This window comes from Camelus bactrianus, chromosome 1 (genome assembly GCF_048773025.1).
Source record: "Camelus bactrianus isolate YW-2024 breed Bactrian camel chromosome 1, ASM4877302v1, whole genome shotgun sequence".
Classification (NCBI taxonomy): domain Eukaryota; kingdom Metazoa; phylum Chordata; class Mammalia; order Artiodactyla; family Camelidae; genus Camelus; species Camelus bactrianus.
This window is the reverse complement of record NC_133539.1, coordinates 58990897-59264915: the sequence shown is the minus strand read 5'-3', so window position 1 is coordinate 59264915 and position 274019 is coordinate 58990897. Positions and strand designations below refer to the sequence as shown.

At 45.1% G+C, this 274019-nt stretch overlaps 1 protein-coding gene and 1 non-coding gene across 6 annotated transcripts; both read left to right on the top strand.

Annotated features, from left to right (window-relative positions):
- Nucleotides 1-91085: 91085 nt before the first annotated feature.
- Nucleotides 91086-264703, top strand: MYLK (myosin light chain kinase). 5 transcript variants are annotated; one of them, XM_045507222.2, is made up of 32 exons: nt 91086-91225; nt 96364-96531; nt 134822-135029; nt 147554-147602; nt 148536-148701; nt 149678-149843; nt 151606-151624; nt 152833-153350; nt 153894-154100; nt 160447-160581; nt 163578-163730; nt 176994-177131; nt 178722-178919; nt 179628-179877; nt 184149-184220; nt 184661-186144; nt 193165-193281; nt 201945-202031; nt 217912-217962; nt 218744-218871; nt 220771-220924; nt 226728-227030; nt 234371-234403; nt 234501-234594; nt 235890-236093; nt 242135-242352; nt 244380-244503; nt 251711-251863; nt 254345-254468; nt 260190-260319; nt 261783-261911; nt 264144-264703. In XM_045507222.2, the coding sequence occupies exons 2-32, from the start codon at nt 96367-96369 to the stop codon at nt 264392-264394; spliced, it is 6228 nt and encodes a 2075-aa protein (XP_045363178.2). In that variant the 5' UTR covers nt 91086-91225; nt 96364-96366; the 3' UTR covers nt 264395-264703. The 5 variants fall into 5 exon arrangements, with proteins under 5 accessions (XP_045363178.2, XP_045363177.2, XP_045363179.1 ...); XM_045507221.2 differs by having other exon boundaries at nt 91094-91225; nt 261780-261911; XM_045507223.2 differs by lacking the exons at nt 91086-91225; nt 96364-96531; nt 134822-135029; ... (11 more) ...; nt 184149-184220; nt 184661-186144 and adding an exon at nt 190413-190515 and having other exon boundaries at nt 261780-261911.
- TRNAA-GGC (transfer RNA alanine (anticodon GGC)) lies at nt 104094-104168 on the top strand. Its single transcript has one exon. It is a non-coding gene; the product is annotated as a tRNA-Ala (tRNA).
- Nucleotides 264704-274019: the final 9316 nt, after the last annotated feature.

Sequence of the window (274019 nt, the reverse complement as noted above, 5' to 3'; positions counted from 1 at the left end):
TAATGGTAAATAAGAAGTATTAGAGGAGGGAGAGGCTAGAGACCCCTTAGGAAACTGTTGCAGTAGTCCAGACATAAATTGATAAGCCATTAGCAATAAAAGTGAAAAAAGAGAGACAAACTGAAAAAATTTTTAATAGGTTTGGTGACTTAATAGAAAATGAAAGAGAATGAGAAATCAAAGATGACACTAAGGTTTTTAATTTGATCAGTTCAAGTCACCCTGAGCAATGTCTAAAATGAAAAATCGGGGGAGGGTATAGCTCAAGTGGCAGAGCGCATGCTTAGCATACATAAGGTCCTGGGTTCAATCCCCAGCACCTCTTCTAAAACTAAATGAGTAAACCTAATTACCTGCCCCCCCCCCAAATCAAGTTCTTGGTTAAGCTCAAACTTAACAAATTCTAATTTTAAGTCTTAATAACTGATAATGGAGAGTGGGTTAAAAAGGAGAGAAAGAGTGCCCATTCACAGTAGTTCAGTTGAGATCTTCACACTAGGAGTCTTTGTAACTGCCTCATCATAGTCTCGGAAGAGTCGTTCTGGTCCCCAGTCTCAGCCTTCTCACAAGCCTTTTCTGATGTCCTAGAATGTGAAAAGCACGTGAAGTGTCCCCTAACCTCTGGCAGGATGAATCCAGTATCTCCTGATATATACTGGGTGTAGAAAGGGAAGAAACTATCCTCCAGCATTTTGACACTATTCTACTGTCCTTTCTTGGATCTCTAGAGGTAATATACAAATTGTTCATAATGGATTTAGTATTTGTGAATACGATTGAAGATGAAAGTTAGAATCTGAATCTGTTTTACCAAGTGTAGAGATCCCAGGAGCAGGGCTAAAGAAGCCAAAGAAATACTTGGTGCACATTCTTCTCTTATCCTTGCCACCCTTGGAGTGTAGTGAATCATCCAGAAATCTTCACTTTGCACTAACAGTGGCATTTATGTCAAGTGCTTTAAGTTATAAAAGCCTGCTTCAACTACCTGGAAGTAGGGCAGAATTGCAAAGCCTAGTAAGATGGAAAGGGCATGCAGCCACATCACAACTTAAGTATGTATCTAGTGCTCATATTGTGGGCCAGTCTCTTCAGCTAAACATTCATTCATTCATTCAATGAATAAGGGAATTGAAAGCTCTAATATGTGTCAAGTGCTGTTCTGGGCTCTAAGAATACAACAGTGAGCAAGACAGGTATTCTCTACCCCTAAGGAACTTACAGTGTGACACAAGCAAAGGATAAATGCCATGAAGAAGAAAATGGGGTAAGAGGACAAAATGACAGAATTGGCTAAAATTTTAATTATTAGGGTGAGAGGACCCTTCTCAAAAATTGTTTTTAGGAGCCCAGGATTTAAGCATACCACTAGTTAAAGTTGGATTTGATTTGCGAGCTAACATTCCCTTAATCATTGATCATAATCAGTGTTAATTTTTTATTTCACTCTGTTCAGAATCACTTAAACAAATGGGTTCTGTGACTATATCACACATTGTATTTTGATGTTTTAGTACACATGTGTAGAGAACTGGGCACTATCTTATTTAAGGCTGTTGTCCTGAGTAGGGCCTCCCAGAGAATTACCAGAGATCGTAAGGTCTTGGGGACTTCTGTAGGACTTAAAGTTGGTTTTTGAAAGGACTTTAAGAGTCTTCTGTCTTATTCTTATACCCAGAGAGGGCATCTGTTTTACAGTCATACGTACCACCAGTAAGATCCCAGGTACACCGTTTGCCTGGACCATGCTATAGTTCAGGCTCCTGACAAATTCTTACTCACCCTTCAAACCTGTGGTACTACTTCTGTACCCTGTATATACCCCTGCTGATGTGTGTATCAGTTTATATATCAGCCTCTCCTACTCTACATGCTTAAGGGCAGCTGGCCAGGATTTATTCATCTTTGACACCCCCGTGACGCTTGGTGCCTATCAGATAGTAAGCAGTTAATAACTGTTGTTGGCCTTAACTAAATCCTTGACAAATGGTCATCTAGGCTTCACTTCTAGGTAATTTCATGCAACACCTGGTTTATAGCTTTATTACACACATCTAAGCTCCTAGCATTAGCCTCCCTGTAACTTGTATTCTTTATACCTGTTATTTTCTGAAGCAAAATTCACTTGTTTAGCAAACAGTTTTACACTATGGCTTGTGCTGTGGAGAAGCAACAGATACTTAAATCTTTAGGAGTGGAGATAGGGCAGAAACTTTTTTTTTTAATTCCTTATAAGGTTAATCTAGTCCACCAGCCTACCTCACTGATTTGTAGGAGGGATAAATGTAGGCAAAGCACTTTGACAGCTGGAGGGCAGTGTACAATCTGTGACTTACGACAACATTTAAAGAGCACTCACCCTGTGGAGAAAGGGAACCCTCTTACACTGTTGGGAATGTAAATTGGTGCAGCAATGGTGGAAAACAGTATAGAGGTTCCTTAAAATAAAAATAGAGCTACTATATGATCCAGTAATCCCACTGCTGGGCATATATCTGGAAAAGATGAAAACTAATCCAAAAAGACTGCACCCCAGTGTTTATAGCAGCACTATTTATAATAGCCAAGACATGGGAACAACCCAATTGCTCATCAACAGACAATTGGTTTAAGAAGATGTGCTACACACACACACACACACACACACACACACACACACACACACACACACACACACACACACACACACACACATTATGCAGCCATAACAAAGAATGAAATAATGCCATTTGCAGCAACATTGATGGACCTAGAGAATATCACACTAAGTGAAGTCAGTCAGTCAGAGACACATATAAATCCCTTACATGTGGAATCTAAAAAATAAAGCAAGTGAATCTATACACAAAACAGAAACAGACTCAGACATAGAAAACAAACTTACGATTACCAAAGGGGAAAAGGAGGAGATGGGAAGGGACAAATTAGGAGTTTGGGGATTAACAGATACAAACTACAACGTAAAATAGATAAGCAACAAGGATTTACTGTATAGCAGAGGGAACTATATTCAATAACCTATAATGGAAAATAATCTGAAAAAAATACATATATATAACTGAATCACTTAGCTGTACTCCTGAAACTAACATAATATTGTAAATCCACTAAACTTCAATTAAAAAAATAATAATTAATAGCCCTCGCCATCCTGCTTGCCCACTTGTGAAGTCCTCCAGTTTGTCAAGGTCTTAAAATTTAAATCCAGCAATGAGCAATGAACTCCAGATGTGATATGATCAGGCAGAATACAGTTAGCTTATCATTTCCTATGATCTAGTTAAAATTGTTTTAAAATGGGCAAAGATTGAGTTGGTTATCTTTAGCCATCACAGTATACTACACATCATATTAAGGCTATAGTTAGTTTCCAGATAATATTCTTATTGTCATTCTTGGTACTTCGTGTGCCATCATGTTAGGACAGCTCAGGGGTCCCAGGCCCTGTCCAGCTAGAAATGAGCAGTAACTCAAAGACTGAGGTTATTGCCAAACAATTGGCCACAGCTGTCCCTAAAGGAAGAGCTCATATTTATCACTCAAAGTGCTTGTTCTCCTTGAAGCCAGGTTTGTTCTTAGAGGCCATAAGGAATGGTGAAAAGAGCTAGACTGGGAGTCAGGATCCCTGGGTTCAGGTTCTACTGCTGTCTGTATGAACCCTTTTTTTCCAGTTATAAAATGTGAGGATTTGACTAAACGTTCTCTTTGGTCACCCCATGATTTAACAATCTATTTGGTAATGTATTCCTAGCATTTTGACCAAACGTGTCTTTCAGTTAGTTAACCATCAGGTTTTGCTCAGAGTATTTTGAACTGTATATGAAGTAGGTCATTCTTCCAATCAGTGGGAAGGCCCTGCCAACTCCAAAGAAGATTTATATAAAGAAGGGAGGTTATTATTTGTCACATATGATTCAAAAAGCTCTGATATTCCTGGTATCTCTTAATAATTCCATATATCTCAGGACTAATATTTGAACATCATCATTTCTATTAGCATTCCCTACTTAGAAGTTTAAAATACTCCTGGTATAAAACACTGTGGATAGTTTTGGTTTTATGTTTTACAGACGTCAACTTTTACAGATAAAAGGGGGCTTACGATCATCTAGTCCAATCTCAGTTTTAGAAATAGGGAAATCGAAGCCAAAAATATTAAAGACATTTGCTCAAGTTCCCACAGCTAACACCTTGACCCGGATATTGTGATTCTCCGTCTGTTTTCTTCACTATGGTGTCTCCTGGATATCAGCTGAATCTCATGATCACTTAAACTGCTGGGGCCTCAGATCTGTCACCAAAATCTAGCTGTATACCTTTTTCTCTACTAGCACAGTCTAATAATAAGAAATTCCTTCTGTAATTTATTGTGAGGATTAAATAAGTGAAAAATGCTTTGTGAACTATCAACACTATATAGTTGATAATGGTCACTAATTGTATATAGTTGGTCTACATGTATATATGTGTATGTGTGTGTGTGTTGTACTAGAAATTTAAGGTTTTATTTTTGCTTTATGAAAGGCACACAATGTTCTTAAATTCTGTTTGGCATGTGGCATAATGCTAATAAAACAATTTTCCCACCTATCACTTGGCCAATTCCATTAAAAGTCATTCAAACTTGTTTTTAAAGTAGATGGAAAAAGTTACATGAGTTGGTTCTCCCACCAACACTGGCACTCACAGTGAGTTCTGACATTTCCAGGACCCCAACACTATCTTCTCTTCAGCCAGAGAGTAAGAGGGCTCCTTTTCCATGGAGATAAGGAGACATGCAGAGGTATGACAGACTATCCAGAGGGAAAATTTTGTCCCCTTTGGAGCTGGAGACTTACATATTTGTTCAAATCTAAAACAAGGAATGTTGTCCACAGCTCAATAGAGAGCACACATCCAAGGTACATATTTTTATCCCACCATCCTTTGCAGATTATTCTGCACTTGGCTGTGAGCTCTAGGCCCAGAATAGGGTAGGAGACCAGAATCAAGTATTTTTAAAAGTCAGCAGCTCCAAAACAAGCAGAACAGACCCTTTTGGAGGTTAGTAGTTTGTGGTTTGGTGAGAAGAAAGGAGTAAAGGGAAAATTTTTAAATCCAGAGCCTCAATGGTAGGAAAGAAAATTAATCTTTTTTTCTCTCTCTTTTTTTTTTAAGTCAATACTATGAGACTTGCTGTCTTAAACTAGGGAGATAGATTAGTGGAAGATGGGACACAAGCTAGAACAAGTTAATAAATATTTGAGTAAGTATGTCTTCACCATTTAGAGCAGTGACCTATATACCACCACTTCACCCTTCCCCCACACAAAGCTAATGATCATTTTTTTCATGACAGACTGAACTCACTTGTCATCACCTTTTCCCTCCCCCCATCTCAACTGGTCTAAAAATCCATCTGGTCAGATTTCTGTAATAATAGATGACACATAAAGCAACTTCTCTTGTCCCCTAACTTAACCCAGAAAGAGTATGAGAATTTAAACTGTAGTTTTGTATCTTTGGCCAAAGTTTGAGAAAAGGTCATGATAGATCATTGATGAATATAAGACACTAACTTGAACAGGCACTGATAGTTAAGTCTATGGGAAAGTTCGTTTTATTAACGGTGCATTAGAAGAGAATGAGCCCTGGATTGGAAGTCAGGTGAACAAGTGACTATCTTCATAGTCTATGTGACCTTCAACCGTTTATAATTTATTAGTTCTCTACTGTGTGCCACATTGAGCATTTAAAGACCAAAGTGTGCCTCTGAGGGACCTAGAGCCCCAGGACCTGCCAGATGAGGTAATATGATCTTAATGACTCTCTGCAGCTCAAAATGCTACAGCTTCCAAGAAGAAGGTTCCCAACACCAAAGGAAGTAGGCACACAGTGCTCATGGACACTCACTGTGGGGTCATACAGAATTTTAGCTTTGAATTGCTGTGCTTTGTCTTTTCCTTTAACACTCCTATCTCAGGTGCCCTCCATATTTATTTCTCTTCTAGATAATATCACTTTCAAAGAGATTGTGTGGTGCTTCTCTGAGGAATATTTTTATTTCACCCTCACATTTAAACTATAGTTTCCATTGGATTTCAGTGTGAAGATGGTAGTTTAAAGTTGTCCTTTCCCCTTTCTTTTGTAGAAATCAAAACCAACAAGAGGAGTACAAGCTCCATTTGTGGGGAAAACTAGGAGACAGCTCTAAAACCAAGCCACAAATGAGCTAGAAGAACTGCCAAAAGCAGTAGTTATCAAGCTGGGTCTATATGAAAGGAAACAGACAGGGAATGCTACAGCTCCAGATAGCAGAATGAGCTAGCAGAGTACACTGCTCAATGATGAGCAGCTCACCCAGAGGGAAAAGTTGTAAAGCCTTAATTTACGACAATGGGAAGAGGATCCATAGTTTTTACATTGGGGGAAAGTATAGATGCCTATTGCTATGTGGAGAAAGAACACTGAACAAGTCACTGCGCAAAACTCTGAAGATTAAGGAAAATTCTAGCCCTTCTTACATACAAGCATTCTGCAAATAGCTGATGCAGGTAAACCTTCCTTATCTGCTTCAAAAAACAAAAACGAAAACACAAAAACAAGTCATCAAGAAGGACCAGCAGAGGATCTATACAGAACATTTTGAGAAAAGAAGAAGAAAGAAATAGAAAAATAAAACTGTAAATTAAAAGTACTTATCAGAAAAAAATGTTACCATAGAGTAGATAAAAGTTCTGACTAAATATTTGGTCATGAATTTTAAAAACTGATTTAAACAACTATTAATTCACATCAAGAGCACCAAACAGAGAAGCAAAAAGTTAGGGACAAGGTGATGAGACAGTGGGAGGAACGGAAGCATGGGGTTGGCAGAATTTAGGAAAGAAATGGAAGGAAAAAATGAAGCCACCTCAGAAATGAAGGCAAAATTGAAAGTAAGCCGAGGGAAAATCAGATTTAAAACATTGATTTTGATGTAAAATCCTAAGTTTGACTTCTTTACCTTTAGCCCTTTGCACAGATGTTCCACTGTTGCCTTCTGGCTCCCAGTGTGGCTATGAAGAAGCCTGTTGGAGCAGATCCTTGTGTGGCTTTGAAGGTGATACAGTTTTCTCTCTGGAAGCCTTTAGAATTTTCTCTGGCTTTGATTTTAAATGTCACTCTAATGAATATTAGTGTTTTTTGATTTAATGTCTCCTGTTAGTGCTCTGTGAGCTCTTTAAATCAGTGATCTTATATCTTTTTCTAATTCTGGAAAATTCTCAGTCATTGTTTCTTCAAATATTTCCTTGTAATTTGTTTTTCTCTCTACTTTGATTCCTATTATGCGTCTCCTTCAAACCTATGTGTCTCTTAACTTTTTTCTTATTTTGACCATCTGTATCTATTCTTAACTCTTCTGGGGAAGGTTTCCTGACCTGATCTTTCATCTCACAATTTGCTCTTCAGCTATACCCATTCTGCTGATAATTTATTAGGTTCTTAACTTCAGTTGTTACAATATTCACATAGTTTGTTCTTCTTTATAATTGCTTGTTTCTGCTTCATTTTCCACTACTCCCTCTTATATTGTTAAAATATTTATTACATGTGTTTTAAATTCTTATCCATCTAGTCCATTGTTTCTGTTTCCTTTAGCATGGACTGTTAAGCTTGTGCACCTTGTTTGTATCATTCTTTCCCCCTGTAAGCGCATAACCTTGGGAATATTAGCTACATAGACAGGTAATGTATACTTGGGTTAGGAGATTGAAATCCAGATTCTAACTCAGATCCCTCATGATGAGTTTATAGAATGTATCTCATGTCCTGGGGTGGTGGTCATAGCAGTAGGAAATATTCCTTGGACCAATGACTTCTGTTATTTCAGTCTGGACATGATCACTCCCTACCCACATGAATTGACTTTTCCTGTATCTCCTCTCTCAGCTCTGCTTTTTTTCAAAAGCTTCCTCCCTACGATTGGGATATGAATTAGGGCTGCTCAGGGATCAAGACAGTGATCTGTGCCTGTTGTCAGCTGCTCTCCTAGCCAGACTCCAGCTCTGCCACAACGATATGCATACATCCAGTGACACTGTGCTGGCATTACTCTTCTGCCCCACAGAGATGATGAGGTGAGCAGTGACTTACCCAGAACAGTGTGGAGGAGGGAAGAAAATATGAGATTGTATTTTTGCAACTCATCCTCTGACTGGCCATCTTCAATTCTAGGCTGCCATTTTCCATTTGCATTTGGAATGCAACCACTTCCTATCTTCCTGAAAGGTTCTTGTTTTATTATTATATTCTGTTATCCATTAACCTGTCTGTCGCTTCTGTAGCATTTCTAGGGTGGGTTCTAAAGGGAGGCCAGCATGTTTGTTTCCTATCTTGTCCTCCCCCACTAATGTGTAATGTCATCTCTGTCACTCCCAAGTTTCTCAGTATCTGTGGCTGTATTTCTACTCTCTCTAGTCTGTTTCATTTATGTATTAACTGCTTCTGTGCAATACCACACTGTTTTAATTACTGCAGATTCATAACATCTTGATATCTGATAGGGTGATTTTTTCTTCTTATTCATGACTATTCTGGGCCTTTTACACTTTTGTGTGAATTCAGGGATCAGTTTATCAAGTTCTGTGAAAAATCCACTTTAGTTTTACAGGCATTGCTTTGAATTTACAGGTTAATTTGGAGAATTGCCATCTTTGTTATATAGAGACTTCTAATCCATTAATATTGTATAATGCTCCACTTATTTACCCCATAGAAATCCTGTTAAACTTTTGTGGGGTTTATTCCTAGGCATCTTATAGCTTTTGTTGCTATTGTAAGTCACCTTTTTTTTTCGCTTTTTATACAATGAAAAACCTTTATTTTTTTCTAATCGTACTTAAAAATACTCATTGTGAACACCTGATTCTTATATAAAATACAAAAAAGAAAGTAAATCCTACCCATCATCCTGAGGTTAAAATGTTGGTTTTTTCCTTTCAAGCATTCTTTACACATGCAACATACACACCCAAATAAATGTGCATATATAGAATCATATCATGCTTGCTTTTTTTTATAACACCTTTTTGCTCTCTACCTCCTCTCCCCATATTAGCCCCTTTCCTTTTCCCTAGCCACACACCTGTAACCTATATTCATAACCAATATTTTCCCCATGCTCATAAAATCCTACATGGATCCCTGTATTTATAGAGATTTCAGGGAGTTGATCATTGTTTTGCAAAGGTGGGTCGTATTGTACACATCTTCCTGTATTTTTATTTTCTCACACTTAGAAGTGCCTATGAAAATTCCTCTAGATGAGTAGTAAGTCATTTATATGGACCTAATTCATTCTTTTCAACGGCTGCTTAATATTGCATGATATGGAGATGTAATGCTACAATTCAATAATTTGGGTCAGTTGTATATAATAGAAACTAGTCATTTTAAGTAGAAAGTGATTGAATGTGGGAAATTCGGGACTTACCAAATCAGTAGAGGGACCCAAGTAGCAGGCTATAGGCTGGACCTCCAGGGATAACTCCACGACAGTCCCACAGAACCTGCCCCCCAAGGGAACTGTAATGTCCATCACAGTTAGGAAGCTGCTGTCTCAGCTGCTGGTTCCAGAATCATGCCACCTACCAGCTTGGTGGTCAGGGAACTATCACCAGAACTTTTGATTCCAGCCCCATACCGCATCTGTCAGAACTGTACTAACACATCTGACTGGTGAAGTTAATTCACAACCTAGAACACTAGTTTCAAGGGAGTCTGGGAAATATGCCTAGTTTTTCAGCCTCTGCAAACTAGAAAGACACACAAGAAAAGGGTTAACTAGAGGGAGAATGGAACAATCTACCAAATCTGCTGTAGATTGTAGATTGCTGCAGATAGCTGTAGATTGGGTGCCCTTATGAACAGTTTCACGGGAAACATACCTGTCATGTGGACTTGTGGGTTTCCACTTCTATTCCTAAGGAAGGAATAGGGTCCCAGGAATAGAATTTCTTGGACAAGCGATGTATATATTTTAAAAGATAGATCTTGCCAAATTGCCTTCTGAAAAGGTTATAAAACTTTACATTTCTGCCAGCAATGTGTGAGAATTGCCTTCATACACACTACACAATCAGCAATAGGAACTATGGCTTGGTGTGTGTGTGTGTTTGCTTTTTATTGTGGAGAATTTCAAACATGCACAAAAGTAGGCACATAATATAATGAATTCTCAGGTTGCCATTTGGCAGCCCATTTGGAACCATCCACCTATGGCTGATTCTGTCCCACCCACTTCCCCCTGTTTCATGTTATTTTAAAGCAAATTCCAGATACCATATTACTTCACTTACAAATATAAGTACAAATGTATGTCTAAAAGATAAAATAGCACAATATTACTATAATATCTAAAAAATTAATAATAATTATTAAGTATTCAGCCAATGTTTACATTTTGTTTGAGAAAGTTTCAAATAAGGCCCATAAATTGCAACTAATTAGGATGTTCTATGTGTATTTAAATTTATAGTCTCTCCCTCACGGACACAGAAAACAAACTACGGTTACCAAAAGGGAAAGGTGGGGAGGATAAAAAAAATTACAGTCTCTCCCACCATCTTTTTGTTCCTTACAATTTGTTAGAACAACCAGGTTGTCAGTGCCGTGATGTTTCCTGCAGTCTGAATTTTGCAGGTTGCATCCCTATATTGTAGTGAAATGTTTTCCTCATCCTAGTTATTTCCTGTGAGTTGGTAGTGGAATCTAGAGGCTTGGTCAGATTTGGGTTGGACCTTTATGACAAGAATAATTCATAGATGGCATCTGTCTGTTTCCTCCACTGGGACTCACATAATGTTTGGTTGTCTTTCTGTTTGTGATGTTAGCAACCAGTGTCCAGATCCATTAGGGTTGCAAAATGATGACCATCCAACTCTATTCTTTTTCATTTGTGGCATAGACTACATCTATAAAGAGAAACTTCCTCACCTCTGCTGTTTGGTTATCCACTGGTAAAGTTCATTTACATAAGATAAGAAAATGCTTGATTCTTTCCAGTTATTTACCAGTTTTCAAAATAATGAATTGGATCCCTAGCATCCTTCAACAGTGATTTGTTTTTTAGTATCGCTATGAATTAATGGATTAAATTTATTTGAGGTGTTCAGTCCATTGTATTTATAATTCTTATGGATACTTAAGTTGTCCCACATTAGATTAGTGGAAGCTTTGCTATGGCTGATTTTGTTTTTGCCAGTGTGATAGGTGTCAAGCAATTTTATGTTACTTTCTTTTTTTTTTTAACGTATTTTTTATTGAGTTATAGTCGTTTTACAATATTGTGTCAAATTCCAGTGTAGAGCACAATTTTTCAGTTATACATGAACATACATATATTCATTGTCACATTTTTTTTTGCTGTGAGCTACCACAAGATCTTGTATACATTTCCCTGTGCTGTACAGTATAATCTTGTTTATCTATTCTGCTTATGCCTGTCAGTATCTACAAATTTTGAACTCCCAGTCTGTCCCTTCCCACCCCCAGCCCCCTTGGCAACCACAAGTTTGTATTCTTGTCTATGAGTCTGTTTCTATTTTGTATTTATTTATTTATTTATTAGATTCCACATACGAGCGATCTCATATGGTATTTTTCTTTCTCTTTCTGGCTTACCTCCTTAGAATGACATTCTCCAGGAACAGCCAAGTTGCTGCAAATGGCGTTATGTTGTCGTTTTTTATGGCTGAATACTTTCATTTTTATTTCCCTGATTTCTGGAGAATTTGATCATATCCATATGTTTATTGAGCCTTTTGGCTTTATTCGCTAGTGAATTGTTTATTTGCACACTTTGCACAATTTTCTATTCTGTTATTGGTTTTGTCTTATCAGTTTTTAGGATTGCTTTTATAGAAAGTAATCCTTTGTGAGAACATAGTAGTACAAACATTTTTCCAGACATATTGATTGCTGTTAATTTTGTATTGCCATACCAAAAAATGTTATTTGTGTATGGTCAAATATGCCTGTCTTTTATTTGATAGTTTCTTGGTTCTTGGTAAGGAAAGTCTCCCCAAACTACAGATAATACATATAATCTCCTAGACATTTTATTCAAGTTTTAAAATTATTTTTCTTTTACATTGAAATCTTTAATCCATTTGCAATTTACTTTTGAATTTAGTATAAGATAGCAATCCACTTCTATTTTCTTTCAGATGGGTAGCTAGTTATGCCTGCATTTTTTTTAATAGTTCATCTTTTCCCCACTGAACTACCAGTTTGGCACACAAACATTTCTAGTAGCCCCTGTAATATAATTATCAATTATTTACTGTCTTCCACAAATACATTTTTATACACCCTTACCAATGCCATATTGATTTACATACATAGACTTTATAGTATGACTGATACCTTAGTAAGCCCCCATATATACTCTCTCTTTTCTTACTTTATTATAGTTACATTAGCTATTTTTTGGCATTCTTTTTCTATTGAGTTTTAGAATCATTTTATCTAATTCCAAGAAAAACCTTGCTGGAATTCTAATTGGAACTTCATTAAATTTATATATTAAAATTTCCAGAATTAACAGTTTTTTGTTGTCTTTCCTTCTAGGAGCATGATATGACTTTCAGTTTATTAAAGTCCTGTTCTGTGTCTTTTAATAATTTTTTTCCCCTCAGTTTGCTTCAATATAGGTCCTGAGTCTATCTTGTTACATTTACTTGTAAGTATTTAGAATTTTTGTCACTGACACAATTTGAATGGATTTTTATTGGCAGCATGAAGATTATGTAGGCATAAGAAAGAACTTTTCAGACAGACTGTCCAGTCACTAGAACTCGTAACTGAATTGCAAGCTCCATCTTCCATTATTAGGAAGGAAAGGTGGATATGTGTCTCTCTAAGACCTTTTCCATAAGATCTTGCTGAGAGGTAAGGGGAGGGATCAGATGAGCCCTGGAAGGCCTACAAAGAAGAGGAACCTAGAATGTTGCTGTTTTACCCAACCTCCTAATGTCAGCCTTCTGTTCATGTGAGGGCTCTTGACTTAATTAGCCAGTTTTTCCAGTGGGTACGTGGACATGTAGGAGACCATTATAAAACATTTTGGGATAATTCAGGGTAAAAATTTCCCAAAGAAGGATTTCTTTTGTTTGTTTTTTTCCTCTTAGAAATTCTGTTTTGCTTTATGATATAGTTTGGTTGTTTTGTTTTTGCAATAAATACCTTTTTGTTTATTTACACACATAAGTGATTACAGTAAATGTACTCATTCATTCACTTTGTGTACTCACGAATAATGGAAAGAATTTTAGCCCACTGGAGGCCAGAGTATTGAATTTGGTATGACATGATTGAATAACTAATTGATATTCCACTGAATAATGTTACCATTTGTGGAACAATTACTATGTACCAGGCACTCTGCTAATCTGTTTTGCAGGGCATCTTCTCATTCAATCTTCAAAACAACACTGTGAAGTGGACAGGATTTATTTCATTTGTATCTCATTTTTAACAATTGGGAAATTAAGGCCCAGAAGAATTTAAGTTACTTGTCCAAGATCATACAACTAATTAATGACAAAGTTTCCATGCAAGCCAAGAGGCTGACTCAGAAGATCTTACCACTATACTATACTCCTTTCACACAGAGAACTTGAGGTGGAAATGTATGACTTGCCCTCTAACCTCCATTTTCACTTGTGCAAAACAAAGAATTCTTAATAGATGATACTGATATCATCTGGCTGTAGATTCTCATTATGCAGAAAGTTGAGTTTACAGAATTTATAAATCAAGGATCTTATATATTAACCCCCCCCCCAAGTTTGCTTTATAATGTATAGGTTTCTCAGCCATGATTTTCATGTGCTCATTTTGTCCTTAACTGTGGTCTTTGTTCTGCTGGGTTTTTGTAGCACTTCCCTCTATGGTTTCTAAGATAAACCTCTACAATGTGTTTGTGGGGGAAGGGGAGCAAATAGAGAACTTGTAGGTTATTAGTGGTAGAATATGGGAAGAATGATAGAATGTGATCACTGAGTTGATTTTTTAGTTCATATTTCACTTGAGTTCATATTTGTTCATCTAAACTGTTGTTGCTATTCTTTCAGGCTGTATAAAACAGTGGATTTAAGTGTCCTGCAAAATCTTACACAAAAGCTTGATACATGAAATATAGAAAAGCAGAGCTGCTCTGGGCAAGAAACGGATGGGGGCTTGGGGACCTTGCCCCAGTCCCTACTCTATTCCCCCCATCACCTCCTTGGAATCTGGGGATTCTGCAGCTTGAAATCATTGATTTAGATCTTAAACTTGTTTCTAACATTGTAATAACCATAGGAACTTTAAAATAACATTTTGAACTAGATTTTATAATTATTATTATAATAAGTGACCTAATAAAATAGCCCTTTCCTAAAAGATGCCAAGGAAATTCTCAATAGAGGATACTTCTGGGACTGCAGGGTGCAGCTGTAGGGAAGATGACAGTCATTTTTTATTTTATGCCTTCTGTATTTCTTTCTTTCTTTATTTCTTTTTTCTTTCTTTCTTTTCTTTTCTTTCTTTCTTTCTCTTTCTCTCTTTCTTTTTCTCTTTCTTTCTTTCTTTCCTTTTTAGCAATTACAATGTGTGACTTTAATGGTTAAAAAATTAATTTAAATTTTTTTTCAATTTGGAATTATATTTTCATTAATGGCTTTGTAATCAAATATTTTTCCTTAACGATAAGCTTTTTCAATTATATAATAATAATGCATGACAAAATAGGATTTAAAGTAGAAAATTAGTTTACAGTAAATACTTACAAGAACAAATCTACAAACACATTCTGGACTTTCTGTGTGTCTGTACTTTCATATAGTAATACTTCTGGTCAAGGCATTGGTCTTTAAAGAAATCATTAGCCAAACAAAAGCATTGTTGGTTAATTTCCAAATTGTTCTTTCTACTGTAAATTTTACCTAAGTTATAAGTAGGTCTCAACTCTGATCCCACATCAGAATTACTGGGGAATCAAAAAAATAATAATAATTTCCCAAGCTGCACCCCAAACCAACTGAATCATTATCTGGGAGGGGCACCCAGACATAAGTATTTTTAAAAAGCTCCACAAGTGAATCCAACTTGCAACCAGGCTTCAGAACCACCAAGTCTTTAATCTTCCACCAATACTAATCTAGGTGAATTTAATGAATTTATAAACTAAGGTGAGCTATCTGTTATTCAACACTTGTGAGAGATTAATAAATTGTGATATTTTATCTTTCCTTTCTTCCCTTTCCTCCTTTGGCTTTCCTAACAAGGGCCCAGCATTGAAGGGGGCCAGGCTAGAGAAGGGATCCAGAGACAAGAAGGAAGTGCAGAGGATGTGCACAGACAGATGGAGGCCAAGACTTGCAGATTAAACTTCCTAGGAAGGCAGTAAAAATATACAGGCACCCCCTCCCCACCAAGCAAAGGAATATTTTCTTTAACTACTAGTGTCTTGCTTTGGGGAAATGGAGTTAACTTGTATTCTTTCAGGATGTCTGAAGGAACAAACAGACAAATTGCTCTCCGAAGCTGATTTATTTCATCTTTACAAACCAGCCATCATGCATTAGGTTTGTGTGTTTGGACTATGGTGTTTTTCAAGTTATGTGATGTATTTCCTAGAAACTCAATGACGAAAAATCCCCCAACAATCTAACTAAAAAATGGGCAAAAGAATGCAAAGACAATTCTCCAAAGAAGATATATAAATGGCTAATAAGCACATGAAAAGATGTTCAACATCATTAGTCATCAAGCAAAAGCAAATCTCAACCACAATGGGATATACTTCACACCTGCTAAGATGTGAAGATGGCTATTAATAAAAAAAAAAAACCAACCAAAGAACAGAAAATTTAAAATGTTGATGAGAGACTTCTGGTTTCTGGTCTGGCATGTAAGAAGTTCGGACATCTCCATCTTAATGACATATAAAAAGCTGAATAAACTGAAAAATTAACAACTCTTCTTAGATCTGTAAGAGAAGCGACCTCACAGGGCAGACCATTACTTCCAATATTGGAGAGACAGACATTTGGATACAGAAAAATCACAATTTACTGCCAGAAACTCAAGAGCAGAAACCTCTGCAGAAACCAGTGTCTGGGTAGGAAAAACCCGAACTGTAATTGACAAATTGATGGAAATTCAGTGTAGACGAATCTAAGAGTTAAAAACTTCAGGCGGACCCAAACATGGAGGGAGGAAGAGGCCTAAGCTTTTGTAAGTTTCACCTCCAATACCTCACAGTGGTTCTCACAGTGAATATCAGAGAAAAGAACAAGCGTAACAAATAGAAAACAGTAAGAAATATGGTAGCTATTAATTCAACTATATTAATAATCACTTTGAATGTCAATGGTCTAAATACACCAAATTAAAAGACAGATGTTGTCAGAGTGGACCAAAAAACAAGACCCAATTCTATGCTGTCTATAAGAAACCCACTTTAAACATAAAGACACGTACACATTCACAGTAAATGACTGCAGGGGAAGGGTATAGCTCAGTGGTAAAAAAAAAAAAAAAAGAAATATATATATATATATATATATATATACACACACACACACACACATGATAGGAAAAACAGAGTTGAAGGAAAAGGAAGAGCCAGATAAAAATGAGTGAGAGGAACAAAACCAGGAAATTTCAGAAATCCAGCCACCAAAAAAAATTTTTTTAACACTACACAGAAACAATAAAATGGAGAGTTCTGTGAAGTTAGAAAGGCTATCTGGACCAAACCTCCTCCTAAAAGTTCAGGAATACAAAATTCATGTTAAAATGAGCAACAGAAAACTATCAAGGTTAATTCTCATGCAAAGCTACTAAAAAGGGGTGGGTTGGTAGAATAAGGATCAGTATAACATCCCTACAATGAATACCTACCAGAAAGATAATAAATAAATCAAAGATACAATATCCTAAAAGAGCTAAAAAATCATTGAGAAAGTGATGTAAGAAAAACATACATCAGAATTAGAGAAACTCAGAAATTGGATCAGAACACAAAGAAGAATTAAAATATTTTTTAAAAGCATTTGAGAAATGAAGATTAAACTAAAAGGGCTACAGAGAAAAAAAAAACAAACACACAACAAATAAAACCTTAAAAGAGAAGGTAAAAAGGAGAGAAAGTTTTAAAATAAAAAATAAATGAAGAAGAGAATTAAAAGGATTTCAGGGAAAGTGGCAAATACTGAAGATGGGCAAAAGAGGTCCAAAATCCAGATAATGGAAGCAATTTAAAGCAAGGAAACAGAACAAATATTAAAAACTATAATTGAAGAAAAACTTTCCTGAATTAAATATATATTATATATAGAGAGAGAAATTCAATATATCACTGAAGCTATGTTTTAAAAGAACACACTGTCCACCTGAGAAATAGCAAACCAGAATGATCAACAGACATATTCTAGTAAAATGACTGGACTTTAAGGAAAATGATGAAGTTTTTGAGTATCTATGCAAAAAGAGCCTATCACTTAAAAGGGAAAGAAAAGTAGACTGTATGAGACTTTTTAATAGCAATTCATTACCCCATAAGTAAGTGGCAAAATATATTTAAGGTTTTCAAGGAAAGGAAACACAAGCCACGTAATTTATATTCCATAAAACTGACCTTCAAATATAAACACATAGACATATTGTAAACAACATATAAGAACTCAGGGAATACCATTTCCATAAACTCTTCGTAAGGAATCTATAGAGGACAAACTTTCAGACAACCAAAATAACTAGATTAGAGAGACATAAGGAATTAATCATGAGCATTACATATATACTTACCTATAGAACTAAGATTAAGTGAGGGCTAATGAAAACTGTAGTATGCAATGGCTATAGAAGCTGACAACTATTAGAGCACAACTATACTAAAAGGGATAATATATGCAACAATTAACTGTTTTCAAGAGCTATAATCAGTGGTGGTAATATTAATATTGTTATTTTGAGATTATTATATTTTTAATGTGAAATAAAGCAAATTAGCAAATTAAGATATTCTAATTTCATCATCCCTTATATCCTTGAGAATTAGAATTCTCCATATGGAATTTCTTAGGAGATCCTGATGTGTTTTAGAAGGGATTAATTTAAAACCCTCTAGTCCTGAAATTGAATTAGAAATATTAACGTGAACTCATGAAGAAGTCTATCCTAACTTTAAACTGAAAAGACCTAGAAACAGTTACCAACCTAGTAGCAATTAACACCCCCTAATGCCCATATTGTCATATTGAAATATCAATAAAGGAAACTAAAACTTCTTTTGGAAAAACGGCTGATTCCAGGTCTGGAGCAGCGAATGTATAAAATAAGCTCAAAACAGCTTGTCATATTAGGTAGCAAGAAAGGTACCTACTGGCCAAAGATGGAACAATTTGAGCTTTAATAAAGATTACAACCGCAGTAGATTGAAATCCATCAAATATATTTAAATTCATAAATTTATGACACTATGACACCTAATAAATCACTTTCTGAGGATGACAGAGAACTAGTTCATTATCTTGAAAACTTGGTAATTAAAAGAAGAAATAAGTATTTATCCAGACTTTCTGTTACGAACTTATCTCATCCTAACTAAATACTAGATGAGAGAAAGCATCTCCTTATAAACGTATTCTCCTTATAACTCATTATAAAAATGATAGAATTAAAATATTATTTTGCAGCCCTCAGTGAATTCATGGATCTAGGAATTAGGCCTCACCAGCTGTAAGGCTCAAAAAATAGCAAAACCAGACATCATGCGCCTCTTGATGAAGGAACACCACCACCTGTTATAGTCTTGCCAAAGGGACTGAACCTCAGTCTGGCGAAGCCTCTGGATCAGCTGTTAACTTCTAGGAAGTGGAGAGGACAGAGGAGTACGCCGAACTGCGATTCCCAGAATGTAGGAAAGCCCACAGGTCAAAAGGCCTAAGTTCTTCAACAGATAATGTAATAAAAGACTTAAAAGGCACACCAAGTTTTTAAAAAATGGGCATGACGCACACTTGGGAGATAAAGCAGTAAAGAAACTAGCAAAAGCGATTATATAAATGACAGGCTGGTGGTTACTTTTGGAAGGAAGGTGATGGGGGTTGGGATTGGGGTGGGGCACACTGGGAGACTTTTGGGATGACTGACAGAGTTCTATTGGTTGACCTGGGTGGTGACTGCAAGGATGTTTGCCTCATAAAAATTCACCAGCCTATATATTTGTTTTGTATGGTTTTCTGTACCTGGCTTTTGTTTTATGGTAAACATAACAAATACTCCTTTACCTGACATAAACAGTTCAAAAAAAAAAAAAAGTAGAGTCCAAGCGAAGAGATCAGAAAACTCCATAAAATATTTCATATCAGGTGCAAACTAAATACTAAGCAAGTTGAAAAACTAATTTTAAAAGGTATTCTCTAAATGGATGATCCTTAACACCCAACAAAGGAAAATGTCAAAGAAACTCGAGGTAAAGTTTCAGAACTGGAAGCTGCCTGAAAATAAATAAATAAATAAAACCAAAAAACATCCCATGGAGATTAGAAAACTAAGGCCCAGAAACAGTGAGTGATTCCAGCAAGCTCCACAAAGCTAGTACCAGAACCAGGTCTAACATTCAGGTCTCCTAATCTGGGATTTTTTTTTTCCACCACAGAACAGACTTTGATTCCTTTACATTTTAATTGTTTGTTTGAAGTGGCTGAGTTAAATATTTAATATTTTTCCAGAACATTCCCAAGATAACGTTTCAAAATGCATTTAATGTTGGATCGTCCATGGGGAAAGAAAATATCGAAGTGCTTTCTCAGAACTGGGTCTGGTTAGCCTAACAGCTGAGTTGGTTGGGGAATCCTGACCTGAACCTTCGAGAGACTGTCACTAATCTGAGAATGTTCTCTCTTTGACTTCTATAGCCTCTTCCCCTCTTCTCCCAGCCTCTTGCCTCGCCTTGGTCTGATTGCCTCTCGGTAAAGTAGCTATATAGATCATGCCTGCACGTTAAAGAGTTAAAAGTAACATGCTAGGCGCCATCCTAAGCGCTTTACCTGACTTATCTCACTGAAATCTTACAATCCTATAAGGCAGATTATCCCCATTTTAGAGATAAGAAAACGGAACAACAGAGATAAGTAATTTGCCCAAAATGTTGCAGCTAGAAAGTAAGGGGTAGTAGAGTTCTCAACTCCAGAACCCGCTGCTTTAAGGACTATGTTATCCAGCCAGAACAAAATTGCACGTTGTGGACAATTTTGAAAATGAGGCAAGTTTTTCGCGATACTTTGTCCAAAACCCAAAATTATATTCATTTGGGGAATCTCTTCGATTCGTTGCTGTTTTTTGACAGACACATCAAAGAAAAAAATTAATTTTAAAGTGTACAGACTTTTTCTAATGTGTGGTCCTCTCATGCGTATCGAGACTTGCAGGGGAAGATATGAGAAAACACCCCGAAGGCCTTCAGTCCGGTGTGCCAGGAGGAGCCGGGGTGGTGCCGGGGAAGAGTTGGACCGGCGTCCAGCGGTCGGTTCCGCTCCGGATTCTCCACTCGGGACTCCCGGGAGGAGCGTGGGGTGGGCGTGGCGGGAAGAATCGCAGGTCCATTCCCAGAGCGCTATGCAAATAACATGCAAATCAGCGCGTGTGAGCCTGAGTCGGCAGTTTGGGTTCAGACCCCGAGCGCTGTTATCTCAGTCGCTTGCACGCGCGCTCATTCGTTTTCCCACTTGCTCGCTCTCTCGCCGGGCCAAGCACCCCGCCCCGCCCAGCCCAGGACGCGCCTTGCCGGCTCCCCGCGCCGCCCTGTCGGCAGCCGGCGGCTGAGGGAGCGCTGAGCCCGCGCTGCGCGCCCGCGGCCGGGACGCCCCGCCGAGCGCCTTGCCTCGGCTCTCGGGCCGCCTTCGCCGCGCGGGTGAGTGAGCCCGCCTCTCGCTTTTGTCCCGGGGCGGCCCCTGGGAGTCACTCTCTGAGGGCGGGGGTCGTGGGGTCGGGACCCTACCTTAGGAGCCTGCACCTGGCTCCACTGTTGGGGAGGGTTTCTTAGGTACCGCGAGAAGTTGGGGGAGGCTCATAAGGGGGCGACCTCAGCGACTCCAGGCAGCCCGGGTTTTCTTTTAGAAGGTGAGGTGCTTGGGGACAGTGATGCGGCTGTCTCTATAGGCGTCATTCGAAGGGGGTGCTTTTGATTTGAGGGGTGCAAATCGCCGTTAGCCTTCAAGGAAGAGGGGTAGCTCTTCTCCCAGCTCCCCAGTCTCTTGCTGGAGGACTCGAGGATGGCGGGGGCGGGGGTGGCACGTGAGGGCCCTCCCAGCCCAGCTGCGAGTCTGGGAAGGTAGGGCAGTGGGGGCAGCCCCGGGGCCCCAGGCAAAACTGGGGCGTCGGACGTTGCAGTCTTGCTCTCACTCCCTGCTCCTATTCAGGCACTCCTCGGTCTCCTTTGCTTCAACGGAGTTTTATGGTTGATAGACCCTTGTTCGCAGATCATTGCGGTTGGAAAGTTTAGGCTAAACTAATTTCCAGGTGTTAGCTCTCGGTGGCCAAGGCAGAATTCCTCCCTGGAACTTGTGGCTCCTAACACTCTTCAAGACCCAAAGGACTGAATTTTTAGGCGTGGTATTGCAGATGCCAAGACAGGCTGATGCGGAGAGGTTTTCTAGAATTTTGTTGTTGTTGAGGGCGAGGTGGTGGGACATGTTCTGTATAGTAACCTGAAGGAGAAAGACCCAGCTCTTTTGAGGCCTAGAGGGGGTTAAAAATAGCTATTGCAATTGAGGGAGGTGGGCCGGGTAGGTGCACACCTGGGCAGTGGGAATAGTGCCAGGCTTCAGGCCACTGGTTTTCACCATCCCTCTTCTCCCCACGTGCAAAGAGCAGAGTATGTGCAATGTCCGGCCCCTCAGCCCTGAGGAGCCTGCTTAGTGCTGCATCCCCCTTCCAGCTGAAAGTAAGTTGTTCCCTGTCTCAGTGCAATCTTTTTTTAATGTGCACAACTTGTCAATAAGTTATTTGCAGATGGGGGTGGGAACTTGAAAGGACCATTTTGGGAACCCCTCACACTTCAAAGCATCAGGGATCTACAATGCAAGTCTCCAGGGGAAGTGTAGGTGCTTCTGGTAAACTTACTGGATACCTAAAAGGCATTTCAGGTTCTAGTAAAGTAGTTTTATTTTTTCCACTGCATTTTCCTGTTCCCCTCTATCTCTTTACTTTTCTCTTAAATTCTTGACCCCTTCCCTTCCCTCTTCAGTAATCCTTTGTCTTAATCTCTCTCCCTGCCCTGCACACTGCAGGGACAGTGGGAAGTGATGCTGTTAACGCCATAGTGCCCTAGGCCAGTGTGGCATGTTCCCTCTTGGTGCCCATAGTGAGGTAGGCCCTTTGTCTCCCACCCTAGGTGAGCCAAGAGCCTTCAGCCAAAGCAGGTAGGAGCCTGGGCACTTGGCTCTGGGTGGGGAGTGGCTGGACGCTGGCTACTGGATTGGGTAGTGGGTACTCTGGGGATCTGCACAAGAGCCTTTTCACCAGGATGCGCATGTCTGTCCCTTCACTCACTGATGATACAAAAAGATGCTGGTCCTCATGCACCACTAGGATGAGCTTGGTGAACCACCCCACAGTGGCAAAGGATCTGTGTGTTTGATTTCTTTTGTACAGCAATGGCTAGCTGAGGAGGGGGTTAGCTGGGGCCTTGGAGCAGTTTTTCTTTATATGAAATTTGCTAACCCTCTCATTAGGAGACTGTTTCTCAAGAGCTAGATCTTGGGGGACATGTACAAGGCAGACTAGGCCCTGGTGAAGTTCCATGGTCTAACTGGTAAATTTAGGGAGACCCACATGCTACCTGGAGCTTAGATAGACAGGTGCAGTCACTGCAGGGCGGGGGCCTCTGGCTGGCAGTTGCAGGGAAGTCTACGGGGAAGGCTTGTCGGAAAAGGAGGCCGGCCCCAGATGGTAGTGTGGGGAGAGAGGCCCTTGCAGTGCCAAAGGTGAGGGAAGGGTTTTGATCCTAGCTGGGGAGTTCTTCTTCAGCCTCAGAGGAGTAGATTGCAAATGATCTGGGGTCACTGTGTGCTCAGTGTCTACAAGAATGACCCCTTGCTTTTCCCCCAAAATATGAGTCTAGAGTCTTTGAAACTGAATTAGTTGGTTTATTGGCTCTTTGCCTTTTCAGAGTTTCAAGAGATGGCAGTTTGAGAATGCAGCCCAGCCCGGGGGTCGGGGTGCAGAGACCCCCGTGAACATGTGGAGGCTTATTTAGTATCTTTCTGAGAACAACACTGCTTGGTATTCTGGAAACATACACCACAGCCACTTGGAAGCCTACTGCCCCTCCCCTAGTTCATACCGACACGCTTCGATTGGGAAGTTGTTCATTCTTAAAAGCTTCCTGTCCTATCCTCTCTGTACACTTAGTGAAATTTAGAGAACGCTTAGAAAGTAAACTTTGCCAACAGAAGATGTTGTCCTCTTCCAGCTTGACTGTTGTGGTGTCATTTTCCTCTGACTGAGAGAGAGAGAGTATACCCAGAGGACACGAGGCAGGACTGCTTGCATGGAAAACGTACAAGTGGACACAGGGGTGGCATGTGGGCTCGGAATCTAGAGTGGGGGCAGCACGGATGCCACTAGGACAGGTTCTGCGCCATGTGACTTCTGCCCCCTTCCGTTTGTGCCCTGAGACTTCTGCTCCACCAGCACAGAGGGTGAGTTTGCTGGGCTGAGGTCTGCTATGTGAGTCACTCACTGCTCTTAACTGTGCTGTTCTGTAGATGAATTCTCTGTCTCTTTATTGAGTTTCAGCATCATATTTTTCTGTTTGTTTTAAGCCAACAGGTGGAGCAAATGCAAGTTCTTACAATCTCAAGGTGGGTGGACCTTGGTGTTTGTCACCACAAGCCGGCAGATGCATCCCTCCTGCCCTGTTGTGTGCACCTGGTCTGTAGGGGCTGCAGCCCTGGGGAAGGGGGCTGGGGCAGGAGGAGAGCCAGTAAGAATTGCTCCCAGCTTGCAGCTCATGGGGATAAGGCTGGATTTCCGGATGCTTTCATTGTTCTTGTGCTCACTGTCCCTTGTGTCTGAGGGCGAATGCTCACAATGGACACCGCACAGGGAGCTGTGGGAATTTTTGTATAGACTGGGCTTCTCGAATATCCCAATGTTGTCCCCTCATCCCACTGTTGATACTTCTGTCCCCTTTCTCCTCTCCCCTCTTTTCTTAGGTCCTAAGGGTAGAGCCCTCTGGAGACAAAAGAAGCATGATGAGGAGAGGTTTTCTTTTTCTTTCAGATCTGCTGCTTGATTTCCTCCCCTCCCACTCTGGGCCTCCAGATCTGATGGATGCTAATTTGTTAATGCAGGACCTTGTGTGTTGTTTCCCATAATCTTTTGGGAATCAAGTTGAACTTCCATAGTTGAGGATGCTATTTGTCTTTTTTATTTCCAGAGATGGATGTTTTTGGTACAGAGTAGCTCTCCTTCAGATTTCTGGCAGGAGAGGCAGCATGAGAGTAGAATGTGGTCTTTGGAGTTAAACTTGGGTTCTGAGCCATCCTGTTCACTTACTAGCTGCATGTTTTTAGGCGTGGTAGTCAACCTCTGTGGGTTGTCTGCAGTTTCCACATCTGACAATAAGGGTGGTTATAGAAATGAAATGAGTATGTGAATATAAAGAGGCACAAAGAAGGAATATCTATTACTCTACATACTGAGTATTGTTCCCCATGTCTATGGAATGACCTGTACATCAGCCAACAAACATTACAGAGCCCCCTCCACCTAGCCTTGTGGAGAATTATAAAAGGAAGTTAGTATGCCCAAGGGGCTTTGGGCCTATATGGGGAAATATAACGTGTAATTGGAAGATAGGAATAAGTTCTTGGTACAGACTCATTTAGGGGAATTGAGTAGCAAGAAATTCAGGGGCTGGAGTGATGAGGAAAGGCCTCAAAGATGAGGAAGAGGGAGGGTGGGTACCAGCCAGGAGAGAGGAAGGCAGGAACCCTTGGTTCGAGTGTCCCGAAGCTCTCAGCTGCTCCTTTGTTGGAACCTGGTGAAGAATCTTTGACCCGGTGGTGAGCTCTCAACCATGCAGGCCAGCTTTGACCCAAGATTTATTTTGGGGGTGGTTTTCATTCCAGGCTTGTTTTCCCTCTGCCACTCAGAATATTCCTGGAACAATTTTGTTTTAACTTTATACTAGAAGAGAAGTAATGAGAAGCAAATCTATAGCCAGAGTGAAAGCCCATCCCGTGAAGACTTTTGGATTCCCAAGGCTTTGTATTCTTTCCTCATGCCGCATTTATGTCAGTCCACTTGGCACCTATGTTTTACTGAGGTGAAAACCCTGGTCTAAGAGTCCAAGTAATTGGGTGGCAGAACCAGAAACAGCCAGTTCTCATCACTCCACCCCAGTGGCAGATGTGATGGGGTGAGAAGGGCTGACTTCGGCCAGAGAAATGAGTGCAAGTTGGATCTATCATCTGTTCCACCTGGTTCTCCAGAGTCTATGAAGGCTGTCCTCTTTTTCTGGAGGTGTCCTGGGGAGCAGGGGTGACTATTCCTTCATCTGGTCTGACTATGATTACTGCCATCTGTCTCCTGTTAGGGGCCCTGAGTACCATGTGTCTGCCCGCACAGATTCCACTCACCCTTAAAGTCTATCCCATCTAATAGCCAGACTTGACACTTGGGGCTCACACTGGATTCTGGGTCTGCCTTGACTCTGCAGTGCACCATCGTTCAGAGAAATTTCACCCTATGAGCAGTTCCAGACTCTGGCCATCTCCACTGACCCAGCAAGAGTGCCTTTCTCCTTTCCTAGGGCTGGACTAGATGGAATTTCTTCTGAGGCTGTGTGAAAAACCAGGAAGAGGCCATGGTTTGGAGTCAGCTCCAGCACTGTCCTGGTCTTTGTAAGTCCATCAGTAAATGCAGAGGGGAGCCCCTTCTCTGCTTGCCTGACGAGGCTGTGGGCAGATGAGCAAGTGCTTGGTACCCTTTAACTTGCGATGCTATCGGCGGTGTGGTGCCCCACTAGGCCACGAGCTCCTGATGGCAAAGTCATGCTTCATCTTTGTGCCCTTACTCTTAGCCCAGTAAGTAGTCTTAGCACCTGACACACTACAGGTGCCCAGACATCTGTACTGAAGGCATGGGCAGTGGGATGAGTAGGAGTCCTCAAGAAAGACCCTAAGACATCTCCATATGCTGCTCTGTGAGAAGGTAACCTCCACTCACCACGTCACTTCTGCAAAATATCTTCTTTATGGTTAGTCATAACTGTTCTGATTTTCTCCTGAACGTCCTGCATTTTTCTGCTAAGTACTAAGACTGCTTATAGAATGTGTCTAAAATGGACCTATCCCTACCCTTCCCATTATCCAGGTTAAGTTCTCATTCCTTATTTTTGTATTTGTGTGAATAGAGCATTTCTGCGGTCGCTTGGTTGCTAACCTGGTAGAAATGGGTGTGTTCAGGAGGAGGAACCAGGCTGTTGCAGGGTGCCTGGAGGAACACAGCCCTTACCCTGTCACTTGCCTCTGATCACTACTGAAGCTGGTGTCTTTGCAGGAGGGCCTCATTCTGGACATGAGACAGTTAATGCAGTTGCTCCTGATTTTACCCCCTGGTGTTTCCACTGAAGTGTTTTAGGGAGTTGTCAGGCTTTTTGTTGTGATTGGGCAGCCACCTAGGGCACCAGCTGGTCGCAGATGACCACAGCCACTCAGCCCCTCCTCCTGAGATTATCCTCCTCCTCTGGTTACCCCAGGCAGAGAATCCCTTGGTTTTACTTTCATATTGTCATTGCTCATGACCAGACCTTCGCTCGCTCATACTTGGACTATTAACTATGGCCTCTCTGTGGCACAAATACATTTTACACTTGATTGCTTTGTTAATCTTAAAGTCCAATCTGGCTGTGTCACTCCACCTTCAGAAACCTTCAGTGGCTCCCTGCTGCTCACAGGACCACCTTAACTTGAAGTGCAAGGGCCCCATCATCTGACCTGCACGCCAAGCTCGTTAGCTTATTGTCCCTAAACCCAGTTTACACTTCCCTGTCTCTCTGCCTTTAACGGTGAGTTTATCCTCTCCTGGAATATTCTTCACTTGCCTCTTTTACTGACAGGTCCCTCTATCCTTAAGTATTTGTTCAGGGAGTGAATTGAGTTTCTAATGCCTGTCAGGAGCTGCCCCAGCATGGAGACTGCCTTTGACATGCTCAGCTTCAAGTTTTCTTCCTCATTTGAACTACTGTAGCAATTGGTCCCTGTAAAATTCTTTTGATGGTGACAAGTCATATATTGAAAAGTTTATATCTTTAGTTTTTTTCATGATAAAGTTTTTATATCCACAACTACATTGAAAAAACTTCAAGGGAAAGCCATGCCTAAGGCCTTTATTTCCTAATAGCCATCTTTCAGATCCAACTAATGACAAAATTCCAATGGCAGCCTTGTTTGCAAAATAATCCATGCCTCCCAGTCCCCAGCCTGACCTGGGTGGGGTCAGGGAATCTGTTTTTACTAAGCTCCTCAGGTGTTTCTGATGTCAGCCAGATTTGGGAATCAGTCTTTATTGCTTTTTTGCTATGTAATTATTTCTTTGATTTGTGTATTAGGTAGGATTCTTCAAAATGAACAGAAACCAACTCAGGCTAGCCAAAGAGACAAAAAAAAAAAAAAAAGGTAGTAGTTGTGTGGTGAAAGGAGATAACAGTCCCATATTTTCTTGATTTCAAGTTATGATAGGCTGTAAGATTTATATCACTTTCTAGATTCTCAGGAAAAAAGCATTTCCTTTAATATACATAATTTTAGAAAAATTTCTAAATTTCAGTATGCCTTTATTTATAAAAGTTGTATAACCACTTTCTTCATCATTATCACAATCAAAATATTAAGTTCCTTCTGAATTGTGTTTGTCTATCAGTCTTACATTACACATGATTTCAAGATTAAAGTCCTGTTTTTTATAACCTGTGCTCATGATTTTTGAATGTTGAGTCATCCTTGAATTCTTAAGGTAAATTCTTGGGTAGATACTTGGTCATAATGTATAATTTTTAAAAAAAAAACACGTTGGCTTTTATCTTCTAATCCTTTATTGGATTTTTTTTTTTTTTTTGCATTTATGGTCATGAGTGAGATAGAACTATTGTCTTTACTTTCCTAGGCTGATTTTGTATGTACCGACAATTTTGGCATCTTCAGCCCTTTTAGGATTGACAGAATAATTCTGAGGAATATTAAAGTATAACAGGATTTTATCTGCATTTCCTTTAGGTTAAACTTTTACTTCTGGTTTTTCTATAAGTAAATAATGTTGCTAAGATAGTATCAGAATAAATATCTTCTTCTGAAAGTTAACCGGAAGCTTTGAAAAATTATTGTTCAGTACCCAACTGATCATGTGTTGCACGTGAATCAGTAACACCAGCTTTTCCTGTCTTAAAAAAGTCTATGCTTTATTCTGATACATTTGGCAGTTTCTTTTGCCCTTTGATTCCATTGCTTGACAAGTGGTAGGCATCATTTTAGGTACATAATAACTTTTTTTCAATGCTGCATCACGATGGAATCTTTGAAGGCGTTTTTCTTTCTCATTTAAAAAACTGAGGTATAATTTACATGCAGTAAAATTCACCTATCTTAGTGTACAACTCTAAGTTTTAACAAACATAAAAGCATTACTACATTCAAGATACAGAACATTTCCATCACTTCCCAAAATTGCCTTGTATACTTTATAGTCAACTCTTCTACCACCTGAAGATCCTAGGTGGGAATCACTGATCTGATGTCTGTACCTACGATTTTGCCTCTTTCAGACTGTCGTGTAAGTGGAGTCAGATGGTATGTAGCCTTTTAACTTTACCTTCTTTCACTTAGCACAATGTGTTGGAGAGTTATCTATGTTGTTACATATACATTAGGTCAAAGGAATGCAGTACGTCATTCCTTTTTACTGCTGCGTGTTATTTCATTGTATGTGTTTCCCTATTCACCAATTGAAGGACATTTTGAGTTGTAGTTTGGGGTGATAAGGAATAATTCACTATGAATATTCATGTACAGGTTTTTATGTGAACATAGATTTTCATTTCACTTGGGTAGATACCCACAGGTGGGATTGCTGGGTGGTACGGTGCATGTATCATAATAAAATGACAACCTGTTTTCCACAGTGGCTACACCATTTTGCATTCTTACTAGCAATGTATAAGGGTTATAGTTTCCACATCTTTGTCAGCACTTAGTATTGTCAGATTTAAAACATTTTTTAAGATATTCTGATAGGTATAATTTATCATTGTGGTTTTAACTTGCATTTCCCTGATGACTAAGAATGTTGAGCATCTTTGTTATTTAGCTTATTTGCTATCCGTGTATCTTCTTTGGTGAAGTATCTGTTTAGATCTTTTGCCTGGGTTTTATTGAATTGTTTCATTTTGATTGAGTTTTGAGATATAATTATTTATATTCTGGACATGAGTCATTTATCAGGTACATGTTTAGCAAATATTTTCTCACTGTCTATAGCTTATCTTTTCATTCTCTTACCCATCTATTTTTGCAGAGCAGAAGTTTTTAATTTTGATGAAATCCGATTTATCAATTAAAAGTATTCTTTTGGTGTTGTATCTAAGAAATATTTACCTAATATGAAGTCATTAAGATTTTCTCCAATACTTTCTTTAAGATGTCTTATAGTTTTAGGTTTTATATTTAGGTCTAATCCATTTTGAGTTTTTTTTTGTACATGGTGCAAGGTATTGATACAGGTTCTTTTTCACATATAGATGTCTAGTTAATGTAGCACCATAGTGAAAAGACTATCCTTCGCCTATTGAATTTCCTTTGTATCTTTGTTGAAAATCATTTGAGAATGTATTTGTGGGTCTGCTTCTGACTATTCTGTTCCATTGGTTTGTGTGTATATCCTTTCAGCAATACCTCACTATCTTGATTATTGTACCTTGCTTTCTTGCTTTCTTGTGGCTGTATTTTAAGTTTTGAAATCAGGTAGTATTAATTCTTCAACTTAGTTCTTCCTTTTCAAAATTGTTTTATTTTCAATCTGATTTATTTGACTTGTATTTATTTTTCTTGCCTTATTGTGCTGGTTAGGATCAGTATAATGTTAAAAAGGCGTGGTGAAAATAGACATCATTGTCTTATTTCCAATCTTATGGGGCAGGCATTCAGTCTCATACCATTATGTTTGATGCTAGCTATGTGGTTTTTGTAGATGCTCCTTGTTATGTTGATAAAGTTCCCTTACTCCTAGCTTGCTGAGGTTTTCTTTTTAATCATGAATGGATTATGATTTTTTTCAAGTGCTCTTTTTGGATCTATTAAAATTTGAAATTTATATATATAGATTTTTTGTCCAGGAGTTGGCAGACTTTTTCTTAAAGTGCAAGTCTTAGTCTGTTTGGAATGCTATAACAAAATACTACAGAACAGGTTGCTTATAAACAACAGAAATTTATTGCTCACAGTTCTGAAGGCTGGAAAGTTCAAGATCAAAGCTCCAGCATGTTCAAGTTTTAGTGAATGCCCTCTTCCTGATTCATAGCCAGTGCTTTCTTCCTGCGTCCTCTACATGGTAGAAGTAGGTTAGGGATCTCTTTGGAGTCTCTTTTATAAGAGCACTAACCCTATTTATGAGAGTGCCACTGTTATGACTTAAGCATCTCCCAAAGGTCCCAACTTCTAATACCATCATCTTTGTGGCATAGGGGGTTAAGATTTCAACATATAACTTTTGGGAGGACAAAAAAATTCAGATCATAGCGGCCAGAAAGTAAATCTTTTAGCCTTTGTCAGCCATAAGGTCTCTAACTCAACTCTTATAAGGTCTCTGATCAATGACTCAGCTCTGCCATTGTAGCATGAAACCAACCATAGACAATACCTAAATGAATGGATGTGGCTGTGTTCTAGTAACTATTATTTACAGAAATAGGCTGCGTAGTTTGCTGACCCCTTGCTTTAGTCTGTTGATATGCTGAATTATACTAATTGATTTCTGTATGTTTAACCAGCCTTACATTCCAGAAATAAACTCCACTTGATCAAAATGTATTGTTAATCTTTTTATATATTGCTGGATTGAATTTGCTAGCATTTGTTGAGGTTTTGTGTGTATGTGTGTTTGTGTGTGTTTAGACTGATGAAAGCTATTGGTCTCACTCTCTTTTCTTATAATGTCTTTGATTTTGGTGTCAGGGTATAGGTTGCCTTATAAAAGGAACTGAGAAGTGTTTTCCTCCACTTCTAGTTTCTAGAAGAGTTGTATAGAATTGTTATTATTTGTTCCTTAAATTTTTGGTAGGATTGTCCAGTGAAGCCTGGAGTTTGATTTGATGGAGTGGTTTTTAACTGCAAATTTAATTAGTTAATAAACATAGGGCTATGTAGATTATCTATTTCTTCTTGAGTGATTTTTGATATTTGGTGTTTTTTGGGTAATTTTTTTCATCTAAAATGTAGACTTTATAGACAAATATTGTCCATAATATTTGCTTATTATCCTTTTAATGTCTTCAGGGATTATGGTGATTTCTCTTCTTTTGTTACTAATATTTTAGTTTGTATCTTTTTTGCTCTCTGCCAGTCTTGCTAGAGGTTTGTCAACTTTATTGATATTTTCAAAGAACCAGCTTTTGGCTTCGTTGATTTTTCTCTATTATTTTTCTGTTTTCAATTTCATTGCTTTCTTCTTTTCTCTTTATTGTTTCTTTTCTTCTGCTTGCTTTGGGTTAGTTGTTCTTCCTTTATTAGTTTGCTAAAGTGGAAGCTCTGATCATTGATTTGATAGCTCCAGGGTTCTCCTTTTCCGGGATAGTTGGGTTGGGAAGGTGAAACGGAGGTGCAGAAAGAGGTTTTCCACCTCTAAGCACTTACCATGAAAGCTTTAGTAAAAGCCTGTGCCATATTTGTCCAGAGAGTCCTGAAGCTCCTACCTGGTGTGGGACCAGTGGGAGGGAGCATCAGAGGTCATACTTTGGACTGCTTTCCTGCTGCCCTGGGAATCTGGGACCCTAATATTCATCTGCTTCCCAACCTGACCTGTAGAACAGAGAGCAGAGAGAGTTGGAGTTGCTGCAGTTTTATGGGTGAAAGGGCTCTCCTCAATAGTTTAAAGGTGGACAAGCTTTTTCTGAAAAGAGCCAATAGTAAACAATTTCAACTTAGCAGGCTATACTGTCTCTGTCAAAAGTATTCAGTTCTGCCATTATAGCATGAAAGCAGCCATAGAGAATATGTACATGAATGGTTGTGGCTGTGTTTCAATAAAACTTTATTTATCAAGATAGACAATAGGCTGTATTTGGCCCATGGGCCATAGTTTGCCCATCCCTGCATTAGTCTGTTAGTGTGGTGAATTACACTGATTGATTTTCATATGTTGAACCAGCCTTGCATTCCCAAGATAAACTCCACTTAGTTTAGAGCATCGCATCTGCACCTGGCCCTGTCTTTGTTTCTTAGCTTGTCACTGAGCTGGGAGCTTCTCAGGAGCAGAGCCACAGAAGTACCACCTCTTATCTCCCATCAAACATATAGTGGGTGGTTAGTAATTATTTGTGGCTGGATGGAAAGAACTGTGCATATCCATGGTGTCTCTGCTGAGGCCCCCTTGGGGCCCAGAGACATGGGCATTGTGTGGAGGAGTGAGGCCCATGTGCTACCACTGCAGGCATAGGCTGATTTTCATTTCAGAGGCTATTTTGGAAACATGACTTAAGTTTGGTCTGTGGGGCTCTGCTTTCTAATTACTCTCTCCTTTTCCTGAGAGTTGTGGTTGGCGCAGTGGCTGCCAGGCCCAGGAACTCAGGCATCCAGATGCCAGTGCGGTGCTGGTGTTCTGAAAGGGCTTGACTGACCTGTTTCCAGGGCCCTGGTCTCCTTTTATAGAGGTGTGTGCTGGTGTGTGGGAGAGCTGCCACAGGAGGGGCCGGGCTGTCTGGCTCCTGAATGTGAGCACGCCTGACCTTTGTGACTCTGGTCAGCTTCGTGCTGACCACATGGTGCCGTGGCAACACGGGGCATTGGACAGATTCTGTACAGGCACATTGCAGAGTTCATCTCTGCTACTTTTCCTCATTGGCTGAGAGAGCCACTTCTGTGGTTGGTGGGAAGGGTCTGGGCTTTGCAGCTCACAGACTGGGGTTTGAATCCAGGTTCAACACCTTATTAGATGGGTGAACCTGGGAAATTATTTAACTACTCTGAACTTCCCTTCACTCATTTCTAAAAAGTAGATGCTCACAACCTTGAAGCATTGTCATGAGGGTTACATTAACCGCCCCCTCTCCTGGGCTAGGGGAGATGTGGGGGGACTCTGAAGGATATTAAGCAGAGAGTGGTGGACAAGTCTATAGAGAAATGCAGAACAAATTACAAACATGGTGGGAAAATCCTTTGAATGTCTAAGGTATGGAGAGGGATGTTGGTTCCCTTCTCCCTCCTCAGGTATTTTTTGACTGAGGGGTGGGGAGGAGTGACTCAGGGGCCAAGTCTCTGGTTTCGCTCTGGAGCAGGGAGGGGCTGACTGCCACTTCTGGGTGGTGTCTTGGATTGTTTGGCGCTTTTGTCTTTTGTTATTCAGCCTGGTTCACTGGGAGGGGAACAGAGTCCTGTGGCTGCGCTAGACCCTGGTTAGTGACACCAATTGCATAATTGCCTGCTATTTGATGGTGCCTGGCCCCTACTACCTGGCAACAGTAAGAACTCTCCTTCATGCATGCGTAGGCTCTCACTGCTGGCAGAACATGCTTGCAACCATCCTTACTACCAGTGAAGGTGAGGAAGGGGTGAGGAGAGTCCCTTCTAAAAGCCATCAGGACACCTCCACCCCTGCTTTCCACTGGCCAATATTTTAGACCCTTGGGTACAGCTATTAGGGGATGAGACCCCTGTCTTTCCTGCAGAAAGCCAGTGAATTAAGGAAACTTGCTCCAGGCTCATCCTGCCCACCCTCTGGAGGAATCAGACTAAGGCTTTTAGTGGAGAGCTCATAAAACTTGTTGAGGATTAGAAATTAAATAAAGTTCCAGTTTTGTCATCCTGAGATGATTTTATATTATTGCACCTTAAAACAACATTAAAACACAGATCTGCTTGTAACATCTCTGGTTAAAAAACAATGTTAATCTTGTACCATATGAAAGATAAAATTCTGTCAACTTCACATACAAAATAGGCTGCAGTTAGAGTCCTGCCATATAAGAGACTCAGTTATCGTCGAGTGACTGTAAGTATTTTTCATTTGGATAAATTTTTTATAGTTTACTTAATATTTCACATATTTAGTATTTAATTTTTGTCAGTCTTTATGATGTTATTCTTATTCCTGTTTTATAGTTGAGAACCTAAGTCTCAGTGAAGTTAAAAAGAACTTGCCCAGTTTCACATGGCCACTGTAAAGTCACTAAGCAGAGGGCATAAAATAGAGCAGTCACTTGCCACTTCCTAGCTGTATGACCTTGAACAGGTTCATCTCCAAAACAGGAATAATACAGCTAGCTCATAAGGTTTTCGTGAAGGTGAAATAAGATAATCCAAACGAAACACTTGGTGTGCTCTCTGCCATGTAGTGAGGGCTCAGGAAATGTTAGGTATTATTATGATACTATCTTTTAACTCTTCTGCAATTGGTGTTTCCAGTTTCTATTCCACTGTTATGAGTAACACTGCTATAATTATCTTTGTCCAAATGGTTTGCTTTTTCTGTTGTGTCATTTCCTTGGATTTTATTCCAAGAACAGCTTTACCAGGTTGAAAGGTATGACCCTCTTTTTTTCGCTTTTGTTCCATATTGCCAGCCAGCCTATTAGTGGGATGATTCCTGTTTACCAAATTGGTATTAGACCCAGGAGAGTGAACTACCTCCTTTAGATGGTACTTCCCTGTGACCCCTCAGCCTGTCAGACGAACCATCAGTCATTCTAAATGAGGGTAAAAAGACCACATCCTAGGCTTGTTGGAGCCAAACCTTACAAAACAGGTTGTGCCCACAGCAAGATATAAACCGAGTTGGTCAGCAAATTGTATTGAAAACCCTAGGAATGGCTGGCCTCCCTGCTGCTTCCTGCGGACTCCTTGGGAGATCTTGGCATGTTTACTGTTGTGGATATGAACGAGTGGTGTTGCGGGAGGCAGGAGCTGCTTCTGAGCGCCTGACCCAAGATTACAGGGAGAAAACCTGTGTCTGGGGACCATGGGTAACTCCAGACTTTTTAATATATGTATTAGTTTCTTAGGGATGCTGTAACAAAAGTACCACAATCTAGGTGGCTTAGAATAAGAGAAACCTATTCTTTCTTTGCCAAAGTAAAACTAGATTACTGCTTATCCTCAAAGTAAAGAACTTCTGTATTTGTGTAGGGTAATAGTAGAATAAGGCTAGAATGCAAGGGCCTTGTTGTAGGCTGAGAGTTTAGAGGTTATTATTTAATGGAGAATCATCAAAGGTTGCTGAGCAGCAGGGTTCACATACTAAGAGCTGTGAATGAGAAAAATTTACATGGTAGTGACATTCAGGGTGGATTGTTGTGGGGGAACACAGGGGATAGGGAGGACAGTGGGTCTGCAATCCACGTATGAGTCCAGGGCTTGGACCTGGCTGGAGACTGCAGGGGAGCCAGCAAGGGGAGGGATGTGAGTGATGTGAAGTTAGCAGGTGTTGGAGATGTGAGTGGTGACCGAAAAGAGAGAAAAAATAGTACAACAATCTTATATTATAGGTACTATGTTCTGTAATTATGAAAACTATCAAATATGCAGCAAGGTTGAAACAAATGCACAGTGAATAGCCATATGCCCTCCACCTAGATTCTAAAATGAACATTCTGCCGTATTTGCCTTGTCACATATCTAGCCAGCCTGCTATCATCCATCCGCCATCTTGTTTTTGTGATGCATTTCAAAGTAGGTTGCAAGCATTAGTATATTTCCCCCTAAATACTTAAGTGTGCATACCATTCATTAGAGTTCAATAGTTGTTTACATTCTTTTTCTTTTGAGATAAAATTTACATACCTGAAATGCATACTTCTTAAGTGTGCCATTGTATGGCTTTTGACAAAAGCACACAACTGTGCAACCTAAGCCCCTTTCAGAATTTGAACATTACCGGCATCCCAGAAAATTCCTTCATATTCCTCCTCAGTCAGTCTCTGTCCCTACTCTCTAGGACAGCACCATTGTTCTAATTTTTAAATCATAGATTTATTGTGCCTTTGCTAGAATGTCATATAAATGGAATCGTACAGTATGTATTCTTTGGTTTGAAGTTTATGTCACTTGGTATAATGTTTGGAGGTCCATTTATTTTGTTGTGTGTATCAGTGGTTCTTTCCTCTTTATTTCTGAAGAATATACCACTGTATGGATATACTGCAGTTTGTGTCTCCATTCATCTGTTGATGGACAGTGGGCTGTTTCTAGTTTTTGGCTATTCTGAATAAAGCTGCTGTGAACATCTTGTACAGGTCTTTTTTTGGGTGGACATGTTTTTCATTTCTCTTGGGTAGATGCCCAGGAATGGAAAATCACTGGGTCATAGGATAGGTCAATGTTTAGCTTTGTAAGAAACTGACAAAGTGGTTGTACCATTTTTATACTTCCACAAATAGCATGTCAGAGTCTGATTGCTCTACATTCTCACTAACATTTGATGTTGTCAGACTTAAATTTTAGCCATTCTGGTAGATATGTAGCAGTGTCCCAAAATGGTTGTAATTTACATTTCCCTAATGATTAATGGTATTAAGAATGTTTTCATGTGCTTATTGACCATTTCTATATCTTTCTTTCTGAAGTATTATTCAAATTATTCAAATATTTTGTCCATTTAAAAAATTGTGGGTTTTTTTATTATTTAATTTTAGGAATTTTTATTTTATTCTTAATACAACTTCTTTGTCAGATATATGATTTGCAAATCTTTTTCCTAATTGTCACTTGCCTGTTCATTTTCTTGACAGTGTCTTCTGAAGAATAGATGTTTTAAATTTTGACAAAATCTAATTTACAATTTTCTTGCTGAGGCTAATTTTTTTTCTGTGTCCTAAGAAACTTTTGCTGTCCCCCATAGAAGATCACCTCATATTTTTTTCTAGAAGCTTGATAGCTTTAACTATTATGTTCAGATATGTCACCCATCTCAAGTTAGTTTTTTGTGTATGATATGAAGGAGGGGTGTCAAAATTCTTTTTCTCTTCTAATGGATATCCAGTTGTTCTTGCCCCATTTGTTGCAAAAACACTTTCTTTGTTGTTTGGTACTGTATTTATCCTCATGAAGAAACCAAGACAGAAGTAGCTAAGTAACTCATTCATAGGTCCTGCAGTAGTGGTCAGATTTAGGATTTGAACCCAGAGCCTATATATTTAACCACTGTGCTCTGTTTCCTTCAATGCTGATGACTCTGTGATTTTGACCTAAGTGCCAGGAAGCTTGGTGTAAAGCATTGGCAAAAAAGTCAAGAAGGGAAGAAAGTTTCATTTGAGGTTGAGTTGGGGAGCCCGTGGGATACCTGAGTGGGTACCTTGGGAAGCGGATAGAGAAAAGGAGGGAAGGACAAGTAGGGAGCAGGGAGGGAAGCAAGAGAAAAGGGAGGCAAGAGGTACTGAAGGCGGACATTGTTAACCCCAACCTGAACCTCACCTTTTCTGTTTAGCATCGGGGGATTGGTACCTGTCACATCAACCCAGGTCTAGAAGAGCCCGTGAAATAGACAAGTTCCAAATAGTCTAGCTCTTTTGAATCTAGGTGGTGAGGGTGGCATGAACAAGTGTCATAAAGCTAGAGAAGACAAATAGATGAAGAAGGGCAGAGAGAGTCAGCAGGCATCATGATCACAGGGCTGACTCTCAGACAAACCTGGTTTCAGGCCTTAATCCCAGCCCTGCTGCAGCTCACTAACCATGGGAGCTCAAGCAAGTTCCTTTGGTTCTGTGTCTCATTTTCCTCATCTGTAAAATGAGAATAACATCAACCTCCCCGAATTAAATTAGACAATGGGTTTAAGGCACTTAGTACTGAATCTAACACATACTCAACATTCAGTAAATGGCATGTTAGTAATTTTTATGAAGATTCAGTATTTTAAGAATGTGATTAGTACCTGGAGTGTAGAAGACCCTCAGGGAAGCTTGCTGAATGAATGAATGACCTCCAGAGACCTAGAATTCTCCAACTTTAATTGCGCAACTTGGCAGTTTGAGAACACATGGCCAGGAAGTCAGAGTAAGAAGCTAGGACTGTAAACTGGAGCTGGTCTCGAAATATTGAGGGTGGCACAGGAGGCAATCCAGATGGCTGGTGCTGAGCCAACAGGGCCTTAAAGACTTCCTGGGGAAAGATGCAGACTGCTGGCCCTGATACTGCACAGGGTCTCCACAGGAGCTTTGCAGCGGGGAGGGAGGGGGCTCCTGCTGAGAGCACCAGAGCACTCCCAGACCATGAGTACGAGAGCACTCTGCCTGCCGGAGGGATAGCACTTGCTATGTGTTGTTGTCCAGTGGATCACAGAAACCCATCTCTGTCACTGGTTTTGATGACTGTCCTGCAAGATTGGCTGCACTTCTAGAAAAGCCCATTTACATGGCATTTGTGTTGGAGTGTGTGCTTAGTATGCAAGAGGTTCTGGGTTCGATTATCAGTACTGTTAAAAATAAATAAATACATATAAACCTACTTCCTCCCCCCCAAAAATTAAAAAGTAAATTTTAATGTCGTTTGTGTGATTAATTTTGAGTCCAGTTCACACCACAGGTGAACAGCAAGCAGAGTCAATCAGGTTATTTGTTGAGGGCTTACTGGGCACCAGACTCTGTGCTTGGTAAGGACACCATCCTGCCCTCCAGGAGCCAACGATCTAGTTCGGGAGATGACACACGCACAGAGAGGTACGAGGGAAGTGCTAGATGTAAATGGCCAGAGGACAGCTTGGGGAGAGCACATGAATAAATGCCTCCTACACTGGTTGTCAAGCCAATGATAGACATTCAAGCCCTTCCACCTTCCCCCCAACCCACCACTTCTCCCTTCCCAGGGTAATAACTGACATTTGAGTGTTTCCTTGGAGGACGGCACTTTACACGGATTAACTCCTTTGCCCCTTCTGATGACCCTGTGTGGTGAGCTCTGTTAGTGTCCCTGTATTTCAGATGAGAAAATAGAAGGACAGAGATGCTGGGAGACTTAGGCTCGGTCACTAGCTGGAAGTGATGGTGCTGTGTTGTGAACCCAGTAGTGTTGCCCCAGAGCCTACTTGTCATGCCCACGAGGCCCAGCTCACTGTATTGTATGACTCTCCTCTTTCAGACACAGAGCAAGAAGGATTATTGACATCTCTTTCATGATCTTAACAAGTAACACAGCGTCCAACCAGTTTTTAACCAAAGGCAGCCTCCCGTACATGTTGCCCTGGCACTAGTTCAGCTAAAATATTCTTTATTTCAGAAGTGGAGGCAGCAAGACTGAACCACTGTGTTTATTGACCAATTTCAACTGTCTCAGGGCACAGCTTTGAGGATTGGAGCATGCTGTGAGTGAATATTTTAACAATCCATGGCAAGATGACAGCATCTTGGGCTCAGACACAAGAATTAGTCTCAGACAGGACTTTTTTCAGTGCCATAACTTTAACCAGCTGGAATTTTTTTCCATCCTTTTCAACCTCCTGAAGTCAAGAATTTTGCCTTTTATTGGGAAATCTGCATTTCATTGTATAGATAGAACACTATGTCCTTGGCTTAGTGGGTCTCCCCACTGAAGAGAAGCTGGAACTTTATTTTATTGCAGGCGCTGGGTGTCCTAAGGGCTCAAATACCAGCAAGTCTGTTTCAAGCATGAGAGGTCAGAGACACAGCAGTGTTCTGATCAAAGAATGTGAGAGGCAAACTGTCCATCCCAGGACAGCCCCAGCCTTGTACATGAGGGCGTGGGGAAGAGAAGAGACGGGGGCTGCCGCTGACCAGTGTGGCTTCCCCAAGCTGGGGGAGTGTGTGGGGGGCATGCTGCTGCCACACCCTCTGAGATGGGCCTGCGGAGCTGGGAGAAGCATATTTGAATCAACATACTGGAAGTCATCCTCTAAATCACAGTAGTCCTCTTCGGAGGGTATGTATTGTCATCTCTTATTTTGGTGATGCCACATTGCTCTAAATGTTTTTGGAATTTTAGTTTAAGAATAGTGTTTCAGGTTTAGAACAGTTCCTTTTTCCTTCTGAGAGAGAGGGGGGTGTGTGTGTGTGTGTGTGTTTTAGCTGCATCTGAAAATTTTGAAAACTCCATTCCTTAATAATCTATTTCTGTATATGGATTTATTATTTCTTCTACCTGCAAGAAATTACTGGTAACAGTTTGATTTCCCACACCTTTCCAAATCATGATGGTACCCGTTATTTAAACTTTTGTCAATCTAGTGGGTAATAAATGCTATCTCATTGTTAATTTAATTTTTACTTACCTCTGGTAAGATTAGGCATGTCGCCATGTTTTTTTGGCTGTTTGTAGATTATCTCTTCTTGTCCTTGGCTCATTTTTCTATTAAATTATTTGTCTTTTTCTTCTTGAGTTATAGAAGCTCTTTATATGATAGTGATATTTGGACAGCCTTTTTAATATCATGTGTTATGACACAGCTTCATTGATTAGAATTTTGGAAATGGCTGGCAGTTGGCATGATTGAGTCAGGCTGAATCATATGTGAATTTAGTTACGTAATTTAAGTAATACATACAATTGGCACAAATGGTTTTGGCGCAAGGCAGCTGACTCTTGCCTACAGCTTACCTGGAAGGAGCAGGAGGGGCAGGTGGGCTAAAGAACTCGAGAGTAACCTAGTAGCCCAGAGCATTCAGCCTGCAGTGGCATCCGTCAGTACCTTGCACAGAGGGAGTGGAGGGTGTTGCCTAAAACGGTCATTCTGGTAGGTGGAGTTTACTTAAAAGGGCTTCTGCTTCAGCTAACATTTATTGGCTGGCTGCTGTGAGTCAGATGTGCTGTGGGCCAGGAATTCTTCTGTCCCCTCCAACTGAGCAGGCATCCCTTAGAAGACAATGTGTGGAAAGGTTACAGAGCATCCCCCTTTCACCAGTCAAAATATGATGTTGACCTAGCACAACCCAACCCCACCATCCCCATAACTAATATATACACATACCGATTTTATATCCATCTTTTCTGATTTTTATTATGAGGCTCTTTCTACAGAAGTTTGGAGTACAGCCTCTGCATCTAACTGCTTGTTTTCAAATCCTAGCTGTGTGATTTTGTGTAAATTATAAAACCTCTCTTTCCCTCGGTTTTCCCATCTACAGAATGGAGATGATAGCACTACACCTCATAGGATGTCGTAGGGCTCAAATGAAGTTATGCACACAGAGCACTTAGCACATTTGGTTTCAGGATGGAGTGGGGAAAAGCATTTTGGTGAACCAAGGCCCGTGGCTCTCCCATGCTGTCCAGGGAATTACTAAAGAGGCTGAAGGAGTGGGTGAAGGCTTAGAGGCTGTCCGTATTTCTGGGGAAGCAGCTCCAGTTTTTCTTTCCCTAGTACTTTGAGGCCTCTCCTCCTCTGGAGACCTCTCAGTTCTTCCAAGTCCCACTGCATTTTTATACCTATTATATACCATCTTCAGGGCCATGGCCAGTACCACGGGATCTGAGCACCACTGCAAGCGATAAAAATAAGCTTAACAAACAGACAAATCTTCAGAGCATCCACGGCAGCAGTAGGAAAACTACCAAGACTCAGGGCACTGACTAAGCAGGGCCCAGAATCCAATACCATTAGGGACTCAGTTCTTATTGCCTCTATCTGTAACAAGAGTTGCCGGACTCCGGGCCCCAGGAGCACCAATGGCAGAATTGAGGTGGAAGGGGAAAATGAATATATACTGGCCAGGTGACAGCCCCAGAGTAGGCTGTTTTAGGCTGGCCTTGACTCACTGTTGAAAACTTAAGGCTATAGCTCTTAACACACAATTTTTTTTTATAGGGGGAAGAAAAAAAAAAGAACAGGTGTCCTCAGATTGCAATAACGAAAACATTATGGTTTTTGGAGTCATACCCAAATTCAAGCTCCAGCCTGTATGACTTTGAGAAATCACTGAACTTCTGTAAGCCTGTTTTCTCTTTTGAAAAATGAGGATAGCATTGCCTACTTCGAATGACTAGGTTTTATGAAGATTAAATGGGTATGTAAAATACATTGTCATGCATATAATAGGTCCCCATTAAATAGGAGCTGTTATTATCAGTAAATGCTCAATAAATATTTGAATGGATAGTGTAGCTAAATGAAAAACTGGCTGTGTTAGGGTAGACTTGGCAAGAAGCAAAACCAAATGTAAGCACACATACACAGTAAAACCCTGGAAGTTAGTGCCAAAATTGATGTGCCTCATCTCATCCCACCTGGTACCCTTATGAGGCCAATTCTGGGAAGATCCCAGTGGATAAACAGATGAGAAAGTCGTAGCGGTATGTTATAAGGGAATGCCAAATTTGAATTATTCTATTTGAAAGTGAAACCTCCCTATATGCCCACAGGCAGGGAAGAAGTCCCTTTCCAGGTCAAAGGGGAGGGAAAGCTACTTGTGTTTTCTCCATTTATTGATTCCAGACTGAGTTATGTCCCTTTATTTGGACAACATCACAGACACTGAAGACTCAGGTGCCCATGTTCCAGTGTAGCAAGTTCTATTCTGAAAAGAATGGCCTTGTGGTTTTGAGATACGCCACATCATAGCATTTACTCTGTCCTCTTTCCATCCGATTCTCTCTCCCTGAAGTTTTTACCCTTGATTGAATGGGAAAGATTATATTAGTCTCTCAAGTTCTTGCCACAGTCCTCTGTTCCAGTTGGTTTGATCAGTGCATAACTTAGATATAAAAGGAGAAGTTCCCAAATCTCCAGGGTGAGTGGTGGCAGAGAGCAGTGGGTATCTTTGCCTTCCTCACCATACTTGCACAACTTTTGGACAGAGAGGCTTTAGCGAGGTAAAAATATTGTCTGGCTCCAGAGAGAAGTGATTGGCATTCACATATCGTCCCCTCGTCGTTTTTTTAAGTTTCATTTTAGGGGCGCATGCCACTTTGGGAAGGAGGACCAGATTGCTAATTTACATTTTGTTTACATTTTGAAAACTGCTTCTGCTCCAGACTCACATCTGTGATGGACAAAAGGAAAGAGAAAGCAAAAAAAATGGACATAACTAGCCTCAGATGTGAAGTAACCATCTCTGTGGATCATAAAAGAAGAGAATTGCAAAAAAGTGATCAGGGGCTGAAACTTCTTGTGCTGTGGGTTGGATGGAGGCAGTGGCTGTGAAGAGTTTGGCTCCTATGAAGTAAGAGACCAAAAGTGCTCTGTAGGCGTTGAGAAACCAGAGTGAGGTTTGAAACCAAGGCTGAAGAAGAGCCACTGAGTCATGAAAGAAGCCTGGGTATGTAAGAGGGGAGGAGGAGTGTCAGCCTGCGGATTGAGACTGGGACAGAAGTTGTGGGCCGAGGAAAGCAAGGACAAGCACATAGCCTCGCTCCCAGGAACTGAGCTCTGCTGCCTGCTGGTTCTGTGACCACGGCTGCCGTTTCCTGTGGGGCTGTAACACCCAACCTGCTTCTGCATTGGAGGCCTGGAAGGTCAAGGAGAAACAGGGTGAGAGAGAGAGGAACAAAATAACAAAAGTAAGAACAGACTCAAAAGGAACTTGCAACTCCAAAATTGAAAATAAATCAAGAAATACATGTAGCAGAATCAACTGTAAGGATAGGAAATTATCCCAAGTGAAATTAATTTATAGAATAGTTTGAAAAAGACTTTATAATAAGTAGGTAGAGGATGTGCCCCCACCCTGAAAAAAAGGCATAACTTTCATTATAAAAAAAGGAATTGTGAAAAAGAAGCATACATAAAATAAGATCAGACACGTATATATAAAAAATGTGAAATGAAAGATGTAGTTACTGAAATAAAGATACAATAGATAGCATACACTGATTCCTAGATATCATTGAAGTGTGAGTTAAGAGATTAGAAAATAGTGCAAAGGAACTTTCCCTGGCTGTAGTGCAGAAATATAAAAGTTGTAAGGAAAAAAAATAGTTTAGAGGTATGAAAGGTGAATTGACAGGCTTCAACATTCTTTAATAAAAGTTACAGAGTGAACAGAGGGAATGAAAGAGAAGTGGTATTTAAATAAATGGCTAATAATTTTCCAGAGTTGAGTAACAATGTGAATTCCTAATTCAAAAGTATCTCCTAATACTATGAATTTAAATAAAAATTGATCCACAGTTACACATACTGTAATGAAAATGCATAATCAAGGCAGGGGAAAAGACCAATGTATGAATCTGCTTGGGCTGCCATAACAGTACCATAGACTGGGTGGTTTGAACAAGAGACGTTTGTTTCTCAGTTTTGGAGGCTGGGAAGTCCAAGTTCAAAACTGATTTGGTTCTGGTGAAAGCTCTCTTCCCAGCTGGGAGATGGCTGCCTCCTCACTGTGTGCTCATCTGGTAGGGAAAGAGAGTGTGCGAGCTCGCTCCTGTCTCTTCTTCCAAGGACACTGATCCTATCTGATCGGGGCTCTACTCATGACTTCATTCAATTCTAATCACCTCTGTAAAGGCCCAGTCTCCAAACACAGTCACATTGGGATTTGAGGCTTCAACCTGTGAATTTTGGGAGGACATAAACATTCAATCCATAACAACCAACTAAAAATCAGAGTGAAAAATATGTCACGTATAAATAAATGGCAGACTGATAGATGTTTCAGCATAAGCAAAAGAAAATAGACGAACAACTTCTAAGTGTTGGACACAGAATACTACCTAGACAAACTGTCCTACAAGAATGAGAGAAAAATAAAGACCAAGAGTATAAACTCAGACTCTCACTGAAAGAATTACTTAAAAATATACTTTAGAAAGAAAAAAATTGAACAACGAGAAAAGATGCACAATATAAGAAACAACAGTGAACATGGAAATTGACAAAATATATTTATATTCATTTAACTGTTAACAATGCAAAAAATTCCTAAGTGTGTGTGTGGTTTAAAAATAGAATTAAAATGAAAACTAGACATCACTAGCAATATGGGGCAGGCTGTTGGGGGGCAGGGGATATGTTAAAGCCATGTTCAGTGTCAGGAAGATGATAATTATAGATTTTGTAAGAAAAAATTATAATTGTATCAGTTGAGTTTTGCTGCATAACAAACCACTGCAAAACGTAATGGCTTCAAAGAAACACCATCTGATGTAGCTCTAGAATCTTTGGGGTAGCTGAGCAGTTTTTAAAATCTGGGCCAGTTCAGCTGATCTTGACTGTCACATACTTCTGTGATGGGCTGGTGGCTGGCCAGAGGATCTGGAATAACTTTACTCGTCTCTAGAAGTTGACTGCCTGCCTGCTGGGATGCCTTAGTCCTCTTCCAAATAGCCTCTCATCTTCCAGATTGTCTGCTGAGGCTGTTCACATTGTAGCGCAGGTTTCCAAATGCAGCCAGAGAGCGAGCCTCCATGTGTAAACAGCACTTTTTAAGCTTCTGCTTGTATAACATTCACTAATGTCCTGTTAGGCACAATAAGTCACGTGCCCACGTCCAGCTTCAAGGGATGGAGAAATAGACTCTCCCTTTTCCTCCCTGGTAGGAGGAAAAGAATTTATGGCTGCTTTTAGAATCTACCACAGTCTGCTCCTTGGTCACAGATTATTCACATTTCTCCCACATGCAGAGTTTGCTAATCCTCATTTTAGACTTTCTGTCTCATCCTACTTATGATCTTACCATATCAGGATGGATATGGCTCCTTGAGTAAGGCTCCTCTTGATTCAGAGATTTGTGAATTAAAAATGACGTCACCTGCTCCCTACACACTCGATGTACAATGGTGAGACAGGCAGGTTAACAGAATAGATGTTTCCATGCAAAAGCAGGAGGATCAGGAGACATGTAGCAATCACTGGTCTAAAATTCCCGCTGGGCAAATGTTGCCTGGTTGCCCTACTCCAGGGCAAAGAATAGCCCTTAATTAGGGCTCAGTTCTGCTTCTTGGGAGTGTCCTCCCAGTCCAAGGCTCTTAACTCCATTCTCTAGTCCTTTGGTTCTCCACCTTGAGAAACTGTCCCTTTATTTCCATAAGAAATAGCCATGTTAACAGTTTAATAGCTGTCTCATCTGGGATCCTGCCCATAAGTAATTGAGAGCCTAGGGACCTCTTTTTAATTTCACTGATCTTAGTCCCTCTAGTTCAAGCAGGTGGTGCTTTTGCTGGCATGTTTTTTGTTTTGTTTTTGTTTGTTTGTTGTTAACATTTTGGGTTTTTTTGTGTAACATTATAGTCTACTTCATTCACCAAAAGCTATACCCACAATTATTTTTTCTCTAAATTTATTCACTGTGATTGGGATTAGGCTTCTGTCATGCCTTTTTGTCTAGCTGAGAAAGTACACTAGGCACTTTCTTAAATCCTTCAGAGGCTTTAACAAATAGTCATACCCTTGATTTTCTCTTTATCCCAAGGTCTCCTTTTACTTTGAGAATCTTTCACTTGAAGACTGTTCAAATATGGGGAGACAGAGATGAGAGAGAGTTTTATTTCCCAACACAGCAGGTCCCAGGCCCTCTGTATTCCATCTAAATTCTGGCTGCAAACCAAACATTTCCTTCTTTAGTGCATCTCTGTCTTGCCATACTTTATCACATGCAGTTAAGAGCACCCAATGGCACTTTCCAGTTTCTCTCTGGAGATCTTCTTAGCTATAACTGAAAGTTCATTAGGTTCATTTTTCCTCTCAAGTTACTGCAAGCTTAGGTTTTACCAGTTGTTCTGTCTCTACATAGTATGAGTCATTGTTTTCCAAATTGGTTATAGCCAGGTTTTTTTGTTTTTTGATTTTGTTTTTCCCATTTGAGCCTTTGCAAGCTGTTTCCTTACTGATTTTCTCGTCACTCTCCTATTCCAAAACCAATGCCACATGTTTTAGGGTTTTGTTATGGCAGTACCCAACTCTTGAAACCAACTTCTGTATTAGTTAGCTTGTGCTGCATAACAAACCACTCCAAAATTTAGGAACCTAAACCATGGCCATTTTCATTAATACCACTACTTTTGGGGTTGGTTAGGTGGTGTTTCTAATCTGGGCCAGCACAATTGATTTTTAAGTTTAGTCAAGAAAGCATTTCTTACAGGAAAGTTTATGACCTTAAATGCGTTTATTAAACATTTAAAATATGAAAAATAAGTTGAATATTGTATTATTTTATATGACATTTGGCTGGATATAAAAGAGAATCTAAATGGTCATGGGTTAAATGACCTAGAGGTTTAACATTTGTCACGTAACAAGAAGTTTGTGTTGTCAAACTCAAGTTCATATGCCAACATACCCTGAGGCCAAACAAACTGAAACGTCGGAGCTTGGAGCAGAGAAAAGTTTATTGATTGAGAGGGCACCGACCAAGAAGATGGGAAATGTAGGTTTGTCTCAGATCTATCTTCCTGGCTGACTGGGGTGTAGGTTTTTAAAGGCAACATTTGGGCTAAGGGTTGCAGGGAGCATGACTTTCTTCTCATTGGTTGGTGGTGAGGTAACAGAGTGGTGTTTCAGGTATCTTAATCATTAGCCTTCTGGTTCCAGCCAGCCTGGGCTCTACGTGCTTGTGGTCAACGTGTAGTTACCATTCTCCACCTGGGTGGGGATCTTAGTTCCTGTAGAACAACTCAAAGATATGTGTCAGATTATTATGTATATCCCTTGAGGAGGAACCAGGACTCTACTTTTTTTAACTGAACTATAGTTTCTTGACTGCTTCTCCTTTGTTTCTGCATTCCCTCAAGTCCCTAATCAGCAACTGTTTGAATTCTGCTCTTTAGAACTCAGGGAAGTCCTAGGAGACCAAGGCTGTTTTCTACAAACAAAAAATGGGGGACACAGCAAGGCTTTTGTACCCTGGAGGGCCTGCTCAGTTTCAACTCCCCCTTTTCTTTGATACTTCTCAATCCTGAGGGAAACAGGTGTGAGACAAAAAGGGAAATAAATTTTTGGACAGGGAGCTTAATCATGAACACGGCAGAGGAACTTGATTTTAGGGGGACTCAGTTTCACTTGGAGGTAGACAGTCCAAAGCAGATGTGGAGGTTCCACGATGGTATCATGGCCCCAGGCCCTCCTGACTTTTGATTCATCTAAACTTCATTTTCATAGTCATGCTTGCTGCCACATGATTGTAAGATGGCTGCTTTACTTCCAGTTTTGTATCCACACTCCAGACAAGATGGGGGAAAAAGGGATAGTTATAAAAGAGACATGTACCAGCTGAGTCAGCCGTCTTTAATCAAAGAGCTTTCTGGGAAGCCCTACCCAGTAACTTCTACTTATACGTCATTGGTAAGAACTGTGTCTTACGGCATTTCCTATCTATAAGGGAGTCTGAAAAATATAATTTGTTTATTTATTTATTTTTTTGCTTGGCATATTGCTTTCCCAAACTAAACAGGGGCTATGTTAATAAGGAACAAAGGGAGAATAAATATTGTGTAGGCAACTATTATATTTCTATACATGTCCATCTCAAGAAGCTAGATGAGGAACAAAATAAGCCCTTAGACAAGTAGAAGTAAGGAAACAAAGATAGGGGGATAAACAAAATGAAATAAAAAGCAATTTGGAGAATCAAAAAAAGTTATAAAATAGATAAATCCTTAGTTAAGTTTTTTTTTTTTCAAAAAAAGAGCCACAAATAATATTTTGAAAGAAGGGGAACTATAACTACATATTTGTAATAGATAATACATTTCATAAGATCATATTCTGAAGAATTTTATGCTAAAATTTGGATTGGGAGAAGACATAGTTTTCTAGGTAAATATAATTTGCCAAAACTATGTCAAAAATATAGAAAATTCCAGTAAAGTAGCACAATCACTGAAGAACCTAAACTGATGACCAAGACTTCCTCTCCCCAGGATATCAGGCTTAGGTGGTTTATATATGTACTGTATCCAACTTCCAAGAAATAGATAAAATAATGGTAATAAACTGTTCAAGAGAATATAAAATTAAGAAAAGTTACTTACTTTTACAATGATAATATAACCCAAATACCTAAACTAAAAAAGAAGAATACAAGAAAGGAAAATTACAGACCAATCCAATTTATAAACATAGATGCTAATGAAATATTTACAAATCTATTTCAAATATTTACATTCTAAGTAGAATTTATGTAAGACATTAAGAATGATCCAACATCAGAAAATATGTTAAGGTAATAAAACACATTAACAGGTTAATAACACCAGTAATCTATAAGATACAGAAAAAGAAGTTGTCAGAATTTAGTGCTTATACATGATTGAATAGACTTTTCAGGAAACTTAGAAGGCAATTTTTTTAACTTGATAAAGAGCATCTATCAAAATATCACAGCAAAAACTATCGTTAACAATAAGACTCTAGGCTCCTTTTCAGTAAAGTATGAAAAAGATGAAGATGTCTTTTCTCACCATTTATATTCAGCATTATACAGGTGATGCTAGACAATGCAATAAGAAAAATGATATGAATGTTGGAAAGAAAGATGATATGTCCTTATTTGCATACAGTATGATTTTCTTGAGGTTTTTAACTGGAAAATATATAGTAAGAGCTTGCCAATTTCCCTAGACACAAAATCTCATAAAAATCTTACTGATAAGTAATAACCAATTAGAAAAATTCATAGATAAAGGATCTCATTTTCAATAGTAATAAAAGCCTCAAGATAGGCATACTCCTGGCCAAAAAATGTACAAGAATATTTTTAGAGAAATTGCAATATTGAAAAGAAAAAAAGAGCCTTAATAAATGGAGAAAAAGGCTGTGTTCATGAACTGGAAGATTTTTATAAAGATGCCAATTCTTTCCAAATTAATTTATAAAATAAATGCATTTCCAAGTATGAATAGGATGTGGAGCAATAGACTCATTCACTTCTGAAAGGAGTTTAGATCAATACAACAGCTTTAAAAATCAATTTGGTTACATCTTTAAACCCAGAAATTCTAGTCCTAGATGGAGAATCTTACGTACATCAGCAAACATACATTAAAATGTTTACTGCAGCAAAAAAATAGGAAACTATCTAAATATCCATCAATAGGAGAATGATGTTGGTGTATCACTATTTCATAGAATGAAATACTATACATAAAGTGTACAGAAGTGAAAAAATTATCTCTGTACTTCTTAATGGATGGCAAAAACAGTGTTGAATGAAAGAAGCAAGTTACGGAAGGATATGAAAAGAATAATATTTATATAAATTTTAAAACCTGGAAAACAATATTACATAGTGCTTATACTTACATTGTCTTTTTAGGAACCCATGTGAACATGCCTGGGAATGATAAGCAATGACTTTGTGATGGTGGTTATCTCCAGGGAGAAAGGAAAGGGTTTGAAAATGGGAAGAGAGGGCTCACAAAGAGCTTCAAATGTATCTGATGTTCTTTTTATTAAAGATCTGTTTTTCTCTATGTTGGAAATCTTTCACCATTTAAAAGATGTTTTATCCTAAATGCAATGAGCTTTCTTGTATTGGATCCAGGAACAGAAAAATGACATTAGTGGAAAAACTGGTGAAATCCAAATAAAGTCTGGAATTTAGTAAATAGTAATGTACCAATATGGGTTTTGTAGTTCTGACAAATGTACCATGGTAGTGTAAGATATTAACATTAAGGGAAATTGGTTAAAGGAACTCTCTGCATCATCTTAGCAGCTTTTCTAAAAGTCTAAAATTATTCCCAAATGGAATGTTTATTTTAAGAAGTGGGGGTGGATTTTAGAATACATTAGTACACTCCTAGAGGACATGACCAGTCTCTTTGTAAGGTCAGATTTATTCCCATTTCATGTTTGGTACTCCCCTAGGATTTGGAACTCTTAGAGCGGGAAGGGGCCCTGAGGGAACACCCTATCCAACTCCTTTCCTCTGGGAGGTAAGGCAGGGGAATTATTGCAGAAGAAATTCTTGGAGGCCAGAGAAGCTGAGGAACTCAGTGAGCAGGGAGGATGGGAACCCAGAAGTTTTGCCTCCTAAATGATCTTTATTTTCACCTCATTGCCTCTCATAATAAAGACAAATGGGGTTGAACAACCTCCTTTATTTGTTTGTTTTGAAAACTGGAGGAAAAGAATTACATATCACCGAGAAATGGTTTAGATGACCAAAGACACTGAAGCCGGAGAGGTCAAGGTGAGGTTGGTACATCATTTTGTCTCTTTGTTATGAACCTTTTAGGATTAGAGAGAGCCTACCCCCTGAGGGCAGAGTGGTCTGGGATGGGAGGGAACTAAGAGCTGTAGAATGTGTCTGTGTCCTCTATCCTTATCAAAACCCTCTGAATAGATGTAATTGCCCCCATCTTACAGATGAGGTAACAGCTTTAGAGGTAGGCCTATTGTGATATTGTGATATAATTAATTTGTCATGTTTCCTGAACTAGCTCTTAAAATCTTTGTAATTTCTTAAATGATAAGAGCTCTATGGGAATCTTTTGTTCCTAACTCCTAAAATAGCTCTAGAGCATAAAGATGAAACGACTGGTTTTTGTTATTCATGACAAGCCTCTTTCAACTACTGAGTTTATATTAACGAGGTGATTTTTGGAACACCCCTGGAAAACTGTAGGACAAGGGCTGGTTGTCAGCAGAACCAACAAGGTGGTTAGAGAGTTGGAACTTTGAATTCCACCTCCTAACCTCTGGGGAGAGGAGAAAGGCTGGAGATTCACTTAATTACCAATGGCCAATGAGGTAATCAGTCATGCCTCTGATAGGAAGCCCCCATGAAACCCCAAAAGAATGGTGTTTGGGGAGCTTCTGGACTGGTGACCAAGAATGCATCCATATGCCAGGAGGATAGTGCACCCGAGACTCCATCAGACAGAAGCTCCTATGCTTGGGATTCTTCTGGACCTTACACTATGTATCTCTTCATCTGGCTTTCATTTATTTTCTTTAGTATCCATTGTAATAAATCATTAATCTAGTAAGTAAACTGTTTTCTTTTGGGGGCAGATAATTAGATTTATTTATTTTTAGAGAAGGTATGGGGATTGAACCCAGGACCTCATGCATGGTAAGCATGCACTCTACCACTTGAGCTATACCCTCCCCCCAGAAAACTGTGTTCTTGAGTTCTGTGAGCTGTCCTAGCAAATGATCAAACTCAAGGAGAGGGCTGTGGGAACCTCTGATTTATAGCTGGTTAGTCAGAAGTGCTGGTAACAACCTAGACTTGCAGTTGGCATCTGAAGTGGAGGCAGTCTGTGGGATCTGATGCTATCTCCAGGTAGATAGCACCAGAATTGAGTTAAATTGTAGGACACTTAGCCAGTGTTGCAGAGAGTTGCTTGGTGAGGGGCAAACCTATACACATTTGGTAACCAGAAGTGAAGTAGAGTGTCATCATAGAGTAGAGAAAAACAAAGGAGAATTTTCCCTTTACACCTGTGTTATAGGTAGCCAGGGCTGACTCTAAGAACTCATAATTAAGGAAGACCCCTCTGAGCCAAGGCAGAGCCAAGGCAGAACTACAGCCTGGAGCAGGCTGAGAAGAGCTTCAGGGGAGTGAGCATCAGGACTGTTAGAGCTACAAGCCACTGCAGATTCTTCCCTCTGGAAAAGAAGTCATGCGGGTAAGCTCCTTGCCCTCCTACCCCTCCTCCCTCTCTCGTATCTGAGCTGCAGAGCCCATGTCTGCTAGCCTTTGAGGGGAGGCCTCCCTAAAACCAAAGGCCTCCCTTTGTCTTTGTTTAGTTGTTGTAGAAGAGGCTCATGTGACTGAAGAGGACTCCCTGAGGCTTGATTGAGGTGATGTAGGTGAAAGAAAACTGTAAATCTCTATATAAATGTGGTTGTTGGCTGAACAGTGTAAACCTGGGAGGTTTGTGAGGGCAAGGGGGGAAAAGTGCCTCTTGAGAGAGGTCTTCTAGGAGAATATGAGATTAGTTGAGGTTCAGTGAATCCCTTTGTTGCTAACTCAAGGAGCATATTTGAAGGGATAAGCTTCCTCACTTAGAGCAGAGCATCCCAGACTTGTCGCCATAGTGACAGTGCTCAAACAGAGGCTTAAAAACCAGAAAACACCAGGTCAGAGAGTTTCTTTTGGAGCTGTGATTCTCCAGCAGAGGACTCAGCTATTGTGTACTATGGAGGAGAGGGGCAGGGAGTTTGAATAGCTTCCCTTCCTTCCTGTCTCTTGCTGTGGGACTTTTGTTTTGGTTTTTTTCTCTGGATTGATGTGGCCTTTGGAAAGGGTTGCCTCCCTGTGGAAGGAACTAGTCTTCATTAAAACATGTGTCAGAAGCCGGAGGCACCAACAACGAACTATCCTGAAAAGAAACTAAGAAAACATTCCCATTTACAATAGCATCAAAATGAATAAAATATGAATAAATTTAACCAAGGAGGTGAAAGACCTATACACTGAAAACTATAACACATTGATGAAAGAAATTGAAGGCATAGTAAATAGAAAGATAACCTGTGTTCATGGATTGGAAGAATTAATATTGTTAAAACATCCACACTATGCAAAGCAATCTACAAATTCAATGCAATCCCTACCAAAATGCTAATGAAATTTTTCACAGAAATAGAACAAACAATCCTAAAATTTGTGTGGAATCACAAAAGACCCTGAGTAGCCAAAGCACTCTTGAGAAAGAAGAAAAATGCTGGAAATATCACATTTCCTGGTTTCAAACTATATTTCAAAGCTTCAGTAATCAAAACAGTATGGTGCTGGCATAAAAACAAACACATATGTCAGTGCAATAGAATAGAGAGCCCAGAAATAAACTCACGCATATACAGTCAAATAATCTTTGACAAGGAACAAATTTATCTCAATTTATTTTGTGCCTCCATTAGCAGGATGTATTCTAAGGTAATTGCTTCTTTGCTTTATGCCTTTATGCCATTTTGACTTACAAAAGGTCTCATTGGAATGCACTACTTTCAAATAGTGGGGAAACCTTTACTTTATGATGTCATTTATATGTGGAACCAAAAAAAGCTAAGCTCATAGAACAAGAGAGTAGAATGGTGGTTGCCAGCAGGTGGTAGGGAGGGGGCTAGGTGGGAAAATGGGGAGATTTTGGTCAAAAGATATAAACTTTCAGTTATAAGATAGTTAAGTTCTGGAGACCTAATGTACAGACTGGTGATTATAGTTAATAATACTCTACTATACACTTGAAATTTGCTAAGACATTAGATCTTAAGTGTTTCACACACACAAAAACACACACAGAGACACAGTAACTATGTGAGGTGGTGGATGTGCCAATTAATTTGATTGTGGTAATCTTTTCACAGTGTGTACATATATCAAACCATCACATTGTACAGCCCCCCAAAAGAATCTGGAGGCATCTTTCTTTTTTTCAGGCCCTTTTCTTCCTTAGGTATCCTTTGTGCTGAGAACAGTGATTGGTATTTAAATGTTTAACAAAAATGTGTTGAGTAAGTGAATGAATGGATACAACCTTCACATACATTGCCTAAAGATATAAGTACAACAGTGAGTAGAGGATTTTCAGAGGGATGAGATGTTGGCAGAGAAGACCAACAGACAAGTTGATCTTTTTATTGATACTGACTATATGATTGTTTGGGATTTGTTGAAACATGCATCATGGCCTCTTGCAGGTTAATTTTTGAAAATATTTCCTGTGTACTTGAAAAGAATAATGCATATTTTATAATGATCAGATACAGGGTTTTGTATGTGTCTGTTAGATCAAGCTTTGTTGCCCATCATAACAAACTTGGGAACTTTCACACAAATAATTATGGGATTGAGTTAAATTGAGCAGAATTGGCCTGCTTCTGAGCTGTTGTATTTGGGTTGCAGTTACTGGACCCATGTTCCTAAAACCAATGCCTGGGATATCCTCTACGCCTTTATCTCATTCTTTATCATTTTGTAGTGATTATTTTTTCCTGATTAATTACATTGAAGTCTATTTTATCCTATACTAATTTGCTATTGTAACTCTTATAGTTTTTGCCTGACATATTTTCCACTCATTTCTTTCAACCTCTTTGTGTGTTTTAGGTTCATCCTGAAAGAAACATAGAGCTGCTATATAAATAAGTAAATATACATATATTTTTTTCAGCACTCTTTTCCTCTCAGTGATTGATAAAATAAATATATCAGAAAATAATTAAGGATGTAGAAGAACTGAATAACACTATCAACAAACTTGACCAACCTGGCACTGCACCTAACAAGGCAGAAAATATGTTCTTTTCAAGTGTACATGACAGAGTCACCATGATAGTCACCACGATATTCGGGGATACCAAACAAACCTGTATGTGTGTGTGTGTATGTGTTAACTGGTGAATTTGGTTCATTTATATTTATTGTGATTTTGGACACAGTTGACACTGGAGTGACATGAGTGTATCAGAGTGGAAGAATTGTTGATGGCCATCAGAGGAGACACACAATGTACTAGAAGATACCTAATAAATGTCAGTTCTCCTATACAGTCCCTTCCTCCAGGCCCTGTTGAGTGGATGTTTGGAGGATTTATGTTGATTTTTGTCTGATCAGCTCTTTGAATGCAAACTCTGTGTTGTTCTGATGATACTCTCGGCCCCCTAACCTCCAGCATTTTCACCATGCAAGTGACCATAAAAGAACTGAGCTGATTGCAGGGAGTTAAAAAGGGAGTGAGTGGAAAGGAAATTGTGGCAGGAAGTGTTAATGACTCATTGAAAACATTTAAGTGGAAAGGAAGCTAGAAATAGGGTGGTAGCTGGAAAGAGCAATAGGTCTAATTGTGGGTCTTTTTAAAGAAAAGATGTCTGGAAGCAGATAAAAAGGAACTGACAGAAAGTGAATGGTTAAGGGGCAAGAACTAATCTTATCACTTTAGTATGGGTAGCAGAGATACAGAAAGAAATGTTTTTACATGGTGCATTATAGAAATACACATCTCTACTAAATTACCAATGTAAACTACATAAAGATAAGCAATATGATTTTTAGAATGTGTATGAGTCTTATACTCCCTTATCTGACTCTTAATAAACATTAGTTAAGCCAAATGGATTTTTTCCCCCTACTCTTTCTTAGCACCATAAAGAACTTTCAATGTCATTGAGTCCATATGCCCATCTAAGGTAGGAGACTCCTCACAGTATCCCTAACAGATAACTATCTAGGATATTTTGAACACTTGTGGTTTTAAGAATCTTACCACTTCAAATGGGAAGCAGCTGCCTTTGCCCAGAGGTCTGATAATAATGAAGCTCTTCTTTTATTCATTAGAAATCTGCTTAAATAACCAGCTGTATCTGAAACAATTATATATTTAAAGTCTCTGCTGTGTATCTGTCACCTTACTCCATCTTCTAACATCACCTGAGACCTGTCTCATGAGAGGACTTCTGGATCCTTCAAAAGAGTTGTTCCTATTTTGTAAGCAGGGCAGTGTTTTGCATTCTGACTAAAGCAGCTACTCAGAACCATAAATGGAAATTGAATTTTGTCAGGTGCATTTTTTGATATTTATCTAGTGAAATGATCATATAATTTTTCTTCTTTAGTCAGTTGATACAAATTATAATGATTGATTTTCAAATGTTGAACCAGCCCTACATTTCTAGGATAAACCCCACATAATGATGTGTTTATATATTTATATAATTATACACACACAAACATGTATATATAAGTAAATCTGATTTGCTAATATTTTGTTGAGGATTTTGTGTTCATGTTCATGAGGAGTATTGGTCTGTAGTTTTCTTGTAATATCTTTAATTTTCATGTCAAGTAATGCTGGCCTCATAAAATTTCTTTAATTCTGGTTATCTATTTCTTCTTGAGTGAGTTTTGGTTGTTTGTATCTTTAACAGAATTTGTCTATTTCATCTAAATTGTCAAATTTATGGGCATAGAATCATTAACAATATTTACTTACATTTTTAAGGTGTGTGGGATCTGTAGTAATATTCCCTCTATTATTCCTGATAATTATGGTTTGTATTTTTTTCTTTTTGTCCTGATCAGCCTGGCTACAGGCTCATTATTTTAATGATCTTTTCAAAGAACAAACTTGTGATTTCATCAGTATTTTTTTCTCTTTTCAATTTCATTGATTTCTGCCTTCATCTTTATTATTTCCTTCATTCTGATTGATTTGGATTTAATTTGCTCTTCTTTTTTCTAGTTTTCTAACGTGGAAGCTTAGACCACTGATTTGAGGCTTTTCTTTTATTCTAATATTAGCATTTGTTGCTTTAAATTTCCTCCTAACCTTAGCTACTTCCTCCCTAACTTGATATATTGTGTTTTCATATAATTCAATTTCAAGTATTTTTAATATCCTGTGACTTCCTCTTTGATCTGTGGGTTATTTAGAAGTGTGCTGTTTAGTCCCCAAATATTTGAGGAGTTTTTCAGATATGTTCCTGTTATTAACGTCCAGTTGAATTTCATTATGATCATATAATATCTCTACATGATTTCACTTTTAAAAAATTGATTCAGGTCTGTTTGTTGGCCTGAATATGGTTTATCTAGGTGAATGTTTCGTATGCACTTGAAAAGAATGTGTAAACTGCCTTCTTGGGTATAATGTCACTTCAGAAGTTGGTTGATAGTGGTGTTTAGTTCTTTTATATCCTACTTGTTTTCTGTATACATTTTTAAAAAATCAATTACTGAGAGAGGAGTGTTAAAGTCTCCAAGTATAATTGTAGATTTACTTAATTCTCCTTTTAGTTCTAGGAGTTTTTGAATACTGTATTTTGGGTCTGTATTGTCATATGCATACACATTTAGGAGTGTTATGTTAGTGAATTTACCTTTCCATCATTATGGAATTACTCTCTTTAACCATGCTAATATTCCTTGTTCTGAAATCTACTTGTTATGATATTAAGAGAGCAATTTCAGTTTTCTTTTGATTGGTGCTTGCATTTTTATCCTTTTTTTCCTTTTATTTTTACCTATCTCTGTCTTTATATTTAAAGTGGACTTTCTACAGACAGTATATAATTGGGTCTTGCTTTTTCATCCAATCTGATATGATAATCTTTAATTGGCATGTTTGACCATTTACATTTAATGTAATTATTGGTATGGTTGGACTAAAATCTGCCATCTAGATGTCTCATTTGTTTTATCTCTTCTTTGTTCCTATATCCTCTTTTTCTACTTGCTGTTGTATTAACTAAGAATTTTTATTATTTCTTTTTATCTCCACCATTGGCTTCATGTTTATACTTCTTTAAAAATTTTTTTTAGTGTTTGCTGTAGTTCAACATACATCCTTAATCACAGTTACCTTCAAATAATATTATACCACTTAGTGTATAGTATAAAAATCTTAGAACATTATATTGCAAGTTCTTCCTTCCCGACTTTCATATTACTGTCACACATTTTTCTTCTATGTATCCTATAAACTCATGGTACATTACTATTATTTTAACTTTAAACAATTATCTTTCAGAGTAATTTTTTAAAAATGTCTTATGTTAACCTTCATTTTAACCATTTCTAGAGATCTTAGTTTATCTAGACTCAGCTTCTTTCCAGTATATTCCTTCTGCCTAAAGAACTTTTTCTGACAGTTCTTGAAGGATACTCTGTGAGTAATGAATTCTCTGAGGTTTTCCTTTATTTTTAAAAGTTTTTATTTATCTTTTACTTTCTGAGTGGTATTTTCATGGGTTGATAGTTTTTTTCTTTCTGTACTTTTCAGATGTCATTTTGATGTTTTCTGGCTTGCATTGTTTCAGATGAGAGGTGTGCTTGAATGCTTACCTTTCTTCCTCTGTATGTAATATGTTTCTCCCTCTCCATCTGACTGCCTTTAAGGTTTTCTCTTTATGTTTGATTTTTTTTTTTTTAGCAGTTTGAATATGATGTGTGCAGGTGGGTTTGATTGTTTTTGTTTGGTATTTATACTGCTTGGAATTCTCTGAGCCTCTTGGATCTGTGGGTTTGATGTATCTCATTATTCTTGGAAAATTCTTGGGCATTATTTCTTCAGATATTTCTTCTGCATCATTCTCAATTTCTTCTTCTACTAGGATTCCAGTTACACATATGGTAGACCATATGATACTATCTTATAACTCTTTGATGCTTTGTTCTTCCCCACCTCCCTTTATTTGTGTGTGTATTCAAGTTTGTATCATTTCTGTTGACCTATCTTCAAGATCACTAATTTTGTTTCTTCAGTTGTGTTGAGTCAGCTTATAAGCCTGCTGAAGCATCTTATCTTTCATCCATAGAAACAGAAATTAGATTGGTGGTTTCATAGAGCTAGGAGAACTTGAGGGGTTATGGGCAATGACTGCAAATGGATACAGCATTTCTTTAGGGGTGATAAAAATGTTCTAAAATGCATTGAAGTGATGGGTGCAGAATTCTGTGACTGTACTAAAAACACTGACTTGAATACTTTAAATGAATGAATTATATGGTATGTGAATTATTTCTCAATAAAGCTGTTACTAAAAAGAAACCTTCATGCTTTAGGTTCAAATGCTACATTGATACAAATCTGGCAGGAATCAGGAAGGGATAAGACATTTTACTGATGGTTCTGAAGGACAGAACAAAACATAATTCTGAAGGATGTTACTATAACTGAAGCTGGTAGAAAGGTAGAGATTATATCTGTTTTTTTTTTTTCTGTTTTGTATATCCAATTCTAAGTATTGAAAACTGGCCCTCCTAAGTATTCTTAACTAGTTCATGTCTTTATCCTTCATATATTTTGTTAATTCCTATAGATAAAATGTGATTTGTGGTTATTAGTCTTACAGATTAAAAGTTCCAAGTCCTCTCCTTGCTTTTCTAGTGTTCAAGCTCCACTCTATTGTGTATCATAGGGTATCTGACCCACTAACTGCTGGTGTTACCTGGTATTGTTACTGTTGGACTTTAATGACCTCAGAGTTTCTGTATTATCTCCTTCTGTTACAAAACAACATACAAGTAGGGCCTGTGGTGAATTCTCCAAATCAAGAATTTTAGGACTGTATCTCTCTAGGGGGTTCACTAAGAAATCCACAAGTATCATGTAATGGTCTACCAGATGCTCCTTCTCTGCAGAGAAGACACACATGCCCCTGGGGTATTGTATGTTTCCAGACACTTAGAAGTCTGGTAAGTGGTCCTTGATATTTCTAATATGGAATAATCCCCAAAATATATTAAGTGAGAAAAGCAAGGTTCAAGACAGTCTGGGTAATAAGCTATCATTTGTTTTAAGAAAAAAAAGTGGGGATAAAAACATATATGTATTTTTATAATATATCCCTAGAAGACACTGATGACATGGCAGACTCTGTGGAAGGGAAGTTGGAGCTGGGCACCTAGGAGCAGGCAAGGGTGAAAGACCTTTTCCTGCATACCTTTTGAATTTGCATTTTGAATCATATAAATGTATTGGCTATTCAGAGAGAAATACAAGTTTGATTAAACACAAAGTTCTTCTACCCAGAAGTAAACACACACACACCTATTGTCAATTTATGCATGACAAAGGAGATAAGAAAATACAATGGGAGAAAAGTCAGCCTCTTCAATAAGTGATGCTGGGAAAACTGGACAGCTACATGTAAAAGAATGCAATTAGAACATTTCCTCACACCATATGCAAAAATAAACTCGAGAGAGGTGTGAAGATGGCGGAGTAGAGAGACAGCTTGCCCTCTCCCACAAATACACCAAGAATTACATCTATAAACCCACTGAATCACACAGAACACCTACTGCACTCTGGCAGAGTGTCTGGTGCTTTGAAATACAGGAGGATTCTCACAAAATCCAGTAAGAGGGAAAAAAAGAAAAAAAAAAAAAAGGAAAAAGAAAAACTTATTGCAGGACCCGTCCTGCAGAGAGGGAGTGGCATAGGAAGAAAGGCACCCTCACGCTGAGACGCCCCTTCTCCAGGTAGGAAGTCAGCAGGGACAGAAGCAGAGCTTCCGAGGCTCCGAGGAGAAAGTGGCAGCCACTTGGCAGACAGAACTAAAGGAAACTGGCACAGGGGTCCTTGCGGTTCCCAGCCCTAGATGCGAGCCGGCAGGGACAAGCCAGGACTGGCTGCTAGAGATCAATGAGGAGCCTGGGCAGAGAGCTGGGGCCCACTGCACAAAGGCAGCCTCAGGGGACTGGTGGGCAGCATGAGCTCTGTCTGGGGGTGTATGCAGAACAGAATAGTCTGAGACCACCCCCCATAAAAAAGCACTACTGCTCGTTCGTGGAGGGGAGGGGCACAATGCAACCACGCCATAGCCTCTCTCTGGCTCCATTGTTGGTGTGTTCTTGCGAGAAGAGAGGTGGGGCTTGGTGATAGCCAAGTTCTCTACTGGCGGTGGGGCTGAAAGCTGAATCCACACCTAATGGCCCTGCAGCGTCACAGGCGGAACAAAGATTTGTTTACAGCTCCAGGCAGAGAGGGTGGATTTGCTCCTCGGTTACCTTTGTGGATCCGCACCTCTGGGACTAACAGACAGTGAGCAGAGTTCTGACGGGGGCAAGTATGGGTATTTACAACAGGCTGGCGTACCAGCCTGTACCTTACTGTATGTGGAGGCAGGGCTGGGGTCTGTGCTGACCTTGTGGCACACAATAGATTCAGGTGTGTGACTCCACGCTCATTACATCATGTCTTAGTGCCTGACATTGGTGAATCTGCACTGGTGGTTCCTGGGGCTCAGAACCTGGGGGGCACTGGAGCAGGTGGCTGACATTCCCACAGCTAAGGTGGGGAGAAAGGCAGTGTCAGCAAAGATTACTTTCTAAGCCCACGTAGCAAGTGACAGACAACACCACAGAGGACACCTCCCAGTGGACATCTTAAGCAGAGGTACACTCAGTGACTCTTCTTCCAAGATGAAGCTCTCCAACCCTGCCTACCACATACCACAGCTCAGAAGTGGGTCTAGAAGCCTCTATTTCAGCAACAGGAGAGCAGACCTGGTCCCTGTCAAGGCTGTGACAACCACAGAACAAAAAAAGGAGGCCCTGCTCAACAACAACAACCAGAGCAAGCTCTGATCCCCACAACACCAACCACACCCCCAATCAAAGGGATAACAGCCAACACACATGGAAGAAAGACATGGCAACCATCCATACTAAGAACAGCCCTTGCAACAAAACTATTAGATGAACACAGTCTACACAGGAACCCTCCTATGTTAAATAAAAACAAACAAAAAATAGAACAGCCCTTCAAGACCACAGTAGATAACTGATACTCCTAAATCCACAGAGCCAGAGAAATGTAAGTAAAATGAAGAAGCAGAGGAACCATCCCAATTAAAACAAGAGAAGTCCTCTGAAAGAGCGAACAGTGAGGTAGACCTTGACAGTCTACTAGATCATGACTTCAAAAAGGGGGTGATAAAAGCACTGAAGGAAATAAGAGAGTCTATGAATAGAGACAGAGAATACTATGAAAAAGAAATAGCAACTACAAAGAGAAGCCAATTAGAAACATAAAACTCAATGGCTGAGATAAGAGCTGAGCTTAAGACAGTCAGAAGCAGACCAGATAATGCAGAGGGATAAATAAGTAACTTAGAAGACAGGATAACAGAAGTCACCCAGTTAAAACAGCAGACAGAAAAGCAAGTAAAAACCAATGAAATCAATATAAGGGACCTATGGGATAATATAAAGTGTGCCAACCTAAACATAATAGGGGTCCCAGAAGGAGAAGAAAGAGAAAAGGGGATTGAAAGGTATTTGAAGAAATCACAACTGAAAACTTTCCAAACCTAAAGAAGGAAACAGATATCCAAGTACAGGAAGCACAGAGGGTCCCAAACAAGAAGAACCCAAACAGACCTACACCAAGACATTTTATAATTAAGATGGCCAAAGTTAAAGAAATGATTCTAAAGGCAGCAAGAGAAAAACACAGAGTTAGTTACAAGGGAACCCCCATAATACTTTCAGCTGATTTCTCCACACAAACACTGCTGGCTAGAAGGGAGTGGCAAGATATTCAAAGTCCTGAATGAGAAAAAGCTGCAACCTAGGATACTCTATCTGGCAAGACTATCCTTTAGAGTAGGAGAGATAAAGAATTTCACAGACAAGCAAAAACTAAAAGAGTTCAGCAATACTAAACCTTTGCTAAAAGGAATATTGAAAGGTCTACTCTAAATAGAAAAGAAGCAGGAAGCTATAGAAACAAGAAAACCATAATTGGAAATGAGAGAACTACAATGAGTTGCAAGAGAATAAACATGAAGATATAAAAAAAAAAAGACATCAAAATCATAAAAGGTGGTAGAGGGAAGCAAGAAAATAATAGATTTTTTTTCTCTCTCTCTTTTTTTCATTCTTCTTAGGATGTGTTTGAGCCTACATGACTACCAGTCTAAAACAAACAGATATAATTAACAAGAAGTTTATACTGTATAGCACAGGGAACTATATTCAATATCTTGTAGTAACTAACTTACGGTGAAAAAGAATATGAAAACGAATATATGTATGTTCATGTATGACTGAAGCATTATGCTGTACACCAGAAACTGATACAACATTGTAAAACTGACTATTCTTTAAATTAAAAAAAAAAAATATATATATATGTTAAAAACTCAACTGAGCAGGTTAAAAAACAAACTCAAAATGGATAAAATACCTAAATGTAAGACATGAAACCATAAAACTCCTAGAAGGGAACATAAACAGAACATTCTTTGACATAAATTGTAGCAATATTTTGGGGGATCTGTCTCCTAATGCAAAAGAAATAAAAGCAAAAACAAACAATTGGGACCTAACTAAATTCAAAAGCCTTTGCATAGCAAAGGAAACCATCAACAAAATGAAAAGACAACCTACTAGGAAATATTTGCAAATGATGCAACTGACAAGGGGTTAATATCCAAAATATAGAAACAGCTCAAACAACTCAATATAAGAAAAACAACAACAACAACAACAACAAATAATCCAATCAAGAAATAGGCAGAAGACTTGAATAGATATTTTTCCAGAGAAGACATACTGATGGCTAATAGGCATACCAAAAGATGCTTAACATTGCTAATTATTAGAGAAATGCAAATCAAAACAACAGTGAGATATCACCTCATGCCTGTCAGGATGGTTATCATCAAAAAGTCTACAAACAACAAATGTTGGTGAGGATATGGAGGAAAGGGAACCCTTGTACACTGTTGGTGGGAATGTAAATTGGTATAGCCACTATGGAAAACAGTATGGAGGTTCCTCAAAAAATTAAAAATAGAACTATCATATGATCCAGTAATTCCACTCCTGGGTATATATCTGAAAAAAATGAAAACACCAATTTGTAAAGAAAAATCCACCGTAATGTTCATAGCAGCACTATTTACATTAGCCAAGATATGGAAGTAACCCAGTGTCCATCAACAGATGAATGCATAAAGATGTGGAATATTACTGAGCCATAAAAAGAATGAAATTCTGCCATTTGCAACAACGTGGATGGACCATGAAACTATTATGTTTAGTGAAATAAGTCAGACAGAAAAGAACAAATATGATATGTTATCACTTACATGTGGAATCTGAAAATTAAAACAAATGAATGTATATAGCAAAACAGAAATAGACTCACCAATATAGAAAAACAAACTAGTGGATATCAGTGTAGAGGGAAGGGAGGAGAGGCAAATTAGCACTGGAGGGTCCTGCTTCAGAGGACTGGCATCCTCATACTGCAGGGAGAATTATGTACTCAGTTTTTTGTTTTTTGGTTTTTTTTACTGTGAGTGTCATGGAACTCAGGGATAGATGTGTTGCTTGATAAGTTTGCAGAATTAGTTTAGAAAACCATTTTGTATTACCAGCTTTTATAGTTCTAATTTTTAAGTAATCAGCTTAATTTTATATTTTCTTGTGAGTAACTTTGGGTCCTTTTAGAAACAATCCTTGGTACAGCTGAGCTGTGAAAAGATTAGAGCTGGAAGTAGCCTAATCCGCTGGACAAAAGAATGGACATAGTGGGGCCTGCTGGGCTCCTGGGGGCACAGGGTAGGATGTGGGCCTGAGGCACAGGAGGAGCAGCAGGTGAGGAGGCGCCCCCTGCTGGCAGTCAGTGGAAGAGTAGCCGGTGACGATGAGGTGCCGTGTGCGCTCAAGCTGGAGGTGGAATCGGGGCAAGGAGCTAAGAGCCACAGGCCCCTGAGCCCTTAAACAAGGGTGGGGATTCCTTGAGGAGAGGGGCAGCGGATGGACTGAGCCTACTGGGTTGAGAGAAGTTCTGCTGGGACTGATGGGTTGAGCCCACGAGAGATGCAGAGACCGTTACTTATAGGAACACCATCCTGCTCCAGCTCCCACCTGGTCCTGTGGCCACATGGATTACCAGGAGCAACTGGGTTCAGATGGGGCCAGCACTCTTGGGATCAGCTTCTGCCGAAGCTCCCTGTCCAGGTGGAAAAGAACATGTAGCCACGGGACTGACTGATTGAGGATTCCAGCCCATCCCACCTCTCCTCTGAGGGCCCAGTCACTCCCATTTCCTCTTCAAAGTGTGGGGGACCACCACCCTAGATGGAGCGTCCACCTCTAGCTCTCCTGTGTGACTGAAGGCATGCATAAGGACCTTTCCGTCTGCAAGTCTCTCTGTTGAAATTCTGTTGCGAGAGCTTGACTTCCTTTGGGTTTACAAAGAATCCTTTCCTGGAAGGACAGCACATTATCAGAAGTAACTCACTTGTACATTGAGATAATGGAGTTACTACTTAACATAAGTATTTGTTTCCCTTTTAAGAAGTATATGAGGTTTGCTGCTGGAGGGAAACAGGTTTCTGATGGCAGGGTGAGGGGTGAACTTCAGGAGCCTGGCCGAGGCCGAGGGGTGGGCCCTGTGGGCTGGCTGCCTGGGTGTGGGTTCTTGGGGCGGGAGGTGGGATGTGGGCTGGGTCCTGGGACAGTTGTGGGTGGGGACTCACTCATTCCTGAGGACAGGCTTATCCCAGGCATGGATATTTTCTTCCTGTCCTGTCAGCAACTCCTTCCTCTGGTCATGTCACCAAAGCCAGGCCCTTGACTGCCCAGGAGCCAGCTCCCTCCAGAGGCCCCAACAGCTTCCTGAGTACCCTGCCCAGTGGCCTTCCTCCCTCACCCTGCCAGGGCCTCTCAGCAGCTCCACCCTCCTGGATTCTCTAGCATCTGTCTTCTGTGGAGGAAGGAGGCACCTTGTTCTGGTTCTCCTCCTAACTATTGTTCCTGAACTCTAAATCTGTAACCCCCACACTCGGTCATAAAGGCAACTATTGTCCCTGGGACATTTCCACCAGCCTCTCTGAGGGATGTGCTCCTCCCGCCACTTCTGCTCTGTGAGTTGGTCCCTGACTCGGCTTTCCTGTCCTCCTTCCCTCCAGGCACCTGCCAGGTGGCTGCCAAATCGGCCACCCCTGCTGCAGTTCAGAACAGCTCCAGGAACGTCCCAGCTGAGGGCACCCCACAGGGAGGCGGACCTCCAGGTCACCTTTCCTTGTCCTCCCAGCCCAGTTGCCACAACAAACAGCAGAGGAGACACTGGTGAGTGGGCAGAGTTTAAACTATGCTGCTGACCCTCCCCCCTCAGTCCACCCGAGGAGCTGCCGGGAGGGAACTGTGCATCTTCCTGGGTGGCTGGGAGGGACCAGTGCCCCCAAGGTGAGGTGACACCTGGCCAGGTGCCTGGGCAGGTGGGGGTGAAGTCAGCATGCTTTAGCATGATCTGTTGACCTTGGCTTGGCTGTTCAGGATTCTAGAACTGGTGAAGTCAGTGGGAGCCACTGATAGAGCCAGCGAGAAAACAAGCTTGATTGACCTCCTGCTGGGTGCTCTGGCCTCTGCTAGAAACTGTTCACACTGCTAACCATGGTGCTCCGTCTTCCAAACTGCCCCGGACTTTCTCCCCTGCTGCTCCAGGAGGCTGCTCTGGTTTTGATTTCCCTTTGACTCTGTGGTTCCTTGGCAAGCAGCCATCATCGGGGTCGGAGCGCAGGTAGAACTCTGTGTTAATGTGAGCCCAGCTGTTCCAGGTCCTGACCAAGAACACCCATCCACGTGCACAGACGTGGTCATCTCCACTCTGTTCGGTGCGAAGTCCCACCTGAGAATAACAGAGTGAGTCTGTTTAAATGGTGCCTTCTTTGGGCAGCTATACAATGGTGAATAATATTTCAAATAATATTATTTGAAATAGATTTGAAATAGTATGTCAAACATGTGGGTGATCTTTTGGGATTTCTTATGTGTGATTTGGGGGGATCCATTGCTTTCTGCAGCTTTAGCCAGTGAGGGAGATGGATTTTCCTTTGGCACCATGCTGACCCTCATGTTTATAGCTCTGCAGGGAACCTCAGCCAGTGTCAGCCTGAGGGCAGTCTGTTCACTGTCAGTGCAAAGGAGGCTGATGGGGCCACACCCACTTCCGGTGAAGCAAAGAAAGTGAGAAGGAAGAAGAGGGGAAAGAGGAATTAGTGAAGGGAACTGTGGCCTGTGATTTTATAGCACTGACTCTGTCCCTCCGTGGTTCTAAAGCTGCTTTGAACTATGACCCCATCACTGCAGTCAGTGAGTGATCTCTTAGACTACTTGGAAAGACAAAACTAAGTATGTAAGTGCTCCTCTTTTGATAAGAAAATAAATCCTGTAACTTTAAAAGGAATTTTAAAAAATGACTGTGAAATTGGACTCTAATGTGGCTGATAAAGGAAAAAAATAGTGGTGTCCTACCCCTGCCTGGAAGAAAATCCAGAACCTGTGGCTGAGATGGGAGGCATTATTTTTGGACTCAGGGGAGGCTGGATCAAAGCAAACACTCTGTATGTCTGAGCATGGCTCCTGTAAAAGGCAAAGCCCTGAAGCCATGATGTGGTGAAGCAGCAGAAGCAGACAATCAAATGATGGAAAAATGAATGTGAGTCTCTTTATTTTAAGGGCAGGTGTACCTCGGCTAAAATCAAGCTGAAGGCAGAGCCTTGGTGCTAAGGAGTGGGCTATTCAGGAAGCCCTTTCTGTGTAGTTACCATCTTGAGGCTCATGACAGGGAGGTTTGCAATGAGGAAAAGAGGACAAACTTCTGTTGTAAAACCTATAGCGGACAGGACTGCAGAAATCATCTAGTACTCTTTTCCCTGCTGGGTGAGGAAATGGGGCCTCACGAGCACAGCCATGAACCTGGTATGTACAGAGACCATCCAGAACTCAGTGCCCTTCTCCGGGGCCCCCAAAAATCTGAGCCAGCTGGCCCCTGATGGATGATGCAGGGACCTTCAGCAAGCATAAACGTTCCTTGCTAGACTTCTTAAAAGGGCAAGAAATCTTTTAATTCTTATGAGCATTTTTTTTAAAGATGCCTGTGGAAAATCTTATATCTGAATTTCATGACCTTATTGAAGATGTCCGTTCTGGTTTTGCTAAAATAACTTTGAACAATGAACTGTGATGCTTTATCACATCAGGTTGTGTTTACAGATGCTTCATTGTGATTCTTTTCTAATGAAAGCACATGTGTTTTAGAGAGCTTTATGTTGCTTGATATATAACTTGTAACTAAGTATGGGGCTTGATCATATTTCTTTAAAAGTTGGGCATTAGGGCCTTGATCAATATTGTAACCACCTCGTATACTATGTTTTTATGAGAGATTCAGTCCCCTTCCTGAGAAAAGAATGTAACCTATGTCAGTGTGGCTAACATTGATCTGATTAATGTATCAGACATGAAATCTGTTCATTCAACATACACTCCTGGAGTCATGAAAGAGGCAAAGTCCTGGCTTGGTGTAATTTTCATTCTAGTGAGAGAGGAAGACAGAAATGACTGATACTGATTTTAACTTGGAGAAAAATGGGCAGAGTTCATGAGATGGAGAGATTGGGGTGGAGGGTTATTTCATACAGGATCATCAAGTAGTCAAGGAAGTCCTCTTTATGGAGGTAAAATGTAAGCAGAGAACAGAATGAAGTTATGGTGTGAGTCTTGAGAAATCTGGAGGAAGAGCTCTATTCAAGGCAGAGGAACTGGCTATTGCAAAGACCCTGAGGCATGAATGAACTTGGTGTGGATGCAGGAACAGCAAGTAGGCCAACAAGCGGAGAGTGGAGGGTGAGACACAGCACAACAGCAGGGGAGTTGGGACAATAGGCAGGGCTGGGTGAGGCAGGGCCTTACAGGTCGTGATGAGGAGTTGGGTTTTATTCTGTGTGTAATGGAGGGTGCTGAGTGGGGGAGTATCATGATCTGACTGCTGTGTGGAGAACTGACTATAGGGAGACATGCATGGAGCTAGGGAGGCAGTTAAGAGACTGCCGTGGTGGTCTGAGAGTGAGATGCTGGTGGCTTAGAGGTGGGAGGAGTGATCTGATTTTTCTCATAGAACCAATGAGAGTTGCTGATGGATTGGAATGGAATGTGAGAGTGAGTGAGTGAGTGGTGACTCCTAGGCCTGAGCGTTTGGATGGATGATGGAGTCTTTTGCCTGGGCGGGAAGTGCTGCAGGAGGAGCACACTTGGTGGGAGACAATGGAGAAATCTTGTTATATCTTGTTAGATAAACCAGTGGAGATGTGGCATGGGCAGTTGTAAAACTGCAGGTTAGTGAAGAGGTCGGGATAGGGAATGTGTTTGGGAATCTCTGGCCTCTAGAGGGTATATAAAACCATGGGACTAGAGTTGATCCCCTCGGGAGTGAGCACACCCATCATGTAGAGACCAGGAAGATGAAGTAGGAGGAAAAAGAGGAGAGTGCAGGATCCAAGAAACCAAGAGAAGAAAGTCTTCCCAGAAGGAGGGGTGATTAACGGTGCCAACACAGCTGGGAGCATTCAAATACGTTTTCAGCTGGGAATAGTGTCCTCTTGATGATTTCCTGGTTTCTTTCAAGCTCCTGGGCTTTGTCTTCCCTCGTTGGACTGGGAACTCACTGAAGCCAGGGATTAGTTCAGTGTTGTTCTGCTTGTACTTGGAGCCTCTCAAAGTGTCACTTAATTGCGTACTAGCAAATCTTTGCTATGTGGACGTTGAGGCCTGAGGGGACACTTCCGTGTAGCAACTACTTTTGGGGTTGTCCGGCACTGGGGCTCTGGGGACGGTGTTGATGAGGAAGGGGCAGGACTAGTCCCACTCTAGGCAAAGAGGCTAGTAATAGCCCAGCTCCGAGTAAGAAGAATTGGGTGGCATAGGAGAGGACAGATGGGAGGAGCAGGAAGGAAACACAGAAGTATCAGATTCTTGACTTAGGAAACTATCAGCCCCTTAAATGCAGTCATATAGCTCAAAGCTGAGGAAGAGGGCACTGAAGGGTCAGGATGAGCTCTTTGAATGGCCATAGATTGATGTATCAGTTGAATAAACTCGTTATGCTTGCCGCACGACAGGCCAATGAAGCAGGAGACAAGGTGTTAGGGCAAGGAATAGTGACTTTATTCGGAAAGCCAGCAGACTGAGAGAATGGCAGACTAATGTCTTGGAGAACCATCCTGCTTCAGTCAGAATACAAGCTCCTTTTATACAAAAAAAACAGGGGAGTGGGTGTGGTTGGTTGTCACAAACTTCCTGCTGTAGGAATTGTATGTTCTTGCAGCCGTCCATGTGGGTCAGGCCATGGTGTCCCTGTAAACCTCCAACTAAACAAAGGTTATTCTCTATTTTGCAACTTGCTATCTCTACATAAGCACACGAGTGCTAACATCCTTAAAGGTCAGAGCCCGGAGAATAGGCTCTCCTGTATATTCCAGGCCAAAGGCAACACTGTTTCACAAAAGGTGCAGAGCTAGCAAGACTAAGCCTAGGAAACAGGGCACAGTAGTTAAAACTAAAGGAACAGATCCAATGTAGAGTCAGATTTGTTCTCCTCTATTACAGATTCTCTCCCTTCCATCTCTGTTGTGGCTGAAGAAGGATAGATGGAGGAGCCTCTCATGGCTTTTCTTGGTGGAACCAGACTCAGAACTGCCAGTTCAAGTCCTGACAAAGAGCAGAGTTCCAATGGCCCCTGTGTGTGGGGAAGCATTCTATGGGCAGTGCGTCAACACAGTCAGGGCCACTTTCGTTGACTAGGTTCCACTGATCTGCACCTGTGGAGGATACCAGGTATGAAGGTCTAGCCATCTCTGACTGGGGGCAGTGTCCATGATGGAACAGACTCAAAAGTCCCTAAGGGCTGGACACACTAGGAGTTAATCTGTGTAGGGAGAGAAATGAAGTTTCCGGCAATTGGGAGTCTGAGACAAGATTTGCATTCTGTCCTGTCTCCTACACAGACATAGTGAAACCAGAGGATCCGTGGGATCATAGGAAAGGGTAGGGGCACTGTGAGAACTTGAAAGAGATGGGAGGCCATCCTAATGAGGCAGGACCAGAAGTTGAGAGCCCTCTACAACACAAGGGAGACTCTGGGTGTGGGATGAGTATTTAAGCTGAAAATAAGCCTGCCAGCCAAGGATCCATCCTCTGGAGTTATCCTGGGAATCTAATTACTAAACTTCTCTGGGTGATCCCTGATCATGGGGCCCAATTAAAGCTCAAGCATACTGCTGAAACTATGTTAAGATAAAAGCTGTTTTTGTTCATTTGATATCCATTAAAGCCATCACAGATTAATCATTCTCAAAAGAAAGAAAACTATGCCACAAAATTCTGCAAGTAACTTATGACCAGATATTGAGGTCTTGGGATACCCAGTCATGTTTTAAAATATTGTAAGGAATCTTTAGACAGTAAAATCTAAAAATAAACCCCCCAAATTAAAAAGATGAATAAGAGAAAAGCATTGTAATTCAAGAGATTTATTGGCTTATTTATTTGTAATTATTCTTAAAAAGAATCATGTTATAATTAAATAACAGATGCTGAGGCCTAGATGTAGCCAGTTTCGTGGTGGAGAGCAAGGTAATTATAAAGTGCAAGAAAGTACCCAAGGGAGGAAGTGATGAAAATCACTGATAGCTTATCTGAATGGTCAGTGGGTTTGTGTGAGCTAGATTTTATCATGTGCATGAATCCTTGATCTGAACATAAGTGACAGTGGCAGAGGCAGGGGTAAAGCTCATGTCCCACTGATTCATTGTGCCTGAGGAAGATTTGTAACCACTGACAGCTTCCATATCAGTGGGCCTCCTACTAAGCTGCCTGGGGTGAGTTGAAATTGCATTTCATAACGTTGCCTCAACTGTGCTCCTGTCTTTCTAGTGCCAGAGATGAGTCTGGAGCACGTACATGGCAGTATTTGCATTTCCCTGCCCTGTTCACACAGCTGTCTTCTTGGATCTCGGCTTGCTCTGGGTTACAGTGTTAGTGGTTTTAACCAGATTTCCCAGCAGGACATGGGTGTTCTTACCTCTTCTTCCCAACTATGCCATCTGGTGTCTGCTGCTGTTCAGCTGTTTCACGTCCCATAGGTCACGCATCTCGACCTTCTGGGGTAGGGGTTTAACATGAGAGGCCCTCCCACTGCTCTCAGTAAAGGGTGAGTGGAGAGCAAAGGGCATCCCAGGATGAGAGTAGAACTCGCAGGGCTCTTGGCCACAAAGCAAATGAAGGTAGAAGCTTGTCAAGGATTGTGTACAATTCAAGGTATCTGATGCTATAGACAAGAGTCTAGCTTTAAAGAAGGGGCTACCTGGTCTGGTGGGAGAAGTGAGTAGAGTGGGAGGAGAGACTGTGGTCTGTGCATCTCTGACAAGGGCACTTGAAAGGAGGACCTTCAAGTTCAAAAGATGTCTCCCCTCAAAAAAAGCTTTGGAAGGACCTCAGATGAATGAAACTTTCAATTAAAATCAAGAAGATGGAAATCAAAATGAATAAATAAGGTAATTAAATAAGGAAAAATTCTTCACTCAGAATTTCTAAAAAATGAGCTAATCTGGACAGAATGTGATAGAATCAATGACAATTTAAGATCTTTACTGTGGTGGTGGGGTGTTATTTTGCCACCATCTCTTCCCCAGAAGGTGGGGATACTTTGTCATTAATAACTAGGGAGGGTCTGAGATTTCACCAACTGGCAAGCTAACAAGTTAGCTGCCAGTTTCATGAATGCTGGCAGACAGTGAGCTCTGTGGGTTAGGGACAGGACTTTATGATTCACAGCACTGGCAGTGACCAGAGTACCAGCATTTTCTCGCACTGGTTCTTTGAGCGCCAATCTCCATAGGTGACACAGAGGGCCAGGTGGCAGCTGCACACACAGTGGAGAGAAATCCTGAGCTGAGGGAATGCAAACCTTTTATAATGCACAGTACACATGCCTGCACTTAGCTCCAAAGGGAGATACTATCTCTCTCTTCCAAGGTTACTGAAGATACAAATATTCTTGAAAAGATAGTCTGGAGCAAAAGCAGTCAGTGCCTCTGCTTGCAGCATGTGCAGAAATGTGAGAGTCCCACGGAGAATGGCTCCTAACTGCTCCATCTGTATAAAGAGAAAGGAAGCTAGTGTGTGTTACCAGGCACTGACTAGGAGACTTCTCGCTTCTTACCTCGTCAAAGCTCTGACATGATACTGTTATTTTATCAGTAAGGAAGCTGGTTAGCAATGGAGTATCAGCTGCAGGATTTGTGTCTGTATTGCATACTTCTCAGATGCTAAGCATTGTGCTAAGAAATAGCTGAAATGTAAATAGCTGCTCATTGGGTGCTGGGCACAGCTCTAAGAGTTCTCTACAAACTGACTTATCCATTTTTCATAACTAAGATTATCAGGAGCTGCAGAGGAAACTGCAGTAGAGGCATGGTGAATGATGGTGCCGAGATTCAAACCTGTGGTTTAACGACTGTGCTCCTGTGTTCTTTCTTCAGTCCTCAGGGGCACACCAAGGGGGTCCTGGTGAAACTAGTGTGTGCCCAAAGGATATGGAAGGGTTTGGAAACCATGGCAGGTAGGAATAGTTGAAAGGGCCAAGTGTGTTCCCTCTGCAGAAGGATAAACGGTGATTGTCTTCAGATGCTTGTAAGCATGTCTTGTAGAAAGGTAGCATTTATGTGACTCCAGGGCCCAGAATTGGATCCAGTTAGGGGGAGGCATATCATGGCTCAGCAGACCCTGCTGAACTCAGTGATTGGAACTCCCTCCCCTGCCACCCCTTCCTGTCCCCTCTCTGAGAATTTTCCCTTGTCAGACATACCCAGAGAGGTTTCCTGCATGAGTGGGATTGGGGAGAGACCTAAACTGGGAACCCAGGCTGCCCTAAGGGGGCTGGAAGAGTTAGTCTCAGCTGTATCCCTAGTCCTGCAGCTCCCCACATTCTCGTGGAGGGACTCACCAGGAGCCTGGCTAAGTCCTGCCTCTACCCCTGATGGGTTTGGTTCCATCCCTGTAATCCCCAGCCTCATCACCTGACCAGGTCCTGGCAGTTGTCCACATACATCAGTCCCAAAGTTGCCCAGTTTCAGACAGAACAGGATTCCTTTACTGGGTGGGAGGTTGAGTCAGAAGATCTCCATGGTCTCTTAATTGTATCTGTGGTTCTGTGATTTACTCTTTCCTTGTCAAATAGCCCACTCTGTAAAAAGCAAGTCGGACCAGGTGATTGATGTCCAGCGTTGCTCTGTAAGGACCTGGCTGTGAACCTGTGGTCACACCCCTAGTCTTGGGCAGCTCCAGTCCTGAGTGGAGCAGACCTGGTCCACATGTAGGTACAGGGAGGAATTTGGAGGAATTTGGGACGTTGGTGAGTAATAGGGGTGGTGGCAACTGGTTTAATGGCATCTGTTCCCCTCAGCCAGAAACATCTTCTGTCAGAGGCTGGAGACACCCTCAACGTGATCTCAATTAGCCTGTGCATACTTTTTACAGAATTACATTCTCATCAAAGGGTTTTGGAGAGCGATGTTTATCCCAGTGTAAAGGGCATGATCAGGATCTGATCTCTGATCCTGAAATAATGTCTCTGCTATCCCAAATGTCAGGAGTAACTAAAAATACACTTAAAACTCTGAGTAATTCTTGGTTTATTGGACCCATCTCTTTTTTTCTATCAACCTCCCTCCAGAAGGCAAGAGAGTGAAAAAGTGAGCCAAAAAGCTTTAATTATCTAGTTTGCTAACATTACTGCTTCTGCGCCACTGATACTAAGTCTGTACAGCATTGCATTTCAATCGCAGAGCTAAGAGCAACCTCTGCAAACCTGGGCCTTTGTCCTGCTGCTTGTTGAGGCCAGTGTTCTGTTTTCTACCCCATTCCACAGGCTTCTTAAATTCTCAAACCCGCTGTGGCTCCGGAAATTATCTGTCTATGGGATGTCCATGCTTTCGGAAAGTCCCTGCACTTGTGTGCTTATCCTCAGTTCCACTCCTCCAAATCATCGTGGCCATTTGTGGTTGAGTCCTGGCATGTACCCATCATCCGAGAAACCTGGATTTGGCAGGAGCATTTTGCCATGTTTCTATAACTGACATAAATGAAATCTGTCAGTTTCTATCATTGACATCAGTGGAGAAGGAAGAGAAAGTCTGGTTAGTTTTTTAATTTTTCTTCTTTCATACACAAATTTACTTTTCCCTTTTATACCTAAGGGCCTTTTTCTGGCCCATCAAATGTACCTTCAATTTCAGTTTAGTTCTGCGGGCTGTGACCTTTTACCTGGCTTACTGTTGACACAGTCACCTATTAGCTGGCTTATTTAGCACCCAAATAATGCTATTGTTATTGCTACTACCAGGTCACATTTATTGGTGTGCTGAGGGCTTCTACCTTCATAGCCTCTTGAGGCAAGTACTGTTACTCTCCTGCCCACTTTACAAGTGAGGACACAGGCTGAGAGATGAAGGAATTTGCTGAAGGTCCCACAGCAGAGCTGGGAATTGGAAGCCAGGCAGCCCCAGAGCTATTTGATTTCATGCCGTCTTCGTACTGCCCACAGGCGCTCTGCTGTGCACACAAGTGTTCCCATTGATCCTCCTGGGCGTGTCCATCCTCAGCAAGTGTTTAATGAGAAGGGACGGTGCAGGACACTGCCATGAAGACACAAAGATGTACAAACCCAAGCACGCTGCAGCTGTGGAGACAGAGTCCCCGGTCAGAGCTCATGCTGGGCTGAGCGGGGACACTGTTCAGGGTGGTCTCAGCCTAGTGATAGTGTTGCTGTAAGCTAGAAATGCCTGGGGGCACTCCCCTGGGCCATGCCACTCGTGGTGGCCCCCACAGGCATTTCCCCTGACGGGAGCTAGTGTTGTGGCTTGACTGACCCTTGTGGTTCTTATTGAGATTGCAAGACACACCTCAGTAACAACCATCAGGGAACTTAGAAAAGACAAGGTTTATTACTCACAGGTCCTGGAGGGTGCAAGGCATCCTGGGGCCACACAACAAGGGGCGGGGAGTGGAAAGAGAGAGAGAGGGAGGAGAGCGAGTTGACCTGGGGTTTTGCTTTTATTGGAATCGAGGGTGAGGTGCCTAGGGCTTCGAGTGTTCACTCTTAAATTGGTGAATTTAAAGCATAAGAGCAAGAATAAAAGTGCAAGAAGGGAAAAGCAGTCAGTCAAATGGTCAGTTATCTAGGTCAACCAGAGCTCCCTCTCTCAAAAAAAAGGGAACTTCACGGGTGTGGTGGCCTGGCTCTTTCTCTAATCCTATAGCTGGCAGTGTGTTTATTCCAAATGGATGCCTTTGAAGTGGAGGCCTCAGTAATCAAAAGCTAAGTGTCAGGTACTTACATTACAATTTAAAAAAAAAGCAAATTGTCAGGTACTTAGCTGCAGGTGCCTTTGTATGATATATTCCCTGATGTGTCTCTAGGATCTAGAATAGCACCTGGCAGGTAGTGAGCCTTCAAAACAATGTGATAAATGAAAGAGCTACTCATTAGACAAAGCCACGGACATTTTTACAAATAAAGAATACGTTAAACTCCAAAAAAGTGTGAGGGACAAAAACTGACATTAAGGACAGGCTTTTCAACTATATACAGTGAGTTGTGTGAAAAGCTCCATGTCTTGTCCTCATTTTTGTATTTTATCATGGAAACTGTCCTGGATGGGGCTTGTGAACCAGTGCCATAAATCCTGCCAAGAGGGCCTGAGAGAAGAGGGACCTTAAGGTTGGGGAAGGACTCAGCTGGGTAGAAAACACTTGGAGGCCTCCAGGGCTGCCCCCGCTGGCAGGATTATTGAGGAGAGAGCAGAGGCCCCATGTTTTGCTTGATAACAACAGTTGTTTTGAACTTCATGACCGCTTGGAGTTGGATCCTTCCCTCTCTTGGTCAATACTTGCCTCAATTCCCAAGTCTTGCCTAACCCGGTCAGATATCTATCTAAGTGCAAATCCCTTCAAACTGTGTGGGAACCCCTGGACCTGGCCCATACCTGAGCCCTGGTGCCAGATCAAGGAGCTCAAGATCAAACTGGGGCTGAGGAAAGAGAGCAAAATATTTGGGGAGCCATGAGGCCACCCCCAGGTTGTACATTGACAGAAATTAAGAGGACTTAGATTCGAGAGCCATAAAAATTTCAAGCACTTTGACTCAGTAATCGAAATTCTTGAACTATATCTTGAGGAAGCATAATTTAGAGTGAAGGAAAAGTTATGTTTGTGAAATTGTGACTTGTGATGTTGTTTGTTTTAGTGAAATTGGAAGCAACCTAAATGGTAAATAACAGGGGCATGATTGAGTAAATTATGGTTTATCCACTTGACAGAATATTACAAAATCATTAAAAATGAGACTTAGAACGAGTGTTCCATAACCAGGAGAAAGTCTGTGGTTTGGCTTGAACAAAAGTATGAAGATGAAGGCAATGATAATGTGCATGTATAATTTTGTTTTAGAAAGTACATATATAGAAAAATACTGGTAAATATATAGAAAATGATAGTATTTATGTTAGGAAAAAAGTCATTTGCAATCACACTCTCTGCAAATATTGTTTATTTATGAACAATGACAAAAGAGGATGGAACAAGGGGACTAGGGTGAGTTTAAAGTTCATGTAAAAAGTCAGCAAGCAATGGAGAGGGTGTGGAGAAAAGGGAACCCTCCTACACTGTTGGTGGTAATGTAAACTGGTGCAGCCACTCTGGAGGACAGTATGGAGGTTCCTTAAAAAACTGAAAATAGACTTACCAGCAATCCCACTCCTGGGCATATATCCTGAAAAGACAAAAATGATAATTAAAAAAGATATAAGAACCAAAGCGTTTATAGCAGAACTATTTACAATAGCCAAGACATGGGAACAACTCAAGGGGCCATCAATAGACTGTTGATTTGAGAAGCTGTGGTATATATACACAATGGAATACTATTCAGCCATAAAAAGAATGAAACATTGCCATTTGCAGCAACATGGATGGACCTAGAGATTATCATACTGAGTGAAGTAAGTCAGACAGAGAAAGACAAATGTGTCACTTATATGTTAAATCTAAAAAATAATGCAAATGAATCTATATACAAGACCGAAACAGACTCACAGACATAGAAAACACACTTACGATTACCAAAGGGGAAAGGGAGAGGTGAGGGATAAATTAGCAGTATGAGATTAACAGTTACAAACTACAATACATAAAATAGATAAGCAACAAGGATTTACTGTATAGCATAAGGAACTATGTTCAATATCTTGGAATAATCTATAATGGAAAATAATCTGAAAAAAAATATATAGCCAAATCACCAGCGTCTCCTCACAGTTTCAGCTCAGAGGGGCTTCCATTCAACAGAGAAGCCAGAGAGGTATAGCTCACTCTGCACATGAACAGGTGGAGAAACGCTTCAGGGATGGCCGAAGTGAAGAGCTCTCTAGAGCTTTTGTAGATGTTTTGTCCTGTTGTTTGCGTATGGGGATAAGCTAGCTCTCTTTGGCTTTTCCTGGACTTAAGCAAGAAGTTATCTTCTGGCACTTAAATACTATTTCATTCCTCTAGTTGAGATGCTGTGGGGAGCGTGGGGGAAAGTACTGCCTCACCTAAGAGAGAGAAAGACTTGCCAGGAACCTGCAAAGATCAGGGGAGAGAGGACACCTGAGCAAGTATATGCTTGTGCCAAATTGCAGCTTCCCAGAACTTCACTTGGGCCTAGATCCAAGAGAGACAAAGCCGCTGAGGGGATGGAACCCAGCCTCTACTAATCGGTGTGCGGGGGAGCAGAGTTCTTCAGTATAATGTCCTGAATTTTTCTCCATCAGACACCAGACCCTGGGAAGTCCCAGGAGACTGCTTTCTCTAAGAAAAATCCTGAAATCGGGTAACCATAAAAAACCAGAGCGAGAATAAAACTGATTCTTACATTAAGCGTGAATGATAAATTATTCATTAGCACAATTAGAAGTACGTTACTCATTTAGTATATTTGGTGTAGATAAGCACATTCAGTACATTTTTGGCCTGATCCACCGCACCCGGAAAGACCTAGCTGGTTGGCCACTATGCCCACCGGATGGATGCTTCCGTACATTGTCCAGAAGAAAATGTTCTAACAACTAGGATGGCCGTTTCAAAGCTTTGCAGTGATGGTAAACAACATACTTCTCTTCAGAGTCCTGTACCAGTCTTGTTACTGTGGGGGAGAGAGAACACTTAACACCCAATGAATGCTGGGCCCATGTTCCCCTCTAGGCTGAATACTGAGAAATGAACTGCTGACTTGTGTTGGCTGAGTGTCCCAAGCAGGGTGCAGAACTGTTGGGTTCAGGAGTGGAAGATCATGAAGGGGTGAAAGGCCTGTGGACAGGCCAGTGCCCCACTAGCTGTTTCATTTCCAATCCCACTTTCCTGGCCCTTGTGGTTATATTCTCTCTCTTTTTAAAAAAATATATTTTTATTGAAGTATAGTCCGTTTACAATGTTGTGTCAATTTCTGGTGTACAGCACAATGCTTCAGTCATACTTGAATATACATATATTCGTTTTCATATTCTTTTTAACTGTAAGTTTCTACAAGATACTGAATACAGTTCCCTGTGCTATACAGTATAAACTTGTTTATCTATTTTATACATAGTTACATTCTCTTTTGTTGATCTGGCTTCTCCAATAGGATTCCAAGTCCCCTGTCTTCAAGTTCTGCTCCCCTGACCAGGTGAACTCAGCTGACACTTGGGCGGCCCTTGATCTTCCTGCTGGCCCCGTCTTTCCAAGAAACAATTGGAGGGGCAGGTGCTCTCCCACCCCCACCCCTCATGGGGCCAGTTGAGCTGACACCTCTGAGCACGGTCCTCTGTCTGGAGGGTCAGTCACGCTTGCCTGAGTTCCTGCTGATGCACCGTCAGTTTTCTCTACGCCCTTTCCTCTGGATTCCCAGGGGCACCACTTTCTTTCTCAGCAGCCCCTCTCTGGAGCAGGCTTGGGGATGGGAGAACAGAAGAAACACATGTTAGCCTCATCAGTATCTTCAGTGATACCTGAGGATGAAGTGAGGTAGACCTGACTGAGGGAAAAAGTCATTAATGGAGAAAATGCCTCACTCTCTATTCTCACCTGTTGTTGCTGGTGGTAAGAGCTGGATGTTCTCAGCAACATCCCTAATGCCTTGCTGAGACAGGGAACCAGAGGGCGTCCTTTGGGAGGGAGGCAGGGAGGCCGTGGTGCAGAAGGGCCTCAAGCTGCAGACCAGTGTGAGGGCCATGTGAGGACAGCCGAGGGTCTGCCTGGACGCCAGGCCAGCGCTGCCACAGGCACCACAGCTGGCACACAAGTGGGTTTTCTTGCCAACTCAAGGAGCACAAAGGGGAAGGTGAGAGGTGGTGGCCTGCCAGCCCCCAGCAAGAGTCCTGGAGCCTGGAGCCCGTGCAAGCAGCTCCCCAGTCAGTACCTCCCTGGGGAGCTGGGAGAGGCTTAGAACATCAGGCAGGGGTTGTCTGAACTTACAGTAGCTCAGCTTTAAAGAGCCATAGCTGGAGGAGGGACCCAGAACCTGCAGACCCGTGTGCTCAGGGTAGATGCAACAGTATGGGTGGGAGCGGAGAAACTGGGCTGGGTAGGGGAGGAAGGAGGCAGGCGGCCCTGAGCTGCCTTCATCTGCTCTCAAGTTGGCCTCTGCCCCAGCAGCCTGAGGGTTCCTAATGTCCAGCGGCCTCCTCAGGGCCAAAGTGAGAAGTGCTGGCCCTTCATGTCTGCTCCCTGAGTCTCAACTTCTCTAACTTCTCTCTCTTCGCCCTCTAATGTTCTGATACCTTCCTCCCAGTGCATGAATCCCCATGGGATCGGGACTTGGAGCTGGGTGTGGTTCCCGCTGGGTCCCAGCACCTCAATTGGCACCACAGGGGCTTGAGTCTTTGCTGAGTGCCTGGAGGCAACACTCATGTCCTCATTTTGTGCCTGACCTTCACTCCAGTCCTGTCGTCTGTCCTTGCATAGCTCCACAGTTGCTCCAGCTGGGTGGGGGACACATAGTTCTGCTACTGGGCTGTCAGAAATGAAGCAGGGGGATCTGAGCACGGAGGCACGGGGCCAGCCCAAGCCTGAAACTTCGGCCCAGAGAGGCCCAGGCTAAGCAAACACCAGCTCCAGACCCGAGGACACCCTGCCCACCTGTGGCAGTGGGGGCCTCACCCAGAGTGGCCACTTCGTGAGGAAGGAGAAGCAGGGGAGGGATGGGGTGGGGGGGAGTCAGGGTGTGAGGGAGGAGGCCACGGGAGCAGATGGAAACCGTGGGCAGAGTGAGGTCCAGACGAGGGGTGTGTCCTTCCTCTTCCCGCAGCGCTTGTCGTCCTCTGGGAGGATACAGTGTCTGCCACGCTGTTTAACCTCTCACCTTATTTGTGCTCATCGTGGCAATGGAGGTGCCCAGTGAGCATACAGTGGTGGGTGTGTGACAGACTGAGTGTTCTGACCCTTCAGTCAGTGTTCTTCCTACTCTACTGGGAGCACAGTCTTGATAAACCTGGCTTGCTCAGCCCAGGTGACCAATAGGGATACCACTGATGATGGAAATGTTCTAAGTAGTCACAAGGGAGTTGCATCTTTTCAGCATGCATTTGTCCAGCTGTGGAGTAAGCTTTTTAGACAAACATCAGGGGCCTAAGAAGCTGGGATCTGAAGGAAGAGTCATACAGATGTGAACCACAGGAATGAACGAACTTCTGGAATTTCCTTGCTGAGAGGGGTGTGCTTGCTTGTGGCTGTGGCTTTTGGCTACTGTGTATACATTCTGCTTCCTGGCATACAAGGCTTAGCTAGTGACTAGCAGACTAGTTGATCAGTTCAGAACCAGAAGCAGCTGGTGACTGTCAAACGAGTTCCCTCAACAGGCCCTGCCAGCCCCCTGGTGAGAGGTTAAGGGTAGCTTGTCTGAGCGGCTGTCTGCAGACTAAAGTGAGAGAGGCCCCCGCAGGGCCTTGGGCTCACAAGGGCTGACAGGATGTGCACATCAGATTGTAATTGGTACATCCAGGAGGGATGTTGGAGATCTCCTCCCAGAGAAGTTAGGACACTTCTCCAGGGCCCACTGTTAGCAGACCCTGTCCCTGAAGTTCAGTGGCTCTGGCCTTAAATTAAGCCCTTCTCTCTGGGCCTCCGTTTGCTTATTAACAGACTGAGGGTGGGCTAAGGCCCCCTGGTACACTAGGGCTGTGTGGGATCTAGTGGCAGAACCAGGACAAGATGCCAGCCAGCACCCTGGACTCTGACCCGCTCCCAGCTCCGCCCTGTGGCATCTCTAACAGTGTGATGTTGTCACCAAGGATGACATCTTGGAGTCAGAGGCCTGGGTTCAAAACCAGCTGATGAGAAGTAGCTGTCATTGTTACTTCTGCGATTTGGAATATGTTGCTCAACCTCTGAGTCTTCTCTTCATCTTTAAAATGAAAATCCTACCTATCTTATTGAGTTGCTTGGAAAATAAAAGTTAACTTAGGTAAAACCCTCAGTACAGTATCTGGCTCCTAGTAAGCATTCAATAAATGGACTATTTTTATTAGTAACAGTAGGCATTGTGGTTCACGGTCACTTCATTTAGCTGGACCTGAGGTTACCTTTCTGTGAAACAGGTGGGTTGGGTGGGACCAGTGCTTCTCCGACTCACCATCCCCAAGGGAAGTGGAGAAAGAACTTGTATTCTGGGGGTAGGGGCTTACTCTGAAGCAGCTTACAGAAAGCATCACATTTCTTTGAAGTCTTATGGTTATTTGTAAAATCTACTTATAGTTGTCATTCTACATAGTAACATGAGCACATTGGTTCTAATATAAAAATGCTTCCCCCAAATCTCTGAGTATAGCTGATGTTCAAGGATGAGTGGCACCCCTCTGGGGATGGAACGGTGATGGCGTCATTTCTAAGGTCCCTTCTAGCCCCAGCATCCCAGGTTCCCAAGGTGAGTGACTCTCCTCTGCAAAGGACCTGAGGTTGGTACCCAAGAATCCTGAAGGAGCCGCAGAGAGGCAGGCTCCCCTGTGCCCCTATCCCTGATGGGACTGCATAGTTCTCAGTAGGTACAGCCAGCAGGGAGGGAAGATGATGCAGCCCCTCGGAGTGAAAGACTAAGAAGTCTGAAGGAGGAGCAGGGCTGTGTCTGAGCCTGACTTTAGGCCCTTGGGCTGATAAACCTGGCTGGGCTGGGTTGGCAGCTCTCCACCACCCCAGATAAGTTCCACTTGAACACTAAGCCATTGTTTCCCATCCAGAGCTGCATGATGTCCTGGGGACAGGCCCTCATATCATGGGAGGGTAGGTGAGGACAAGGGGGAACTGCATGTGGAGACACAGGGTTTGTCACACTGCCAGGGCATCCTCCTTGCTGTTCTGATGCAGCACCCACAGCCGAGGTCTGGGATTGTGCCCAGCCAGTAGGCAGAGAACCAAGGGGGCCCTGGAAAAGAGTAGCAAGACTTGGGGGAGAACATAGAGGTGTCTGGCCTGTGAATGGGAAGAGAGAGCATCTCTGTAAGTGGGGAGAGGCATATCTACTGATGGTGGCGTCGGTCCTGCATATATTTGCTAGAAATTAGCAAGTAAGCATGGTATCTCCCTCAGGCACGAGGGTTTGAAATGAAGTCATCCATTTATTTGGGACAAATATAAGGAGCTTTCTCTGGAAGAGGATTGACTACATTAGTCAAATTTATACCTATCAGTTATCATTCCAATAAAATCTAAGGGAATATCAACACAGTTGTTATACTGGAAATTTCCTGTTGGGCATGGTGTTTACCGGATAAGATTGAACACATCTTGCTAAATCTTTCCTGAGCATGTTACCAAATTGAGCCAGAATTTGGGGTAAGGACTAGATTCTAGTTCTGCTTTATTAGCTATGTGACTTTAGGCAAGTCACTTGGTCTTTGAACCTAGATTTCCCATCAATAAAATGGGGTTGTAACATATCTCAATATGTTGTGAAATTAAAATGAGATCTTGATTGGGAAAGCACTTCATAAGTTGTCAGTAGCTCAGTGTTTATTTTATTTATGAATTTTTTGTTGTTTGAGGCAGGAGGCAATTAGGTTTATATATTTATTTATTTATTTTAATGGAGGTACCTGGGATTGAACCCAGGACCTTGTGCATGCTAAGCACACGTTCTACCACTGAGCTATACCCTCCCTCTCCTCAATGTTTATTTTAAGTCAAAAGCGTTTTAGTAGCATTATTGAAGAGCACTACTACCCTCCACAACCTAGTCTCAATTAATTTAATGACTACATCTCTTAAACCCTCTCTTGACCCATCCCTTTCCCAGATGCATTTCCTTGCTCTGAGGCATGTACCACCATCTCCTCAGCCCAGCTCAGCACTCTACTGCAGGGCTCACTTGTTTAGATGGTCATGGTTCATTCTCTATGCCTTGCAAACTTCAGGTCTCTTCCCTCCTGTCTTTGAAGATACATAGGTCCATTCTGGGTCCGTTTCCTAATCTATAAAGTAAGGGAGTTGGCTAGGTGATTTAGGTCCCCAGCAATCCTCACATTCTGCAGCCCAGCCATATTCTGCTATGCTAACAGTAAATGAGAATTTGGGAGGATTGAGAGCAATGCATATGACAAGTAACTGATAAAAGGAGTCAACGTGAGAGCATGAAGTAGTAATCTACTCTCTGTGATAGATAAGGCAATGTTTGCGGCAATATTTCAATGAACTAGAACATCTAAGTGAAATGTGATACCTCTGATTGGTCCCCATGGCTGACTGTTAACCTGAGAGTCACCATTTGCTGAGTGCTTGCTATTGTTAGAAACTGCATTACAGTTACAGTGTACTAGGTATTCTGAGTATCTGCTTTGTGTTAGGTACTTGACCTTCCCTCTAATCTCCACAGAGCCCTACAAAACAGATTTACAGATGGGAAAATTGAGGTTTAGAGAGATTAAGTCACCCATGTTCATCCAGCTACTAAGTGGCAGAAGCGGGTTCAAGTGCAAGCATGTCTGACTACAAAGCCTGTGATGGAATCACCCACCCAAGTCCACTGGCTGGCGTCACCACCTAGGCTACTCTTAGATTGTCAGTTTCTTATTTTCAGTCCCAAGACTGGTGGTTATCCCAGCAGCATTCTTAATACAGTTCTAGGCTTGACTCTAGAGTAGGAATTGGTCCTCTCTGGTTGAAGTGGCCAATCTGAAGATACCATGGGAAAAACCCACCTGGATTTAGCACCCTCCTTCCTCCGGCATGATGGAGACACCAGGTCTTGACTCCTTCCTCATTCTCCTTCTCTGTGCACCTGCCTTCTTGTCACGCTAACCAAGGGTGGGAGGGAAACTAGAAATACATACACTGTTGGCTGCAGGTTGTGTCTGTGGAGGTAATTAGAAAACAATTGCAAATTCGAATTTCAAATCCAGGAGCCTGTAGGAGTTGGTGGAGCAGGTTGGCTTGCCTCATTTTCCTGTTCTGTGTCACAGGATTTGCAAAAGAAGGATTCCTCAGGCCTGTCAGTAAGGGAAGCACAGGGGGAAACAGGATGTGTTAGAGCTGGCTGGGTGCTGGCAACTGTGGGCCCCAGGAGGTCCAGCAGGAGCTGTAGATGCTTGAGGCTGGAGACAGTCTTCAAACTCAGCCCTGGTTCTTATCAGCATCCACATCTCTGCATCCCCTCCTGTCGGAGGCTGTGCTTCCTGCTCCCTCTCTCCTTGGAAGACACTGTTCCAGCCCAATGCCTGAAGCTCCTACCAGGAAAGGCCAGCCTCCCACAGAAGGGTCCTCCTTGTTCTTTCTCTTTGAATCAGCCAGGCATTAGTCCAGCCACAGGGCTGGTGTTTTCCCAGGAGAAAAAGGCCATGGGGTGCTGGCATCTCCCCTAAACTGTGTGGAGAGGAACTGGGGCCATGTTCAGTGGCCACAGTTCATCTGCACCCATGTTCTCAGAATCCAAGGCCTCTCCCAGCTCAGGATCCTTTGGACCAGTCCCTTCAGATCATCACCACAGGGCCAGCTCCCTGCGGAAAGCTTAAGGGCAGCATGTGCTTCGTGACTCAGAAAGAAGGGATGGGACACATCTGTCTGGAGCTGGAGAAGCTGCTCAAGGCCCCTCCAGGTGTGACCAGCAGAATCATGAGCTCCCTTCCTTCCTGGGCCTTCTTTTCCAAAGCTTTTCTAGGCTTCTCTATAGACCAGGAGGGAGGTTGCCGGGCAGTGTCATGGCACAGGTGGTGACCCTTCCCTTTACTCCCTCTCCCTCTGCTTTCGACCCTCTGACACTCCAACCCCAATAGCAGGCTCATACTGCCAGGGGCTGCCCCAGCGCCCCCACCTGCCTCTCCATCTATCTGCTCCCACTGCCCTAGACTCCTGTTTCAAAATAACTCAGATTACTAATGTTAGTTGAGTTGGAGGAGGAAGAGGAAGTGTAAAGTAGTAGAAAGAAAAGGAATATATCCATTTACTTTATGAACAAATGATACTCCCCAGCACCCTGCCCCATTAATTTTGCTGTTAATATTTGCCACTCTGCTAAGAGAAGTCCCTTTGAGTACTTACTTCACTGCCTGACACATAGTAAGTGCTCACTAAACAGTGGCTATTATTGGTTCTTTTTTTCTCTTCTTTTTTTCCTGGGGTTTCCCCTCACTCTTTCAGTCCCAGCACATCTCTGGACAGACCTCACAGAATCAGAAGCTCTATCTGGGGGCTGGCCAGAGGCTGAGGAGCTGGAATAACCACACATGTGCCCGTTCCTAGCGCTGGTCCAGTCTTCAGAGTCTTCATGGCCTGTGCTGGTGTCTCCTAAGTGTACCTTGAGGACTAGGTGCTCCTGCCTGATTCAGCTGCTGGCCTGTGAAGCCCTGCGTGGTAAGCCTGGAGCAGGAGACTTCTTTCCTCTTCTCTGGTGTCCTGCTCTGGGCTTGGCTCCCCCTGCTGGAATCATTCCTAACTGCCCAGGTATCCTATAGAGAGCTGAAGGCAGTCCTAGAGACACGGGTGAGCTAGGGCAGGAAGGTCCAGAGAGGCCCTTCAGGTCAGAGAGAGAGAAACAGAGACGGGAAGTGACTTTCTTAAGGTCACACAGCTGGCTAGGGTGCAGATACAGCAAGCACCAGAGTGGCTGGCTCTTCTGTGCTATTTTACCCTTGGGTGCTGCCTCCTTATTTCTCCTGAGCTGGTCCCTTCCTTGGCCAAGGCTGCATCTGTCCTCTGAGCTTCTGAGAGTAATCTTAAGACAACATTAACAATAGCAGTCACCATGGATTGAGCACTTATTCTGTGCCGGAAACTAGGGTGGGGCTGTTTTTGATACATGTTACTGATCCTCATAGTGACCCTGAAGGTAGGGGAGTATTCGTGCCAGCTCCATTTTACAGATGGATAAACTAAGACTTTCAGAGGTTATCCCTTGCCTCAGGCCACACAGTTTAGCAGTGAAGAATGCATGTTTGACTGCACAGCAGTCTGCTCCCCGCTAAGGGGCATCCTGTGGATGGAAGTCTCAAGCGCTGTTCCTGTTCCCCGAGTGGATTTCCTGGGCTCCCTTGGACTAAGGTGGGCTGCTCCTGCCTGATCCTCACACTGGAGGATGGGAGGCAAGGTATTTGAGAAGGGGATGGCTGAATAAATACTCTTGTGACCCCAAACTTACTTCTGCAGGGATGATACCGATAATGAACTGGGTGAACTTTAGGACGTTGCTAGACTGGGATAGGAATGTGCATATTGCTAATTTAATTATAATCGGGGTTTCTGGCTCTGGCTTTAATTTCTTTTTTGCCATGTGACTTTTATTGCAGCAAGCATCTCTCAGCTGGTCTCATTAAATCTCAAATTAAGCAAGAATCCCCACAGGAAGAGAGCAGCTCCAGGAGACCAGGCCTCACTCCTTCACACTGTGTGTTTGGTTGCAGGTGTTTCTTATTTTGATCTGTGTATATGTGTGTGTGTCCCCTTTAAAGAAAATTTTAACATAACTTTCTGCCAAAGAGGTGGGCACTCAGGGTAGAATTGCTGAGCAGACATGCTCCTCCCGCCCGTGGTCTGCTGCTCTGCTGATGTGGCCTGGCTGACGTGGGCAGCTGTCAGCCTGCAGAAGCGCAGACCTCCTTTAATGTGTTTTCTGAGAGGAAAGGCCCAGGATGCCATGGGGAGGGAGAGGCTGCCTGTGGGCTCAGGGAAGAACTCAGCTGTGGGGGACAGAGTGGGCTGGCTTTGCCTGATTTCCCTTAAGAACCCAGAAACCTGGACCCGAGTCTCTCAGGGATGTCAGTAGAGTGCCAGAGAGTGCACCAGGGCCAGGTGTAATTGTGTCTGCTACACACACAGGAAGCCTGAGAAGCAAAGAGCAGAAAGGAGGCACGAGTTCCATGCTAGGCTTTGTTTCTTAAAAGTTTTTTTTATTTTGGGGGGAGTTAGTTAGGTTTATTTTTTTTTTTAATGGAGGTAGTAGGGATTGAACCCAGGATCTCATGCATGCTAAGCACACACTCTACCACTGAGCTATACCCTCCCTCCCTGCCATGCCAGGTTTTGAGCCAGGCCTGGTACCCATGTGTCTGGAACCAAATGTCTATAGGCCCCAGAGGGGTAATTTTTAAAATCGTTTTAACCTTTTCTTCCACTCCTTTCCAACAAAATGAAGTGGTGCCATTGTTTGGAAGTGATTTTTTTATGTTTTCTTGCCCAGATTTCAATTTATTCATAGTAGTCCACAAGCATTTGTTGAGAATGTACTGCATCCTCATCTGTATTCTAGGCATTAGGGATCCAGTAGTGAGAGAAATATGCAGGTGGAGACCTACGACCTGGTGGAAGAGCTTGTGTTCCAGTAGGGGAGACAGATGTTAATCAAATAACCACACAACTGCATGGCATCCAGCTGTGATATGTGTGATAAATGCAACATCCATGATTTTGTCCAAATCGCCGTCCTTGTGCAAAATGACTTCCCAGCCCCATTACCTCGCAGAGACCTCCATCTAGGAGAGTTAGATCAGGATTCACTTCTGTTCCTCAGGGATGAACAGCATTGTATTTTCGAATTCATTTCTTCCTTTATTATCCATAAAATATTTTAGTATCTACCATATATAATGTCTTCCAGTATCTGGGTGCATATTCAGTCTTGACCAAGGATTTAATTGACTTAAGGGTCTTCATCAGTGTCTATCTTAGTCTTCAGACCTCTCTGGTCTATATTTGTTCAACCATTCTCCTCAGAAGAAAATATGGAATCAAATTAGGTATTGATTCACCTCTTCCCCACCCACCTCCCAAAGCTGCACACCACTACTCCTATAAAACCACTTTTCCGTTTGCACTCGTGTGTTTAAGGAGGACAGAAGTGAGAGCAGATGGTGACAGGGGAGTAGAGGTGTAGGCTAGAGCAATGGTTCTCAAAGTGGGCCCTGGGGACCCTGAGACTCTCCCATGGGCCCAGGATGTTCAAATAATTTTTGGAATAAGATGTCATCTGCCTTTTCCACTCTCCTTTTTTCTCAAGTGGAGTTTTCCAGAAGCTACAAATACCGTGATGTCACAAGCAACTGGATGCAGAAACAGATATGAAAACGTTCATGTCTTCTATTAAGCCAGACATTAATTTGCAAAAATGAACAATTCTTCTTACTAAACTTTTTGTTTTATAAAATGTTTTTCTTTTAAAAATGTTATTTATGTTAAATATAATAGGCTTATTATTGATTTTTCAAGTGAATTACTGTTTCTTAGTTTTAATTTCTAATAGAGTAAATATTGATAGCAACAATTCACACACAGAAGCTTTTGGGGATCCTCAGTAATTTTAGGAACATATAGGGGCTCTGAGACCAAAAAGTTTGAGAACTGCTGAGCTAGAGGGTAAAGGGTCAGCTGGTGTTAGAAGAATACCAGTTACTCAAGAATCAGACATGAGCCAGTGGAAAAGCTTAAATCCACGTCATTCCTGATTTGGATGCCTGCAGTCTGTCCCAAGGTGTCAGTTGCCTAAAATGAGAGATGCCTTTGGAACTATGGAAATATCTTCTCTCCCCTGGAGAAGAGGAACTGGACTGGGCATCACCTTGATACAAAGTGAGGTTTGCGCCAAGGACCTCACTTGAAGCTCTCCAGGGGTCATGAGCAGCACTGCTAGGTCCTGTTTTCAACGTGCACACAATCTGTAGAGCCTGGTTCAAATCCCAGCCCAGATTCCCTAAGACAGTTGCAACATAGGTGTCCCCCAGCCATCTGCTCTCTGGGCCTGCTCCCACTGCAGGGATTCTAGACAGGCCTTCTTCAGCTCAAGGAGGAAGAAGCTGAGTCTCAGGCAGCAAGTGTCTCAACAAGTGTCTCATCCCAGGGTGGTAATCCCAGGCACATGTACCAGGGGTGGATGGTGTCCCAGGCCAGATGTGGAGTTGGGGGACTCAGCTCGCTGCTTGACAGCATCACCCCTTTGCTCTACACTCAGATTGGAACCCACAGCCCTGAACAAGTAAAAACCTGTGAGCTTCCATCCCTGATTTCCCCGGGACTCCATTGAGAGCCTCTGCAGCTGGCAGCCAGGGGTTTCAAAGGTCACCCCAGCTGGGCGGATTAGAACAACAGATCTCTCTGACCTGGTGAAGTTGGCTGCCCGGCGCAAGGCAAGTTGCAACATCTGCAAGCAGTCAGACAAACGCCCCTTAACTTTTCCAGTCTGGCCCTGGGCTCTGCAGCCTCCCTGGCTCTCCTTCACTGTCTTCCTTTTCGGGCAGACTTTGGACAGGCATCTCAGCAGGACAGTGCTAAAGAGTGGCCGCCCATGCAGCCCGACTCCCGGGAGAGCTGCCTGGGGAAGAAGCCACGGTAAGGCGTGTCCGTTCCCTGGTGGGTGGCCCTGCCCCACTGCTTGCTCCCCTGGGTCACAGCAAGTCAGCAGGTACGGCCCACAGCCGAGGAGAAGCTCGTTCCCGGATTAGGAGTGATTAGGGAATTTGTCAGATTTGAGTGCACTGAAGAGAGGATTAAGGTGGGGAGAGGGAACTGTCATTGCCTTTGCACCTCGGGTGGTTGCTGTGCCTGCTGTGTGCCAGTGGCTCCCAGTGGGCTCATGGCTGACTGCCAGGCTTCCAGTGCAGAGCCTGCTGGGAGCCCTTCCCTGTAGGGAAGGGATGGTATTTCCAGGATGCCTTGCTGCCTGACCAGGTGCTTAAGGACAACGAGCATTTAAAATGTATGCACTTTGGGTAGGGAAGGGGACAGCTGTTTTGTTTATAACTTGAGTCCTAATTTAAGCTCTTCTCTGAGTCTTTTTGCCTCAGAGTTGCCCCTCTTTTGGCCAAAGTTGAAAGTGTTCCTTTCTGGGTTCAAGGGATAATTTAAAGTGCTTTTGATCGAATTAAAGTCAAATTAATTTAGTGCTGCTTTGAATGATTCTTAAGTTCTGCTACTTGTGAAAAGCTTATTTGGAGGGGAGCTTTGGCTGAGCATTGTGTGTCTTTGGCGGTTGAGGGGAGGGTGCTTCTTGCAGCTCCCGGACCACCGCTCTTCTTGATCCCCTCCTCCTTTTGTTCTCTTCTTACTCCTCTCCCCTTTGATCTACATTTAACTGGTATTGAATGTACTCCCCTAGCTAGTATTTGATTGCAGCCACGGAGCACTGCTTTGCGGAGGAAGAAATAATTGCAGAAGCCAGCCAGACCCACTGGTATTTTCAATCGGAATGTGGTCACCAGGCTGGATGAGGGATTAGAGGGGAATAAAGATGGTTTGATTTATTATTATTGTTATTATTATTTTGATAGCACATTCCAAATATGTCAGTAACCATTAATTGGTAGTGCGGACGGAATCTGTTTGTGTATCTGAGGGCAGTGGGCGGGGCAACAGGCCAGCAGAGCTGTTTGGTGTGCCCAGCCAGCCTGGGGCTGGGCTCTGGTTCTGCCTGCGTGATAGTTAATAGCTGCCCTATCCACTCACCTCTATGCCTCGCAGGGCATGGGGTGTCTCCTTGCTGTATTGACTTGTCTGTTCTGTTTCTAACCTGAAGCCCGCCCGATATTCCCACCTGCCCAGGGATGGATGACATCAGTCTTATGTGTTTGAAGCCAAGCATGTTCATTTTGATGATAGCATCCAGAGCCTTCGGGAGACCTCAGAAGGTCTTGGGTCAAGAGAATTTGTAGAGAGGATTCTGAGCCTGTGTCACCACTCCTAGGTTCCGGGTCCCCTGAAAGCAGAGGTGGAAAGGTCTTGTGTCTTCCAAAGCCAGAACTGAAAGCTGAAGCTGGTGTTACATTCCCCAGCCCCTTCCTTTGTTCAACTCTCAGGCTTCTGCCTATTGCATCTCCCATCACTGGGGATAGCAGGAAACCCCTCATCTGGGTCTGGGGCCCCTCCTGGGAGCCCACAGTGTACAGCTGCGATAAGTTGGTTTCCACTTCTTAGCTTTGTGACCTTGCACAAGTGTAGTTGACTTTCTGAGCTCGGTGTCTTCATTTTTTAACGGAGTGTAATCAGAACTGCCTTGCAGGACCAGGGGGTTGAGTGAGATTAGGGCCCAGCACTCTGTCAGGTGCATGCACCCTGCCCATTCAACGCTAGGGCAGACAGGACAGTGTTGTGGAGGCTGCCAGGGGGCCCGGGCCCTCCTACTTCTCACTGTCTACCATCTGCTTCCCACTGCTATTAATCCCACTCAGATACCCTTGCCCTGAGGATAAGCAGGCTGGCCTGGGCTTTCTATCCTTGGTAAAAAAAGATCTGTCCTGCAGGGTGGGGAACCTGCTTTCCCTTTAAGAACAGGATAATGCCATTATTGAGGGCCTTTTATGCTGTGTACTAAGTATTTTATAGACACTCTCATTTGAATCCTCCCCTCAACCTTGTGAGGTTGATATTATCATTCCCAATTTACAGAAAAGGAAATTGAGACCAGGAGTGTTGAAGTACATTGCCCGGACCATGGCTGGAATGTAGCAGTGCCCTGGGTTTGTGGCTGGATCCGACCCCTGTGATACTGCCCTCACTCCCCCACCCCTGGAGCTGGCAGCACAGAGTGCATCCTTCCCCAAACTTCAGTGGCAGTGGAAGAGGCTGGAAGGAGCAGTGTCCCCTCTGGGCTGTGGTCCTAGGTGGCTCTGCAGGATATAAGAGCCTGATTTCTTCCCTACTCCCCTGTTATCACACTCAACACACACACGTAATTGTTCAGTACTGTAACCCTAGCACCTAGCTTGGCACATGGTAGATGCTCAATAAAAATATCTCAATTGAGTGAATGACTATATCCTGAGTCTTACCATTAAATGATATGATTACTTTGAAATGATTCTGCAAACACATATGCAAGCACAATGTTGTAAATACAGCAAAATTCTCATTCTTTCTACTTTTCTGTTTGAAATTTTTCATAATAAAACTTATTTTTAGTTTAAAATTTCCATATTATTAAGTTCCTATTATTATTTTCCTTGTAAACGTACACTCATATAACTGCCTGATATTCTACTGTATTTAACCAGTTCCTACCGTTGGATATTTAACTGTTTTTTTTTCTATTTCTATTTAGCTGGATTATTTTTCTATTTATTTTCCTATAAATAATGTGATTAACATTCTTATATATAAATTAGGGGCTGCATCTCTGATTCTTTCCCAATAATACATCTCTAAATGCAGGATACTAGGGAAAGAGCTGGACTTTTTTTTTCAGGATCTTTTTGCCAAATTGCTCTCCAGAAACATTGCACCAGTTTATACTCCTCAGAAGGGTGTGAGTGTGCCCACAGTCTCACTGGTACTCTATGTTATCTTTCTTTTTGAATGTAAGTTTGGTAATTTTTAAAAAATAATAACTTATTCTTAGTTTGCACTCGTGGATTCTATCTAATGGAGGCTGGGCGTATCCATTTGTGTTGTGGTCATTTGTCTATGTTCTGTGAACCATCCAAGTGCCCATTTATCTGTCCGGCTGTTTTCCTACATATAAAGCATCCTGGTCCTTCATTCTTGTGGCAAACGTTTTATCCCAGATCATCAGCTGCCTTTTAATGTTGTCAACAGTATGCTTTGACATATAGAAAACCTCAGTTCTGTATGTATGTGGTAGCAGCTCTCAACTTTCTCCCTTATTACCTCAGCCTCAGACCCCCTTCCCACCAGCCAACACTGACTGCTAACAGGAGACAAGAGGGCTTAGTGGTTAAGAATGGGAGCTTCGGTGCCTGACCCCTGGGATCAAATGCTAGTTCTGCCCCCTACTAAATACCATGACCTTGGGCCAATTTCTTAATCTCACTGAACCTCGGTTTCTAATCCATAAATGAGATGATGAGATTATCTGTCACTTAGTGTTGTTGTAAGGAGCAAATGGGCTATTATTTATAAAGTGCTTAGAATAGTTCCTGGTTTGTAGTCAGTGCTACCTAAATTTTGCTTTTATTGTGACTTTGCAGTGAAACTGTGAGTCTTATCATTTGGAAAGGATTTTGTTTGCAAAGCTAATACATCATCAGTGAAAGAGAAGCTGGGTTTGTCAAGCAGGGGCTGAGCCCTGTGACAAACAAAACTCGGTCTTTGTTACTTTAACTTGTACTTCAAAATAGATCTCCCTTTTATTTTTGTTAGATGTTATTAAGTTTAAACAAACTAATTACATGCCCAGACACCACTGTTCATTTCTGTCAGCTGACCACACTCAGCATGGGGCTTAAGCTTGTGACTAAAGATCCCTAGAAAGTGAACAGAACAATAAAAACTAGAAATACTGTTCCTCTTCAGTTTAGTGGATGTTTGTCACAGACCTGTGATAGGCCAGGCACTATGGATTCCATGGTGAGTAAGACGTGGTCCCCAACCTGGACCCACATCCCAGCCTGGTGAGTCTCCCACCTGGACTTGGAATCTGGAGCAGGGATACTGGGGATGTACTCCAAGGGGTGGCAACTGGTGTCCAGTGACCTTGGCTGGGGTCTGACAACCCGGCCTCTTTCGTCTACTGCCTGTTTCCCCAGCCTGGTTCTCCAGCCTTTCCTGTGGAGTTTGAGAGCTTCCCTCTTCCTCATCTTTCCAACAGATCCCTCCTCCATTTAGAAGCACCAGAGTCAATTTCTCTAGTTTGCAACCAGGAACTCAGTACCTGTAATTCCATTGCTGGAATCAATCTTAAGGAAGTTCCTTTGTTCCGATCACCTGCCAGCCCCCGTCAACATCTTGTCTAATCCCAACCAGGCCTTGGTCTAGGAGTCAGGAGCCTGAGGTTTTCTTGCCAGTGATGCCATCATTTTGCTTTGTCTCTTTGGGCAAGTGACTTACCTTCTCTGGGTCACAATTATAAATAGAGGAGTTAGCCTGGATAATCTTAAAATGCTGCCTTCTCTGACATTCTGTGACCTTTGAGGCTTTCTCGCAGCCTAGTCCCCGGATGTGGGATGTCCTCCCAGGCTTTGCTCCCTTCCCTCTTTCAGCCCCACCCTCTCCTCTGCCCTCCCCCAGGATCCTTGCCCTATTAACCCCAAACTAATTCCTTCCTTGGAGTATGGTTTCCATTTTTCTTTAGCCTGTGAGCTCACAGTTCAGGCAAAAGCAGCTTGTACTTTCTGCCATAAGCGCCTAATGTAGATATTAATTCTGAAGGTTGAATGACAACTAAGTGCTGACTTTAGACACCCACTGTAAAAACTCTGAGAAACATCTGGTTTCTCTGTTCTTGCCTCAGCTGCCCCTTTCCTGGAAGTTCTCCATGGGGTTTTGGGGAGGCCAGGACATGGCCCTGGGTGCTGGTATCTGGGGTGGGCTGGGCCTCACCCCTGTAGCTCTGCATGTGGGGGACAGAGAGCCTCCCATTCCCAGGGAGGAGCTCCTGGTGGACCCTGACCTGATGGGGCTCCCAGTAAAACCCACGACACTGTGGCCGCAACCAGCACACTGGGCACACCAACCACCTGCAGGGAGGACAGACTGCACTCTGTCTCGTCTGACCTGGTCTTCCTTCCTGTTTGCAGAACATGGGGGATGTGAAGCTGGCTGCCTCGACACACGTTTCCAAAACCTCCCTCACCATGGATCACTCGGGAGTCGGCTCCATGCCCCTGACCGAGGCCCCGGCTTTCATTTTTCCCCCTCGGAACCTCTGCATCAAGGAAGGAGCCACTGCCAAGTTTGAAGGGAGGGTAAGAAGGGGTGCTGGGGGAGGCAGAGGGGAGGCTAGTCGGGGGGTCGCTGCTTCTACTCCAGACTTTTCCTCTGCAGGCTGACTTGGCAGAAAGCCTGCTTTTCTTTTGGACCCACATATAAAGTAAATAGATACCAATTTACTGTATTTCTTTTGTTTATGGTTGACTTCGGGCTATGGTGAAGAACTCGGGTGTGCTGGGTGGGGAACATAATGAGATGTTTTGCTATTAACACAGGTCTTGTTCTGGGTACGTGCACCTGATTATAGGAGGAGAATACATGGGGTGGTGGCCAGAAGCGCACAGCTGGGATTTAAATATGTGCACACACATCTGGACTATTGAGAGCTAACTCTTATTTTTCTCTTACTTCCTACCTGGAGGGAGTGTTTGGTTAACTAAGCTTCTCGTGTATGCACTTGATACACCCAGAGCAGTGGGGTGGCAGATAGGACCCCTTATTTCAGTTCTGTCACCTTTTGCTAATGGGTGTTGGTCTCTTGCTCTTACTGGACCTCCATTTCTTCTTCTGCAAATGGCAATGATAATTTCTTGCCCACCTTGTGCTAGAGAGGAGAAGAAGAAGATGGGAAGGTTAGCTGTAAGAACACTGAGGTTATGCCCAATTGGAGAAACTTTTAATAAGCTGCTGGCTCAGGCCACCAGGAAGTGGAATCATCATCTTGACGTGGAGATGCACGTGGAAGACAGGGGGTTTGCAAGTAATATTCGTCCTGGATTAAACACGGGCAGTCTTCCCCAGGAAATGCTTTAGAAGCTAAAAGGTTTGATCTGAACAAAAGAAAGCTGAGGTGATGAGGAACTCATAGGTGGCACTATGAATCTACAAGTTAAGAGCAGGCCCCTGAAATCTTGTGGCAAGAAGGGGTCAAGTACATCACTCTTCCTGGATGACACTGGGCCTGCCTTTGTTTGAGTGGCAGGGCTGGCTGTGTGGTCATCTGGAGAGTATTCAGGGGCTGCAGTGCATTGTGTCCTCTGCACAGGCCCATCTAGCCTGCTGTTTGGTGGTGGGTATGACGTTCCTTGTTGTGTCTTTTACCTGAAGAAGATTGTTGGGGCATGTTGGTGTTGCTGCTGCAGGGTCTGTTTCTGCTCTCTGGGCACTCCCAGGCTGGGGGCTCTTTCCTGTTGCCCTGACTGTGGTTCCCCCATCCCCACATCCCCACAGCTGGCAGGAAAGAGGCAACAGGAAGAATCCCTGGGGATTTAGAAATGGGAGTGAAGTACTGACACATGCTACAACATAAATGAGCGCTGAAAACATGTGAAGTGAAAGAAGTCAGACAAAAAAGGTCACATACTGAATTATTCCACAATCTGAAATGTCCAGAATCCACAAACCTGCAGCGACAGTAGATGAGAGGTTGCCAGGAGCCTAGGGAGGAGGAGTAGGGAGTGACTGCTTGTGGGTTTCTTTTGGGGATGATGACAATGTTCTGAACTTAGATAGTAGTGGTGGTTGCACCACTTTGTGAATGTGTTATAAGACACTGGATTTACACTTAGAAATGGAAAGTGAACTTTTAAAGAATGGCTTAGCAAAACCCGTCCTCTCTCCATACCCACCCTCCCACCCTACTGCTTCTCAGGGATGGACCCCTTCCTCAAATCCAGACAGATGTGGAGAGAAAGAGATGACTTAGCTTTTGTAGATGAAGATGTCTCTGCTCCCTTTGCTGACTGTGGAAGCCATGCAGGAGCTGAGCTTTCTGGTTATTTGACTTGGAACCTTCGTAGAATGAGCTCTGGCGCAGGAGTCCACACACTGAAGTTCTCTGTTAGTCGTCCTGTGGTAGGCAGGTCAGACCTTCTCTGGACCTCGATTTCCTTATCTGAGAAGAAACAACTAGTTGTTTCTGTATTTTCTGGCCTGCAGGGATGTGAAAAGAAAATGAGCTGAAGAAGAAAATGGTAAAAACACTTCATAAAGTCAAAAAGTTTAATAACAAAATTTTTTAAAATGAGGTGATGGTTACATACATAAACAAGTCTTAAACAAGTCAGCGGCATTTCATGCATTCACCATGTTGACTGCAATGTTTGTGGAGTGTAGCATTCTTCATGTGAACGTTTTATTTTGCCTACATTGAGGAAATAGTTCACTTCGTATATTACATGTGGACCATAGGTCAAAATGAATGTATTCCTTAAAAGTCAGCTTGCAGATCTCCGTTACCATGTCCCAACTTCCTGGAGTTAACCCAGCACAACACCTTGATGGCATGCTGGTGTATGGTGGGCACAGAAGGAAGATGATTCTAGGGAGACATTAGATGGAGTGTCTGGCTACATCTGAGAATTTGCAGAGAGAAACTCAGAGGAGGGGCTGACCTAGAGAGTGCTCTGTAAACTAGCATGCTGAGAGTGCATATTATCACTGTGGCAAAGAACAGAAAGGAAGGCTTTGCATCAGGGAAGGGCCATGTCAGATGACTCCAGGATGAGGAGGTGGTTGATTGGATACTGACCTGGCGCCTTCAGAGAGGGGAAAGGTTAAGGTGGTGGTGGCCTAAGTGACAAGAGCTTGGAGTAGGAGTTTTTAATTATAAAAGACCAAGTGCCAAATGGGGCCACCCCCTGATCACAACCAGGGGTTCTCTGCCTCTAGTGTGTTTAAACCTTCTCTCCTGTGGCCATTTGTCCCTGCCTGCAGCTGACCCCTCTCCCCAGGCCCTGGGATGCATCCTGTTCTAGAGGCTTTTTCTGCACCAGCCAGTCCTGGTGTCAGTTTCACAGCAACCCCCGGGACCTCAGCTCTCCAGTAACTGAGCTCTTGCGGAATCTCTTACAACTGAATGACTTTTAAAATAAGCCTTCAAACTACTTCTTAGGCCCAGGCTGGTGCCCACTGCAGCCGCTGGAACCCTTCTCTTCCTTGCAGCAGTCCTCATGACCTCTGTCAGCTTTCCTCTCCCCACTCTCCCTTCTAAAGCATTGCCTCCACCAGCTTGAGCTCTAAAGCCTGGGTGTGGAAGTTACTAGGTTGTGCCAGCTTCTTCTGCAGGGGGCAGAGGGACCCTCCCATCACTGTAGGAACACAGTGGACCCCACAGATGTGAGAATATTTTAAAAGTTTGTTTCCTACTGCCTTCTGAAGCTGATAATTAGAAGTTAGTTCAAGCTTGCACTTTCTGGTTTTATTCCTGAAAAGAGGTAAAAACTGCTTCCTGCCCTGCCCCTCTTCCTCTTTATGCCTATTTTTAGGTCAAGGACTTAATGAACCCCTCCCCACCTCCCTCCAATAAAGCCCCTCTTTCTATCAAAAAGACTTAGTGACCTTAAGGCAGGACCAAAGGTGCCCCTGTGGTTCTTTTCTTTTTCTAAGAAACTCCAAACTGTGAGATGTTCATCCCACACCATCTATGCCTCATGTCTATTCGGGTCTTTCCACTTTGTGGCAGATACTTTGAACCAACATGTAACCCATGACCAATCCCCTTTGCCCTTCTCTCTTCCACTCTAGAGGCCACTGCAGAGGCTTCCTTTGCAGCTAAGACTGGCTCAGTAACACATTTGGCTGAAGTCGGCTAGGGAATTTCTGGGAAAGCTCTAGCTTTTCTGATTAAAACAAAACAAAATTAAAAAAATTGCTGGCGCTCTCATATTCCACCTCTCTCCTGCTTCCTGCCTTGAAAGCATTTTTGATACTTGGTGCTCAGGCAGTCATATTAAAACCATGAGGCAACAAGCCAGAGTACAAAGGATTGGTTGGGGTGGACGTGGGTTGGGGGTGCAGTAGTGGAGGCAGCATAAAGACCAGCAGCTAAGAGACAAAACTCCTACGGCTTAGCCTAATTCCAGATAGGACCTTTGGCTGTGATCATCACAAAGGAAATTTTGCAAAAACTGTTCCTAACTGATTAATACCTAATGAGATGCATGTGGAGATACTGTCTCTTTACATGATGGAATACACAGGGGAGAAGACGTAGCACAGAGAAGAAAAAAATCCCTTTCAGACCTTTCTACCAACAGTAAGGGGAGTGCTTGAGTTGAATGTGGTCTTGTGGTTAAAACATTCTGGAAGAATTTGTTCCTCCCTGGCTGTGTGCATCTAGCTTGACCCAACAGGGTCTAGGGCCTATGAGAGGAAGTCAATCACGTGAGGTTAAGTAGTAATTTAATATCACTATAGAAACTACTGTTTAATCAGGGTCTGCTGATTAGGCCGAAACTATCTACCTCTGCCCTTTCTTGGTTTGCTCTGCCAGCTTGAGGAGATTGTATTTTCCAGATCTCATATAACTTTGGATCTCTATCTCATCAGTACCACCTTTAGACCCAGGCAACCCGAGCCCACATTCCAGAAACCCCTGTTCCTTTGGCTGCACCCTCACCTCAGAGTAAGGGATCTGTCTGCCCAAGGGATGTGCCCCCTGGAGCCACGCTGTTCTCCATGTTCTAGGCACCCAGGACCTTGGCATTCTCTACCAAAGGCTACCTCTAAGGCCTTTGTGGACCTCTTCCTGTGAGAAGATACTTCTAGGCCTGAGTGGTATGGTCAAGGGGTATCTGTTTGCCTGGGGGGACAAGAAGGTAGATGAAACTCAGATGTGGGGGTCTGTTGTCTGCCCCTGTGCTTAGGAGGACCCCGATGATGCAGAATGCAACTCAGATGAGAACAGCAGCACAGTGGACTGTGCCACCGCCCGGGGAGCACTGCTGCACCCAGCGCGCTGGGGCCTCCATGCACAGAGAGCCCGGGGCCGTCTGAAGCGCCGCCAGCTGCCCTGGTGCCCGTGCGAGCGGCTGAAGGGCCGCTGGGCTGCTTCCCCCAGCACAGAGTCAAGTACGAGAGGAGCCAGGGGGTAGGAAAAATACTGAAATTACTGGAAATTCTTCCCTTCTGCCCTGGAATTCATTCTTATCAGAAAAAGCAAACATGGTGATGGGCCCTGGCTGTGCTGTGAATCCAATGAGCTGATACTTTAGTGCCTCTTGAAGTACAGCCCAGATGAGGTTTCTGCCCAGACCCAGGGGCTTGATGTTTACTGAAGGGGGCTTCCCAGGTAAGGGCTAGCCTGGCCTCACTGAGGCATGTTTACGTTTAAGTTGTGGAGGCTGGAGGAAGGGAAGAGAGAAGGTCTGACACAGGAAAGCAGGACTAACTCCTCAGTTTCCTTCCACTTTCACTACCAGTGATATCCTTTCCCCACGCACTTCTTCCCAGCTCACTTCTAACTCAGAAGTGCTCAACCACTTAGAGAAATTTCGAGGAAGTATCTGGTCTGCACTCTGTCCTCAGAAGTCTTAACAGTGTGGTTCTTGAGAAAAACATGCATATAAAACAGTAGGATATGACAGGATAATCAGATGCTTGAAATAGTTCAATTAACAGTTTGTACTATAGGAATTTAGTGGAGATTAAGATGAGGTGTGCAGTGAATTGGGAAACTGGTTTCTTGCTTCCTGACTCCTGTCTTTCCTACACTGCAGGTCTGACTGTGCCACCCGCTGCTTAATATCCTCCAGCCTTAGGTCAGCTCCTAGCTCCCCAGCCCTGACCCCTGCTCCTCCCTTCCTTCCTCTAACACATCCTGCCCCAGCCTTGCTTGCCCAGCCCACACATCTGCAGCACAGGTACTTTGTCCTGGGATCACCTTTGTGGAAAAAGGGTAAACAAAGAAAGTATTTTATCTTCCCTGTCGATTATGGGGTTAGGAATGGGGGCAGAGCGTGAAGGAAGGGAGCTAGCGTTTATCTGTGCCCTCTTGGCACCAGGCTTGTGATCTTAGTTATTTTGTCCTCGTGGTAAAGTAGCTTTATCCCTATTTTTTATAGAGGAAGAACCTAGTGGCTCAGAGTAATTATAAAACTTGCCAAGGTTATGTCAGTAAGTGAAGGAGGCAGTACTTTGCGGTCCAAATCTTGTATTCCTTGAACTTCGGGATGTCATTCCTTTTACAGGTCTCACCTGGTTCCTTAAACTCGCTGAGTGTTTCTTATGCATTTCTGTGCCCCAGGAGGAGCACAGTGCCTGCCACATGAGGGGTGCTCAATAAATGTTTGGTTCCCGGAGAACCAAGGTGGTAGGGTCTGACTCCAGACCTCTTGCCAGTCAAACCAGTAGGGATTTGGTCCCGGGCTTCTTATAGGGTCTTTCCTCCCCTTTCTCCATCCTATTCCTTGCACTGTTTCCCACCCACATCCTGGCCTCCCTGCTCCCTTCTTTTTCTCAGGGCATACCTTTATCAAGGATGCCCTTCCTTCTCCCACTCTCTTTTATCCAGCATCAAAGTCCAATTTTAATGCTACCTCCTTCAGGCTACTTTCCTTACGTATGTTTTCTCCTTAAAGCACTTTATTAGAGGACAGAGGAGCCATGGTAATAGGATGTGGAAGATTCCCAATAATCACATAAAATCATTTATGAGTCATAACCACAGGAAAGAGTTGACCACTTTGGCCTTTTACAAATGTATTATTCATTAATCATCTCTGTGCCTTTAACTTTATTATAAAGAAAAAAATGATTTATATGTTAAACTATTTTTAAAACAAAAACTCCAGCAAAGTGAAAAAGTTCCTTGCCTTGACCCTCACTTCCACCATCCAGAGGCTGCTACGGTGAACAATTTAGGTACCCTTCCAGAAATATTCTGTGCAAATATAAACCTATCTCTGCATATATTTTTATATATACAAATGGACCCATGGACTGATTTGTAACCTGTTCTTTTTTAAAAAATATCAATCCATAGATAAAGCTCAAAAGTGTCAGTTATAGCTACAGAATAGAAAATAAACTCTGTAAGCCAAAAGTAAAGGAATGGTGAATGGTAAGGGAGAGGAGGGGAAGGAGGATGAGAAAACTTTAAGGGTACTGATGTCCTCATCTTACACACTGGGAAGGGAGGCGGTACCATCTAAAACAGACGGATCAAATAACAGAGGCTTGAGTATATATGACTTAAAACCATAATGACAGAGGTCAAAAATGGTCAGCCCATTGGCCATATCTGGCACACAGACCTTTTATGTTTGGTCAGCAGTATTCTCAAAAACTTTGAGCTAAGATTTAAAAATGGAAAACTTACACATACAATTCATTTCTGAATGACTTTTCTCAAAAAATAAGATCCAGCAATACTTCCACGTGGCAAAACCTGGTCGGTGGGTGCTACCCCCTGCATCTAAGCGTGTCTTTGCCAGGCTGCTGTAATTCTCCCCCATTCCCAGTCATCTCCCAGTGCGTGGGCAAGCATCTGTTGCCAGTTATGACTGTGCTTTTCCCCGGCCACATTCATGTTAATAGTGGGAAAGTGATCAGTGGGTAGGAAGAGCCTCGTGATGTTTCTTGTCCCCACCTGCTTTCTATACTTGTGTATCCTCCCCAGATTCTGTAGGCATTTGAGTTTGTGATCTTGTCATTAATGTCCAATACAAGATCTAAAAATCAAAGAAGGACTGGTGAGAGGGACGCAGTGTCTAACTCAGTGAAATTTCTCATCATTCATAGTGGGAATTCACTAAGTGATTTCTAAATTCTTAAAGAAATAGACAGAGTGTATTACCTTGAACGACAGAGTTGTTGAGGAGAGTATATAGCTCAGTGGTAGAGTGCATGCCTGGCATGCATGAGGTCCTGGGTTCAATCCCCAGTACCTCCATTAAACAAACAAACAAATTACCTCACTCCCCCCGCCAAAAAAAAAACAAACAAAAAAGAATTACTGAGTTTAATGATAAGAATAAGAAGATGATTTCAATGATCGTATCTGGAAAGTGATACTATGGCAGGGAGGGGAAAGAGTGAGAGGGAAAGAAACATTTCATCATTTTATACCCTCAACTTTCACCTTGCACTTTATGTACATTCTTGTTGCTTGAGTTTTTTTAACAGTAGGTGAGAATGACTCCTGTAATTTATAAAAAGCACAATAAAATTGCCTGTAAAAAGACTTGGCATATCTATCTGAGTTCAATGTCTAGATTCTATTTGATAAAAGGTCAAAGATAAACACACAGTTTACACTGAAAGGAATGTAGACAGTCTAGGTGTGGAAAAATATATGGCACTGCATCAATATACATTACACAACTCTGCCAGCAACTAGACAAATGGAAATTAAAATACCTTTAAAGTATTTATGTACCTGAAAAACTGGCGACATAAAAGATGCCAAGAGCCCACTGTTGGGGCTATGAGGAAACAGGTGCAACAGGGAACATTGCTGGGAGTGCTGGTTCAGCGTTTCCAGGGCTCAGACTGGCAGAATGTTACAGGCGCAATAAAACCCTGATGTGCTTTGCCAAGAATTTTGCTTTTGACACTCTGACTTAAAGTAGAAAGAAAAAAGTAGTTGGTACAGAAATGTTCAGAACACTATTTAAAGTGACAGAAAAGGAGCTAGTTTGTGCTCCAAAGGAGATAATTAAACAAACACATCATTTGGGGAGCTACACCCACAAATGGAAATGTGTGCGAATAACACCAAGTGGATAGAGAAGTAGAGCGAGGACATTGCACAGTCTGATCGCTGCCGCATAAAAGCATCTACGTGTTCACTGCCTAAAATAAGGCGAGGATTTGGAACCATGCAAATAGAGTTATTTTTTGTTCTTTAAGTATGTGTGTTTTTTAAGTTTGTGGCAATAGTTTACCAATCAGGGAAGAGAAGACAGGTGCTGTCTAGATATATCTGTCTCTTCTAGTAATCAGCCTTTAGGCGCCTATTGTTTTAACATGTTTCCAATTACTTGACTGTCTGCCTTGAAATGGAAACAGAACTGTGTGGCAAAATGAGCAATGAGAGATGGAGACACCAGATGAGGCTTTTCTTACTCTCTCTGTTTGCTCATGGAGACCTAAGGAACACGGTATGAAGCACCAGGTTTGACATTCGTCAGTGGGGGTCTCCATGGGCACCCAAGTTCTCAGGAAGGTCTGGTTTATTTTTTCACATAGCTTTAGTTTCTACAGAACCTGAGATGTTCACAGTCCTCATAATATGCAACTTTCCTCCAACTTTATTTTTTAATTAATTAATTTATTTTTATCAAGTTATAGTCGGTTTCCAATGCTGTATCAATCTCTGGTGTACAGCACAACTTTTCAGTCATACATGAATATACACATATTCATTTTCATATTCTTTTTCACCATGAGCTACCACAAGATCTTGTACATATTTCCCTGTGCTATACAGTATAATCTTGTTTATCTATTCTATATATACCTGTCAGTATCTACCAATCTTGAACTCCAGGTCTGTCCCTTCCCACCCACCTCCCCTGTGGCAAACATGAGTTTGTATTCTATGTCTGTGAGTCTGTTTCTGTTTTATATTTAAGTTTATTTGTCTTCTTTTTTCCCTCCAACTTTAAATGAAGTTAATCATTAAGATGCAACTTTCTTAAAAGTTGGCCAACACAGGAAAAGTTGATATTCCTCTGTGCTCTGGATTCTGGCACTACAGAGAAAAATAAAATGTGATCTCCCTTGTCAGCAATCTTGCAACTAATGGATTATCAATTTTTGTAGTGGAAAATTAATTTTTCTTCCTCTCTGAAGCCTTTTCCAGCTCTTCCAGTCCATTGTATTCTTTTCCATTGCCATATTCTAGGAAGGTTATATTCTGCTCTCTAGAATTTAGTTGGTTGATTAACATAACATGTTGTGGAAAGAATACTGTCCTGGGTTTCTTGTTCCTATGAAGTTGCCTCAAAACTTTTGACAAATCACTGTATCTCCCTGAGTCTCAGATTCCTTCTTATAAAATCATAATTTAGATGACCCTTAAGGCCCTTTGTGAGCTGAAATTCTATGATTTATTTATTGTAGTGTGTATTCCCAACTTCACATGTCTAATTTTTAAAAAAACACTCCTCAGTCCCAGCTCCTGCTAGGTGCCCAGTAAAGAGAGATTATTTGTTCAGTCTGTGAATTTTCCAAATTTTAATCTCTTGCATCATTAAAATAATGTTCTGCTTTTATATAAGGTAGAGTTTGAGTGTTTGTATTTGATTCATTTAACTGTTTATCGAACACTTCACCGTGAACCAGGTCCTGTGTGCATTAATTGTTCAGAACCAGAAGTGTTTAAGGAGGGCTGTATCAGCTTCTGAGGACTGTATGGGATCCACAAATCAGGTTGGGAGTTGGACCAAATAATCTTGACATTTGTTCTCATCTTTAACATTTTATTGTTTTATTCAGTTCCAACATCTTGGTGTTGGAGTTTTCTTTATATTTTGTTCTGATCTTGTCTTATTTTTTAATTGAATGTAATTGACATAACATTATACTAGTTTCAGGAGTACAAAACCATCATTCAATATTTGTATAAGTTGCAAAATAAACACCCAATGTCTAGTTAATACCCATCACCATAGTACAAAAATTTTTTCTAGTGATGAGAATTTTTAAGATTTGCTCTCTTAGCAACTTTCAAATATGCAATATAGTATTATTAACTAACTGTGGTCACCATGCTACCATTACATCCCTAGGACTTATTTATGTTATAACCTAAAGTTTGTACCTTTTTGACTCCCCTCACCCATTTCACCCCCAACCCTCAGTGACCACCAGTCTGTATCTATGAGCTCATTTTTAGATTCCACATGTAAGTGAAATCATATAGTATTTGTCTTTCTCTGTCAGACTTATTTCACTTAGCTCAAGACTCTCCAAGTCCATCCATGTTGTCACAAATGACAGGATTTCCTTTCTTCTATATAGCTAAGTAATATTACATTGTGTATATATATATACACACCACATTTTCTTGAGCCATTCATCTATCAATGGACAGATTTTTAATAATATACTATACATTTGGACAGCATGTTATAGTGTACAAAGCCCTTCTATGTTTATTAGAAGGTAGAAAGTGCTAATTACTCTGTCTCCCATTTCTAAGCTCTTGGGAAGGGAGAGGCAGAATTAAATGGAATGAAACGTATGAATGGAGGCCCAGTGACTCCCAGGGCACAGCGCTCTCAGGGAGAACTAGGCTGAAGGATGAGGTCGGGTCTCTAATTAGCTTCTATGAGTTGACTCTGCCTATCCACTCGTGGACAGCGGAGCTGAAACGTGGTCAGCACCCCCTGAGGGATGAGACCCTGCCATGGGGCTGGGCTAACCTGCCAGGGGTCCCAGGTACTCCTCACTCAGCCCCTTCCAGGCTTCGTCTACTGTGGGGTTCTTCTTTGAGCACTTATCCTCAGCCCAGAAGCCTTCCGTGGTTTGGGGTCAGGCTCCCGGCTTGGCATTCAGTGTTGTCCACAGCGCGGGGTAGGCTCCTGGATCAGTGCTCTTCCCAACTGCACTATGACCTGGGCCCACCATCTCTGAGCAGTTCTTAGGCTTTGCCTCTCTGACTTCTGTCATATTTCTAACTGGAATCTGGATCCCAAATATACAAGAGTGCTACCCAGGCTCTTCCAAAAGTCACTTCTACCAGGGAGCCCACCCTGCTTCTCTCTGCCAGTTATGGTCTCCTTCCTTCTGAATCACCTGGGGCTTTCTTATACTTTTTACCTTTGGCTTCATGTTCTGGTTATTTACGTGCTTGCCACTAAAATGAAAGCCCATTAGGGGTGATTTCTTACTCATTTCTGGGTTCTTCACAGCATCTAGAAGGGTACCCTGCCATGGCAGGTATTCAGTAAGGCCTGTGGTTAGATCATAGCTAACAAGGATGCATTTAAATACACTAGAGCACTGTAGTCAGCCTAGTGATGCTAAAATGCCGTCCTTCACAAGCATCTTTGCTTGGCAGTTTGCTGGTTATCACAGAGAGTTGGCTTCTCTTAGGACCAGTGGTGTGACACTAGCAGGAGTGTTGGGCTGCTGGTCATAGATCTGGGTCTTTGTCTCTAATTTGCTCTGATTTCTGGGCTTTAGTTTCCTCATCCATAAATAGAGGTTGGACTGGATGACTCTGATGCCTCTTCCTGCTCTAGCATTCCACAATTCCATAAACATAAAACTTAAACAAGGTTTTAGAGTAGAGACCTAGTGGTATTAGTGTGCCCACCAACTCGCCCCCAGCGTACGTGAAGTTGTGACACTCAGGAAGGCTGACCTGAGTCAATGGTTTGCAGGTTAACTGAGTTCAGCAAACAGTAACTCTAGGCAGGGTGTTTGGTGCCCCCTGGGATAAAAGGATGACAGAGGACCAAGAGGCCATCCCTCCATTCAAGAGAGTCCCACTCTCAATCGCTGAGGCTGTGAACCGGCCCCTCCACACTCATTCCACACACCCCGGCATCGAGTGCTGGGATGCCTTCTGGGAAGGTGGGATGTCAGACCTGATGGCTCCTTCAGCTTCGCTCCCTGTCCCTCGCCTCTGCTTGAGGACACTCTGAAATGAGAGTGGGTGGGACACAGGAATGTGAACAGATATCCTGTGTCCTGCCAGCACTGGCTGAGTGGTGTGAGGCTGAGAAATGGGCCCTCTCATGCTCTCTCACTGGGTGACACACAGGGTCTCTGACCTGCACCTCTAGGAAATGCAGGTCCATCCCCTTCAGAAAACTCCAGCAGGATCAGGGCAGGCTGACCCGGAGGGAGTAGGGTGGGGGCCCACAGAGTGCTGGAGTGTAGGCGGCTGGCACAGGGCCCGTGAAGTGTGAAGGACTTGGCTCACCCAGCCCCTCCAACCCTGGGAAGCCTGACAGGGGAGTGAAAAATAAGCCTGGAGGAGCTGGAGCCAGGAAGGCAAGGAAAAGCAAATCAAATCTGGATCCTGATGGAAAAGGCATGAGGCTGAGGGACCCAGGCACCTGAACATACTTTCCGAGGCCGGTCATGCTGGCCTTGCCTCATCCATGAGCAGGGAGGGGAGGTTGAGGCCGTCGAGACTGGTTCTGTGGCTGCAGCCTCCACAGCCAGGCTGCTTGGGGGCAGACACCATCCCATTCAGTGCCATGCTCTGTGGGGCCAGGAGATAGGGAGACTTGCTACAGTTAAGTCCGGAGAGGAGAGGGGAGACACTGGTTTCTGGAAGTGGCGAACATAATGACCTAGAGCCGGTGGGTCCCCCCCACGCGTAATGAACATTGTGCTTGATTAACAACTTACCTAGGGCAAAGCTCTTATAATAAAGTCAAATCAATCAGCATCCCACCCCAACCCCTTCATTTTTAACAGCCATGGCATGAGGCTTTTTGGAGTTTGGGGTGAAATCTGGACACCTAGGTGCCAGAATCACTGGTGGAGATGCTGTGTAGAGAGTGTTTCTCAAAGTGGGGTCCATCAGAGCCCACTAGGGTGCTTGGAGGGTCCCATCCCAACCCCACTGAGGTGAGACCACAGAATCTGCATCTGAACACACTATCCCTACGCAGGTTCTTCTTCAAGCCGCTGAAGTGAGATTATTGGCCTGGAGAGGTGGAAGCAAAGGTCAGGGCTGCAGGTTTCAGCTGCACACGGGGGAAGACGTGGGTGTGGCTGAGGCGGTGGATGAGGAGGAGGGGACTGGACTTCCATGTCCTGTGTAATTTACTTCTGGGAATGATGTGTCTGACAATCTCAGATTGGGAAAGGTATTTATTGCTCAAGCACATTGGTGACTCATAGAGATCAGTTGGATATATGCTGTTTTCATGAACTGTATGTGAATGTATATAGTGCTTTATAGATAAAAAGAGTAAGACTTTTTGCCCCTCCTCCCCAAACCAATTTTCACCCCCTTAGGGGTGATATTGCCCCCATATAGCTTGAATTTTATAGTGCTTTGAATCCTCTCCTGAGGTGGAGGTGAGGGATCAGAAAAGAGCAGAAGGAAAGTTAGGGTGGGAAAAACAGATCTGGGGTACAATGAGCACACAGAAATAAATGCCATATAGTCTTGTAGAGTTGATAAAGATGGACTTCAAGTGTGACTGTAAGCTTCCTAAAAATCACGGTCAGGAACAAGACCCAGTCTGTCCAACCAAGGTAAACTCATTTGCTCAGGAGATGCAATCACAGGACATAACCAATAGGACCTCTGCTCTGGTATGAACCTGTGGATACGTCCCCATTTCCCATGCCTAAGTAAGGGGAAGTATCTGCGTTTTCAAGGCAGTAAGAGATGCTATTTGGGCTAAAGAGTGGAGGATCCTGGCTCTGTCATTGTCCTCTGCTCTGTGATCCCTGCCCCCCTGGACCCAAAACTCAGATCCCCTGGGCGTCTGCCCTTCCTCGTTCCTAAACCAGTGCAGGCCCCTCCGGTTGCTCTTCAACTCATCTCCCTGTGGCCATGAGATCTCTCTGTTCTACATTTGGTCATGCTGCCTGAATCTCTCAGTGTCCCCTAGTCAGGGGAGAGGCATGATCTCTCCGAAGCCTCAGGGGTCAAAGGTGTGGGTGGGGAGACCAGATTCTAGCTGTGGCAGAATGTGGGTAAGTGCCTCTGGGAGGCCTAGTTCAACTTGCCTTCTTCAGGGAGCAATGGTCAGCCCTGTGCTTGTAAACTTGGACTTGCCAGGGCTCAAATGATCATAAAACATCAAGATAGGGAACCAAGAACCTCCGTGCCATAGGGCAGTGGTAAGATTAGAAAGAGCACAGGCTTTGCAGCCAGGAGATCTGTTCTCTAAGCTCTGCAGTGAGCTGGGAATGATGATTCCTACTTCACAGCAGTATTGAAGGGGAAAGGTGATGCAGTAGAAGTGTGCCAACACAGAGTCGTTCCCCAATGAAATGGTAGGCATTATCCTAGTAATACGATCAGGATCACGGGTCAGTCCATAGCACCGCTCTAAAAATCATTTATACTGTCCTAGAACAATCTAAAAATCCTTTATACTGTTTTCTATCCTGCCTTTTTTCACCCAACATATTTTTCAAATAACTCTGTCAATATAACTTTAATGGTTAATATTCCATTAAATTTGATATGCTACAATTTACTGAATCATTCCTCCATTGGTGGTTATCTAGGTGGTTTCCAGTACTTCCGTTTATAAATTAAATTCTGGTGAACATCTTTATACATGAAGCTTTCAGTTTCAGAATTAATATCATTTCCTTGGGGTTGATTAGTTTGCAGTAGAGGGATTATGAGGACAAAGGCTTTGGGCATTTTTTAAAAACATTTTTTATTGATTTATAATCATTTTACAATGTTGTGTCAAATTCTAGTGTTCAGCACAATTTTTCAGTCATACATGGACATATACACACTCATTATCACATTTTTTCCTCTGTGATTCCCTGTGCTATACAGTATAATCTTGTTTATCTGTTCTACAATTTTGAAATCTCAGTCTATCCCTTCCCACCCTCCACCCCCCTGGCAACCACAAGTCTGTATTCTATGTCTATGAGTCTATTTCCGTCCTGTATTTACACTTTGTTTTTTTGTTTGTTTGTTTGTTTTTGTTTTTTAAATTCCACGGCTTTGGGCATTTTTAAGCATTAATACTTTCCAAAAGCCTAGTCTTTGGCTCGCACTGCCTTCATTAAGGGATGAGACTCAGCTCTCTGATTTGTGAGCTGCAAACTTTTTCAGTTTGTCTCCACCAGCTTCTTCCTGCCTCAGCTCATAGCCTGAGCCTTTTCTGTATCTTCCAAACAGCTCTCTGAGCCAGAATCCTTCTCTAGGCCCCAGTTTGCATCTGCCCTCTGCCTTATTCTTCAGGGCCGTCTGCCTTGTCCCCGTGTCTGACACTGACTGACATAGGGGTGGGCTCAATTTCCTAGTCTCAGGCTTGTAGATTCCTCCAGTCATACAGGGTCAAGTCTGGAACTGCTCTTTGTTCTACTTTTTCTCTCTTCTTCTCCACACATCAGGTCCTAGCCCACGTATTTATCAATTTTAATCTTCCCATTTGAATCATATTCTTACTCAGAGTGTATTTGTCACTTTGTCTTCATTGGGTCCCAAGGAGGAATCTTTAGAGGTGGATACTGTCTCCCCCAGTAGAGAGGAAGCTTCCTCAGACAGGGGCTGTCTGTACTGACTCTAACAGAGGGAGGCAACAGATACAGGGCTGCATCCTGTGAGCAGGAAACACTGAAGACTCGGTTCCTATTCCCTAAGCATTGATCAGGGTGGTCAAATCTGGGTGTGCACACTTGTCTTATAAGATTTCCTGTTGCATCTGGCTTCTCCGTCTCCTCTCTGAGAGTAGGTGCTCGCTGAGTTGAGACCACTTAATCATCTATGTATCTCTTACAAATGTCTAGTACAGGACCAGGGAACAGTCCTTTGTAAGCCTTTGTCAAGTGAGTGCATGAACAGCCCCTAGTCAGTGAATAAGACCCAATGCTCTTTGGTCAGAGTATAAAATACTATAAAATGTGTGACAAAAGCTATTGGCAAGAAGCTCTCAGAAGACTTCATGGAGAAAGTGAGATCCATCCTAGGTCATTGCAGAAGTCATTAATTTATTCAATTACAAAATAAGGCTGTGGTGCTTCACTGTGCTCTCAAGAATACTTTGGGGATGGAGGGGAGGACTGGTGAAGTATCTTGCCAAAAGATGAGATGGTCTTGGAATAGCTTTTTGATATCTGGAACTTTCTCGCCTATGAGCCTGTTTGACCTCCCTGAAAGGCTGGAGTGGAAAAAGCATGAATTCAAGGAACTTGTACAAATTACTTATCTTCTTTGAACTTCATTTTTATTACCTGTAAAATTAGCATAGTAATGCTGACCTTCCAGGACCACTGGGAGGATTAAATGAAATGATGTGTATAATGTGGTGTATATAGAGTGAGGCCAGATGTCCACCCCCTCCATCCTTGTGCAGCAGGAGGAGGTGTGGTAATGGCCTCGGGAGGCCTGTGCTGTGGTCTCCACTGACCCTGCAAAAGCACTGTAACCCCAGCCTGACCTGCTGGTAGGTTGCTTAGGAGAGGAGTTGAGAAGTGATAGGAAAAAGGTTTCGTGTGCAGTTCATGAGTTAAGAGACTATTACTTAATTGCGGGTTTGATGGAAAACATTATGTGAGGTTGGTTCAGATCTTTCCGGAGGTCTGCCAGCAACCTCAGAAGTGGAGCCTTATTGAAAACAGCTGGAGAAGAGCCTGGCGCCCAGCCTCCCCTTGCTTTTCCATGCCCAGAGCTGTCTCGCTCCGTGGACAGAGCTCAGTTCCCGGGACTCTGCCAAAGCCCTGGCAGCCTCAGCTGGGGACGGGTGGTGGCTCTGCCCAGGTCCAGACTCCAGCTCAAAGGTTGAAAGCAGTTAAATCTGAGAGGATTTGGCCAGGACTGCCAGTGGCTATTTCTCTCAGGGCTTGGAGTTAACCACTGACTTGCATCCTTGCAGGATGAGTTAACCAATGCGAGGTTCTCTGGGTATGGGTGTGGGCTGCCTGCTGGGCAAGTGATGGATGGACTTGGTTGTCCTTTGAAGTCCTTTCCACGGTCCTGCTGGCCAGCAGCTAGGGAGTGAGGACATTGTTCAAAGCTCCCATTCGGAAGCCTCAGCCCCTCTGCTGCAAAGGGCCTTCCGTGGAGAATGCTCCCAGCCCTGCTCCAGCCGCAGCCCATTTGGTCTTATTCCACTTGGTCACCAGCCATGCCGATTTCAGCCGGATTTTCTTACAGACAAGTATGGCATGCCATTCCCTCAGCCTTCCTCTCTGAGGGGACTGTTAGTCACAGCCATTCTCTTTTTTAATTTACTTTCCCCCCAAAAATGTGCTCATAGAAAATTTGCATAATTTGAACTTCAGTCAGTTTTCAATTTTTTGGTGTTATTCAAGAAAGTAAAATATATTCACTGTAAAAAAAATTTGGAAATACAGAAAAGTATAGAAAAAATAATCTTACCACCAGAAATAGCAGCTGTTTACATTTTTGTATATTTCCTTTTAATGTTTCTCTTTTATAACAGGAAGAATGTATATGGTTATTCAACATTGTATTATACATATTAAATAACTAGTTTTATGAGTTGCCTTTTTATATAAACTAATATTTAATTAATGTTTTCTCGTATGCCTCAAGATTATAATTTTTAATAGTTGTATAATATTTCATCCTTTTGTACCATAATTGTTTAATTTTAATTAATTTTTTATGCTTTAGAACAGTTCTTAAAATAGATTATGCTCTCAGCCCATAATTGTTCAATTAAACTTTTCTTCCAAAATAACTTAGAGCTAGAAAATTATTTTTCATATTAAAAAACAGAACTCATCCATTTTCTCCAATGTTCTTGGAGGGTAAAGCTGGTCCAATGGACCAGATGTAACAAAGGGTATGCTTCTTATTTTGGCTTCTCTGTTTTAATGAGCAGAGAATATCCTTCATTGTTTTCATCCTGGTTTCAGTATAATAGTATCAGTATCCCTTTCTTCCTCTGAATTGATCTGGCATCCAAAATTTACCTTTTACATTAAAAAAAATGCGTATTTCAAAGCTTCACAGTTTCCTTCCTTTAGACACTGCTGAGGGAACTTTCCTTCTGGGACGTGGTGTTGTTTCCACCTCTGAGGCCCCCACCAGCTTCCATTCCCAGTGGCTCCCACCTGGCTGGAGAGTTATTTTAAATAGACTACGTTTGGGACATTTGGCTTGATAATATTTGATCTTTTACATAAACTTACATCCATCATCACAGACATCTTTGATAATTCTCTGAGCAAGAATCCTTCTCTGGGCCCCAGTTCGCATCTGCCCTCTGCCTTACCCTCCTGGTATCTGAAACAAATACTAGACTTACTGGATCTTTTTAAGTCTCTTGATAGCTATTTCCAAATTGTTAAGACAGCCTCATAAGATCAGCTTTGATCTGCTAATTTCATAGCTAAGAAAAATGAAATTCAAATTGTTACATCATCAGTGTTTATAGAATTTAATTTTCCCATATTCTCATAAGCATTGGTTATCACTTTACCTATGAAATTAACAAACTTTAATAATGAACGATATCACATTTTATTTCACATTTGCTTGATTAATTTTAAATTAAACTTTTTAAAAATTGAAGTATAGTCAGTTTACTAAATTAAACTTTTTTAATATGTTTGGCTGCCTCATGAACTTACTGCCCATACCCTTTATTTTTTTTCTTTATGTACTTTTTTATTTAGTCATATAAACTTTTTATATATTAAGAACTTCCACCTTTGTTTTCTATGTATAATTCAAATATTTTTCATTTGTTTCATTTTGGTCATAATTTTACTTTTGTACAAAAGTTTAAATTTAAGTGGGTAAGTGTCTTTATGGTTTCTGCCAATGGTATCACTTGGAATCTCTAAGATTATATATGCATTTCTTCTAGATATTTTTTTAACTTTTAACATTTTAATCAAAGTGGATGTTTCTGTGTGTAGTGTGAGGTAGGGCTCTTAAATATGGTTTTTTCAAATGATCCATATTTACTCAATAATTCATTATTTTTCCCATTCATTTAAAGGCACTTTTTTACCATGTACTAAAGGCACATGTATAGAGATTGCTTTTGGATATTTGGCACTGTTTTATTAATAATGTGTTTATTTTTGTATCAGAACCAAAATGACTTTAATTATGGTTTTTTAACATTTCCATATTTAACAGTATGATCCCACTGATTACTATTAAGCTAGGGATAAAGTATTTTTCTTTATTTATTCAAGACTTCTCATATGTTGTTTAGAAAGTTTTTAAACTTTCGTTACATAGGACCTTTGCATATCTTAAGTTTATTCCTAGATGGTGTGTGTGTGTGTGTGTGTGTGTGTGTGTGTGTGTGTGTGTGTGTGTGTGTGTGTGTTTGTGTTTGTGTGAGTGTGTGTTTGTGTACACGTGCACCTGCACATGTAGATCTTTTCTAACTGGTAATAGGTACTAGATATGAAAACAGTCTTGCTTTTTGAGTAGTTTATAACTGGCTAAAGCCAATATCAGAGGTATCTTCATAGCCTTTAATGGTTTTATTATTGAACAAAAAATACTAAAAATTAATGAACCAAACATTCAGCTCACAAAAATCAAATAATAAAACAAACCAAAGGAAAGCAGAAGCAAGATTTTTATATAAAAGAAATTAATTCATTACAAAGTAGAAAAATGATATTAGTGAATACATTTAAGGATTAGTCTTAAAAATAAGAACTAGGCAAACCCAACTAGACCAATCAAAGAAAAACAGAAAATATACATAAAATTTAGAAATGAGACTCTAACCACTGATCTGGAGTTGACAAAAATGAGATTTTCACATTCAACTCTGATAATATATTTAGAAATCTTGAAAGAAATTTTTTTTCTAAGAAAACAGGAACTACCAAAATTGACTAAAAAAGAAATTGAAGACCTGAAAAGTCTAGTGGAAGAAACTGGAAGGTTGAGGAAACATCTGAAAACATGCTGGATCCAGATAGTTTTGTGGGTGAGTTCATTAAACCCTTCAAGGAACAGATCATTCCAAGCTCTGTATTTGTAGCACAAAGGTTATTCACAATATGAATGGAATATTTCTTTCAAGTTCGTTCTCACCTTTATGCATTCAACTCTGTAAATTCTTAGAAGACTAAGATTTGGGGTGAAAGGCATCTCAGAGGGTAGGAAGTTTCCCTTGACAACATCCCAGCCAGGTGGTCCTCCAGCCTCCTTATGAGCACTTCCGGGGTTGGGGATCTGTCATGTTACACTTAGTCCCTTTCATTGTTCAGGCATGCTATCCTTTTTTGTATCAGCCTAAGTCTGCTTAGATTTTGGACCTATTCTTCCCTGTTCTGGAGCTATGCAGCAGATAGAATCTTTTATGCAAGAGCTCTTCATATATTTGAAGACAGGTATGTCCTCCTTGTGGCATGTTTTATTTCAGGCTAAATATACCTCCTTCCATCAACTAGCCTTTATGTTCCTTTAGTAAACAACTGTTGAGCACCTGCAAGGTGCCAGGAGGGCAGTGGGCATGGTCATCACCTCACAGATCATGAGCCCCTTCATCAGTGTCCTGTTAACATGTGGCATCTGTACCTGGGAGCATCCTGTCAGTGGTGGTGGGACAGAATGGGGCTGCCCCCTCCTTGTTTGCACACTATGCTCTATTAATGCATCTTAAGACTGAATAATGTTTAGGAGACTCTCGCCCAGCTCCTTTGACACATGAGCTGCCCCTGCCACTCCGATTATTTCTAGTTGATGATTTAGAACCTTCACGATACTTGTTCTCTGCTAAATTTCTATTCATTTGGACCTTTGTTCTTTTAGGATGTCGATTCTGTTAGCCCACATGTTATGACCCCAGTATTGATGCCAACTTTAGTTCTCATGAGCAGCTTTGCTGTCTTCATTCAAGTAATTAGTAAAAAAAAGTTGGTGCAAAGGAGAAATATGAAGTCCTGGGACCTCCCAGAAAGATCAGGTCATTAATTTCAAAATACTGGTTGATCACCTACTACATGGCAAGCAGTGTGCTGGGAGTTGATGATTCACTGGTGAGCCAAACCTGTGTAGGTCTTTCCACAAGCAGTTACGGTCTAGTGCTGTGAGGCAGGCGGGAGTAACTGCAGATGGAAGAATTATAAACTGTGATGAGACCCACTGAAGAAAGAACATGAGGTGCCATGAGCACATAGCAGCGTGACCTCGTTTGGGACAAGAAAGAAAGGGCCTTCTGACATGACAGTTGAGCTGGGACATAAAGAGTAGAGAGGAGAGGCATCAGTCAACCATCCGCTCAGTAGTGGACTTAGTCATGCTGGACATGGAGACAGCTTCTAAGTAGGTGTAATGTCTAGTTCCCCCTCTTGAGTAACGCAGTCCTGTAGGGAGTTGTGCCAAATGTGCCTGGAAAAGGCAGCAGCATAACCCATGTTACTGATATAGGTGCTGTCATCTCACATTGTTGTGAGCCATGTGATTTAAAAGTCTCATTTTTTTTTTTCCAGTAAAGTCATCCAAATATCCTTTTGGAGTTCCAAAATTTTGATGTTCAGACTTTATAACACCGACTGCTTCTTGCACCTGGAGGCTGCCCATGAATCTCTTGTCAGATAATGTGTGCTGATTTTGCATGGAAAATCTGGTCACTGTGCTTGCCATAGGGCAGAAAGAAATATGGAAGGTGATGTAATGGTGATTAGTTTGCCCCAGATTTTCTGGAACAGGCCTGATTTTAAACAGCCTGCCCTGTGATCAGATAAATGTCTGCTGGTTTTTAAAATGTTATCACTTTAGATAACAGTGTAAGTGCAGAAAGTTGGGAGGTGAGAGAGCTCAGAAGGGGTTGGATAATTGGGGAGGCTCTCAAAGGGGAGTGAGTGGTCCTGGAGGAGGGAGCAGAGAGGGGAAGGCAGTAGTATCTTGGAACTGCTCCTCGCTGGGTTCCACTAGCTATAAGACTCTAGGGTATCTGTCTTGTTCACTTAACAGCGTGTGGTAAGTGTTTTTAAAAAGGACAAAATTAAGAGGATAAATCTGATGTGTGTGGTATCTCTTATATACAAATAGAAATAGAACTACAGTTATTTCCTTTGCAGCAGAGAGATAACTGAGAATCCATTGTATTGGCATTTAGTCCTGGCTGGAAGATATTTTTTCAGCTTTTTAATTAAGTACCATCTATTTAGAGATGGAGCACTATCTCCAGTACCCATCTGCAGGTGTACTTAGAGAGGTAGGTTCTCTGTGGCCAAGGTGTGGGGTGGGGGCAGGAGCAGCAGTGGCCTGAGCCCCGAGTGCTGTCAGGGGTCTTCGCCTTAGAGGAGGCCTGGGTGAGTTGCATGGGTCCAGTGACCCAGCTGGGCAGAGCTGAGGATTCTGACTCTGCCACAGCCTGCATTCGTGGCTCGCACGTCTACTCTGGGGGAGGTTCTGCCAGGGGCAGCAAAATCAGCTCCAAAGAAGCCGAGGGCCAAGGCAGTGCTGGTTTTTTCCACTTCTCCCTGTCCAGCCAAAGGAAGGGAAAAACACCAACCTTGGAAATGGAAGCCTGTCCCTGGCCCTTTACCCAGCTGAGAGGCTCTTGACAGAAAACAACTTTGGAATAAACACTGCTCTCACGCTTGCATCCTGCCACTGAGAGTAATGGGCTCTCAGCCTCAGGCAGCCCTGATCCTTCTGGGCTCCAGACTGGCCTGCCTCCCCTAGGCTCCTGGGGCAAGAGCTCCCTGTCCTGCTCAGGCCGGGGTGGGCTCCAGTGTCGGTGAAGCGGCTGCCATGGGAAGTCAGTGAGAGGCAGGAAGTGTTACCAGAATTCCCAGAGGCTAGGGGCTCCCTAAGAAAGTGAGTGGTCATGACAGAAAGAGTCAAGCTTTTCTGGTCTAGAGTGGACTCTCTGGGGGCATAAGAAGTTTACGCACCTTTTGGATACCCAACCTGAAGTTGACCCTTTTTCACAACACAAAGTAAGAACCAAGCCATCATTTCCGGCACCATCTCCCAACAGCCTGCCTCCCCAAAAGCACCGCACAGGCGCCATTCTTCCGTGACAATTGCTTCTCCCTGCCACTTCATGACACTCTCCAGGGGACTGACAAACCCATCTTTCCTCTTCCCCATTCCTCAGGCCTGGAGGTGAGTATAGCTGACTTGCTTAATTCAGTCAAGACCTTATTTATTAGAAACTAAAAAAATACATACTTATATGGTGGGTAGTAACTGGCCTGGTAAGGGACAGGCAATGGAAAGAGACTTGTCATTACCTATTTTTTTATACCTCTCTATCCTTTTAAGGTTTCAAATCATGTGATTGTATTACCTATCAAAAAATTAATCTAAGTAATCTTTTCAAAAATTCAATTTTCTAGAAGCTATCCCTGTATTTTGTGGTCAGTCGCATGGGCTTGAACCTAGCCCTGTCAGGGTCATCATGGCCCACTCTCTGGTTATGAAAAGATATTTTTCATGTGAAAAAAAAGACCTTACTTATTAGGGTGACCCTGGTGCTGCCAGCACATTCACTCATGTCTAGCAGCTGCATGGGCTGCACCTGAAATTCTCTGATCTGGGTGGTCTGGGTGGTCTGCTTTTCTTGTAGTAATCTGGGATATGGGCTGATTTTGAATATTCCTCCACCAGCCAGGGGTTGGTCGGGTGGAAGCAGGCTCTAAGGACCCTGAGCACACAGCTTTGGGGGATGGGGAGATACCCTAGCCTTCTAGCTAGTGATTATAGCTGCCGTGTGTGGGGCTGGCCTCCTCTGGGGATGAATGTGCTTGGTGCCAGCTCAGCTGGGCCCCAGCCCCCCAGATCCCCGAGGATCACATAGTTGAAAGGGACATTGGCAGGAGGGGGGAAAGGAAATTTTGAGTTTTGTTTTCACTAAATAACTGGGCAACTTTTCCCTCCAGTTTTCCAGATGCTTCTTCAGAAAAGAAATTTCAATGGCTTGGACTAGGAAGTCTAAATATGCTTTAAATGTGTGTTTTGAACTAAGACTCAAACCCCCTTGGCATTCCCTGACCCCAACATTGCCACCAACAGACACCCAGACAAGCACGGCACGCACAGACTTGCTCACTGTGGGACCTTCTATGAGGGTCCTGGTGTTTGTTTCTTCTCTCTTTCCTGTGTCCCCTGGGGCACTGCCCTAAAATTCCTGAACAATAGCTTGTGCAAGAACTGCACTGCGTGCAACTCAGTTGGCAGGAGCAATAAATCAGGCAGAAGTGGCTGCAAAGCACTCCCCCGATTACACTGGGACTGTTTGTGGAGAGAGGTTGGAGGAGAAGGAGCCTCAAGACTCCTCCTAGGCTGTGCTTTCACTGCCCTGGCCTGGGATCCGACTCTGTTCACCTCTCTTTGAGCCCATCCCAGGATGGGGACCCCGAGGGGGCTGCCACAAAGTCGACAGAGCTGCTGGGAACCATCTCCTGTCTAGTCAAACTTGAGTGGCTGGTTCTTACGAACCCAGATCTTTCAGCCACCCCACCCCAGCTCCCTTGGGGCTGATGCTGTATTGGGAGGTGGCCCCTGGAGTCCTGCTCAGCTCACAGCAGCTGCACCATTGTAGGGCTCCCCCATCCTCCCCGTGCTCCTTTAGTCCTCTGTCCATGCCTCTTCTGCGGCACTGATCATGCGTGCTCTGGTCAATTGCGTGGCCCTGTTGTCTTGCAGACCAGGAGCCACTCCAGGGTGGGCAACCAGTTGTCTCCATCTTATTTCCTGGTGGTGGGAGAAGGCTCATTTGGCAGGAGTACAGTGGGCAAGGACAGAGAGGGGAGACAAATAGGCAGGGGCCAGGCCACCTAGGGTCTTGGGAGCCACAGTCAGTGGGTATTATTCTTAGTGCAATGAGAAGCCATTGGAGAATTATAAAATCAAGAAGTGACTTTGGTCTGATTTACATGTTTTCAAACTTTTATTTCTTGATTTTAATACCTAGCATAAAGCTGTTGTACTAAAGGCAATGTCATGTTTGGAAAAGCGATAAACATATAGATAATTGAAATAAAACAATGTTCAAAATAGATCCATTATATATAACTCATTGATTTTTTTATTGTATAAAATATACATAGCATAAAATTGACTATTTTAACCATGTTTAAGTGTATATACAGTTCAGTGGTATTAAGTACATTCATATTGTTGTGCAACTATCACCACCACTCATTTCCCAAACTTTTCTCATCTTACAAAACCGAAACTCTATGCCCATTAAACAACAACTCCCCATTTCCCGCCTCCTCCCAGCCCCTGGCAACCACCATTCCATTTTCTATCTCCATGAATTTGATTACTCTATATAAGTGGAATCATACAGTATTTGTCCTTTTTTGACTGGCTTATTTCATTCAGCTTAATATCCTCAAGAGTCATCCATGTTGTAGCATGTGTCACAATTTCCTTCCTTTTTAAAGCTGAATGATCATTACATTGTATACATCTACCATATTTATGTATCCATGCATCCATTGATGGACACTTGGGATGTTTCCACCTTTTGGCTACTGTGAATAATTCTGATATGAACATGGATGTACAAATATCTGTTCATGTCCCTGCTTTCAGTTCTTTTGGGTTTATACTCAGAAGTGGAATTGCTGGATCACATGGTAATTCTATTTTTAATTTTTTGAGGAAACACCATACTGTTTTGCATAGCAGCTGTACCATTCTACATTCTCACCAGCAGTATACAGGGATTTCAGTTTCTCCATATCTTTACTTATTTTCTGGTTTTCTAAAATGTTAACTATCCTTAACATGAGTTTTTATTAAAAGAAAATGAAAATTTATAAATCTGTGAGGACAAACAGAATGGGAGAGAGACAATAGCAGACAAGTCATGTCAACAAATTGACGGATGATGGAAAACAAATAGGTGATTGGCTGACTTGGATTTTAACTTCCTGCGTTGTGCTAGGCCTGTGGCTAAGGGAGTGGGAAATAAGAAAAAGTAAACCTTCTTGTGCCAAAAAAAAAAAAAAAAAAAAAACAACAACAAAAAAAAACCCAAAAGGCTGAACAGTTGGAGGCATCATATACTTTCAAAGCCTGGGTTGTGGAGTGAAGCTGAAAACTGGAGGATTGGTTAAAAATGCAATAAGGAGCAGTTAGGTCCCAAATCCCCTCCTGTTCTCCATGTGCCAGGCCACTGCTCCTCCCCTACACCTGAAAGATCCAAGGTTCTCTGTGCAGAGACTGAACCTGACCAGCTCTCAACTGCTGGGCATATGCACAGCTGCAGTCAGGGGTGTTGTCGTAGTCAGCAGGGAGAGGGGCATATTGCATAGAGACCTCTCATGGCCTTCCCTCAGCCAGAGTCCCAGATACTGGTAGAAAGACCTAATTACTGTGTCCCCAACACCACCACCTAAGCAGGAAGTTAGAAGATTCCTCTCTGTGGAAACTGATCATCTCAAGAGACAAGATCCACAGATATTGATAGTTGAGAGTTTTTACTCATTCACTCTACTGGGAGGTCCAACAACTTGACAAGGCTCCACTTGTGTGCTGAGAGTTTTAATTTCTTCACTCATGTATATGAAGTCAGGGAAGGGTCATCAGCTGTCCAAGGGAAGCCTCTGTTAGGAAAAAGACCAAAAGACAAGTAGAAATAGAAGATTACAGAAAACTTTGAAGAAATTTCATCTTATCTCACAGATAAGATGTTGCTTCCATTAAACAAGAAGACGAGAATATTCAAAGCAGTTTTGAAAAACCAAAAAAGGAGATTTTTAAAAAAATTCATGGTAGCCAAAATAATAACTTCAGTAGACTGGCTGGAAGATAAGTTGAGGAAATCTCCCAGAGAGAACAAAAAGATGGAGGGGGAAACAGGTGCAAACAGAAAAGAAATGTAAAGAGTCAGTCCAGCAAGGTTCATATCCAGCTCAAGAGTTCCATAAAGAGAGCACAGTAAAAAACAGTGGAGAGAGGATTGTCGAAACACAAAAATCCCTCAAAATTGAAAGACTTGCATTGCCAATAATGAAAAGACTTATTACCAAGGGTCCAATGCAGTGAGTGAACAAAGGCCCACACCAAGAGAAGTCATCATGGAGTTCTGGACTGTCAGGGATAAAGAGAAGATTCTACATGTATGGGAGGAAAACACACACACCCGCACTCACCAGGTCGTAGAGGAAGGATCAGCATGGCGCTGTACCTCTCACAGCAACACTGGATGCCAGAATCACTGCCTTCAAATGCCAGGAAGCAACCCCTTCAAAATTCTGAAGAAAGCAAAGATTTTCCACTATAATCCCTTTCCTAGGTAAACTGTAAGTTGAGTATAAAGTAGAACCTTGACACTTTTGGAAATGCCAGGTTTAAAAATTTAACCTTCCGTGCATTCATTCTTAAGAAACCACTGGAGAAGGATGTGTTCAACCAAAATGGAGGCATCTGCCAAGAAATTTCCCAGAGGATGGGAAGGAAGGTCCCTGGACCACTGTGCGTCAAGTCTAGAAAGCATCATTTAGATTGGAGGACAATGACAGAATGTTCCAAGAGGGTATCTCCAAAGAAGAAAAAAATAAAAGCCACTGATGAATTCATTATCTAATGCATTTGACCATTGCTGAGAAGAATTTGATAGTTCTCTTGAGAGGGTTGGATTCTTAAAAAACGAATCCAACCAAACGTATGGCAGGTATTAACTCCAGGAAAAATGTAATCGTGATATACTATGTAGCTTGGCAGTGAGCAAAGTTAAAATGAAGCAGACCCTAACACACTGACATAATAAAAATTGTGATGTAGCTATTGGGGGGTAGGAGAAGGGTTCATGTTGGGGGAGATTTGAGAGCTGAAAGCTCGTATTCCATATGGAGAAGTTAAGAAGTCATGTCTAATGTTAAAAAGAATAAAATGGTAGTTGTGTAAGCCTGTTGGTTAGAAATACAGAAAAAGAAATACCAAAAGAAATGGCTAAAAGAATTGAAGATGAATGCCTCAAGGAAGTGGAAATTAGGGGTAGGAAGGGTAGAGCAGAGGCCTGCTTTTTTTTTTTTTAAATGACTTACAGTACCAGTTGATATTTTAACCATGTATGTACAGGTATTGTCTTAGAGAGAATGAAAACATTCAAAGAGAACATGTTTGATTGTGTTTTTCAGCCTGGTGGGCAGTCAGACACACTTTGCACAAGGAGCAACTTTTGATTTCTTACCTGGCGTGGTTCTCTATGCAGATTCGGGTCCCTTTGGGCAGTGGGGCCTGGGAGGGACATTCTGCCATCACATAGCAAACTCACAGCTGCCCTCTGCCCCTTGTGCCAAGTATTTTTCAATGCATCCCAGAGACACTTTCCTGGCCATATTGATGCAGGCAGCCCGCAAGGTCCTGCTTTCAAAGCTGCACCTGCTCACCCCCTCCCACACAGTCTGCCACCTGGGAGAGTCTAAGCAGAATGCATGCTTTGTGTGGTGACGTGCATTGGAGCAGGTGATCAGCGGCAGCCAGGAAAGACCAGTTAAGCCAAGGGAGCCAAGTGGAGATGTTCTCAGGTTGTTGGGACCCTGTGGTCACTTTTGCCCCACTCTGCTTTTAAACATAATTGCCTCATATTCTCAGAGAGTCCTCCTAGGACAGGACATTTCCAGTACAATCTATAGCCAGTTTTTGAGCCTTGTGGCATCTAGACTCTGCTGTTTGAAGGGTTAGGAGACATTGCCAAGTGCGTTGTTTAGGGAGGATCCCTCTGTTCCATCTCTTCTGCCAGTGAAGTATGTCTCTCTCTCCAGGTCCAACCATGACTGGCTAGAAACTCAAGATTTATTACGCCAGATTTCTTTCCTTCCCGAAAGTTGTCCATGCCCTTGAAATTCCAGGGCTGCATTAGTCAGTGAGGTGGAAATCAAGGGGATGGTCTCTTGTCTCAAAGGTGCATGTGGTATTATAGGAGTGGAATGATGGTGCAGATGAAACTACAGACTGGATATTTGTTTTAAAATGTGCTTTGTGATGTTACATAAAATCAAGGATCACTTTTCAAAAGGGGCTTACTCTTTAAATAAAAATAATAAGCCAGTTCAGCTCAGCAGAAGGTATTCTCAGTTTAAGTGTTAGGTTTTTATCTAATTATGAGTGTGATAATCGAAGTTGTCTATAAGAATTTGAGTTGTGTAAGACGAGGCTCAGCAAGCCCAGAGGTTCACAAGGAGTGATATTTCTTAGGGCAGAAACAGTTTCACACTGTTAACAAAGCTGGGAGCTGAGTGGGTTCTAAGGTACCTTATAATAAGGAATTATGACTTTGAAGAAAAGAAGAGACAGAGGATCTAACCTTTAGAATTTATGAATGTGCTATTGTACACTTACTATCTCATTCGATCATAAACTTGTCCATGGAAGTGGATACTGACGTCATCCTATCTAACGGTTATGTGAACTGAGGGCCACATAAGCTAAGTGACTTGTCCAAGGTCAGGCAACGAGTGATTGGTGCAGCCTGCATCCACACACAGGTCTGTCTGATTCCAGATGCCATACACCTTCCTGAATCAGTCAGGACTCATGTTTGCAAGTGACAGAAACCAACTCCTTCTGGGTTAAGCAAAAGAAATGTATTGTCTTATATAACCGAGTTGATCTTGAGTCCACCATGGTTCTACCTGGCCATGCCTCCATCTCTTCTTCACTGTGTATGTGATGTCTTATTCTGAAAATGGCTTTCTTCTCTTAGGTGGAGGCAAGAAAACGGGGTTTGGATGAGAGAGGATGGCTGTGAACAGATAACTTTAGGCTTACATCTTCTCAGTATGGGATCCCTGCGAAGAGAGTTCATTCTCCCTTTATTCTAACTGAAATTGCAAGGAAGAGCTCTGATTGGCTGGCTTGGATCATATGCCCATTCTGGGAGGCCGAGCATTTTGGTCAGGAGGCAGCTGACTGATGCATCTCCACCATGCATCAGTGAGTGGAGAGGGAGCTTACATGGGAAACGGTGGGCAGGAGATCCTGAGTGAATCAAACAAAACTAAGCCACAGCACTGATTTGTTAAACTTCTATGATACCACATGTGTCTTATTAATATTTTAATATATCTGAGAGTGTATCTCAGCTTGACAGTAGAAACTGGAGCGTGAGCTCCCAGGCCAGCCTACCCAGCTGGAGATGCCATGTCCTTGGAAGTGGTCACGAGAGGGGGTAAAGCCAGCACTCAGGACTTTGTGTAGAGAAGTTCCCAGTAAGACTGGAATTCCACTGCCATCCCACAGGGAATGGAGTTCAAACAGAAAGGCTTGTTTTTATAGGAAAACTCTGAATTTGGAAAAACTGGAAAAAAGAGAATCCAAGGGTTGCATGCATGGATAAGCTTTGGTTAGTTAAAAGGAAATTGATTTTTTTGTTTAAAAGATTCTAAAGGGCCTGAGGCGTAACCCAAGGCTGCCAAGCTATAACCTGCCTCGTGCTCTCATGGGGAGAACCCAGAACTTCTCAGGCTTGTAGATACAGAGGTGCCAGGGTATCTGTGTCTTGAGCCAGAGGAGAAGAAACTTGCCCTAGAAAATGAGAGTGGCTGTTCCCAAAGAGAGACTTTCAGCATCTGTCCCTGAGGACCCAGGAGGCCTTCACTGGGCCAGACTGAGGAATGGTTCTCTACATTCTGCTTTTGTTTTTCATGGAATCACTTCTGTCCTCGCTGTTTCCCAACTTAGACTTTAGGGCCGGGAGCATCCAGCACTTCAAGCCTCTCACTAATTGCTGTTTTTAGCTGGTATGATCTCTTCCCAGTGGATTCTGTGGGTTCCGTTAAGGCCTTTGACTGTTGGTAACGGGATTATTCAAAGCCTTAATTAAGTCCCTGCCTGTCCAATGGGCCGGGTGCCAGTTGCTGACACAGACCCAGGCCCTTCAGCTCGGTCATGCCATGCCCCTGGCTCACCCTTCACTCTTCACCCTCATAATAGACCCATGATGTAAGTTTCATAGGCATTGTTTGTAGTCTAAATTGCTTGGGGTGTTAATGTTTTAATTCTCCTTTCTGTGCATCTGTGTCCACTTGTTATCTGGGTGAGTTTATCTTGGAGATGGGGCAGAGGATTCCTCAGCACTATTGGTTTACTTCCTGTTGTTTTTCAGTTTTTAAATCACTAACCATGGTCTAGTGATTTATCATAGGAGAATGTATTCACTATAGAAGAAGCTGCCTTGAAACAGGGGAAAGAGTTCAGGGTGGTGTGCTACAAGAAATCAGAGTAAGTGTGTAGACAGTCGTGTTGCAGAATCAGCTTTGTCCAGCTTTGGAGAGACATCTGTCTGACAGGTTTCCTTAATGTCGCATCCTTCAGGCTCAGCATTGATTTAGTCACTCAACAGGATTCAGACAAAGACATATTGACAGCCCTCTGTTCTGTTGTTCCTGGCCATAAGGATTTCTCAGCTCACTGCTCTCAGCTTCTTTGTGTATCTCTCTAACTCTGCAGTATCCTGCTGGGCAGTCTTCTTTCCCCCTGGCCTTAGGATAATCCCGGTTTCTCTCCTTTTGGTTTCTGTCCTCTGACGTGGGCAGAGCCTCTGTTTCATCTCCTGCCCAGCTCTGCGCTGCAGCTGTGTGGGCTTGCAGTGTGCAAACAGGGACAGGCCCACCCAGGAACAAAAGACATGCAGGAGGTCATCAAAACAGCACCCTCACCCCCTTTCTACTACTCACCGAAGCTAAGAAAGCAGATGTGCTGCTCTAAGTCTTGTAGTGGGTGTGGCGACTGGAGAAGCTGGCACTGCTCTGGGCTTCCGCTCTGGGCTTCCGCTCTGGGAGCCTGGCCCGGGCAACCTGGAATTGACTGAAAGCCCTACACACACGTCAGAGAAAAACCAAGAGACGGCATGCTCTTAAGAAGGTTTTACTTTCCATCATTAAGTAGATCTCAAGACAGCACCAGGTCCTACAGACTCTCCAGCACAACAGGCAGGTTTAACGTGGCAGCGAACAGCTGCCCGCCTGCAGCCCAGCTTTCCCCTCACTGTCCAACACACGCAGATGAGTCCCGTTCCTTTTAGAGGCTTTTCGAGGCCATCAAGTTTCTTGAGGACATTCTACGTGCTGGAGCCCAGTTTGACTATTTTAAATTACTACAGGGGTTATGGTTATTGTATCTTTATTTTTATGGCACATTGTCGGTTATGCCCTTGATTTATTTGCTCCTGGGCTTTTGTTCAAGAACACAACCTCCCAATTAAATGTGGTTCCTGTGGCAAAAATATGATTCTCCATAGCATGACCCTCTTCGGGGCCATTTCCAAAACCTCATTCTGGTGAGAAGTCAGGACTGCCTGCTCATGTTCATAATGATTTCTCCTTGTGGTCACTTGGTTTCCCCTTATGGAGGGTTAGAGGGTATTAAGGCTGTGGGCTGGGCCCAGAGGAGACTGAGGAGAGGAAAGAATCTCCCGCCAGGAGCTAAGTGGGTCACTGTTTAGAACCAGACTACTTCAGGGATGGAAGGCACCTGAGATATTAAGAGCTGTTTTCTCTCCAATGAAGGGAGGAAATCACAACCTGAAGAGGCTGGGAAGCAGAGCCAGACCCAGGACTCAGGCCCAGCTCTTACACTGTCTGTCCTCTCAGTTCCACATGACCCTCCTGGGGGTGTCTTGGGCAGCCACCTGGTACCCATCCTTATCTGTCTTAGACCTTGGGGTATTTCTGCTATAACAGAAATACCACAGACTGGGTGGTTTAAACAACAGAAATTCATTTCTCCCAGTTTTGGTGTCTGGGAAGTCCAAAATCAAGGCACCAGCAGATTCAGTGTCTGGTCCTGCTTCCTGGTTCATAGCTGGCCAGCCTTCTCTCTGTCCTCACATGGGAGAAGGAGAGAGAGAGCTCTCTGGGCCCACTTTTATACAAGCACTAATCCCATTCATGGGGGCTCCACTCTCATGACCTAATCACCTCCAAAAGCCCCACTTCCTAATATAATCACATTGAAGGGTAGGATTTCAACACGCATTTAGGAAAGACACATTCAGTCTATTGCACCAGCCTCCTGTTATTCTAAGGAAACGGCCCAGGACTTGTATGGCATGGCCATAACTTTTGTGAGCCCTTTGGCTTTTTCCCAAAGTGGGAGCAGATACTACTTTAACCTAGAGGAGATTTAGGGTCTATTAGAGATAGACACTTATCAATGCTTTGGGTTCTACAGTATTTGCCTCACCAAAGACATGAATTCACAATGAGGCACAGAGACAACTACTCAACTTGGAGACCAACATTGTGATCCCAAATCTGCCACTTAATTTGCCATGTGAGATCACTGGCAAATCACCCACTTCCCTAGGTCTCTTTCCTCAGCTCTCTGGGCTCAGTAATATGATTGATTGGCTTTGCATGCTGTCACGGACACTGTTGGTGCCCCACCCAGATGCCCTTCACCAGGCTGCTACACCCATGCCCAGCTGCTGTGAGTGTTGGCTAAGGGGTCACAGGTAGGGCTCCTGAATCCCTATCTCAGGGTCTGCTTCTGGGGAATCCGACCCAGGACACCTCCCTTATTGTGTCACAAGAATCAAGTAAGATTCTGTATGTGGAAGCCCTCTGAGAACTAAAGTATCACTTTTATTGTGGTTTTAGACTAGGCTGTAAAAATCCCAGCTGTGGCTTCTTGGCTGAATGCCCATGATGAAGGCAGATAAGGCGTCCAGGGAGGGCAGGGCCATTGTCACGCACACAGAGATGTTCATTCAGGCTTCTCTTCTTTCCCCACCCAGAAGCCCAGGATAGTGGGCAGACAATAAAAAATACTTGAAGTTGAATAATTTTTAGGTACAGTTAGGTAGTGGCTGAACCAGTTTTTCCATATTGGGAGGATAAGAATTGGAGCTGCAAATCATTCAGACCTTGGAATGGAGAAAGGTCACAGAAATTCCTGCATTTGCTTCAGACTCAGGGTGTGCAAAAGTCCATTGCAAACTGCAGCTTCCTAAGTGGTGCCAGTTTCAGCATATTTAAAAATCCCTGGATATTTATTTTGGTCTGTAAGGGCACTTAGGAGGTAAATTTGGTGATGTGGGGTGGAGGGAAATGTAAATGTATGTAGAAAATAAAAGGAAAAGGAAAATGGAAAGGGAAAGAAGGGCCTATGTCCCTGAGGTCGGGAACACTTGCAGCGTCCCCAGTTAATCATTGATGCCTCAGGCCCTGATGGCCACAGAGTTGGCACTGCTGCAGGGGGCCAGAGTACTTGCAGTGGAATGCCAAGAATGCCTTTGGGGAAGTTAATGATTCATCTCCTCCCAGTCCTAGGGCTCTGCACTCCCTTTCTCTGAAGCTGATGACAGAAGGCTATCTGATCATCTTCTGGAGGTTAGGCTGGCCCTGCCTAAAGAGGTGAAGGAGAAAATAATGACAACTTGCAAATTCACTACCTGAGCTGACTTCCAAGGGGCTTCCTTCTGTAGGAAAGAGTTTCTTTTCTCACTTGTTTTGGGAAAATATGCTTTCACAGGGAAAAAGAATGCTCTAATAGAATGGTTGTCTGATACTCCTTTGCATGAAACTTTGGGCCAGGATAATGCCACAAGATGACATGTTTTACATGGATATGTGGCATTCGCCACCTTCAAACATGCATAATGTTTGTTTGTATGCCACTTTAATTTCCATTTCTAGATTTAAGTATCTTGAGGGCCTCCGCAAATTAATGGCTGTTATACATTCATTACACAGACATGCTAATATAAAAGGAGCACATTTTCATTTGAATTTTTTTTTCTTTTACCAAAGCCAGGCATTTGCAGAAATATCAGAAAATGATAGTTAGTAAAAGGAAAAGAGGAGAGACCCAGAGACAACCAGTGTTAACGTTTTGTTTCATATTATAATAGACATACATTATAATATGACCGTGGTCCCCTTCAACACCACCACCCTCAGACAGGATGTATGTGCTTGGTGACGCTGCAATGGCCCAGGCATGACTACACAGCCACCTCGCCTCCCCTTTCTTCCACATGCTGGTAAAGCATTCTCTCTGACCTTGCTGAGGTGTGTGAAGAGGAATATTGCTGTAGGCCATTGAAGGATTTCTTTGTAAATGCAGTTTGGGGTCATCCAGCAAATTCAGAGTTTGCTTCAATCGTATCCATGCTCTCTTATCTTTTTTTTTTTTTTTAACATTTTTTATTGATTTATAATCATTTTACAATGTTGTGTCAAATTCCAGTGTAGAGCACAATTTTTCAGTAATACATGAACATATATATATTCATTGTCACATTTTTTTCTCTGTGAGCTACCATAAGATCTTGTATATATTTCCCTGTGCTATACAGTATAATCTTGTTTATCTATTCTACAATTTTGAAATCCTGTCTATCCCTTCCCACCCTCCGCCCCCTTGGCAACCACAAGTTTGTATTCTATGTCTATGAGTCTATTTCTGTTTTGTGTTTATGCTTTTTTTGTTTTTGTTTTTGTTTTTTAGATTCCACATATGAGTGATCTCATATGGTATTTTTATTTCTCTTTCTGGCTTATTTCCCTTAGAATGACATTCTCCAGGAGCATCCATGTTGCTGCAAATGGCGTTATGTTGTCAGTTTTTATGGCTGAGTAGTATTCCATTGTATAAATATATACACTTCTTCTTTATCCAGTCATCCGTTGATGGACATTTAGGCTGTTTCCATGTCTTGGCTATTGTAAATAGTGCTGCTATGACCATTGGGGTGCAGGTGTCATCCTGAAGTAGGGTTCCTTCTGGATATAAGCCCAGGAGTGGGATTCCTGGGTCATATGGTAAGTCTATTCCTAGTCTTTTGAGGAATCTCCACACTGTTTTCCATAGTGGCTGCACCAAACTGCATTTCCACCAGCAGTGAAGGAGGGTTCCCCTTTCTCCACAGCCTCTCCAGTGTTTGTCATTTGTGGATGTTTGAATGATGGCCATTCTGACTGGTGTGAGGTGATACCTCATTGTAGTTTTGATTTGCATTTCTCTGATAATTAGTGATACTGAGCATTTTTTCATGTGCTTATTGATCATTTGTATGTCTCCCTTGGAGAATTGCTTGTTCAGGTCTTTTTCCCGTCTTTGGATTGGGTTGTTTGTTGTTTCTTATTAAGTCATATGAGCTGCTTATATATTCTGGAGATCAAGCCTTTGTCGGTTTCATTTGCAAAGATTTTCTCCCATTCCGTAGGTTGTCTTTTTGTTTTACTTATGGTTTCCTTTGCTGTGCAGAAGCTTGTAAGTTTCATTAGGTCCCATTTGTTTATTCTTGCTTTTATTTCTACTAGGAGAAAATTTTTGAGATGTATGTCAGATAATGTTTTGCCTATGTTTTCCTCTAGGAGGTTTATTGTATCTTGTCTCATGTTTAAGTCTTTCATCCATTTTGGGTTTATTTTTGTGTATGGAGTAGGGGAGTGTTCTAGCTTCATTGTTTTACATGCTGCTGTCCAGTTTTCCTAACACCATTTGCTGAAGAGACTGTCTTTATTCCATTGTATATTGTTGCCTCCTTTGTCGAAGATTAGTTGACCAAAAGTTTGTGGGTTCATTTCTGGGCTCTCTATTCTGTTCCATTGGTCTATATGTCTGTTTTTGTACCAATACCATGCTGTCTTGATGACTGTAGCTCTATAGTATTGTCTGAAATCTGGAAGAGTTATTCCTCCAGCCTCTTTCTTTCTCTTCAGTAATGCTTTGGCAATTCTAGGTCTTTGATGGTCATGCTCTCTTATCTTGGGAGTGAGTAAAAGCTGCTGCTCCTACCTATATATAATGCAAGCAGCTTCTTTCTTGGGAGGTTTCTGTGATGTCTTCTGTGCTTTTCCTGTGCTAAAGTCCCCCAATTCTGGGTCCCAGGCTGTGCATTGATTGGCCAGTCTGAGCCCTGGGCCCTCTGAAGATGAGTCCATTCTGACGGGCCTGTTGAGTTTCAGGGGTTTGAGGGCCCTTAGGGAACTTTCTCTGAAACTCAGAGTGATTTCTTTTCTTGGAAAATCTCTCTCTTCATTTTCCCCTCTTTGGGGAAATATCTTCTCTCTAAACAAGTTGCTATGAGGCTTAGATATGTTAAATATTTAGAAAAGTGCTTAACACTTAGCACTCAACAGATGTTAGCTGCTAACTCTGTGAAAAAGAGGGGTCTAGGGCAGCACTGCCTGATAGAAACACCAAACAAGGCATGTATGTAGCTGTACCTTTCCTAGTAACCACATTAAAAAAGAGAAAGACAACAACTGAAATTAGTTTTAACAATATATTTTATTTAACCCAATATGTCAAATTTAATTGAACTCAGGACCTCGTGCATGCTCTACCACTGAGCTAGACATCTCCCCCTCCAGTATTTTTAAATTACCAAGATAGTTTACATTTTTTCAAGAATTCATCTTTTTGAATTCTTCAAAACCCCGTGTATAATTTACATTTACAGTGCAACTCAGTTAGGACCAGCCACATTTCAAGTGCTCAGTGGCTGCCAAACCGGGCAGCTCAGGTCTAGAAACTTGCTACTCGAGGTGGGATCTAGGGACCAGAAATATCAGCATCATCTGAGAGCCTGTCTGAACTGCAAACTCTCAAGCCCACCCCAGCCCTATAGAAGCAGAACCTGCATTTTAACAAGTGATTCATTTGCATGTTAGAGTGGAAGCACTGGGCTAGAGTCCCTATGCTCAGTCCCCACCCCTGGGATTCTGACTTAGTTGGTCCAGCGTTGGGCCTGGGCACTATTATTGCTTTAAAGCTCCCCCTGGTGATTGTAATCATGCAGCCAAGCTTGAGAGACACTTGTGTGATAGGCTCTGAAGCCAGGATGCCTGACTTTACCACTTTCTACCTTCAAGACCTTGGGAAATCTACCCAAACTACCAATTTCCTTACCTCTAAAATGGAGATGAAAGTAGTATTTGCTTCAAGACTTGTTATGAGGATTAAATGAGTTAGCACATGCATAGCACCCAGAACAGTACCTGACATGTGGGGAATACTCTGTACATACAAGCTCTCACCCTTTCTTCTTTTCCTTGAAGGTCCGGGGTTACCCAGAGCCCCAGGTGACGTGGCACAGAAACGGACAACCCATCACCAGTGGGGGCCGCTTCCTGCTGGACTGTGGTACCCGGGGGACTTTCAGCCTTGTGATTCATGCTGTCCGTGAGGAGGACAAGGGAAAGTACACCTGTGAAGCCACCAATGGTAGTGGTGCCCGCCAGGTGACAGTGGAGTTGACGGTGGAAGGTGAGTACCAGGAGGTGAAAGCTCTGGGGACAGATGAGCCATCAGTTTCCCCATGGCCTGCGGCTCCTGCTTCAGCCCTCTCTCGGCAGAGGAACCCACAAGAGAAAGAACACTCATCCCTAAACTCAGGGCCTTTTAATCTGATGGGAGAAATGTGGTCCCTGGCACAAGGGAGGCCTCCCAGGAGATACTGTCATGCTACACACCACGTTACTTTCCTGCTGCAGCCCTGCCTAGGCTTCCCTGCACACAGACTGAGACGGGACTCCTCATCACGGCTTTACAAAGCCTGGCCCGCTCTGGCCCTGGCCTGGCTCTCCAGACCCATCCCCTACCGCTCCTCATCCTGCTCACTCCCCTGGACTCCAGCTGGCCCACTGCTCGTCCTGGTGCAAGGCCTCAGGGCCATCACAAGGCTGTTCCCTGAGTAAAGAAGAGTTCTTCCCGCAGCCCTGCCCCTGACTCCTCCCCTCACTTTCCTCAGGTCTCCGCTCCTTGGAGGGACCTCCCCTCCTTAGAGAACCTCCTCTGACCACCCCATCCCCAGGACTTCCCATCCTCTCACAACACCTGAACTTTTTCTTCTAGGGCAATCACTGTCTCCCTTTTTATGATCTCCTCCACCCCTGACCAGTAACTGAAAGCTCTAAGAGAAGGCGGATGTTATCCTGGTTACCGCTTATCTCCAGCATCTAGAAAACTTCCTGGCTCATGCCAGATACTGAATTACTTGGAGAATGAACAATGTTTATCATCTTAATTATAAAGTAATACATGCTCATCATAAAAACTTTGTAAAGCTCAGAAAAATATATAGGAGATAAACATACCAGTGTGTTAACACTGAGTAGTTACTTTTTCTTTTTTTTTTTTTTTCCTCCTTTGTACTTAAAAAAATTCTATTAACTTTGTTAACTTCAGAAGTTCCAGGAAAAACATTTGATCAAAGGAAGTTAGAGGGGGAAGCTGCCAGTGTATCTCCCACATGCTGAAGCTGCCCCACTGGTGAGAATATTTCCATCTCAGGCCACTGGCTGCTGCTTAAAGGCTTGATGTCTGAAACAACATGGGGGCCTGTCAGACCCTCAGAAGTGTGACAAGGTTTTCCCCCACCCTTCCAGGCCTTTCTAAGGGCTTATAAACCAGAGGGTCAGACTCATTTTCTTCTCTCTCAGAAAACTATCTCCCAACCTGGTTTTCAGGGGACATTATGTGCCAGGGAAGGTTCCAGAATGGGGTGAGGTGCACCTGGGCCAATGTTTTTCCTGTTTGCCTGCATCGTGGAAGGACAGGCTGGCTGTTTCACAGAACAGAATGTGCATAGTTTGGATGCTTTCCCGAAATTCTTTAACTGAGTGACTCATTCCTTTTAATGACCTTCAAGTGCCTGTGGGCTGGGGCATTCCACGTGGAAGGTGGCCCCTGGTCAGAGTCTCTGAATGGCCCTCATCTTGGCCGGTTCTGGTCTCCCCTGCAACTTGCACTTCTCAGTGCCTGAACTTTGAGGTGAGGCCCACACATCCCCTTATATTAGTCAGCTCAGGCTGCCATAACGAGATAGCACAGACCATGACTTATATAACAGAAATTAATTTTCTTACAGTTCTGGAGCCTGAAAGTCCAAGATCAAGGTCCAGCAGGGTTCGGTTTCTGGTGAAGGCTCTCTTCCTGGTTTGCAGACAGCCACCTTATTGCTGTGTCCTCACGTGGTAGAGAGGAGGCGCTCTGGTGCCCCTTCCTCTTCTTATAAGGGCACCAGCCCTATTGGATGAGAGCCCCTCCTTATGACCTCATTGAACCTTTGTCACCTCCTTACAGGCCCTGTCTCCAAATACAGTCACACTGGGGGTTAGAGCTTCAACTTGTGTGGAGACGCAGTTTTAGTCTGTAACACCCGTTGTCTGATCTTCTATTTGGAGCTGGGGAAACGGGGCATCAGAGGTCCAAGTTTCTGGTCCCAACTTTTGCCAGTCAGATGTGTGACTTTAAACTCTGGATCTCTGTTTCTGCAGGGTAAAAGGTTTGAATTCAGTGGTCCCTAAAGCCTGGCTAGCCCTTGTTTTCTATGATCCATTTTAGAGGAATAGAGTGGGTTAGGAGTGCAAGAGAAGTATATAAAACCCAAGTCATAGTAAAACTGTTTTTTAGTTCCCATCAGTAAGGACGTTAGATCTGATGTCTCAACTAAGAAGGAAGAGTTTTAGTAGGTCGTGGTACTCGGGGCAGGAGAGAGGAAAGAAGGCAGGAGAACTCTATCAGAATGAGAGAAGGATGAGGCTCTTGATCCTGCCCCTTCCCCTTTGGTTTTAATTTGGGGAGACCATTGAAGATGTTGTATGCCTTCTAACCTGAGGAGAGAATGACCTAAAGGCTGCAGCCCCTTTAAGTGTGAACGGTCCCGTGTACATTCTACTCCTGCGTCAAAGGCCAGTTTAAGCCGATGTGTGGTTTGGGCCCACCCCATACACCATAGGCCAGGAAGGATTCACTCTGGCCCCTTCTGCCATGGATGAATTGTTGACTGGGCCAGGCTAGCCCAAACTCTTAAAAGGGAATCCAGCATCCCCCCTGCTTCTCGCCAGCTCTCTGTACTATGCTTCTTACTTATGCTTCTTATTTGGAAAGAGCAGCGGTTCTGGAATTAAGAGAATGATTCTTATGTGGAGCCTTTTGACCCTTCTAATGGTCAAGTTAAGAACGTGGTATTGTCACATGGTCTTGGATTCTAGCTCCACTGTTTTCTTACTATGGGGAAATTAACTTTCCAAACCTTAGTTCTCTTTCCCTAAACAGGAGCTAATGGCTGCCCTCTGGGGTTGTGTAAGGATCAGTGCAGCACTGGTGAATAGTAGGCACCCAATACATGGTAGCCTCGTGATACTCAAACCTGGTATTAACATCCTGAGAACTACTTGCAGAGGGAAATCCTTGCATGGGAAGTGGAGAAGGAAGCTTCCCCCTCTAACTTCCTTTGGTCCCCAGGGCCAAGAAACATCCTAGAGTTAGTAGGTCTGGGATGGGCTCAAGAATTTTCATTTCTAAATGCTTCCTAGTGGTGCTGATACTGGTGCATACTGGGCCCAGTACTTTGAGAGCCAGTGGGCTAGTGCCTGTCCCTGCTTGTTAGGGTCGCACGCGCGCGCGAGAGAGAGATTCATTACAATAAATTGGCTCTCATGGTTGTGGGGGCTGACAAAGTCCCAAGATCTTTAGCCAGCAAGCTGGAGACCCAGGAGAGTGGATGGTGTTGGTCCAGTCCAAGTTGTAAACCCTGAGAATCTGGACAGCTGATGATGTGGTTTCAGTCCAAACGCTGGAAGACCCCAAACCCAGAAAGAGCTGAAGTTTCCGTTTGAGTCAGGTATAATATAACTAACCTGTATCCAGTCCTTACTCATGTTGCTGGCAAGACTGGGATTGGTAACCCTTAGGACAAGTGCCTCCACTGGTGCAGTCTGCAGTGGTACAGGGTGAGGTAATGAGCATAAGACGTGGCTGCCAGGTGGTTGTCCTTTTGCAGGCCCGTGGTCACAGCAGGTGTCATTAGGGTGACCATTTATCCCCATGTGCCTGCTCTGCCAATGTAATTATAAATAGAGCCTCCTTTGACTTTCAAAAGAGTCCCACTTTGGATAATAGATTACATGGGTACCCTAGCCACGATCAACATGTCTGGTGCACCAGGCGGTGAGTAGAGCTTTAAAAGTGGTGTTGAGAAATAAAGGGTTGTTCTAGGAGAAGAGGAGTAGCAAGAGCAATAGTTTCAGAGGAAGTGCTTAAAGTTCATTTTCATCTCTGAAAAATAAATTCCAAGTCATTAACCACTCTGCATAAAAATGCAACAATTAAAAAGTAATAAATAAGTGAACTTTAAAAATAATGAATATGTATTCTCTGGGGAATAGATTTAGCCAGGGGCTCCCTCCTCTTGGGAAGTTTTCTTTGAAGTAAATAAATAGGAGGGACAAAGAGCTAGTTCCCCCACCTCCTGTCTGGATCCAGCCTTGGCCGTCACTCCTTCTTCTATTACGTACTCTCTCCTTCATGCAAATTCTGCCTCCTTCACCTCCATCCTGTGGGATTCTTTCCCCAACTGCCTCCCCTGGAGGTGACAGGTTCCGAGGCCACCACTTTCGTTTCTGTTGAAGAGCAAAGACGTGTCCCCTCATCCTGAAATGTCTCCCAGGAGCAAAGAGGGAACCATCCGTAGCTCCGTCCCCCTCTCTGCGTCAGAAGCTGGAGGTAGAGCAGAGCAGTTCAGACAGGGATCCTGCCTTCTTGGAGCTTTCTTTCTACTCCAGAAGAGAGGCTATAAATAGGAAACTAATACAACTTTTGTAGTAGAATTAAGTGCTCCCTGACCATGTGTGAGAGAGAGCCAGGTGGCAGGCCACCTAGAATGGGAGGGACAGCAGAAGGGAGAGTGATCCCATGTCGTGGGATTTCAGGGAGAAGAGGCGCCCTAGTGACCACTAGCTTAGCTGTCCTGGTGCCACTGAAACCAGCTTTCTCTGGTGGTTTTGAATTTGTAGGAAATGCTTCTCTGCCATCTTTTTTGCTACTACACTTTGTCAGGGATAGATTTCTCAGATCCCTGTTATTTTCACCTTGGACTGGATTGATGACATTTCGTATTTTGAGCCCATGCCTGTTTATATTGGTGGAGTTTTAAAGTATTCCTCAGGATCGTCTGTCATGATTTTTTCCTTTTGTTGTTCTCTTATTCCTTTTGTACTCTTTTCCTGTATCTAAATTTTCTACCTTCTTAAAGACGCATAATTATATTCCACATTTGTATTCTTTATAAACTCTTTCAGTCGGTTACGCCCCCTGGTGACTCCTTTTTTCTTTTTAGGGGCATATGCCCTACTTTTTTTTCTTGTCTAGTCAGAATCTTAGAATGCTCTGAGTTTTTGTCCTTTTCTGTCTCATCAAAGTGAACAATATAAACGTGGTAGAGACAAAAATTATTCTTTTGCCCCACTAGTCTCTTTGCTGTGAAACAGCTGCATGTCAAGACTGCCTTGGCAGAAGCCTCATGTATTTGCTATATGGAGGTGTTAGATGACAATGACTTGGTCTCATTCTGTTCTTGAAGAATGACTTCCAATTCTCCTTCTCCCTTCCCTCTTTTGCTTTCACCTTCCACTTTTCCTCTGTCTCTTTTTCTCTCCAAAATATACACCAGTACCCCTTGCTGGCCCAGCCTTTACCCTTGATGCTGCCGACTTTTCTTCCTATTTCTTACTCCTCCACCCCCTTCTCCCAGCTCTGCCTCCAGCCCTTTCCCAGTTGCTTATAGTTCTAGCCTCTTCTTCATTCATCAGACTTTATCGCATGGGCTAACTTTGTGCTGGGATCAAAGAGCAACAAGACTTGGTTATCACTCTTAAGAGACTGACTTTCTTGACCTCATGTTTCATTGTTATGTTGCAATTAAGCATCATCATCAGGACGTGTATGGGAAGTGATGACTGTGTGGTGCTATGTGGGAGACAAAATACTTTGTCAGATCCTTTCTGCAAGAACCTGGCTGGTCAGATAAAACAGACACATTAAAAGCTAAGTAAAAGCACAGCTCCAGTCACTGGGCAGCACAGGTTTATTTGCCAAATGATTGCCACATGGGCTCCGTTAGCTCGGTGGAGGACGAGACTCTGGAGGCTGAACTGGTCTGGGATGTCCGCTTGGAAGAGGAGGGACTTGGCTAGTTCAGATTTGGATGGCAGGTTGTGATTCTGATGATGGGGACAGGGAAAAGTAGAATTAGGTACTGGGCGGGGGGAAGGTGAGGTGAGTAGACAGGTAGGAGTAGAGAGTAGTGGAAGATAAAACTAAAGGATTGATTTGGAGAAGACTATGGGAGGTCTGGAGCATGAGGCCAGGCAGTTTTTAGAGTCATGTCTATTCCGAGTGTGAACGGACGATTCTGCCCTTAATCATTGCCTTTCCACTTTCATACTGCATGTGGCTCTCCAAATGAACTGCTCCTCTTAGCCACAGCTAGAGGGACAGACCTACTATGTGCTTGCTTTTGCTTCATGAATCTTTTTGACTCTACCTTTATTTTTCTGAAAGTGTGAGTTTATAACAAATATTCTGATCATAGATTTTTCACATGTTCCATTAGTCTTTGATACACTATCATTTTGTGTGATCCCCCAACAAAAATGGGTTGCTTATTAATTCAAAGAATTTTTCCAGAACAATGTTTAAAATTACTTTCCCATACACTGCACTTGCCCACCATGTGGCTTCTGATCAGACACCTGTGTCGCAGCTGCAGTGAGTGACTCCCACTCCATCAGACCCAGAGTGGGGAGCAGCTCAAATCAGAGGTAAATTTCTCTTTGTTTCCCTTCTGATAACTTGATACAAAATCAGTCTTTATGACTTAAATACTAAGGGGGATACCCGCTAATTGGCTTGGTGTTTGAGGGGAGAATCACAATGGAAAGTGACCCAAAAGAAGTGAGCTGAGATGCCTGGGAGTCTTGGCCTCCAAAAGAAGCCTCTAAAGGAAACAGCTATTTTTCTCTCTGCAGAGTATCTAAATTTCTCTTAAGCATACTTAAGACAGTTGAGAGATCACTGGCCACAATTTATTAAACTATCACCCCTCCAAGATAAAACTTCATGTCACTACTCCTTTGAACTCACTGGATAAGATATATGACTACTTTCTTCATGAATGACCAGGAAGTATTTTGTCTTCTAAGTGGTGGGATTTTATTTCAACCCCGGAGGAAGAATTGGTTCTTCAGTGCGTCAATTTCCTGGAGCCCCAAATAGAACTCCTGAATTACCTACTTGGTGCTCTGGGATGACGTCCTTAAACCTCTACGGAAGGATGTACAATTGACCCTTGAACAACACAGATTTGAACTGCACAGGTCCATTTATACCTGGATTTTTTTCGATAAATATAGTACTTGTATTTTCATTTTACAGATCTTTAAGTTAACTAAGTGTGGGGAAAGTCTGTGCAGAGATCACAATATGAGGAATCAAGAGAATTAGGGTTTGAGTCCTGATTCTTTTCAGTGGTTTCAGATTACGGACCTTAGGGTGAGTCATATATCAAGTCCTTCATTTTGGGGGCAGAGAGAGCAATACAAGGATTTTTCCACTGTGTAGGGTCAGCACTCCTAACCCCCATGTTCTTCAAAGGTCAACTGTCCTTGTGATCGAGTGTCATAGCATAAGAATCACGTACATGTGTAGTTTCCAGGGAGAGTGGATGGCAACAGTGAACTCTAAAGCCCCCTGCCTGAGCAGGGACTGTGGAATGAACTGTTTAAATACAGTAGGCCCCCATTTATACAGTGACAGGCAGCCCCTGGCAGAGGCCCATTAACTTTTTTTTTTTAATTGAAGTATAGTCAGTTACAGTGTGTCAATTTCTGGTGTACAGCATGATGTTTCAGTCATGCATACACATACATATATTCGTTTTCATATTCTTTTTCATTATAGGTTACTACAAGATATTGAATATAGTTCCCTGTTCTAAACAGGAGAAATTTGTTTTTTAATCTATTTTATTTGTAGTAGTTAGTATTTACAACTTGAACTCCCAATTTGTCCCTTCCCACCTCTCTTCCCCTGGTAACCCTAAGAGGCCCATTAACTTTTAACGTTATGACTTTAGTGGTCCCTGAGAAGACACATCTGAAACCTTGACAGGTGACAACCCCCATCTCCTTGGGAAGGAGGGCATCCTGGCAACCTCGTTATTCTCCAGTGTCCCCTCCCCTCCCCTTCCCCAGTTAGTCACCAGATCCTGCTGTGCCAGTTATCATCTGTCTCCACTGCCATCCTGGTCCATCATCATTTTCCTCTTGTGCAAATTCCCAGTGGGTCTCCTTGATTCTACCCATACCCAACTCTAGTCTCCACATTACTCTTAAAAATATCTTCTAATGAATTCAGATGGGATTTTATCGCTCCCTCCCTTCTAATATTCCAGTGATCCACCTTTAAATTGAAATTCAAGATCTTCAACAGGCCTTGCTATGGGATGTCCCCTCCCTCATCTTTGAAGCCATCTGCCTTTCTCTTAAGCCTCAAGGTTTATTCTAGCTTTTATTACACACATCACTCTACCTCCTGAAGCTCTAGCTGATGCCTTATGCATAATAGGGACTGAATCAGTGTTTTAGCACAGATGCAGTCTCAAGGATCCCATCCCAAGGCAGAAAATTGTTTTGTTACCACACTTAGTCATTTTTTTTCCTTTCCTCTAGTTCAGTGGTCTATAACTTGTCTTGCTATGTTACAATCTCTTAAGATTGTTTCATTCTTTTTTGAAATATGTCTGCTCTGACATTTATCCTAACACTACTTTTTCTTTTCACTATATTAATTTTTCCTTCTTGTTTCTTTTTTTCTCTCTTTATTGAGATATAATTGACATATAACATTGCTAATGCTGCTTTTTATTCTAGTGTCCACCCATATACCTGTGCTCCTTCATTTTCCATGACTTACTTGTACAGAGTGTTTCGTAATCATTCACTTTTAAATCCAAACATGCCTATGAGTTAGTGTGAGCATCTATTTCATTATATCATCTAGTGTGCCTGAAAATTTACAAATTAAAATAGTCATGCATGAACATCTACATACTGAAATAAATATTATTATAATTTCCTTTTATTTCTCCTTTATGTTTTAGTTAGAGCTTTACATTGATTTTCTTTTTGAAATTATATATATATATGGATAGTTAGAAGTGAATTTTGATTCAGCATGGCACAGAGGGAATTGCTAAATACCCATTATAAAAAGTGGACATTTGTTCTGGTTGAGTGAAGAACCACTATTTTAAGCAATCCTTAACATCTACTTTGAAGTTGCCTATAAATAGGAATGACTGCTCTCTGGTTTTCCTGGAACCGTCCTGATTTACTCCTGTTGTCCTGGCTGAATTATTAATTATCTCCCTTTCAGTGTCAGCATGCCTTTTTGGATGATAAATTAGATCATCACACACTTTAAGAAGCCCTTCTTCTTTTTACCATCGTGATCGCATTATTCCCCTCCTCGGCAGCATTCTCTGTGTCTACTCAGTCTTTGACAAAAAGAGCGAGGTGTCTCCACTGTTGAACTTTTCACTCCGAAGACCTGCCAGCATTCTCTTTTACTCGTCCTTGAAAAATGTCTGAGATTCCTGTTTAAATACCTTCAGTGCCTTGGCCTTTTTCCCCCCTAACTCACTCGATCCTGTCTTCACCAATTCTCTTAACTTTTCTATCTTTGGCTTTTCTACCTTAATCCTCTTTCTCCTTATTTTTCTACATAGTCTAGCTGTTCTGCCAGATTTTCATACTTTCACGAAATTAATTTTGCCTTATCTGACAATTTGCAACTTCAAATGTTTGCCTATAAATAGACCCTGCTAGCTATTTTAGCCCACATTCTTTTTTGCTTTGATATATGTCTCTGGTGTTGACTTGAATTAAAATAAGCATTTCTCAATTCCATTTTTAGCTGACTGCTTTATATGTTACCTTTGGATCTTACCAAGAACTGTTCTTACTCTGATATAGAAGTATCTCCAAGCAGCATTCTTTTGCTATCCTTTGAGGAAATATCATATTTTTGCTTTTTTTTTTTTTTAAGGAGTAAAGGAATTTTAGCCTTTGGATTAAGATGTCCAGCTCCCAAGAGTTTTAAAGATGCTCAGTCTGATTTTTTTTAGTTGTGGTAAAATACACATAACATAAAATTTGCCGTTTTAACCATTTTGAAGAATACAATTCAGTGGCAGTAAGTACATTCATAATGGTGTCCACGCATCATCACTGTCTAGTTCCAGAAATTTCCATCACCCCAAACAGAGCCCCAAACCCACTGAACTGTCACTCCCCTTCCCCCCTGCCCCAGCCCCTGGCAACCACTCATCTGTTTTCTGTCTCTATGGATTTGCCTCTTCTGAACATCTCCTGTAAATGGAATCATAGATTTTTGTGTGCCTGGCTTTTTTCACTTAGCAAAAATTGTCAAGGTTCATCCATGTTGTAGCATGTATCGTTACTTTATTCCTTTGTATGGCTGAATAATATTTCATTGTATAGGTAGACCTCATTTTGTCTATCCATTCATCCATTGACCAGTCTAATTTTTATCACATCTTTACTCCAACGTGAAATGAGTGGTATAGTAGCATGACAAGTGCAGTGAATTGTACAGAGCTATTTTTTCCCACAGGAATCTTAGTGATTGGTGTGTGGCTAATTCTGTGGAATAGAGTATGTATAAGAGGCAAGAATGTTTTGATATATTTTCTTCTGGTCATTTTACTATGTTTGAGTATTTTTATTTTTACCTGATTATGATCACATTGAATAGAAAATTTTGCATGCTGCGCTTTTTTCCATAAAACTTGTTCATTTAACAAATATTTGAATACCTACAATACACCAGGCACTGGTCTCGATACCTCTGATAAATAGAAAGTTCTGGTGGGGATATGGTTTGGGAGTTATCAGCTTACAGATGATATTTAAAGCCATGGGACTATCTGACCTCCTGAGGGAGAGTCCATAGCACTGAGGGAGGACCCAAGACTTCGCCCTAGGGCACTCTCAGAGATCAAGTTCAGTTCGAAGAAGGAAGGAGGCTGAGAAGAACAGGCAACCTGGTAAGAGCAGGAGAGCCTGCAGGAGAAAGTGCTTCGAAAGGGAGTGGCCCCTTGTGTCAAATGCTACTGAGTGAGCTGAGGAAGAGGATTAACCACCAGGTTAGTTAAGATGGTGGTCGGAATGGAGCTCAGTGGAGTGGAGAGGTTCATGACCCAACCAGATTGTGCTGGGGAGCAAATGATATGCTATTTAAGATATGTCTGTGTGTTTCATATACTCAAACACAATTTGGTGGCAGAATAAGATATCCAACTGTGCATTTTACTAAACCACTTTTTGTCTCCCTACTGTGTGACATTTACGTTGTTCCCAATTTTTACTGTTGCAGACAAGACCAAAGAGAGTAGCTTTGTAAGTTTTCTTTCCTGCTTTTAACATCATTTCCTCTGACTGGCGGTGCAGAAAGGAAGGAGCAGGCCTAAGAGCAGAGTGTCTCTAAAGCTTGTGATTCCCATTGGCTCAGATATTTCCTACAAGAATGGATGGGTTTGCGCTCCCCCGGTCATGTCTGAGGGGACCCAGCATCTTGACTGCAGTTGTCCATCGGGTCCTCCCAGAACAGCTCTCTTCTTTTGTCAGCTTAGAAGTTCTTTTAACCTCAAACAGAGAGCTGAATAACAAGAACTGAACCCATATTGTGGGGAAAGAACTCTACACAGCTCACTAAATGGTTATGTTAAGCAGAAATGCACGTACAACAATTGCCAGCCTATATGGAACCACAACGAAAGTGTGAGGCTGGCATTTGCTATTATTCCTTTTCCACTGAGGTTCTGGTGAAACCTTAAACCAGATGTGGCTGAGGGAATTCCTCAGCCATGATCTTCGTCCTTCATCTCTGTGCTCCTATGCATTCATACAGATGTGATCAGTGCTGGAATGTAAGGAAGTTTCCCATATTCCAAGAAGCACCCAGCAAAATCTCCCGTTGCAGTTGCCTGCTGATATCAGGGAATGACTTCCACCCTCTCCATGCATACCTTGGGTGGGGTTTTACAAACACTTCCAGCTTGTGGTAAAAAGAGAAAAACTTCCAGGCAGATCATCTCAGAAGTGTCCTCCTCTCCCCCTCCCTACTCAAAAACACCCCACTGCTGTATAGTCACTTTCCGGTCACATTATGAGCTGTTTCTCCCCAGAAGCAGCAGCTGGATAAGGAAGCTGACCCCAGCTGCCTTGCTGGCTCTGCTGTTTAACTGCTTCCTGCTCAGCACAGCAGCACCTCACCCAGGACCGGCAGTGCCCGGTGTCCTGCTGGTGCAGACTCCACACCAGCAGGACACCAGGATGAGCAGGTGTCGCTCATCTCCAGTGATCTGCTCCACCCAGCAGGACAGGTGCTGCTGTTTGCTGGGCCTTAAGTGGAAGGATAGAATGGTGACTGGGTTTCAAACGTGAATAGACGTGCTAAGAGAGATGCGTGTGCATCTGCCCCTCTTCTCTTCAGTGGGGTCCTTTTCTGCAGAGGTCCTAATCACCATAGATCATCCCCAAAGTGGAAGGTCCAGGGGTATATAACAGCTCGGCAGAATGGTGGCATGTTCTAGAACAGGCAGACCTGGACGCTTCCCTGCACCATTATTGGCTCTGTGACTCAAGTGGACCATTTCTCACCTCTGAATCTCATTTCTCTCACCTGTTTAGAAAATAGAAAGTTAGTGTAATACCAGCCTCCTTAAATTATTGCAGGAAATCCATGTGAGAATGTGTGTAAAGTGCCCACCTTAGAGCCTGATGCGATGTGGGCTCCGTCAGGGTGAACTATTCCATCCTTATCTCACCCATCCGCCTTGTTGACTCTTTCTGACTTTTGTTGCTCCAAATTGGTGGCTCAGATGGGACTTTTCAAGCCTCTTTTTCTTTGACTTCTACTTGCAGGGGGCTTTGTGAAGAAGCATGGGCAGCCTGTTGTTTCCAAAGCCTTGGGGTAAGTTATGGGATGTTCAGCCCAGGGTGAGGGCTGGACTGGCTTTTCTTGCTGCCTTGACAGAACAGCCTAGGGAGTAAGTCCTTTGAAGCATCCTGGGTTATGATAACTAAAGTGGGAGCCTCTTGGGGTGTGACGTGTCATTCACACAGCACCTCCTGACCTGGTGGCCTCCGTGGATAGCCCCTTTGACTGGTCCAGCTGCTAAATGCCGAGGAAATGGGCTACATGGCCATAGTCTGTGGGGATCGCTAACAATCAAGGCAATAATCAGAAGACTTAAATAAACAGACTTAAAAGAGGCAATCAGTATGTGAGATTTCTTATGGCAAGTAAACCTATATTGGTAAGGATAAGTAACAGTGGCTGCTGTTACAGACAAGCCCCCAGATCACAATGGCTTAACACAGGGAAAGTTTACTTCTTACTCAAGCAAAGTCAGTTCACATATTCTTGGATAGGTGGAGAACCTTCCCATTCTCTTCCAGGGACCCAGGCTCCTTCTGTTTTGTGGCTTCATCACCTCCTAGGCCTGGGATCCTCTGCAGGACTCTGCATCTAGCCAGAAGTATGGGCAAGAGAGAGCGTGGAAAACACAGGGGAGGTTTAATGGGTCCAGCCTAGAAGTGACATACAGCACTTCTGCTTACAGTCTGTTGCTTGAAATCCAGGCTTTGGCCAGAGCTCAGTAGAAATCAGGTAGACCTGACTTCAGGGGAGGCTGGTAAATGAAATCTAGCTGCATGCCCAGGAGGCAGAGGACGTAGGTTTTGGTGCCACAGATTTTCCAAAGGGTGCATTAAAAGTGTGTTTGAGGCACAGAATTGGGAAGGCTGCCCTTTGCTGGTTTCTGACCACAACTTAAGTGATTTGGATGGGGACAGATAAAAAAGGATCTTAATTGCTTTGGACTCTCTGCTGATTTCTTTCCAGGGACAGATTTGCAGCCCCTGCAGTGGAGACCCGTCCGAGCATCTGGGGAGAGTGCCCACCAAAGTTTGCTACCAAGCTGGGCCGAGCGGTGGTCAAAGAAGGACAGATGGGGCGGTTCTCTTGCAAGATCACTGGCAGGCCCCAGCCACGGGTCACATGGCTCAAGGTGAGGTTTTGTCTAACCTGACTGTGGCCCAGGCCTAGGAAACCCAGAACTTCAGGGTTAGATCCCTGGGCTAGTGGGAGTTTGGCTGCCCAGTCAGTCGCTCCTGTTTCAGCTGTGTATGGTCCTTGAGGTTCTCTGTGTGTTTGATAGCCATGCCTGTTCTTGTCCCTGTTTGCACACCCTCCTTCTGCTCCTTAGTCCATGATGTCCTGTAATCCACACATTTACAGCATGAAATTTCCAAGTTAAGACAGATCTGGCTATCCTAGGAGAGGGGAATTTGCAGCCTGGGACTGGTTTCAAGCCACAGCTCCCTGATTCACAAAGCATTTGATGCTGGGCAAGTCATTTGATCTCTTAGAACCTCAGTTTTCTTATCTGGGAGGCAGAGATAATCCCACCTACCTCAAAATCCTGCATGTAGGAGTGCTTTATAAATCATTCAGGGCTGGGCCATGTCAAGGCAGAGTGGGGGGAGAAGGCGGTGGAAGGGGAGGAGGAGGCAGCAGTGGGAGGGGGACAGGTGGATGTCAACCGGGCAGTGAGGAGCCATAGGGAACACCTGAGGTCAAGGCCAGGGAGAGTAGATAGATAGTTCCACAGATAGAACTCCTGGATAAGAATCAGTGATGGGATGCTTTTTACCTATTTCCTGACTCTCCTGTACTGACCCTGGGACAAGATAAAAGGAAGAGGGAAACAAAGGAGAACAAAAGTGAGGAAGGTAGGATTTCCCCCTCCAGCTAGGGCTCCTTTGAAACAGGGTCCATACACCTGTTCTAAGCTGGACTGAACTCCACAGCACATACGTACACTGAGTCAGGGCCCCTGAGTTGCTCTAAGGCTGCTCTCTGAGTGTGTTGTCAGGGCCCAGAGCAGAGGGCCCTGCTGTCCATGCCTGGTGTCTTTCCCAGTTAGATTGGCAGGAGGTAGGAGGACTGAGCCAGAAGGTGAGCAGTTTCTCTGCCATCCACAGGGAGACATCCCCCTGCAGCCCAGTGCCCGTGTGTCTATGTCTGAGAAGAATGGGATGCAAGTTCTGGAAATCCACGAGGTCAGCCGAGATGACGTGGGCGTGTACACGTGCTTGGTGGTGAATGGGTCGGGGAAAGCTTCCATGTCGGCTGAGCTCTCCATCCAAGGTATCAAGTGGAGGGAGGGCTAGTGCAGGGCAGTCCATTCCCGGCGACCCCCTCCCTGGAGGAGCTTCTTGTTCATTATGCATCTGTGTGTTCCACGTGTTGTGCTTACATACCCATGTGTCCTCAGGGGCAGGGTCTTGAATCAGAAGGGAAGTGGGCGAGCAGCACAGACACGGCCACGGAGAAAGGTGCTTCTCCTGTGTCCTTACACCTGTCTTCAGCCTTTCCTTCTTGCTCAGACCCCTTTTTATTTATATCTCTAATTGACTTTCGGAAGAGTGGACATTGCTACTATCTTACCATCACCCCAAATTTAACCTGCCTAAATTTGTCATCCACCTTGGCCTTCAAATCAGGTGCTCCCTCAGCTTAGGTCTTCATCTCCCCTAGACTGGACATTTCAGCATCGCTTTTGACCCCTGTCTTCTCCTTGCTGTAGTCATCAGTCCCAGACAACTCCTTTCTTGAAATCTCTCTGAATATGTGTCCTCCTTACATTCTCCTTGGTCCAGCCTGGAAATACCGAGGTGTGGATGGAGAAGGAGATTGATGCCACTTCATTGGAGCGGGAACCTTGAGCAGGGTGGGACGTGGGGATCAGGGAGGGAAGCCACCCTCACTGTCTCCCCCTCCTTCCTTACCCTCGTTTCTTCTATGATTTTTCTCTTCCCTGTCTCCTTCCTTTCTCAGAAAATATCCCTCCTTGTTCTCTTTACCACTTTCAGCCCACGTGTTTTCACAACCCACAGAAACAAATTTATTCTACATTGCAACATACATATGTATAAAGACATATTTAACTGAAATAAGTCTCATGAAACAATCCTGAGTAGTATTATGGGCAGCACATGCTGGTGTTTTCCCTTTTATTGTACACCATTAAGGGGAAAACCCTGGGCCTGACCAAAGAGTTTGACTTCACAACTCACTGCGGGCTCAGGACCTGCTGTCGTCAGTCATCGAGAGAAGTGTCTTAGTCACTCTCCCTTTACTTGCCCCAGCACTGAATTAAAGAACTGTTCCCTTCTGAGGCACTTAATGACAAAATGGTGTGTTGCCTGGGATTCGTTTAAAAATACTCCCAGAAAAACCCCTCAAAAAACCAAAACAAAAAGGGATAGATAAGATTGGCAAAATGCTGGTATTTTCCTAATCTGGGTGTTGGCTTTCAGTGTCTGTTATATCGTTCTCTGTACTACTGTGTATTTTGAAATTTTCCATGATAAAATTAAAAAAAAATAATGTAGCAGGGAAAAAATACATGGGATATTGTATGTTTTTTCTTTAAAGAACTAAATAAAATTATACTTATCCTGTACATTTTTAAAGCAGGTATTTGTCAAAAATGATAGCTATGAGGGGTTCTTTTGAGGGCCACATGCAAGGTACACTGTTTGGGTTTGAAGTTTTCAGTCGATATTTATTTTTGTTTGCCCCTTGAGTGTTTTTTTTTCCTCCTATGGACTAGAGACAGGGAGGTCCCATGCTCAGGGTAGGGCAGCAGAGGACACCATAAGGGCGCAGGGCAGCGCTGGGAGCTTGGCCGTGTCTCCAGGGTTCAGAGGAGTTTATCAGTTAACCCAAGAAGTTCAGGAGCGGGAAGCTGAAAGGAGAGAAGGGGGGAGACCATCAGTGATGGGGAAAGTGAGAGCTTGTGAGGCCAGAACTCCGTCAGAAGTGAGAGGCTGTTATCTTGCCCCTCTCTGCTCATGGTGTATAAAGCATCCTACTAATGGTCATTCTGCCTTCTCCCCTTTTCCAGGTTTGGACAGTACCAACAGGTATGTGTCAGCTTTGTGATGATCATGTTTCCAAATCAAAATGCTCTGCAAGGGAAGAGGGATTATAACTGAGAAATGCCCTGAATTTCTGAGCTGTCCTATAGGGAGGGGAAACTGACTATTGGTGGGGAATTGCTCTATTTGGGGTGTTTTGTTTTGTTTTCCTGTCGTAACACGCCATCCAGTTTCTGTGTCAGACTTGCCATCGGTATTGAGACTCTAGCAGACTCAGTGCTGTCATCTTTCTCAGCTTCTGCTCAGTATCTGTGCTAGTTAGCCGTCATCAGGAAGAGCACTCTGCTCGGCAAAGGATGCCCTCCACGTTCAAGGCCAGAATCCCCCTGCTCACCCAGCACATCTTCATCAGAAGCTTCCTTTCCTGAATGTGAGGTTCCATGTAAGATGCTGGGTGTGTGTGGTGAGCTGATGTCTGGTGTGGAGAAGGGCCTTAAACGGAGCCTCACAAAACATAACTACAAACTCTGATGCCTCTATGAGAAGTGCTAATTTAGAACAGAGGGACAGAGAGCCCCTTTCTGCAAGCTTGGTGTTTGAGCTCAGGCCTATGAGGAGTAGTATGAACTCGGTGAAGAAGGGAGAAAGGGTTCCAAACAGAGGGGTTGCATGTGTGCAAGTGGCGAGGTGAGAGGTGGCTGTGGAGCCCGAAGAACCCCGTGTGGCCGCAGCCTGGCAGGCAACGGAGATGGGGTCTTACAACATCCATGCAGCAGAAGAGCCAGCTCTCACAGGGCGACCCTGTGGGCCATCTTGAGCAGCTCAGTTTTATTCTTAATAGAGTGGAGAAGCTGTTGGAAATCCTTAAGCTTGAAATGGCATGATTCAATTTATGTTTTTAAAAGATGGGCTGTGCTTGCTGTGTGGAACATGGGTGAGAGAGGGCCAGTGTGGATGGGAAAACCGGTCGCGTGTCTTAATCAGCGTGGCCCTTGTGGAGAGGAGGGCAGATGTAATCAGTGTAAGTGGAACACTGGATTGAGGATGAGGGACTGGGAAGAACGAGGATGGCTGCTTGTTTTCCGGCTGGAAACTGAGCAAAATGAAAGAAAGAAAGACTTTCTCTCTTATTCTCTTTTGATTTGTGGGCTTTTGTGATCCCTGGAGTCTGTGCTTGTGATGAGTAACCAGGTGATCATTCTGTTCCTCCTTCTTCCCACTGTCCCTTCTCCACCACCACCACCACCAAACAGGTCGCTGGTGAGAGGAACAAAGGTGGCCAATTCCGACATCAGTAAGGAAGTGACCAACGGAATCACTCAGGGGCCGAAACCGGACGGCCCAGAGGCTGCAGGTGGAAGTAAGAACTACTCCAGCACCCCTGTCTGGGCCACAAGTAGCCGGCCTCCACCCCTGCAGGAATCCAAGCTGGAGCCATCTGGGGACTCACCCAGAAAGGCCCCAAGGCCCCCCGTCCTGCAGACTTCCAGCACCATCACCCTGCAGGCCGCCAAAGTCCAGCTGGAACCGAGAGCACCAGTCTCAGGCACACTTTCTCCATCCAGAGAAGAGAGGGAGAGGCCCGCAGCTCCCCCGCCAGCCGCCCTCACCACCAGGCAGTCTGGCCTGGGAAGCCAAGATGTCGTGAGCAAGGCTGCCCCCAGGAGGATCTCCACAGAGAGCCAGAGGGACACAACAGCCCCCAGATTTGAGAGCAAGCCCCAAAGCCAGGAAGTCAGTGAAGATCAAACAGTCAAGTTCAAGTGTGAAGGTGAGGAGAGCTACCTGAGGTCACTGGCACCCACATGGTAGCCCCGGGTGGTCACTCCCTTCCTTCAGCACAGTGATCTGAGCCTCCCATATCCACCATCCCCTCGGACTAGGGCCCCCACCCTGGGAAGGGGTCTCCCATCAGGAAGGACTCAGTCTAATAATGCCCCTTGTTCTGGAGAAGCACCCAGCAGTGGTCCACTTTTCAGGGTTGGAGACTCATCGACCCTGAGCCCTAATTCTGACTACCCTACAGGGGAAACCCATCATCACCACCTCCACCAAAACAAGCCGCAGGGTCTCCTTCTGTTTCCTCCCTTCAGCTGCCGATCTGGAGAACTGGCTTGTCACCCCTGTAACCTTCCTCCTCAAGGACCCTGCCTGTGTCTTAGGGATGTGGAGCAGAGGGTAGAGGGGAAGAAAGAGGTTCACGTGGGAGGGCAGCTGTGCACCAGACTGAGCTCTTCCCTCGGGCTCAGTCCCTCCCTGCCGTCTGCCCTACAGGCACTCTCAGGGGCCTCATGTCCTTCATCTGGCCTTGTAGTTTCAGGGATCCCCAAGCCCGAAGTGACCTGGTTCCTGGACGGTGCCCCCGTGAAGAGACGAGAAGGCACCATTGAGATTTATGAAGACGGGGGTTCCCAATACCTCTGCCTGCGGAGAGCCCGGGCAAGGGACAGCGGGAACTACACCTGCACAGCCGCCAACGTCCGAGGCCAGGTGTCCTGCAGCTGGACCCTCCTGGTGAGAAGTGAGTACCTTCCTTACCCTGACTCTCTGTGGGAAGACTTTCTTTTTTGTTTTGTTTTGGTTTTCTTCTTCTTTTTTAATTTAAAAAAATTTTTATTCTTTTTTTTTTCTTGTTTATTTGCTTTTGTGTGGGAGGACTTTCGGGGGTGCGTCATGCACCACACAAGTGTCCTCTCTTGCAATCCCCCACCCATGGTGTGCCACCTGGCAGAAACATCGTCCCCACCTGCCTGCCAAGGCCAAAGTCATTGCTCCAGGACAGTGGTTCCCAGTGAGGAGTTCACATCAGAATCACCTCAAAATAAACCTGCCCAGGCCCCACACCCCGCCCGGTGCCCACTCCCTGTTCTAGGTTCTTCAGCTGTCCGAGGGTGCCATGACTCACTTTGGTGACTGCAGAGAACCAAATGGACGCACTTAGAGTATGAGAGATGATGTGGGCTCCTGCATCTTTTGGGTTTATTGTAGTATCTGTTTATAAAAGTAATGCATTATTGCTCATGGTGAGGAATTTAAACAATATATAATCTTATGACTCAGAAATGAATGATGTTTTCGGGTTTTAAACCAAAATCGGCATCGTGCTATTTGTACCCTGCTTACCATTCTAATCTGCTCGTGTTACTTAGGCATCTTTCTATACTATTTCTTTCTGTATTTTTAATGTTATTTGAGAACATGATTTTTAATGGCCATAAAATAGTTCATAGAATGATGTTTAGACATGGCCTTGTTGTTTCCATTTAGATTGTTTAGACCGTTTCCATTTTTTCACTACTGTAATGCTGTGTTAAATAGCCTTGCACCTATCTGCCTCTCTATAAAATTTCCCCCTCACTTTTGATGCTATATAGGGGCCTTAGACCCGTGTCATACTACTGAGGATCTTATGAAACCACAGGGGTGGAGTCAGCAAATTGCAGGCTTTTGGAAACTCTGTGGAACAAATAACCACCTACTTTTTGAACAAGTAAATTGTAAGCAAAAAGGAAAGGAGGGGACAACCTGTAGGAAACTTCAGTGAAAAGGCATGTAAGAGACACTAACAACAGCAATACATGGATTGTGCATGGATCCTGACTGAGACACCTTTTTAAAAATTTTTTTATAAGAACATCAGGAAAATTTGAGCATTGACAAGATATTCAATACAAAGGAATTAGTGCTATTTTTAAGATGTGATGCTAAATCTTGTGGGTTTTTTTTTCAAAGTCCACATATTTTAGAGATATAAGTTATTTACTGGCAAAATGATATGGTTTTTGATACTTGCTTCAGAAATAATCTGTGTTTGGTGGGACTCAGTGGGGTAAAAATGAAATGAGATAGGCTATTAGTAAAGTTGAGAAACAGGTCTTTGACAATTCACTGTACTGCTTTCTCTACTTTTGTGTGTGTTTGAAATTTGCCAAAATAAATATTTCAAAGAAAGAAAAAAAGAAAAGAATTCACTGGTTCATCCACACAGTAGAACATCATGCAGCCAGTGGAACAAATGTGCCTGACCTGGGGACTCTGCTGGTGAAACCTGTCCAAGATATGTTAGTACAAGGGATGAGCCAAGAGCAGAGAGGGCCATGTCTATCATAGACTGTTTGCATTGAAGGAAAAAAAAATCTATGTACATAATGCAAACTGATGCTTGTGTTTTCATAGACATTTCTGGAAGGGTCCATAGGTTACTTCTAGGAGGAGAAACTGGAGATCCACAGGGAAGGGTGAGAAGTAGTCTTGCTTTTGATTGCATAGTGCTGACTCACTTCTTAATTGGGAATTTTACTACATTTGTTAGTTTCTTTGCCAGAAATATTATCCATGCCTTTGGAGGTGGGAGTGCCTTTAGGCAGAGGTCCCAGGTCCAGGAAATCAAGCCTCAGCATCCAGGGCTCTGTGTTAAGACAGAGGACTCACATGGCATCGTGTCCACCAAAGGGTAAAAACCAGCAGGCTTTGGTTGGAGTGTTAGCTATTGTTATTAAAGGGAAGCTGGGTGTATACGCTGTACCTGCAGCGAGTTGGGGGTGAAAGGCAATGTTGGCTTTTAAAGCTCCCACAGAGCTGGGACACAGGAGCAGGAATTGGGCATGCCACGAAGCTCACTGTTCTTACCAAGATTCAGCCGTTTGTTTGTTTTTGCATGAAGGCTCCTCAGAGTGCTGCAAGCCTTTGGTGAATCTGCAGAGTTTTGAGAAAGCTGACATCGAGTATTTTTGCTAGTGTTCCTGTTGCTCGTCTGGAAGAGCGGACTTAGTCCTTAGTCTGCCTTAGTCTTAATCCTTACTCCTTAGTCTGCGGTTCCAGAAGTCCTCCTCCTGGACTTCCTTTCTCCTTAGCTGTGCTGAAACGCCTGCAGAAGCCTTCACAAGACACAGGTCCTCTGACGCCTCTTGCTTCCTTTTCCCTAGCACTGCAGGAGAGTTGCCTGGTTCCCTTACCAAGACTTCTCTTTCCATCACCACAAAGACCGGGTCTGATAATGATTTCCTCTCTCACCATTTCTTCAATCTTCCCCACACCTCTTATCTCAAGGCCTCTTTCTCCTCCCTACAAGCATGCTCTGGTCTTCCCTTGGCTGAAAATAAAGAGGAAAAAAAATCTTTCTTCTGCTTCACTGCCCCCTTAAATTCTCTTGTTATCTCTCCACTGTATTTCACCCCAAAACTTGCTGCTAGCCCAGTCTCCATGCACAACTTCCGCCTGATAATAACAGCTAACACCCCACCGAAAGCCTGTTCAATGTGCCAGGCTTTGTGCTAAATGCTTTACTTGCAGGGTTCCATTTAGTTATCCCAACAGTCTTAGGTGATTGTTAGGGTTACACCCTTTTCCAAAGAAGAATACTGAGCTGTAGTGTCACTTCACTACACTACATGTGACTTGTTCAAGGTCTCATGCCTTGTAAAAAATAGCATATTCCTAATCCATGTTGGTCTGACACAAAAGCCCATATTGTTTTCGGTGACTCCCAAAGGCATTTCCCTGATGAGGGAATTTGATGCCAGCCAGGGGAAAGGGGTGGAGGTGGTGCCTCCCCACACATGTCCAGATAGGCTGTCCATCCCTTCCCTCAGTACCAGCTCCGTTCAGATACATCATCATTCTGACTTGCATCTGCCCTCCCACTTCCCGCTCTCCCCTTAGGGGAGCTCTGGTCTGGAGGAGGAAGTACGGATGTAGAGTCAGAGAGTTGGGTGTGAAGCCTCGCTTCACCATTGCACTGACTAGGGGAAATTATTAACTTCATCTGTAGTGAGGAGGGTATAGCCCAGTGGTAGAGTGTGTATTTAGCATACATGAGGTCATGGGTTCAATCCCCACAATACTTCCATTTAAAAAAAAAGCTAACTACTAATAAAGAAATGGATCCAATTACCTCTCAAAACAAACAAAAAATCTTTAAAAACAATTTTTTTGGTATAATTTTGTTTTTTTTAACATTTTTTATTGATTTATAATCATTTTACAATGTTGTGTCAAATTCCACTGTTCAGCACAATTTTTCAGTCATACATGGACTTATACACACTCATTGTCACATTTTTTTCTCTGTGAGCTACCATAACGTTTTGTGTATATTTCCCTGTGCTATATAGTATAATCTTGTTTATCTATTCTACAATTTTGAAATCCCAGTCTATCCTTTCCCACCCTCTGTCCCCCTGGCAACCACAAGTCTGTATTCTCTGTCTATGAGTCTATTTCTGTCCTGTATTTACGCTTTGTTTTTGTTTGTTTGTTTGTTTGTTTTTTAGATTCCACATATGAGCGATCTCATATGGTATTTTTCTTTCTCTTTCTGGCTTACTTCACTTAGAATGACATTCTCCAGGAGCATCCATGTTGCTGCAAATGGCATTATGTTGTCGGTTTTTATGGCTGAGTAGTATTCCATTGTATAAATATACTACTTCTTCTTTATCCAGTCACCTGTTGATGGACATTTAGGCTTTTTCAATGTTTTGGCTATTGTAAATAGTCTGCTATGAACATTGGGGTGCAGGTGTCATCCTGAAGTAGGGTTCCTTCTGGATACAAGCCCAGGAGTGGGATTCCTGGGTCATACGGTAAGTCTATTCCTAGTCTTTTGAGGAATCTCCACACTGTTTTCCATAGTGGCTGCACCAAACTGCATTCCCACCAGCAGTGAAGGAGGGTTCCCCTTTCTCCACAGCCTCTCCAGCGTTTGTCATTTGTGGATGTTTGAATGATGGCCATTCTGACTGGTGTGAGGTGATACCTCATTGTAGTTTTGATTTGCATTTCTCTGATAATTAGTGATACTGAGCATTTTTTCATGTGCCTTTTGATCATTTGTATGTCTTCTTGGAGAACTGCTTGTTTAGGTCTTCTGCCCATTTTTGGATTGGGTTGTTTATTTTATTATTGAGTCGTATGAGCTGCTTATATATTCTGGAGATCAAGCCTTTGTTGGTTTCATTTGCAAAAATTTTCTCCCATTCCATAGGTTGTCTTCTTGTTTTACTTATGGTTTCCTTTGCTGTGCAGAAGCTTGTAAGTTTCATTAGGTCCCATTTGTTTATTCTTGCTTTTATTTCTACAAGGAGAAAATTTTTGAGATGTATGTCAGATAATGTTTTGCCTATGTTTTCCTCTAGGAGGTTTATTGTATCTTGTCTTATGTTTAAGTCTTTGATCCACTTTGAGTTGATTTTTGTGTATGGTGTAAGGGAGTGTTCTAGCTTCATTGTTTTACATGCTGCTGTCCAGTTTTCCCAACACCATTTGCTGAAGAGACTGTCTTTATTCCATTGTATATTGTTGCCTCCTTTGTCGAAGATTAGTTGACCAAAAGTTTGTGGGTTCATTTCTGGGCTCTCTATTCTGTTCCATTGGTCTATATGTCTGTTTTTGTACCAATACCATGCTGTCTTGATGACTGTAGCTCTATAGTATTGTCTGAAATCTGGGAGAGTTATTCCTCCAGCCTCTTTCTTTCTCTTCAGTAATGCTTTGGCAATTCTAGGTCTTTGATGGTTCCATGTAAATTTTATTATGATTTTTTCTAGTTCTGTGAAATATGTCCTGGGTAATTTGATAGGGATTGCATTAAATCTGTAGATTGCCTTGGGCAGTGTGACCATTTTAACAATATTGATTCTTCCAATCCAAGAGCATGGGATATCTTTCCATTTTTTAAAGTCTTCTTTAATTTCCTTCATCAATGGTTTATAGTTCTCTGTGTATAATTCTTTCACCTCCTTGTTTAGATTTATTCCCAGATATTTTATTACTTTGGGTGCTATTTTAAAGGGGATTGTTTCTTTACTTTCTTTTTCTGTTGATTCATCGTTAGTGTAGAGAAATGCAACTGATTGAAGAATTCAGCAAGGTTACAGGTTACAAAATTAACGTTCAAAACTTTTTTAACTTCAGCAGTAAAAGGAGCCAAAGGTAGCAATCTCATGGTATTGTCACAGTCACACCTAGAAAAGTACCCAGGAAGCCTTCCAGTATTTTTTTTTTTTTTGCCCTTAAACCTTTGCAGTTTAATGTAGTTTCCCCCTCATCACTGTATTGAATAATTTCTCTTGAAAGGCACCAGTGAGATGTCTTCTAATCACCAAATATAGTTGCCTTTTCTCAACTGTCAGCCACCTTGACTTTTCTGCACCATGTAGAAGAGATTATCCATCTGTTAATTATGGTCCCCAGTACAAGATGCTCCCTGACTCACTGATGTAGAAGGCTTGGGAAAAGTCCAGCCTGGTGATTCTCAGCTAGAATGTTCATCAGGATCCCGGGGGGACTTAGTAACGCATCGTCCCAGGCCCCCGGTGGCTCTGAGCCACTGGCCTAGGTTGGAAGACTAGAACCTATATGAGTCTTTGTCAGGAGTTGGAAAAAAGTTCTAATTATTTAAAGTTGAAACTTCCTCACCAGTGGACATGTGGTCTCTACAAGTAAGAAGATATTCATAAGCATGTGCAGGGTTGGATGGGATAGGTTAAAGACAATCAAAGACACCAGAAAATAGAATAGGACTAAGAAAGGGGGAAGAAGGTGCTCTGGGGATGCTCCAGGGTAGTGAAAGTCAAGACAAGATGAAGGGCACCCGTGTCTCAGAGGAGAGGAGGCTGGCCCAGGTCTTGAGCACCCCCAGACCTGGGGTGTTTGGTGACGGTAGAAAGGCCCCTGCCAGTCCCTCTGCCTCAGGCTTCAGGTCCTTACAGCAGGGGTGCTGCCTGCTTCCTTGTGTGATGATGGGTAAGGCAAAGCCAGGCCTCCGAGGAAGCCCTGGGCACCCAGGGCAGTGAGGTGTCTGCAGTCAGTCACCAGAACCAGCCAGCTGTGACCTGAGACAGCCTGTCTGTTCTTTGCACTCACAGGGCTAACAATGAAGGATGTGGCCCCCTCGTTCTCCAGTGTCCTGAAGGACTGTGCCGTCGTTGAGGGCCAGGACTTCGTGCTGCAGTGCTCGGTGCAGGGGATCCCAGTGCCCCGAATCACTTGGCTGCTCAATGGTGAGTTCCTGCAGCTGCAGCCCCCCAGGCCCTTTGGCCCTGCCTGCACTCTCACTTGACTTCCCCACTTATCACTCTAAACCATTTATGCATAAGAAGGAAGCACAGGTCCAAAGAGAGCATGGGACCTGGGAGTCTGCTATCCCCTGGCCACGGACACTGGACAAGTTTTACTCCCGTCTGAGCCTTCCACTCCTCTTCTGCACAATATGCCTTCCAGATGGCAGTTGTGAAAATTAAATTAGATCCTTTATATAAGACAGTTAATGAGATGCCTGGCACATAGGTGCACAAGCAATTTAGTTCCTTTTTATATGACAGGCTTATAGTAGGCCCTCAACAAATATTTTTGAGTGAATAAATGAAAAAATAAACCAATAAATTAATGAACCACAGTAGCAGTTGCTTATGGGATCTTGCCTTTGATTTAGTGGCAGGTGATTTGGGGGGTTCATAGAGCAGTAATTCTTTTTAATGTTAAAATCCTATAGAGACATGCCAACTCTTTTTTGCCAAGTCCTTTAAAAAATAATTATTATATATTATAACCCTTCTCTTTTTAAAAGAAGTCTTTCCATTCCAAAAGTATGGGAGAACTCTATTATTAGAACTGAGAACAGTCCATACAGTTGATGTAATGGAGCGGGGTCTGTTTGGGGATCCGCACAGAGGATGCAGGAAAATCTGCCAGGAGTAGGAGACAAGGATATTTGGTTGGTTGGGTGGTTGGATGATCTTGGACACCCCACTTTACCTCTCTGGGTGTCGGCTTCTTTATTGGTGAGGAAATGGGCTGGAATAGAAGGTTTGGGTCTTGGCCAGCTCTCACAGCTGATGGAATAGGCTCCTTAAGGGAGCAGCGACCTGTTACCTGTGCACCAAATAGCCCTCAGTCATTTCTGTGCCATTGACCTCATCCATATAGTTTGCTTAGACTTTGCTAGAAATATGACCTTCAGTCAGTGAGAGAAGATGTCTTGGAGTCTTCCTCAGTGTGGTCTTCTTGGGCAGAGAGGTGAGAATTGGGGTCTCCCTCTGCTCCCCCCTCACTATGGACAGAGCTCCTGTCGGATCCCATGATTGAGGGGATGCTGGAACAAAGCATGGATGTTAAGGCTAGTCATGGATCTGAGTAAGAGCGTTTCCCTTCTGTCTGGCTCAGTGTTCAGACCAGGAGTCAAGAAAGGTTATCTATAAAAGGCCAGTTGCAGCTTTGCAGGCCACAGTCTCTGTCACAGCTACTCAAGTCTGCTGTTGTTGTGCAAAGCGCAGCCAGAGACAATACATAAGTGAGTGAGTGTGGCTGTGTTGCAATACAACTTTATTTATGAATACAAATGTGAATTTCATATAATTTTCACACATGTCATGAAATATTATCCCTTTGATTTTTTTCCATCATTTAAAATATGTAGAAGTATTCTTAGCTCTCCAGCTATACAAAAACTGGCTGCAGGTGGGATTTGGCACACGAGCAGAAGTTTGCTGACCTGTGGTCTATACCTCTCCAGACTGAAAAGCAACCCACATTCTTATTCTTGGTGAATCTTGGCATTTTCACACTCTCCCCACTAGAGGGCGATCGTGCACAAATCAGGGACCCTTGGCCTCCCCCTCTGGTCTTACCAGTCTTGGAGCTGGGCATTCTGTGTCGCCCAATTCTGAATGCCCTGGGCCAAGAGCTCCTTTCTGGGGCCACCATTCTACCCCCTGCTTGTGGACCGATATGAGTCATTTTCCAGTGAAAGGAGAGCTCTCAAACAGCTTGTCGGCACAAGTTTCGACCTTAGAGGCACTTTGACGGCAGTTATGGAATGTACTGGTATTCTCAAGGAGGAGAGGTTTTAGGGTGTCATTTTCACACACAGTCACACATACACACACAGAACGGTGTCCAGTCCTCTCAGTAGCTGGCCCCTGTCCCCTGGCTCTCCCAGCCCCCAGCCCCACTTTTATGAAGTGCAGTCAGGCCAGTGGAATCTCTCCCCTCCGGCCCTATGGCTTGCTTGGCAGGCTCTGCTAGACTGTCATGGAGACGTGAAGTGTTGCTATGTGCAGAAGAAAACACTGCATTGCAGGGAGAGGGCCTCTTTCTGTACTTTGTCCCTTTCCCACTGTGCACCCCCAGTTTTATGAAGTGCAAACCAGGATCCTGGGGCTGACAAAGGAAGAAACTGACAGTTGCTTCCTATATGGTGAACAGTCACATTCCTGCTCTAAGGCCAGAATCTTCAGTAATGAGATTTTTTCTTTTCCTGGAAATGAAAGCCCACATCCTGGAATGATAAGTCCCAGGAACATACAGCATTAAGGAAACCACTGAATTTCATAGCACACACTTCTATCTCCACAAAGGATTTTATGTGACCTGAATAAAGGGCCTCTCATGCAAGGGTCTCTTGGAAGAAGGGGCCAGAGTCGTTTTTAGTTCCCTGTGTTTATCTGTTCTATGAATCCTAAAATGTACTCATTGCAGCATCAGGTTGAGGGTGCACAATTGCCTCTGATACATATCCACAGTGGGAAATGGGATGATTGTTTCTAGAGACATCTAAAAGGAGCCAGGAGCCTCATGTTCAGTCTAGGGGAGTGGGCTATGGGCCAGATGACCCTGTTAAGATTCTTTCCAGGCTCAGAATTCTGTGAAATCTAGGATGTGGATTTGGGGACTCTTTATTTAAACAAAATGCACAGAACTATGTCCCTTCTTGTCCTTCATTCTAAATGCCTCCAAAATCTCTCTGCCAAGTCCTCCCAGCCCCAGTCTCGCTCCTTCACCCCACACAATCTCTCCCTCTCCTTCACCTCCCTAGCACCTGTCTCTTTCTCCCCCCTGGACCCTTCAAGCCTTTGTCCAGCTAGCTTGGGGCAGGAGGGTCCTGAGCAAATATGGGGAACAGCAGCGTCATGACAACAGCAGCCCTGCTGAGGATAGGATTCCCATCCCCACCACCGTGTGCTTCCTGGCCTGAGCCTCCCTGTGCTTCCCTCCACAGAGCAGCCCATCCAGTACGCTCACTCTACCTGCGAGGCTGGTGTGGCTGAGCTCCACATCCAGGATGCCCTCCCGGAGGACGACGGCATGTACACCTGTCTGGCCGAGAACACCTTGGGGCAGGTGTCCTGCAGCGCCCGGGTCACTGTCCGAGGTAGGAGCCTCTGGGCACCTCTCTAGCAGCATCTTTCCTACAAACACATCTGCTCTGGGGAAAGGGTACTGCTCCTAAAGGCAGGCAGGTGGAGGCGATGCCCTCCGGGGGCTCACAGTAACCAGGCTCTGCTATGGGAGATGGACATGAGTCCAATACCCCACACCCTCACCCCACCGGGGCTGCCGGAAGATGCAGGGGAAAGAGGCAAAGACTTTCTTAGCTCAAAAAGCTCCCAGTCTGGTAAGCAGGAAACCACACACACTGAAAGACGACATATCCCCATAGGAACTGAGCTCTCACAAATGACCCCCCATGTGTTGGGCGACACTGGGCTACAAGTGCTGGTACTGAAGCTTCCAGAGGGTCACAGTCTGTCCCCCTTTTCCTTCTGCCCCTGCTCCTCCCCTCTACCCAGGCTTGTTCTGATACATCACCAGCCTGGTGTCCAGCAATTGAATTATCATGGTCATTTATTTATCAGCACCAAGCACTTAGTCCCAGGAAGTTGAGGGGGAGCCACAGACTTAAGACAGATCTGTCTGCGCTGTGGTATCAGCCGGTGTGGTGACAGTGCTGGGGAAGGGTGTTCAGGTGGGCCTGACTCCCCACCCTCAGCCGGGCCTGGGCCCCCAGCTCCCGCATGTGACTGGGGCCTGGGTGTTTGGACCGGGTGCGCCATGCCCTGCTGCCGGCAGACTAGCAGGAGGCAGGTCTCCTCACTCTGTCCCCCAGGGTTCTGTCCCCCAAGAGCCCTGGTGGGGGGCAGGGGTGGGGGGCAGTGCTCTTCCTGCCTCACACGGAGGGTCTGGAGGTCTCAAGAAGTCAGTGTAACTTGCCTAAGCACCCCAAGCTAGTGGGCCGTGCTCGCCTTTCGAACCCAGATCTCCAAGCCCCTGCTCATCCCTTCGCCTTACCTTTCTCCAGAGTGCGAGTCCCCTGGTCCCAGTGTCGCCCTCTAGGGATAGAGGATGGCACTGATGGAGAGCACAGCTGCCTTTGGCTCAGGGAGGCTTTCTGCCAAGGCGGGGCACACTCCCAGACTCTCTGATTCCTCTGAAGTGCCTGGCAAGGAGTCAACACCTGGAAACTGGCACCCCTCCCCACTTGGGTCGCAGCATTCTGGTTTACACTCCATCCCCTTTCTCCTCACAGATCTCTCTCCTGGCTCGTTGAGGGGCCTGGGGAGATTGTGGTAATGATACTCAAGAGGAAAGGAGAACAGATCGGGCCGGGGAGCCACTCCTACCTTCCCAGCAGGGCCCCCCCGCCTCGGAGGTCTGCGTGGCCTCTGCCAAAGCTTATAGCCGTGGAGAGAGCCAGGAGGTGCATGATGGGTCTGTGGTCTGAGACCCCCTGCTGGCTCCAGCCCACCCCCCACTAATCCAGAGCCTGTCCTGGGCTGCCCATGTTTAGACTGGATTGAAGAGACCCAGCTGAGCTAACAGCCCTACTGGAGGTGGGTCCCCAGATGAAGGATCAGGAAGACTTTGGGGCTATCACATCCTTGCCCCCAGGTCTGTGGGAGGTGGGGGACCTGAGTGACAGCCCATCCAATCATGTTTTAAAGCAGAAACAGAGAGGTCCCCGGCAAGAACTCGGCCAGAGCCACTTGGATCTACTCTGAGAACAGCCCTGTGTGAGTGAGAACCCCCTCCCAGTGTGGGGATTTACTGGCCTATGAAGGCCAAACAGAGGCTCAGATACCATAAATGGTGAGGGAGGCTGAGAGACTTGGCCACGCGCTCGGGCCGGCAGCACCGGGGCTATCTGTGCCGGGAGCGGGTAGGCCGAGCCTGGCACAGTGAAACCCCTGGCTCCGTGCCCCAAGGCAACCCGGGAGGCTCCAGGCCACGTCCCACACCACCCTCAGCTGTGGAGTTTTTCTGACTTTATTGGCAGCTTCTTTGGCTCCAGTCTCTCGGCAGCTCCAGGGGCAGCAGTGACTGCAGGGGCATTTGTCCCCTTCTGTACCGACCACTGTCTTGGCCTCTCCCTCAGCTGCCCAGGCCTGGCCTTTCTGTCCTCTCTGCGTGGCACCGGGCCATGGCTGGAGCATGGATGTGGAGCAGACCACATGGTGTGGGTCCTGCCCACCACTCCCTAGCCCTGTTCAGCTCTCCCCACCTCAAGTGCCTCTTCTGTGAAGTGGGGACACTGACAGTCACCCCCAGTGCTGTGAGGATTGATTTAACAAACAGGCAAGCATCCTCAGAATGTGGAAAGTGCTCAGTGAGTGTGGGCTGGCATGACGATTGTCCAACACAGCCCTGACCTTTAGACAAAATGAAATCGTCCAAATGGCCAAGTCTAAGCAGCGGCCACACCAAAGGATCACCTTTGCCACAGTGGGTGGTTGTTTTTCTGTCTTGTGTGTTCATTTGGTCTGGGTAAGGGCAAGAGAGAATCAGAGAAGGGAGCCGTAGGGCCAGACACTGAAGCCGCGGTCTCCAGCGCCCCGTTCTGGGAGCTCTGGCCACAAGAGGGCGCCATGCAGCCACGCCTCTCCCTCCCTGGTTTGGTTTCCAGGAGGAACAGGTTCAAGGGCAGCTCTTGCTGGAAGAGAGCTCAGCTGCACTTTGCTGAAGGCCAGACTTGGGTACTCTTTCTCACCTCTTTATCCTTTTGCCAGGGTTTTGCAATCATCCAGAAATTGCTGGCTTGGCACTCTGACGGGAGTTCTGCGGCCTCTTTCCCCTTCTTTCTCTGCCTTCTCTCCTGTGTAACCCCTTCCTCCCGAAATCTGGCTGACTTCCTCCCACAGGTGTCACTTCCTCTGGGATGAGTTCTCTTACCAGCTGTGCGTCCCTTATCACTGTGCTTAGGTATCAACAGGTCTTTACTGAGCCAGGCGTCGTTCTGGTGAAGCTGCCGTGAACAGCACAGACAGGTTCTGCCTTCATGGCGTTTACATTCTGCTGGAGAGATGGGTAGTCACCCACACCTGGCTTAACCAAATACTGACAAGTGCTATTAAGACAGTGAGAATAGAGAGGGGGTGGAAGGGATGCTTTCTTAGCTGACTGATGGAGGAAACCTCATGGGGGAGACACCTTTTGAGCAGAGAACTGGAGAAAGAGTGCTCCAGGCAGGCAGCACAGCAAGTGCAAAGGCCCTGAGCTGGGAACAAGGTCAGCCTATTCATCGATGGTGAGGCTGGAGCAAAGGGAGTGGGGGACCAAGCAGTAGAGAATGAGTTCAGAGAGGCTGGGCGACATGGTGCAGGACTCTAGGGCTGAGGAGAAAGCGTTTTATTCTAACTGGGAATTTTTACTCTAATTGCTTGACTGTCTCCCTTGCCAGATTATAAGCTCCTTGAAGGCAGGGACCATGTCTTATTCATTATTGCACAGGGCCTGCTCTGTGGGTGTGTGCTCAGTGAATTCATGAAACAGAAAGTGAGGTGGGTAAGTCTCCCCAGGAGTGCAGGGGCGTTGCCTCCAACTCCTCCCTTGCCTGGGGCTCAGGGCTCATGGGACCACTCAGCGAACTCACAGGCCAGTTCTCAAGAGCCCCCCAGCAAATATGCCTTCTTTCCTCCTCCCATGCTAAGAAAAAAAGCCCCCAGTAGTAAACAGGCAATGAAAGTCTTCCCTGCTGACCCAGGACAGAGCCTAAAGGAGGGTTAATTTAAATTCCTGCAGGACCCAGGAAGATCTGAGGGAGTGTAAATAGCTCAGTGTATTTGCACTGACTCATGATGGTAGTGGGGGCTTCTTTAGGCTATTTTAATTTATCTCCCCCTGGAGTATCTTTGTCAAGGCTAAAATTCTTAAGTGACTAGATTTATTAACCTGCTAATTGTGCCCATTTTAACATAGAGTCTCAGCCTAATGGTTTGTTTATTTAACTGAAAGCCAGCTGGGCCACTTAAAGCAACCTAAGGACATAAAATGTGGGTGACTTAAAAAACAAAGAGCAAAACAAAACAAAACCTGATTTCTGAAATAAAAAACAAAATTTAATGAGCCTGTTTATTAGAGTATTTGTTTTGATCAAGAGCCCCTAATGAAAGCTCCAGGCACCAGGGAAGTCAGCCGCTCACTGGACAGTGAAAGCATCAGAAGTTCATTTGGTTTTCAGATGAGTGACAAGCCCTCTGTGGGGCAGCTTTGAGCCCTGACAGCCTCCCACCCTTTTGGTTGGAAGACACTGGCAGGTCCTTTGGACACTGTAGAATCTGTCCAGTTGGTGTCAGGTGTGGACCTTCCCCACCATGAGCTTAAAAACACTGAAAACATTTTTCCCCCTAACAGAGGCACTGGGGATTGAACCCAGGACCTTGTGCATGCCAAGCACCTGCTCTGCCGCTGAGCATCCCTCCCACCCCTTGAAAACATTTTTAACACTTATGTTAGCTAAAGAGAAATTTACTGAAGCAGAAGGATGAACATCAGTTTTAACTTGTCTTTCTGTTTGTTTTTTTCAAGAACCTTAGTCCACCTACGACATCTGTTGAAAGTCTTCTAAATTCTAAGAAGGCCAGCAAATAAATGTTAAATTATTTTATAACCAGTACTTTAGCTTTATGTAAGTTGATACCACAGACATGGTGGTGTGCTCCATGGGGTCCTTCCTGTCCCAGAAGTCCTGCTGAGCAATTGTCTGTCCATTTGTGTCCAGGTCAGGGAACTGGAGCCCCATTTTACTAATCGGACAATTACAGCGGTATCACTGCCTACTTCCACAGCCCTCTGCAGCTCATACCTAGCATTTATTTGCTTCTAAGCACTCTTAATCTCCGTCCTTGTCTTTTCCATCGGGGGGGCAGGCCTCCAGCAGGCATCGGGAGGGGACATTGGCTGGTTTGGATGCCGTACCATTTTGTTCAGAGTTTGAGGAGAACTTCTAAGGCAGTCAGAAGGCTGCAGCTGCAGTGATCCCTGCCTGCCAGGCAGCAAGCCTGTCGTTACTGCTGAGAGGCCTGGGGGTGTCAGACAGCAACTGTTTCCTGTCCTTTTCGTTGCCCCGTCTTCTCGTTTGCTTCCTAGGTTCTGGAGAAGTCAGTGGGGAGAAGAGGAGCCAAAAGAGAGAACAAGGCTATGGGGGGATCTCTTTTTATGCCCACAGAAGTAGACTTTTTGCTGACTCTTCAAGTAGGTTGATTTGGTTAGGAGATGGGCTTCTGTTGGAAGAGAGGTGGCAGGCGTCCCCTGAGATTTGCACTGTGCATAAATGCACTGCACATGGGGGAGCGGGTGGGCCTCACTTCAGCTGGGTGAAGGTCACCTTCCTTGTTGAGTCCTCTAGAGTCAGCAGTCCTGGAATGCAGGGGAAGGAGGAGGCTAGACGGTGATCCCTAGACCCTGCTGGATTTTGAGCACCAAATAAAGGAAGAAGGGAGGATTGTGCCACCACCTCTCACTTGGTGATTTACTGAATTTCCATAGTATAACAGGGTTTGGAGTGAATCAGATTTGCTGTTGGAATGGTATTTTGTATTTTTATGAGTAAGTGAAATAGCTCAGGTTCAAAGCTTAAGGAAAATCGTCAGTAGATCTGAGATAAAGGCAGTCATTTTTCCTCCCCCAACTATGCATTTTCAAGAGGTCCTGTGTCTGCATGCCTGAGGGGTGTGGGGGAGGGATGTTAGGAAGTAGGGGAGAGCCACTGTTCCATGTCCACTTTTATTTGGTGACCCCCGTGGATCCAGGGGTGCCTGTGTCAGAAGTAGGGGAGCTGCTGACAGACAGCCTGAGGCTCTGACAGCAGGACTTGGTAGGAGGCTGTGACAGGAGGTGGTCCCTCTAGTGGGGAGTGCTGGGGAGCTCTTTAGGTGGTAGGATACTTCATACCAGCATTCTGTCTCTGTTTCATATTTGTGTCATCTATTTACACACTTTAAAGGGAACATTCCATAATTTTTTGTTTTAATCTGACACAAGTCTTGAATGAGCTGGGAGCCTGCTGAGGCCATTTTCCAGGCAAATGATTCAATGTGTAAACACGTGTATTTAATGCAAATTCAGCTCCAGAAACTTGGGGTGCTTTAGAGAGAATCAGGTTGGCTACTGAAAGTTGACAGGTGGGGAAAATGCTTCTAAGGAGAAATTCAGAATTGTTTTTCCTGCTAAACCCTTAGAAAGAGAGGAGGGACTCAGGCGGGAAGAAAAGGAGAATTACTGAGTGTAGAGGGAGACACTGAGATCACACCAGCCCCAGGACAGAGGCTGAGGGATTCTTCATTTCAAGCCCAAGAGAAGTCAGAGAGTCTCGTTCTGAGACTGCAGGTTTGAGGAATGGGATTATACAGATGACTGTATAAGAATTAATGAGAAAGGTAGCAAAGAGTGCCTGCTGTGTGTGTACTTAACTCTCCAAATAAGAGCTTTTCAAAATCGAATATTGGGTTTACCAGTTAAAGCAGTAAGTGCTTTAAACTAAGACCACTGTCAGTCAGTGTTTTTAATGACAACATTGTTTTGACAGACAAAATCTAATCAGTTAGAAAAGCTGGTTTGTTTTATTTAATTCCCACCACAATCCATTTTCCTTTTTTTTTTTTTTTTTTTTCTCTCCCAAGCAGAAAATAAACTGCCTTTATTTCAGTCTGGTGTCATGACACTGTTTGTATTGTTCCACAGCACAAGGCAGCGAGTAGGGCTGAGACTCCAGGTGGGTATGAGGGCCAGGCCCAGGCCCAGAATCTTTGGTAAGGCATGAGCTGGAGCTGGGCTGAGAGCTGATCTTGGGCCTGGGTGGGCTCTGTCCTCCACTTTCCATTTTTGAATTAACTCCACTTTGTAGATGAAGAAAAACAATGCCCAGAGGTCAAATCAGCTGCCACAACAGCCCGGCTGCCAGCTCTAGGCCCAGCCCAGGGCTTTCTACTTTGCTGCTCTGGGGCTCCAGGAAGTCCTTTGTTTGATACTTCTGCTTCCTCAGAGCAAGGATTGTTTAAGTTTATGACTAGGAACTGCCTTCAAAAACAGTTTCTGATGAGTTAAAACAGTGCAAAAATGGCCAAGGAGGGAAAACTCGGGGGTCTGTTGAGCTGTAGGGTCTGTGTGTCTCTCTCCTTCCTGTTTCCTCCATCCCCCTCCCACATCCCCCTCTCTCCCTCCTCTCCTCAGGCTCCTCTTCCCCTTTCTCAAGTCATGCTACAGCTTTAGTCTACGGGGCATTATTTTCACTTGTCCATAACTGCTTATTAGCATTCTTAATCTCAGTTCTTGTCTTTCCCATTGGAGGGCAGGACTGATCCTTTGCTTTCCCTCAGAATGAAACAGAGCACCCAGTACCTGGCTGCTCAGTTTAACGGCAGAGTCTGTGAGTGAGTGGAGGGTCACTGGCCAGCTGGCCAAGAACCAGAGCAACAGATAAGCCCACTTCAGATCTTTAGTCCTAGGCTAGTAAATCGCGGAGGCTGGGCCTTCCTGGACTCCAGGAAGGTCAGCAGAGCAGCAGGAAGCACAGCTGCAGGCGAAACCTGGGTATGTTTAGTCTGGCCCCATTTGAGCTGGGTAGCGAGCCTGTCACTGGGTCCCAGGGACCCTTGCTATTGGTGTGCCACAGCCAGCGCCCACCCCTACCCAGTGAAGGAGGTTCAGGTTCCCTGAGGTGCCATGGCTGCTGGGGGCCTCTCACCTCAGACCCTGGCCCACCTACGCCTGCCTCAAACCAGGACTGGGCCGGATGACTGCTATGGCACAACCCCAGAAGATACATCTCCAGGAGAACTCTGGGTGTGAATACAGTGACAGAAAGTTCCCGTGGAATCTGGGTGACTAGCTTTTGTTCTCAGGGTGGTAGAGGGGAGCGTCCAGGCCAGGACCCTGTTGGCCATGTCAGCCCCGACATCTTAGGACAAGCCAGCTTCCCTCCCTGAGCCTCAGCTCTGTCCACGGTAAAATGAGGGCACAATCTGCCCGACCTCAGAGTTGTTAAGGATAACCCTGAATGAGCTGCAAACATCCTTTAGAGTCCTTTAGAATCCAAGTGCTGAACTTTATATGGAATTGTTACAACGTTATCTCAGTGGCAGCTGACACCTTTCAGATCTCTGCCTGATCAAATGTGGATCCTGATTTGAGAGACTTTTCTCATCATAGTTATTGTCAAATTGAGCTTGCCCAACCAAAAAAAGTCAGTTGGGTTAGGAAAGGCACAAAACATTTATTCTTATACTTATGATATGCCAGATATTCTTGTAGCTGTTTTACTGTTATTTCTTGGAATCATCTGAAACCCTGCAGTGTTTGTCATGCGCTATACTGATGATATATGTGTCACCCATATCACTATTGCATAATCGTCAATAGTTGGTAACCGTATTCGTATCAGTTTAGAGGAGGGAACACTGAGCTTAGGTTGGGGAACTTGCTTCAGGTCACGTGGCTAGAGCTATGAGTTCACAGCACCTGTTTCCATCTGTCTCTTCTTATTCTAGCTAAGTGCGCAGGACGGTGAGCATAAACTGATACATGGTCTGTCGGCCACAGATGAGCCAGAATAAGTTGTGTGGCTTTGGAATTAAATGAAACACACACACCTTGCCTTTTTCACCTGGCTTTCCCTGCTCTGCACTAGTTTTTCTCTTTTGTCAAGGGTAGGATCGGGGTCCACATAAGACATTTGCCTTCATGGGGAGCTCAGCACAGGCGCCGCTGGAGGTGGCTGGCTCCTGTGGAAGAGACGGCCTCTGGAACATCTTGGCCTTGCCGTCAGGAGGCCTGGGTGTGAGCTCCAGGTCTGCCTGTAACTGTCTCTGGGACCTGGGCAAGTCACTTCACCTGAACATTTTCTGGCCTCTCTACCAGTAAGGGGGCGGCGGGGTTGGGGCTGGGGTTTCAGGATCTGAATTAGGAAGCTGCTTGCCCTAAAACTGCGATCCTCACTGGCCCCTGAATCCCAGCCCAGAGTGTTGTAGGGGGTTGGTTTTCTCTCCCTGTGAATACTCTGGGGTGGTTGAACGCTGGGGACGACACAGCCACTCACTCCCCCGATTCCCAGCAGCTCTAGTCCCACATGACCCCCAGTGGCAGGTCTGAATACAGATTCATTCTGCACATTCTCTCCCAGTCACTTCCCTCTTCTCTTTGTTCCTGCTGTGGGGCCTTGGGGAGGACAGAACAGGTCAGAGGCTTGGGGGAGGTTGGAACTAAGTGCTGCCCCGGGCAGGTCCCACCAGTTCAGTCATCCTTACTCATCTCTCTCCTGAGGGAGGGCAGTGAATGTTTGTTCTCAATTTACTTTATATATATCCATGATCTTTTTAAGCAACACATTTGCATTCCTAACAGCATTTGCCTCAGGTCACAAATCCTGTAATCCTGGGGCAAGGGCTCAGTCTCTGTTCTCTTCTGCTGAGGAGCCCACCAAGTAGCTAAGCCCAAGTGGGTAGGTGTGAGTCCACCCCTGTGCCAGCCTCCCACCAGTGCGACCTTTGATGACAGATAGTCGGACAAAGTATTTTCACGTATTATCTCTTTAAAAACCCCGGGTCCTGTGATGATACTGTTATTACTTTAAATACAGATGAGGAAGTTGGGCTTCAGAGAGAGGCAGTGACTTACCCAAGAAGAGGACCTGACCTCAGATCCTACATTTCCGCAACTTTCAGAGAACCAGTGAGCTGCCACGTGGAAGGCAGTGCCAGGCCGCCCTCCTAGGAGAGAGAGGCACAGATATGCATTTAGACCTGTAGGGTGACCTGGCTTTACCGAAGCCCCAGGCCAGGACAAACCGGGCAGTAGGAAGACCCGAGAGAGGGTGGGGACCAAGGAAGAGCTGCCACTGGCTTGAAGGAAAGAGACCTAGAGTTTTTGATGCTCCCTCAGGGCCCAGGAATAAGAACCTGTCTGCAAGGAGCTCTGGGAAGCTGGGCACTCTGGCTGAGACTGCAGAGAGGCGGGGACAGGGAGGGCTCTGGACAAGTGAAAACATTTTGTCCTTGAGCCTCAAGTCTGTGCAAGACAGGAAATTCCTCAACTCTCCCGAGGCAGCCTGCTTCCCTGGCCACTGCAGCCCAGAGAAAGGCGATCTCTGCATTTCCAGTACTGGGGTCCCTGAACCCACTCCTGGGGACTTCTGCCAAGGCCAGGGCTGCCTAGCTGCCCCTCTGTCGAAGGCAGTGATCCCAGGGGCTGGAGCAGGATGGGCTGGAGAGCGCATCCTCTGGTCATGGACCCTGTCTCCCCTTGCACTCCAGCTCTGTGCCCTTCATACAGCACCTACCTTGGGGGAAAGTGTCCTCCCACCTCCCAGGTCTTGCTGCCCCCTGGGTCTTACAGCCTCTCCGATCCAGAGGCCATGCTGGAAGTGCTCTGTAGTAGGCCATATTTTGTTTTCTCTGCCAGCAGATAAAAATTCAGTGGCCAGTCTGGATTTAGGCCTTTCCCTGGTATGTGAAGCACCCTGGAAAGGTATCCCTGCAGGCTTCTTGGAGAAGATCTGTATGTGTGGCCCTGAGCTAATAAGAGCCCCAAATACCACAGTCCCTTTCCCCTCAGATTTAGAGTCTAACTTAGAGATACCATAGCCTCTTTGTCCCTATCCCTGCCCCCCTCCCCCAAAGACAAAAAACAGAAAGGTGAAAAAGAGTTATTGAAGGTCAAAGCCACCTGGCCTGCAGGACAGAGGGCAAGATCTGAGACAGGGCAGCTGTGAGCTCGTCCTGCTGGGACAAGGCTGTCCTGTGTGGGAAATGGACACCAGCTCAGCCTCTTGGCTGCTCCTTCCCTTCAGCTCACCTGAGGCAGGTCAGAGCCGGCTTGGGGAGGATTCCAGGAACAGTGGGAAACTCATTTGCTAACCCATCTCCCCAGAGAATGGATTGGGGGGGTCAGTGGGCAGCCCTGAGCCCAGAGAGTCATTCTAGTTCTTGTCTCTGACTAGCTGGTACGCTCCCTCCCTCTCTCAGAGAGAAAGATCTTCCCTCCAGGTTTTATTGAGGCGGTATTGCTGTACAACAAACCACATATATTGATGGTGTTTAATTTGAAACCTTCACCACAATTTTAGGAAATGACCATCTCCATCACCCTCAAATGCTTCCTTGTGCCCCTTTACAATCCATCCCTCCAACCTCTGCCCCAAGCAACCCTTCTGTCACTCTATTTTGCATTTTCTAGAATTTTATAGAAATGGACTCATCCAGTATGTACTCTCTCTCTGCCTGGCTCCTTTCATTCAATGTAATTTTTGTGAGATTTGTCCCTGTTGTAACGTCTGTCATTAGTCCATTTCTTTTTATTGCTGAGTAGTATCCATTGTATGACTATATCATAATTTGCTTACTCATTCACTTGTTGATGGGCATTTGGGTTGTTTTCAGTTGGGGGCCCTGAGGAATAGCTGCTATGAATGTTCGTGTACAAGTCTTTGTATGGATATGTGCTTTCATTTCTCTTGTGTAAATACTCAGGAGTAGAATGAATGGATCATAAATGTATGTTTAACTTTTTAAGAAACTGCCAAACTGTTTTCAGAAGTATCTGTGCTAGTATACACTCCCCCTGACAGTGTCAGAGAGTTCCAGTGCTCCACAGCCTTGCCAGCACCAGCACTTAGGGTGATCGGTCTTTAGTTTTAATCATTCTCATGATGTAGTGTCTTTGGCTTTCAAGGTGCTTAAAATCTCAGGAGATCGCAGTGGAGCATCATGGAAGCATAGGAAATGACAAGGAAATTCCTCAGTTCCATTTTATGAGAGACATCAAGATATATGGTCAGCCTCTGTATCCGCGGGTTCTGCACCTGCGGATTCAACCAACTGCATATCACAAATAGAACTAACATATGATCCAGCAATTTCACTCCTGGGTATATATCTGAAAAAAACAAACACACTAATTCAAAAGGATGCATGCATCCCAGTGTTCATAGCAGCATTATTTATAATTGCCAAGGTATGGAAGCAACCTAAGTGTCCATCAACAGATGAACGGATAAAAAAGATGTGGGGGGGTGTGTGTGTGTATGTGTATATATATATATGTGTGTGTGTGTGTGTGTGTGTGTGTGTGTATATGTGTGTGTGTGTGTGTGTGTGTGTATATATATATATATATATATATATATATATAGGAATACTACTCAGCCATAAAAAATGAAACTTTGCCATTTGCAGCAACATGGATGGACTTGGAGGGCATTATGCTAAGTGAAATAAGCCAGATAGAGAAAGACATATACTGTATGATCACTTACATGTGGAATCTTAAAAATACAACAAACTAATGAATATGACAAAAAATAAGCAGATGCACAGATACAGAGAATAAACTAGTGGTTACCAGTTGGGAGAGGAGGAGGGGCAACATAGGAGTGGAGAAGTCAGGGATACAAACTCTTGGATATAAGATAGGCTCAAGGATGTACTGTACAAAACAGCCAATATTTTGTAATAACTGTAAGTGGAAAGTAACCTTTAAAATTGTGTATTAAAAAGGATTTGTTTCTTAGTTTTAAAAAATTTGAGGAAAAAATTCCAGAAAGGTCCAAAAACCAAAACTTGAATTTGCCACACCCCAGCAACTATTTACATAGCATTTACATTGTATTAGGTATCAGAAGTAATCTAAGATGATTTAAAGTATACAAGAGGGTTTTATGTTATATGCAAATATCATGCCATTTTATATAAGGGACTTCAGCATCTGCAGAGTTTGGTATCTGCAGGGGGTCTTGGTACCAATTAATACCCTGGAGATACAGAGGGATGACTGTATTGTTAGAAGAAAAAGCAAGATGCCAATCATTGTGTATAGTGTGCTATCATTTTATTTAAGAGAAGACAAATAAAAGAGTTTGCCTGTTTGTATTTGTTATACACGTAGACCACCGCTGGCAAGATGAACAAGAAACTGAAAATTGGTTGCCTCTGGGGAGAGACAGTTGGCCAGAGGACAGGGGTAGAAAGGAGATGGTACACATACTCTTTGGACCTTTTGAATTTTATGCCATATGAGTGTATCACTTATTCAAAAAAGTAAATAACATTGAAGAAAAAAAAATCTCGTAAGATGCCAAGTACTGGCTCCCCGCTGGAAGTTCTCCTGAGGAACCAGAGCCTAGATTTGGCCTGGCCCGACAGGGGCCTCGTCCTTTCACTGCTGGGAGGTAAGAGCACTGTCATGCCAAGCAGGGAATGGGCACACTTTGTTCCTAGTCCTCTCCAGGGCCTCCCAGACTCATTGTCTGGTCGCGGTTCAGTTTCTGCTGGGAGCCTGAGCCTCAACATGCTTATGTGCCAAGTGGTCATTTAGCCTGTGTCTGTCAGGTGAGTGAATGAGTGTTCCCCCTACATTGTTTGCCACACAGAAAAGAAGAGTGATGAGAAGAGGGAGTACCTCCTGCCCGCAGCCCCCAGCAAGCCCGTCGCACCCCTCTTCCTGCAGGGCCTCTCTGATCTCAGAGTCATGGACGGAAGCCAGGTCACCATGACAGTCCAGGTGTCAGGTCTGTCTCTGCATCCCTCTCCTCGGAGTATATGTGAAAATGAGCATGCTTGCAACGTGGGTTGCTCCCCAACGTCCTGCTCAGATCATTGATCCACCTGAAAATCAGTCTGGGACTGCCAGTCAGTGGCGCCTAGAAGTGGAGCCTCTTGGCCCCTTTTTTCTGCTTTTCTTTGGGCAGATTTTTTGGATTCAAGTTTGAGTGGTCCAGGGTAAGAAGGTGGCAGAGGTGAGGGATTAATTGAAAACACAATGTAGCCAATGTAGCTGGAAGATTGTGAACATTGGTCCAAAACCAGATGCTCTGAGAGCTTCCCGACTCTCGGAAGATAGTCTCAGTTGCTCTGTTCAAATTTTGAGGTGAGGCAATGGAGCAGACATCCTTCTAAAACAGGGGTGGGGTGACAAGAGCATGGGGTGAGCAGCCCAACGTGAGAGGTCACAGTCCTTGCTAGAGGCCAATAAGAAAAGCTGGAGAAGTCTCCTGGCACAGACTTACTGACACACACTCATGCTGGCCTCTGGTCCATCCCGCTGACAGCCTGGAGATCACTCTGTTTTTTCAGTTCCTTTTGAGCTGTAGAAGTGATAAAGATGAGCTGGGAGAGAACCTGTGCGCTCAGCTTTTAGGGATCCTCGGATGAACTCCCTGCTCCTGCAGGCTGGAGGCAGTCCTGGGATGATGCAGCAGAGGGCTGGGTCCCTTCCCCTGCACACATTCATTGCTCGAGTTGATAGAAATCAGAGGCACTCTGTACCTGGCCCCAGACATGTGCTGGCTAACCCATCAGAGATAGGTGGTGGTCATCTCTCTCCTTGAGAGAGCCTGACACCATGCAGCCTCCCTCAGCAGTCACTCCCAGGGAAGCAGAGTGTAATGGCTCAGGTCTTACTGCAGAGAAAAACCCTCACAGGTGGCCGTTGTTTTATGCCCCCACAATAGCAAGAAACTACCCAGGGAAGTAGACTAGTAAAAACTGAAAATGCTATCCCCTGTGGGCTGTGTTTGGAAAGCCTGGCGCCCATCTTCACCCTTGGACAACAGTTGCACAGTACCAAAAGTGCTAACTGAGCTTTCCTGCTGGTGGAAACTGACAAGGGAGTTTCTGAGAGTCACAATGCCATTGCCTGGACGTGTACACACTGGGTGAGGCCGCGCAGGAAACATGTCTGCCGGGAACCCAGTGATCCAGCTACCACTCAGTTTGATCAAACCAGTTGAATTCTAATTTTGAAAACCATTCTTCTTGGGTTTTCTTATCTCTGAAATTATATTTTTTCACTTCTGGATTCTTGCAGTTTCCCTAAACCTGTCATTTAGTAATTGTAATGACCACACACTGAGGACTTCCTTTGTACCAGATGCTATTCTAATCTGCTTCTCTAGTGGGCTGCTAAGGGGGCTGTATTAATTTATTTAATCCTCCCAGCAAACGTGTGAGGTAGACTGGGTTAGAATATTTTCTGGATGGGAAAACTGAAGCGTGGAGAGTTTGGTATTTAGTACAATGTCATAGCGTTAAGTAGACTTGCCACATGATGCAGGGAACCGCCTCCCTGACCTGCCCCCCTGCCCTTCCTCCCTGTTCAGGGAACCCGCCCCCTGAGGTCATCTGGCTTCACGATGGGAATGAAATCCAGGAGTCAGAGGACTTCCACTTTGAACAGAGAGGCACTCTGCACAGCCTTTGTATCCAGGAGGTGTTCCCAGAGGACACAGGCACTTACACCTGTGAAGCCTGGAACAGCGCAGGAGAGGTCCGCACCCAGGCTGTGCTCATGGTGCAAGGTGAGGCAGACCCGCTGACCAGCCATGGGGGCAGGGGTGGGGAGGACATGCTGCCGTGGCCTCTCCATAGGTGATTTGGAGGCGAGGAAACCATGTGAGCCTTCTTTGTTTCCCCCATAGACCTCGACTCCCTTGGTCCCATCCCAGCCCCAGTGGCCAGCTCCCCATCCTACATCTCAGGCTCTGGCTGGGTAGGAGGCCGCCCTTCCCTGCCTTCTGAAGTCCCTGCTCTCTCTGGGTTACTGGTGACAAGCTGCGTAGAGTGCTAGGAGAGAAATCTCCTAATACACTAACAATTTGGCAGTGATAGCTTTGGAGGTGAGTCATGGCCTGTGAAAGTCCTTGCCATTAGAGAACCTATATTTAACAGAAGAGAAAAGTTAAGCACAGATGAAGCAAATGACAGCTCTTAATCATACATATATCATGTAGATCATTGGCACCTGTCCCAGAACCCCTCTACCTTCTGGGCAACCTCCCTTGCTTTTGGATATACAAATGCATGTTAATCTTACCCTCTGAGAAATAATCCAGCAGATTTGCCATGAGAAGGATGTGCTTTCTCTGTATATCCAATAAAAGTGATTTCTGGACTAGCCATTCTTTGGATTAGACACTGTCTTCCGGCCTTCATTGCCATGGAGAGTTGAGTGAATGTTCTCTGCAGAAAGGCCTCCTTCTCTAACTCAACCCTTTGCCAACTCACAGAACCTCAGGATGGCACCCAGCCCTGGTTCATCAGCAAGCCTCGCTCAGTGACAGCCTGCCAGGGCCAGAATGTCCTCATCTCCTGTGCCATAGCTGGGGACCCCTTCCCCACTGTGCACTGGCTCCGAGATGGCAAAGCCCTTTCCAAAGACACTGGCCACTTTGAGGTATTACAGAATGAGGATGTGTTCACCCTGGTCCTGAAGAACGTGCAGCCCTGGCACGCTGGCCAGTATGAGATCCTGCTCAAGTGAGTCTGCGTGTCCTACCAACCTCCCTTAACCCCCTACCTTCTGTCAAAGTACCTGCCTGGGACTGGGGAGCCAGAGGAACCACGAAATAGTGTGGGGCTGGGCTTCAAGGTAAAGAAAGTGCAGGCTTGGTGCTGCTGGCATTTCTCTGTACTGAGTCCATCATGTTCAAGGCTCTGAGCTACAGATAGGCTCTGTATCTATATGTGGTGATGGAGCATTGTTTTCCTACAGCAATGACAAAACCCAGCATGTGCCTCATCCACATGGGTCCTTTCTGGGCATGTGCCTTATTCTTGTATCAGTTAGTTTTTGCTGCATAACAAACCATCCCAATACTTAATTACTTTTAAGACAATAGTCATTGATTATTTCTTAGGCATTGTTGAATCTGCTAGGAAATTCTACTTAGCCAGGCAAGGCTCAGAAAACTTTAGCTGAGATAATGACGTGTCTGTGGTCAGCTGATGAGATGGTCGTGGGCCAGCTGGTCACCCTACCACCTTCAGTGGTATGCTCAAAACACACCAAGAGCCTTTGCCTTGTGCCTGAACCAGTTATAATCAGAAAGGCTAATCTGCCTCCAAAATCTGCCTCCAAAAGAAGATAGACTCTTCTTCCTCTAGGCCAGTGCAAATGATGGAAACTGATTATATGTTAAAATAGATCTTGTCTTTATGGAAGGAGCAGTGCTTCAAGATAATACATCACATCTCCTAGAAGAGATGAGCTTTTTGTTGGGATTTTGAGGTAAGGGTATAAAGTCTTGCTGGATAGACTGAGTACAGGAGGGTAGGAAAGAGCAAAGCAAGGCTGTGGGAAGTCTGCCAGGCCAGAGTGGAGGATTGCACTGGGAGGTCGGCAGGCAGACTGTCTGGGCCCAGCTGGGGACAGTCATAAAACTTAGACTGTCCTAGCTGGAAGGGACTTCAGAAGTTATCTGGCTGCCTTCTCTATTAATAATGGGAGAAGCTGAGGCCTCAGGGTCACAGGCTTGTTCACAGCCACCCAGAGGTGAATAGTAGAGCTCAGACTGGAATCCTCAGCTCTGTCTTTAAATCAGATGCTCCTCTGTTCCTCGTTTCTCCCAAGTACACTGGGAACTTGGGGAACCTGGGACATCACACTAGAGTCCCCTTGCATGCAGCCCTTGCCCCTTTTCCCTCCCTAGAGTCCAGCTTCTTTGTTCCTTTGGGAGGCTGCTGCCCTGGCCTTGGCTTTGTCCCCAGTGAGAAGGAGCAAGTCCGTGGAAAGTTGCCCTGGGGAGTGCACCAGGCCTGCCAGGGACCCCTCTCCCCCCCAGCTTTTCTCAGATCCAGACCTAGACAGAAATCAGACCTAGACTAGGGACAGAACACCTTTCAAGGAGGAAGTGGGGTGAGGTTGGGGTAGGACAGGTGCTACCTGTTCCTGCTGAAGGTGGGGGGTTTGTACAGGTGGGTGGTTTCTACCTCCCCTTCCCTTCCCGAGCTCTTGTCTCCTGAACTAAAAGGGGAAATGTCAAAAAATCAGCTCCAGATTCCAGCTGAAATATTTGAAAAATTGATATTTGCCAGGAAATTAGCTCTTTAAACTAATTTTGCATATAAAATCCATTCCAGGGGTGGGTAATTCACAGTGGGACAGAGTCCAAGGCTTTATAGCCAAAGAGTGGGCATCTTATTCAGGGCTTGGGAGGCAGGGAACACAAAGGCTTCTGTTCTTTGTTAAAGGTGCCACTTATAGGGTGATAGCCCCGTGTCCTCTGTGGCAGCACCTGGGCTGGGCACGGGGGTAGGGGTCTCATTCTCAGCCACAGGCTGGACTTTGAATGTGTGCAGACACCAAAGATGGCCCAAGATGCTGTTCACCTGGTTAGATTATCTGGGGTGTGGGTTCCAGGTGTCTCTGACTTTGTAGGCTCCAAATGAACACATGATTTGCCCTAAAGGTCCAGCAGAGGTTTAAGTTTGTGGCTGCAGAAATAGTGACCCCCAGATCATGCCAAGGGATGACCCACTTAGTGGTCCAGCCATGATATCCCCAGTTCCCTGCCTCCCTTCTGCCCCTCATACTGCCCAGGTGCTCAGGGTGGCCACCCGCACCCTCCTTCAAGGCGGGCAACAGAAAACAATAGAAGCCCTCATCTGCTTCCCCCATGGGGAGATAGAGCTTACTCCAGCGCAGGGGTCAGGGCACCCCACCACTGAGAGCCTCTGAGGGGCTTGGCTGGGGTAAAGCAGGTCCATCTGGTCAGTGTCTCTCCAGAAAACACGGACCTTGGACATCCTGTCTTCCTGCTCCACACCAACCCTGGGCCCCACACCCTGTGCTTGAAAGAAAAGCGGGAACAGAGTGGCTTACACTGGCCAGCAGTGTGGCAAGAGCAGAGTGCCAGGGGGCTGGGCCTCACTCCTGAGTGACCTCCCTTGGTTATTCTGCAAGTGGACTGAAGCTCTATTAGCCTCCTGTGACGAGTTCTCAGGCCTCTGAGGCCCTCCCAGCCTTCCCAGGTCCTGGCACTGAGGGGGCACCTAACTGCAGTTTGTGGAGCAAAGGGGCCTGCTGGGCCCTCAAACTCCCCAGACATGAGGCTTTCTGAGCCTTGAATCTGCACCCCTGAGAGCCTGAGCATTGAGGAAGGTGGCTAGGAGAGGACCCCAGCAGATGAGAGGAGGGTAGGAGAGCACAAAAGATCAACCTCTCCTTACATCAAGCAGGTCCTAGAGCCTGGATAATGACACCAGGGACCTTCAAGAATCATTTGCCGCACCTTGGTCTGCTGGTGTCTGAGCTGGTTCTGGTCCTCCACTGGGATGGAGGCCAGGTAAAGCAAGGCGGGTACCCACAAGTATCAGCTTGGTCCACATGGGGATGGCTTATACACATGCACGTGTTCCCAAACATGGACCCACAGGCTTCCATTGGGTAGACCCCATATATGTGTGGTTGATGTACACGTAGACACACACAAACACACATGTGTCCTAGAATAGATTGTACTGATGAGCACTGTAGGGAAGGATGGGAAAGTTATAGGTCTTGGATTAATATGGTCCCAGGTCCCAGCCCCTTTCTGCCTGGCCAGCATTATGAGTTCAAGCAAATTAACCATTATAAGCCTCATTTTTCTTACCTATGAATACAATGCTGACCCCCAACCTCACAGAGCTGCCATAAGACTAAGTGAAATGAGTTATGTCTGAGGGAGGGTCTGGGGCACATGTCAGCCCCTGAAGTGCCAGTAAGACGGCCAAGTGCAGAGAATGAGCGGGCGACCCCAAGATTCCCGCTCTGCCTCCCGTAAACTCCTGAGTCTCCCTTCCTTCCCTTTACAACAGTGCTCTGGACCTCACTAGGCTGTTGTGGGGACAAGAAAGGTAGTGGATGTGAGCCATGAAAGCTGGGGGTGCTCCCAAAAACATGGTTATTAACAGGCAGAATTTCCTTTGGCTCTCAGATCTGCCCCCACTGCTTCCCCCAGACTGAGCAGAACCTTCTTGGCTGGTCAGAGCCCAGAAAAGCCAGCAGATGGCAGCCTTGCGGGGTTGGAGGGCTTGTCCGCTCTAAGCCCACCAGGGTTCTGAGCATGATACAGCTTCTTTTCCTGAGCATAGGGGCCCTCAGCTGGTCGCACACCAGAGAAGATGGAATTGTTTTCACAGTGGGCTGAAGAAGCTGGAGCTCTTCTCCCAGAGAAAGGGCCACCCATGTCAGGAGACACCTGTTAGATTTTTAATACAAAAAGTTCTGATCGGAGGCATTGGCTGATGGGTAGGGATTGGAAAGTGTTTTCATTTCACGAGCAGGCGAAGGAGACCTAGTGGCTAGGGGGACCTTCTGAGGAGAGGGAAGACCCACTTCTGTATTAAGGGAGCGTGGAGTCAGACTCAAGGTCACTGGGCAGGCTGCCTGGGGCTGCACAGTCTAGACCAGTCAGCTCCATCATAGCCCCAGCAGGGTTTGTCTTCACTCTTCTTTGAGTGAGTGACCGTTTGGTTGTATTATTTTTGTCCTATACTCACAGAAAAGCATTCCTACTGCTAAGGCCTTCCTTAGCTGTTGTCCAAAAGATTATTTTTTTGTCCTTTTTAAACAAGAGCTGGAAAAATAAAGGGTGACCACAGTGGGGGCAGGCTCTGCCATAAATGTAGGTGTGGTGTGGACGTGTTAGGGCCCCTGGAGCCAGCCCACCAGCCTGTGGCCACGGGCTGCCTGCCCACAGCCCTAGGCTGAGAGGCCCCCGGCCCAGAGAGCCTCTTGATCTGTATTGATCCCTTGCATTCTTCAGGAATCGGGTTGGCGAATGCAGTTGCCAGGTGGCACTGATGCTGCAGAGCAGCCCGGCCAGAGCCCCCATTCGGTGAGTGCCCCCTGGGGTTGCTGGGCCAGGCTCCATGCCACCACCCACCCACCTTCCTCCTGGTCCCAGCAGGCCCATCCCAGCAGCCCCAGATTGTTTGTATCCTCTGGCCAAGGCTGCTGAGCCAAGAGAGAGAGATTGGAAGGGGAATGAGGGAGGGAGAGTAGGGGAGGGAGAGGGGGTGAATTTTTTTCTTTCTTTTTTTTTTTGCACACACCCTTATAAGGCTACTGAAGTCATTACCGATGTAACAAACCAACTAAGCAAGCAAGCGCCTCTCACCAATGTTCCCTTCTATAAACACCGCCTGGCCAGCTCCCCCCTCCTCTTCCCCTCCCCTCCGCCCTCCCTCCCTCGGGGATTTGCTCTCCCCTGACGTCTCTTTCTTACCCGGCCCCTTTTCCTCTTGCTACTTTCCTTTTTCCCTTCACTGGTTGCAGGGGGAGGGAGCCTGCCAGCTGTGAGGGCCTCTGCAGCCGAGGAGTTGGTGCTGATGGTGGTGACCACTATGGCAGCCTGAGGCCCGGCTGGCCAGCAAGAGGGCAGGGGTGGCCAGAGGAGGAGGACAGCGAAGACGTGCGCGGGGTGCTCAAGAGGCGTGTGGAGACACGGCAGCACACTGAGGAGGCCATCCGCCAGCAGGAGGTGGAGCAGCTGGACTTCCGTGACCTCCTGGGCAAGAAGGTGAGTACCAAGACTTTGTCTGAAGAGGACCTGAAGGAGATCCCAGCCGAGCAAATGGATTTCCGCGCCAACCTGCAGCGGCAAGTGAAGCCCAAGACGGTGTCAGAGGAAGAGAGGAAGGTGCACAGCCCCCAGCAGGTTGACTTCCGCTCCGTCCTGGCCAAGAAGGGGACTCCTAAGACCCCGTTGCCTGAGAAGGTACCACCTCCAAAACCTGCCACTCCAGATTTTCGCTCGGTGTTAGGCAGTAAGAAAAAATTACCAGCAGAGAATGGCAGCAACAATGCTGAGGCCTTGAATGCCAAGGCAGCAGAAAGTCCCAAGCCTGTGGGCAATGCCCAGCCTTTAGGGTTCCTGAAACCCGTGGGCAACACCAAGCCAGCCGAGACCCCCAAACCCTTGGGTAGCACGAAGCCAGCAGAGGCCCCCAAACTCTTGGGTAGCACCAAGCCAACTGAGACCCCCAAGCCCATGGGCAACACCAAGCCAGCTGAGACCCCCAAACCCCTGGGCAACGCCAAGCCAGCAGAGGCCCCCAAACCCGTGGGTAACACCAAGCCGGCCGAGACCCCCAAACCCTTGGGTAACACCAAGCTGGCTGAGACCCCCAAACCCTTGGGTAACACCAAGCTGGCCGAGACCCCCAAACCCTTGGGTAACACCAAGCCGGCTGAGACCCCCAAACCCATGGGCAGTGCCAAGCCAGCTGAGACCCCCAAGCCCTTGGGTAACACCAAGCCAGCTGAGACCCCCAAACCCATGGGCAGTGCCAAGCCAGCTGAGACCCCCAAGCCCTTGGGTAACACCAAGCCAGCTGAGACCCCCAAACCCATGGGCAGTGCCAAGCCAGCTGAGACCCCCAAGCCCTTGGGTAACACCAAGCCAGCTGAGACCCCCAAACCCATGGGCAGTGCCAAGCCAGCCGAGACCCCCAAACCCATGGGCATTGCCAAGCCACCTGAGACTCCAAAACCAGCTGGGAAAGAGGAACTCAAAAAGGAAGTTAAGAATGATGTGAACTGCAAGAGGGGCCATGCTGGGGCCACAGAAAATGAAAAAAGACCAGAGAGCCAAGGGACAGTCCCAACCTTCAAGGAGAAGCTACAAGATGTCCATGTGGTGGAGGGTGAGAAGCTGCTGCTCCAGTGCCAGGTGTCCTCTGACCCCCCAGCCACCATCACCTGGACGCTGAATGGAAAGACCTTGAAGACCACCAAGTTCATCGTCCTCTCCCAAGAAGGTAACACGGTTGGGGCTGGGAGGAAGGGGGCTCTGTCCCAGCCACTGTCAGCTCCTGGAGCCCTGACTTGTTGATGGTGCTTGTAGCCCAGAGCCTGGGTGGGAATGGCCACTCTCTATGCCCCTCAATCATGGAATCTGTGCCCACTCAGGACCTTGGGCACTCATTCCATTGCTGGGGGTCAGGGATGGGAGTCTGGTCCTGAGGCGCACGCCTGGGTCTCGCCATCTGTCCAGCAGAGACCCCTCATGGAACCCCCAGGTGTGGCTCCTCAGAGCAGCCCTGGGCCTGAGCTGATGCCCCAGCTCTGGCATCTAGAGGGCTCTGGTCACAGGCTTGAAAATGAGGGCACTGGGGCTGGGGCTGACCAGGGGATTGGGGCTGAGAACTGCCTTTGAAGGAGCATTTTAGGTTCAGGGCAGGGTATGCAGTGACAGGGCATGATGTGGGGGTCAACAGAAACTTAAACCTTGATAACACTGTGGGTTTGAAGGGGAAAATCCAAAAGCCTGAGCAGCCCCTGCGGCACACACAGGCGGACAGAGCCACTCACTTCCTAATTTGGATGAGACTTTTGTTTGCTGGTATTTCACATTCTTGGGTTGTGGGGAGAAGCGGAGGGTGGGGGGGGCCCTAAATCCTGCCATCTGGGGCCTTTCAGGGCTTGGAGTTCTCAGATGGGTCAGTTTATACCTAGAGAAGAGGTGGGAGTGAGAGGGGTGTTTTCCCTTGACCCTCAGTTTGGTTTGCAATGTTTTTGTAAATCCCAAGTCTGGATGGGAGCTTCAAGGCCAGCAGGCGTCCCACACCCCACTCTGGTGGCCGGCACTGGAATAGAGTCCCGCCTGAGCTCCAGGCTAATGCTGGAGGCTCTGCACAGGGCAGAGTACAGAGCTCCCAGGAGGTGGCATTTTACCCTTGAAGGGTAGAGGGCGGCCCGAGTGGACAGGTTCTGTCAAATCCAGATCAGCTGAGACGTCAGAAGCACTCCCCCGGCCAGCTGCCCTCCCTCCTGTCCCCTGAGGGCACCCCTCTCCACCCTTCCCTCACCCCTCCTCTGGCATTCTTCCTTCCTCTTAAAAACCCAAATGATGCATTCGAAGACGATAGCATTATCCCTCTCAGCTCAGGAAGAAGTTTCTATCTTCACTCTGCAGCTCAGGCAGCAAATCTGTCACAGCTGAGCGTTTTGAATCTGCTGAAGGAGTAAAGGGGAAACTGGCCAGGAGAGAGAGAAATGGGGTATTTTCTGTTAATGTGTTGGCACGATAGCTTTTTCACGTGAAAATCCTCAGCTGGGTAGGGGCCTCCAGGGGTCATCTCATCCATCCCCCTGCCTCTGCTAGTTCAGTCTGTCCACAAGCAGGAGGGAGTGGGGCATCACCATGGAGGGGGGCAGGTGAGATGTCCAAGCCTTCCCTGCCACCCCTGTGGGCCCTTCCCGGTTGGAAAGTTTTGTGGAAAACTGACCTAAAACCTTGACCGGGAGCATTTCCTGGGTTACTCTGTGGTGACCTCTCTGGGCAAGGATGCAGGGTGGGCAGCCGTTGTCCTTGGGACACATACAGTCTCACAGGCCCACACAGTGTGAGGTCCATGGCTGTAACACCCTCAGGGAGGCTGATATTGAGACAACTGAGGGCAATGCCCACAGCCATGCCCCTGTTCTGGAAGTGGCATGGAAGTTGCAGAGCCACCAACAGCTGCTTATAAACAGTCCATGCAACAAAGCAGTGTAAGCAGACCTCAGCCCTGGTCTCAGAAACACACCTGAGCCCTTAGACACTGGCTGTTCACACCCAGCATGCCTTATGTGGTATCTGCTGGACACCGAGACCCTTTGACACTAGCTACCCCAGTAAGGCCAACCACAGAATCACCTCAGAGGGACAGTTTAGGGCCAAAGTTGAGGAAGAAGACATGATTAAAAGGCCAGTGCAGGGAGAGGTTAGAGAGAGACAGGAGTGGAGGGGTTGGAGAGGGTTGGAGGGTATTATGGAGAGAGCCCCAAATCCAACTTTAAAAAATATTCTGAATATTTGTAGTTCTCCTTTGAAAAGTAATAGCTTGCACTAATTGAACACCATGTGCCAGACACTGGCCCAGGCATCTTACGCTTTTCACTCATATAATCTTCATAACCACTATACTGCCCATCTAACAGAGCAGCTAAGGACCTTGCCCAAGCTAGTTAGCAACAGAGCTGGGATTGGAACACGGGCAGTTGAGTTCCCAACCCTGGACCACTATGCTCTGTCACCTCTTCGTTAGTTCTTGTTAGTGTGTCGGCATACTTGTCCTTCCCTGATCAGCTCCCCAAGAGCATTGTCTGTCAAGGGAAAGTGCTAATGGCTATTTACCCCCAACACTGTCAACAGCTGTCCAGAGGCTGGAAGCCTGCTGGTGCCTTCTGGGCTTGTGAGTTTCAAGTATTTTCACTGCAGTGGAGGAAGCAGACCTCGAAACGGGCCTGTCCACCTTCCACAGCAGGGAGATGGCCTGGCCTCAAAACAGCAACGGCACTCTGTCCACCATCCCACCCCCTTCTCTAGAACTTCACTCTCCAAGTCCTTAAGAGTGGGGTGAAACACGGTCCCCAGGAGCAGGCCCGTGGTCAAGCCTTATCAGTAACCATGTCAGCAGGCCCCATGGCAGGGAGTAGGGTCCTCTGAGAGGTGTAAGTGGGTCTGCTCTCAGTAGATCTGGTGAGAGAACACACACTCACAGTGATAAAACTATTCCAGTCAAGTGCCGACGATGAGCTGCTGGGAGCAGAAGAGGGAACTGAGTGCTGGGGCCGCAGGGAAAGGCTGGTGGTGAAAGAGCTGTGTCCTGACCTGACCCTTGAAGGCAAGCAGGGCTCCCAGTGAGGAGAGGGAGGGCATGGGCTTTCCAGGCAGGGGAGCAGGCAGCAGCAGAGGCAAGCCCGCTCACAGAGTGGTCTGGGTGAAGAGGGAAGCACGGCCTGTTCCGTCCTCCATCATGCTAAGGAACTCAATTCTAAAGGCAGTAGGGCCATGTAAGAGTTGGGAATGGGGAGCAATGGACACAGCTGGGGTTTAGGGGTTTTGATTGATTCTGTGCCCAAACACAAGGAAGGACCTTACTGAAGAGGTTGGAGAGAAAGGTGGTGAGGCCTGGACTAACAAGGTAGCCATGGCCACAGACAGGAAATAACCAGTTCAAGAAGCAAGGGTAGAATTAATAGAACCTGTTGCCTGGCTTAGTGGGGATAGGGGTAAAGAAGAGGAAGGAGTAGAGGACCACTGAGTGTCCGTGTGTGGGTGCCTAGGTCCCAGTGATGGCATCAGTGGGAACAAGGAGGCTGGTGTTTGAGGTGGTTTGTAGGGAGAAGGGGGTGCTAAGTGGGTTTCCCCATCCTTCACACCCCACTCAGCATCCTCTCCACCCACACCTCCTTGAACCCCTCTTGCTCCATTGCACTGAACCCCAGTCTGTTATCTAAGATCAAGATTGGATTCGTCCAAGAGCCCTTCCCAGACCATTGTCACCAGGGCCTTTGGCCATGACTGACTCTTGTGCTCTCTCCCCATCAATGTGTGTATCTGTGCATTTGCTGCTAGTGGATGCTGTTCATAGGTTTCAGGGGGACTTCTCTGAACCCTATAGCTTAGCTAGGGCTTGCCCGCAGGCCTCCCCTAGACACGATTATGTCCACTCCATTTAGGGCCGAGGAGAGCAGAAGAGGTGTGGTGGCAGTCAGATGGATCTGACTGTAAATTCTTGGAGGGATGTGTGGAGATGTCCTTGCTCTTCCTGCATCCCTGGAGCTGCTAGGCGGATGGTGTTCACTTACAACAGCTGGGTCTGCCCTCCGGGCCTGCAGGGTGGCCTCCCCAGGCCCCTCCTGGACCTCCGGCAGAGCTGCTCAGGCCTTGGCCGAGGAGTGGGAGGCCAGCGGCCGGCCAGTGAGCTTTGTGCTGCTCCTGAGAAGTGCTTTCATCTTTATGCCTTATTTCCTGTTGCCCGGGCCAGGCTTCTCTCCCTGGCAAACATTTCTCCCAATCTAATAATGAGGATTCATTTTTGTTGCTGTTGTCCACCAATGATTCATTTTTAATTGCCTTCAGTGTGGGATCTTGCAAAGGCTTTTTCAAAACCTGTGTAAGTCCGTCCTGCAAAACACAGGGATTTGTACAGCACCTACTGTGTGGGAGGCAGTATTCTGGCCCCTTTTGTGTTGTGTGCATAATCCACTTGAATTATGACTAGGAATTTTTTTTTCCTTTTAGAAATTATATTAACTTTTTCAATGGTAGGTTATGTTTGATGAAGTGTTCATGACTTTCTCTTGCATAGATCCTGTCAGATCACCTGCCACAGAAATACGCCTTGGTCATTCTCAGAATGGTAAATTTTTTTTTTCCATGACTGCATTCCAGACTCAGGAAAAACATTCACAATAGACACAGTTGCTGCCCTCCGAGAGCTAGTGTGGGGGAGAGGTGTGTGTTCCAGGAATGGCCTTGGAAGACTTGCTCTGATGAAGGTGAATTTAGGGCACAGAAGAGGTCCATCTGTGGCTGGGGTTGCTTACAGGTGGCATGGAGGGCACCGTCCCTGAGGAGGTGACCTGGAGCTGAGTCACACTGTCCAGATATGCCAGGGGAACTAGGTCAGGAGACAGTGCTGACTGAGGACAGCCTCGGAGTAGAGCGTCTAGGGTTTGGGCCCCGCCTCTCCTCTCCCCACACACTCGGAAAAAGAGCAGGATGGAGTCTTCAGACTCAGTGGCCGTGAGGGCTCTCCCAGGGATGGTGCTAGCTGAGCCATTCATCGGATCCCTGGTTCTGTGGTGACCGCTCCCATCCCCCTTGCCTCCCTCTCAAAATTCCCCACCAGGCTGAGGCTTCTCAAAAAAACTCTGGGAAACAGTTTTTCTTCTGGAGGTCAGGAATAAGCTGTCCCACCGGAAATACCAGATTCTTCAATCTGGGCTAGCCCAGCCCAGGGCCTGCCGGGGCCCTCCCCCTGCCCACGCATGTGGCCGGGGGTCCAGGCCCTGAGCGGCTTGGAAAAGCTGCCTTCTCTGATGCTTTCCCCCCATCAGAGGCGAGGGCTGTGGTCTGCATGCTCCACCTCTCCTGGGGGGTCTCACTACTGTCCTTGCAGTTTGTGGCATTTGGGTTTAAGGCTGCAGGCACCTGGGGGCCTAAAGCTGAAAGGCAATCAAGGATTCGACCAGGATGTTCATTGGGAGTGGGGGATCTGCTGTCAGAGCCATAGCCTCAGACTGAGGGAAATGAGGGAGATGGGGTCTGTTTCTTCTGAGCCTCAAGTCTGGGGGCCAGAGGTCATCTTCCCATTCCCTGCCCTCCCAGATGAATGAAAATTTCTCTCTCTAGAAGATAGTTACCCTCATTCCCCGATTCCTGTGCCTCATGGTTCTCACTCTCATGACACACGTCCTAAAAATCCAACCTAAATCCTTTCTGTGACAGTTCCTGCAAATTCTGTCTCCTGACCCCAGGGAGAAGAGGTCCTGACTCACTGCCCTCCCCTGTGGGAGAGCGTAGTGAGGCCCTTCCCGAAGGGGTGGTAGAAATGAGAGTGTAGGAGTGAGGGGCGCAGATCAGCTGTCCTGCCCCAGGGGGTCAGTAGGACCAGGTCTCCCTATCTAAGATTTTACTCAGGTGCCGAGAAGTAAAGAGAACTATTATGTCTCTGCATTCTCTTCCAGCCTCAGTGAGGTTCTCTGGCAGAACTGACGTCGCCCTCCTCTCTCTGAGTATCCTTGGATTTGTTAGTCACATCTATGCATCTGTCTGATGGGGGTGCTGGTACTTTTGAGACCAAAGGCCCTCTGGGAGCAGGGCCTGTTGGCCTCCCTCCTGGCCATGCAGCTCCACCTGTACACCTGGGATGCACACAGCTCAGCCCGCTCAGGGCCAACGGCTTGTGCTGCATAATGTGGTGGTAAGGGAGGTGGCCAAAAGCAGTGGCTCCAGGCGGCAGGATGCGTGCGGCTCTGGCTCTGTCCTCTTCCTCGTGTGATGACGGCTGCCCTGACAACAGGGCAGCTTTGGGCAGGACGCCATGCTGCTGGCTGGTATGTGTATCTGATGGCAGGAACTAGGGGACTGCTGCCCTCCTGTCTGGCCCAGCAGTCCCAGTCCTCAGCTGGCCCATCCTCACACTCCAAGGGAACCACCCAACCCAGGGAAGTAGCAAAGCCTGGGATGAGAGAGTTAGAATGGGTGAGGACCAGAATCCTGTGCATGCCCAGTCTGACCAGAAGAGGTATGCTTGGGCAGGGGTGGACTCATGGGAAAGAAGTCCATCCCACCCCTCTCTGAGGGGACCAAAACACCCTGCACTAAGGGAGACAGCCCCCCAGCACCCTTCTCCCAGCCCAGGGCCCCTCATTGTCCATAATTCTCAGCTCAGATACCATTTCTGGAAAGCCAGCTCCGGGGTTTCAGGCTGATCACCGTCTCCTCCCAACTGATCTTCCCACAGGCCAGTGTCCCTGCTGAACAGGGGCTCCTGCCCTCGCCCACCCACTTCTTTGTTCAAAACATCCTTTTCTAGGATGCATTCCCAGAATCAATGCTGTGCGCTGGGCGGAGCATCCTCACCTACCCCGTCCCTCCTGTAGTCTGTGCACTGTGCCTGACTGCTGCTTGTCTCTCCTGGTGATGCGCAGTGTGGGCGCCTGTATGCATCTGCCCCTTCTGTTGCTCTCCAAAGGCAGAGACTATTTTTTTCTCTTCTTCTTACCTTTCCCTTATATCCCCATAAAAGAACTTGCTGGAAGTGGGGTTGGGTACCAGCAGGTAGTGTATTTAGGGGTCAGTTATTTTGGACCTGAGTTTTCAGCAAAAAAGTGCCCTGGCTTTGGTGGGGAGCGGGTGTTGATTCCCACAGGGCCTCTGACTTCCAGGCTTCCAAGGCTGCCCATGTGAGTAATGCTTGCCTGTGATGCTCCAGGTGTTAGGGCACGGATTGAACCCAGACCTGGTCTACTAAACAACTCTTCCTCTTCCTCTTCTTCCTCAGGCTCACTGTGCTCCGTTTCCATCGAGAAGGCACTGCCTGAGGACAGAGGTTTATACAAGTGTGTAGCCAAGAACAGCGCTGGTCAGGCCGAGTGCTCCTGCCAAGTCACCGTGGACGGTAGGTCGTGCCCACCCATCGCCGCCACACATAGAGTCCTGCTTCTCAGCACTCCCTTCCTACCATTCCCGAACAGAACTGCACCCAAGGCTGCCACCCCTACTTAAGGCATTTGCTTTGTGAATGTCAAGCCATCTTCTGCAAAACAGTGAGACAGGAAGGAAAGCAGGAACTCTACTTGATGGTCCCTCCCCCGGCTGGGAGTAGGGCTGCTCATCTTGTCGGCCCCCCTCCCCAGTCCTGACCCCAACATGCCAGGCAGGGAAGCCGGACACAGGGCAGGAGGAGAAGAGACACACCCACAGGAAAATGACTACATAGTATTTTACAAGCCGCAGCAAACAAGTGTCAGTGCTGGCAGGACAGACCCTTGAGGAGGAGGACGGAGAGTGGGGTCCCTGTGGGGACACTTCCTCTGGAAGGTGAGTTGGGGCTGAGTTTTCGGGGAGAGGGGACAGGCCTGCCTCTGCAAGAAGAAATAAGTAATCATAATACAGCAGAGGAAGAGGGAGAGACATGTGGGGACAGAGGTCTGCCAGGTCTGAGTGGAGTTCCGTGTGAGGAGGGGCAAGTCCACGCTGTGAAGCGTGGGGATTTGTCCTAAAGAAATGCAGGCAGTGTATTTGTGACTCTCCTTTCTCTCCTCAGGATGGAGTGAGAACTAGAGACTTTGGGGTGGAACAAACCTTGTGATGGTTTAGGGTGGGAAACCCAGGCCATTCAGGGAGGGAAAGCAGCCCTCGTAAGGTTCCCTGCTCTACTTAGGGCCAAGCAGGACCAGACTACATTTTAAGACTTGCAATCCAGTGCCCTTTCTGGATTTTTATTTTGTTACTTTCCTGGAACTGTATAAAAAGGTAGTTTGGGGAAAACAATCTCTTGCCCTTGAAATGCCTGGTTCGTAACTATTGGTGACACGTTAAAAGCTAGTGTCCAAAAAAGGCATCTTGAAGACTAGCTTTGTGGTTCCTCTGACTCCTGAATATAACTACTTGGTTCTAAAACCCTAGCCTGTCTCACTGCCATTCCACAGGACATGGAATCATTGTCCCTACTCTGGATTTTGTAATATGATTTCCTGATCATAAAAGCTGAGATCTGTGATACATAATGAATGGGAGAAAAGAAAAGACAGTCTTCAAAAGTCTCAAACACACACACACACACACACACAATGGCAATACAAACTAATTGACAGTAGCCAACAGTAAAGCTGACATTGCAGAATACTGTGTGTATCTCCTCGGAGTTCGGGGAGTGCGTCTGTCACAGGGGCTCTCTGAGTCTAAGGGAGCAGATCTGATGGATCAGAGTGTGTAGTCAGCTCAGCAGAGGCTTGGAGCGCTTGTTCTGAGGCTCCGGGAAGGAGCTGCTGTTAGTGATTCCTCCTGTCACCACTCAGGTCAGAGCCCTGCTTTTCTCTAGACAGATGCTGCCATTTAAAAAATAGTGTTTCTGGGAACTTAACCCCATACTTGGGACCAGTGCTGGTTCCAACCGATCTATGAGGAAGCCCTGCCTGCTAATGAGGTCATCTGCTTTTGGAATCCCTGGCATCTTTGGGTCCTATTTACATGGCTAGCTGAAGGCAGGAGGACAATTCATTCTCCTTATCTGCAAAGTGTCAGCACCTTTTCCAGAAAGAGCAAACAGTTTATTTTTAAAACCTAACTTTGTTTTCAAAATAAAATTTCCTTTCCCCCAGTACAGAATACTCTGTGGGGAGGGGGATTCTTTTTTGTCTCTGATTCCTTCAGAGGGGCCTCTGTAGGGTTTGGCCTCAGGCTGCAGTTTGGAAGTTGGGTCTTAGGAGGAGAGCTAGGAAAGGAATCAGAGGAAGACCAGCTGAGATAACAGGACTGACTCCTGTTTTTCAAAGAGATAAAGGGCAGCCCCTTCCACACCCACTCTCTTCCCTGTTGCTATACAAGATCTGTCCACACCCTGCATGTGAGTGGCCTTCTTGCCACATTTAGCGTTATCTTTCCATCAAAAGCCACCTCTGGGCAAGGAGTAAAGGACTGCAGGCTCCTGAGCATCTTTCCCTGTGCTCCTCTCAGCTGAGTAGGCTTTAGGTCCTGGTCCGTCCCCAGTCCTCTCAGAGAGGGTCCCTGGGGCAGTAGTACCTGGCTTGGAGATCCAATAGATCCATGCACCCTTTGATGTTAAGGCAATATTTTGTGTGTTTGTGGATTAGAGCATTTTTCTGAAGAGAGAGTTTATAGTTTTTAATCAAATTCTTTAAAGAAGTCATGAATTAAAATACAATAAAGAACCGCTCGCCCTAAGAAGCAACCCTGACTGAATTTTCAAGTCCCATCATTGTGTGGGGCCATCCGTCTTTCCACCTATAAGCTGCCCCCTGGACCTCTGGATAGAACGATCCTACATCCCTCCCAAGGGGCTGCAAGGTCCCTCCGCACTCAGGGTGAGGACCACAGCTGATGCTGATGTCAGGCTGGCCCTGCATCGTCACTTGCTGTCACTCACCCAGCCTGTGCCAAACACCATTAAGACTATACTTCTGTGGCCAATATAATGATGTATTTCAAGACCTCATAAAAATGACTGGCTCATCGGCTGTTCGCTATTAGCCACACTACTTCCCTCTTATAGGAAAGACAGAGGGAGGTAGCTTTCACAATGCAGCACCTCTGGCTCTTTCAGTCATGCTGTTTGGGTTGTTTCTGTAAAGAAGAGGTGCTCCTGTGCATGTTCTTAATTATGGTCCTACTGCTGTCCTTTCCAAGCGCCGTAGCAGGCATGTCAGCTTGTACCACAGAAGGCAGTTGAAGCCTGGAGTGGGTAAGAACTTGCCAGAAAACTCACCCAGTAGGAGAAAACACTGACCTTCAAGGCCTGCCATGGCCAGAGACTTTTGTGCATTTTTAGTTTATGCAACAGATGAGCAGGGTATCTTTCTCAGTGGGAAAACCGAGGCTCAGCGAGGGTCAGCAGCCCTTCCCTGGTCACAAAGACATTACGCAGGAGATCCTGTGTCTCTGATCCCGAAGCCCAGGCCCTTCAAGTCACCCTGAGCAGGGAGTCACAGCCTGAGTTACCCTGGCAGGACTTGAACCCAGGTGTGCCTTGTTCCAGTGTCTGCACCTTTCCACGACCTGCAGGGCCTCCCTGTCTAGTGGAAAACATGACAGTGTCCGCTATCCAAGAGATCTGGGTCTCCCTTAGGGACAGCCCTTCCTGCTGGGAAGTCCTTCTGCACCTCTGGCCTGAGTAGCCCATTCCCTCTCATTCAGACCCAGGTGAGAAATGAGGAGGCAAAGCCTTTTGTAGGCCCCAGTGCCAGGACAGGGCAACGCAGGTGGCCCTTCCCAGACACCCAACTGAGGGCATGAGGCCTCAGCTACCAGTGAGGCCTGGGGCTTCATAACCATGGAGGGTGGTACATGTGTGTGGTAGAGGGTGGCGTTCCACTGGGCACCTGCACTGTCACTCATCCAACTGGTATGTCAGTGCCCACTCTGCCAGGCAGTGCTCCTGGGGCTGGAGTTAAAAGCAGTGAACAAAACAGAGATTCCTATTCTCAAGGACTTTACATTTGAGTGAGGGAGAGACAAAAATATGGATGAACAGATATGTCATGTGATCTCAGGCAAAAACACGTGCTTTGAAGAGAGCGAAGCAGGGTGTTGGGGGAGGGATGCTGTTGTGGGAGAGGGTGTGGCCTTTCTGAGGAAGAGGCATTTGAATAGGGGCCTGAAGACTTATGGGAAGGAATCTCAGCAGGAGGAAGGAAGAGGTAAGGAACCGGAGCAAAGCCCTGAGCGAAGCTTGGGCCAGAGCACTCCCAGAAGGAGGAGCAAGGAGACCAGGGTGGCCGAGCCCTGGGTTGGGAGCAGAATGGGAGGAAATGAGGCTGAGGAGGACCAGCGTCCAGATCTGCAGGGCCTTGCAGACCATGACCAGGACACTGGATTTTATTCTAAGTGTGATGGAACAACACTGGATGCTGTAAAGGACCACTTAGGTAGGGGCCAGACCCAGGAGGGGTAAGAGGGAAGGCAGGGAGAGCAGATGGGAGTTTGCTGGGGTGGCCCAGGCAGGAGATGATGGCAGCTTACACTCCACGGAAGAGGTGGGAAATGATCAGATTTACCATATTTTGACAGTAAAGCAGATAGAATTTTCTGATGCATTGCAAACAGAGAGAGAGAGACAGCGATGTCAAAGGTGATCCTTGGTTTTCATGGGGGAGCGCAAGTCAATGGTGGTACTACCTACTGAGATCAGGGGGTGGGGGAACAGTCAAGAGTTTCGTGAAGTGAAGTTTAAGGATATCCATTAGACATCCAAGTGGGCATGTCACATAGAAAGGCATTTAGATGAATCTGGAGTGGAGGAGGGAGGTCAGGGTTGGAGGCAGGATATGAGGAGCCATCCACATGAGGCCACTGAATGCCCTGGGGTTAAATGTCCCTAGGGGTGGATGTGGATGGAGTAGGGAAAGAGAGACTCCAACACAGAAGTAAAGCAAGACGGAGGTCTGCGAAGGAGCCTGAGAAGGAATGGCCACAGTGAGACAGGAAGAAATCCAGGAGAGAGAGGAGTCCCAGAGGCTAGATAGTGATCATATCAATAAGAAAGGAATGATGGAGATCAGCGCTTCAAATGCTTCTGCCAAGTGGAATAAATGAGCCTGAGCATTGGCTGTTGGATTTGGTAACTCGGAGATAACTTGTAACCATGACAATGAAATTTAAAGCCTCATTTGAGGTGTACAGAGACCAAGTGATGTACTGAGGGCCACACAGCTAATACCTAGCTGGGTGGGAATTTAAACTCAAGTGTTGGCTCCAACCACTGTGGTCACTGCTGTCGTGGCCAGGGAGCCTCTCTGATTATGGCTAAGCTGACTTTGACCCACTCTTCTTTTCTTGGCTTCTGTCTGCTCCCACTTTCGTGATTATTCTTTATATTATCACAGCCAGCTGATGTGTATTAGGCTGAACTAAATAAAATTGCCCCTTCAGTAGGTCAGAAACACTTGAATATTGGCAAGTGGTGGTTCAACCTGAAACAAGTGTATGAAACTTAGCATCGTGCCAGGCACGGACTGAGGACCCAGTAAATACCAGCTCTTACCCCACATCTCATTCACTCCTCTGTTGATGTATTATTATTCCCATTTTCCTGGTGAAGAAGGTCAGGAACTAGCCCAAGGACTCACAGTCACCCAACTGGAAAGCCAGAAAGGCACTTATCCTAACCAGAGCTCCCTCCCTCCTGATTATGCTAGCCTGCTGCTTGTTCCCAGGCAGAGAGAGAGGCCAGCCCCTCTGCCCTGCCTATGCATGGGGCTCCTGGAAGCTCAGACCCCTCCCAGAAGCCTCCCAAGACCTTATTCCCCCTGCCTAGGGTTACCTCTCTCGGGGGAGAGAGAAGAAATGCTGCCTTGGAGGGCTGAGCCCAGAGTGAGCCGAGGAGTGGAAGGGGTGAGGTGTTGTCCATAAAAGGACACGTTTTCCTCTCTATGTGGAGGCCCCCCACCTCCACACACCGCCACCTTCCTCCCCCATGCTTCTCTGGGGGCACAAGAAAGCCAGCAAAGGACTCCAGCCCTGGGGCCCAGATCTAGAAATGGAGTTCAATTTCATCACAAAAACTGATTAAAATAGACAGAAAATACAGACTGCTCTTAAACTTTTATTACTATTATTTTTATCCCCTGGACAGCCGTGTGAGCACAGAGCTGTTTCTGATTAAGCACATGGTTGTGTCCCAGCCCACTTCTTCCTGCAGTTCTCACGGATGTCTGGTGGCTCGTGGCGCAGCACAGCCCCCAGGGGGCGGGGGCGCTGCAGAGGGAAGAGGGGGCTCGGTCCCACCCCTGTGGGTTTCCAATTCTGGGTGTGTGCCTGGTTTGACAGGGAAGCTTGAGCCCCTTTCCTCACCGCCAGATGGAAAGATAAGGTGCAGAGAACGTCTACAAACAACGCTTAAAGCACATGACAGTGGTGTACTTACTTGTCAGTGTAAAGCTAGCACTCAAGAGCTGTGGAGGGACGCAGAGGCAGGAAACATGCAGTAGGGGCAGGGCAGGGAGGGCTTTCTGAAGGTGGAGGATTTTAAAGCAGATTTGGGAAGGAGGCAAGGAAATGTGGCGAACAGGAGAAATGAATGAATAGGTAAATGATGGGTTTTCTGCCCTGCATTCTCTCCCTTGAGCCTTGTAAGACTGTGAGGTGGAGAAGATGAGTGTCATTCCCTCAGTATAGATGTGGATCTAGAGACCCGGGGCAGCTGAAGTGATTTGCCCAGGATCCCAGGACTGTTGATGACAAAGCCTAAACCAGAGCCCTCCTCTCTCTGTCCCTGCTCTAACACGAGTGGAGGAAGAGCCCAACACCCCCTACCAAGGAGAGCAGGAATCTCAGTCCCTGTCTCCCTTCTTTCAGGAACCCTGAAAGAAACTGGGCCTCTCAGCATCCCATCCTTTGCTTGCTCATGCCTCCGTTTACCCATCAGTTAAAAAAAAAAACAATCTCAATCCTTCTTTATCTCCCTCCTCTGATGCCCCAACACCGACCTGGAAAAAGACAGCAAAAAGAGTGCTGAAGCCAAGGAACAGGGAACTGTCCAAACATACTCTGCCCACTCCTCCTGTTCCTGAAAAGGGGGAAAACAAACAAATTTCTGGGTGCGCCTTTCTTTAAATTGTCATCGGTGCTGTCAGAAGGACTGGTCTTAAAGGAAAAGAGGAAGGAAAGGCCTGGTTTATGGCTTCCTGATCCACAAATATCAAGGGAAGCAAGGACAGGTTTTCCTGACTCTAGGAATAGTCCCTGAGGCCCTCCTGTCCCCCACCCCACCTCTACATGCCCTTGTACACACACACACACACACACACAGAAAATGAAATCATCCCCTTCCCCATGGGATGTCCTGCTCCTCCATCCATGTCCACATGGAACCTGGGGTGTGGGTGGCCCACTCAGGAGACAGGACACGGGCCATGTCAGCTACGGATGGCAGGACCCCGACTCATCACCTGGGGCTCTTTTATGGAAGGTGGCAGGGTAGGAGGGCCGGGTTATCAAGTGCTGCTTAAAGGGATCCTTTCCAGCTTTGTTCTCTCAGCCCCATCCCCTGTCATATAATGCTAGGAGGTTCTACTTAAGGATGACACTTAATCATTCCTGTAATTACATGAGGACAGCTCTTGGCCGACTGCAGTAGGGAATTGTTCCTGCAGTCCTGCAGTCCTGCAGTCCTGTGAGCCTCGGAGCTGCCAGGAGCCTGGACAGTGCCTGCCTCGAGCCTCTGTTCCCGGATTACCCAGCTAATGGAGAGTGGGCAGGCTTTGGGTTGGGAAGGAAGCCGACTGGTGTGAAGGAATTTATATGGACAGACCCACATTCTGGAACAGGAAAGGGACCCAAATGCCATATAGAAAGAACAATGCATCCAGATGGAAGCACCAGGAGTCTGCTTGCCGGGGAGTGTATGTGCCCAGCCCCTAAAGCCCCAGGAGCCCTGTCTAGGAGACAGCGCTGCTGCTAGCAGCCGGACTTTCCCCACCTTGGAGGCGGGGACAGGGAGATGGCCCTTCCTCCCCAGCCAGGCCACAAGAATGTGGCCAAGCCTCAGCTGGAAAGTCCCACCCCTCCTTCTCCCCCTGTGCTTCCTCTTCAGGAGCAGGAAAAGGATACACAGGAAGTGGCTCTGAGGGGGAGGCTCCCCCCAAGCACGCTCCCTGAAGAGAGCTTCTTGTGGGGAAGATGCTGGAGTGTAGTGATAGCGGTGCAGCCAGCCCCTTCTTATCCTGCTCCCTGGGTGATTTCCCTGCAGCTTCCTAGAGTCCAGTCTCCTTGGGGCCCAGTGAGGGCCTTTTCTGCCCAGTTGAGCCCAGCACGATGTTACCCCACTGCCCCGGCACCGTCCACACTTGGTGTGAATGTGAAAGAAGAGGGAGAGGAGAGGGCAGGCCTGAGGAGCCGTGCGCTCATCCCCGCAGGATTTCAGCTCTGCCCGGAGGCTGCATCTGTGGGGCTTCACTGGACCTGCTCTGGGTGGGGACGGTGCAGAAGCCCCCACGCCGGGTCCAAGGCTTAGTCCAGAGTGGGTGAGGCATGCCGGCCTGGAGGGCTGACCGTCAGTGCCCATCTGTACAAGGGAGTCTGAGAAATCAGAGGCTGCAAGCCCCCCACCAGACCAAGAGCAACAACCCTGTCCCCACTCCCTGTCCAAGAAGCCTCTCTACACAGAGCAGTATGCTTTCGGAAATCCAGAGTGTTTAGCCTGAGTGAGTTAAGACTCAATGAAAGGAAAAGAAGGGGAGAGGTGAGCAGAGGGGTGCCTGCTGTCCCCAAGTCTGGCCAATGATGTGATTCTGGCGGCCTGGGCCTGCTGCCGAGGAGAAAGCATTAACTAGCGCCCTCCCAGCATAGCCTGTCCACCCGTCTTCAGCACAACTGCTCTCCACCTGATTTATAAAGCCTCGCGGACGGACCCTCCTTCTTTGGTGCTCTTGTGAGGAAGGTGCTGGCTGCAGGCACCATCTGCCCGGGGGTGCTGAGGGCCCTCAGAGTGGAGCGGGAAGAGGGGACTATCCCTGCGGTTGAGGTGGGCTTTCTACTGTGGTGCCTCCTCTGCTCCTTTCCCTGGGCAGCTGCTGACTCACACTGTTGCTCATTCTGTTCCAGATGCCCCCGCCAGTGAGAATGCCAAGGCCCCGGAGATGAAAGCCCGGAGGCCAAAGAGCTCGCTTCCTCCCGTGCTGGGAACAGAGAGTAAGTACTTGTTCAGCTCTTCCAGGCAGACCCCGGGCTGAGGGCCAGCATCGGAGGCTCCCACTTCCTTGCCCGTGCTCCCCGGAGCCTGGCCCCTGCCCTCACCCTGGTGCCCGATGAGCTCCTGGTGACCAAGCTGGTGGCCTTTTCTCACCCTTCCCATCTCCCTGCAGCCTGAGTGGTGTTACACCTCCCCGTCCTCTCTCAGTCTCACTCAGGCCCCTGGGAAAGCTCCCGAATCTCCCCCAAGTGAGTCTTTCCTGCCTGGTGGACCTTCCTACATCGTGGCTCTGGTTGGAGTGCCCAGTGGTCTCCAAAGCCCACCAGTCCCGTCCAAGTGACCTTCCCACACGGTGCTGCCTGGGCTCACCCCGCACATCCAGACGTCCAGCCTCAGTGGCTCTTTCCACGTGCTGCCCCCAGCTCCTTTACCCCCATCCTATCCTCAAGCCAAACTGAGCTCCTCCTCGTGCACCGGACATCCCTGTGTTCCTCCCTTTGTGCCTTTACTCTGGCACCTCTCTCGTGGGACAGACTCCCACAGAAAAGGCATCTCATCCCCAAGTTTGTCCTTGCTGCAGCTGAGTGGAGCTCTTCCCTCCAGTGAGCACCCCCCCAGTACCCCTTTCTGCCATTGACTGTCTCCTCCCCAGTGTCACGGTGACGTGTCTGTGTCTCAGCCCCCTTCCTTCTTTGTGAGTTCCCTGGGCCTCTTACTGGGCCAACTCACACATGCACCTTTCAGGATGATGGTGCCATGCCTGTTCACAGAAGAGCTTTACCAGCATCTATTGGAACCAACTTATAGCTGTGGTCTTAATAGCCAAGTGGGGAAGGGGCTTCCACTGTGACTCTGTACAGTTGTTTCCCTCTTTTGGGATCTCCGCTTCCCCTAGGGCCCCCTTATCTTTCAGGCCAGGGCCTAGGGTTCTCAATGCTTTTATGGGCCCACAAAAATATTTCAATATCTTATAAAATCAGAAGACTACCCATACTGATAAAGGAAAGTGAGCTAGGTTAATTCAAAGGCTGCCTCTCTTCTTCCATTACAAGGCGGTGTTCTATAGCTTAGTTTTATTCCCATCTCTTCTTATCAAAGCAACATACTTATCTTCCCAATGAGGAGCTTGGGTTCCTTGCACACATACCAGCCAGGCTGTCAGGGGGATGCTCAGCCTTCAGGATGCCAGGGCAGCCAAATGGGAATGATAATTTTTTATGGATAACCACTGGGGAGCCTCAGATTATCAAGGGTGACGTTTAGTAAGCTCTTGGAAATGCATAAACAATTCTAAGAAAAATCTAGTGAGAATTGGGTTAATGATTTTGCCTTCCAAAAGGATTTCTTGTGCCTGTGCTGTTAGTTCTGGGGAAACGTCAGCGGAAGAGACGTGGGATCTTAGAAGAGCACCAAGTGATGGTGAACTAGGGTCCAATGTGGTTGTTCGCCTCTCATGGGGGCAGAAGCAGGAGCGTGTGGAGTTTGAGCTGGGAGGCTAGCAGCCTCCTGTCCTCAGCTGTGGCACGTCCATTCCAGTGAGATCCCAAGGGAAGTGAGATGGAGTCAGAGGAGAGCAGTAAAAGAGGAAAACAAGCTAGAGACAGTGAGCAGACCCGGGACTTGGGCTCAGTGCCCTGGAGAAGAGAGGGCTGTGGAAAACCCCGGTCAACTTGTTATCCTGCAGTTCTGGGGCAGGGCCTCTCAACCCTGGCTGTATATTAGGTTCACCTGGGGGGCTTTTACAAACACTGCTGCCCGGCCACACCCTAGACTAATTAGATCAGAAGCTCTGGTGCTGGGATCCAGGCCTCAGTACTTGTTTAAGTTCCTGGGCCAGTCCAGGGTGCTGTCAGGCAGGCTGGTAGCCAGCTGTCCCAGGGGAAGCCTGGTGCCCTTGCACCGTTGGTCTTGAGAAGCAGAAGGGGGCTCCTCTACAGCCTCCGTTAAATGTGGAACCGCCTCAGGGTCCCTCAGGCCCAGTCTTCAGAGTATCTCCATCACCTGCCTTTAGGGAGGGAGCAAATGCTCTGTGGTGGAGGCTGGATGCCAGAGTTCTTTCCCCTCCAGAGGGAGCAGGGATTGGGGCTCGGTTGGAGCTGCTTAGGGGGAGGGGAGGGGCCGGCTGAAAATGCTTCATCTCTGTAGCAAATACATTCGTAACTGCCTTAACTCCAAAGGACACTGCTTGTCTGTGGAAGGGGAATTTCAGTCTGTGTACAAAGCCTTCAAGTTGGAGTTACAGATACCTTACTCCCAAAAGAATGGAAGTGTGTGTTTCCATGTACAGTGATGACCATGTTGAATCCCTCTGCCAGCCCACTTCCTACCCGCCCATCACCACAACCTGTCACCCTCCCCACCCCAGATGCTGCGAGCATTAGCAGGGTGGCTGCCATTGCTCCTCCACCTGCTTACACAGTGTGCTCGTGTGCTTCAGAAACCTGCAGAGTTCCCTGGGTGCCTGCACAACACCATGGGGCTTCCTTCCCAGCAGGCTCTGAGAAGGCGGCCTCCCAGAGAGAAGAAATGAAAGGGCTATCTTTTAGGTCTGCACCCCCAGTTCTTTTCCCACTTTGGGGGATTAATGTATTATTTATGAATTATATATAAGTTAAACATGCATGCCTTGTTTAAACTTTTTAAACAGTACAGAAATATACCAAGGATAATGTGAAAGCTCGCTTTCATCTTACCCTTAAGTCCACTCACCTCCTCAAATTTGGTCACAATTACTTTTTTCTGAATATTCACATATACACATGCAAATGTATCCATTGGGTTTTTTTCCCCACAGAGATGGAATTACACAGTCTGTCCACCTCTGCAACGTGCCTTTTTCTCTTAGCATTGCCGTCCCCCGTCCCAGACACCTCTGATTCCGTGAGAAAGCCCAGATTCTCATGTCGCTGAGTGGTCTGGCTGTGTATGTGTGTTCATGTTTGTCAAGAGCTGGGAAGTACCTAATCTAACCAGGAAATCCATCTTTCCTCCAGTGACCAAGGGAAGGCTGAGTGGTTTCCTTGTCAAACAGATGGTAGCCAGATCACTGTCTGTGTGCCCTCCCCTCCCCAGCTCGGAATTTCGGTCCTGTGAGGGAGCTGTCAGGTGTGAGAGTGGACAGTGCTCATCCACACTGGCCTGAGGGGCCCTGGGGACCCCGCCACCGCTGAGCTCTGGGGAGCATGAGGGAAACACCAAGTCAATTTGCCCCATCCTGAGGGGCCAGATGAGGGAAAACTGATAAAAGTACAAGTCGACCTACCAGACACCAGCTCGCAAGTACAGGCATGAGTAGGGGGTGGTCTGGGAAGATTTCAGGATGAGGGAAACTCTAGGCCAGGTTCCAGGTTATGAAGGAGAGGAGGAATGTGCTTTGGTTGAGGGGAGGGGAGACAGGAGGGAGAAGCTGCACAGGAGCTGCGTGAATATTGTTAGGCCGCCACTTAGGGGAGCATCTGCTCGCCATACAAACAAGAGTTTCTTGGGCACCCACATAGACGGCAGCATCTTAGGTGCTCAGTCCATGTCACTTCAGGCATGTCTCACTCACCTGAGCTACAAGTGGTTGTTCCCATTTTACAGATGGGCAAAGCTGAGTCTTAGAGAACTACGCTGTCCTGCCCAGAGTCTCACAGCTAGTAAGATGGGGAACTGTGAGGGCAACCCTGATCTACATTCCTCCCACACCGCCTGGGCCTCGCGCGGTCTCAGGGCCATCCCTTGTGCTGTCCACACAGTCTGGGCAGTGCCCACCAAGGGGCAGAGGTCTGGCTGCCGTAAGAGCTGGGGGGAAAAGAGGGTGACAGCCGGCATGTGTCCCTGGACCTTGAGACCTGTCAGAGTGCTTGCCTGCATACCTCTCAAAGGGAATTTTTTTTTATAACTTTGATATAATTTCAAATTTACAGAAAAGGTGCAAGAATAGTACAAGAAACTCTTGTACACCCTTTACTTAGAATCAACAAGTATTTACATTTTGTGCCATTGTTTTATCATTTTCTATGTGTAAACTCATACATATATTCACCATTCATCAAATACTCATATCTCTATATATAGTGTGTGTGTATATATATATATATATATATACACACACACTATATATACACTGTATTCATGTATATTCACCAGTCATCATATAGATATATTTGTATCTGTACATATATGTATATATTCACAATTTATGAATAGAGACTTCATGCTCTTGGCCTCTAAATATTTTATGTGTATCTCCTAAGAATATAACCACGATGCAGTTATTAAAATCAGGACATTTAACATTGAACCAATGCTGCCATTTAATCCACAGTCCCATATGCAATTTTTGTCAATTGTCCCGATACCCTTTATGGCTGCTTTCCCCTCTCTTTGCTGGAAATTTAGTGTCAGCACTCCTGGAAAATGTTATGCCTTCCTCTAGCTCAGAGTCTCCCACCTCTGGAGAAGGAACAGGAGAGAAGTGTTTGGGCCCGGGGGAGAAGCATCCAAGACTCTTGCACCTGTGGTGGGTGTGAGGGTGAGGGTGGGAAGGCAGCAACACCTTCCTCCTTGGACCTCCAGATGCCTGTTTACTGTGCCCGGTTCTGGGCACTGTACTGGCCCAGCGCCCGGGGACAGGGCATAGCCAGGCAGACCCTGAGCTAGAGAGCAGGGGAGGAAAGACCACTTGTTCAGTTAGAGGCAATCTTAGAGAATACAGAGGGGTGCTGCCAGTGCCGTAACAGGCTCCGGGATTCCTCCTGTCGGTCTGCAAAGCTGATGATCTTTTAGAGAAGAGAGAGAGGAACATCTGTAGGGCACTTTCACAACGAGAGGACAGGAACCAGGGCCTGTCATCTCTGAAATTTCAGTGCCTAGTCTAAAGTAGGGATATAATAAGTATTTCGTTTTTCAGATGTATTTATGAGTTCCTGTGCTTCTGGGACCTGGGGATGATGTAGATGGAACACCCTTTTGTATACCATGCCTGGCCTTGGCCTGAGCTTTACCTCTGACGTGGGTCACTCACTACTATCTCAGATGATGATGCTTTTAGATATCTTTGCCTTGATCTCCTGTACGTCTCTCTCTCTGCAGCCAAAAGTCGGTCTTTGAAAGCATCTTTGGGTAGCTAAAGCAGTGTCCAGTTAATCCTGAAGGGTTTCTCCAGGGTCAAATCTTCCTTTTAAATACTCTTTCCAGATTGGGGGGAATGTTACATCCTGATAGGATTCAAAGGGCTGGAAGGAAGTGCTGGAGGGGTTAAGATCTGGCACCAAGACTTGCTTGACAGGGAAACATGGGGGACCCTGGAAGAGAAGCTTGGGTGTTTCCATGAATGTCTTTGAAAGCTGGCACCAGCTCCCAGTTACTCCCAACCAAAGTATTGGTCTCTGAGGGGTGGTGGTGTCTCATGTCACCCTCCATCACACCATGCATGTGGCCCTGTGCTTCCACCCCTGGGCTGCACATCCACTCCTTCCAGTCTTCCGCAGAGGGGTCCTCCCCAGGGAGAGCCTGGAGGATACCAGTCAAGCAACCCTGGCACTGCTGTCACAGCCACGCTGGGCTGCCTCTTTCACAACCGTCCTGACGCTTTGTGTCCTGGGGACTTCAGGATGGGTGTTTGCAGGAACAAGAGAAGCAGTGTTCCTCTGGAATCTTCTTGTGTGACAGCCTTTGCTGTGAGGGCATGTGTACAGGAAATTTGCCCAGAGATGTTCATTCTGGGAAAATGACCAATATTTTTCCACAAGTTTGTAAAGATGTGCTGGAAGGGGCCTGACATGTGTGGTGGGGAGTCGAGCAGGGTAGTGTTGAAGGGTTTTCAAGTCACCCAAGCCTGAGCCTGCTCCAGTGTGGACAGTGGGATTCAGCCTCCCATGCCCATGTCCTCACTGCCCTCTCCTTCTCTGACACAGCCCTGCAGGGTGGGTGCTCCCTCCACACACCCCTTCAGGAGCCTGTGGCAGAAAGTTAATGCTGATTTTGGGATCGTGAAGGGTTTGATGTCTACCTTTAGTTAACTACCTAAAAAGGGAAATACCCCCAGAGAGGCGGAGACCCAGGGACCTCCCTGTACCGGAGGCTGTTCACACCACCTCCCCCAGCCCCCTTGGCTTTCCTCAATCTCAGACCCTTTTGAAGCTGTGAGACCCACCTTCAGGCTCTATGAATCCCTCCCACTTGCTGGCTCTAATCTTCTTGCCCTCCTGATTCACTGGAGAGGGGGACTCATGTGTCTTCAGACTGAACAGTCTGGAAACTTCTGTGGGGTGCCAACCTCCTCCTTCCCGGGGCAGAAGGAAGGTTCATGAGGCCAGGACTCCGTAGGTGCAGGCTGGGGCAGAAGCAAAAGATGGGTTACCCAGACAACTGGAGGCTGGCCTTCCCAGCCCTGCTCCAGGTTTCCCAGGAGGCTTCTAAATTCAGTGCTTTGATTTGTGATGTTTTTATTGGGCTACTTCGCTTCTTCCAGTCTCACTCAGTCTTCTGTCTGGGGGGTAAGGCTCAGCACTTGGCAGCCTTCATCTTGTTGCTGACAGACCAAGGGGCCCTCTCCTTTTTTTTTTTTTTTATTTTAATTAAAAAATTTTTTTTTCATTTTTCAGTTTTCTTAGGTAGAATTGTTACAATATGACTGCATATATACAATATATTGCAGATAAATACATATGCACAATATACTGCACATATTTTTAAAATTTACATACATGTACTGTTCATTGTTTCTAAGAATGTTTAGAGCTTTAGCTTTTTTTTTAATTTTATTTTATTGAGTTATAGTCAGTTTACAATGTTGTGTCAATTTCCAGTAGAGAACATAATTTTTCATTTATACATAAACATACGTATATTCATTGTCACATACTTTTCCACCATGAGCTACCACAAGATCTTGTATACATTTCCCTGTGCTATACAGTATAGAGCTTTAGCTTTTTAAACTTACATAATTATCAGAGGAATAAAGAAAGCCAACCACAAAATAAGAATTAATTCAAAAAGATACATACACCCCACTAACTGGCATAAAAATTTACATTGCATCAAAAACAACAAAATACCTAGAAATAAACTTAACCAAGGAGGTTACCTATGCTCTGAAAACTGTAAAACATTGACGAAGGAAATTGAAGATGATACAAAGAAATAGAAAGATATCTTGTGCTCTTGGGTTGGAAGAATCAACATTATCAAAATGATCGCGCTACCCAAAGCAATCTACAGATCCAATGCAACTCCTGTCAAAGTGCTCACAACGTTCTTCACAGAACTAGAGCAAACAATCCCAAAATTTATATGGAACCATAAAAGACCCCGAACTGCCAAAATAATCTTTTGGAGGTCTTTTTTTTTCTCTCTTTCTTCTTTTTGTTCTCTTTTCTTATGGTTTGATGACTAGAGAAGTTCCTGTAACATTTGTTGTAAAGCTGGTTTGGTGGTGCTGAATTCTTTTAGCTTTTGTTTATCTGTGAAGCTTTCGATTTCTCCATCAAATCTGAAGGAGAGCCTTGCTGGATAGAGTATTCTTGGTTGTAAATTTTTCCCTTTCATTACTGTAAATATATCATGCCAGTCCCTTCTGGCCTGTAGAATTTCTGCTGAAAAATCAGCTGAAACCTTATGGGAGTTCCTTTGTATGTTATTTGTTGCTTTTCTCTTGCTAGTTGTAATGTTTTATCCTTATCTTTAATTTTTGTCAGTTTGATTACTGTGTGCCTTGGTGTGCTCCTCTTTAGGTTGATCCTGTGTGGAACTCTCTGTGCTTCCTGGACTTGGGTGACTGTTTCCTGTCCCACATTGGGGAAGTTTTCAGTTATTATATCTCCAAAAATTTTCTCAGATCCTTTCTCTCTTCTCTTTCTGGGACCTCTATAATGTGAATATTAGTGTGCTTCATATTGTCCCGAAGTTCTCTTAAACTATCCTCATTTCTTTTCGTTCTTTTTTCTTTTTTCTGTTCTGCAGTAGTGATTTCCACTAATCTGTCTTCTAGCTCATTGATCCGTTCTTCTACCTCATTTAGTCTATTCTTGGTTCCTTCTAGTGTGTTATTCATTTCAGTGATTTTATTCTTCAACTCTATTTGGGTATTCTTTATATTTTCCAACTCCTTGCTTAAAACTTCTTTCTGTGCAAAACTTCTCTTTATTCCTCTTGAGGTCTCTGAACATCTTGTCCATCATTACTTTAAACTCTTTCTCAGATAAATTGCCTATCTCCTCATCACTTATTTCTTCTTCTGGGATTTTATCTTCTGCCTTGGCCTGGGAGATATTCCTCTGCCACTTCATATCATCTATCTTTCTATTTGTATTTTTAGGTAGGTTAGTTATGCTTCTCAACCTTAGAGAGGTGGCCCTCTGTTGGAGACATCCTATGTGTCCCAGCAGTACACTCCTCTCTTGTCATACAAGGGCCAGGGTCCAACTGGTCCCAGTGTAGGGTCTGGCCTGTGTTTGTGGATTCCATCCACAGGCTTTGGGATTGTTGTTTTCTAATTTCTGATATCTGCCCCTGGTGGATGAGGCTGGACTAGACGCTTATGCAGGTTTCCTGGCAGGAGGAGCTGGTGCCTACCCATTGCTGGGTGAGGCTTGGTCCTGGACCTCTGGTGGGTGGGGCCATATCTAGAGGATTTTGTGGCTCAGGAGGTCTGCTGATGAGTGCGGCTAGGTCTTGGTGCTAATGATCCAATCAAGATGTCAGCTCATGTAGATGAACACTCCCAGATTGTCCGCCACCAGCTTTTATGTCCCCTGAGTGAGCCACAATCATCCCCTGCATCCCCAGGAGAACTTTCAAAACCAGCAGACAGGCCTGGCCTAGGATCCTATGAAATCACTGCCTCTGCCCTGGCACATGTGAGATTCTGTGTACACTTCCCAAGAGAATGAATTCTGTTACCCCCAGTCCTCTGGGGCTCCTGGAGCTAAGCCCTGCTGGCCTTCAAAACCAGATGTCCTGGGGTATCCTTCTCTTCCCAATGCCAGAACCCCGGCTGGGGGGCATGATGTGGGGCTTAGAACTCCCAGTCTTGTGGGAGGGCCTCTGCAACTCAACTATTATTCAGCTTGTGGGTCGCCCACCAGAGGGGCCCGGGGCCCGATTATATCGCAAGCACGCCCCTCCTACTGTCCTGCTGTGGTTCCCTTTTTATGTTTCCAGTTGAAGAAGATCTTTTTTGCTAGGTTCCAGTCTATTTTTCGATGATTGTTTAGCAGTCAGTTGTGGTTTCGTTGTAGTCGCTAGGAGAGGTGAGCTCGTGGTCCTACCACTCCGCCATCTTGATGGGAAATCTCTGGGCCCTCTCCTTTCCATGGAAAGTTGCACAAGGATTCAAGCCAAGGGGCTTTATCTCTGAGCATCAGAGCCCAGGGGTGGGGTGGAGTGTTCCTAGGTTAACAGAGATCCTCAGGGGTTTCCCAGATTCCTTTAAGAGCTGTTTTAAAGCCTGTTCCGGTACTTTGCTAGGCACTGGGAGACAGAACGTGAACAAGATGGGCCCTGCTCCTGTCCCCAGGGAGCCTGCCATGTACATGTGCATTGGGGGCAGTCTCCTGCAACTGTGATGCCTTGTGATGACTGCTGAGATTGAACCACCTTGGAGGGGCATGGAACCCAGCCTGGCAGCAGTGATGTGTGAGCTGGGACCTGGCCAAGAATGTGCAAGAGTCAACAAAGAGCTGGCAACAAAAGCGTGGCATTATAGAGACTGAAAGGCCTTCAGTATGGAGTACAGAGTGGTGCCCCCAGAAGGTGGTGCAGGGACCAGCAGCATCAGCTCCCCAGGAAGGCCCAGAATCTGTGTTTTTAGCAAGTCTCCCAGGTGATCGTCATGCACACTAGGTGTCAGGGGCATGGGTGAGGGCGTTCCCCAAGAAGGAACAGTAAAAAAGAAGGCTGGAGATGAATGCCAGAGACAGATCTCAAAGGCCCTTGTCTGACGAGTTGAACTGAATCCTAAGAGGCAGTAGGAAGCTACTGGAGAGGTTTAAACAGTGGAGTGACATCAGACATGTGTTTGAGAAAGGCCACTTTGGCCACTGAGTGATGGATGTATTAGGGTGGAGACAGAGGACCAGAGGTCTAGGAAGTGGCACAGTTAGGACTCGCATGGTGACAGTGGGGATGTGGAAATTGGCAGACAGAGGTTATTTAGTTGATGGAATTAACAGACATTAATTAGTGACTGGATATGAGCAGGGAGGGGGCCTTGAGAGAACAGAGACAAGCAACAGTATGGGAAGAAGACCCTGGATTTGGGTTTGGATGTATGGGGTTTGCAGTATGTGCCTAAGGAGATGGTGGTCAAGGAGTGGGACGTGTAGGTGGGCTCAGGAGAGAGGTCTGGGCTCCAGGGAAGATGAGGGCAGCAGAAAAATGGGGACAAAGTGGAACTCAGAGCAGCTTGGGGAGTTTGAGAGTCTGGGGAGCAATGCTGTACTAGGCGGGGTTTGCTGCCTGGGGCTGTCTGTCTGGGAGAGGGACAGACACCCCGGGGCAGGAGAGGGAGGATGCTCTGTCCTTGCCTGACCCTGTGGCTGGTGGCTGTCATGGGTTTTGCAAAGATGGTTGGATTTTATTTTCCTTCTGTCGTATTCCTCTCTGACAATGGCTAGTGCAGAAAGTTTGAGGTGTCGGAGAAGGGGGTGAGGGGCAAAAGGCTGACAAATAACAAGATAATAAGAAGGGTGCATCCAGAGGAAAGGAAATTAGTTGGTGACCCAAGAAGTACTGAGAGTTTGAGCATCTGGACTGGCAGAATGTTACCTCTACTGAGGACCTGAACTAGGGAAAGATCTTCAGGTGCAGCACAGGAGACCTCGTGTAGGTATAATGCTGACCGGACTGACAGTGCGGGGACTAAACAGGTGAAGAAAAGTACAGAGCAGTCCTCTGGGGCTCTGTTTGGGGAAGTGGGGTGAAGGAGGGTGCTGGTATTAGAGCACGCACTGTATGCTATACCTTTTTTTACAATGTAGCTCAGTTCTTTACAACAAAGTTTATTTATTCTTTCTACATATTTTGAATGATGAAACCGAAGCTCCAAGAGGTTAAAAAGGTGCCCTAAGTGAGCTTAGAGAGTAACAGGGCAGTGTTTGAACCCAAGTCCAGCACCAGAGCCTATGCTCACGGCACTTCTGCCGGGTTCCAAGGGCCTAGATTTGCAGATGGGGCAGAGTCAGCTGGAGTACACAGGCAACAGGAAGAAAGTAGCCGGACACTGGGCGGCAGGGGGCTCAGGTCCTGTTGCTAACTTGGTCACATGTAGTTTTATGAACCCAGCAAGTCTCCTGAGTTTTACTGGGATCCGTCTCCTTTCTTGTGAAATGGAAACTGTGCAGTGTCCTGCTTGTGTCTGGTTGTGTTAAGAACCCAATGAGCAAAAGGATGATGAGACCATGGGTTAGAAACTCAACTCACTGAGTCCAGCTCTCTACGAGAAACCAGATTTTAGAATCTGGTGGCTCTGCTTTTTAATCCACGTATCATGCTCTTCTAAGCCCAGAACACAATGAATAGATTTCAGCAGATGGTCCTATAAAATACGTGTAGCATAGGACACAGAACATTGTTAACATTTAAAATTGTTGTTACTGAGAGGAACCAAAGCAGTTTCAAATGCTAACCAATTCAAACAGGAGATGCTCCAAATTTAAAGAACAAACATAAAACTTTGGGCTTCAGTCATATTTCACTGTACTACAGAAAGATAGATACCAGTTCAGCCTGTGCTTCTGGCCACATAGGTTTACCCAGAGCCTCCAGGAATAGTACAGGGTGGGACTTGAGCGTCGTCTGTGCCGTAACCTAGTACCACAGACCGGGCGGCCTGACATCAGAAATGCATTGTCTCACAGTTCGGGAGGCGGGAGGTCCGAGATCGAGGTGTTGGTGGGTTCGGTTTCTCCAGGGGCCTCTTTCCTTGGCTAGCAGGTGGCGGCCTTCTTGCTGTGTCCTCACGTGGCCTTTCCTCTGTGCGTGCGTCCCTGGTGTCTCTCTGTGTGCCCAAATTTCCTCTTCTTATAAGGACACCAGTCGGTTTGGATTAGGGCCCACCCTCATATCCTCCTTTTAATTTAATCACCTCTTTAAAGGCCCTGTCTCCAAATATAGTCATATTCTAGGTTTTAGGAGTTAGGGTTTCAACATACGAATTGTAGGGGACCCAACTCAGCCTGTAACAATACCCCTCCACACCGTTCCCTGAATCGATGGCTTTCCCTCTCCCAGGAGGTCAGATCCTGGCTCTGGTAAGAGTCCTTCTTCCTTCCCTCCAGGGCCTCTCTCTCCCAGCTGTGCCCTCTCCCTTCCCAGCAACCCTGGATGCAGAGGGGCAGGGCTTCGTGGCTCAGCCAGTGATGAGTGGTCCATATCCCAGCTGGTTTCCACTCCTGAGGGCTCTGGCTTTCTCAGGCTCCTCCCTGCTAGCATCTCTGGGCTCTCCCTCTCCACCTAGTCCCAGCCCTCTGCTTTCAAACCTGTACTCTCCTCTCTTACCTTGGAAGAAACCTTAGCTTGTTATGTCCACTTCTGTCACCCTGTTTCTCTTTGTCCCTTTCACCTCTGGAATTCTTGACAGATGAGTTGACTCCCTACCTGTTTCCTTGAGAATCTCCTCCAGGGCAACTTCTGACCCCACCGTCCCACTGAACCTACCTTCTCAAACACCACCCATCACCCGATGCTGTCACATCTTCCCAGTGCCCATCCTCCTCCACTCTGGGTTTCAGTGACAGTCCTCCTTCTACCTGTGGGGTCCCCCCACAGCCCCTTCATCCCAGCCCCTTGCTGTGGGCATCGCCGAGGATCAGACCCTCGCCCTTTCTCATCTTTCCTTGTATTCTTTTCCCCAAAGAACTGACCCATCCTCAGTTTCCATTATAATTGCACATTTGATCCTGAAATCTTTCACTTGCAGCTTCCACCAGCTGTCTCTAGAATTCTGACCCTGGGCTTCTAGCCTATACACAGATTAAACCCTTTCATGCACCACATTCTTTTGGACCAAGCCAAACTCCTCACCTCTCACTCCCAAGTTCTGTATTCCGTCGACACAGTCTTTCCCATTTATTCCAGCAAGACATCCCTGAGGAATCTTTGTACCTCTCTCTTGTTTAGTCCGTAAGTTCTTTTAACTTTTCTTCCATCTCTTATTTGTATTTTTTCTCTGCTGCCTTTACCAAAGCTGGACCTTGGTCAGTTTCCTCTAAGAGTATGGCAGTAGCCTCCTAATTGGATATTCTTGTCTCCCAGAGTTGGAGAGGCCTCTAGGGTCCTCTAGCCCAGCTGGACCGCTGTCTGTGTCAGGACTCCCTGTTTATTCCAGACAAAGACCTAACTCTCAGACTCGACCTTCCAACCAGCTCTATCCAGTAGAACTTTCTGTGATGATGGCAGTGTTCTATGTCTTCACAATAAGGAAGCCACTAACCGTGCATGGCTGTGAGCACTTGAAATACGACTAGTGTCACTGAGGGAAGGGAATTCTTTATTTTCTTTAACGTAAATTGTCACACTATCTTCATGCTACTGCTTTCTGATACCAGCCCTGTGCTCTGGCCACCTTCTTCCAAACATCACCCTGATTCTCTACTCTCAATCACTCTGTTCCTGACCAGTGGGGCTATTCTCTCCTCTCTAGGTCAGATCACCCCTAGTCCTCAGGTCCCCACTGTGTCCCACCCCCCAACCATCTCCTCAACAGTGTTCTCTCTTTCTCCTTCAGTTGAACAACTACATTATGTTGGCTAGATAAAACTTTTTTTTAACTTTCTGTTCAACTTTTATTTTGAAATAATTTCAGATTTACAGAAAAGCTGCAAAAATAGTACAAGTAATTCTTACAGACCCTTCACTCAGATTTCTCAAATATTAACATTTTACCATGTTTGCTTTGTCATATATTCTCTTTCTCTTTTCCCACCTCTTTTTTCCTTCTGCTTCTTCACACATGCATGTATAAGTCTATACATACTTACATACACGCTGTTTTTTATGAGCAGTTTGAAAATAAGTTGCACGTAAGACATCCTCTACACTTAAGTACTTCAGTATTATTTCCTAAAAAAAGGGACAGTCTCTCATAAAACCACACGTAGTTGTTGTTGTTTTATTTAGAATTTTTATTTCTGAGTTTCCAGACATGAAGAAAGAATTTCTGGTTATATTATTATCATTGATTTTTAGCTTAATTCCACTTCTCAGAAAAACATTTTGTGTGGTTTTAAACCTTCGAAATTTATTCCCATTTCTTCGTGGGCAAACATGTCATCTTTTTAGCATAATTGACATACACAAAATTGCACACATGTAATGTATACATCTTTATGAGTCTGGGCAAATGCACACATGTGATACCATCATCACAACAGGGCACTAAATATGTCCTTCCCCGCCAGACATTTCCTGTGTTCTGTATGTGTGTGCATTTGTTTGGTAAGAACACTTAACATGAAATCTATCCTCTTAACAAATTTTAAAGTGCACAATACCATATTGTTATCTATAGGCACTGTATTATACAGAAGATCTCTAGAGTTTATTCATTCTTGCATAATGCAAACTTTATATCCATTAGAAGACAAATTCCCATGTTTCCTTTCGCCCAGCCCTTGGTAACCACCATCTGATTCTCTGCTCCTATGGAAAACCACAGCTATTTGATACAGTGTGGTTAGGGAGGATCTCATTCGTTAAGTGACTCCAACTTTTCATTTTTCATATTAAGGTATAATCTGCATCCAGTAAAATTCACCTGTTCTAGTGCACAGTTCCGTGAGCCTTGACAAATGCGAAGTCATGTAACTCCCACCACAACCAAGATATGGTTCTGTCACCTTAAAACATGTCCTTGTGCCCCTCAGTAGTCAGTATCCTCCACCCACCTTTTCTCTGACCCTACAGTTTTTCCTTTTCTAAAATGTTCTATAAATAGAATTATGCAGTACATAGCCTTTGAGTCTGGCTTCTCTCGGCAGAAGAGAAAGCTGGCTCACTGAGACTCATTTGTGTGTTCACCAGAAGCTTGGTCCTTTCTGTTGATGAGTAAGTAGTATTTCATTGTATGAACGTACCACAGTTCGTCCGTTCTCCAGTCGAGGGACATTTGGATAACCTCTATGTTTGGAAATTACAAATGAACCCACTACAAACATTCACATGCAGGTGTTTGTGTGCATGTAGGTTTTCATTTCACTCGGATAAGTAGGTTAGATGACTTTTGAACAAGGACCTGAAAGAAATATGAAAACAAGCCATGAAGATAGCTAAATATATTTTTGCATATTTGCCATATTGCAATTTAAACAAATGAGTAAGTTTGTGCTGCGAAACTGGTCGATTTGGGTTATTTTTCTTGCTTGAGTTATTTGGGAAACATAGGGGTAAGAATGGAGGAGACCATTGGTTGGTTCATTCATTTGTTCATTCATTCATTGATCCATTCAGCAAACGTTAAAAAAAATGAAAAGCCACCGGTCCATAGCCTGTGACCCAAAGGAAGCCCGAGACCCTTGGATCCACACCAAAGGCTAAATTTAGTTGGATTATCTAACATAATTTCCCTTCTGAGTTTCCTGAAAGCCAGGGTAAGAGAAGCAGTAGTGAGTTCGGGGTTATCCCCATTGACATGGATGGTGGAAGGTTAAGCATTTTTAAGAGTTTTTATCTCAATGGAGGCTCCATGGACCTCCCTCCAGAAGCCCCCCTGAGAAGCAATATTCATTTGCTTGTGAGGTTGTCCATGTGAAACTGTGAGATCTCTAGAAAGATATATTCAAGTGGGGGCTCTGTCTGGATGAGGGGCCAGTGGGCAAGACTGTGCCCTCCTAGGGTTCAGGAGCTTTGTGACCAGACAGAACTGACAATAACCTGTGAACATCTTTGTTTCAGGTGATGCAACTGTGAAAAAGAAACCTGCCCCCAAGACGCCTCCAAAGGCAGGTAATTGGCCACAGCAACATTTAGGGGCAAGGGAGTCGTCTGCCATGAGGCGTTGTTTCTTTGCTCTCCTAGACGGGCTACTGGGGATATGGTCTCGGGAGACCACCCCCGCTCCTGGTTCAAGCTCTGCTTATTCAGGCTGAATTTTCCCTGAGAGCCTCTGTACACCTTGGTCCCTGACCCTCTTCCTCTACTTGTCTTTTCTCCTGCTTCCCTTGTATGGACAGCATCACGTGGGAGAGATGCTAGTGACTTTCTCATCCCTTCTTCAAAACTCTACTTGACCCTCTGTCCTCCCAGTCTGCCCCGTATGGAGATGATCCACTTTGTGCTATTTTAATGCTCTGCTCTGCATGTTCCTGTCCTAAAGAGCCTTGTCTGCTTTCCACAGAAGGACATTTAAGGATGTGAACCATATTGAGCCTATCAGCCAGAGTGACCTGGAGGTTAGAAGGCACGGTGTTTCTTAATAAAGGAGTTAGGGCATAGATTTTAAAAATTAGGGTAAGGCACAGATTCCAAGCAACCAACAAGTGGAGAATTATGCCGTGTACATTTGTGGGCCACTTTTGAAGGAATCAGGATCAAGAGACCAACAAACCTAGCAGGTCCCTCAGCTCAGGTGTTCTGGAGCAGCAGTCGCTGCCCTCCACCTTACTCTGAAGGTTCCCGAAGGCGAGGGAAGAGCAGCAGACGAATGTGGACTGCAGCGTCCAATAAGATCAGAATGTCTGGGGCTCCCTCCTCCTTGGAGCTCATGCTGTCACTTGTCCTCCCCCAGCCATGCCCCCTCAGATCATCCAGTTTCCCGAGGACCAAAAGGTGCGCGCAGGAGAGCCGGTGGAGCTGTGTGGGAGAGTGGCAGGCACCCAGCCCATCACCTACACCTGGATGAAGTTCCGCAAGCAGGTCAGTAACAGGGCAGTAACCTGAGATCAACCCTCCCAAAATCCAGATCCACTCTGGGACGAAAGGGGTGAGAAGTGCTGGGATGGAGGCAGCATGACTGCTCATCACAGGGGCCACGGAGGTGGGAGAGACTCCTCACCCATCTGCCACCCACCCACCAAGTCTGAGTTCTTAATAACCTTTCTTCCGCATCTACCAAGGATACCTGCCTTATAGACAATTTGTGTGATAGAGAGAAGTATGAAGGAAGAAATATAAAACACCCATGGCCCCCACCTGATTTTATTATCTCTGGCTAGAATCCTACTCAGAGTCAGGAAAATTGAACCAGTGACCTAAATGACCTCTCAGACCTTGAGCTCTCTGTGATTTTGTGTCAGCTCACTGAACCCTATCTGTAACAACCACTTAAACTTAACCACGTGCTTTAGAGATAAAAGTGAATCTGAGTATTTGAGTAGATAAAATATACATTAAACAGAATTTTGGCTTAATTGACCCAGAAATCTAACTCCTATTTATCACAACAGTCCTGTGGGGAAATGCTTGAATTTCCAAATGACCAGCTTTTAAAAGAACTTGGGGAGCCTGTCATTCTCCTGTCCCACACTGGTAGTGTGTGCCCACGTGCCTCATGTGACCCCAGAACGGTGGGCTGGCACTGGATCAGGAACCCCCCAAAAGGTGTGAAGCTTTCTTCCAAGACCTCTGTTGCTCTATTTCCAGCTCATTCAAGTTGTCATAAGGCCCAGAGGTGGGAGGCTAGTACTTGGGGGTAAGGAAGAGCTGGGTCCAAAAGATGAAGAAGAGGGTCTGGCCTCATCCCAAAGCATGTTTGGTTGGGTTTTGTCTAGGCTCATGGTGTCTGAAGTAAGATGGAATCTCAACCCTTCTCAGAGATGTTTAGCCAAGTCCCAGCTCCATCCAACAGAACTTTCTGTAGTGATGGAGCTGTTCTATATCCGTCATCCAGTATGGTGGCCACTGAACACATGGGGCTACTGATCACATGAAGTGTGACTAGTGCAACTGAGGAGCTGAATTTTAGATGTCAATGAATTAAAAATTGTCATAACAGCTTTGTTGATATAATTTATACACCATAAAATTCACCCTTTTAAAGTGTGCATGTATTCACAAGGTTGTGCAACCATAACAGTTTTCTAATTCTGGAATGGTTTTTATCACCTCAAAAAGAAATCCCAGACCCATTGGCAGCCATTTCTCCTCTCCCTACAGACCCTGGCAACCGGCAGCCTACTGTCTGCCCCTGTGGATTTTCCTGTTCTGCACATTTCATATAAGCGGAATTATATATGTTCTTTTGTGTTTGGGGTTTTTTTACTTAGCATAATGTTTTCGGGGCTCATCCATGTTGTAACATGAACCATACTTCATTCCTTTTTATGACCAAATAATACTCCATTGTCTGGATATACCACATTTTGTTTATCTGTTCATCTGTCCATGGATATTTGGGTTGTTTCCACACAACTAATTAAAATTTAAATAGCCACATGTGGCTGGTGACTGGGATTTAACAGCACAAAAGAGCCACACCTGCTGGGTGGGCTTTGTAAGTGACTTTAACCAAATGTTTTCTCCCACAATCTCATCCCAGAGCAGTGTGTTCCTCACTTAGGTCTGGAGCAGCAAGTGGAGGCATAGCTCGTGTCCTGACCCCCAGACCCTGCTCAGCACCTCCCTGCCTGCCCCAGACCTGGACCCTGTCAGGACAGCTTGGCTCTGGGTGCAGGAGAGGAGGGCCCTTAGAGTCCAGACAAGACCAGCCCCACACAGCTTGTGCAGCTGCACCCCGTAGGGAGTGGGGACTGTGGGTCAGAGCCCCCTCCTCTGCTGGCTTCCATCTCCAGTGCCTGCCCCGCTCTCTGCCCTCAGATCCAGGAGAGTGAGCATATCAAGGTGGAGAACAGCGAGAACGGCAGCAAGCTCACCATCCGGGCAGCGTGCCAGGAGCACTGTGGCTGCTACACTCTGCTGGTGGAGAACAAGCTGGGCAGCAGGCAGGCCCAGGTCAATCTCACCGTGGTGGGTGAGTCTCGGGATGGGGCGGCCCGGAGGGCGGGGCGCCGGACCTTGGGACCTCGCCTCCTGGGGCAGCTCCTTCAGCATGGGTTCCCTCTGCCCACAGCCTCCCATCCTCCCAGCTCTCTGGCTCCCGGCTCTCACACTGTCGCTGCCCTGCGTGCTCGTCGAGAATTTCAGACCTTGCACACATAGCGTTTTCCTCTTCCTATGAATCTCCTCCCGGCTTCCCTTTCCAGCCTTTGGAGAGCCTGAGCTCTGCTGCCCTGGCTCTCTCCAGCCAGCACCTGTGACTCCCTCTCCCTCTGCTCCACTACCTGCCCCCACCCCAGCCCCTTGCAAACCCCCACCTTGAATCAGTGCTGCCTTTGAACTTCATTGCTGCTGTGCCTGAGTTTGGGGTTACAGCAGGAAGATCACACCCACCCATAGACTCAGTGCTGGACTCCATCAATGTCCAGGCTCAGCTGAGGCGTCTGCGCAGGTCAGGGCCCTCTCCCACACTCTGTGGTAGCCATTCCTCGGACTGCCCCACCTGCAGGCCTTGGCCTCTCAGCGCTCTGAGAAATAGGAGACATCCTGTTTCCATGACAAATATTTGTGGCCCCAAACCTTCAATTGTCTCTCTACCTGTCCCCTGCTGACTCCACCCTCCAGGCTCTAGGCGTGGCCCACCTTTCTTCTGTGCTCTGGATCCCAAGTTCTTGAGGGCTCCACGTGACCCCTCTTCTCTTCAATTTCCCCCCCTATTTCTCCCAGAAATGTTGACAGCGCTCTCCCATCTTCACTAAGCACGCAGGCAGGCATAACTCCTGCAGTATCGCGGCTCACTTTGGTCACCCTTGCCTCTCTCTTGCTCTGTCTTCATGACCAAACCCTCTGAAAGTGTCAGTCTCTGCGTTGAGTCTGCTTCTTCACCTCCCTGGCAACAATCTTCAGCTCCCTGTGGCCTCGCTTCCAAGCCCCATTAGGCTGCTGGAGTGACCTTTCTGAGGTCACTGCGCCCTCCTAATCCAAACCCACTCCCTTTTTCTTGTCTCCTCCATCCCAGTTTTGAGTTCAGAGTCTGTCTCCAGACTGATTATCAGGTTCACTTTTTCCTCTCCATCCCAGTCACTGTGTGTTTTTCATGCCCTGGTCAACTGTCTCCTGAAATATCAAACTAGCTTTCTAACTGGTCTCCCACTGTCGTGCTCAGCCCGCTGTCCCCCCAGGTGGCAGGCGTTCAGGACAGGGAAGGAGCAGCAGATGGATGGCAGGCCAGTCCTACTGCACTTACGGGCCTTCATGTGAGGTGCACACCAAAGCCTTTCACCTGGTGTTCACTGATCTTTCTTTAGGCTCCTTAGGTCAGGAGTTTTAACTCTGGAAGGCCAGCGGACCAAGTGCTCAGGGCGTAGGTTGCTCATCTGTAACAACCAGGAGGGACCCTTGTTCCCTTAGATCTCTCTCTGGTGGCTCCGGATGCTTATTTTAATCAGTTCCCCCGAGGAATCAGGAACATTTTGGGGGGTAGGGTTTGGTGCTAGTGATCTAGTTTGCCTTTGCACTTGGACTTGTACCTGAAGCACTGATTTGGCGCCACACCTCCACCCGTTAGTAGGCATCGGTTTCCAGCTTTCCTTGGCGCCCTCTCTCATCTGCCCACAGTGGGGGATCTTTGGGGTCAACTTCTTGCAACTGCTTTGCTGCAACCAGTGCCCCCTGCCCCGACTGGGGCCGCTCTGCATGGTGCCACCCGCTCCCCTCCCCCATCACCACCACACGGGCTGCAGTTGTGGCCTTTTATGGTTTAGTTTCTCATTCTCCTCGGCCAGTGCTGACAGGGCCATTGGTGTGGCTGCCCGCCAGCTGGCAGGAGCAGCATGTTAAATGCCGGTCCTGGGAGGGGAATGGAATGGAGGGCAGGGGCTCTCTGTCTGCCTCCCCCTCGGAGAGCTAAGAATAGAACTGCTCAATAAAATGAGGACTCACATTGATGGATACAGCAAAGCCACATTCATTCAGAGCCTGTGGATTTAGAATCAGCCCCCAGTAAACCTGGATTAAGCCCAGATTTACCTGCACGTCTCTAGGGACATCTGCGTATGATTGGATCAGGGTTGACGAAGTAGATGTAAAATGTAAATGAGACAAAACAGGAATTATTTGGCCTACTCTGGACAGTTTCAAGCACTTTGGAAGCATCCACGTATCAGCCAGCTAAATAAAGCCAGTTTAACGTTAGCAGTAAGCTTCTCTTTTTGTATGTTCTTTAAACAACCCCTTTTTTTTTCAGATAGTCTAGGACTCCAGTTTTAAAAATGATCATAAAAATGAGCCTTTCCCTCAGTTAGTTTAAATGAGTGGTGTTTAGCTATTTTGAAGGCTCACTATGATTATTCTGTTTTAAAAAGCAGTGCAGGGGTTTGTGACACTCAGAGAGCCCCTAGCCTCAGCTTCAGAGCAGTGAGGGAGGGGCCGCTCTGGCAGGAGAGAGCAGCTCGACCCAGATGAGTTCCTTCGTGCAACTGTCTGACTATCTGACTTTCTGGCACAACTTTAAAAAAGAAAAACAAAGGAGAGAGAACCCAGACACCCAGTAGTCCCCCAGTACTGTCTGAACTTGGAACTTGCGTGATTTTTAAGGGCAGTTTCCCTTCATAATGCTCGGCTTGGTCTTAAGCAAGATGTATTCTTGATCTTATTCGGCCTCGTAGCCTGGAATGTAACAGGCCCCCAGACTGAGGGTCTGGAGACGTTTTAGAATCTCCTTTTGGCTCTGCCAGCTGGGTATTCTTGGTAAACAAGGTGCCTTAGCTTTCGAGGGCCGAGATTACCCAGGTGGACAACCTGGGGGCCCTTGCAGCCCTGCCATTCTCTAAAAGCTGCAGGCGGCTGCCACAGTGCCAGTGAAGGGAGGTCCAGGAGGGGTCAGGCTCAGCTACAGATCATCTCCAAGTGCACAGGCGCAAAGACGGCCAGGGCGGTTCCTCCTGGGAGAAGCATTAGATGTGAGATCCTCTGTTTTCCCAGGAGTGAGAACATTTGCTGAATCGAAAATCCTGGAGCTGGTGCAGACCCTTTTCTCAGACTCAGCGTTTCCCATTCTGTTAGTCAAGTCTCCAGGGAGCCATGGGAGAATTCTAAGGAAGCGGAGAGCTTGAGGCCCCAGACACTGAACCCACCTGGCCTTTGCCAGGCCATGCCCAGGCCATGCCCAGGCCTCCCTCCCTGACCAAGTGCATCTGTGTCTTCGGCATAGAGGGGAGGCTCTGTTCTGAGGATGTCTGTTCTGTCCTGAGGTTTTTCTTTCCTGGCTCGTCCAGCCTCTGGGTGGGACTCCATAGGTTGGAAAGAACAGAAAGCATCAGGCACAGCCCATGGCTCCCTGTGCAAGCATGGGCAGTGGGGGTTCTAACCTCATTTGACTTCAAACCTGAAGTCAATTTCGCCCTCCCCAAATTTTGCGTCTTCTCTTGTGCTACAGGTTGTGACACGTGTCCTGTGTCAGTTCTTCTCTCTCTTTCAGCCAAGAGACATTTTGAACAGGGTAGGGGATTAATAGTACCTCTTCTGAAATGCCCATTTCTCAAGGTTTTCTTTTCTTGACCAAAGCAGGAGGGGAGACTGTCAGTCAGTGGAGCATATCTGTATTCGTTGCTCAAACTACAGGACTCTAAACGTGTCCAATCAGACATTTTCCTTTGAGGGAGGCAAGGAGTCTGTCCTTCCTCCTTCTTTAAGCCTTTTTACTTCCTCAGCTGGGTCCTGAGAGGACTTGAACCACTTGCTTATAAGAGAGTTTAGAGTAATAAACATCTTAGCCAACACCAGAAATGTTTCTAAAAAGACCAATATATCTTCTAGAACAAACAGTTTTTCTGAGAGAACATACCAACCAGTGAAAGTGGTTCCATCACAGGAGGCTTCCAGAGTGACTGCCTCTGGTGGGGAGTGGCTGTCACAATCCCAGAGTCATTCCCGGGCGAGTCAGCCCAGGCTGCTTGGGTTTCAGGGGATGGATCGTTTCCGGGCAGTGCACTCTTGGCTGGAATGTAGAAGCAGCAGGGCTTGGGGGAGGCCGGAGAATGAATATGTACATGTGTATGTAAATGTATGTGTAGGTATGTGTGTGCATGTATGTGTGTAGAGATATATATACGTATGTGTGTATAGGTGTATGTATGTGTAGATGTAGATGTATGTGTGTATACATATATGTGTATATGTATGTGTATGTGTGGGTATGTGTATGCATCTGCCTAAGTGTATAGGTGTATGTATATATGTGTATATGCATGCATGTGTATAGGTGTAGGTGTATGTGTGTGCATGTGTATAGGTATGTGTGTATGTACATGTGTATGTGTGTGTAGGTATGTGTGTGTATATATGTGTATGTGTGTATAGGTGTGTGTGTGTGTATGTGTGGATATAGATGTATGTACACACATATGCAGGCAGAATGGGTTTTCTCTTCCCATTTGCTCAGGTCATTTGCAGGAATTTTCTTTTGCCTTCCTGCCTTGTTGAGGGGTAGGAGCGTAGGAGTTCAGTACTTTACCTGGGTTTGTTTATTTGAAGCTTGCAAAACCCCTAAGAGGTAGATATATATTAGCACCATTTTCCAAATGAAAAAGACAAACAAAGTAGCCTTGGAAGCTAAGGAATTTGCTGGAATTTACACAGCTTACAAATTCACAGAGCATAAAACTATGGTTTTCATAGCTAGTTTGGGGAACTATACACCTCACAGTGCCTTGGAGGAGTGTTACTGAACACCGGTATCTGTAACTAAGCCAATCACCAGCAGAGACTAAATCTGAAAAATTGGAGAATTTTTTTCAGATGAGCAGCTGACAAAATTGGCAAAACTCCAGCACCTCATTAACTGGCTGCCATGATTTGCCTTGAAGTTGGCAGCCTTACTGGTTCTTGGCATTACTGGTCTGAATGGGAAGATGGTTGGCCAAACGGGCTGCTCCTAGTCTGTGTCCTCAGCTCGTTTTCCAGTCCTTAGTCAGGGATGGTTGTGATTGGCTACTGTGGTTTGCTTCTTAAATTCTCTATCTCATTTTATACCAGTCCTAGCAGGATGAAAGAGGTAGGGCTGGAGTAACTTTTTATATATTATAAAGTTAGAAATAAACTCCTGCAATAATGATGACAGTAAAGGCTAGTCAAGCCAGTCGATTTTCTGAGAACTTCCCCCAACAGCCCTGTAATCCAGTGTTATTATCATCCACATTTTACAGACAAGGAGACTGAGGCACAAAGAGGTTAAGAAGTAGTGAATGGGGGCCGAGGAGTGTTTAAACCCAGACGTGTGACTTCAGAGCTCACTGCGCTGGGCTGCCTCTCAGTGGAGCATGCATTTCCCGGGTCCCAGAGAAAGTGGAGACTGACCCCTACTTACGTCACAGATCACTGGCCTCAGGCCTGAAGGAGACATACACACATACACACACTGAACTCTCTCTCAAAACGTATTTTTGATGGGAAGAAGTCCACGCTTTCTGGGCAGCTTCTTAGATTTGTTCACTCTGAGAAATATGTTTATGACTTGGGCAGAGCACAGGAAATTATGACTTGTAGACTGGAAACTAGCCAAAAGAGAGGATTTTTTCCCAGCAAATAGGTATTTGTGGGGCTTTCCATATAGGCAGGTGTGTACACAGGTGTGATTGTGTGGATGAGGAAGAGAGAGCTGGGACCAGGGACCACAGCTCCCACTCTCCAGGCCTCTCTCCAACAACAGAGCTAGTTCAAAAACCTGCTCTCCCTGCAATTCAACAGAGTTGGGTGATGTTGTGCTTCTCTCTCCCCAGACAAGCCGGACCCCCCAGCAGGCACGCCTTGTGCCTCTGACATCCGTAGCTCCTCGCTGACCCTGTCCTGGTATGGTTCGTCGTATGATGGGGGCAGCGCTGTACTGTCCTACAGCGTTGAGATCTGGGACTCAGTGGACAAGAAGTGGACGGAACTAGCCACATGCCGTAGCACCTCTTTTAACGTCCAGGATCTGCTGCCTGACCGAGAGTATAAGTTCCGCGTGCGTGCAATCAACGTGTATGGAACCAGTGAGCCGAGCCAGGAGTCTGAACTCACAGCGGTGGGAGAGAAACCTGAGGGTAGGCTGCCTCCCCTTCACCATTGGCTTGCGATAAATGCGTGTGACTTACCTTGTGTGTGCAGAAACCTGTACGGAGAGGGGTACAGGGGAACTGGCAAGATATCAGCGATGACTGGTAGAGTCTATTGGGATCTTGATTACCAAGGTTGTGATGTGATCCATGCTTTAAAGGATGTCCACATGATCTTTCAAAAAGCTCTGAACCAGCAATTTTAGTACACTGCCACCAGGGGGCGATGGTGTGTTCATCAGATCACAGTCTGGGAAGGCAGGAGCTCAGGTAGACCTACAGATCTAACATCCTCCCCACCACCGCTTCCCTCCTCTTGCACTCATATTTGAGGGTCTATTCAGTGTCAGATTCCTGGGACGCAAAGACAGATGAAACAAGAAGCTTAAAATATAAGTAGGGGGGCAGCTGTGTAGACAGCTAACTAATGAGATGTGCTACATCCTGTTATTAGCAGTATAAAAAATTGTGGAGACACAGCAAAAAGCAGGAGTAATTTTGCCATGAAGGTTGGGAAAGTCTTCCTAGATGTGATACTTGTGCTGAGTCTTGGAAAAAAGAATGGGATTCCAAGAGGCAGGGAGGATAGGGAGAGGCATTCCTCTCAGAGGAGACAGTGGGAGTCAAGGTACAAAGTGATAGAAACACATGGCATTTTGAGACTCTCGTGTGTGGCCAGGGCACACGCAACGTGAAACAGAGCGGGAGGAAGCCAGACTGAAAGGACAGTGTAGGTAAAGTTGTGATGTTCTCAAAGGTTTTCAGGCAGGGGGTTGATATGATTAGATCTGTGTTTTTAGAAAGAGAGTTAGTGGAAGAGTAGACCTGTGCTAACTCAAGGTGTGGTCTGGACCAACAGTCTTGGGATCTTGGGAGCTTGTTAGAAATGCAGGCTCTCTGCCCCCAACTCCCCTAGTCCCTTCTGAACCTTCATTTTAACATAATCCACCCCCACCCCCAGGGATTCATATACATGTGGAAGTTGAAAAGCACTGGAGTAGAGGAGGGGGATGAAATTGGAGTCAGAGAGATGCCAGCTGGGACTCTGTGATGTAGTCCAGGAGAGGGATGCTAAAGACATAAACTAAAGCCTCAGGAGGTAGAACTGAAGCTTTTGGGGTAGAGTATTGAGGGAGAATGTTAGAAGAGTTTAAAATTACTGCCAGGGTCCTGGCTTGGGTAACTAAACACAAATTCAAGAGCCCTTTAGAGGTTTATTATGATTCATGGTGGTTAATATATATTAAGCACTTGCTATATGCTATATGTTAAGCACTTGACACATTATTTTATGCATCTAATTCGATGAAGTAAATATTGTTTTTACCCCATTTTACAGATAGGAGAAATGAAGTTTAGAGGGGTGAAGCTACTTGCTCAGGGTCACAGAGCTTGTTAAACGATGAGTTGAAGCTTAAACCCAAAGCTGTCTGACCCCGTGTCTGATCTCCTTTGGTTAAACTGATGGAGAAGGTCAGGCTGCCTCCCAGTGACTTGGAGGTTAGACAGCAGGGAGTCCCACAGAACATGGAAGTTCTGGTATCCGTCCTGTTAAGTTGAGGTGTCTGAGGGATCTCCAAGGGGGTGGTGACTTCAGACTGTTGGATGGCTGAGTCTAGAGCTCAGGAGAAAGGTTAAAGCTCGAGCTGCAGATTTGGGGGTCTTTGCTATTTAATTGGCAGTGGAAGCCAGGGGCAGCCATGAGGTCACGGAGAGGGTGGTAGAGAAAGTCAACACTGACACAGAAATGAAGGAGCCTGTGCAACCAGAAGAACGGACTGAGAGGAGAGAACCAAGAAGGGGCTGGAGGGAGCCGTGTTGCAGAAACACAGGGAGCAGTGAGTGGCAAAGAAGAAAGACATGAGGACTCAGGAAGTTTTTTGGATTTAGCCCTTTGATGTGCAGTGATCTTTCAGAGCAGAGCCCATAGCGTTTCTACAGGGTGGGAAATGGTTGCCCTGGGGCTAAGGAATAAATGGAAGAAAGAGAGACCAAGGGTATGAAATACTACTTCAAGAAGTTTCATTTGAAGAGAAGGGTGCTGTGGATTTAAGATGGAGGAAAGGTTGGGGGCAGGGCAGAAGGTGGAGGGACACTGAGGGAAAGAGCTCTGGGAGAGAGGAGAGCTTATAGGGGTGAGGCAGAGAGGAGAGCTAAAGGACCAGGAGCTGGATGGGGCACAGGTCCTGAAATCACCACATAACCAAGACATCATGAGTATAGAAATTGTCATTACAGTTTGATACCCCTCTTTAATTTTAAAAATTAGGCAGAAAGCAAATATTAAACTTTACTTTCAAAGTAAATGAGGGCCTCAGAAAGAAAGTTTGGAGGATACCAATGGAAAACACACCAAATTTAGTTCTGCCTGTGCCGCCCTGTCTTGGGGGCCTTTACCCAGTGAGTCCTAGGGATACCTGCAGGGCAGCTCCTGAGAGTTGTAGCGTGCTGTGGGGGCGTGGATCATAGATCCGGGCCCGGGACAGCCCTGCATGGCCTCTTTGCTGCTTTCATGGGGTTCCTGCCCATTAGCCGCTCACAGATGTCTGCTGGGAGAAACAGGGTAGCTGCCATTGGTTGCCTGTTGACACCTCCTTGCACCTTTGGCATGAGCAGAGTGGGGAGCAGACAGTTGAGAGCGGGGGTGCCAGGACAGGCAGCCAAGTTCCAGTGTGTGTGTTTTTAGCATATCACTTTGTCCAAGAAGACAACTCCCCACCTCTTGGAAAAGTGACAGAAAAGGAGATAACATTGCAGTGAGATGTGCTTACCTGGAAAGGAGAGCTTCCAGGTCCTTTATGGCAAAACCCAGGAGAAACTGTAGAATCGCTGATGAGCCCCACAGGTGAGGAATGGTGATCATCAAAAAGGCAGTGCCAATTAACCTTCCCTCCTTTAAGCCCAGCTTATATTGGCTCTCACCTTCCCCACAGCCACCACTGCCCTCCTGCCTCTGCTGCAGCGACTTTAGTTTTGGGCTTTGCCCTGACCTCTCAGTTCCATCCCTGCCCTCACTCTGTACTCACACGGAGTGCCCTGCACCCCTCCTGTGTTCCAGGCACTGCAGGGGTCGCTGGGGTCGGGGTTCCCACCGGCTGCACCGCAACGTCTTCACACCAGAGCACAGAGCCCCCCACAAAGCCACCATCCCCCGTCCCAGGCAGGTCCGGATCTCCATTTACTCAGCTCTCTTAAATCCGCTCCATCCTTGCTCCTCAGCCTGATCTGTTCTAGTCTATATCGCTGTTAGCAGACAGCTATGAAAGAAGCTTCTTGCAGAGTCGGGGCTTCCTTGAACCCTGAGGGTAGTTGGAGGTGCAGAACTCCTAGAGGCACAGGGTGCAAAGGGCCGGAGATCGGCCTCTCACCTGGTGCTGCTGCAGCTGCGCCGGCGCGACCCCAAGGAGGGGAGCCCTCTAGCACCCACTGGGCATGCAGCACCCCTCGCTGGGCAAAGGGACAGATCAGTCCAGGGAGCCGACTACACACATGCAGTGTGAGGGCCAGAGCGCTCAGCTGGTCATCTCTCAAACACCACTCCAGAGGGATGCGGCCTATCTGTCTGCAGAAACATCTCAGAACCGTCTTCCAAATAGTTCTTCCACTTGCTCTTGGATCTCATAGCTTTTTAAAAAAAATTATTTATTGTAATATGGTCAGTCATTGTCAACAAAATTGACAATGTTGTATCAATTTCTGGTGTACAGCATAATAGTTCAGTCATACATATACGTGCATATATTCGCTTTCATATTCTTTTTCATTATAGGTTACTACAAGATACTGAATGTAGTTCCCTGTGCTATACAGAAGAAACTTGTTTATCTGTTTTATATATAGTAGTTAGTACCTGCAAATCTTGAACTCCCAATTTATCCCTTCCCACTCCCTTTACCCCCGGTAACCATGTTTGTTTTCTATGTAAATAAGTTCATTTGTGTCTTTTTTTTTTTTTTTTTTTTTAGATTCCGCTCATAGATTTTTCTGTGTAAAATTTTTAAAAATGTTTCATTGAAGTCCCTCCTACTGCAATCCAGCTCCTACCTCAGTGGAAAGTGGAAACCAAGTGGCCCCCTGTCTTATTACTACCCCTTTATGCTCTGAGAGCTTGCCTATTGCAGTGCAGTCTTTCGTCCACTCCTCTGGGGCTCCTCCTCCTCTCATGGCCATTTTCCCTCCAGATAGAATGGAGGCCAAACGAGAAGGAAAAGGAGGAAGGGAGACTTCTCAGCCTGGAGCCTTGGTCTGACTTCCACACAGAGAAAAATTGCCCTGTAACAGGGACCAGGAAGAGGGGCATGGATTCCCTGAGGCTGAGCTGGCTCCCCACAGCCATAGCATCAGGAAAGCATTCTGCATCTTGACTGCCAAGGAGAGAGGCGGGAGGTGAGGGTAGGTGTGGTGTTTGGGATGAGGGCATGAAGGCTAGCTCTGCGGTTTCTAACTGATGTCAAAGTGATGGAGAGAGGTCAGTTCTAGAAATGCATGCCCTCTTGGCAACCTGGGAGATGCCCCCGGGGGCTAAGTCATTGGAAAGCCCCTCATACACAGCATTGCTGCTACTTTTTCACTCAGAGAGGACAGACAGTTCCTCCCAGAGATACCAGGCCAAGAAAGCCTACCTCTCTGTCCTCTCTCATCCTGCTGGTCATTCCACACCAGGACACAGGAACAAAAAGGTCCAGGCAGCTCGAACCCCTGTCGGCTCGGGCACCAGCAGTCAGGACAATGGGGCCTCCTTGACAGTAAATGTGATTATGATCGTTACTCTTTTGTCTCTGAGGCCCCATCTGGTGACTGGCATCCACAGGTGCTCCGTTAATGATTATTGAATTGACTTGAATCTCCTGCTTCCCTTATCCCTTAAAGCCTTGTTTGAAATACCGTTGTTGAATGCACCTAAACATCTCCTGAACCTGTTTATTGTTCTTATGGTAGCTCTTGAGATGTGAGTTCCAAATGCCTACAGGCTTCACCCTGTGTGAGGTATGACACTAAATGGTTCTCCCAAGTTATAGTTCTTTAGTTGGTAAAAGTTCGTAACCCTAATCTCACCCTTGTGAAAATCACTTATTGTGATTTTTTTTTTCGGTCGTGTTAGCTTTAGACTTCTTTCCCAGCCAGAGAGAACTAACCTTTTCTGATCATCTTCATACAGCAGTTCTTCCTTCCAATATCCCGTCCCTCCTCCAGGTCCATCCAGACTTCCTGGCTGCCAGCAGCCAGAGTTCCAGGATTACATGACCGCAGGCTCTTACCAAGGGCAGAGTATTCATACCTGTTTGCGGCAGTGCACATTTCCCCAGTGGCAGCATTCTGTTGGTCAGAGCAGTAGGTTGAGGAACCAGGCTCCCACATTCGGTTCTAACTAGATAACCCTAGGGCTTATTACTCCAGAAGTCTGAGGGATTCAGCTCTCCCTGAGCATGTGACTCCATTATTGCCTTCCAGGTGTGTTACCCTTAGGTACATTCTGGTCATCTATGAATTTGACAGTGTCACTCTTAACTGTCAAATATGTGATTTAGAAGACTTAATCAGTTAAACTCACATCCTGGCAATATCTGTGAACCCCACCACTAATCCGAGAGTCCCCGTCATCTCATCCTTTTTTATCTTTCCATGGCTTTGTCCTTTCTGTGACAAATATTCCACCCAGTCCCACTCATGTTTAGTTTTCTAACTAAACTTCATCAACAGCATTTTAAGAATGCTAAACAAATCATAGCTTGTCTTGCTCCTGGTCATGTGCTTATAAACTCTCTCAAAACTCTTTTCTAGCACGGAGTACTTACCTTGTATGGGAACTGTGTTACTTTTCTCAGATTGTTTGCTTAGGTTTCAGTAATTTGTTCTGCCCTCAGCCTAACAGAGAGGCTCACTGTCTACAGTTCCAAGCTGCTTGTCCCCGACCCACACCTTCATCGCCAGCATTCAGCTTGCAGAGCTTGTAAAGCTCAGCCCCTCCCACGCAAGCCCTCCCTCCCAGCTGGGCAGTGTCTGACCAAGCCCTCCACCGCAGCTGCTCTTGTCTTCCTTCCACGTGCCGTCCCCTGCCTTTCCTCAGTCTTGCTCTGCTGTGAGCTTCAGCAAATCACACCATTTCCCCGAGCCTTATTCACACACACACACACACACACACACACACACACACACACACACACACACTCTTTAAAAATCCTTGTCCTCCCTCTCTGACTTCCACTGCTCTTTCTACCTCTTCAGGAAACCTCCCTTGGCTCCAACCCTCAGCCAGGACACAGCCCGCATCACGGCTGAGTAGCCCCAAGCATGTTACAAAGCGTCCAGAGCTAGCCAGGGACCCTAGCAATCACCTGGAAGAACAGCTCCTTCCTTTCACAGACGAGGAGACTGAGGCCCAGGAAGGGAAAGGCACTTGGCCAAGGTCAAGAAGCCACATTGGTCCTATAGGGACAAATTACGCTAGCACAAAGGAAAGCCTGGACTTCTGAAGTGGGTTTGTCCCTCTGGACCCCAGCCTGTCCCCTCATGTCCCTTAATCTGCTCCTGACACAACTGTGTGAACAGCCAGCGTGGGCTGCTCCCATCCCTCGTCGCCAGACCTTGTTACCACTCACTGGCTTCCTGTGTGATGTCACCCACCTCCTGCTGTGTTCCATCATTTCCTTTAAGATGATACTCAGGGGCTCCTTCTAGAAAAACTGGTCTGACTTTACACTCGCCCCGCTTTGTGTCATTTTGTCCATTGTCTGTTCCATTTGTACTGTGGTAGCACGTGCTTGATTATATAGCACTCATAATGGGTATTTCAAGTATATGTGTTTTTGCCTCTCCAACCAAATTATAAACTCCAAGAAAGGAGGAAGATCATGCCATCTGTGTTTTGTTTTGTGTACCCACAATCACTGGCAGGATACCTGGTACATGGCTGGAATTCCAGAAGCAGTTCTCAGTAAATGGATAAATGGATTTGACACTAGTGACAACTATAAGCCGCTGACTTTTAGACCGGAGCAGACAGGGATAGTCACAGCTGTGTGTAGGTTCTGAAAGTCAGAGGGACTAGGAGAGATGTGAAGAAGGGCTGTCTAGGGGACCACGAGGCTAGAGAGGAGGGGATGGCGGGGAGAGCTGGTGGAGGAGGGGCCTGGGTGGGGCGAGGAGGCCAGGGCCTGCCGGTGTATATGTGGCCCTGTTGCAGGGAGGACCCTCCCACCCTGTGGTGAAGCCCAGAGCTCTGGGCTTGGTGGTCTTGTGCCTGGGAAGGCTGAGGCCTGACAGGTTCCCAGCGTGTTTCGCTCTTGATGGGCCTTCAGTACTTATCACCCGTGTCCTCTCTCCCCTAGAGCCAAAGGATGAAGTGGAGGTGTCAGATGACGGTGAGTGCTGGCCACTGCTCCTGGGCAGATGTGAGGGGTGGAGGTGGGTGAGGGAGGGGTCTGATGGCTCGTACTCACCCTGACCTCCACCCTGCAGATGAGAAGGAGCCTGAGGTTGATTACCGGACCGTCACAGTCAATACTGAACAAAAAGTATCTGACTTCTATGACATCGAAGAGAGACTAGGATCGTAAGTGGAGTGGGAACCAGCCTTCCGGCCGCCAGGGTGAGGGTGGCGCAGGCCCCACGGTGAAATTCCACGCCTCCTCTTTCTGTCCTTTCCTGGGTTCTGCCAGGTTCCCCAAACTGAGATGCCTGCAGAACCAGAAGGGGTTGTTGACCTGTCAGCACCCATGAAAGCATCGCCTGCCTGGGGATCTTAGGAGCTGCTAGAGCCCCAGGCTCAGCTCTGCCTGTTCTGTGCCCCTGTCTGCCACACAGGACATGACCCAGGGCACTTGGCCTGTCTTGGCCTGTCTTTAGGACCTATTCCCTTTGATCCAAAGAAGTCAGTCCAGCCTGATCTGTGCTCTCTGTTCCACAATTCTGGCTTTAGTGCTTCAGGAAAGTGCACGCCCTTGACAGACACCTCCTGTCATCACCTCTCACTTCCTGAACTCATCCGCACTGTTTGCTTGGGCTCTTCCTGGGCTGTGGAGACCCCAGTGGGCTCAGACCCCAACCCTGAGCCCTCTCCAGGCTGTGCCCCTCAGCAGCTGCAGCCAAGGCTGTCTGCCTCCCACTGCCTCTCTCTCCCTGGGGAACATGGATAAGGGAGGAAAACAGAATGGGGCTCAGCTCTTATTTCCAGTGGGTTTATGGGAAATCAAGGAGTGACACCAACCTCAAGCATCCTGTACAAGGGTCCTGCTCTGTGGCGGAGGAACGCCACCACCCCTCTCCCTGTAGTGGGAAGCAGGGGCCTTCCTAGTGTCTCCAGGATACTGGAGCTGGAAGTGGCACAGAAGGAAGGCCACCAGACAGAAATTCTCTGTGTTGGGGGGACTTCCTTAACCTGGCACCATGGGTCCCTTTGAGGGGGAAGGAGGAGGAGCCTGTCACCAAGATTTAGGCCTTAGGAGATGACAGTCCTAAAAGAACAGCAGGACTGGACAGTGTTCGGGTGGGCATGTGGGGCCGGACACCAGCTGAGGTTGACAAGTGATGGAGAGTAGGTTCATGAGTAATAGAAATGCACTCCATTGATCTAGAGCAGGGGCTGGCAAACTTCTTCTGTGAAGGGCCAGATAATGGGTATTTTAGGTTTTGTGGGCCATTCGGTCTACGCTGCAACTACTGCTCTGCTACTGAAACACAGAAGCAGCCATAGACAGTCTGCACGCCAAGGGGCAAGGCTGTGTTCCTGTGAAACTTTATTTATAAAAAGAGGTGGGCCAGATGTGTCCCACGGGTGAAGGCTTGCCAACCAATTCAGCGGAAAGCTTGGCTAAATTGCCTTTTCTCTCCTCCCCCTTTCATTTGCAGTGGGAAATTTGGACAGGTCTTTCGACTTGTAGAAAAGAAAACTGGAAAAATCTGGGCAGGGAAATTCTTCAAGGCATATTCAGCGAAAGAGAAGGAGAACATCCGGCAGGAGATCAGCATCATGAACTGCCTCCACCACCCTAAGCTGGTCCAGTGCGTGGACGCCTTCGAGGACAAGGCCAACATCGTCATGGTCCTGGAAATGTGAGTGGCCTGCTGCCGGGCCGCCCAGGCTCTGTGAGCCCGGGAGCCCCTCATGCGCCTCCCTCACTGTCCAGATGCCGCCCTCTGCCCCAAGATGGAGAGCGCTGCAGGCAGGGGTGTGACACGCAGGACGCTCACCAGCCCGACCGGCCAGGGGCTGACTCCTGGGAACAGTCGGTCTGTGCACAGTGCTGGCCCTGACCCCCGTTCCCCAGCCTGCTGCTCACTTCCGTGACAAACTGGCAGGTCTTTGAGGGCCCTGCCCCCTTCTCACCCCCACCTCCCTGTGAGAGGCCCAGGGCTAACCCTAGGCTCCTTGGTTTCGTTCAGGACATTCTGACCTAGAAGTGGCTTTTGAGTAGAAGAGGAGAGACAGAGCGACTTCCTGAGCAGTCTGCGAGAGATAAGGTGGCCCAGGGCTGGGAGCTCAGAATGCAGGACTATAACCCTTGCTCCCATCCTCCTGCTCTGTTCTGCATGCCTCTGGTCCACACTTGTTTGTTCTCGCTTGACCTCTCACCCACCAGAGTAGCACTTTCTGAGCTGGGTTGTACAGAGGCAGGGGGATGATCAGATGACCTCCAGCCGAGGCTTCCCCAGGTTTCTTCTAGTTCCAACCCTCCACCTCTCTCATCTCTGAGCTGCTGGTCAGCATGCACACAGACACACCCACAAATACACACACACACACAAATGCACACAAACACACATACATACATAAACACAGAAACGCACAGACTGGAGTCATTAAACCAGGCATCCTCCAGAGTGTATATTTTTTTTAAGTATTCCCTTTCCTTTCTTTAATCTGAATTTAAAATTTTTTTGATACAATCACATCTAAAAAATAAGAAAAGACACAATGAAAAGTCCCATCCCTACCCCTGCCCCCCATTTACCCCGTTCCTACCTCCTCTCACCACCAGTGGTAACCAGTTTTTCTGGTTTTCTTTGTCTCCTTCCAAAGTTTCTTTATGAAAATACAAGCATATATTATTTATATGTATATGTAATTCATATTCATATTTTCCCACCTTTTAACCCAGAGATAACTCGCACTCACTATTCTAGACTTGGCTTCTTTTCGTTCAACAGCTTCTCTTGGAAGGAGTCCTGTATCAGTAGCTAGCGGGCTTGCTCATTCTCCCTGCTCCCTGGCATTTCATCGCACTCACAGACCACAGTTTATTCAGTCTTCTTTTGAGAGGGGCTTCGGTGGTTTCCAGGCTGTTGCTTTTGCAAACAAGCAGTATTTGGAACCTAGTCCGTACATCTTTTCTCTCATGCCTGTGTATGTCTGTGGGATAAATTCCCAGAAGTGTGGGACTGCTGGATCAAAGGGGATGTGCATTTGAAAGCTTTAGAGATGTTGTGAAATTGCCTTCAGCATCCTTGAATTGCTCATCCCAAGCCTCAGGCATCTTAGGAATTTGAAGGGGATTCTGTCAAAATCTTGGGGTTCTTTCCCAAGAAAGGTGAGGCCAGTGAGGCATCCCCAGCTTTACTAGGGACTCTCTCCCCTCACTCTGTGAATATTTTGGTGTGTTTCCCTTCAGTCTATGTTCCTGAGGAAAAGCAGTCTTGGTTAAAAGCACAGACTTGAGTCTGGTAAACCTCACTTCAATCCCCGCTCTGCCACTTGTTGCACGATCTTGAATAAGTTACCCAACTGTGCCAGGCTAGTTAGTTTTATTATCTGTAAAAGGAGGCTATAAACCACCCCATGAATAATGTGAGGATTAGATGGAATAATGCGTGTCAGGCACAGGGCTCTGCAATTGGAAGTCATTCTTAGGACTGTGATGCAATGACTTTTTTTTTTTGTATCCTGGTTTTTTTTCCACTTAAAATTATTATGTAAGCATTTTAACACCCAACTAGATGTATGGAACAAATCCTGCTGTTCAGGAGACTGGGGGTCAGCTTCTATTACTGTTGAGCTGTGATTTTGTAATTATTAAATCCTTCCAGTGAGAAGAGGTGTTTGCATTAGGCTCCCTTTTGGTTCTAGAATCCTGCAATTCTGTGGGACTTTTACACAGATTCAAAGAAAATCTCCATTCGTATCTTAGAATCAGTTTCCAGCCTCAAATTCAAACTGACCTGCCTGCTTCTAGGGAAGATTTAGCCCACTGTCTGTGGCCTCACTCATAATACCCTCATGGTAGCCCGGGGACGCAGCTTTTCACATGTATTATAGAATAGGTTGCTTGGTCCAGGCAGTGTGGGCGTGTGGGGACATGTGAAGAAATGTCTTCTCTTTGGGAGTCAAACCTTGAGCAAGTTCGTGAGAGGGTGCGGGAGGGGTAGGAGGCAATGAAGCCAGGGTAAGGCCAGGCAGCAGCACCAGTGGGCAGAATACCATACTTAGCTTGGAACTGAGAGTTGGCAAGCTGGATGGAAAATGCTGGGAGAAAACATAAGAAGGCTTCAGCTGGTCTGGCTTTCATCCCTCCACCCCACGCCTCCCCCGTGGACAGAAGTGTCTTACATGCACAGATGCCAGAGGGTTCTCCTGCACTTGGGTAAGGAGCTTGCCCCTGGATAGGAACTCCACCAAAGAAGGAGGGACAGACTTATACTCCATCTGAAACAGACCTGGCCACTGAGGGGGTAAAGGCTGGCTTTCGGCAATACAATTTGCTATTCTCCTTGTTTGACGGAGAAACTGAGATTAAGAGAAGGACAGTCCCTGGGCATACAGAAAACTGAAAATGGATTCCAGGGTCCCAGCCTTCAGTTCGGCTGTCTCAGAGCCAGAAGTGGGAATGAATGTGTCTTCAGCCTTTCTGACCTCTGACCATGGGACAGTCCCCCATCATGTAATAGTGTTGCTCTGGTACAAGGGTTCCCTGCAGGCTTCTGGCCTAGAGTCAAGGCTGCTCCTTTGGGGACATTCCTCATGTGGTGGTGGGACCCTGAGCACTGAAGCAGATGTTCAGTTAGGCTGAGTCATCCATCATCTGTCTCACCTTTGTGCTGCCATTAGCAAAATTTATCAAAAAATATCCAGCTAGCCCCTGTGAGACAAGGAGTGGAGGGTCTGAGTGTGGAATCCCCTTAATGGTCATTCTTCTTGCTGCCAATGAGGGCTGGCCAGTGCCTACAGTTAGGGGGTGAATTTGATGGGTCCCTTGGGATGAGGTTACCTTGGGCATAGGTGTTCATTTATTCCTTCATTCACTTACTCACTGTTAATTAATTAATTTATTTTTAATTTATTTTTTAAACACCTTTATTGTGGCATAATTCCTGTACCGTAATCACTGTTAATTTATTAAGCATATGCCTTCTGGCCCAGTTTTGGCCATTGGCTTTATCCCGTATCTGTGAGTGGCAGCTTCTTTGCACCCACAGTCTTCAGCGTTTTGAAACATACATTAATTCTGTTTGTGTGACCCTTCCATCCTAGAAAATGAACACAGGAACAGCCTTCAAAATATATTAAATAGATTTGAATAGGTTTGAACCTATTTGAACCTCTGTTGAACAAGTTACCTCTAGAAGTACAGCAGTAGTTATCTCCGTGGCTGGGATTTCTGCCACTCATTGCCTCAGACGTTCCCAAGGGCACTGAAAAAAAAATGGTTGCTTGCTTTTTTCAGAATATTTTAAATTTAAAACCAAACACTTGGGGGCACCTTGCCTGTGCCAGATATTGCCAGGTGTAGATAAGTGTCCAGAGATGAGCCAGACCTTTTCCAGACATGCTCACAAACAACTTTAAGGCAAGGTAGACTTGATACAGAAAGTGCGGAGGCAAGGCTGTGGGAACCCAGGCAGGGATAGATCATATGGTGAAATCAGGAATGATTTCTCAGAGGACATGAATTTCAGCTGGCCTCTCAGGGGCGGTAACTGAGTTAGCCAATATTTGTCAAACTTGTCTGATGTTAAGAATGATCTGGGGTACTTGTTAAAAATATGGCTCACAGACCCTTCCAAAATTTTCTAAATCAAAATCTCTAGGGGAGGAGCTTGGGAGTCTATGTTTTCAACAAGAGACCCCACTAGTTCTTCAAAAAAGAGAAAGAAAGAAGGAAAGAAAGAAGGAAAGAAAGAAAGAAAGAAAGAAAGAAAGAAAGAAAGAAAGAAAGAAAGAAAGAAAGAAAGAAAGAAAGAAAGAAAGAAAGAAAGAAAGGAAGGAAGGAAGGAAGGAAGGAAGGAAGGGAAAGAAAGAAAGAGAGGAAGAGAGGAAGGAAGGGAGGAAGGAAGGGAGGAAAGAAAGAAAGAAAGAAAGAAAGAAAGAAAGAAAGAAAGAAAGAAAGAAAGAAAGAAAGAAAGAAAGAAAGAAAGAAAGAAAGAAAGAGAAAGAAAGAAAGAAAGAAAGAAAGAAAAGAAAGAAAAGGAAAGAAAGAAAAGAAAAGATAATTAACATTATTGAGTAATTACTATGTGCCAGGCTCTTTTCTAAGCACTTTACCTGTATTAACTCACTCAGTCTTCCCAGCAGTCCTATGAAGTGGTGCTGATTTTATCTGCACCTTACAGATGAGGAAACTGGGGCTCAGAGATGTTAAGAATGTCCTTAGACCTGGGAACGGGGTTTAGAATTTGACTGGGAGCCGCGTGGAGAGCAGTAGGGTTGGCGGCTTGAGGACAGGGGCGCCACCTGCTGACCACCCAGGGCCTTCCTTCTCGGTTGGTTCTAAAGCGTCAGTTCCAGCACCTCTCAGCGGCCACTGGCACAGACTGCCCTTTCCCAGCTCAGCCCTCCCAGAAGTGAAAGTGTTTGTCATTTGTCCTGTGGTGATGGAGGCCTACAGAGGCTGTGCTGTGCCTGGCCCCATGGTGCATCTCTCAGGGGTTGGTAACAAGATCCACTTGGTCCGCTGCAGGTTGTCAGCTGATAATTAATGTGTGCTGAGTACCTGCTGTGTGTCAGGCACGATGCTGACACTCACTCCTAACTACTATGATGTAGGGACAGGTGAGGAAACTGGGCCTCAGAAAGGTTAAGTAACTTGCACAACATCACACAGAGACAGGATTCAAACTTAGCTCTTCCCCTTCTTCCTGATGGCTCCCCTTAGAAGAGAGCAGGCCCAGAACAAAGCCCATCCAGACTTGTTCAGCTGGTGGATCTACAGGCTGTTATAAGAAAGAGCTTACTGATGTCTGAATGCTGCATGAGTTACCAAGGAGATACTTTAAACTTCCTGCACAGTGAGCAAGGAAGGTGGGTCAGAGGGCTGGGACTGGGGAGCAGAAAGGATCCTGTGACCCAGGTGGTGAGGCCGTGCATTTGCACTGAAGGGTAGTGTGCTGGCTGGCTGTTGCCTCTGGGCCAATCCTTAGCAAGAGATGCCCAGTGGGCCCCAGAACCACCATGGCCAGTATCCAAATTCTATCCAGACAAGAAGGATGTATAGCTACACTCCCAGCCTGGGCAGGGGAGCAGGCAAGACAAGTTTGTTATGGCTGGAAGGAGTAAACTGGTGCTACAGGCCTAGCCGGAGGAAGCAAACTGACCACAACTGTCAGTATAATAGGTTACAGCCAATGACACAGAAAATGTGCTGAGGCTCCTTATTATTGAAGATACTCTTCTGTTTCTGGCTATGCAAAACAGATGCTCATGGGTACTGTATTTTTAAGCTTTGATTCTTTATGACTAGAAGACATGGCTGGTGTACAGGATGATCCCTTACATCTATAGTCATTTGGGGGAGAGAGGCTGCCGGGCAGTTGCCCTTGTTGCTAAGGAGATCGTGTCTGGATCTCTCAGTTCATGACCACCTCTGAAACAGCCCAACCCAGATGCTTCCCTGAATCCCCTCAAAGCTTAGTGGGCACAGGCAGAGTCCCCCAAGCAGGAAACCAGGAGGCCTGAGCCCTCCTCACACAATGAAAGACCAGCGTAACGGGGCAGTGGCCTGGGACTCAGGAAGCTTCAGGAAGTGCCGGGCACCCCCATATCCTGGGCTTTGTTGCCCTGCCTGTGATACCAGCCTACATACAACAGCCTGCCCTCGGCCAGACTCCCTGCCCGCCCAGACTCCCTGATCTTGCGGTCTGAGCGCCCCCTTCTGTCCACACAGCGTGTCTGGGGGTGAGCTGTTCGAGCGCATCATCGATGAGGACTTTGAGCTGACTGAGCGCGAATGCATCAAGTACATGAGGCAGATCTCGGAGGGGGTGGAGTACATCCACAAGCAGGGCATCGTCCACCTGGACCTCAAGCCCGAGAACATCATGTGTGTCAACAAGACAGGCGCCAGGATCAAGCTCATCGACTTCGGTCTGGCCAGGAGGCTGGGTAAGGCCAGTCCACCTCTGTTGTCACCCTCGGGTGGCGGCAGGGGCTGTGCTGTTTGTGGTCCGCACACTGGGTGCCAGAGGGAATGCACTGGATTAGAGCAAAGATCGGAGACCGTGGAGACTGCCTCTCCCACTCACCAGCTGTGTGAACCTGCGTCTCAAATTTCTTACCTGTAAAATGGGAGAGTAGCAGTACCCATCTCATAGAGTTGGCAGGGGGATCAAAGGAGATAATATAGATAGGTGGAGTGAAGAGAGCAGTGCCTTGTACATAGTAAGTACTACGTAGGTGTTAGCTACTTATTATTATTATTGTTGTTGTTGTTGTTATTATTTTCACTCTGGTGCCTTCAGCAACAAAACATTTTGATGACGGTTTCTCCTTGCATTTGCATTCTATTATAGCTTCCAGAGCACTGTCACATACTTTCACTTACTTGATTCTCACAGCAACCCCGGGAGGTAGGCAGGGCAGAGTTATGAGCCCCAGTTTCTAGACCAGGAAACTGAGGCTTACAGTAGCTTTGGCCACCAAGTCCCACCATGAGCTGGGGTGGAATCAGGACCTGGGTCCCCTTCCGGGTTCTCTGAAGCATCTCCGCTGTTCCTGCACTTGCAGGGGGCAGGGTGTGATGGAGAAGGCAGCTGGGGCTTCGTTCCCAGCCCTGGAGTCATTTTGGTGGGTGATCGTCTGCCTCACACACTGCCTACATCCACCCGCCCATGTGGCTCTTGGGGTGTCTCAGTTACTGAGGAAACAACCTCACCCTCCACCTCCTGACGACTGCCCTGCCAACAAGGGTCCCGAGGGCTGGCACGAGCTGGCCTTTCTTTCACTGCCCAGCGGGGAGCGAATGCCCCTGGTAAATCTCCCCCCAGGACACCCCATCCTGGTTGAGACCAAGTGTGCCACAAGGAGGAAGGTGAGGGAGTGAGGTCCTGCTAGGCCACAGCTTGCCTGGTGGTCGCACCCGGATGCTGAGGAAGACACCTGCCTACTCTCTCCTGCTGGAGGCCTGGTGTGGGGGCAACAGCTGGTTTTCAGGGCCTGCCTCATGCAGGAACCTCTGACAGTTCAAACAGCAGGGCAGCGCCGGCCTCAGGAGCTGACGGTGTCGGAGCCTAAGGAACACAACACACAGGCTCCCTTGGTGAGAGGCTGTGTGGGGACAGTGGTGTCCACGAGACACCAGTGAACGTGAGGGTTCACATGGAGCAGGAAGGGCTCAGGTTAGAGTGGGAGCAGAGTGTCCACGTCTGATGGTGTTAAAAGCTTTGTCTTAGGACATTTGCTGTGGACTCTGTAGGTAAACAAGACCAGATGCACCCCACAGGCCAAAGGTGTACACCCCCTTCGCTGATGGCATCCTCCGGGAGCTGGTACCTATGTGCAAACTGCTCCACATCTTTGGTCCTTTATGGCTCAGAGGCACCACAATGGGGTTAAGATTTTCCCCGACTAACCTCCCAGCAGCTCCTGGGAGGCGAGACGTGAGGGTACACGTGGAGAGGCGGTGGAGTGGAGTTGGTAGAACCAGGCTCAGGATTCGGACCACCTGGGTTTAGGTCCTGACCTCCATTAACTGGGTGGGCAAATCACTCCACTTCCCTGGGCCTCCATTTCCTCCTCAGGGGGGTGAGGCTAATCCTCCCACTTAGGGCCAGCAAGAGTATTAAATAGGAAAGTCCTTGTAAAGCAGGCAGCAGGGTACATAGGACATAATGAATGGGAAGATCACTGTCAAGCACAAGTCAGAGTCCCCACCTCAGAGAACTCATGGGAGAGACACACAGGGAAGGCCGTTTGGGGCAGGGCTGTAAGGGACTCTCCCCCCACCCCCGACCGCACCCGAGACATTTGAGGTGAGCATGAGGTGTGGCGATGCACTTGTTCCACGAGGAGGCTGTCCTTCAAGGGAAGAGCAGCTGAGGGCCAGTCTTGCCTGTGTCCCGCCTGGGCATCTGCTCACCTCAGGTTGGCTCGGGGATGTTCTGGTGATTGATCTCTCTCCATCCTGGTTGCAGAAAATGCAGGGTCTCTGAAGGTCCTCTTTGGCACCCCGGAGTTCGTGGCACCTGAAGTGATCAACTACGAGCCCATCGGCTATGCCACAGACATGTGGAGCATCGGGGTCATCTGCTACATCCTGTGAGTCTCGGGCATGCGGAGAAGGGTCCCCAGGCTGCCCTGACATTGAAGGGGCCAGGGTGGGTCCTGATGGGGAGCCCACCGGAGGCAGAGAATGGCAGTCTCCCACCCCTTCCCCGCTGCCCTTCCTTGCTCCTGTGCTCCCGGTGACGTTTCCAGCCCAATGTCACACTTCTGTAGGAGCGTCCAGCTCCACACACCAAGATCCCCATTCTGGGCCCCTTACCATCCCTGACGCCTTCCAGCCTGGGGCCTTTGATCAGAAGGGCAAGAATGTGGCTCTTACGTGTGATTTACCTTTACTTGTGTTCGTGGGTCTAGAGAGAAACCTCTCCTGGCTGCCTCAGGCTGGGTGGTGCTCATGCCGGGTCTTCCCCCGGGAGAGACACCTGACTCTTGAGAGACAGTCTTTGGTCAGCGCCCTCTGTTCAGACGCAGCTGCCCTATGCACCGGCTTGGTCCCTGGGTCCCCCTGTAGCCATCAAGGAGACTCGCCTTACTGTGTCCATTGGCTTTCCCACTGCGGTAGGATAGGAATTATAGCGGCCACGGATGTTCACGTGAGTTCTTGTTTGAGCCTCAGAACAAACCTGGGAGTGGGGTGTGGCAGGGATTCACTCTTCATTTGGCACTGAAGTCTCTGGGATCAGGGAAGCCCATGTGGCCGCCCACTTCCTACAGTCCCAGAGGGTGACTAGCTGTCCCAGCCCATCCAGCACTGACGGGTTTCCCAGGATATGAGACTTTCAGGGCTGAAGTGAGGATCATCCTGGACAAACTAGGGCAACTGATCTCCCTCTGGGTCAGGGTCAGAGCAGTGTCTAGACACTCAGTGAATCTGCACAGTGATCACACCTTTACCCAGACCAGAAACCACACACTACCTGGCCCACAGTGCCCGGCTCAGGTTACTGCCCCAGGGGTAACCATATCCCCGTTCTGATGTCATGCACCATGTTCGCCTGTTCTTGAACTTTATATAAACGAAATCATACAGGAGGACGTGTCTGACTTCTTTTGCTCCATATTGTTTGTGAGCCCCATTCATATCACTGTGTGTGGTTGTAGGCTGTTCATTGTCAGTGCTGTGTAGTGTTCCACTGTGTGACCATCACCCAGGTTATTGATCCATTCTGCGTTGATGGGCTTTTGACTAGATTCCAGTTTAGGGTATTGTGAGTATTCTGGTGCACGTGTTTCAGTGAATATCTTTATGCATTTCTGTTGGCTGTATAATCTAGAATTAGAATTACTGGGTCATAAAAGCACTTTATTTTAAAATAAAAATTCTTTTAGGTGGAGGAACATAGTAATTTGGATAGCATGTTACATTGTTCGCTAGATTACTTTTATGGCTAAGACCTAGAAATAGGGAAGGGCATTTTGAAATGGAGAGAAAATACTTTTGATGCATGGGGCACCAGCTTGAAGGCATCTGGACAGGGATGTGAGAACAGGGGAGAGGTGTGTGTGGGAGGCAGGTGAGCAGCAGGGGTGACAGAAACGGGTCAGCCCTGCGCAGCCTCTCCAGTGTCCTGGCTCCTGCGCCCACCACTGTGGGCTGATCTGCCCTCTGAGACTTTTCCCACTGCTCTTACAGTGGGGATTGAGATCTGGGAGTCCCCCTCCCTAAGCAGGGCTCTCAGCAGAGCATGTGGTGTGAAAAACAGAAGTTGGAACCAGGTAGTTGCTTCCTCTCAGCCCCTGCTGTGCAGAATTCTGGGGCCACTGCTGGAAGCCCCCTGCACCCTCTGTCCCTCTCTTTGGAGCTTGGCTGTCTGTCTGGCAGTCCTTGTCAGGGCCACCTTCTGTGTTTGTACCAGAGGACCCCCCCATCTCCTTTGTGGGGCCAGTGAGAGATGGGGAGTTGGGGGTACAGGTGATAGCAGATTTATCACTCAGCACATATTTAGTGAGCACCTCCTAAGCGACCAGCTTTGTCCCGTAGGTTGTTCTGACTTTGCTGAAGGAACTCCTTCTCAAACCCTCAGAGAGATCAGGGCAGATCCTGTCCTGGCTCCAGAGACCTGGCCCCACTGCCCGCCCGGGTTTCCCACACAGGGCAGAGATGCAGCAGGCAGGGTGGTGGGGCCCCTACCCTCTCACCCCGATTCTGAAGGGAGATAGATTTCATGACTCTGCTGGAGACTCCTGGTGTTTGCACTCTCCATTTGGTTTCTGGCAGGAGGAGAGAGGATGGGGCACTCCAGGCCACACTTCAGTGCAATTGTGAAGACATTCTAAGCCCCACCTCCTTTTCTATCTCCCTCCCCCCATTTCCTGAGGACTTGGTGTTCCCTTACTGCCTGTGGGGACACCAGAACCCTTCTTTGTGCCCTTCCCTCAGCCCTGCTCCAGAATTCCTTCTCTCTCTCCCTTCTCCCAAGCCTCCTCGCCTATACTTTCTCCTCCCTACCATCTCCCTGCTGGACTCAGCAGCAGACTTCCCATTTCAGCTCATTTGTGAGCGTGCACCATGGTCCAGAGAGCCAGGGTGGAGTCTGGAGTCTGGAGTCTCCTTCTGGGGTCAGCATCTCCATGAGCTGGGGAGAAGTCCCAATGCCCAAGCATCAGGGCCCTAGTCTACTCGGGTTTGGAGTCTACACAGCTTTTCAGAGGGGTCTGGTAGCCCCATCTGGAGTCTCCTTCTGGGGACAGCATCTCCATGAGCTGGGGAGAAGTCCCAATGCCCAAGCATCAGGGCCCTAGTCTACTCGGGTTTGGAGTCTACACAGCTTTTCAGAGGGGTCTGGTAGCTCCACCCAGGGCTGCCCCTGCCCTCTCAGCTGCTGAGCCCAGACATTCTCTCTGATTCCAGCTCCTGCTACCTCCAGGCACCCTACACCCACACCAGGCCCAGGCACCACCTGCAGGGACTTGGGCTGTGGTTAACATGACTGAACCCTGAATCTGTTTCCCAGGTCACTGCCCAAACAATACCCAGCTCTTCCTGTGGGACCTGCCCAGCCCTCTCAATCTTCCCACCACACCAGGGAATGAATATCTCAAGGCTAAAATGGGGTAAATGACTAACCCCTTCCTAAGCCTTCAGTAGTTCTGCTGGCAGATGTGTGGTCCCCTTTGCTGGCCGTTCATGCCATGGGGTCATCTGCTGCTTGAAAAACACTATAGAGAAAGTGTAGTCCAAAAGGCACTTCTGCCTTCTCTCTCCTGATGTTCTGTCCTGCAAGGAGAACAGGCCCCTGCGTCTGATTCCCTGGTGAGGTTAGGCTGCAGTAAGAGACTAAGAGTTAAGAAATTTGAACACCTTGCAGCCATTCCCTTTGTGACTCATCAGCACAAAGACCAACATCTGACCATTAAAAATTAACATGAAGTCTGTATACACTTGTGAAAGACAATGTCAAGTGAAGAAAAAGAGCATCCAAGAACTTGCCCACACTGATTACAATTTTGTAAAAAGAGACACAAAATTGGTTATTTGGGAGAGGAAAAAACTTTCCTCTGCTTTCCTATGTTCAGTACTTGGGGGCCTGCAAATCAAACTGACAGAAGATAGATTAATGAAAACAGATTTCATTATGGACATGTGCATAGGAATTCACAAAGAAATGTGACTCAAGGCACATTTAAAATTTGGGTCTTACTATTTTAACAAATAGAGATAAATTGTACAGAAATAACTAGAGAAAGGAAAAGGGGTTTGGAGCTTCTGGAGGGGGCAAATTGTGATAAGATGACTGGGAAATGTAGGCTAAATAGAGACTGTTTAGCCTGGTTTGATATGCAGGTGAGCCTTTTTCTCCTTCCTGGTAAGAGAATGGACAAATGGAAAAAATGGAACTTTATGTCACCTTAACAAAGAGAAATTTCTGTCCTTTGGGAGGGCAAAGAGTTAACTGCCTTCAGTTCAAGACAATCCTTAAGCCCAAGTTCATATTTTGGGGTGGTATACACTGATCCCCTTCAGTTAAAAACTAGGTAAGACTAGGAAAAGAGGTGAATAGTCACGTTTTTAATGCTAAGGTTAGTATGTCTGTTGATTGAGTTGAACAACCCAACTGATGCAGGAAAAACGATGTGGGGCATGAGGAGGGCCATGTCCCAGGCTTCGGTTGAGCCCCTGGGACATGCCCCACCAAGTGTGTGTCCTTGGCTTCACGCAGGAATGAATTCAAGAGCGAGCCACAGTTGAGTAAAGGTAGATTGATTTAGAGATACGTCAAAAGGTGAGAGAAAGGCCACGAGGTGTGGGGTTTGGGGGCTCAGATTAGAGTAAAAGTAGGTACACACTCCATAGACAGAGGAGGGGCCGTCTCTGAAGAGGGAGAGAGAGGGAGCTGCGGCCTTGGGACTGTGATGGTGCCCGTGGGCTTGTTATTCACCATGTTAATATATTACAGTTGGCGTACCACAAAGCGCAGTGTTGCCAGTTTTTATGGGCTTAGTGGCTTCATATGCTAATAAGTGGAAGGACTAGTCTAACTAGCCTGGGGAAGGGGCTGGGATTCCCAGGAAGTTGGCCATTTCCCACTCTTTGACCTCTTGTGGCTAGCCTTGGGACTATCATGGTGCCTGTGGGCATGTTATTCACCATGTTAATATATTACAACACCCGTATAATGAAGCTAACAGTCTGCTAGAAGTCAGATCTCCCTCCATCTTGAGCCTTAAGCCCTGCTAGGGGTTGAATCTTTCACCATTCTGGTGTTAATTGCTGTGTTATTCCTTTAATGGCTGTGCCCTGTCCCCTCCCTGTCTCACAACCATACGGGATAGTTAGGCAAATTCTAACAATAAAGTCCAAAAAAGAAAGTTTTTTAAAAAATTCTGCAAAATCCTACTACCAAGAAACTAAAATTTGAACAGTGTCTTCATTATTGTGCTCTGCGTATTTTGCAACTTTTGTTTTAGAGATGTACTCTTTATCAGGGGGAGGCTAGGGGCGCTCAGGCAGGAGAGGAGGCTCGGGGTATTTGAGATGAATGGGCTGCCAGGAAGGAGGACTGCCAGAGGCCAGAGGCGAGGAGGCTCTCCCCAGCCTACCGAACATCACAGAGATTAAGCCCTATCTTTGCAGGATTACAGTTCCTAATTAGGAAAGGAGGTTTACAGAAGGAGACCTTTCAGCATTCCACAGCAGGGTTGTTTGCTTTTCCTGCAATCTTTCAGAATGCTGCAGGATGTTCCCCCTGGGTTTCAAGTGGAAAATGCAAAGACAGAAGGAAGCATGTAGCTGACAAGCAAGAGTCAGGCTGCTTCTTGATGGGACTAGGAAAGAGACGGGAAAGCTGGGAGCCCCTAGGAATTCTAGCCCAGCACCCTTGGTGTATGAGGGGACACCAAGGCCCAGAGAGGGGAGAGGAGTAGCATTTAACAGCACAGACTCAGGACTGGTAAGGTCCCACCCTCCCCTCATTGTGCTGTGACTGACTGAGAATGATTATCTCTACGCCTTCTCAAAACATAAATCGGCATCTTGCTTTAACGCACTTCAATGTCATCTACAAAATCCTATGACTCAAAAGCACAAATACGTTGATTATGGTGAGGTAATTCACACTGAAAAAGCTTTTTTTTTTTAATGAAGATTTTCACGAGGGCATCCCTCCCCATGGCAAGGTTTCCTTGCAATACTTCAGTGGATTTTGTTTTCCAAAATTTAGTTTCCAGGGACAGGGTGGATGTCATAAGCAGAGGCCTCTTGAATGTCAAAACAGCTCCTGAAGGGTTTGCATTACTGTTTATGATGATGGATTTGGGGAAAGGGATGTGAGTGATGTGAAACCTTAACTTGGAAGGTCAATGGCATGAGGGCCCTAGATCCAACTCGTGGGGCTCAGGTGGGGACAGGGCCCAGTGCAAAATTAAAAGGTGGGGTGACTTGTGCAAACATTATTAAGAATTTCAAGATGATGGCAGCAGAGCATTAAACCAAGAGTAGGGTCCTTCTAACACCCATGAGGCGTGCCCTAGGTCAGGGTGAGTGGTGGACTGGATGGTTGGTGTGAAGATGAGGTGCCCCGAGGTGAGAGGTGAGGCTAGTAAATCAGTAGTCAGTTTTATTCAGCTATGAGATGCTTCACCTTCCAAATTTTATTTGGCTTAAGCTTTGGTAAACGAGTCATTCTCGAGATCACAGACTGGTGAGGCAGTCGGGGTGAGCTGTGTACAGAACTGTAGAATAGCTCTGGTCAGGGCCCGAGCTCCTGACTGCGACCAGGCCTCCTGCTGGTGCTGTGTGCTGTGATTTACTTCATCTTCGCAGGCATGATGGTACAAAGTAGCAGTTAAGAAACAGACTCACTGGCTGCAAATCCTTGGGCAAGTGATTTAACCCCACTTAGTGCCTTAGTTTCCTTATCTATTAAACGGAGTAATGAGTTACCTGCGTTATAGCGTGGTGTTAACGCTGAATGAGTTAATCTCCTTTGGCTCTCTGCCCCATGCGTGGCCCAGTGTAAATGTCTGATGAATGTCTGCTGTCATGATGATGAGGTCATAGGAGGAGAACAGGGAGAGGTGGGAGTGGTGAAGAGGAGGAAGCTGACACAGAGAGGTCAGGGGAATTGTCCAAGGTCACCCAGGGGATGAACAGACCATGGTCCCTCTTAGGGAAGCTCTCTGGTTTGGCTTAAATGCCTCAGGCACATTGAACTCAAGTGTTGCTGAACACCAGACTCACACCACGGACTCCAGATCTGCTCACGTGCACGCCCTTGCTGAGCACGCCTGGGGCTGCTGAGGGTGCGAGGGTGAGAGACGGGAGGCAGTGGGCTGGAGGGCTCAGGGATGAGTGCTGTGCCACGCGACTGTGCCGCAGGGGGGTGGGAGCACCAGCAGGAAGGGGTTCCCCCCACCCCGCCCCCACCCCAGGGACCTTGGAGAAGGTTCTGCGGGGTGAAGTTCCAGCCTGGGCATCCGGGAATAACAGAAGACAGGGAGGAGGGCCCTGCTCTGCTGTGTGGAAGTGGGAAACTAAAGAAAATGCATTCTGCCTCAGCTTCACAGGCAGGTGGTGTCAACAGGCAGGCGAAACCCAAAAATACAGTGAGCCACTGAGAGGCTGGGCCACCAAAGCCTGCGGCCATGCCCTCTTCTCTTGCAGGTGGGAGGAGTGGCAGGCGCAAGGGCTTTGGGGGTGCCCCCCCGTCTGACCTCAGTGAGCACTCCCCTGAGGGGGGACCCTCCCGGGGGCCCTCCCCACTGCCTGCCCCTCTCACTGCTCTCCTGTCTCATCTCCCAGGGTCAGCGGACTCTCCCCCTTCATGGGTGACAACGATAACGAGACCTTAGCCAACGTCACCTCAGCCACCTGGGACTTCGACGACGAGGCCTTTGATGAGATCTCTGATGATGCCAAGGATTTTATCAGCAATTTGCTGAAGAAAGATATGAAGTAATGAGTTGAGATTTCAGTCTCTTCAGCTGCCCTCTTGCCTAGACCAGGGTCCAGAGGCTGGATTTCCTTTCCCTTTCGTGGGCCCCTCCTCACCTGAGGAGGGGAGGCTGGGCATTACGAGTGTGAGGGCCAGGGAAGGGGTCTTCCTCAGCCCCTGCTCTGGGTGCCACACTCTCTGGTCTTTAGATTCACAGAAACCTCACTTGAAAAGCAACACTTACTTGACTGAGTGTTAAGGGAGAGGGGCAGCTTGTGTGAACAACAACAGCCCATTTTACTTTCCACATACAGCTGTGGCCTGTAGTAGCCCTGCTGAAACCTTAGCCCCCCTTCTGGGGTTGCAGGGAACATACCCTATTTGTGGGTCCTGAACATACTCCTAGACTATTCTGGCTGGATGTTTGTTTCATATTTATATTGTGTAAGAACTGTCTGCCTGAGTATGGCCAGGTAACTTCCACCAGTGGCCAGAGTTAGGTTGTGATCCCAGGCCACTGGGCCCAGCCACCTCCCAGCTCTGTCACTGTCCCCCTACCCACAACGGTACAGATTATGAGGTTCCCCGCCTCCACCTTCCGGGGCTGCCTGGAGCTGTGTGACTGTGTAAAACAGCTGTGCACAGTGAGAGGCCGAAGGCTGTGAGGAAAGGTCAGGCATACCTGGTGAATATTTCAGTGAGAGCAGGACGCAGGTTGGAGCTGCAGAGGAGGAGAGGCTGGAGGGGGTCCTATGTGTGGCTGGACAGAATTCCCTGGTGAGAGGAAGCAGCTGGATGAAAGCAGGAAGCTGGGAGGGGCTGTGCGTGTGCAGGGAGGGCTAGCCTGCCCCACGGGAAGGCAGCAGCCTGGGTGTCAGGTGGGGACAGATGAGGCCGGGCCTGGCTCCAGGGGCCCCAAGGAGTTGTATTTGGTGATAGGGAGCAGCTCTAAGCTTTTCCCCAGAAGGTGCTGTTGAAATGGGTGGTGTGCCAGAGGCTGTGAAGGGAAGGGACAGCCCGACCCCACGGACAGGCAGGAGGCTCCACATACACCAGGTGACTGTGGCCTAGGTTCTCCCCTGCCTGCCTGGCCCACAGATCCCCCTGAAGCTGTCAGTCATCTTGCCCCACTCTGGGAGAAATCCTCTCTGGGTCAGGAGAGTACACTTGCTAAAGAAGTGAGGTTGGAGGGTCTCTTAAGTGGTTCTGTCTGGTTTTTCTGGTTACGCACCCACTTCTCAGTCCTTTTTAGCTGGCCCAGGGCCAAGCTCCTCCAGGGGCTGCATTCCACACTCCCTGAGAGCAAGGTCTTTTTAGCATTTTGCTTTTTAGCATTTAGTCTTAGTATCAGAAGTAGGCATGACCCATGGAGAATCTGGATGTTGTGGGGATGTCTAGATTCCCTTCTGGTGTAAGGGATCCCCACTCCCAAGTTGCCTCACAGAGATGCAAACCTCTTCCTGATAGCTCTGGTCCAAGGATAGCTTTTGTCAACCAGTATTCATTCACTGAAGATTTAGTAAGTGAAGTATTGAGTATATACCCTATTTTCTCATCTGACCTTGAATTTATTCAGTAATGAGCTGTGTTGGCCCTTCTGCACTCATAAAATAAATTCACCAAAGAACTGATTTTAAATAGATCAAGACACTAGATTCCCATAAACTCTTAAACTCAGCATTTCTTCAACCAGAAATCTCCATCAGCACTTTTAAAAGTGTTTTTCTATTATAAAATTAATACATGGAAATTATAGAAATTTTGAATATAAGAAAATTAAAATAATACATATTCCCTTAGCTAAAGATCACTACATTTTGCTGTATTTAACAAATTTACTTTTACTCATTTTACTACGTATGTGAGCACTTTGTACTGTGGGCTTTATTAGTCCTCTTACAATTAAGGTGATGGCCCTGAAATATTTCTAGATTCTCAGAGCTTTCAGAAGATTAAATGTGTTTCAGTGTAGTTCTAAGGTTGTCATATTTCAAAGGTTGTATGTAGGACATACTTCTTGAGTTTTAACAGGAAAATCCTGATACTCAACCGCACCATAAGACTTGAGAGTTAAATGATTCTCAAAGATTTGGGCCTAATGGTTCACTCTCCCCTTGGCCAGACAGGGAGGCAGAAGGGTTGGGCGTCCCCAATCTGCAGCCCCCGTGTGACCACTGACTGACCTCATCCTGGAATATGGCACCAGCCATTCCCAGACATGTCTGCTCCCCAACATTTACCCTCCCTAGACCCCAAGGGCTTACTGATGTTTAGGCCTTCTGAACGCTGACCTATTGTGTGTCTAGTCAGTGTAACCCAGACCAAGACATGAAAAAGGCCAGGAGCACAGTGATCCTCATCATGGTGGATGGACTGGGAGCAAGAGAGCCCTGGGCTCTGCCCTGTGTAACTAGGGATAGGTGGCCTCCCATTTCTGCTCTGACTAGCAGTGTCTGAGGTCCCCTTCTGCTCAGAAATCCTCTGATCTCTGCCTCCATCAGAAACCGCTTGGACTGCACCCAGTGCCTTCAGCATCCATGGCTAATGAAAGACACCAAGAACATGGAGGCCAAGAAGCTCTCCAAGGACCGGATGAAGAAGTACATGGCAAGAAGGAAATGGCAGGTAACGAGGGGTCACTTTGGACTGGGATGTTGCCCCTCATAATTGCTTTACTCAAGCCACTCTCATTCCCAGCTTGCCCTCCCCTCACTCCAAAAATGTTTAAGTTTGTTTCTGAAATAGTCTGGGACCCAGACTGACATTTCATGTCTTCATGGCTAAGGATAAACAATGTCACCTTTAGGACTGTTTAGCAGGCCTGGAGAATTCGATCTCTTTATATACCTTGTGATGGTCTTAAATTTCTTTACAGTGAAGGAGGTGGGCACATGATCTACAAAGAGAGACATGGCCCCTGCGCCCTAAGGAAGGTGTATGTTACTAGCTACATGTCCTTAGGCAAGTTACATAACCTTGCTGTGCCTTCGTTTTCTCACCTGTGCAGTGGGGATAATAGCGGTACCAACCTCACAGCATTGTTGTGAGAAATATGTGAGATAATCTTTATCTGGCCTTTAGCACATTGCCTGGCACCTAATAAGTGTTCAAAAATGAGATCAGTAGCCAGTGTGTATGGAGAGCTGGCCATGCATCAGCTCAACACTCAAACCACTTTCTATGTATTGTCTTTTAATCCTGGGAGGCAGGTACTGTCATTATCCCCAGCTCTCAAACAAATGAGGCAGAGAAAGATTAAGAAAGTCACCAAGGATCACATAGCTAGTAAGTGGGAAATCTGGGACTCAAACCCAGAGCCTGGCTCCAAAGTACACAGTCCTAATGATACACAGTTTAATGACACAAATTGCCTCTGACTGTTAGCAGATGGAGAAAATTATCATCCAAAACCATAGGGAATTTATCATCTATTTTATTTTTATTATCACTATGAGTATTATAAAATTCCTAGGCTACTGGAGGGCACGTGGTTTCTATACTCAAAGAATGTATAGTGTAACAGGGACCTGAAGCAAATAGACATAAAAGGACATAACACACACCAAGAATTATAAACTATCAGTATAGCTTTCCATACCCATATATGTGAGTGCGGACAGAGAATGAGCCAGTCACAGCAGAGTTGGATGTGGTTGTGAGGAAATGCTGCCAAGGGCAGGAGTTTGAAATCGGCTGTGGAACATGGCTGGAACACAGAGCAGAGGGGATTATAGCACAGATGGAAGGAATGGCTCAGGGTGGGAACCCGGCCTCACCTGGGTCATGCTGGCCTGGCAGGAGCAGTGTTTTAGTCGAGCATTCAGGAGACCTGGGCATTGAGACCTTGTCTTTGTGACAGAGAGAAAGGAAATCACCATTTTAGGGGACACTGGTAATTTGCCACACAAATTACACAGTCACACACTGTGGTGACTAAACCACAGTTCCTTCGAAAAGTCCAAGTTCACCCAAAGGTTGAAAGGAGCAGAGGCAAGCGAGGGGCTTCAGGTATGTGGGTCTCTCAGCCTGGCTCCCCCGCAGTGGGGGCCAGTTCTTGGTAACTGCCCCCCTGCTTTCCCCCCATGTGAAGGTGGGGTGGATCTCCTGGCCTCCCTCATGAGTACCTGGTGAGCTGGAACACCTGTGCTGCTTGCTTTACCCTCTGGTGCCATTAGGATCCAACGAAATCAGAGTAGCAAATATTTTCTAAAAACAAAACAAGGGGGCCACAAAATCAAAGGCTGGCTTTATTAATGATCCTGTGGTCAGTAGATCTCAAGAAACAGCGATAATTCTGGAACGGATAGGGTGGCTGCGGTGGGGGTGGGGCAGCCCTCAGAGCAGGCAGTCTCACTGGTTTTGGCTTGGATGAGGCTGTGGGTTAAGGGGCAGCCTTTATCACTTCTGGCTTCTGTGAGAATCCACACATCTGCTGGTGAACCAGAGCCAGGAAGAGCCTAAACCCAGGGGATAGGCGCAGAGAAGAGATAAGGAAATGAGAGAGGAAATAAATAGAATTTTTCAGTCAGATGGGTCAAGGAACTGTAATTTGTGCTGATATTTTAATCACTTAGGTTTTTTCTGGTGTTTACAGTGTCATTAGCCAGAAAACCCTTTTGCTGGGAATGAGAGGAGAAAGAAAAGGGTATAATTCAGAGAAGGAACCCTAATTTCCTATTTTAATATAGGCAGCAACATTTGGAAATGGTTTTTCCACAGAAACAGCAGTTAGGTTTCACAAAATTACATAGAAAAGTAGTCTACAAAATCCCATTCAACACATCATATCCCTGAAGCATAATTTCACTGGTAATGGTTCAGCTGCATCTGACCATCTTGTGTTACATTTCTTCCTTAGGAAAATGTTTTCCACATTTTATACTCCGGGACCTTAGTTATCAGGACCTTTGCACCCCTGGAATAGGGGGTTCCCTCTCAGAACAGCCGAGGTTCCGTGTGATGGGGCAGAGTGGAGGGGAATAGAATGGGGTGCACTGTGGCAGAGAGAGGGGGCCAGAACAGGCACAGGGGGCCCAGAACTCTCTGCAGCTGCATGAGAGAAGGTTCCATTATCATTCTGGTGTGGTTTTCACAAAAGAGGAAGTAACATGAGAACACATCCCTACAAGCAAGGCAATGTATAGATGACTAATCACATTATTGATCTTAGAATGAAGTTACTCTGATAGAGGGCAGGTCTTTTATTTATATCAAAAGAATCTTTAAAATACATGGTGGTGAGCAGTAGCACTGAGGGTGGATAAGTTGAGTAGGACAACAGGGCTTCTGCAGGCAAAACCAGAAGCAAAGGAGTAGGAATTGGAGACCTGTGGGCAGCCGACTTTATTTTCCAAGAGCCACAAAGGCCTCACTAGTATGGAACAAAGGGCCCTAGGGAAGAAAGCTTTTGACTCAGTATAGCACAGAGTACTCTTGGCCATCATGTTTGGATAATATGCATTCTCAGGGCAGATTGCAGTCTTGGGGCTGTTGGTGTGTGCGTAGGGCCTATGACGGCTGGCTGGCTCTAGGGCGATCACCTTGCCCAAGTTTGCCAGGCACTGTCTCAGCTTCATCCCTGAAAGACCCTCATCCTGGGAAATACCTCAGTCCCTGGCAAACCAGGCTGCTTAGTCACGCTTGCTGGTTCTCCCAGGGGAGGGAGTCTGTGCTGCATTAGGGAAGCCATTACGAACCCTGCCTGCCTGGAATACAGGAACCCAGCCTTGGCAATTGCCCTCAAACAAGAAAAAGACTTCCTCAAAACAAGGATAGATCTTACCAAGAATTGAAGCTTTCTTTTTTGATGTTTTAAAAATTTCCAAAAATCTTGGTCAGTAAAGCAGCAACCAATTTTTAGCTCAAAGGCATGAAACTGGAAGGCTAGAACATACAGATAGATTTCTTTCCCACTGCTGACAAATAACTTCCCTACCAAGATTTTTTTCATAAATCAATTTCCAAAGAATGACTTCTGATGTAGGTTATTTTAAGATTTTCCTTATCAAGCACATTTCTCCCTGTTTTAGAAATAATGTGCTCTATCACTCCATCTGATGGAAAATCTCCCCCTACGTGTAGTCTATTTGTATGTTACTGTGTATCTGCTACCTCCTCTGAAATACTGTAACTCTTTTATTTGCCTTGTTCTGGAGCTTCACATTAGTCATTTTATTAACAGAAGAAGAAAGACTTCATCATTCCACCCTGTACAGTCCTGCTACTTGCAGTCCAGGTGTTGGGGATTAGGGAGCCCATAGCCTCAAGGGGAGCGTTCCCAGCAACAGGTTCTCGAGTCTAAATCACAGTCTTTCTGTAGAGACTGGAGCTGCAGGGAGATTTGAATCTTCTGGTCTAACCATGAGGCCCAGAGAAGGGAACTGACTGGCACAAGGTCACAGAGTAATCAATTAGTGGTTAGAGAACTAACCTGTTTCTTGTTAGGAGTGAACCCTCTGAGCTTAGAGACACCCTGCCCAGGGCAAACCCATCTGTGTTGGATGAAGGGAATGGAGAGCTGAAAAGGGCGGAGTCTGAGAGTTTGGCTGGTTAGGAAGCAGTCTGGTTTTACGTGGACTCAGTTGGGAGGGCTGCGGTGGCTGGCGCCACCTCCTACCTGTTCCTGAAGTCAGGGTATGCTCCCCTGGGAAGAGCTAGGTCTCTCCACACTCCAGCTAGCAGGACAAACAAATCAATGATGTCACCAGTAACAGCCTCACCCAGAAGAGCACGGGAAGCTGCTGAATGGTCTCTGTCTGCATTCTCTGCATGGCCACAGTGACTCTGCCCACAGTTAAGTCGGTCCGTCATCATCTCACACCTTCTCCCCCACCCCTGTCCCCCGGGGGCTCCCTGGCTTCTTTGCAGAGTGACCCAGCTTCCCCGCAGTTTTTACAGAGGGCCGGAAGCATAACACACAGCGATGTATGTGAGAGGGTGGATGGCCAGAGGACAGGGCAAGATGGAACGTCTGTTCAGAGTTCATGAAGATAGTCTGTAGCCAGGATGGGATGTGACAAAATGGGGGCAACTGTGGTCACAGCAGTAGGTCTCTGCTTAAACCACACTTACACACAGTTTTCTGTATGATTCCTTAGCACCCTGAAATTCCTTACTTTTGAAATAATCTTTTTACTGAAGCATATTGGCTTTCCAGATACTCCAAAATTGTGAGGCTTCCCTGAAATACTTGAGTGCATGAAGTTAATTCAGCAGGAAAATGCTTTGTCGGCACAGTTTGAGGGCCAGCGGGGAGTGCCAGCCGTTTGCCTGTGTACAAAATGTCTCCTTCCTCTCTCAAAACCCAGTCTGTGGTGACATCTACTTTCTGGATGCACAGCATCTGGATCCCTGAAAAGATGCTTCAGGTGCAGGGGTGGAAAGCGCTGCTTATGCCTTAGTTTCTTATCTTAGTCACTCCATTGGCCTTAGAAAAGGGGTGAGAAACTTTACCTAAAGGTGAGAAACACAGTTGAGTGTTATTGGGGACTCCTTGACCTAAGTCTTATGCTTGGTAGAGTTTTCAAATGCAAAGAAAATGTTCATCTTAAGTCCTGGCATCTGTTTCAGCAGAAATTCTGTCCTCTCCCAAGGCGCTGCCACTCAGAAAAGCAAAGTGCTGTGCTTTTCATGTCTTCAGGTTCTTTTTAATGCTGGGGTGTGCATCTGGGAAGAACACCTCTCTGGAGCTTCACTGGGTATTCACAGACTTGTGCTGGGCCTAGCCAGAGTGTTTCTCAAAATCTTTAAGGTATCTGAATCTTAAACAGAACTAAATGAGACCTTGCAGATCATCTTGTCCAACCCTCTCCTTAAACAGAGAAGGATACTGAAGCCCAGAGAGGTTAAGCAACTTGCTCATGGTCAATAGAATGCCTTTTTTTTTTTTTTTTTTGCAACAGGACCTGTGGGATCCGTAGTAACTCTTCTCTTGACCAATTAAAATCATATCACTAGCATTGTTTTACGAGAAACAGCCCCACTGGGCCCCGTCAGCAATAAGTCTTTGGAGCTGTCTCAGCCTGCAGTTGCTTTATATAAACTATCCCTTTTATGGGAGTTGAAGCACAGTATGAAAAGGGTTTTTGTCTCATGTTGACCTTGTTTAGTCACATTAAGGCACACATTGGTTCCAGGCCCCATTCCATTCTCTGAACATCTTCCGACACGCTGATAGTGCTGAGCAGAGCAAGGCTGGGCTCACTCCTCTGGCGGAACCTCGGCGCTGGGGAAGCCCTCGTTCCAGGGACAGCTGCCTCTCCTGGGCTGGGCTCTTCTCCCTGAGCCCCGCTGCCCACTTGGAACCAGGGACACTGCGTGAGTCCAACGCCAGTGTCTATTTTTCAGAAAACAGGCAATGCTGTGAGAGCCATTGGAAGACTGTCCTCTATGGCAATGATCTCAGGGCTCAGTGGCAGGAAATCCTCAACAGGATCACCAACCAGCCCGCTCAATGCAGAAAAACTAGACTCTGAAGGTAAGGAGCTACAGGAAGATTTTCTCCAGCCAGTTGGTGAGAAAGGAAGTTAGGGATGGAGGGGCATTTAGAGGCTTTTTTGTGGGGGTGGGGGTAGAGGGGAATTGTTTTTTGGTTTTTTTATAACACAATTTACAAGGAAAAATTCAGAAGTACTTTTACATTGCTCTGACAATAATTGATAAGTTTAGTAATTACTCTTTGCTTCACCTTAGGTTTAACAACTTTTGAAAGTTATTATTTGTCTAATAGAAACAGGTGATCTCTGCTTAGCTTTTCTCTATATTTTACATAAGAATTAGGAGAGGCTTTATTAAAAGCTTTCTTTTTTTCTCATTGCAAAAGCAATACTTATATAATGGTAGGCAAACATAAAGTAAAAAACACATATTGTAGTGTACTTTTAAGAAAATCCTTCCTGTTTTTTTAACCATGTCTCTGTGGTTTTCTTTTAAACAAAAGTTAACTCGTACAGTCCATGTTTGTTTGGTATTTTTCATATGCCAAAACATGTCGTTTGAACTGGGTAGACAGATTGACAGGGCCCTTCCTAGAGACCAAAAGGGTTAGTAACTTGCCCACCGTCTTTGAGATACTGCCCCATCCATCTCCTCAGTGAAGGCCCCGGCTTCTTCCTGCTTCAGATGCATGCAGGGTCTGGCCCTTACCATCTTGAGGTGCCGCCTTGGCTGGAGACACCCCTCCACCTCCCGCTGCCTCGTGCTTTTGGTATCCAAAGATGAGAGGCTGAGTCTAGATCCCTTTGTGCACAAGACAGGGTAACTGGCAACGTGGCCTGCTGAGCTGTTCTGATGCAGCTGGGGACAGAGTCTGCTGCACATGGGCCTGATCCCTCCCGATCTACCCTTGCCACTCCCCAGATGACCCAGCAATAGCCTAAAGAAGGAGAGGATCAGGAGCCCCTCCAAATTATGGCTTTTCCCTGGACCAATCCCAAACCATGGTCCACGTCACACAATGTGAAGGCAGTAGATGTGTGTAGAATAGAGCCGCTGGCAAGTCGAAGATGCCTCTAGGACCTGGCTCTTCCCTTCTGGGAGCAGATGAAGGGCCTGCTGCTGCTGGAGGAGGACAAAGGGGTAGAGATCAGGATGGCTGGTGTGGTTCCGTCCTTCTTAGATACCCTCAACTGAATCCTGAAGCAGTATGAAATGCAGCCAAAAATCCTTTTTAAAGATTATTTCCTTTTTCAATGTGTCAGCATAAGGGAAGGGGGAGTCCAAACATTTCCCCAGTTTGGTTGCAGTTCTCTCTTCTGCCAAAGTCATTTGGCCACAGGCCAGCCTGTCCCGAGGAGAAAGGTGTGCTTATGATTCAGTCCTCTAAGCTGCATTATCTGCCAAATTATAGCAACTGAAAAAAAAAAGTCAGCTCTTTTAAACCAGGGAAGAGGAGAGAAGGAATGAAGAAATGACCCCATCCTCTTTCCTGTCTTCTAGAAGATGTTGCCCAAGCTTTCCTTGAGGCTGTTGCTGAGGAAAAGCCCCATGTAAAACCCTACTTTTCTAAGACAATTCGTGACTTAGAAGTTGTGGAGGGAAGCGCTGCTAGGTTTGACTGCAAGATTGAAGGTAAGTTTGTAGCTGCTCTTCCCTTATTACCAAAGGGGCACGGCTGGCTGGGAGGCCCCTACTGTGGGCCCTCGGTGAGACAGCAGTTCTGGAACAGACAGGCTGGGAGGGAAAGCGGGTCAGGAGGAGCTGGCCCACTGCAGGATTACTGCCATTCAGGGACTCTCTGAGGGCACATCTGATATCTACCGACTTACATCGGCCGCTAGACCCAAGTTCAAAGTGGTTTATCACGGACCTGTTTGGTTATGGAACATGCTTAACAAAATGAGTTTTTTGAGTTTCTGGGAAGCATGTGAACCACCCACAAGAGGCTCTCAAAGGAAGGCTGGCACTAAGAGCATACGATGCAGAGCTCTGCATCTGCGGCTGTGTGACCACAGGTGGTGATCTAACTCTCCTGAGCCTCAGGCACTCACCTGTAAGACGGTGTCTGATGCTCTGAGTGGCTCTGGGGACTCTGTGAGATGGCATATCAGGAAAGGATAAACATTTCACGTCTTTTAAAGACGTCATAGAGTCAAGGGAAAAGTTGTGAGACTGGTAAGTGCAGAGAGCACCTGCAGTGTGACTTCAACGGGGGGAAGTTGGGATCCAGGCGCCTGTGCTGTCTTCCCCATGCCTCCCTGCCTGCCAGAAATAACATGGCCATAGAGTCATGAGTCATTGGAGCTCAAGGGACCCAAAGGGATCTCAGTATAGCACCTGAGAAACTCGTGGTGTTGGTAACACATAGCATTTCAGTTTCCACAGACTGCAATGTTCTAGAAAGATAAGAGGCATGACAAGATAGGCCTCTTTGCTTCCAGTCTGTGACTGTCATGTGTCAACCAGAGTGGAGGGCTGGGACCCACTTCCCCAAGGCAGCACAGCACAGGACAGCAGTCAGAAGAGACCACGCCTCCCACTTTGTCAGTTTTTCCAGCAGTATGACTAGATAGTGCCTTTTGGGTAAAGTAACCCAAGGGTAGGAATGAAAAAACAATTTTCTCTTACATCACTATATTATCAACATGCCTTGTAAATGCCTCACCTACCATAATCTTTCTCTTTTTTCATTCAATTTTTTATAAAGTGAATGTGCTACCTTTGCTAGTGTGGAAGTGCTCAGATTCGGGGTGTGCTGAGAGCTCTGGGGCCACTGCTTATAGCTCTCACCATCACTATCCTTTGGGTCTTATGAAGTTCTTTACTTTTTCCTTATTGATTTTTTAGAAAATATTATATCATAATAATTATCATCTTTTTGCTTATTTTTCTCTTTGAGATTATTTTCTTGGTATTTGCATTACTTCAACTGGAATGCTGAGGAGAAATTTAAGCATATGGATGCTGTTTTGATAAAAACAAAATTCTACTTGAAAAGAACGTTAGAATTTTAAGTTCTTATGTGTACTTTTTATTCTGGTTGGGGCTACAATTTTGTCCTGTAGAACTACTACAAAATTTAAAAACAGGTCAGTTAGAATTATGATATGTTTTTAAAGGCATAAAATATCTATTTTTAATGCTGAAGTTTGCAGCATTAAACATGACTAATGCATAATATAAGGCTAATCAATGTGGTCAATTTCCAGTTATCTACAGGCAGATTATCTGCCTTTGGATCAGACTAAGACAAATATTGCTTTCTTTTTCTTAGAAGTATTATCCATTCCTCTAATTTATGTTTTATAGATCTGTTATCACCTTTGAGTTATAATTTATATACCATAAAATTCACCCATGTTAAGTGTACAATTCAATTACATTTTTAAGAAATTTACAAAATTGTGCAATCATTACCACAATCCAATTTTAAAACTTTCCCATCATGCCCAAAAGATCCCCTGTGCCCATTTTTTCTGATTCTTGTTTTTTATTTAAATTTATTTATGTTCAACTTTTATACAAAATTTTAAAAATTTGTTTTAATCCAAGAAGATATTTAGCTCTAGTTATGTGGCTGGAGTTGGGGCAGTGTTCCAGATAGTAATCTGTATCTGTATAAAAGTGAGAGGTGGTACAAGCCCTACGTGGGTGGTTCAATACCTTATGTGGAATTTCAGACATTAGTATTTATAATTCATGCCCATATTTAAATGTAAATATCAAAAGAGATGCTAAAAGCAGACATCATAATTTTTTCCCTTTACCCCCTTAATCAATAGAGATAACTCAGAAGTTTGCATGAACTAGTAAGCAATTTTAAGTAACAGTTTCTACAACTTGTGTTCCCTCCCTGTGTTGCAGGATACCCAGACCCTGAGGTCGTCTGGTTCAAAGATGACCAGTCAATCAGGGAGTCCCGCCACTTCCAGATAGACTACGATGAGGATGGGAACTGCTCTTTAATCATTAGTGATGTTTGCGGGGATGATGACGCCAAGTACACCTGCAAGGCTGTCAACAGTCTTGGAGAAGCCACCTGCACAGCAGAGCTCATTGTGGAAACCATGGAGGAAGGAGAAGGAGAAGGAGAAGAGGAAGAAGAGGAAGAGTGAAACAAAGCCAGAGAGAGGCAGTTTCTAAGTCATATTACAAAGACTATTTCTCTAAAGCTCAAAAAATCCAAGATAGTAAAAGCACCTAGTGTGATAGATTATTTAGTTAGGTCATTTAGGGGTTGATTCTTGGGCAACAGTGGTTGATACCCAGCAGCATTGTTGATGGGCATTAGTTTGAATTAGCTGGCACCTTTAGATACTAGTACAGCTAGATTTCATTTTGAGAAATCACCAGTAACTTGTCTGACCAGTTGATTTTAGAGAAGAAGTAACCAAAAGGAAAACTGACCTGGGCAAAGTCATAAATTCCCCTGCTGAAAGCACTCGTGATCCTGTGGTCACAGCTCCGCCCAGAGGGTCCCTGGAGGTGGGGGTCTCTCCCAGCTCCTACTCCAGAGAACCGGGTCTTCTCCAGCACTGCAGCACTTCATTCTGCAGGCAGTTGAGCCATTTTAACTTACAAGGCACATTTCATTCCAAAGTATACCATAGACATTCGAACTTTTCATTTCCCTCCCCTGTTCTACCTGCCAGCTTTTCTGAATCTGAACTTGCCATGAGTTTAAGCACTTGGGACATCACGCTTCTTAGATTCTGAAGACATGTCCCCTGTTCATGGATGACTGGCTTCCTTGGGAAAAGAGAATCTTCTTTCTTCCAAAATCAGTAGGCACTCTAAACTTATCCCCTCTTTGAAGATGTCTAGCAGCTTCAGACATTTTTATTCGAACCTATGAAAAGTAATTCCTTGCTGATGTGCTTTTTTTCTGAAACCACAATTCATATTTGTGCTGTTTTAGAGCATCAGCTCTGCATGTGTGGTAACGGTTTTTGTGTTTGAATGTATGAAAAACCAGTTTGCTGAAAAGTTAGTCTTAATTATTTATTGGCCACTATGAAACAGATTTCAACTGAAGAGCTATAGAACTCCACATACTTGGGAATCTTCTTCAGGATAGTCTGAGTTTAATATACCTTCATTCCAAACACTCTTCAGAGAACTCTACCTACCTTATGGGTTCCACAAGGTTTTTCTTCTTGAATGTGCATCAATCATGCCTTGCCCCCAACCTTGAAATATATTCTTAGATCTGATAAATGCACTCAGACTTGTGTCTTTAGGAATTTTTAACTTTCTTTCACTACATTGGCACTTAAATTTTTCTTTATAAAACTTTTTGAAGGTCATAAACAAAGACCATAAACTGATATGCCTAATACATTTCCTCTGCGTGTGTGTGTTACTTTTTCTTTTCCACTGTTTGTAAAGTGCAGCAGTTTAATATTTCAAGGGACTTTTCAATAGTTTCTTAAGAACCAATTTTAAATTACTTCAGTGCAATCCTACATAGTATCAACATTAGAATTTTGCTTTACTTAGTCTTATGTTATCTTCCATTCTATTTTTATCTGCTTTTTGCTGCTAGCTTCAAATTGCCAGTATTTTTCTTTTTGCTTTTTAAACAGTTACAATATTTTTTCATAATAGCCACAGTATTGCCACAGTTTACTATAATAAAGTGTTTCTAATTTGAGTTAGAGCATTCAAAGCTTTTATTCATCACGTTTAACTGTGTTTAGACTATAACCTTTGTGTGTGTGTATGTTGTATATGTGCGTGCATGTGTGGTGTGTATGTTTGTTTACAGGTTTTTGATGCCTTCTTGAAATTGTGTTAATGTTCTCCCAGTTTATTATGCCATCAGAATGGTAAATGAGAACACTACAACTGTAGTTAGCTCACAATTTAAAATAAAGGATACCACAGTGCATGCGGTTTGTTCAGTCTTTGCAGCCTTCTCTTTTCCATGCCACCAGTTGTAGAAAACCCAAACAGATCTTGGAAACTAAAAACAAATGCTCTGGTGCAGAAAGTGGCTTATGTGGTTGTGTTTTACTAAGGAGCAGAATGACTTAGGCAGTTCTTGTTTATACTAGGTAGCCTCATTTGCACATTTATTTCAAAGTTTCTCTCAAGCATCATTTTGGTTCAATTACATTCTAGTATCTACAGTATCCTCATAGTGCTAAAATCTATATGACATTTTCATTTCAAAATCATCATCATCATTGATATTACTTACCAGGGTGTGGTTTGCATTTGTAACTTTGGTGCAATTTGTTACTGGCAGCCGGGTGTTATCTTTCTCTGTGTTGATATCGAAGCATCTGTTCTCCGGAAGCCGTTACTCCTGTTCATAGGAAGTCTGTTGTCAGATATCAGATGGTGAAGTCCCGTGTCCTGAGTGTTCAAACAATATTGTAGATATTCTAGAAAGAATCAAGACATACTATTTAATGTTGGACTACATGATTTTATGATTCCACAGTGTAGTCTAGAAACAATCCATTGTCCAGATGATAAATATTTAAATTATTTCATTTTTTTATAAGGCAACCATAATCCACAAATGTTCTAGTGAGAAAATTATTATTTTTAAAGAAAAGGACTTTTTATTCCTTATTAGTAAAAAATGTACTTTACAGTCTGAAAAATAACAAATATATTTTCTTCTACTCTGTTCTCATCCCAAACAGATAGAAAACAATCCATTGATTATTCCTTACATTGCAGAGCTTCATATTAAATGAATTTCTACCTGTAACTAAAAAGACATGCCGACTGTTGTCAGCTCTAACTTTATTTATATGTCTCTATTTCTTCTTATCAAAATGTTTTGAGTTTTACTTTCTACATTTTACCTGCTTTTAATACGTCTGTGCTAATGAGTATCAAGGAGGTGAAGGATAATTGAATTCTAAAGAAACTCAACTCTCCACTCTTCTCCACTCTTCTTCAGAAAATACGAGTAATACTACTTATTTACCCCTTGGGAACTCCTCTGTATTTTGAAAGGGAAGCTAATAGCTGTAGCAGTCACTCCTGAGGCTTTTTGCCCCCTGACATATGATTAGGACCACATTCCTGGCTCCCTGGCCAGATGAGACTGTGTGACTGTTCCTGGTCAGTGAGGTGTAAGCACAAGTGATGTTTGACCCTCTGGTCCAGAGAATTTAACTACTGGTGCAAGCCTCTCCATAATGACTGCAACATGTCAGGTGGTGGCTGCTTTATCCACCTGGATCCCCAGCCAATCCCAGATGGGTACGTAAGTAACACAAGCAAGAAATAAATCTTTGTTCTTATAAATCACCAAGATTTTAGCATTCTTTGTGACTGCAACATAACCTAGATTATCCTTTATAAGGTCATCATCATATTCTAGATCTGTTCTATTTTCAGTAGGGTAGTCATGAGTCACTAGTGGCTATTTAAATTTAAATTAATTAAAATAAGTAAAATTTAAAATTCAGTTCCTCAGTTGCACTAGCCACGTTTCAAGTGCTCAATAATCACATGTGACTAGTGGCTGGCTACTTTATTGGATAGCACAGATTAGAACTTTCTGTAAGGTTCTATTAGATGGCACTGTTATAGATGGGCTAGGAGGAAAAGAGAAACTCCAAATTTTCCTTTAACTGTGCATACCACTTTTCAAATTACTGTGAAATTAAAACTTCAAAGTTTGTGTGAAATCAGTCTGGAGAGTATGGTCTACAGTTTCATCAATTGTATTACATAATACAGACCAAATACTTAGGTTATTGTTTTTGATTATTTATATTGATACATTTTTTAAAGTACCAGTTCTGTGCTTCTCACCACAAAATCTAAATAGATCTGCAGTTCATAAGCAATTACCAGACTACGATATGAAGCAACCAGCTAAGCCAAAGATCTCCAGTATTTTTAGAACTTAGGAGCTACTCGAGATAGGGGAGCATCCAATGGGGACAAATGAGATAGAAGCAAAGGAGGAGACACAGTCACCAGGGCAAGATTTCCTTGACAGTGAACCAAAAGGAAAGAGGAGGGGCCATCCTGACAGCTACAGTCATTTTAACCTCAGTGGCTTTGATAATAACTCCCTTCCCGTTGGAACTGGAAATACCCAGGATATACACAGCACTTGGAGACAACAGTCAATTTCTAACTGCTGGCTGTTTGAAATTTTAGCTCATAGGCCTTGCTGGTGTTCCAAATGCCTGCACATCACGAGGAGGGTTTCATGTCAGAGACCACAGCCCCAGCAGCGACCACATGGAAGCATATGGTAAATCTTCACAAGACATTATTTGACTCTCTGGGACTAGATTTCTTCTAGTTGGAGATAATGATGGAAAAGGGAGGTTACAAATTAACCTTAGTCAATTTATTATTATTAGCTTCTTTGGGGTAGTAGCTTCCAATAGTTAAGAGACAGGTTAGGCTATATAGGGCAACAATCTTGCTCCAGATGGTATGTTACAATGAACGATAGCCTCAGCTCAAGTTCAACAAGTACTTATTAGTAAGCAGTGATGCAACCTGTCCCATAAGCTCCATGAAGCCCCAGATCTCTCTCCAAAAAGCACCTCACCTGTTTCCTGAAGGCAAATGCACCAGGATACCAGCATAGGATCTAGCTAACCTGGTTAATCAAGTGGAGTCAGTTCCAGCTGTGTAGCTCATGCCTCAGTTTCCTCATCTATAAAACTAGAGTAATAATAGTTCCTCTCTCAAAGATCATTATAAAAATTAAAAGAGCTCATGCATAGTACCTGATCCATATGGTAAGCCCTATTCCTCTGGCACTCGAGATGCTAAGCTGTGTCAGAAATATCCTCTAGGGGGAGGGTATGGCTCAGTGGCAGCGTGCATGCTTAGCACCCCAGAACCTCCATGAAGACAAATAAACTTAATTACCTCCCCCATTAAAAAAAAAAGACAAAGCTAAATAGCTTTAATTTTTTTTAATTTTAACAAAGAGAGCATCCTCAAGAAACTGGTAATACTTCTATAGAAACAAAACAAATATGTGAAAAAGTTATATACTAATGAAAGATGGAAAGAATTATTTAAATTCCACCCACCTCCCAAAAAAGGATCTTTGAAACTGCAAGTACCCATACAATTGTACAAAAAACAATTGCATGGGTTTATGAAATGTTACAACTGCCTTCTTGTTCTCTGGAAAAGTTTTAACTCCCAGTCCCTAAAGACCCTCTTCTTCATAGTCAAAGAAAAGCTCATCTGACCTTGGAGTCTTATTTCCAATCAAGAAGAAATTTCTCAAAATTGGCTTGAATTTAAATTTATCATTTAACCTTTAATCCCAAAAAGTTCTCTAATTTTTAATTTATATTTACAAAAGCTAATTCACATTGACTTCTTTCCGACTGCATATTAACCACAGAACAAATAGGGATCTGCTACGCAGTCCCAAGAAAAGGCTGGGTAGATAACTTTAAAAAAATTGTCTAGAAAGCTCAAAATTCTCCTATTTTCTGGAGAATCAGGAGATTAAGGGTTTAGAAAATGGGGAGCTACCACAGCAGAGAGAAGACCAAAGATTAACTCCTGAAGATAAGCAGTAACTCTGTTCTCTTTAGAGCCCCCAGTAAACTGGGAGTGAAGGAATAATAATTTTTTTAAACTACAAACCCCTCAAAGACAAATATAGGAGAAGAGAGATGAAAAATACCAGAATTTTGGAAGACGGAAAGCAAATAGATGAGTGGGTAACTTACTTAGAGGACAGAAGCTGAAACCTGACTTCCCGCAGAGAAGAAGGCCAATGGGAAGGCAAATCAGTTTTGTCCTGAAGAAGCCCTAAAAGGTCAGAGACCAGAGGAACAAGGTACCTATGAAGGGGAGCCTCAAGAGGAATTGAGGTATCAATTCACTGATACAAACCAAGGTCTTTAAGGTCAAAGCAGGTCAAAAGGAGATCAATGCAGAAGTAGGATAGGACACCTAGGAGTTAGGATAGACAAGGGTCCAAGAGTCCAGGAAGTCAGTCTGAACACATCAGCAGTACCCATGGTCAAAGTACAGAGAAGAGCCTGACCCTAGAAAGGCATTTGCTTGCTTGAAGAGTTTTTAAAGACAGATAAGCTCCTTTAAAGTTAAATTGGTTGTACAAGAAGCCAAATCTTTAAGACTTTTAATAAGGCACCCTGTTAATGAATGCCTTATATTCATTTATTTAAAGTAGAAGCTCAGTTAATTAATTTCCATTTAATCCAACTTGCCTGCCTTAACAACAGTTTTCATTCCCTCTGTAAAATAAATTAATTGATGCCCACACACTTCTGTTCCACTGATGCCCACAAGCTGCATTATATATTTACCAAGAGTCAATTGGGTTTGCTCTTAAACTTTATGCCAGTTGTACTTGTAATTACATAATTTAATTATTATATAAATCAGTAAAAATTGAGTGCTAAAGGGAAGAGTAGCTGTTTCCATGGAAACTAAATTGAGACTAGTGGTCATATATGGCAGACTGAACACTTGCATTTACTTCCTGCTTCCCAAAACCTCACTAAAATGAAAGTAAAGAGACAAAAGGCATTAAACCCACAGGGCAAAGAATAAGAGATGTGATACACTAGACTTGAGTTGTTGACAAACTTTGGGAATACACTAATTAATAATTAATTTTGTTTCAACTTTTTCCACTCTGCAAGCATCTGCGGGGGAGAAAACCTCAAAAACCAAGCTGAGTCCTACCACAGAACAAGGCAAAAACAGAGCAATTAGACCACCCCTTCCCCTACCCCCACCTCCTCCTCTAGCCCATATGCCCTCTGACAGTCTCTCCACGAATGCTGGCAGATAAAGGGGCTTTTCAAGTTAGACCAGATCAGCTGTGGAATGATGGACAAGCACAACTGAGGGTGGGAAGGAGGCAACTCTTAAAAAACATAAGGATCAGGCAACCATCAATTTGTTCTCTGTATACTTGATGCTAGCTGGGTTTTGTTGTTGTTGTTTTAGATTCCCCATGTAAGAGATATCATACAGTAATTGCCTTTCTCTGTCTGACTTTTTTCACTTAGCATAATGCCCTCAAGGTCCATCCATGTTTCACAAACGGCAAGATTCCATTCTTTTTTATGGCTGAATACATATATTTAAGCATCTTTATATATAAAACATACACAAAACATCATCTTTATCCATTATTTATTGATAGACACGTAGGTTGTTTCCATATCTTGGCTACTGTAAATTATGCTGCAATGAACATGGGGGTACATTTATCTTTTCTAGTTAGTGTTTTCATTTTCTTCAGATAAATACCAAGAAATGGAATTGCTGGATCATATAGTAGTTCTATTTTTAATTTCTTGAGGAACCTCCAAACTGTTTTCCATAGTGGCTGCACCAATTTATATTCCCACCAACAGTGCATGAAAGTTCACTTTTCTCCACATCCTTGCCAACATTGGTTCTTTCTTGTCTTTTTGATGAAGTCATTCTAACAGGGGTGAGGTGATTTCTCATTGTGGTTTTGATTTGCATTTCCCTGATGATTAATGATGGTGAGCATCTTTTTAGGTAACTTGGTCATCTGTATGTCTTCTTTGGAAAAAATGTCTATTCAGATCTTCTGCCCATTTTTTAATCAGGTTGTTTGGTTTTATGCTGTAGAATTGTATGAGTTATTTATATATATTGGATATTAACTCCTTATCAGATATATGATTTGCAAATATTTTCTCTGATTCATAAGGTTGCCTTTTTATTTTGTTGATGGTTACCTTTGCTGTAACAGATGATTTTTAGTATGATGTCCTATGTGTTTATTTTTGCTTTTGCTGCTTTTACTTTTGGTGTCAGATTCAAAAAATCATCACCAAGACCTATGTCAAGGAGCCTACCATCTATGTTTCTTCTAGGAGTTTTCTGGTTGAAGGTCTTACACTGAAGTCTTTAATCCATTTTGAGTTAATTTTTGTGTATGGTGTAAGACAGTAATCCAATTTTATTCTTTTGCATGTAACTGTCCAGTTTTCCCAACACCATTTATTGAAGAGGTTGTCCTTTCCCGATTGTACATTCTTAGAAGTTCTGTCATAAATTAATTGACCATCTGTGCATGGGTTTATTTCTGGGCTCTATTCTGTTCCATTGATTTATATGTCTGTTTTTATTCCAAACCATACTGTTTTAATAACTATAGCTTTGTAATAGAGTTTGAACTGAGGGAGTATGATGCCTCCAGTTTGGTTCTTCTTTCTAAGATTGCTCTAGCTATCTGGGGCCTTTTGTGGTTCCATATGTTAGGATTGTTTGTTTTATTTCTGTGGAAAATGTCACTGGAATTTTGAAAGGGATTGCATTGAATCTGTAGATTGCTTCAGGTAGTACAGACATTTTAACAATATTAATTCTTGCAATCCCTGAGCAAAGAATATCCTTCCATTTAGCTGTGTCTGCTTCAATTTCTTTCTTTAATTGCTGTACAGTTTTCAGTACACAGGTCTCTCACCTCCTTGGTTAAATTTATTCCTAGGTATTCTTTTTGATGCAATTATAAATAGGACTGATTTCTTAATCTCTCTTTCTGATAGTTCATTACAAGTATATAGAAACACAACAAATTTTTGTGTATTATTTTGTATCCTACAACATTACTGAATTCACTTATTCTAACAGTTTTCGAAAGGCGTCTACAGGGTTTTTGATATATAATATTATGTCCTTTGCAAATAGTGACAGTTTTACCTCCTCCTTCCCAAATCAGATGACTTTTTCTTGCCTAATTGCTCTGGCGAGGGCTTTCACTACCATGTTGAATAAAAGTGGAAAGAATCTTGTCTTGTTTCTGATCTTAAGGGAAAAGCTTTCAGCTTTTCACCAGTAAGTATCATGTCAGCTGTGGGCTTGTCATATATGGCCTTTATTATGGTGAGGTATGTTCCCTCTACACCTGCTTTGTCGAGAGTTTTTATCATAAATGAATGTTGAATTTTGTCAAATGCTTTTTCTGCATCTATTGAGATGATCATATGATTTCTGTCCTTAATCCTGTAAATGTGGTGTATCCACACTGACTGATTTGCAGATGTTGAACTAGCCTTGCATCCCTGGAATAAATCCCACTTGATCATGGTGTGTTATCCTTTTAATGTACTGTTAAATTTGGTTTGCTAATATTTGTTGATGATTTTTACATTTCTGTTCATGAGGGATATTGGCCTGTAATTTTCTTCTGGCTTCCTTGTCTAGGTTGTTATCAGGGTAATGATGGTCTTATAAAATGAGTTTGGAAGAGCTCTCTCCTCTTCTATTTTTTGGAAGAGTTGGAGAAGGACTGGTGTTAATTCTTTTTTGAATATTAGGTAGAAAACACTAGTGAAGCCATTTGGTCCTTCACTTTTGTTGGTTGGGAAGTTTTTGATTATTGATTCACTCTCCTTAGTAGTAATTGTTCAGATTTTCTATTTCTTCATGATTCAGTGTTTGTAAATTGTATGATTCTAGAAATGTATCCATTTCTTCTAGGTCCAGTTTGTTGCTGTATAGTTGTTTATAGCAGTCTCTTATCCTTTGTTTCTGTGGTATCAGTTGTAATATCTCCTCTTTCATTTCTGATTTTATTTATTTGAGTCCTCTATTTTTCTTTGTGAATCTAGCTAAACATCTGTCAATTTTATCTACCTTTTCAAAGAGCCAGCCCTCACTGTGTTGGTCTTTTCTATGGTCTTTTCAGTCCTATTTCATTTATTTCTGTTCTAATCTTTGTTATTTCCTTCCTTTTACTAACTTTGGGTTTTCTTTGTTCTTCTT

Coding starts and splice junctions, on each gene's coding strand:
- MYLK (XM_045507221.2), top strand. CDS start 96,367: ATGGGGGATGTGAAGCTGGCTGCCTCGACACACGTTTCCAAAACCTCC. Junction 96,532..134,821: donor CTGCCAAGTTTGAAGGGAGG/GTAAGAAGGGGT, acceptor TTTTCCTTGAAG/GTCCGGGGTTACCCAGAGCC. Junction 236,094..242,134: donor ATCGTCATGGTCCTGGAAAT/GTGAGTGGCCTG, acceptor CTGTCCACACAG/CGTGTCTGGGGGTGAGCTGT.